This window comes from Schistocerca gregaria, chromosome 3 (assembly GCF_023897955.1).
Source record: "Schistocerca gregaria isolate iqSchGreg1 chromosome 3, iqSchGreg1.2, whole genome shotgun sequence".
NCBI lineage: Eukaryota > Metazoa > Arthropoda > Insecta > Orthoptera > Acrididae > Schistocerca > Schistocerca gregaria.
In genome coordinates this window covers 202840862-203103782 of record NC_064922.1, presented here as the reverse complement: position 1 = coordinate 203103782, position 262921 = coordinate 202840862, and the positions used below count along the sequence as shown (strand labels likewise).

Genomic DNA, 262921 nt, shown 5'->3' with positions numbered 1-262921 from the left:
CCCGCATACGTCTGTCCACAGATACAAACGTCTGATGACTTGGTAACCGTCGTCTTGGAAACAGCTCACTATACCTTCGTCTTGCTGCAAGTGCGTTTCCATCTGCTGCACCATACACAAGGTGCATATCAGCATACTCACTGTTTGAGTACATCATGTGCACGAAACCTGTAGCCTTCCGACGATGAATGAACGACAGGAAGTACGTTTCCGTTACCAACAACATCAGCGCCATCTTCTGTACAGTAGGAGTAAACAGCAATTGCAAACACAAACAAACACTATTCATGCAGTTTCGAATCAACTGTTGGGAGATACGTATGTGCATTACGTACCAGAATATGGCATCCTGCTGCTTGCACTGACGTCGTTTTGATACGGACATGACTTTCGTATTTTAACGATAACTCTGGAATTAAACGTTTATGGAAAAACATTTATAGAACATTTTTGTCTTATATTTACCTCACAAATACACCCTTAAAATATTTACATGCATTTCTGAATCACCCTGTATATATATATATATATATATATAGGGACTTGAATTTATAACATATAGGGCGGTCAGAAAAAATTTAACATATAGGTTGGTCAGAAACAACCTGAAAAGCTTGTAAGGGAGTTGCAGGGTAATTAGTGCTGAGAAATAATTGTTAAGAAAAAAAATCGATAGGTTGCGCCGTCCGTGTTAATTAGCATTGAAGTTAGCCACTCGGTCCTTTGCGCAGATTCAAGTCGACCGCCAGATATAAATAGTGTCAGTTGCTCTCATAAGAACCGCGCGACTGCTACGGTCGCAGGTTCGAATCCTGCCTCGGGCATGGATGTGTGTGATGTCCTTAGGTTAGTTAGGTTTAAGTATGCCCAGTTTTTACATCGGTCTCTTTTTCGGAAGAACATGTATCGCGAAACCATCTCTGGCGGGTCTCATGAATTTGCGCTCGCAGTGGCCTGATTGGCTAACTTCAATCTACATCTACATCCATACTCCGCAAGCCACCTGACGGTATGTGGCGTACCTTGAGTACCTCTATCGGTTCTCCCTTCTATTCCACTCTCGTATTGTTCGTGTAAAGAAAGATTGTCGGTATGCCTCTGTGTGGGCTCTAATCTGTCTGATTTTATCCTCATGGTCTCTTCGCGAGATATACGTAGGAGGGAGCAATATACTGCTTGACTCCTCGGTTAAGGTATGTTCCCGAAACTTTAACAAAAGCCCGTACCGAGCTACTGAGCGTCTCTCCTGCAGAGTCTTCCACTGGAGTTTATCTGTCATCTCCGTAACATTTTCGCGATTACTAAATAATCCTGTAATGAAGCGCGCTGCTCTCCGTTGGGTCTTCTGTATCTCTTCTATCAACACTATCTGGTACGGATCCCACACCGGTGAGCAGTATTCAAGCAGTGGGCGAACAGGTGTTCTGTAACCTACATCCTTTGTTTTCGGACTGCATTTGGTTGTTAACTCGGAAGCGGCACAACGTATCGGATTTTTTTTTCTTGGACAATTACTTCTCAGCACAACCTACTCTGCGTAATGATGGTAAAACTGGCATTTCGAAAACAGATTTCAAATCGCAAAATACTTAGAGCGGCAGGGTCATAATTTATTGATCATGAATTGTAGATTAAAACTGAAGAAATTGCTGAAATGTAGAAAATCAAGGAGATGGGAAAGACTGGAAGCAGCGACCGTTGTTGAGGGTTTCGAAGGGAGCAGGAGACGATGAATGATGGAGCAGGGGAACGAAATGATATCGTGCAGGCAGCAGAGGAGCAAAGTGGCAACAAAAAAAAAAAAAGAAAAGAAGACCCACTGGAAATTCATGGATATTGAATGAAATTGAAGGAAGAAGAAAATGCAAACTACAAAAAATGATGTATTCAACAGGAAAAACGTACGTTTAAAAAATATTCAGAGAAAATACTAAACAGCTAATTCGCAGCCAAGAGTAAGGACCACCATCAGCTGTATAATGGAATGTATAATGGAATGAAAATTGTGGCGGACAGGGACTACAACCCGGATATCCCGCTTTGCGCGGGCGGTCGTGTCGCTATCCGGCACAAATTTTCATTGTCGTCACCATTATACAACTGATTGTTGTCCGTCTTCGCAACTGGGTTCAAATGGCTCTGAGCACTATGGGACTTAACTTTTGAGGTCATCAGTCCCCTAGAACTTCAGAACTACTTGAACCTAACGTCACACACATCCATGCCCGAGGCAGGATTCGAACCTGTGACAGTAGCGGTCGCGCAGTTCCAGACTGTAGCGCCTAGAACAACTCGGCCACCTCGGCCGGCTGTCTTCGCAACTTCGAATACGTTACATGTTATATTTCATGACGGCTGTAGTCGCAGAAGAGCATGTCCTAAGAAACATTGCATCGTACTTGTTAGTAACACAGGTATCGCGATGTCATATTAGTAATGTCTAGAGGGCAAATGTATGGCTGTAGAAACATGCGTGACTACGGAAAAGATAGATATTGCCTATGGGAAACTTAACGAGATCTTTGGAGAAAAGAGAAACCGCTGTATGAATATCAAGATCTCAGACGGTGAGCCAATAAAGGGAAGTTGAAAGGGAGAGTTGAAATTGGGAGTTAAAAGGGGAAGAAATATATATAGAACAGCTGTGACAGGGAAATGAGATTGAAGACAATATTTTGAAACGGGAAGAAGAAGTAAATGATGATAAGACGAGAGTCCGATTAGAGCGAAAAGATTTTCACAGAGCACTGAAAGACTTTAGTCGAAACTAGGCCTCTGGAGTGGACGACAAGCTACTGAGAAGCTAGGAAGAGTCAGCCATGACACACCTGTTGTGAAGAATTATGAAAGTGGCGAAATACTGTCAGGCTTAAGGAAGAAAACAATAATTCCAGTTCCATAAAAGTCAGTTGCTGACAAGTGTAAATACTGCTGAACTATCAGTCTAATAAGTTGTGGTTCCAAAACACAGTCAGGAATTATTTACAGAAGAATCGAGAAACTGGTAGGGGCTTGGGGAAGTTCATTTTGGGCTCCAGAGAACTGTTGGGACACATGAGATTATATTGACCCTACAACTTATCTTAGATGGTAGATTAAAGAAACTGATATATGAAACTTGTGACTGATGTTAACGAGGTGTTTGGAGAAAAGAGAAACCGCTATATGAATATCAAGATCTCAGACGGCGAGCCAATAAAGGAAGGGGAAGTTGAAAGGGGGAAGGAATATATAGAACAGCTGTGAAATTTTGAAGATAGCTGAGATTAAATATAGGGAGCGAAAACGGATTTACACCTTGTAAAGAAACCAGACTATGCAACGGCCGTGCCGGAGTGGATATACTGGTTCCTGTCAGATCACCGAAGTGCTGTCGGGCGTGGCTGGCACTAGGATGGGTGACCATCCGGGGCGCCATGCGCTGTTGCCATTTTTCGGCGTGCACTCAGCCTCATGATACCAACTGAGGAGCTACTCGACCGAATAGTAGCGGCTCCGGTCACAGAAAACCATCATAACGACCAAGAGAGCAGTGTGCTGACCACACGCCCCACCTATCCGCATCCTCAACTGAGGATGACACGGCGGTCGGATAGTCTCGATGGGCCACTTGTGGCCTGAAGACGGAGTGCTTTGCTTAAAGAAAGCAGACTGCAGTATAAGATTCGAATGACATGAAACGGAAGTAGTGGTCAAGAAGGAATTAAGACTTGGTTGTAACTTATCCCTATATATTCTATCTGTACACTGAGCAAGCAGTAAAGAAAACCAAAGAGAATTTTGGAAAGGGAGAAGATATAAAAAAAATTGAGGTTTGCTGATGACATTGTAATTCTGTCAGAGTCAGTAAAGAACTTGGAACGGCCATTGGACGGAATGGATAGCGTCTTGAAAAGAACTTATAAGATGAACATCGACAAAAGTAAAAGAGGGTAATGGAATGCAGTCAAAGTACGTCTGGTGGTCCTGGGAGAAACATACTAAAATTGCTATATGGGTAGTAATTAACTGATAGTGCATCAAGCCATTGTTCGTACTGTAGAGCTCAACAAAATGTAATGGGTCACATACGCTGAGTCGTAGCTACGGCAGGTGGCAGACTTCAGTTCATCGGTTGGATGTTAAGAAAACGCAGACAGTCTACAAAGAAGATTACTTTGAAAACACTCTTGCGACTGATCCTAGGATGTTGCTCAAGCATGTGGGACCTGTACCACATAGGACATATACAAAGGAGGACAGTTCGAACGGTGGTTTGTTTGACCCATGGTGAAGACCCTCATGGAGATTGAAAAGACTGGAGTTGCAGATTGACGAAAACTATCCCATGAAAGCGTAACGAAGTTTAAAAAACTAGCATTAAGTGAAGAATGTTCTACAGTGCCCGCTTATATCGCAGCCGGCGGCTGTGGCCGAGCGGTTCTAGGCGCTTCAGTCCGGAACCGCGCAACTGCTCCGATCGCAGGTTCGAATCCTGCCTCAGGCATGGCATGGGTCTGTGTGATATCCTTAGGTCAGTTACGTTTAAGTAGTTCTATGTCTAGGGGACTGATGACCTCAGATGTTAAGTCCCACAGTGCTTAGAGCCATTTGAACCATGTGGCGATACCTGTAAGACACCGCTAGCCCACGCCTCTCGCGGTGTGCGTTTAACCCCATTTAAATGACGCGCCAAGCGCGCGCCCAGCGGCTGTACGATTAATTAAATAATCGGCGTGCCAATCAGAGTTGAAATCTCTGGTCCAGAGGGACGTGAAGAGGCTGTGGTCCAGAGAGAGAGAGTAGAGTCAGTCGAGTCTTGCTCAGTCTTAAGAGTCAGTCGAGCTAGAAAGTGTCTTGTGAAACGATCATTCTGTGGATAAGATTAGTGTGATGATTTCTTTTATATGTGTTGTGTTGTCTTCTTCGATGAGTAAAAAAAAAAAAAAATAGGTAAAATAAATTTTTGTGATGTCCATCAATAAGTTCATTCCTGTAAAAATAGAACCACTTCCCTTCACCTTTATTTACCCTTTTTTCTTTCTTTCCTATCAACAAAAAAAAAAAAAAATTACCACCCTCCTTTTTTTTTTTTTTTTTTAATTCCGGACATCACAACCATTTGAGCTTATATCGCGCGCGAAGGCAGCGGAGATATTTACACAATCATTCTTGACCGCAACTAGAACCTCTGACTCCTAGTAACTCGTACCGGGGGGAAAGTATTCTCTGTCATGCACTTCACAGTGGCTTGCAGAGTATAGATGTGGAATACTAACGTTAACACAGAATAGCTAAGCCTCAAAATGTTGGGTAAAGACAGTTCAGTACTTACTAGATACTTAATACAGATTTTTTACACTAGATATAGGTCTAACTTAATGTGAATTTCAAAAATTAACATTTTGTTGACTTTCCAGACAGGTAAGTGAGCGAATGATATATCTCCTGCCGATTGCACATAATGTCTATTTATGGGTACATTAAAAACAAATGACGTAATATTCAAAATTAATTTTCTTTTGCAGTCGCGAAAAGCAAGAAATCCAAAGTATCGTTGTTAAGAGGTTGCGTAAGACGAAGCGACGCAAATATTTGCCCATTATACACTGCGAAAGATAAATAAAGAAATTAAATCAGGCCCCTTCCCTTTTAGCAAATGTTCCTTGTTTCCACCTCTGTTTATTTTTGTAGTCTGGCGGCTTTCGTATACACAGGACCCGAAGCGAAGCTGCGAAGCCTGCGCGGCTCACGCCAGCAGTATTTTTAGCCTTGTGGCCTTGGCTGCAAGGGGAGTCCCCTTGTTATGTGGATCCCAACTACTTATGCTGTCCTTTGCCCCTCCGCCAACCCTGTTAAACTCTTGTGATTCCCCGTCTCCCGCCTGGCAAGGCGCAGCTGGCAACTGAAAGACCGTTCGGTGGGGAAGCCCCTCTCTGCGGTCAGAAGGCTTGTAGCCAATCAGTGAGTCCGGTGAAGTTGGCACTTACCTTTTGAGAAACATACATTTTCTTAGTGTTCTTGATAGATAAGATATGCTATATTTCTAGAGTTTTCTCTACAAAATCAGAATATTTGTGCAGAATTTTGAGAAGAAAGCAATAGTACTCGAAAAATTTTAATATTTTAAAAAATGTTTGCGAATAAAAATTATGATCATAATTCTGAATAGCTCCCACAAGTTCTACAGAAACCCTAACGCCATTATTTCTCCAGGTTTATAACTACAATAAGTAGGGACTCATTTTCACTTGTGAACTTGCAACCCGACTTTCGAAAAATATACACTTTTTACGGAGTTTTTGCTACATGTCCTACAGTTTTAGAGTTCTCTGTAGAAAATTTGAAGAGTTCTCTAGAATTTAAATCTGATCATTACAAGGGCCGTAGAAATTGCGTATTGCCGAGAATATAGGTCGGCAGTGTTGCCGGACAACATCGCGGTCACACGATGTGTAGTAATGTGTTCGGCAACACTACCGGAAATTTTTGCAAAAATACGTTTTCGGTCCAAAAGCGTTTGCACAGGTCACCGAGTATTGCCACGGGAAGCTTTTGCGACTCTCTTGCTTTTGCATTTCCAAAAAGATAGTAAAGAATAAAGAAATAGGTCTTAGTGGATGCATTCTTTGTTAAGTAAGCGGGTTACTTCCGAATCTATCAACTCGTGAACTGATCGATGCATGTCTCCTCCATAATCTGAAAATATGATTTTGAATATAATGTTAAAGCAATATTGATCTGCGAATTAGTAGGACAAATACCAATATGACAGACTGTATACGATTTAGAATGACTGACGATAACCCTTCGGTTTCTGACTACTGTCGGCCCATATAGGATTCAAATCGATACTGCTCTTGGTAGCAGATGTTTGCAACGCTTTAGTGGAAGATCTCCAGGAATTCATTAAGATAGTCTTCTTCTTCTACTTCTTCTTGTTCTTCTCTTCATGTATTAGGAGAATTACCTGTTACAGTGCCGATCTCTTGTATAGTCTCCCTACCTTCCTCTTCCAGTGCATGTATAATTTAGAGCCTTTACCGCGAATCTTTCTCCACCCATACGGTCTACATGTTCCTTCCATTTTCTCCTGTTTTTCCTTTTTTTCGTTTAGGTTATATATTCCTAATTCTTTCATTATGTTTCCATTTCTTTTTTTATTTGTACATTCTTCCATTCTTAGAAGGACCATAGGTAAGTTGCTACCTGTGATCATAGGCATCCGCAGAAATTTACGCAACAGGGGCCGAGATTCTAAAATACCAATTTTTATATAAAAATTTAAGAAACGCTTCTTATTAATTAAACGTTAGCAGCAAAAGTACAGGAAACTCTGTCCTCAGACCCTGGCGGACCTGCCAGTACCGACTGACAACCGTGTCATCCTCCTACGATGCCTCTGATTAATATCCCTTAAAGTGAAGAAACAGGACATAAAACTTTGAAAACACTTATTCGAATTACGCTATCTATACCGCTATTTGCTTACAAATCGTCACATCTAATCACGCTATAGCTATATTCAATTATTTTCATGCACTGTATTTTTGAAGCTGACTGGCGTAATTGAAGTATAAAAATTGTGCTTTGAAACCAAAATTTCAAGTGCGAGGTGAGTAAAGTGTAAACGGGGCCAGCATTCGATGAGATGAATCTACAAAACCTCCGAAAACACTCACACACTACTGTGAAGCCATGCCAACTGTACACTTAAGTCGTAATCCTACGACTGTACGTTGTGCTGTGTTATATCCATGGAGTCTGAAGGGGTCTCACTTGTTGAGAGATCTTATCGACCTTGACTTTCCACTCTTCTTTTCCCTGTCCTCTAGAGCAAAAAAGGGTATTTCCTCTTTCCGATTGAGGCATTTGGGTCCGCAGATGAACAGTTGAACACACGTATGGTTGTAAAACTGAATGTGGTCTCACTAAGCCGTGACAAATTTGCTCTGGCGACAGACAGATGGTAAACTATGGTGCGATAATTCACCAGTCAGTTGTGCAGCGAAGGGAGGAGACGTCCTTTTGTGAATTTGGGACAGACGTTGTAAAGATAAATGTATTGCAGCCAAATTAATTTGTACTGGGAGTAGGCCCCAAAGATCGCGCGCCAGCCTGCTGGAATGGTCCCTTTCTGCAGTTCAGCAAGGACTATAAGAGAAAAGGAGAGGGAATAGTTTTGGGATTCTACTTTGGTTTGGAGACTATACTTTAGCAATTGTCTGTAAGTCTCCATATCCGTCTTGAACGCAAAACACCGCCGAAATAACTACCGTATCGTAGAAAAGACATGTGCACTTTACTCGTATGTGTGAATTCTGTATCTAGACTCCAAGATAGGGCGAATGTCCAGAGTTGTGGACGCCCAATACAACAGTGTTCATCCTGCATGCCCTTTTGTTGCTGGTTATTGGGCTCCAACTGAGAGAATTTCTAGTCTTATTGACAAACACCTACAGCCAATTGTCTGAAACCTAGCCTCATACATCAAACATACTAACCACTACTTTCACTGATTCTCCACCATTCCCACCCATTTACCAACTGGATCCCTACTTGTCACTGTTGATGCCACCTCTGTATACAGCAGCATTCCTCATACCCATGGTCTTGCTGCTATTGAACACTACTTCTCCCAGTGTTCTTCAGACTCCACACTCACTAACTTGTTCTTCACGTGCCTTACCATATATCCAGACACACAACTACTTCTCTTTTGAGAGGAAGATATATAAACACATTTGTAGCATGGTCTTGGGTGTCCACATGGCACTCACCTATGCCAACCTTTTCATGGGCCATCTAGAGGAAAACTTCTTAGCTTCCAAACTCCAAACCGCTTGTCTGGTTCAGGTTTATTAATGGTATCTTCATGATCTGGACTCAGCGTCTAGACATCCTATCCTCGTTCCTTCACAACCTCAACACCTTCTCTCCTGTCTGCTTCCCTTGGCCTTCCTTTCTGAACATTGACCTCTGCCTCTCTGATGACTCCATTTACACCTGTGTTAATATTAAACCCACTAACCACCAAGAGTATTTGCATTTTAACAGCTGTCATCCATTCCACACTAAGAAACCCTTCCATACCGCCTGGCCGTCCATGGACAGCATATCAGCTGTAACGAGAACTCCCTTTCCCAGTATGCTGAAAGTCTCATGAGAGCTTTGACAGACAAGCACTAACCCCAAACCTGCTCTGCAAACAGATTTCCCATGTCATATCTTCACACACATCCAATCCTCCTACATCCCCACAAGAATCAGTAACAAAAAAGCACCCCCACTGTCGCCCAATGTCACACTGGACTGGAACGACTGAACCATATCCTTCACCAGAGCTTTCAGTACCTACAATCATGCCCTGACATGAGGGACACACCTGGGCACCCGCATGACACCAATGATCCTTCCCACTCCTCTTAAAGTGATCTTCCAGCATCCACTGAAACCATACAACAACATAGTCTATCCCTGTGCCACTCCCATTTCCAACTCCTTTAAGTTAGTTTCTGAGAGCCCCATATACGACCAGATATTTCCTTAAGGATGTTATTTATAGATTTCACTTTCAACATTGTATTATTGCAATGCTACCAACATGTCAATGTGTGACATCTGAAAAGTTTGGATGTGGTGTAGTATCTGTTGGCAGTTCAGACCACAAGACCCCAAGTTTGTGATATGCTTGTCTATGTTTGAGACAAGAAATTCACACATTTGGATTTTAATTGGGTTTGGGTAAAGTTGATTGTTACTGTAATGAATGTTGTCTCCTTCAAAGCATCCGTCAGGCGAATTTCCACTTTTTTAAAGCCTTTAACTGCTCTGGACGTGTTAATGCATGTACCTTTGTACTTGTTCCTTTGTGCTATGAGCGTGTTTACGCACGCACCAGTCCTTCTACCTGGTACTCTGAACGTGTCTGCGCGTAGACGCATTCAGAGTACCAGGTAGAAGGACTGGTGGTGCACGTAAACATGTACAGAGCACACAGGGTCAAGTACAAAGGTGCGCGCGTTAGCACATCCAGAGCAGATAAAGGGTTAAAAGACTTCACATGAGTTGCCAAAACCAGATCATTTGCACAAAGAAAACTCCTGGTGTTGTCTGAAAGTGACTAGTTATTATTGTAGAGGTTCAAAAGACCAAGCACGAATACTCTTCATTCTGGTAAACAATTTTTCAGATGCCACTCAATGAAAAGCAGAATCATTGAGTCATTGATAGAAACACAAAAAAAGAGAGAAAACTTCCTAGCTTTTGGAGTATTGGAGGAGGGTAGCTAGTGAGTTGGAGGCCAGCAACCAGTTTGCTGGCTGGGAATGTGGGAAGGATGAGTGACAGGTGCAAGGTCTGAGCATGGGGTGTGTGGGTGTTGGAGCTGGTGGGGAACAGTCCACAGGGAAGGTGAGGTGGAGAGGTGAATTGGGAGAGGACAATGGACAGAGCTGTTGCATGGAGGATGTGGGAGCAGTCAGTTCACAGAGACTGAGGCCGGGATGGTTCTTAGGGAGAAGGATGTGTTGCAAGAATAACTCCACCTGCATAGTTCAGAAAAGCTGGTGGAGAAGGGAAGGATCAAGATGGACTAAGTCATGAAGCAGCCATTAAAATTGAGCATGTTGTTCTCAGCTGCATGTAGTGATCTGCTATGCTCTTGGCCATAGAAAGTTGCTGGTCATTCATTCTGCTGGAGAGCTGGTTGGTTGTCATACCAACATGAACTATGGTGCAGTGATTGCAGCAAATTTTATATACAATTGTGCTGCTGATGGAGTAGGATAAGCCTGAGGCAGGACTGAAGTAGCAAGTGCTTAAGGGGTGGATTGGGCAGGTGCTGCATCGAGGTCTTCCACAGGGATATGATCCCTGGAACAAGGGGTTGGAAAAGGGAGTCGCACAGGGATGGACTAAGTTGTTATATGGATTCAATGGATGCTGAAAGATCACTTTAAGAGAGTCGGGAAGGATCTTTGGTGTCATGTGGGTCGCCAGATCTGTCCCTCATATCAGGGCATGATTGTAGGTACTCATAACTCTAGTGAAGTATATGGTTCAGTCATTTCAGTCTACTGTGACAATTGGGGTGCTTTTTTGTTAGTGATTCTTGTGGGGAGGTAGGAGGATTCGATGTGTGTAAAGATATGGCATGGGAAATCAGTTTGCAGAGTAGGTTTGGGGATAGTGCCTGTCTGTCAAAGCTCTCATGAGGCCTTCAGCATACTGGGCCAGGGAGTTCTCATCACAGCTGATATGCTGTCCATGGATGGGCAGGCGGTATGAAAGGGTTTCTTAGTGTGGAAGGGATGACAGCTGTTAAAATGCAAGTACTCTTGGTGGTTAGTGGGTTTAATATTGACAGAGGTGCAGATGGAGTCATCAGAGAGGCAGAGGTCAATGTTCACAAAGGAAGACCAAGGGAAGCAGACAGGAGAGAAGGTGTTGAGGTTGTGAAGGAACGAGGATAAGGTATTTTGACCCTGAGTCCAGATCATGAAGATATCCATTAATAAATCTGAACCAGACAAGCGGTTTGGAGTTTTGAGGCTAAGAATCTTTCCTCTAGATGACCCATGAAAAGGTTGGCATAGGTTAGTGCCATGTGGACACCCAAGACCATGCTACTAATGTGTTTATATATCTTCCTCTCAAAAGAGAAGTAGTTGTGTGTCTGGATAAATGGTAAGGTGTATGAGGAACAAGATAGTGAGTGTGGAGTATGAAGAACCCTGGGAGAAGTAGTTTGAATAGCAGCAAGACCATGGGTATGAGGAATGACGGTTATACAGAAGTGGCATCAACAGTGACAAGTAGGGATCTAGGAGGTAAATATGTGGGGATGGTGGAGAATAAGTGAAAGTAGTGGTTAGTATGTTTGAAGTGTGAGGCTATGTTTCAGACAATTGGATGGAGGTGTTGGTCAATAAGACTGGAAATTCTTTCAGTTGGAGGCTACAATAGGGCATGCAGGATTGTTGGATTTATGGTTTTGGGGGAGAATGTATAAGGTGGGTGTGCAGTGTGTCCTTGGGATGAGTAGAGAGACAGATTCAGGGGAGAGGTTCTGGGATCGTCCTATGGATACCAGTCGAGTGTACAGATTATGTTGGATTTGTGCGGTAGGATCACTATGGTGTAGGTTGTAGGTGAATGAATCACACAGATGGACACTGTAGTTCATCACGACAGTGGTGGAGAGTTGCCTGCACGAGAGGATGATTAGGTCAGGATCTGTTTTGAAGTTCTATGTGGCTGTTTTTTCGAAGATTAGTTCAAATGGCTCTGAGCACTATGGGACTTAACATCTCAGGTCAAGAGTCCCCTAGAACATAGAACTACTTAAACCTAACTAAACTAAGGACATCACACACATCCATTTCTGAGGCAGGATTCGAACCTGCGAATGAAGCGGTCCAGACTGAAGTGCCTAGAACCACTCGGCATCCAGTGGCTGGCTGAAGATTGGTGTTTGAAGGAAAGGACCTGGGGAAGGATGAAGAGGACAAGTGAAAGTAAGAAATTCCTGGAAGGTGACCAGGGGTGGTTAAAGTGGGATGGGGTGGGGAAGGTCATGGTTGGAAGGTAATATGAACTGGGAGAGCCAAGGTTGAATGTTGGAATTAGGTTGGTTACTGTTACAGAAGTAGGTGAATATGGATTGGGGGGAAGAAATGAAAGAGGAAGCCGTCTGGTAGAATTTCGCACAGAGCATAACTTAATCATAGCCAATACTTGGTTCAAGAATCATAAAAGAAGGTTGTATACATGGAAGAATCCTGGAGATACTAAAAGGTATCAGATAGATTATATAATGGTAAGACAGAGATTTAGGAATCAGGTTATAAATTGTAACACATTTCCAGGGGCAGATGTGGACTCTCACCACAATCTGTTGGTTATGAACTGTAGATTAAAACTGAAGAAACTACAAAAAGGTGCTAATTTAAAGAGATGGGACCTGGATAAACTGAAAGAACCAGAGGTTGTACAGAGTTTCAGGGAGAGCATAAGGGAACAATTGACAGGAATGGAGGAAAGAAATACAGAAGAAGAAGAATGGGTAGCTCTGAGGGATGAAATAGTGAAGGCAGCAGAAGATCAAGTAGGTAAAAAGATGAGGGCTAGTATAAATCCTTCAGTAACACAAGAGATACTCAATTTAATTGATGAAAGAAGAAAATATAAAATTGTAGTAAATGAAGTAGGCAAAAAGGAATACAAACGTCTCAAAAATGAGATCGACAGGAAGTGCAAAATGGCTAAGCAGGGATGGCTAGAGGACAAATGTAAGGATGTAGAGGCTTATCTCGCTAGAGGTAAGATAGATACTGCCTACAGGAAAATTAAAGAGACCTTTGGAGAAAAGAGAGCCACTTGTATGCATATCAAGAGCTCAGATGGAAAGCCAGTTCTAAGCAAAGAAGGGAAGGCAGAAAGGTGGAAGGAGTATATAGAGGGTTTATACAAGGGCGATGTACTTGAGGAAAATATTATGGAAATGGAAGAGGATGTAGATGAAGATGAAATGGGATATAAGATACTGCGTGAAGAGTTTGACAGAGCAATGAAAGACCTGAGTCGAAACAAGGTCCCGGGAGTGGACAACATTCCATTAGAACTACTGACGGCCTTGGGAGAGCCTGTCCTGACTAAACTCTACCATCTGGTGAGTAAGATGTATGAGACAGGCGAAATACCCTCAGACTTCAAGAAGAATATAATAATTCCAATCCCAAAGAAAGCAGGTGTTGACAGATGTGAAAATTACCGAACTATCAGTTTAATAAGTCACAGCTGCAAAATACTAACGCAAATTCTTTACAGGCAAATGGAAAAACTGGTAGAAGGGGACCCTGGGGTAGATCAGTTTGGATTCCGCAGAAATGTTGGAACACGGGAGGCAATACTGACCTTACGACTTATCTTAGAAGAAAGATTAAGAAAAGACAAGCCTACGTTTCTAGCATTTGTAGACTTAGAGAAAGCTTTAGACAATGTTAACTGGAATACTCTCTTTCAAATTCTGAAGGTGGCAGGGGTAAAATACAGGGAGCATAAGGCTATTTACAATTTGTACAGAAACCAGATGGCAATTATAAGAGTCAAGGGGCATGAAAGGGAAGCAGTGGTTGGGAAGGGAGTGAGACAGGGTTGTAGCCTCTCCCCGATGTTATTCAAACTGTATATTGAGCAAGCAGTAAAGGAAACAAAAGAAAAATTCGGAGTGGGTGTTAAAATTCATGGAGAAGAAATAAAAACTTTGAGGTTCGCTGATGACATTGTAATTCTGTCAGAGTCAGCAAAGGACTTGTAAGAGCAGTTGAACGGAATGGACATTGTCTTGAAAGGACAATATAAGATGAACATCAACAAAAGCAAAACGAGGATAATGGAATGTAGTCAAATTAAATCGGGTGATGCTGAGGGAATTAGATTAGGAAATGAGACACTTAAAGTAGTAAAGGAGTTTTGCTATTTGGGGAGCAAAATAACTGATGATGGTTGAAGTAGAGAGGATATAAAATGTAGACTGGCAATGGCAAGGAAAGCGTTTCTGAAGAAGAGAAATTTGTTAACATCGAGTATAGATTTAAGTGTCAGGAAGGCGTTTCTGAAAGTATTTGTATGGAGTGTAGCCATGTATGGAAGTGAAACATGGATGATAAATAGTTTGGACAAGAAGAGAATAGAAGCTTTCGAAATGTGGTGCTATAGAAGAATGCTGAAGATTAGATGGGTAGATCACATAACTAATGAGGAGGTATTGAATAGAATTGGGGAGAAGAGGAGTCTGTGGCACAACTTGACAAAAAGAAGGGACCGGTTGGTAGGACATGTTTTGAGGCATCAAGGGATCACAAATTTAGCATTGGAGGGCAGCGTGGAGGGTAAAAATCGTAGAGGGAGACCAAGAGATAAATACACTGAGCCGATTCAGAAGGATGTAGGTTGCAGTAAGTACTGGGAGATGAAGAATCTTGCACAGGATAGAGTAGAATGGAGAGCTGCATCAAACCAGTCTCAGGACTGAAGATCACAACAACAACAACAACAACTGTTAGAGAGATTGATGGCAATCAAGTGTTTAAACTGAAGAGGTTTTAACTGGGAGAGTAGGTCTGTGATAGGTGCAACACAGTTAAACATGTGTGTTGGGCTAGAGATGGAGCCACCAAACCCTTCAACCATCCTGTACCAACCTCTTAATGAGCCATCTAGAGGAAAACTTTGTAGCCTCTCAAAACCCCAAACCCCTGGTGTGGTTCAGGTGCACTGATGATATCTTAATGATCTGGACTCAGGGCCAAGACACCTCCTCCTCATTCCTTTACAACGTCAACACCTTCTTTTCCATCCACTTCAGCTGGCCCTCCTCAACACAGTCCTGGACATTGACGTCCACATTTCTTATAGTTCTGTGAGCATCTTAGTCCACATTAAACCCGTTAATCACTGATAGTACCTGTAGTAACAAACTAAAAACTCCGTCTCATACAGCCTGGCCACCAGTGAACAGTATATCTGCAGTGCTGAAAGCTGCCTAGCCCAGTATTCTGAAGGTCTCTTAAGAGCCTTCATAGAGAAGCACTATTCCTGAAGCCTACTCCACAAACAGATTTACTATGTCACATCCTCACAAATACCTAACACAATCTCCACCCCCAAGAATGAGCTATAAAGAAGCACCCTGCTTGTCACCCAATATCACCATGGACTCAAACTACTGAACCATATCCTCCACCAAGCCCTTCATTATCTATCATCATGCTCTGGAATGAGGGACATCCTATCAAAGATCCTCACACCAATCCTATAGTGGTGTTCCATCACTCACTTAACATAGTCAACATCCTAGTCCATCCCTAGGACGGATGGGTCAAAGTCAGTGCTTCTGCTTTTCAGTGAGTGATCATTTTTACTTCTAAAGTATTTACATTTTACCAATACTTTCTTACATAACTAGATTTGTCATCTGTGTCAGTCTTTCCAGGTAATGAGTCTCATGTGAAAGTGATACATCACCGATGGTGGGCACATTCTCCGCTAGGAGATGCATTACAACAATTACCTCAGGGAATGTTACAAAACACATTTAGCTACCAACATTTCTCTGCCCAAAGTTTTCCTGCTGATCCAGGGTAAAATGCTAAAAACAGGACTTCAAGGATTGTTGGTGCTTTCAGACAATGCTGCTACCCACACCACCACAAGGACAGTCATGACACTCAAATCTCAAAAGTCCACCTTGAAAACTGTTCTCAGTTTAGTTAAAAATTTGGCTTTATCCTCTTCTTAGAAGCCAATGACAACTTGTGTAGAGCCCTCAGACTTAGCTTAGGAGAATTTTGGAAGAACGGTATTTGGAGAAGACGTAGGAGGAGTATGTCAGATGCTATCATAAAATTCCATTGCTCTTTGATACACATAAATTGCCCGAAGTAAATGTATACAAAAAATATTATATAACAAACTGACAATTTTGATCTGAAATTGATCATTGAGGCATCACAACACTAGAATTTACTTGTAGTATAATACTTTTGTGTACAACTGTTTCATTGTCATATTGATCAATCACATTAACATTTGATAACAATGTTACAAAATATACATTACAACACAGATTTGCCATCTGCATATTCATTTTGGGATGTTATATGTTTGCTTTAACACTGTACATTTTCAATTAAAGTGAATAACTGTGGAAAAACAATAAAATGTTAGTAAAATTGTGGTACCAAACAAAGTATGTTTTAGTTCATACACAGATGGGGCATTCAAAGAGTAATTTCATTGAGTGCATTTCCAGAATTATCCACTCACATCATGAGGATCAGTATGAATTGTGATCTTTCATGCTAACTTGAGTGTGCAGATTTAAAAAAATAAAAAAGTAATATAGTGTATAAATCCCTAGATTACTGTAATGAAAAACATTTCGAGTTAACAGCAGACAGTGCAACTGTTATTGTTCTGGCTGTTTACAGGGTACCTGCTGGAAATCTAAATGTATTTCTAAGACAAACTGAATCACTTCTATCCCACCTATGCAGGATAACTAAATCTATCATTGTTATGGGTGACTTCAGTGTGGACCTTTTAACAGAAAATAGAAACAAAACAGACTTTGAATGTTTAAAGTACTGTTACAATTTAGTACCAGTGGTGGACACTCCAACAGGAGTAACTGCCAGCTCTAGCACTTTAATAGATAATGTATTTGTAGATAAGGATGTTGTTGTTGTTGTTGTTGTTGTTGTTGTGGTCTTCAGTCCTGAGACTGGTTTGATGCAGCTCTCCATGCCACTCTATCCTGTGAAAGCTTCTTCATCTCCCAGTACCTACGGCAACCTACATCCTTCTGAATCTGCATAGTGTATTCATCTCTTGGCCTCCCTCTACGATTTTTACTCTCCACACTCGCCTCCAATACTAAATTGGTGATCCCTTGATGCCTCAGAACATGTCCTACCAACCGATCCTTTCTTCTAGTCAAGTTGTGCCACAAACTTCTCTTCTCCCCAATCCTATTCAATACTTCCTCATTAGTTATGTGATCTACCCATCTAATCTTCAGCATTCTTCTGTAACACCACATTTTGAATGCTTCTATTCTCTTCTTGTCTAAACTATTTATTGTCCACGTTTCACTTCCATACATGGCTACACTCCATACAAATACTTTCAGAAAAGATTTCCTGACACTTAAACCTATACTCGATGTTAACAAATTTCTCTTCTTCAGAAACGTTTTTCTTACCATTGCCAGTCTACATTTTATATCTCTCTACTTCGGCCATCATCAGTTATTTTGCTCCCCAAATAGCAAAACTCCTTTACTACTTTAAGTGTATCATTTCCTAATCTAATTCCCTTAGCATCACCCGACTTAATTCGACTACATTCCATTATCCTTGTTTTGCTTTTGTTGATGTTCATCTTATATACTCCTCTCAAGACACTGTCCATTCCATTCAACTGTTCTTCCAAGTCCTTTGCTGTCTCTGACAGAATTACAATGTCATCAGCGAACTTCAAAGTTTTTATTTCTTCTCCATGGATTTTAATACCTACTCTGAATTTTTCTTTTGTTTCCTTTAATGCCTGCTCAGTATACAGATTAAATAACATTGGGGAGAGGCTACAACCCTGTCTTACTCCCTTCCCAATCACTGCTTCCCTTTCATGCCCCTCGACTCTTATAACTGCCATCTGGTTTTTATACAAATTGTAAAAAGCATTTTGCTCCCTGTATTTTACCCCTGTCACCTTCAGAATTTGAAAGAGATATTCCACTCAACATTGTCAAAAGCTTTCTCTAAGTCTACAAATGCTAGAAACGTGGGTTTGCCTTTCCTTAATCTTTCTTCTAAGATAAGTCGTAAGGTCAGTATTGCCTCATGTGTTCCAGTATTTCTACAGAATCCAAACTGATCTTCCCCGAGATCGGCTTCGTCTGTAAAGAATTCGTGTTAGTATTTTGCAGCTATGGCTTATTAAACTGATTGTTCGGTAATTTTCACATCTGTTAACACCTGCTTTCTTTGGGATTGGAATTATTATATTCTTCTTGATGTCTGAGGGTATGTCGCCTGTTTCATACATCTTGCTCACCAGCTAGTAGAGTTTTGTCAGGACTGGCTCTCCCAAGGCCGTCAGTAGTTCCAGTGGAAAATTGTCTACTCCGAGGGCCTTGTTTCAACTCAGGTCTTTCAGTGCTCTGTCAAACTCTTCACGCAGTATCGTATCTCCCATTTCATCTTCATCTACATCCTCTTCCCTTTCAATAATATTGTCCTCAAGTACATCGCCCTTGTATAGACCCTCTATATACTCCTTCCACCTTTCTGCCTTCCCTTCTTTGCTTAGAACTGAGTTTCCATCTGAGCTCTTGATGTTCATACAAGTGGTTCTCTTATCTCCAAAGTTCTCTTTAATTTTCCTGTAGGCAGTATCTATCTTACCCCTCGTGAGATAAGCCTCTACATCCTTACATTTGTCCTCTAGCCATCCCTGCTTAACCATTTTGCACTTTCTGTCGATCTCATTTTTGAGACATTTGTATTCCTTTTTGCCTGCTTCATTTATTGCATTTTTATATTTTCTCCTTTCATAAATTAAATTCAATATTTCGTCTGTTACCCCTCGTCTTTTTATCTACTTGATCCTCTGCTGCCTTCACTACTTCATCCCTCAAAGCTACCCATTCTTCTTCTACTGTATTTCTTTCCCCCATGCCTGTCAATTGTTCCCTTATGCTCTCCCTGAAACTCTGTACAACCTCTGGTTCTTTCAGTTTATCCAGGTCCCATCTCCTTAAATTCCCACATTTTTGCAGTTTCTTCAGTTTTAGTCTACAGGTCATAACCAATAGATTGTGGTGAGAGTCCACATCTGCACCTGGAAATGTCTTACAATTTAAAACCTGGTTCCTAAATCTCTGTTTTACCATTATATAATCTATCTGATTCCTTTTAGTATCTCCAGGGTTCTTCCATGTATACAACCTTCTTTCATGATTCTTAAACCAAGTGTTAGCTATGATTAAGTTGTGCTCTGTGCAAAATTCTACAAGGCGCCTTCCTCAATCATTTCTTAGCCCCAATTCATATCCACCTACTACGTTTCCTTCTCTCCCCTTTCCTACACTCGAATTCCAGTCACCAATGACTATTAAATTTTCATCTCCCTTCACTATCTGAATAATTTCTTTGATTTCATCATACATTTCTTCAATTTCTTTGTCATCTGCAGAGCTAGTTGGAATATAAACTTGTACTACTGTAGTAGGTGTGGGCTTTGTATCTATCTTGGCCACAATAATGCGTTCACTATGCTGTTTGTAGTAGCTTACCCGCATTCCTATTTTCCTATTCATTATTAAACCTACTCCTGCATTACCCCTATTTGATTTTGTGTTTATAACCCTGTAGCCACCTGACCAGAAGTCTTTTTCCTCCTGCCATCGAACTTCACTAATTCCCACTATATCTAACTTTAACCTATCCATTTCCCTTTTTAAATTTTCTAACCTACCTGCCCGATTAAGGGATCTGACATTCCACGCTCCTATCCGTAGAACGCCAGTTTTTCTTTCTCCTGATAACGACATATTTGCAATAGGGATATTTGCAATAATTTAACCATGAAAAATATTATAAATGGTCTCTCTGATCATGAAAGGCAATTCCTCACTCTAAACCAAATGAATGTACAAAGAAAAGAAAATTTCATTTGGAAAACATTTAGGAGTATAAACAGACACACCACTGAAACCTTTAATCATCAATTACAGCTTGTGGAATGGTCTCCTGTATATGCTACAGTTGATGTTAATTCAAAATTTAATATATTTATCTATGAAGTTACAAGCCTTTTTGAAGAAGCATTTCCTAAAATATCGGTGAGAGAAAACCTGTTCAAATCTGGAAACAAGCCTTGGATTACTAAAGGCATCAAAATCTCTTGTAAAACAAGAAGAGAACTATATGCTGCAGCCAGGAGTTCAAATGTTAACAGTAGGATTACACACTATAAAATCTACAATAAAGTTCTGAATAAGACCATTCAGGCAGCAAAGAACATGTGCTTGAAGGCAGAAATTAACAACTTGAGCAATAAAGTAAAAACTATCTGGAAATTTATAAAGAAGGAAACGGGGATAAATGCAGTTTGTAGTGAAAATATCCAAATCAAAAGTGAGGATAATCTTGTTAGCGATCAAAAAAAAGTTACAGACACATTCAACAACATTTTTTAACAGTAAGCGAAAAAACAGGTTTACAAGGGTCCATGAAGCAAGCCATCAATCTTTTTAAGGCTCTGTACCTGGTTCAGTACAACACATGAAGGTAAAAACAGTTACTGTTCAAGAAATTGAAAGATTTATTAAATGCCTGAAAAGCAAAAACTCTGCTGGAATCGACAACATTTCTAACAGATTATTAAAATACTGCTCCAGCCATGTAAGTAAAGTTCTTTGCTGCATTTTTGATGTGTCACTTAAGCAAGGAATAGTTCCTGAGAGGCTGAAGTATGCAGTCGTAAAACTGCTGTATAAGAAGGGGGATAAGTCGGATACTGCTAACTATAGGCCAATATCACTACTGTCAAGCTTTTCAAAGGTTAGAGAGAAACTAATGCATGCCAGGATAGTTAAGCATCTCAGTGAACACAGTATCTTCAGCAAAAGTCAGTTTGGATTACAGAAAGGTTTGTCAACAGAAGATGCAATATTTGCATTTACTGGCAAACTCTTGGAATCTATCAACAAAAAACTGAAAGTGATTGGTATATTTTGTGAGCTAACAAAAACGTTTGACTGTGTAAATCACCAAATTCTTATACAAAAAGCTACACATCTCGGTATAAATGGTACAGCAGGGAAATGGCTTGACTCATATCTGTCAAACAGGAAACAAAAAGTTGTAGTAGATAGTCAAGATGATGTCCCATTATCTTCAGAATGGGGTACCATCACACGTGTAGTGCCGCAGGGCTCAGTTCTGGGCCCCCTACTTTTTGTTATATTTATAAATGATCTCCCTCTCTGTACGGAATATTGTAGATTCACCATTTTCGCTGATGACACTACACTACACTACACTACACTAATTCAGTAGATAAACTTGAGGTAACAGGAAATAAGGATTTAAGTGAAATGGTGAACTGGTTTAACATTAATGGTCTTTCTTTAAATTACTGTAAAACAAACTACATTTAGTTCCACACAATATCCAAATATGAGGAAATAGTAGTAAAAATAAAGTGAGCAGACAATAACCAGGGTGGATTCCTCAAAATACCTAGGCTTGCATATTGATAGCAAACTGAATTGGTCAAGCCACATCCTGGACCTATGCAAAAGACTAAGTTCAGCAACATACGCATTGCGCAAAACCATGAAGACAGCATATTATGGTTACTTTCACGCAATTATGGCATTTGGAATTATATTTTGGGGAAATCAGCCACTGTCTAAAAAAGTACTGTGTATACAAAAAAGAGCCGTAAGGATCATGTGTGGAGTCCATCCTAGAGCCACATGCAGAAATCCTTTTAAGAAGCTTGAAATACTTACATCCACTGCGCGATATATATTATCTTTGATGTGCTTCAGTAGGAAAGAATAATCCATCTTTAAGCTGAATAGTGCATATCACAGTCACAATACTAGAAGGATACATGATATCCACTCTGAACATAACGGAGTCCATTTCAGTGGCTATAAGATTTTTAATGCCCTCCCTTCAACAATTAAGTGTTTGTTAGATCATGATCCCTTGTTTAAAGAAAACCTTAAGGAAGTTCCTATTGCAAGGATCATTTTATACTATAAAAGAGTTCCTGAACTACAGTGTTTAACATTTCTTGTATTGTAAATTGCAAATGTATGCCCAAATTTGTATTTATAATACCGAATATTTTTATTGTAAAAATATATTTTGCAATATTTATTTCTCTGTAACACTTATTATTTTGTAATCTTTATTTATCTCTAAAATGTATTTTTTGTAGTTGGACCTAAGTTACTGATTACTGTTCTTGTTTTGTAATCTCTATCTATCTCTAAAATGTATTTTTTGTAGTGGGACCTAAGTTACTGTTTACTGTTTTTGTTTTGTTTTTTGTATTACCATAAATTCTGGCCAAAAGCTTGTAAAATTGACACGTTCCATATCCTGTGATAGTGTCACAACATGAATCACTGGAACAAGAGATAAGTAAATAATAAATAAATAAATTCCATGGTTTAATGACAAATTGTTCTTACGTAAGATAATTGTAGTTAAAAAAAACATACATATCTTATAGTCCTAACAATATTAACGCATTATTGCATGGGAATGATTTGAAAGGTAAAGCAGTGTCATAATATACAATTCAAAGAAGTTATTATACATTAACCCAAGTTAACAAGATACTATGTACAGAGCTTAATGTAAAAGAAGTTCATTTGAAAGTAAGAAAACAAATGCACTTCCATGTAAATAGACTGTATACTGAACATAAAACCTGCAAGAAGTGAGAATCTTCTTGCCAGATGAGGGATGGAAGCATATGGATTCACTTGAAGTAAATTATGTGTGTCTATTTGTCACAAATTTCAGTTTTGTTTTTGGACTGACAGATACTTACTGTCTCCAGTGACTTAAATTGTTTTAATTTTTGCAGCTTTGTACTTTGATATGACAAACACTGATAAGCCAAAACACTGGTCACTGTAAAACTGGTGGTGCTGCAGGCACTTGACATGACATGGGAAGTTTATAAGGTGAGTGTTAATGAAACTGACAAACTACAGGGACAGATTCCTGACTGGCAATGGAGAAAAAAAATCCTATGAACATGTGTTTGGAAATGTATCACTGCCACATTAGATGGCAGTGACAAATGACAGTTCCTCTGACCATGTGCTGTGTGTTTCTTGTGTGTTGTTGCATGCTGTGTAATTGACACAGCATACTGTAAGCAGCAGAATGGTCTGGTATTCATGTTTGGAACAAACCAAGATGGTTTTTGTGTACAACCAAGCAAATGGAAATGACTGAGAGGTAACATAGCTATGCAAGAAAAAGTACTCTCACAGACACCATTTGCATCACACAACATTTGTAGCCCTTTTCAGGTGTTTATGTGATCATGAGTCCTTTCAGGTGGACAAATGTGCAGAGAGGCAGCAGACTGTGTGTACACCAAATTTGGAGGACAGGGTTCTGTAGGATATTGAGATGAACCTTAGTCTAAGCTCCAGGCAAGTGGCCCTTCCAATATGGTGTAAGCCAAAGTATGTTTATGTGTAATGCTGCATGGCAACCACTACTATCCCTATCACCTGGAATCCCATGCAGGCCACTTTGCACATCTGTTGTGACATGAATGCGATGCAGCTCTTTAGTGTTTTCCAAGATGATTTGTTGTGTGTTCCACACACACCGCTCTTTTCTGAACATATGTTCATAGGTTCTTTTTTTCTCCATTTCCAATCAGGAATACATCCATGCAGTTTCTTGGTTTTATTCATGTTTACCCTGTACAGGCAGAGCAGAGACAAATGGGAAATATTGCTAGTGATGATATAATCTGCAAATGGGGAAAGTCGCTGGCATAAATAAATTTTACAAAGGGCAAATTCATATGGCCTGGTGTCTGGGAACAGGAATCTTCAAAACAGTGATTTTGTTCAACTGTTGAATTGTTACAGTTGTGAGTATTTATAGAAAGTAGATGAATAAGTGTGGAACAGTGAGTAGGTGACAAGATGTTTAGATGTCCATACCTCATCACAAAAAATTGAGGTTGGAGGCTGGCTCACTCTATAAGCAGCACAGGGAAGGGACTTGTGACAGACCTGATGACAGAGTACACAATGACACATGTAGTGGGCATGATATCACTGAAATTAGACTATGAACCAACAGAAACATGTCACCTGATTGGATGAATCGCCTTTCTTGTTACATCAGGTTAATGTTTACATCCTGATAGGCCATCATACAGGTGAAAGGTCATGTACTGCCTCACAGATGCAGGCCATTATTGTGGTATGGGGGGGGGGGGGGACATTAAACAGATGCAGGCCATTATTGTGGTATTGGGGGGGGGGGGGGGGGGACATTAAACTAGGCTTCCATGGGACCTGTGGTACTAGTTGAAGGCAATATAGCTTTCAGCTATGTAAACATTACTGTGAACCACCTACATCCCTTCATGCTTGATGCCTTCCCTAATGGCAGTGGCATATTCCACAGGATATCTGTCTATGTCACATGACCATAATTCTGTTGCAGTGGTTTAATAGGCTTGATAGTGAATTCATACTGATGTCTTGGGCACCAAATTTGCCTTATTTGAACCAGATGGAGCACATCTAGGACACTTATCATGTGACAACTCTACATTCACAAACTACCAGTTTGTAGTTTATGGGAACTGTGTGTAGACAACTGGTGCCATGTTCCTTCAGAATACCTACCAAGGATGTGCTGTATTCATGTCACACAGAACCACTGCTGTGTAGCATTCCAAAGGTGGGCCAACATGCTACAGAGCTGATGGTCATAATGTTTTGGCTCATTAATTTATAAGATAACAACATCCACTAAATAAAAGCAGAAAATTTTCTAATTATCATCTGGAAGCTGGCTGACACTGAAGCACAAACAATGACACAACTTTAAGAACTTGGGATGTTTCAGTGATCAAGAGATATATCGTCTGAAATAACTACTTGAAAATTACATAAGAAAACATGATGTGCTTTGCTTCAATGACTGCTTCACAGCCAGCACTATATGGATCCTTCCTCTCAACACCAACTGTTTTGAACAGTGCAGGTGGGAAGTCTCCCTAAGACATATCTTTCGTTCCTGTAATGTCCCTGTCCCCCACCTACCTATCCGCTTCCCTGCGCCCATCACCCATTCCACACTACAAATGCCTTCTACAATGCCAATGCACCTACAGTTTTTCCCTCTTCTCTAACTCTCTTCTCTCGCTTTTCTGCCCCCTACCCCCCCCCCCCCCTTCCCCACCACCACCACCACCACCACCACCACCACCACCACCACCACCACAGCCTCTCAGCTCTGCACTTGGTAACCCTATCCTGTCTCCACCCATGTCCTTGCATGATATCAAAGGCAGTGTAACATCTTCCCTCACCGCTACAATGCTATCCCTCCCCATCCACCCCCCACCCCCCTTTACCTCCTCCTCATCCCACCAGCCATGCAAGATAGCAGCTCATGTCAGGTGCAGTCACAGTCAGGCCTCAGCAACCAGATTGTGGCCATGTTTTTGTTTGTGAATATGTGTGTGTGTGTGTTTTTCGAGTGTTTCGATTTCGGTAGAACAACTTTTTGTTAAAAAGCTTAAATGCCCAGCACTCTTTTCATTGTCCCTGTCTGCAACTCAATGCCTCCTCTCTGTGGTGAAAAGGAATCTGTTGTTTTCGTAATACTGTTGTAATTGATTATTTTACTATAAGTTAAAACCTCTGAAGTATTCACATTCATGTACAAATAATACTATTCTATAGGTTTTCTTAAATGGATGCACACTGGAATTGTTATAATTTGTGCTGATTAATTATAAATGTTCTCTAGAGGTTCACCTCTTGCTTTGGATCTGAACTGACTTGATGCTATCTTAATTATATTAAAGATATTTTCTAAATATTGTTGCACATTTCTCGACCTGACACCACCACTCATAACCACCCCTGTATGAATATTATTGCTGTACCTATAAAAATCAGCAATCAAATCAAAAATTAATTTGAACAGCAGAAATGTCTTTCAGTTTTGTTTAGAAATGACCACCATACTTTGGTGGAGCAGCCTATATGAAAATTTCAGTTCAAAATAAATTTAAATATTTATGGCTTGATAAATTTCAATATTTATGGTTTGTGAGCTGCAAATGTAGGCAGTACAAATCTCGTACTTCCATGTTTTCAGGTTCTTTGCAGCTTGACCGCTTTTTGTCTTTTTCCTTCTGAGGGCATTCTATGAGCATCTAGCAGCTTCTTCTAACCTGTAATTTATAACTGCCTCTATAACGGTAACTTGTTTTGGTATCTTTCCTCTGGAGCCTCATACATTACTACAAGCTTAAGCCAAAGTCGACATCAGTACTGAATTGTTGACCAAGTGTGTGATGCTTCGTGGTGTGCTGTGCATCCATTATACACGCCAACACCTACTGAAAATTTTTGGAGGATATTGCTGCAAAATTTCATGACATGGAATTATGCTTACTGCATTGGTGGAAAAGGTGGAAACAAATCAAAATTCAGGCACCATCCTCATCTGGATCATCTTTCTGCAACTACACAAAAAATTGCTTTACAGTTCTGTTAATTTTGTGTTTGGTAACTGTAAACATGAAATTTTACAGAAAAGAATTTGACTCCACCGTATTTTAAAAAAGTACACTTGGAAAATGTAAGACTAGCTACAGCCTTACTGTGCCAAAACGTGAGCCACTAGTGCCAGAATAAGCCACTATTGTATGTTTTACCACATGAGATGAAGATTTCCCCCTTGCAGCAATATATGATTCTTCCCTACGCACAATAAATAGTGCTGCTGAAAATTATTTTTGCAACCTTGAGCAACAGATGAACACTGTACCCTTGACAGTGTACAAACACAACTATTTGTGCAGTAAAGATACTGCCAGGATAATTGTGTCACCAGAAGAAATTTGGGAAGTGTACACCACATCCTGGAAACTTCTTGGGAAAACTGATATTGCAGCTACAAAGATGAGCTTATTTATTGAGGAGCTGCTCCAGTTGCTAAGAACAACTTTATTAAATGCACAACAGTTTTAGTCTTTATATCAGGGCATTTTCAGATCCACTTGAATATGGCCTGCAGAAAGCCCGAAACTGTTCATAGGCTTAATAAAGTTCTTAGTAGCAACTGGAGTAGTTTTTTTAATAATTGGACACACAGTTGCAGAATCGTCACCCTTCAAACATGGAAAAACTAATAATACAAATAAGAATGTTGCAATGAGAAACCACTTCAATAGGTCTCTTAACTCTGCTGCAGGAACTGTACCTTGGCAGTGGTTGCATCATGCTAACAAGTAACAACAATGAACTTCAGAACTGTACCACGTTTCATTAGAGTAATGTAAGTATCAATATGTTATAGTAACTACTTCCTATAAACAAACATTAATGAAAAGGTAATTGTAATGAGTGATGATTCTTTTACTATTATTTCTTTCCATCATCATCTACTACAGGGAAGCAGTATTAGATGATATGCAGAGTTAACATCCATACACCTCTCTAATATTTTTGTTAGTTAAAAAGAAAGCTCATGGTGCTAAATGAATTGTATTTCACATTTTACTTTTAGTCATTTACTGAGGAGACCTTCATACTGCAGTTAACCTTGTAATTAAAAGCTATATAGAATTATTTTACAACTAAAATAGCTTAGTGTTTCTACATTTACATCCATAATCTGGAGAACCATTATGAGTGCCCAGTAGAGTATACTTCCCATTGTATCACTTCTTAGAATTTCTTCTCATTTCATTCACATATGGAGCAGGGAAGATTCATTGCTATAATGTGTCTAATCTTGTCTTCTCGACCCATATAGAATACACATGTAAGGATTTGTAGTATATTTCTAAAGTCATCATTTAAAGTTGGTTCTAGGAACTTAATAAGTAGACTTTCTTGGGCTACTCTGCACCTAACTTCAAGTGTGCCCCAGTTCAGTCCTTTTAGCATCTCTGTAATGCTCTCCCATGTTTCAAGCAAACCTGTAACCCTACTTCGTATACATTCCATAACCCCCGTTAGTCCTAGATTGGTAAGTCTCCCATAGACTTGAGTAATATTCTAAGATGGGTCACACAAGCGTTTTGTAAGCAATCTCATTTGTAGGCTGATGGCAAAGTCGGCCACCTGCTTTACCTTTGACTGAGCCTAAATGGTTGTTCCATTTCACATCCACACACATTGTTACACAGGTATTTGTATGAGGTGATGTACACTGACTATGACCCAGTAATATCATAGTCGTAGGATACTACTTTTTTTTATTTTGTGAAGTGCACAATTTTACATTTCTAAGCATTTAAAGTGTGTTGCCCTTATTTCACTACTTTGTAATCTTACCAAGATCTCAATGAATATGTGTGGAACTTTTTTCAGACAGTAATTTACTGTAGGTAACTGCATCATCTGCAAAAGGTCTCACATTACTATTAATACTGTAGGCAAGGTATAAATTAATATATAAAATACAGCATGAACAGGAAAGGTCCCAAAACAAGTCCAAGGGACGCACCCAAAGTTACTTCTGTTGGTAAGTCTATATATATATATATATATATATATATATATATATATATATATATATAAAACAAAGATTCCAAGACTTACCAAGCGGGAAAGCGCCGGCAGACAGGCACATGAACAAAACACACACACAGAACCGCTAGCCCTCGCAACCGATGGCTGCCCCTTCAGGAAGGAGAGGGAAAGACGAAAGGATGTGGGCTCTAAGGGAGGGGGCAAGGAGCCACCCCAATCTCGGGAGCGGAAAGACCTCCCCTAGGGAAAAAAAAGGACAGATGCACACTTGCACACACACACACACACACACATCCATCCGCACATACACAGACACAAGACACAAGCTTGACTGCCTGCCTGCCTGTGTTTTTGTTTGTTCGTGATGCCACCCAAGACTAGCGGGAAAGCCGCCAAGAAGGCTGGCAAGGCGCAGAAGAACATTTCGAAGGGCGACAAGAAGAAGAAGCGCAAGAGGCTTGTGTCTGTGTATGTGCGGATGGATATGTGTGTGTGTGTGTGTGTGTGTGTGCGCGAGTGTACACCTGTCCTTTTTTTCCCCTAAGGGAAGTCTTTCCGCTCCCGGGATTGGAATGACTCCTTACCCTCTCCCTTAAAACCCACATCCTTTCATTTTTCCCTCTCCTTCCCTCTTTCCTGACGAAGCAACTGCCAGTTGCGAAAGCTCGTAATTCTGTGTGTGTGTTTGTGTGTTTTGTTCATGTGCCTGTCTGCCGGGGCTTTCCCGCTTGGTAAGTCTTGGAATCTCTGTTTTTAATATATTTTTCCCATGTGGAAGTTTCTTTCTATTTTTATAATATATATATATATATATATATATATATATATATATATATAACTTGAATCAATTCACAAACTTTGGTTGATTTTCCTTATGATCATACTTTTGATAACAAGTGTAGGTGTGGTATTGAGTCAAATGCTTTTCGAGACATCATGTGAAAAAAGCACAAGCTGTGTTTTACATGACTGATCTTTGCAGCAATGATTCTTGGTTTTCCTTTATAAAAGAGTTTTTAAAAATGGAGTTTAGCATTTATGCCTTTGCTTTGCTACCCTGATTTTCAATTTCTACCTCATAAATGAGTGTCTTTAACAGTAACTTTGGTGCCACTAAGAGCCTTTATATACGACCAGAATTTCTTTAGATTTTATGAGAGGTATTTTGATAATATTCTGCTATAGTAGTTGTTGAAGGCTTCACGCATTTCTGTCTAGACAGCCAAACATGTATCCTTCAGCATCTCTCTAAGCTTTGTTTTACATTTACTATGCAGTAATCTGTTTCTTTGCAATAACTATATGCTATGGAGGGCCACTCCCATCATAGATTGCTCTAATAGGTGCATATATGTACATTGTATGGTCAACAGTTTTTTAAAGCTTCTACCATAGTTTTCCTATTCCAGTCCAGTCACAAGTTTATCCTACCCCATCAGGGGCTGGGCTGCCTGTGAAAGCTCTGCTGTAATCATTGCACAGCTTTTTATATTGGTATGACTACCAACCAGCTGCCCACCAGGATGAATGGCCATTGCCATACTGTGGACAAGAACAAAGTAATCACGAGACACAACATGTAACTGAGCATAACACGCTTGATTTCAATGGCTGCTTCATTACCCAAGTACCTGAATCCTCCCCTCCACTACAAGCTTTTCTGAACTGTACAGATGGGAGTTATCCTTACAACACATTCTCCATTCTTGTAATTATTCTGGCCTCAGCCTACAGTAACCTACTGTCCCAGCACCCTCCACCCAACAGTTTCCACCTCCTCTGTCCCATCACTTCCTCCCCATTCTTGTTCTCACCCTTTGCAAATGGAGCCATCCATCTTTCCCCCTCTTCTCCTTTTCCACTCAGTTATCCCCACTTCACTGCTTCTTGACACGCATTCTGCCAGACAGTGCTGCTCTCTTTCTCCACCCATACACTGCTATCCCTTTCCCTTCCGTGCCCCTCAAGATTGCTGCTTCCATCCGATGAGACGGCTGCATTCTGGTCCAGGCTGCCGGAGCCGGGTGCGCGCGCGCGGTTGTGTGTGTGTGTGTGTGTGTGTGTGTGTGTGTGTGTGTGTGTGTGTGTGTGTGTACAGTCTCTGCAGTTGGTTGCTTATTTTCCCTCAGTAGCAGCCTGAACAACTTCTTGTACAAGTTGAATAAGCCTCCCCCCCCCCCCCCCCCCCCACAAAACACACACACACACACACACACACACACACACACACACACACACACACACTCTCTCTCTCTCTCTCTCTCTCTCTCTCTCTCTCTCTCTGCCCTCCTGCGTATGCAAAGTGTTTCTTTCCACCCCTTGCCGCCATTTCCCCAAAGGCTATCTTTATCCACCAGACATTTGAACTGCTAATTAATAATAGATCCTACCTTTTATTTAGTTCTGCCTTGTCCGTCTCTCCTTACGGGGTGCCTAGCCCCACCAATGTGATGCTATTTTCAGTGTAGTGGATGAGCAGCAATATGATACTGTACTTCCTGGGCAGGAGCAGATCCCCTGGAGAGGATATTGCTTGAGGTACCTATATCTGGTATATGATTCCCAGTTGTCCTCCCAACACATTTATTCACAGCACTCACCAATCACTTGCCAGTAGCCAGGACAGTTCCCAGCTGCTTACAAACACAAACTAACTCATCCCATGCCCGAGAAAAGAATACAAAGTGGAGCTGCACTGTGACTGGTGCAATATTTCACTGAGCAGTAAAGTAAACTTGCTGATACTGTTTTAATTTACGGATCTGTTACGTTACGAGTTGCTTTTAAGAACTAAAATGATTAATAGTATTTATCGTAATAATTTTTCCATATGGTTAAAATTAGACTTTGATCTAGAAAGTTTATTCATTACTCAACGAGAATAAAAATGTTCGTATTGTAGCACAAATAAAAGGCGAATATGTCCTAAGCAGAGTTAGGGGTGTAAAAGAAGGGAACTAGCTTTTTGATTTAGCTGGCAGTTTCAAAGATATTTAAATCAAAACATCTTGACATATTTGCACTTCTTTACTTGTTAGCATTAGTACATGTCCTATAGTATAAAGCTTCATGTCAAGTAAAATAAGATGATGTCGTGTCGTACAACATGACACATGCCATCATGTCATCCAACATGGCATTTATCATAATGTGAAATATGACTCCACATCTTGTAATCTTATCCTTCCACAAATCGCCATTAAATTTCTCTGTCTCTAAAAGTTTGAAAGCTTCAAGAGGCATAAGATACACAAAAGAAAAACTTTTTACTTATCTTCATTTTCTCTTCTTCTTGTTGGCTGCAGTTCTTGTGTCTAGGGGTACATTCTTGCAGCTGAAATTTTTGATTTAACATTGTGGGTTCCTGATGACTAAATAACTGATCAAGATTTGCCTGTATTATTCTTGAATTTTATTCTTTGTCACATTTTTCAATATCACACTGTCTTTACAATTTCCACTTAATATTCCAAATTACATAGTTAGTGTCGATCTTGAAGAATTGTGTCAGTCTCCATCAGATGCATACCTACTACCATATACTTTCTGCTGTACTCACAATATTCCAAAGAGTTTACAAACTGTCTTGAGAAAAGAAGAATCATCACCAAGCTATGTCATTATTTTGTAAATGAGTCCAGAAACAAATTTAATAAATAGCATTAGATTGTGTAATTAATAATAAGAATTTTAAATATGCCATATATTTCATAATTTCAAATATTTTTAAAAGAAGAGTAATTTTAACCGCATATACAGATAAGTACATAAAGATTGTAACAAATTAATTTCTTTTTTATACATTTTAGCCTGAAATACAATACATTGTATACAAAATCATATGAAATTCATTTAGTTAAACAGCTGAGACAATGTTCACCTATACAAGTTACTTTGTATCGACTATTGCTATAAAAAAAAGGGTGTCCCATTACAGGTGTCATTAAAGTTTAGGATGCTTGCATTTCCACTCTGGGATACTTCCTATTATAGATGCACCCCCACTCTTGGATATTTCCTCTTGTAGATGCATCCCAATCTCTAGCACATAAATTTGTGTCTACTTGTTCTTTCACCCCTCACCAAACACATATGAGGAGGTGGGTCTAAGAAAGCTCACTCTGGTGTGGAAGAAGGCTTAACTCATAAAAAAGTGCAAATATGTCAAGATGTTTTGATTTAAATGTCTTTGAAGTTCCCAGTTAAGTTGAAAATCTAGTTCCCTTCTTTCACATCCTTAACTCTGCTGAGGACATGATAGGAGCATTTTGCATTCTGGTTCCCAACTTCTACTCTTCCATAATTTTGACAACAGACTGCCATAGCTTGCCAACTGATATAGATTTTTGTTGACCAGGGTGACGACAGATCCAGTATATGTTTTTTTATTGTCTTTCAAATGATGTTACTTATATTTTGGCAGTGGATAAAGCTTTCACAATACAACAGGACGACATTTATAATCACATGTATTAGTCTACCTTCTTACAAAATTTGAACTGATTTGCACAAGTTTGAAACAAAAAAGTGGAATGCATAAAAAAAACTCGCACACATTGTGTTTTTTACATACAGAATCCAAAGCAAGCAGAAGTTTTGAAGCGAGTTTTCAATTTTATTCTAAGAATGAATTATTTATTTATTTGATTCGCTTTCAACCATTTCTGCACATTCAGTTCACATAAGAACAAATTTTAGATGCAACTTTTAACTCAATTTCAAACCATCATATCTCAACAACAGATAAAGATTATTGGACTAAAAAAAAAATCATTTTGACTTTATCATTACCTACTGTCAAGCAAAGTATGAACTGATTTGTACAAGTTTAAAGTATAGAATTGGTGCACTTTAAAATCCACCCGGAACAACATGTTCTTTGCAAATCCAAACAAAGCAAGATATTTTCAAATGACTAGAACTTATCAGAGACCTAGGTTCTATACACTCATGAAGCAAATTTGAACCATCAGTCTCATTCCAGTGTCAAATTATTTAAAGGTGACTATTTTGCACGTAAAATCTATACGGTGCACATACAAACAGTTCCATTATCTGAGCATTAATTTCAGTCAAATTAAAATCTTTTGCAACAGGAATTAATCAATTCCCACAGTTTGCCTGACCCCGGTTGTCATTCAAATGTTGCTTGAAATACTGTAACATAGCTATAGTAGGACAGATGTTCAAATGGCTATACAAATGACTGCTGGTCTGGGCTGAGCCAAAAACTTTTCACTCCATGTTCCCAGCTCAAACAGAAACTGAGCACCAAGATCCCCTCCCAAAATTGCGAACCTGTACACGATCTTTTCAGGCCTATTTGCTACAGCCCTTCTGCACTGCAATGATTTAAAATGAACTTACAGTAATATTACTTTCTTAATACTAAATGAATTTAGTTTATGAAGGATATCAACATACGGAGACATATTTTTTCTCCTTTTAATAACAAAGAAAAAGTAGTGGACTGCACATTACCCAGGTTTATCTGCTTACTTAGAGAATGGCTGTTTAGTGACTAAATTTTAGGAGCATGTCAAAAACCAAATAATCTTTTATGGCAAGGAAAAGAAATTGGTACAGCTGTAATACAGTCAAATGAAATTAATGTGAGCACCTGTCAAAAGCCTGATTAAGCACCTTTTTGCAGCATGGCCTACAGTGAGACACACAGAAAAAGTGTCAATGATGTTCTGGAAGGTACCAACAGTGATGATGAGCTATGCCAACTTCAGTACTTGGGCAACTGCATTAGGTTTCTCGGTTGAGGATCCATTGTGCGAACAGCCTGGCTGAGATGGTCCCACCATTCTCAAATGGATTTAAATCAGTGGAGTTTGGTGACTAGGAGAGTTCATTAAACTCACCCTGATGCTCTTTGAGCCCCAAACATACACTGGGAGCCATGTGACACACCACATTGCCCTGCTATTAGATGCCATCATACCGAAAAAAAAAAAAAAAAAAAAAACAGCATGCATGGTTGGACATGGTCTTCAAGGATACATGCATTTTTGTGTTGGTCCATTGTGCTTTCCAGAATGATGAGATCACCCAGAGAATGCCACAAAAATATTATCCAGGCCATAACTTACACTCCTGATTGTAGAGGGCTTGCTTTCAGACATTTCACGCAGCACACATCAATGGCCATTTGTCCAAAGGAGCATAAAACATGAATCATCTGAAAAGATTACCTGTCGCCACTCAGTGAATGTCTAGTTGTGGTACTGGGATGTAAATTCCAGCCTTTGTTGACAATGAAAGCAGTCAGGACGGGTAGACGAGCCAAGCACCTGCCGCAGTGGGCTATATGCAGCAATATTTGTTGAATGGTCCTTGAGAGGACACTGTTGGTAGACCCTTCATTCATCTGGATGATCAGTTGCTCAATAGTTGCATGTCTATTCATACAAACACACCTCTGTGACAATAGTTCACCCCTGTCAACCATGACACATTACAGTCACCTTGGTGCCGATTTTGGATGGCTCCACTCCGAAATGCCTGGTGTACTTTAACCACAGCAGCACACAAACAGTTTACAAACTTCGCCATTTCAGAAATGCTTCCACCAAAGCCCCGAAAGCCAATGGTCATGCAAGCCAATGGCCATGTCCTTTTGGATGTCATATAAATTTCTCTGTTTCTGCATTATATGGGCTGCACTGTTTTCCTCGTGTCCCCAATACAATTTACATAATGGACTGTGAATGGTTATTGCAGGTTGTTGTACAACAGAGGCAATGGTTGCATTAATGTGATAGACCACTCAATACTTGCAGTCTTAATCCAATCTAAAATATTAAATGAAAATAAGTTTACTGCTTACTTTCTTTCTTTAAAACTTATCAGACTTCTTCTCGCAGGTTAGCATAACTGTATATTATAACTTTAATAGTCTCACAGCACTGGATATTTTCATACTTGACCAATTAATGCAAACGTTTTCCACAGTAAATACACAAACATGCAATAGTAGATCTGTTCAGTACAGAGCACATAGTTTGTGCTGCAGTTTGCATGAGTGGGCCAAGGAACATAGAGATAATGTGTGTGTGGAAGTGTAGTTACACATATTGCATATGTATTATGGCTGAAAATGCCTAATTTGATTACATTATGAGATATGTCTGTGGCATGTTCCAAAGATGTTGGTTGAGATGTGCTACAAAGGTGAGAAAGGTTGTTATGTAAGCTAAGCATTCACCATATACCTGAGCTGCAGCAGTGGGCAGATGATAGGCACACACTGTTATAGGCAGGACCACTTATGAAAGCAGTGGTGTCATATACCAAGAGAGATAGAAAATACAAAGAAGGGCTGTGGCACCACTTCTTGCAGTGCCACACTATACTATCATCCACCACATTTTTGGAAGGCATTCTGCTGTTCTGAAAGTAAATGTGTTTGTGAATGGTATAGTGAATTATGGCTTTTTTGGCTGAGTATTACAAAGTTTTTGTTGCTTTCTGGAAATTTAAAATGAAGTATGCTTTCACATTAGACAATATATATTGCAGACGAAAAGGGCTGGAATTACGTGTTATCAGGTAGTTAGCTGTTTTAAATTATAGCCTCAAACTATAATCGGAAACCTTTGCATAGAAAGTAAAAAGTGCAAATTACTCTATGAAACAATCTTGGTATCCTTCTGTACATGAGTAATCATTTTGCAAAGCCTGGATATACATATAATGAACACATGATAAACTAATTGAGGATAAAGCTAGTATAGACATATCTCATAATGTAATCAATGTGTGTGGGTGTGTGTGTGTGCGCGAGTGTACACCTGTCCTTTTTTTCCCCTAAGGGAAGTCTTTCCGCTCCCGGGATTGGAATGACTCCTTACCCTCTCCCTTAAAACCCACATCCTTTCATTTTTCCCTCTCCTTCCCTCTTTCCTGACGAAGCAACTGCCAGTTGCGAAAGCTCGTAATTCTGTGTGTGTGTTTGTGTGTTTTGTTCATGTGCCTGTCTGCCGGCACTTTCCCGCTTGGTAAGTCTAGGAATCTTTGTTTTTAATATATTTTTCCCATGTGGAAGTTTCTTTCTATTTTATTTACATCGTATTAATTTCTTAAATTTATGACATCCAGCAACTTAGTTGTGTATTCGACCGGCAGTGTTGAGTGGGTTTGGTTGTAATGTACTTGATCCAGCAGTTGGAGTTTCCATATTTGACACATGTAACACACAGTTTATTTCACTTATTTCAAATTCTGATACAAATTTAACGATACACTACACACAATTTACAAAAAGCAAACTTTTTCTATTATGCTTCCATCTTAATTCCTTTCTCCAAAACTTGTGGGATACACATACCTCCAACTGATTTTGCGATTTTTCTGCACTGGATGTATATTGTGGGTAGTAAAGGGTGTACAATCCACATGAAGATAGATCCAAAACTGAATTTTCCAGACTGTATATTCTTATTCTGTATGTAATGCAATAGACCACCTGGGACTGGAATATTCGTATGAACATTAACAGTTGGCTGTTACTTCATAGTTACTTGACCCACTATCTACCACTATCCCATATATCATGGCTATTTGATTTGACCGTATAAAACATGGCAGAGGGCTGTTCTATCTGTTTCACTGTCATTCCAGTGTCGCCTCTCTATGGTATTCTGCCTATTTGCATATACCAAATCGGTTAAAACTTTCACACAAACTTTTATGTGGGCATGACCACAAACAAATGAATATGTCATCATCAGACTGTGACCACAAGCAGAGTAGACCACCCAATGACAGAATATGGCATTCAACAAAATGCACTAGATTTCAATAGCTCCTTCACAACCCATGATTTGAATCCTCTGTTCCAGTGTCAGTTGCTCTAAATTACATAAATAGAAATTGTCCTTACAACACATTCTTCAATCCAGCAATTCCCCTGGCCTCAATTTCCATTAGCCCCTGTCCCACAGCCACCTCCAGCATGGTACCCATTCCACACACTCTCTCTTCTCTGCAGTCTCCTTCCCCCCAGTTTTCTCTCTCCTCATCTCAACCCACTTCTTTGTTTGCCACATGGAGTTCCCTGGGCCTGCACTAGGGCGAGGTCCTGGTTCCACATTCTGCTGTATGTTGTAAAATAAATCCTTTGTTATTTTATTCCACATCCATAAGTTTGTTAGGTTTGCAGTCAGTCAAGACCTACATAATATTTACTGGAAATGTACAGCAAGAAACAGAAAATATTCACAAACACTTGAAAACTGTCACGCAAGAAATGATGCAGTGTTTACAGATTTATGGCCGTTTTCATCTTTCGGTGTCAAATAAATTATCAGAAAGCACCGGGAGATAACTTTGCCTAACTAGTATACACTTTTTGAACGCACAATTTGAATTCTGATGTAAAAAGTTTAAATCGTTTGCCCTAATATAAGGCCAACATGTTGGAATCCTCCAGAAATTCAAAACAAAAGTGTCTTTTTAGTAACCACTCAAAGGAATTGAAGACCTTGACTGTGAACAGTGAGTGGTAAGAGACAGTCAATGCAAAATGGATTTACTGCATGTAAAACATTTAAGCAATGATGTTTTTCTGGGGGGAACGCTGGGGGATGCATACCCCTAAACTTTTTCGTTGTCAAAGTATTTTTTTTACAATGTTGAGAAATTGGAAGAGTGCCAAAGATTTATTTCATGGACGTACATATTTTATTTCATTTTTTTGTGTTGGTAATTGCAATACAAATGATACCAGTGCAGTTTTTGGTGGGAAAAGCGATGTCATTGACTGTTTCAAGCATTTCGAAGCAGCATCAACCATTCTCAACAACTAAATTGCTGGCAGCCAGTTCGACAAGCATGTAGTGGGCTCACCCGTTAGTAGTTGGCGATGGTAGTGCTAAACGGATAAGCGTACACTCAAACACTGAGCTACCGATACATGTCTCTACGTCCTGCTACCAATATCCATTGCGATTCATTGTAAAAAAACTTTAAAGCTTTGGTTGCTCACTTCACTGCTGCAAAAGATGATCAAAGCAGGGAATCAACTGACAGAGGTATGTACGGTGGTTCATTGAAGTGCATTACTGAAGTTGACTTCATTCTCGACTTGGCTCTAACGTGTGATGCCCTTCAAGAATTATCACAATTAAGTCTTGAGCTACAGTCAAGATACATCACACTGTATTCTGCCCAACAGAAGATCAGAAATCAGCTGTTGGTGTTTAAAGAAAGAAAAGTGAGCTGACATCCTCATTACTGTGAAACTCTCAAAGCAGTCCAAGAGTTGAACTTCAGAGAATTCCACTGGAAAAGGAGGCAACTATCAGACATCTTGAGCCCAGCATATTTTACGATTGTCTGAAACAGCGGATGGAGAATCGTCTTCTGCAGACAGAGGATATTGCTATCTCTGGATGTGTGAAAGTTTTGGACTCACCAAATTGGCCTGAAAATCCTGGAATAACACATGGTGAAACAAATATCAAAACTTTATGTTCGTCATTTTGCTCTTCCAGAGAGCGAAACATGTAGAGGATTAGGGGAGTATTTGATGGAGAAGAAAATTCCAGCGTCCCTCCTTCCTCTTCAAGATGCACTAAAATGTGTTCCTATATCAACGAGTGAATGTGAACATAGGTTTTCACAAATGAATCTGATCATCTTGCCAACAAGAGCTTCATTTCATCTTTCCACAGTCAGCAATCTGATGTTCATAAAGATGGTTGGTCCTCCACTCATGTTGTTCCAGCCCGTGGATTACTTATGCTCTTGGTTCATGAAAGGCAGGCATCTTGCTACTGATAGCAAGAGTAAAGTAAGAAGGCGTGAAGACAACAGCAGCCATGAACTAAAGTCAGTATGGAAACTGTTGTAATGCTATTAATGTAAGATACACTGTAGTTTTATAGTTAAATAAATTTTAAGCTGTATTAAAAATTGGGTCAGTTGAAGCAGGGGATACCATCCATCATCTATGCCATTTCAGGAGCCAAACAAGGTTGCAAAAGATTTTTGTAGTGTAGTTTCTATTGTGGTTGATGACAGGTGTGGATGGTTTTTGTTGTATTGTCTTTTAGTGACGTTTTATAGGTTAAAATATGTATTCAGTAATATTTCCTTGTATTGTTTCATATGTCGAAGGGTTGATTGTACTCACCTGTCTCATATGAGGTGTATCATAGGTCAATTGAAGTGTACGATACCATTTTCCTTTTATTGTTCAGGGGTTGATGAAAATCACATGCTTCATTTGAGGTGATGTAAACTGAAGTGTTCAGTACCATATTCTCTTGTATGTTTGGGTGTTTCTCAGTATCACCTGCTTCATTTGAGCTAAGTCAACTGAAGAGTCCAAGATCAGTTTTTTTTGTAGTTTGACATGTTGATGATGTCACGGCTAAAAGCAGACGGTGGTATCCCATGCTTGAGTTAGAAGTAATTTCAGCTGCATTATATCCAATATCGGAGTACCCTCAAACTTTTTTTTTTAGAAAAAAAAGGCACTGCATTTAAGTGATGTGCTTTATTCATATTAGTTGATAGTTCCACAATAAACCAAGAGATGGCAGCTCTACCTCAATTTTATGATTATCACTAATGGCAACTTTGTCAGGATGTGTGCATGTAAGTAGTGTAAGTGCCAAAAACCTGGATGCCAGTAGTAGTAACACATGTGGTGTTTGTGACAGGAAAGTGCTTTTCTGGGATGATTTGTACAAATCTGAGGATGATGGGGGTAACTACGATTTGCAGATACTGAAAATGTTTCTGAACACAGATGTACTTCAAAAGTTGTAACTAAGCAGGTAAATGTGAGTATTTATTTAAACAAGTAAACAACACACTGTTCCTCACCATAGCTCACATGAATTTATGTGATCAGGCAACAGTAGAAATATTAAGGGACATCCTTTAACACTTTCACATGTTGGAGTATAAGGTATTATTGAGATTAATTTTATACTGTACTGAATTATAGATTAATTTTTGAGGTTGTTGTGCCTTGTTATTGCAAAAATTGTTAGTGCAAATCATATCAAAACTTAAACAATCTGGACCTTGTAGTATTTTGAGAATTTCCGCGTAAATTCTAGAATCACACGGTCTACTACCGCCTCGAACACACTGCGCATCACGTCTGTGTGTGCAGGTTTGAAGTTTAGCATCCGACAACTGTAGATGTGGCGGTCGAACGGCACCGACAAGTGTTTGCCGGTCGTGCCATGGAAGCCGTAGTGAAAGAACAAGGAATGTTTATGTATTCAGTGCTGTTCTGTAACTTTGACGATTATAGTGGCAAAAGAACAATGGAGTTGGAAAAAGACTGTTAATTAATGTTCGTTTTGGACGTGGAGAGGATAAGATGTGTATTGAGATTCATATTGAGAAAGGACAGGGTTATCAAGCCAACCTTACCTTATATGTACATCTACTTTGTTCCTAAACTTTGGAGACACAAAGAGACTTACTTGATAGTGTTTGTTTATTTGAAGAATGATATTTGTAAAAGTTTGATGTTCAAATATACATTGTGAAGTGAAGCAAAAGAAACTGAATACATCTGCTTAATTTTATAAGTAGAAAGAGTCCTGAGAAATTCCTGTCCCTAGCAAATATACTTTGGAGAAGAAGAGAAAAGGAGGTTGCAGCAGCAACCTAACCAGCAAGTAAAGTTGGCTGACAATCTCAAGTAAGTTGTATCGTTAAAGAAGTGGGAGTTTACACAAATACTTCACCACTTTTTACACACATACTTCACCACTAAGTCGTCCAGAGCATTAGAACATGGCGACCGTGACAGGACAGAAGAAAACAGGAATTCTGAGATGAAAACGACATAAGAAGGTATTATGTGTTCCCATAGCAACTGAGCATAACAAGACACAAGAACCAGTCCTCAGAATTGGATTCTGCCTAAAAATTCAAATGGTGAAAATTAGTAAATGCAAAAAAGGGAAGACGTAAGAAAGTAATAACCTTAAAAGAACGGACAGAAGATCTTGACATATTAGACTACGAAGAGATACGCCGAGAACAATTCAACTAAAAAGATCTGGTGTGAAGAGTATACAGCTCTCACACGTCGTGGGTACGCAGATGCAGCAACCAACACCCGACGCCACTGGCACCAGTTGCTGTTCACTGGTGCTGACCTAGTTCCACATTCGCTCACTGACGCCTACGTGGACATCCACTCATCGACGCAGCCCAAATTCTGCACCGGGTGAGCGTAAAATAGAACTTTAATGTATTAATACAGCATGGTATTAACCCTTGAATGTACATTATTACTGTAGTTATTATCCTCGGAGTTGAATTTTTTTGAATGATTACTAGGTCTAAAGTTAATAAGAATATGGATAACTTAGGACAAATGGAAAAAACTCAAAAATCAGCCATGGCTGTGAGAGTCAGTAGAGAAATGCCAGCCTGGTCTGCGTTAGTAAACCTAATCAAAGCTCAAAATGCTAAATTACATGCACAGAGTGCAGGTTCAGCAGCTTTAAGAAAGGAACTAAATGAAGCTTCTAATGCTCAGAATAAAACTTTAAAAAAAAGAACTAGCCTCAGTAAATTCTCAATTAAATTTGCCAACTGCCAAAGTAGAATCGCAAAGGAAAGAATTTAGTAGTTCATGCGAAAGCATGGGGGCTTTAAAGACTGAATTTGACAATTTAAATACTAAAGTAGAGGATTTGAAATTAAAATTAAAGAATGAAGTAACTAACTCTTTAAACCTCTTGAAAATCAACTGTTCACTTACTTTAGTCAGAAACAGAATGATTAAATCCAGGGTTTGACAAAGAAATTAGAATTAGATATTGAGTAAAATTGTAATATGGTTGAATTCGAAATTAATGACAAGTTAGGATCATTTGAAAATGTATGTAATGTTAAGTTTGATGCTGTAAAGCAGGGGTTGCATACTTTAAAAGAGTGCATTGATAAGCAAGATAAGTTAATGTCGATTATTCAATTGCAAATTACAGGTGTCAGTACACAAGTTGTCAGTTCATGAGTAGGTAATGTAGTACAGAAGTTGAAAGAGAATATATCCAACTTTGATATTACAAATCTATGTAGTTTGGAGAAACTATTTGAACAAACTTAATGATACCAGCAAGGTTATAGGCGACTTGTGGAAAGAATTCAAACTTACCCAGGACGAAGTGGAAAAAAGGACTTCACTGAATGTTATGTTACCTAATAAACTGGTGATTGTTTTGCATTGGGGAGATTTTCAAACAAAATTTAACAAGTACTACTGGTCTGCACTTGCGCATGAAAAGTTAATATTAGATCCATCTATCCCCCAGGGACGTTAACATTCTTAGTTGACAGGCATTGACGACTGTTGGGTCCCATGCTGTTTTCAGTGTTTCTTCATTAATAATTATCCTGCACCAATTCCGCTAAACTCTTAAACTATTCTATCATCCCACACTTAGAGGTACTGGAAAAAGCCATACCAATGAGAATTTGTGATTACGTCATCTAAAATTGCTCCTGGTAAGAGATTTTCTTGTTCCAGTCAGTTAGATGTCCCAACTTTGCTTGGCTGCAGCATGAGGCGGAACTCTGTACACATGTTGTCTTCAATCTCAGTCATTTGGCACAGACTTGGGGCAGGGTATATTAGGTGCCTGATCAGTTCTTATCTCCCTCGGTCATGTGAATTCCATTCTCAGACCGAGTGTAATATAGTCAAGTCAGCTTTTGCCTTTTTTGCTCTACATGAGGTTTCTGTCCTCATTGAGCTGGCATTAGAACAACTCTGTTATTCTTTAACAGATGTACCACCACAGTCGGGTCAGAGTTCAAATTTATATTTCCAAATGCATATTTGTCTTAGTGAACAGAAGTGAATATTACGTTAGCAGAACATATTGGATAACTAATTAAATAATCATGATACTGTGGCATATAATTTTCTACTTTGTACAAAATATTTTATACATTTTATGAGATGTGATGTAAATGGGAGTGTTTGTATCAATTTTGAAAGGGGTGGGTATTGTAAAGCACGATTGGCACCAACAGATACATCATGGCTAACACAAAACACACACCACACCTTTCAAACAACCCTCGTGAACAAGTGTGACTAATTCTTCATCACTTTCCATTTCCATAGGGTTGCTACGATTTCCTCCGGGGACCTCAAGGGGGAAGGTGGGACTGTCCGTTCTGTAGGAGACGGTTTAACACCAAACCTCCTCTGGCTTCTCACTTGAGGACCTATCTATTTTTTCCCCCTCTTTCCATATTCATCTACTTCTATCACATAAGCCATTCCTAGTTTCCATGGTTTCCAATAACCTACATCTTATAGGCCGCAGAATCAGACTACACGAACACACATCCACATACACACACAAAGATGCAATTAAACGCAAACATTAAAATTACCGATTAGAAACCTGATGTGATGCGAGACTCGCCCAGTGTTGTAGGGGGAAAGATGTGTGTACATCGAGAAATAAGCACACAATGTTTTTTTATTATGATGGTTCTACATTGCTTATTTATATAAAAACTATTGTGTGTGGCCAGACACGGTATCTATTACCAGTATAGAAGTTGATGAGCAGAGGAAGACTCTAAGGAGTTGATGAGGTATTAAGAAGTGAATGTAAAGTGTAGAATAAATATGTAGCTTTACTAGAAAATATTTAAATTTAGCATACATAGGAATGTATACTGGCAGTAATGAACCATGAGGCCTACTCAGAAAGGATAAGGGGGGTGTACCCAGCATTTACTGAATATAAAGGGCAGGCATATCTACATGGAGATAGGACGACCTGTAGCCTGAAAATAGGGATGTTTTATAAAGGGGTGTACCTACCAGAGTGGAAAGACGAAGTGTACTAATTAGTTCTACCCACAAGTAAGGTATAGATACTGATCAATCCTAACAGGAGGGGACAGTATCATGACAGAAGTCACACATTTTATAGGGAAAATTCTGGTAAGTTTGAATTCTATATACAACGAGCATAATTATGTGCTATGTATGTTTATGAGTGTTAAAAGGGAACATTTTTAATTTGCCCAGAGTTCCTCCAAACTACAGTCTATAAATAATGAGACTATTACATACTAAAGAATTAGAATAAAGTACTCAAGTGTCATGAACACTTGAAGTTTGTGACTGGAGTTAAAGAAGGAGCCCTACAATTCCTAAGTGATAATAATTTGGACTGAAATCTTAAATAAATTCTTTTGTTCTATTGTTGTTTGTTGTTGTTGTGGTCTTCAGTCCAGAGACTGGTTTGATGCAGCTCTCCATGCTACTCTATCCTGTCCAAGCTGCTTCATCTCCCAGTAGATACTGCAGCTTACATCCTTCTGAATCTGTTTAGTGTATTCATCTCTTGTTCTCCCTCTATGATTTTTACCCTCCGCACTGCCCTCCAATACTAAATCGACGATCCCTTGATGCCTCAGAATATTTTCTACCAATCTATCCCTTCTTCTAGTCAAGTTGTTTCACAGATTTCTCTTCTCCCCAATTCTAGTCAATACTTCCTCATTAGTTATGTGATCTACCCATCTAATCTTCAGCATTCTTCTGTAGCACTACACTTTGAAAGCTTCTATTCTCTTTTTGTCTAAACTATTTATCGTCCACGTTTCACTTCCATACGTAGCTAAACTCCATACAAATACTTTCAGAAAAGACTTCCTGACACTTAAATCTATACTCGATGTTAACAAATTTCTCTTCTTCAGAAATGCTTTCCTTGCCATTGGCAGTCTACATACAATGAAACCAGCAATATTTTCTTTGCTAATACATCCACCACTTCCAGCATTTGAATTGTGAACAAAGCATGACGTGCACTATTGCTGAACAATGTTACTTACAGATAATGAGAAGTTCAAAACTGTGTGTAAAACACTTTAACCCTGCATCTCTTTAGTACCAGTGGTGTAAATTTTGATTCTGTTCAGGTTAGTGAGAACTCTTTCCAGATGATGACAATGTGGTAGTGATTAGTGGCTTAGGGTGCTAAATGGTGAGGACACCAGTGCCTTTGCATGTCTTTCAAGAGGTATAGGGAACAAATTGTGTGTCGACAGCACTTGGACTCAAAATGTGAATACTAGAAATTGAGACATCACTGCAGAAGTATTTGATGCCATTGTCATTTCTGTGAACTCTGATGTACTGAACATTTTAATGTTTACGAGTTACAAAACTGACATCTTATATTAATCACACTTTAACAATAATATCTAGGCAGGGGATAGGCAGCGATGTGTGTGTGTCATGTGACATTTAGTATTTTGAAGGTACAATCACAGTCATCATTACAACTTATTATCCCATATTTTATCCAATGCACAATATTCAAAGGAGACTCATGAAAAGAGTGGCAGCAATACAACAAGTAAAACAACAGCCTTTGATAATATCAATACAATGCACAATAAAAGTGGAAAATAATTAATAATGCACATTTAAACTGTGGTCATTGATTGCAGTGGCATACTAAGGCCAATTAGGGCAACCTCGTACACGCTAAGTAATGCACCACTCAGAAAACAATGTGTGACTTCGCAGCATAACATATGACCAACGAGCTTTGACTTCTGACTAATTTGTACAACATAAACTGCAGTTTGACTGTTATTGTATTAAGTACCACACCTACAGTAATGCTGGGATTACTGTTCATGAAATATTTCTATTAAAATACTGCTTTGTTCTCATTTTACTTTTCACTGAAAGATAATCATATTCGTTAATTACTTGTGAAAGTCATACTTCAAGGCACTGCCAGAGTTACAATGATCACAATGTAAGCCATGTACAAACAATCTGCTATGCTAGAAGGAAATGCTACTGTATCACTGAAGGTTTCCTTCCCAGACAGAAAAGGAAATTGGAAAATATGGCGTCCGATCCCGTCCGTCTGCTCTGACTCATCACGTCACAAATATGACAGAAACGACCATAAACCACGATTCCAATATGGTGCATATAAAGTTGTTAGGTACCCATTCTGAGGATGAAAATACATCGAAAAACAAAACACACACACGTTCCACAAAAGGCCTAATGACAATAACGGGAAAAGTGCGGGAAATAGGGGGTTTTTGGGTGCGGACAAATTAAATATAAACAAATTTAGACACCCACCCCCATACAAAACCACACAAAACAATGGAAACAACCCACATCACAAAACTCCCCAAATACCACTATCATCTGGAATCGGACACTTCCCTTGACCTATATAGCTCAACAGCAGCTCTCGATCCCATAAATTAGGACCTAACACTTCCCTTGACCTACATAGCTCAAAAACATCTCCCGGTACCAATACCAACATTCACAGCCACACATTGGGATCGAACACTTCCCTTGACCTGTTATCCTTATGACATCTCCACATACAGCCGTCCCTGGACCGAGACGCCGGAACTTTAAGTAAGCCTCATTTCTTCACGACGTACTGAACACTTCACGACTTCATTCAAAAATCCGAATAGTTGAAGAAATTTTACTAGAGACAACGCACTGTCCCCCATCATAGCCGACAACCGAAAACTGTTGACAGTCATATCTATACCTACCAAAGACATAAAAAAAAAAAAAAAAAAAAAAAAAAAAAAAAAAAAAAAAAAAAAGCAATTTACCAAAATTCACACACGATGCCACACTCACAAACTAAACCAGAAACATCACCTTACACACCACCAGAGAACACCACCGATCGCATCAAAACGACACCTACAAACACGCCACTCTCACAAACTAAATTCCGCGCCGTCGTGACATTACACACAACAACAGCCTTACGTCACGGGTCAAAGTCGACGGGTGGGATCGGATGCTTCGGTCGTGTTATGCTAATCCTTTTGTGATTGATGTGACACATATGTTCCACTACTGAAATTCCCATTTGGGATGTCTATTGCTACCATTAAGCATCAATGTTTCAAATTTGGAAGAAAATACAGACCATGGGATGATTATACAGAAAACTGTGAGTGATCAAGTGGGGCAGCATGTGTTAGTAAATGCCAACTGTTTCCAAGGATGTCTGAAGTGACTAACTGTGTTTCCTTATGCATCACAGTCAACGTTTTGGGGAAAAAAAAGTACTATTCTCCTATGTAATTGTGTTGGTTGTACATCTTTTGAAGTTAGTGGGATAGATAAATCCCAGCAAACTTCGAAGAATGTTCAAAGAAGGCAACATTGGTACATGCTCTATCAAAGCAACCTCCAAATTTCTTTTGTAACTTTTTATGTAAACGTGTTTCGATACTGATTTGTTAGAATTTTTCCATATTTGTCACCCTAATAAAAATTTCTATACAAAAGAAAAAAAAATGAAAATAAAAAATAAATAAAAATAAATTGAAAATTCTATGTTCAAATGAAAACACAGACCTAGTTAGGTTTGTGGGACACTGATTAACAAAATAAGTAAAGTTATTTTTTTTATTTTTGTTGGTGACAGTGTGAGCCTAATACTGACTACAATGGAAGACAGTTTTTGACCTCCTATTTCTAAGTTTCAACCACAAAATGGTTAACCATGGTAACACTGGCAAATTTGTTGTAGAAATTACAGTTGAAAGTCAGGCGGTTTATGTGAACAACAAAGAAATTATTTATTACTGTCAAACAACAGAAAAGTCAGAGGACTACTAACTTTACTACATTTCACAAAGTAGATACTAACAAATTTTTAGAATATTTATTTAATATGTAGAAAACATTTAAGATATGTACAGCAGCAATACTCTGCCAAAATACAGAATATCCTATCATGTCTCATGATAGTTATTTATCATTTAATATTTCATAAAAACACATTGCAGAGAAAAAAATTCTCTTCTCTCCATGCTAGTAATTCATTACGAATAACTTAGCATGGTGGTCAAAAAATATAATTGTATAAATGTGGTAATTACACATCATTACCACTGAGGCAATTTAAAGAACCAACTAACACAAATTACAAGCTTGATGAGTAGAAGAGAAAACACATTGGGTCAACCACTATCACAGTTTACTATAGTTTATAAAATTGTGATAAGTATTTATAGAAAACATTGTTCATGGAAACTTTCAAGTAATGATTACAGTACTTTCTGAAGCTGTAGATAATTAGAAGTATATTACCTTCCAGCAAAATGAAGTTACTGTGACAAGTGAAAGTACAATGTCACATTTAAATTCCTGCATTCCCTCACATAAAATACTACAAAAATGTCTTTTGTGGCGAGATCCTGAGGCAAGATATTCCCACTTCTTGCCTGCTTATCATATGCAGTTCTGAATGACATATCTCATCTGCAGTATCCTGCAGGATATACAGGACTATGGGAACAGCAGGCACTAATTAGTTGTTTATCACAAAACATAAAATGAAGTAACAAAAATTCTTTTTATTGCAGTATAAACAACAGTTGTGATCATACCTCCTACTACTTTCCTTCTCTTGACAGCTAAGATACACTCAATAGCACTTTCAAGACTGTTCCATTTTTCTCAGTATGGAAATAAACTATGTCTCTGCCAATACCAAATGATGCTATGTAACAACAGATTAAATTTGGGACAAGGATAATGATGACTTAAGTTTCTGGGGGCACTGCTTAAGATTCATGTCTCCGTGGATGAACTAGATGTGTTGAAATTTTTTAATACCAGTGAATAATACCTACCTGGTTTGAAATGAATTACCCACATCTACCACAGAGATGAAAGTAAGGCACTCTCTAAAACTTACTATAATTGTCAAAATCTTATTTGTACTGTTCTTGAGCTCTCTCTCATGATTCAATATACAGCTATTTTCACCCAATACGTTTTAAAATACTCTTTTCAAGAATTCACAAATACTTTTGAACTGCCAGCTTCTTATTGCAATGTAATTTGTACATACTGTGAGACACTGATGTCAGTCATTGGTGAGGGCAAATTGATCTAATACCTCATCACTTAACGCTAGAGTTCAGAATTCAATTTTTGTAGAACACACACACACACACACACACACACACACACACACACACACACACACACAAACAAAAACTGCTGAAACAATAAATCAACTGTGCACTTTTGCACAACGATGGGAAACAAATTGCCGCACAATGAAGATTAACAGCGAAACGATAGCTGACAACGGCGTCAGCTCTCACAAAACACTTTCTGAGCGAATCTTGCTTTTTTTCATGATGATGCATCGTCGGATGACGTGCTGCTTTGGTTTCCCTGGGAGTCGCCCATGTAATCTGAATCACTCATAAGTACGGTGCTAGCACCTGAATTTCTACTGTTCTTTAACTTTTTCTCGAGGTTAGACCAGGGGTCTTCAACCATAGAATGGTTGACATATAGGGATATATCATCTGAATAACTCGTACTGCTAGAATTTCCATGACCTCCCTGAAAAAGAAAAACAACCATGAGATTTTTGTCTCGCATTAAAACTGAATTGTTAATATAATCCACAGACTTACTCTACTACGCCTATTAAAAGAGAACTTCTGCGGCCTATTTACAGCGTACGGGCTGCAACTAGAATTGAAACCCGAATTAGCAGGGCTATTACTACTGCGACGGGACCCCTTCCAGTTCCCCCTTCCTCTTTGACTAGGGTGTTTTATAGGACTACTATAACCAAGCGGTATAAAATCTCCTTCTTGTGCTGAACTTGGCGAGCTACTAGATGGAGAACTAAACTGACGAGGTGAAAACTGCCCTAATGGCTTTGCGAAGCTGTTGAAATTTAAACCAGTAGAACTGACTGATTCCCTAGGCCCTAACGGTGAGCTATAAGCTGCTTTACCACTCATTGTACTTCAACAGAATGCGACAAATGTGAAACCACAACAGAAATACAAATTTACAAAAAAAGTAAACACACAACTTCAGCACAACACAATCAATGCATTTACAGGAAAGATATACTAGTATACTACACACATTACGATGCAAGTCCTAACTAAAGAAACTGTCGATGGTCGAGCTGCAGAGATTACAAAAGGAAACACTTTCTGACAAAGGACTACCTGTATACGCAGCCGTTAGGTATCCCCATTAAACTGTTAAATCGGATGATACAAATTTTTCGAAGAAGGAAAAAACGAACGGTTTCAGAACAAGTGTAAAAAACTGGCGAAAGTTCTGTACCTTTTGAAAACGGTATCTTCTTGAAAACTCGAGTCTGGTCAGAACATTCACACTCAGATTAGAAAATGCATTGTGTTTTATTTTTTTATTAAGCTTTACTCGCTCATTCAATTGTCTTCCAGAATAACTAATGAGATGCAGCACAAATGATTGAGTATAACAACCAAACTTTTAAGTATGGTATGTATCGTTCATAAAATCTGGTGTTCTAAGCAATTCAGGTATCTCTTGAATAATATTGAAATCACTTGCTCTGACATACTACTACTACAGTTCATAAAAATTATGAGTGAAACTTGCAAGTTCTCCTTAAATAGACACTTCAATAAAGAGTGGCTAAAACCAAAAAATCTCTGATCCCAAGGTACTTTGTGTGGATACAGACAGTTTCAACTATTGGGTAAAAGGCTGTAATCCACGTGACGTAATAAGGTACAATCCCGAGGAATTCGACAACTCTGGCTACGTGGACGATAATTCTCACGTCATAACAGATGTGAACAAGGTTACCGACCTCATGAAAGATGAAGCGAATGGCTCCCAGATTGTGGAGTTTCCGGGGCTCATCCAAGACGTATGCCTATCGTATAGATGCAAGTTCAACCCAAAGATAGACTATAGTGTATTTAAAATTAGTTGCGACTTTTGACAGTTTATGAGTTTAGTGCTGAACGAGTGTCGAGTGGACGGAAGCGTACTTGCCAATGTGAGGTGGACGCGTCAGTACACGAACAGCAAGTAGTGCAAGCTGGCCGATCCGCAATTTTCTCAAACGATTGCGCAAAAAAAAAAAAAAAAAAAACTATCAGCTAAAACCATCTGATCCTCGCACATCTTATAGGTTAATTCGTCAGCTTCATGTCGAACTGCGTAACATTTCGTTAATGCTCGTAGTAATTGTCATATTTCAAAATCAGGTAAACTACTATAAGAGATTCTTAATGTTTGACGCCTCCTACAATAACATGTTAATATTACAGTAATTTAGGAACTAAAAGAGCACTTTTCTCTTCGAAAAAGTGTCTCCAAAATTCAGGTGCATCTTACACTCGAAATGTCCAGTGATTGATTTAAAATTCCCTTCAGTCTTAAAAATGACCATATACACGATGCCACAGGAAACGCATTTCCGTCTGGCAACATTGGATTCAGCTGGCAGCAGCAGTGCACTGATGCGATATACATAGTTGCGGTGATTCACAATCCTTCTAACACTGCCTCTCTCCCGCCCCGCCGTCACAACCCCAGAACATTGTCTAGCATGTGACGCCTCATTGCAGTAAGTATACTGTGCTATTGAACTTGAATAGAAAGTGATTTGTGTTGCTGGTAACAGTACAATATTTTTGTTAGTAGCTATAGTTCCGTAATGGACACAAACAAAAGATGTTCATACGATGCGGGCTATAAATTGAAAGTAATAGCATATGCATAAGAACATTGAAACAGAGCAGCTGAGCGGTGTTTCGGCCCTCCACAAACAGAAAAAGCTATATTAGGATTTATGGGCTAGTAAGGAACAACTGAAAAAAAATGATAAAAGACTAAATGTGCAAACAGAGGACTGACTGCATAATGGTCGAAACTACAAGATGGCGCATTGAAATGGATTCAAGGACACTATCAAAAAGGCACTGGAATTTTTTGTAACCTACCTGGAAGGCGGCCTGTGGGTCTGCTCCTGTAAACTGAAGGGTAGGCTGAATGTAGGAAGAGAGTAGGAGCAGGAAAAGGTGAAATGCTTTGGTACTGCGTATTTGTTATAGCTCTTTTACTGGCGTATGAACATACACAACTGATAATTCTTAACTTTGGCTGAGATGAGCACATAGGTGTGAAGCTGTACATCAATCAAATCTAACAGCTACTAGTAGTTGGACAAATTATCATTGAAGTAACTGAAGTAACAAAGTCTGTAATGGCTTGCCCCCTATGAAGTAGAAACCATGTTGCTTGGTCGTCTACCCAGAATCAGATGGGGAGAATCTGGAGCCGGCGCTCGTAGAGCTGCAGTGCCGACCAGAGGGCGCTGAAATCAGTGTTTTAGTGCCAACATAAGAACTTGTACATACACTGTGGCATCGCAGCTATCGATACCACACCCCTTCCCCCTGAAACAGTGCACCGCTGTTGAGTAGGGCTTTCAACGGCGGATGGAGGGACCCAGAGGCGGCGCAACTGAGAAGGCGGGCATGGTGGGGCGTGCTACCCACCAGCGACCCCGAATTGCTCGCGAGGGGGCGAGGAAAACGCCCCATGAAAAACCTGCCCAGGCTGCACACCGCCACTGGGTATGCTCAGGTGAGGAGGCCGAGCAACAAACTCCATGGGCATCATCAGTGTGACGGCAGCCTCAGTGTCCATTGGTTCCAGCACCGTGGAGGAACACGACGGTGGCGACAGCAGCGACCGGAAGTAGGCCTTGGTGGCGGCGAGAGGCGCCCGTCTGGTGCAGGTGACCGGACCGGCAGCGTCGCCGGTGGCAGGAGCGCCCGCGGCAGGGGCATGAGCGGTGAAGACGCCATCAATGGAGTCATGGACTAAGGTGATGGAAGCCGCGAAGCCTCCAATTCTGCCGGGACACAACCAGCGGCAGAAAACTGAGGACGGCACAAACAGAATTGATTCCGGTGTCGCTTGACAGTGCCGGAGGGACCAGAAATGACAAATAAGGTGCGGCCAAGATGGGCGAAGAATGCGCCCCTTTTCCCATTGCTGCCTGTCAGAGAAAACGTGATAGAACACCAAATCAAGCGTTGCTAAGCGAGAACGAGGTGAAGCGGCAGGAGCGCATGGCGGTAGGTGCAATAGCTGCAGGAGAGACCGATGTTTGCGGCCATGTAGCAATTCCGCTGTGGAACGGGTGCTGTGCGGCTGGGAACGATATGAAGCAATGAAAGTCCAGAGTGCGCACTTGCGAGAGTGCGCACTTGCGAGAGTGCGTGGTGCGCAAATTGGTCATCTGCGACTTAAACGTACGCACAAAGTGCTCAACCTTGCTGTAGGACTGGGGGTGGAACGGGGCTGAGGTCAGATGGTGAACGCCATTAGCAGCACAGAACGCTTCAAACTTGGAGGACACAAATTGGGAGCCATTGTCGGAGACAATAACTTCAGGAAGGACCTCAATGCAGAAAATAGATGTCAAAGCCCAAACAGTACTGGCAGATGTAGTAGACGACATAGCACAACAAAAACGAAGTTTCTGTACGCATCAATAACTATCAACCAGCGAGTGTCCCAGAAAGCACCTGCAAAATCAACATGAATGCACTGCCAAGGCGCAGCAGGAGTTGGCCACACAAAGAAGTGCTGGTGGGGAGCAGATCGATGCTCCGCACAAGAGCAAAAATTAGCAAGCAAATTCTCAATTTGTTTATCAATGCCAACCCAAGTGCAGTGATGACGCGCTTATTGCTTCATCTGCACTATACCCCAATAACCAGCGTGCAGCACCTGGAGGATTTCCGACTGCAATGAACGAGGTACAACCACATGACACTGATCATTGTCTGTTCATAACAACACCTTGGTGTACAGACAAGTTGTGACATTGTGCAAAGTAACGCCGTACAAGGGATCACTAATCTAGATAGCAGATGGAGGCAACTGAGTACGAATATACTGCAAAAGACTCTGCAAAGAAGCAATGGTGGCTGCCGCGGAAGCAATGCGATGAAAATCCACTGTATGGGCCAGAACTGGCTTTGACGGATGGAACAACGATGTCAAAGGCTTATGGTCAGTGACCAAATAGAACTTGTGACTGTACAAAAAATCATGAAATTTTGTCACTCCATGTACAATAGCTAAAGCTTCTTCCTCAATTTGAGAATAGTTTTGCTGGGAAGAAGTGGGTAACTTGGATGCAGAAGTGATCGGACAATCAACAGAATTAATGCGGTGTGAGAGAACCACTCCAATGCCGTGAGAAGGTTCATTGACAGCCAAAACAACTCAACAAAGCAGATTTGAGCTTGTGGAAAGCAGCATCACATTCCAAACAAAAGGAACGTTCTTATGCCGAAGGCGATGCAAAGGCACTGCAATCTGCGCTGCATTTGGTATAAACCGAATATAATATGTAAATTTTACCAACACAGACAAAAGTTATTTCAAGTTCTTGGGTGTTGGCAAGTCTCTAATTGCACTGAGATGTGACGGCGAGGGGTGGATACCCTGTCCGTTAATCATATGTCCTAAATACTGAATCTCAGTTTGAAAAAATTTGCACATGTCTCTGTTACACTTTAGTCCTGCCTGCAAAAGTACAGTAAATAAGGCATGCAAATTCTGCAAATGTTCATCAGGGGTGCGACCTGAGACAACTATATCGTCCAGATAACTGGGACAACCAGGGACAGTGGCACGCAACTGCTGCAAATAAGACTGAAAAACTAAAGCACAACCGAATGGAAGGCGGTGAAACTTGAACAATCCAAGGTGGCTGTTGATCACAAAATAGCACTGCAACTGTTAATCAAGTGGAATCTGAAAGTATGTGTCCCTCAAGTCAATCGTGGAAAAGAATTTCCCGCACTAAGCCTATCAAAAATGTCTTCAGGACGCGGTAAGGGAAATGTAGCTACCACTGTCTGGGGATTGACAGTAGACTTAAAGTCAGCACAAATATAGAGACGGCCATTTGGTTTTTTCACACACTATAGGCGAAGCCCATTGCGAAGCAGAAACAGGTTCAATGACACCACTGTCTTGCAAATGCGTAAGGTCAGCAGCTACGGCATCGTGCAGTGCATGCAGTACCAGGCGTGCACGCTGGAAAATAGGCGTGGCATTGTCTTTAAGTACAACATGTGCTGCAAAGTCTGCAGCACAACCAAGGCCATCAGAAAGGAGTTCAGCAAAATCATCGCATAGGGCAGCAACGCTGTCTGCAGGGTCACTAGCATTGATGCAAAGTACATTGTCCTGAATTGCGAGGCCAAAAAGGTCAAATGCGTCCATGACAAAAATGTTCGTAGCATCACTAGACTGGAGCACATGGAAAGACACTGTACGAGTTGTTGCACCATACCTGGCTTGTAAACTACATACGCCGAGCACTGAGATTTCCTGTCCAGTAAATGCAGTCAACGGTGAATGCTAACAACAAAGTGGGGGTGAACCAAGCAACTCATATGTTGATCTGTTCAGTAAAGAAACTGACACACCAGTGTCCAGATGCGTGCGAACAGAACATCCACAAATGTTCCAAGTCACAAAAAGTTTTCTCGCATTGCTATGAGTGTGAGAGGAAGGGTCTGGCAAAACTTGATTCACACAACAAGCTGTAGAAGCACATGAAGCTGCATTAACGTCCATAGGCTGAGGTGAATCATGATCACGGCGGTTTCCATTGCGGTGACACCCACGCGAGTCATGCGAACTGGAGACAAGTTGTGAATTAGAGATTCTCTTACTGCACACAGCTTGCACATGTCCTTTCTTATTACAAAAATAGCACTGTAAATAAAATAGAAAGAAACTTCCACATGGGAAAAATATATTAAAAACAAAGATTCCAAGACTTACCAAGCGGGAAAGCGCCGGTAGATAGGTACAATGAATAAAACACACAAACACACACACAGAATTTCTAGCTTTCGCAACCGATGGTGTATGTGCGGATGGATATGTGTGTGCGTGCGCGAGTGTACACCTGTCCTTTTTTCCCCCTAAGGGAAGTCTTTCCGCTCCCGGGATTGGAATGACTCCTTACCCTCTCCCTTAAAACCCACATCCTTTCGTCTTTCCCTCTCCTTCCCTCTTTCCTCAAGAAGCAACCTTCGGTTGCGAAAGCTAGAAATTCTGTGTGTGTGTTTGTGTGTTTTATTCATTGTACCTATCTACCGGCGCTTTCCTACTTGGTAAGTCTTGGAATTTTTGTTTTTAATATAAAAATAGCACTGTGTTTGACAGGATGGGCAACTGTCCCGTGGGTGGGCAAGAAAGCAGTTCAGACATGATTTCAGTTTCTGAGTAGGTGCCTGGTTGGAAACTTGTTTACTCGTGTGGGAGGGCACGGCATGGTGAGCTGTGCTGGGGCCGGGTGTGAGGGCACGTGTTGTGCCACGCTAACAGTACACACATGTGGGGTCACGTCGAATGTGGAAGTAGCCATACCTTGTCTGTCCAGCAAGTCCACTACTTCCTGCAGAGATGGATTTTTAAATTTAAGGATTTGTTGGCAGATGTGTTGGTCCACTGCGTGCATATGAGCATCCATATGAGCAATTAAAGTCACAATCAGAAATTAGTCCCTGAAGGTCCGCTAACCAAGATTTATTGGACTGAGTAGGGCCACGCCGGAGATGAAAAAATTTGTAGCATGCAGCTACCACATTTACATTGTCACAGAAGTGGGAGTTCGAAGCATCACTCACTTCGTCGGGTGGGAAGCAATTTGATGAGCACGTGGTATAACACAACACCTGCGTTGGCAATGAAAAAGGCAAGCCGCTCTGTACCTGGTATGTTATATCCTGCGAAGTGTGCCTCGAGCTGGGCGATGTATTCTGGCCAGCGTTCAACATCAGGATTGAAGGCATGAAATAGCGGCGCCGTCGGCGATGGCGTTGGTACAGGTGGTGGAGTCAGAGGCGCCGTAGTAGCTGCAGTTTGTAGTGTGACCAGTCCATTGATGGCAGCAAGCAGCTGCGTCATTTGCTGAGCCTGAAAACGTACAAGATCGGACAGCAAAGCCTGATGCTGCGGCAAAGCCATGGTTTACACAAATGAAAGTCGTATAGCGAAAGGTGGGAGCACTCAGATATAGGCACACTGGGCAAGCATGAAAAGAAAGCAGGACCGAGCAAAAAGAAGATAAGAGAGGGAAAAAAACAATTTTAGTCCCTGCTCATCGCCATCTTTTGTAACCCACCTGGAAGGCGGCTTGTGGGTCTGCTCCTGTAAACTGGAGGGTAGGCTGAATGTAGGAAGTGAGTAGGAGTAGGAAAAGGTGAAATGCTTTGGTACTGCACATTGATTAGAGCTCTTTTATTGGTGTATGAACATATACAACTGATAATACTTAACTTTGGCTGAGATGAGCACATAGGTGCGAAGCTGTACATCAATCAAATCTAACAGCTACTAGTAGTTGGACAAACTATCATTGAAGTAACTGAAGTAACAAAGTCTGTAATGGCTCGCTCCCTATGAAGTAGAAACCATGTTGCTTGGTCATCTACTCAGAATCAGATGGGGAGAATCTGGAGCGGAGCTCGTAGAGCTGCACAGCGCTGGCTCGAGGGCGCTGTCGTCAGTGTTCTTGTCATAGTGTCAACCTAAGAACTTGTACCTATGCCATGGCATCATAGCTATCAATACCACTGAATCAGTACAAAAATGATTCAAATATACACTTGTAAGCTGGTGCTACAGTAAAACTTAACAGACTTTAAGGATGGTGATAGTTGGTGCTACAGGCTTATGAAGCATTAAAGACTTAGCATGCGAACTGAAACTGAAATACCTCAGATAATGCCACAAGAGTATGAAGGGAAAATATAATCTTTCCATCACTTTATTATTCAACATCAAGAGAAAACCACTGTGGAAGTAAGTCCAGGAACGAGTATGGACAAAGCTCCTCTAACATTTGATGTGTCACATAACAGAACCATTGCCATGAAAGGTGCTAAAACTGTATGGTAACTATAAAAACAAGTGGAGACAAAAAAATGCACTACACTGTTGCCTTTCATGTTGTGCTGACAGTACTAAACATAATCCAATGATCATTTTCAAACAGAAAACAATGCAAAAACTTTCTGAAATGCTGCCAGATACTGTTGTTCACTTACAGGACAAGAGTTGGATGGACGAGGCAGGTTTTAAGTTACTAACAGAGTGTGGGGCAGTAGGAAGGGTGCTTTGTTGAAGAAGAGTTATCTTCTTGTGCTAGGTCAGTTATGTAGTCATCTGAAAAATTCTGTGAAAGAGAAACCGAGACAGGGAAATACAGATGTTGCTGTTATTCTGGTAGAACATACTTCATCATTGCAACCTCTTGATGTCTCAATAAATAAACCATTTAGAGAGTATATGAGAGAGGAATGGAGCAATGGATGATGGATGAAACCCAACATAAATTCACTCTGAAGGGAGCTCTAAAACAACCTGAAGTCAAACGAATATGTCAATGGATAAACCTGTTGTGGTCTACAGTGAGAGAAGATGTTGTTAAATCTTTCAAGAAGTGTAGTGTAAGTAATGCTGTCAATGGCAGTGAAGATCCTCTTATAAATGAAGAGGACAATGATGATGATGAAGAGGAAAAATAAGGAAAAGAAGAAGGTTCAGATGACGATTTCCAGGGATTTTAAAGGTCAGTTCGGTTTTATAAACTAAGAATATTTTTATCCTGGCCTTGGAATCTGATAATAAAAATGGTGAAAATGTCTTTAAAAAAACTGCTTAAAAATTAAGGTGTGTCTTATAGACCATAGCATTGTATAGTCCATAAAATAGGGTAATAGGAATATGTAATGGGTTGTACTCAGTCACTTCTTCCTTTCTATGAACTGCATCATACGACACAGTTCCATACACACCATGCATACACACACTAACACAGACATTGAATGTTCTCTATCTCAGTCACCACATCAAAGTCACTGTGGAGTGCTAGGCCTACATTCACATGTTTAGACCCACTTGAAGTCAGATTGTATGTATTAGTGACTAGCAGTATTCTGCTACCCCTTAGCTGAGACTCATGTACTGGCTGTGGCTATGCTAGGCACAATCGAAGGACACCGGGTCTGAAAGATTGTTAATACCCGCTGTAAAGAATGAATGCTGTTGCTGTGGTTCATGGAGGAACGTCTGTGAGTCCTCATCTGTAACAATATCAACAAAGCCTATGCATAAAAAACCCATACATAATAATTATAATTAGAGATGGGTGGATAAAATACTTACTGATAATCTTCTTCTTCCCAGTTGATTGCTGCTCCTGCTGCTGACAGCACTTCATGCCCGACATTGTACAGACAGCAAATGATGACACTCACACAATCACATAACAAAAATTAAAATTGCTCGTAGGGTGGGTGTCTGAGCTTGCACACCATTGGCAGACAGCACTATGACATCATTGAACAAAGTGAGTGGCATGGGGGCTCAGGCTGCAGGATGGTGATAGCCTTCATAGGTCAGTGACATGAGGATGTCATAGCCTTGGCTCAACCATCCAGATGTGATGTTAAAATTTCAGGAATGCTGATGCTTATGCCAGTGAAATATAACAAGCACATCTGCCTGTGCTCCAGACAGTGGCAGCAAATTCTAGCAACTCCTAGAATTTGCTCCAGGACTGGCAGTGAGCCTCTATCACCACTTAGTCTGTCCCTTGCATGAAGGTTAATCAAAAAGTCTTCGTCCCTTTTTATTAGTAGCTGAACTAAGGTACAAGCAGGTAATTAGAAATATACACACTATTCTACGTACCTTACACTTGTTTTTCACATCGCCCACACACAGGTTCAGACATTTGCACCATTACAGCATTAAATATGAGATGCCCCTGTGGTAGAATTCATCTAGCTAGCTGTGGAACTACAATCAAACTGCTGTCTTGGCTCCTCATTGCACATGGATCACTGTGCTGTATCCTGTCTGGAACTTCTTCAGCTGACCGAAAATGTGGAATCACTAGGGGCAAGGCCCAGACTGTACTGTTGGTGATCCAGACTCCCCCAGTGAAATGACCGTAGCTTGTCAGCTGTTCTCATTGCCCCCTGTGGCCTCACTCTGTCATAGAGGATAACCATGGTGCCCTCATCCAGAATTAAGGCACAATATCTGTCGGCACTGATGGTTGTACCTAGTGGAATGAAATCCAGCAGGAATGATCCATGATGAATCCAAAAAACTATTAACATTACTTCCCCAACACATAGCACTGAACAGAATTCTTTTTGTTACAGACAAACCTGTATGTTTCTGTTTCTTTGATTCCAGTGTGAAATGCAGTATTGACATTTCATCACCAGTAACAACAATTTCCATGAAACTGTCACCCTCCTTGGCATACCACAGCAGATGATTCAGTGAAGCAATCATTCACTTGCCTTTCATCATATCATGCAGGTTCTTAGGCACGAAACCTGCCAGTACCCCAAGGACCCAAGAGCAATGTTGTAAACACTCCCATATAAAATGCCAAACTCCTGGGAAATGTCATTGAGGTGCACACTTTGGTCTGCTTTCATCATTGCATCCACACGGGAAATGTTGCCAATCATCAACAGATGGAGCCACCTCAAATGCTCGTTGTCATACAAGTCTTCATGGTCTTTTGTGAACTCACAACACCACCACCACCTCACAATTTTCAAACTGATACGCTTTTCTCCATATGTAGGCTGCATTTTGCTGTGGATTTTGATGGGTGTTTGTCCGTTGTTCCATATAAAATGAATAATATTTTGTTGTTTTATGCAGTGAACTTGTGAGATATCTCTGCCATTTTCAACAATTGACAGCAGTGCCATGCCACAGAGTTATTGCAGATAAGGCCGGGCCAGTCCAAGAGAGTTCCACTGCTGTGAATGGATATGTTGAAATTGCGCCTATAGCCATCATTTGGCTAAAAAAAGGTGGGGTACAGATGTTCTCATACGCTGTCATTTATATATCTGAATACTATTGATGATTGTGAAAGATTTGTAACAGCTGATGTTTCATCTAGTAAAATAGCAACAAATGACACTTCTTTCATCAGAGTTTTATTTTGGAGAGCATAACACCATGTACACTTTGTATTAAATGATTTTGAATGATAAAAGATAATCCAGTGAACACACAAGTTGTAAATAATTGCATTTTCAATTTGTCATCAAATTCAGCCAACAAATTAATTTACTCTACATAACTGTCTTGAATGTTGGAGTTGAAGCTTTCCTCAAAATGATTATTCTTGTTGTCTTAAAAAGCACGTGGCAGCTCTCAAACTTTTAAATAATTTTTAAATATTTTTTCAGTTTCATTGTGCTTTAAAATGCTTGCATGTTTCTGTTCATCTACTTACAAATCACTCCTACTTTAATCAAATGTGTCCAGGGCCATCCATGTATGGATATGAGATTCTGGTTTTTCATGCTTGGAAACTTCAGTGTACAGATTATTATGGTCTGAATAACCACGATCCTTACTGTTACAAGGAGGTGTGTCCTTTCCAGGTAACAAACATGGCCAATAAAAGAGTTTACACAATGTTCACTGCTAAATAAACAAATTGTTTTGTTGTAAATATCAGTATTAAATCTTTGTATGAAAATGGTTGATTTTTTTTTCTCTGTCTTTAAATTGCTGAAAACATGCTGAACAAAATCTTCCTACTGCATGCATCTACCCATGTTTCACATGAGTTTGGTGTGACATTACAAACAGTCAAACTGGATTCGAGACTACCTCAGTGCTTGGCTTATACACTTCAAGAACTATTACAATTAAACATCCAAGCAGGCACACCAGCTCTCATGCAACAAGGAAACTAGCTGTCTGTTCAAAGAAGAAATATGGTCTGTGAAATATGTATTATATTACAATGTAATGATTAAGAATGGACCTATAAAGAGTATTTGAACCTAATGGCATATATTTAATAGATATTACAAGAGTCTTATGATAACTTCCTTACTTTACAGTAAGTTATTGCTGGGCTTGACAAACAGTACTTTTCTAACACAAACATGGATAAAATTATACTTTCACTAATAAAAGTGTCCGTTGAGCAGTACAGTTTCACTCTATTTTCCTCCTCCAGGGATATGTTCACACTGACTGGTGTGCCCTTGGGGTCTCTCTCTTGGCTGCAGTTTGTCCACACAGCATTCTGTCACTGACATCTTGGGAGAACCCCATCAGATTCCCACCCTTTGTATCTTTTAATGTACATTAAACAATTGTTTTGGTCTGGGATGCACTAATACATTTTGCTTCAGCTTTTCTTAATCTAAGGTGAATCGCTATTTCCTTTCCAGTTAGATGTAAGACACATAGAATAAAATGGTTTTATGAACATATTTAAATTCCAGTGTTTTGTTGGGAGATGCTTCATTCAATCAAGTTCATCCATATCTTCAAGCATTTTGTAGGTGTTTCCATGATAATATACAGATGTGAAAATGTTTCCAAAATTTCAACCTATGGGTGGCACAGGACTGTGGCATATAGCCTTTCTCTTTGAGTATAGTTCACCAGCTGTAGAAGCATTACATGATCTCTTCAAGTAATCTGTGAACACTCCTCCCATGAATGACATATTGATTAGCTGTGTAAAATGTTTCCTGAACTCCTGCTTTCTGTTGTGACCTGGCATGTCGGTGGCCATGTTAGGTGACAGTGCTAGGTTGTCAATTTCAGTATCTAGCCAGGCTGTCAGCCTTGGGCTTGCACAAGCAGTGGCTCAGTGGAAGATGGCATGTTTAATGCCCAAAGCAACTAATAAAACATCGGTAACCAAACAAACATTTATTGGTGCAAAATATACGGCTGACTTCATTCACAGCTGCCAGCAGCATTCACGGCTGCCAGCAGCTGTGGTGGGCAGAAGTGGTGCTCGCCACATTGGAATGTGCTGACACTAGTGCAACTACACTGCCTCAGTTGCTGCAGTGGTGGAAGCATGGACTCAGTGCCCAGCAACATCACACAGCTAGCTGTCTGCAGCTCGGCAGGTGTTGTCTGCACTACCTGGGGCACTAGCAGCTCAGAGAAGTGGATAATCAGGGAGCTCACACTGACATCTTAGGTGACACCTCAGTAAGCATCCACTAGTTCTGCACAGAGATGTGTAGTTGGAATGAGCCTCATTGCAGCTTCTGACAGCAATGAAGTACATCCACAGGAATAGAAAGCAGGCAGCAGCAATAGCATGCTCCCTGTGATGATGATTTCTGACTGCTCCCCAGACCTGCTGTGCCCAGCAACATCACACAGGTAGCTGTCTGCAGCTCGGCAGGTGTTGTCTGCACTACCTGGGGCACTAGCAGCTCAGAGAAGTGGATAATCAGGGAGCTCACACTGACATCTTAGGTGACACCTCAGTAAGCATCCACTAGTTCTGCACAGAGATGTGTAGTTGGAATGAGCCTCATTGCAGCTTCTGACAGCAATGAAGTACATCCACAGGAATAGAAAGCAGGCAGCAGCAATAGCATGCTCCCTGTGATGATGATTTCTGACTGCTCCCCAGACCTGCTGGTCAGGCCTCCAAAACTTATCGGCTGATATTGCTCACAACTCCCCATCAGTTTTGACTCAGAAGGCAGTACTGCAGCTTGCAGTGGCAATGTCCACTAGGGAGGACTTGCCATTCCATCACTGACTGAAGACAGTCTCATCGAGCAAAGGATAGACCAACATAGATCCAGCCTCCATGCTGAAAACTGAGTACAAGAACATTAAGCCACTGGTCAGAAGTAATATTTAAACAGGAACTGTCTTACATGTGTTGCTGTGGCGAGGCTACGATGACTTCACTTGGCTTGATTTTCTTCACCAGTCAGCTTTCTGGACATTTTGTTTGTAGCTGAAAGATGTCTCAACCTTTCCTTTCAGGGGCAGTGGTGGATGTATTCTGCAGTGTCTGTGATCTGAATAATCATTCTTCACCTGACTTAAGTTTCCTTACTCCACGCTGTAGGGTCAACAGAATGATGGCATCTCTTTCTCCCTACATCATTTTGCTGGATTGGTAGCTTGGGCACTCAGCTCTTATGGTGCATAGCAATTAACTCTGTCTTGAAGTCATATAACATGCAACATCAGCGATCCTTCCATGTTAGTATTCCTTGTGGGCTGACCCACTTTGTTCACCTCTTGTGTTACTGGGGGAAGCCTTCTAATTTATTCAGTTGCAGTGCCTGTTATTGCGGGGTGCTTCACTCCTCCCCCCTTTAACAAATCCACCTTGAGTTTGACTTGGGGTATTCCTAGAACAATGTTAATAAACATTTATAAGTGGTGATTAAATCTCATATGGGTATTGTACCATGTCATTGTATAATATACTTTAAAACATGAACTGTAAAACCAATGTTTCAACTGTTTTACTGCAGCCTTTCTGTCATGTCCTGAGGAACGCAGTTGCAATAAGGTCCAAAAGTTAGTTTTACAATTTATATTGTAAAGTATTTTATAATATGATGTGGCACAACACTCAGATGAATTTTAATGATCATGACACCAGTTGTGGTAGCCTATTTAGTTATTTAAAAAAAGTTTACATTGTACACTTTAGTTTTCCACTTTTCTCCAATTGAGCTTGAATCTAAATTTCCTCCATTTAATCACAACATCACTTCTTAGAGTTAAGCTTGCTGAACGACGTATCCTACTATTTATGTTTTCGAACAATAAGTCATTACTTAGTTACTAGCCATAACATAGCCCATAGATATATATTTTTTACAATATCACTCATCCTCCAACGAATAAATCTTTATTCTCTTAATCTATTTCTTATCCACTGCTAGTTATCCAACTAACCGGTATCTGATGCACAGGAAATTCAGGGTGATGTACAGTTGTTCGTCTAATGTAGAAGCAGATTTCATAAATTGCAGCTAGAACCACTACATCTACATCTACATCCATACCCCGCAAGCCACCTGATGGTGTGTGGCGGAGGGAACTACAGTGCTGGGGATTATGAAACTCAGTCATAACGTTGTGAACAACTTGCTCCAGTGAGATCCGACTCAAATGCGATGCTAGTAAGTTATCTAACAAACACAGGAGTTCTGAGTATCATTCAGAAGGGTTAAATTCTGGGATGGCAATACATCTCCAGTGTCTTCTCTGACAAATACATCAGCTGAGTCAATTGAATGATAGTTGTACCAGTAACCACAGACAGGAAAGAAACAGTTATGCCCATTACGTCACAGGTCACACCATTAATTACCTGTAGTATCCTCCTGTCCTGAAGCTTCACCCTATTCATGCCCCTAGGCTTCCCTTGTCATAACAGTTACTTATTACTACTTCCTGGGAAAAATCAAATAGATCCAGTGCATGCACACTCTCTGAACATAAGGGCGTGGTGACAACATTTTGCTCTTATACTTGGCTGGTTCTATTTACCCCAAGAACAGTTCTGCCTTACACGCTTACACGCCTTGTCACCAGTCTGAACCATTCAAACCGGACAGGTAATAACATTCTACCTCTGACAGTCTTGTAGTTTCCACTGACATTGGCACAGAGGTCTCTCTCCATTCTGATATTAATAATACTTCCCCTATTCTCAGACGTACTCACATTCCTATTGCAACTCATCTCACCATGGATGGTTGGTAAAGCACTGATAACATGCATCCGTACTTGTTACTGAGAATCACATCAACACATGTAGTCTTGCACCATCCATATTAATTTCAACACTTCTGATGTATGATCCTTCTGCATAGACTCGATCAGTTGCTATAATTCCATGGTGGATGTTTCTTACATATTGCGCAGTCCATATAAAAAGTGCTGTGGTGGTAACAATGTAGAACTCAATTGCAAGTGTACCACATGATGAACTTTTTGCAATGTAGCCACTTCCATTCTTGCATCATTCAAACTGTCCATCAACATGGGTAACATTGCCTCAATCATCCTTCCCTTCAGAGTTCAACCCGGCCTGCGCATTATCCAGATCATCATGTATCATTAATATTGTGCTCCAAATATGCTGTGTTAACTCCATGGTTAATTCTCTTAGTATTCTAGTGTTATTTAGCACAGTTCATTCCATATTTTCTAACCGACTGATGTTACACTCTACAGGAGATTTGGTAGCATCCACTATCCATTGTACTTGTTCTAGTGTACTGTTCAGTTTCCGAATGTCATCACTATCTGGCTTGCCAAACAATGTCATTAGTAGTTTTCCTCCTCCATCTAACCACCCCATCTTCATTGAAGCTAGTGCCTGCAGCAGTAAGACTATTGTTACTGTTTGTGGCCCCTGTAGCATTGACAGTGGGGATGCAAGCCTTCAAAGGACCCTGTTGCTGAACTGGGCCTTGACCTCAATGGTGTCATTACTGCAGCTTTTCATCAGTTTGCCAAATATTTGTAGAGAAAGGCAGCCCATGCAGCAGTATGTTTCCCAGTTGGAAATGGTTCTTGTGGATCCAGTATCAAGTTGGATAGAGATGGCATTGATGGGCAATGTCAAATTTAATAGCCTATCACAGATAGGGAGAATGGTCTGGACATGTAGGACGTCGGGAGTGTAAACACCTGCAATATCATCTGAGCCAGAATTCTGAGGCTCCAAGCAGGCACAATTGACATTCAGCTTCATGCATGACTGAGCAGATTTCAGTTTTGTGTCTCATTCCCCTCACAGGCTGTGCATTTGGTCTAATAGAAGTAGCACTTATGATAATGAAGGGTTTCAAAATAGTTACTGCAGGAGGGCAACTGCCTGGGGCGTCATCTTTGGTGGCAGTCAGTGATTTGGGCCAGTGCCGAGGCTGGGTTTGGCGCATCAGGCAGATGGCAAGCACCTGCAAAGGATCCTGCAATTGTGGTGAAGACCTGATGGACTATTCAAACGCAGTGATGAGGGAAAACATTTCCCTAACAATGGGCCATTAAGTCTGAGGAGTTCGTTCCAGGGGCCTTCATCTGGAGAGTGTATGAGGATCATATTCCTAAACAGTGATGCTGTGTAAGACTGCTTGCACTGATGGTTTGCTAATTGAAAATGGCAATTTCTAGAAAGGCCCTGTAACCTGGCTATCTGCTGCCTGTAAGACTGCACATTCAGATTATGGCAGTTGAAAGATCTATGTGTAACATGCACTTGATTGTCAAATTAGTCCAGTAAACTTGACATAAAATAATCGTTTTATCTTGAAACTCTTTCATTAGTCTGTGTTTGGATAAAAACAATAATACGAGATTGTGGGTCTGCCTTGACGCGAAACACTTATGTTTTTATTGTTTATTCCCAAACTAGTTTTGGCAACAATATGGCCATCATCAGTGGGTTCTTTAATTCTAATGCCACTTTTGTATATTTTAGAATTAAAGAAGCCACTGATGATGGTGATATTGTCACTGAAACTAGTTTTGGAGTAAATAATAACAAAAAAAAGGTTTTTGCACCAAGGCAGATCTCCACTCCCTTATTGATGACTTAAAACATTCATACGAAAGGACATGCTGTTCACACTCTGGGTTAAGATGCTGTACTAAGTGGCACCCTACGGGACCTGTGTAGACCAAAAAGAATACATGCTGCTGAATATCACCTGTAATGCTGGGTGCCAGGAAGTGTTGTTCAAGGTAGGTCACTTAGCAGGCTCACATCTCAACCTTCTTAATGCCTGGAATAAGGAGGCACAGTCCAGAATTCTTTCGCTTATGAGTTGATACGTGACAAGCAATTGGAAAGTTGCACCTGTGTCATGCTGATGGCAGCCAACTTCTCTAACACCAACTCTTGAGCATGTTGAATATTCTGGAGAAGCAGTAAAACTTGGGAGCCACATCCATAGGTGTAGACATGCTGGAATGGTTAACAACTTCTGCAATTTAAAAACCGTGCATAGAAACACTGTCTACCTGGCATGTACCACACACGTAAAATCACAGTCCATGAAAAACATGCACTTTGATATCAGATAAAGTACCCCAAACTGATTAGGCACCCAGTTTATTGAAATAGACGTAAACTCAAGTCTCCTTCCTGGAGTTTCATTCATATCACAAAATTGAAGGTTTCCTATTTAGTATGAGTCTCAACACAGAGACTGGTATGTCACAACTACGCACTGACGTGACACCACCGAATCAGGATGGCAGGTGGGCTATCACTTGACCCCTGTAGCAGGCCAGTGGCTGCAGAAGAGCATTTGGCAAAGTTCAATGGCACCAGATGTCCCCTTTGGGACAGAGGTTAAATGGGGAGGACACACATGCACCACTGGCTACATTGATGCAGAATGCAGCACTACAGACAATATTATGCTTCCACAAACAGATTGCACTGCAAATAGGAATCCTGTATGCATTCACCACCAGCGTACTTAGGGCCGTGCAGGCAGATCTGCAAGCAGCTTCATTGCAGTCAGCTTCCTGATGCCCCCCAATCATGCAGTCAATCACTGCCAGACACTGCAGCACCCACTCCTCATCAGTCCACTTTGCTGGGGTGCCATTCAGCTGGAAGTGTAGTAACTCATCGGTGTTTGATTTTGGGTTGAACTGATCAGTGATCAGTGAACTTTTCTCAGGTTGTGATAATGAACTTTAAGTTTACAGAGGCAGTTACAGTGTGGAATTTAGTTTTTGCCATTGTAATTCAGACTTCTGTGAGGAAAGCAATATTTCATTGACCAGACTTAATTTTATCATTGGATGTCTCTACTAATAGACGGCCCAGTGGACAGTGATTCAAGTAGTGATCTGAGATTTAATTAACTGCAGCAATTGGAAGAGACTACTTTGTTTCGTTTACAAATTTCTAGAAGAGGAACTTTTGTCAACTCCATTTTCAACTTGTTTGTTTTTTGGTGCAATGATAAACCTTTTCTTACAATTTGTGCCACAAAAATTCAGAAATGAAACTTATAAATGAAATGTGCTTTGTTTGGGATGTTCATGTGTTCTTGTTGGAGTGTTCTCATCACAGCACATGTCAACTGGTTTTGAGGAACTAAAAAGAACTCCGTGTTACTGTTACAGGTAATGGAGTTGTATGTTAGCTTTTGCAGCCATGGCTACAGCCTCTGATCCAATGGAGGTTCTCCAGAGAATGCAACATACAAATGAACTTTCGCTCGAACGGTTGGTAACTATTACACAGTCAGCACTGGGGCTTGCCACACATATTGCCCAGATCGACAGATCCGTCCATGATGTGCGGCCGGCACCACCTCCCTTCCAGTCGTTCGACAGGAGGGTAGAACCATGGTCCTGCTACATCACAAGGATGGAACATTTTCTGGCACATGATATCTCAGGTAATAAGCAGCAACCTGCTTTTCCCCTTGCTGATGCAGGACGATCTGTGTACCAACTCATACAACAGCTGCACCCAAGGGACTGATAACATTACAGTTAAGTCCCTTTAATCTATGAACCAACCAATCAAATACGGCCCAAGACAGAGCCTCATGCTCTCCCATATGCTACACTGAAATGTAGTTTGCTTTACTATTTTGATTCACATTTTCACGTGGCGACAGCACACCACAAATTTTTTAGCTGTAACAAACTTTCCTCTGAATCTTACAGAGAATGGATTGCATGACTCCATTGTCTATCACACAACTGTCACTTGCATTCCACCATCTTGCAATGTAAACAATCCTATTCCTCATTGTTGGCACAAGACAAAGTGTTGGTGCTGTATCCTAATGATCTTTCGAAGCTGCCTTGGAGGCATGTTTACCCATTACGTGTGGCTTTGAACAGTCTCTTCAATCCCTGGGAGCCCTGCAGGACCCCTCAATGATCTTAGCATCATGCCCACCCGCACTAGCCAAACTCCAACATGAGGCTGTTTGAGATCAAGGCCAATGTCATTTACGAACCCTCCCTCCCTATTCACAATGCTTTATTAGCCACTAACAACACCAATGCTGCTTTCGCAAATAAAAGTGCAGTGCATGTAGTAAAAACAGACATAAGGTGTGGGAGTGCTGCTCCCTAGCAGCCAAGAATGTCAATTGGACATACACGGAGCCCTCTGATTCATGGAGTGTGGACATGGACTTACCTTCCCCAGAAGTTGATTTTGTCCAGTCCATACTGCCACTATAAAACAAATTAATATCTATTTCAATTTATACAGACAGTGTCCTGGTTGAGCTTCAAATCAGCACCGGATCATGGATGATCTGCTGCTTCTATTATTGATTGGCTGACATGCCAATGGATTAGGTCCCCCAACAACATTTTGACACTCTGCTATGCAGGTTCAGCAATGATTTGATCTCTGTCATAGGGGTTTTCATGATTTTGTTGCAATATGGCTCCATATCCCTCACAGCCCACAGATTTGCTGCCATGGCACCATGATGCATCCAGTCTGGTCCTGGCCCTATCTGGAGCCTTAGGGCTGCAAATTTGTGATGAGGAAGCCAGTGTCAGTGCCATCAACTAGGGTTCATATCAGGCTCTTACTTTCACAATTACAATTTGGTGGTCTGAATCCACATTAACTCCTCTGTAGGTACGTATATCTGTAAATTTGAGAAACGCTTGGCGTAAATAATAACATGATAATTTTGGTTGAAGGTATACTGATCACAGCTTTATGGATCCTTTTGAGTGGGACCATAATACTACCTACAGCTGTTATGTGATAGTGCAAACTGTACAACTCTGTGTCCATTATCATTTATGTATTTGAGGAGGCTATGCTTTCCTACTGCTGGATGGCAATGATCTTCTTTTCCAATCTATGCATTGAGGTCTCCAGTAATTATTTTAAAATCATGCCCAGGGCATCCATCATAGGCTCCCTCAAGGTCATCATAAAAGGCTTCTTTGTCATGGTCATCTGCTACTTCTGTGGGTGCATGTACATTGATCAATGGATAGTTTGTGAACTGGGTCTTCAGTCTTGGTTATGAGATTCTCAATGTTATTCCAGTAAATCCACCCACTATATATTTAAATTTTTGTCTTACTATGAACCCTGTACCAGATTCATGGTTGCTATCTGGACCATGGTAAAAAAAGTATCCAGATTCCCATGTCAAGCATTCCATGTACATTCTATTACATTTCCTGTAGAGCCACTATGTCTGCCTTGGTTTTATTGAGCTGTTCTAGCAATGACCTCAGGACCTCTACCCTGTATAATGAACTTATATTCCAGGTTACAATAAAACAAATCTTTTTTCCTTTTTCATTTGCTGTTCCAGTGCTGTGTTGCTGTCCATGTATCAGGCCGGCTTCTTTACTTTGAGCTTTCTGAACAGGTTTTCTGAAACAGGAAAGGGTTGTTACCCACTTGCCCAACACCCCTCTTAAAGGACCAGGATTTGTATCAGGCTTACCCCTTTATGGAAGTTGTCTTCACTATGCCACTAGAGCCCTCCTTGTCCTATGTTGTGGAACGTACTTTGGCTTCTCCATCACGACCACTCCAGCTTGCATGACCCTACCAGCAGCTACACTTCCACTGGTACAGCTCTTGACTTTGACAGAACATGCAAGACCCCCCACTCTCCACACTGAAGGTGCCTCCGACAAGGCAGCATCCCTCGGAGGTTTTTTTTTAGGATATTCATATGTTCTCACTCGAGTGTCCCTACCACAGGACACCCAATACATGCTTAATTGGCAGAAGATCAAACTGAATAACAGAAGTCCAAGTTCTTTATTCACTAGGAATTGAAAGTTTAATAATACTACATGGCAACAGCCCAAATACTAATGTTCCCAATTGGCCATGCTGCATAGTCCAATTCTTTGGATAGTTCAAAGATGGCTGCTGGCTGTTCCACGTAGCGAAGAGTCCCAGCAGGGACAGTGGCCATTGGAGATCCAGTTGCATGATGATTCCAAGCAAGTAGATCCATGAGGATGGTGACTTCCTGAGACAAGCCTGTTGGCTAGGTGTGTGCTCAAAATTTCTGTGCTGGTGGTTGCAGACGTGCCTCCCCCTCCCCCCTCTCCCCCCCAAGTTCCTGGTGTAGGCCACCTTTGATGCCCTGCTGTTATGCGGGATGGTAAAGAACCCCAACACAGCAGTTACTGCTTCTCTACTGACAACATTAACTCTCCACCTGCTTTTATACTGGTGGGTACGGCTCCCATGAAATCTGTTGGTCAGTTCTGCACTACACAAGGGAGTCTGTACACTTTTGATCAGGTAGTGTATACAAACACAAACAAGAATGGTGTTGTGCAACATTAATTTTTAGCAATGGTTCTGTCTGACATTTACTTTAGCGACTGACATAGGATATTTGAGAAATGGGTAAATTTCTGTAATATGTATGTATGAGAAGAATACAGCACTAACAAGCTGTGGAAAACAAACTATTGTTTGTCGTCAAACAATGGCTTACGAGATATGGTGTGGAAGTATCCACTGCAAAATCATATGCAGGAAAGTTTTCTAGGATCAGTGCAACTCTGCCGTAGTTAATTACACTAGGCCTGTAACAAGCTCCAAGTTAGTTGTCATATACCTAACATTCCCCATAAACCAAAAATTATTAATGTACAAGGTGCACATAAGAAATGTTACTTAGAACATGAGGTACCCATCAATATAATCAGAATTATGATGGGGTTATGGTGGGAACAGACTGTTCTCATAGCACCTACACTTTCCCAGGCTCTGGTACTCCCACGCACTGATTACGACAGTGGTTGACATAGTTGACCACCTTGACAAAACTGACAATACAAAATTAAAAACACCTTTCATGTTCATTATTTTGAATGTAATGTTTTTAATTTTATATTGAACAGATATAGTCCCTTAATCATCTTCTACAAAGATGGACTTACAGAGGGAGGGGGGAGGGGAGAGAAAGCAAGGCCCACTGTAATTTTGTTTGAAGTACGTCTTCAACTCACCTATGCCAAGAGCAGCAACATTACATTTTTGCCCCTGAAGCATTTAATCCCTAACTGAATGCTTCAAATATGAATCTAAGATGCTTAATAGAACGCTTTTGGATTGCTACTACTCTTTTAATAGAAGAGGACGTGACATTTTATGGATGTCTGGGAAAATTATAAGGATTCTGCAAAAAAGTAGTTTCAACATGCCATTCTCACAACATATCATTCCTAGTGAAAGCAATAAGTGGCACTGTTTTTGAAAATAGGTCCACTTAAAATTTTGACATAGTTTTTATGGCAGCACTTAGAACACACACTAACACTTCATAAACGACTAACTTAGTTGGAAGCATTTTATAAATTCCATGTGTGCAGAAGACTGATTTATTAAAATCACCAACACATGAAGACATGACTACATAACTTTTGCCATACTAAAAGCACTATATTTCTGCAAGTAGGTGATAGTTGTTTTACATATGAGCTGCTGAGAGCCAAAGTAGTATAGCTCAATTTCTCTCAGTTCTGAGAAATAAAAGATTTTTTTAAATGTAAATTCCTGCTTTATAATAATTCATTTGACGAAATGTACAAATGAAATATTGTAATTATGTTTACTACAGACACTTTGGTTATTTGTAGCTTACTCATAGTGAAAGGTAAAGTAAATAAATAAAGAGAGGTACCATTCTGCTTATAAACATTTTGGTGAAGTTGAATACCTGAGAAGGTATATGGTGTCTTTTAATCTCCATAACTGCAACTTATTAAAAAATATACACATAATTTAATATAATAAATGTGAGCCTGCATTTATTACTCCCATTACACACATATCTCTCACAAATTGAGTTAAAATAATTGCTATATACTGGCTCTTAACAATTCAGAAGTGCATTCATCTAGGGTTTATAAATAAATTGTTTCTAAATGTCAAAATTTCTTAAGTGTAATTCTTGCCATGTTGATATTTCAAGAGGTTTTATAAAGGACCATGTCTGTTTACTCGATTTCACTGTCCATATCATCTTCCTCTGCAAAAGGGTTTTGTCTTGTTTTATTTTGTATTGTTTTAGGGTGTGAAAACAACTATGATCATATGCACCCAAGTCAGAACCTTAGAACACTAAGACGAAAAAGAAGTTACAAGCAGCTACATGTTAAGCCCAATCGATGGAAGGAAAGAGAGGTAAGAATAAGGCCTTCCCCTTGGAGGAAGGTCCACAAAATACACTGTAGACACAAGAGAGGTCCCAAACTAAAGATTAAAAAGTAAAACATGGTTGACAAGCCATGTGTTGTTCGCTAAAACAGCTGATAACTCAGACGGCAAACATACATTAGAATGTAAGTGGTTAAAAAAATGGCATTCAGTCAGGAAATGGTGAAGAATCAAAGGCTGATGAGAATAAGCACAAACTGGTGGAAGATCACCACTTAAAAAATGGCGATGGCTAAAATGACAGTGCCCCATATGCAACCTAACTAAAATGGTCTTCTTGTGGTGATAGGGCCGAGAATAGGTTGGCCAAGCTGCTGGGAGAGGTTAATTCCCCAGAACTTGTTCCCATGAAGGGAAGACCAGTGGTGAAGCCAAAGGGATACTCCTCGCTGACAGATGGCAACACAGAGATCATCAGAGGAAATAGAAGTACTTGTGGGCCGAGTTACGAGGACTGCAGTTTTACCAGCAGTCTCTTTTCCCATCAGATCATCGTGATCGGAGACCCACATAAAAATCACAGTGACTTCCTCAAGAGAGAGCAAGTTGAAGCATCCTGGAACCTGTTACACAAAGGTATTGACTGTGTACAGCACATGGAGGCTCTGTAGGGCACTGAGAGAATCAGAGCAGATGACAATCTAATAGCCTGTGTTGCTGGATGCACTGCATGCCCTGCTACAGGGCGAAGAGCTTTGCTATAAGTAATGAGCAGTGTTGTAGGAGCCAATACTGAAAATCATCGGTGACAATGATGAAAGCATACCCGACACCACTGTAAGTTCGAGAGCCATCAGTGTACACAAAGGTACTATCGTGAAGTTCCATGCAAAGGTCAAGAAACTTACAGTGATTGATCAAATCTAGAGTAGTGTCCTTAGGAAGCAAATGAAGTACAAGGTGAACACGGGACGCTGCACGAAGCCAAGGTGATGAAGGGTTCGCACTCATGTGGAAAGTGGCAGGTAGCATGAAGTTAAGCTGCCAGAGCAATAGCCGAAAGCCAACTCCAGCAGGTAACAAAGAGGGACACACTGCGTTCTTGTGGTCAAAGGGGTCATTGAAGGAGGAGGCGTAGGATGGGTGGCCGGTTATGGCAGATAACGGACTCCAAAATGGTAGATAGTATTTAGACAGCATAAGATAGACACACCCATAACCTAGTTTAGAAAGGACAAGGGATCAGTACAAATGGAGGAGGATGGTCCGATCCGCTCCCCAGGAAGTACCGCTTAGGACATTGCGGGACTGGGAACATCAGGCAGCAAGGTAAGACATGGGAGGACCAAGAAAGTTTTCAATGAAGCATGAGCCCCAGGCATTTCATAGTTTCAGTGAACAGAAGAGAAACAGGCCTAAGATGTAAAGACAGTGGAAAAAACCAATTGTGCCGCCAGAAATTCGTACAAACAGTCTTGTGAGTGGAAAAGCGAAAGCCATTGTCGATGCTCCACGAGTAAAGACAATCGAGACATCGCTGAAGATGCCGCTCAGAAAGACAAGTCTGTGGAGAACTGCAATACATTGCAAAATCGTCAATGGAAAGGGAGCTAGAGGTACGTGGTGAAGACAGGCCACAATAGGATTAATGATGCCCTAAGGCACCCTGTTTTCCTGGATAAAGGTATCCGTCAAAACAGAACCCACACTTACCTTGGAAACACTGTCTTTACAAACACAGCTGGTGAGAGGAATGGGACAGCTACTAGAAGGACAATGTTTGTCCTTACAGGGCTTAGGTATGGGTATGACAGTGGCTTCATGCCAGCATCTGGAAAACATGCCATCTACCCGAATGTGATTGTACGTATAAAGGTGAAAGTGCTTGCCTGCAGGAGAAAGATTCTGCATCTGAGTGTGAGCATTGTCTGGTCCTGGGGCAGAAGATCAGGATGAAGTGAGATCATGATCTAAGTCTCCCATAGTAAACGTGGCATTGTAGCACTCATGATTCTAAGAGGAGAAGGGTATCACCCAGGCCTCCACCACTCATTTCCGAAGATGGAATACAGGGTGATAATGGGTGGAGCTTGAAATCTCCACAAAATAATGGCTCAAGGTGTTGCAGAAAGAAAGAGTGTCCTTTATGACATCATCTGCTATGGACAGGTGATAAATTGGGGAGTGCTCTGTGGTCCCAGAGAGCTGTCAGATATTCGCCAACACGATAGAAGAGGGCTGGAACTGATAAAAGAACTAGTAAATGAAATTCAGTTAGCTTTCTTCCTCTCCTAAAGAATGTGACAACACTGTACATGCAACAGTTTATAGTGAATGCAGTTCCCCATCACAGGATGATGGTTAAAAATGCGGAGAGCACGTCTCTGTATGCAAATTACGTCGTGGCATGCCTCAGTCCATCAATGGAACACGGACAAATTCAAAGTGTGGTGAGCCTCCACCCGGACTGGGAATGTGTACAGGAGTGTGGCCCGAAGGAGTTTTTGTGCCTGAAAAGTGCTCTCAGTTTCCAACAACAAGGTACCATTATGCATCCTGGTACATGACTTGACAGGTCTGGCTATGGCATCTAAGCCCTTCTGAATAACGAAAGGGTTGACAGATGAAAAACCCTTTCCGTCCTCAGATCTAGAAACTACGAGGAACTTTGGGGCAGGCAGTAGTACTTTTGTCACTGGTGGCTGGTCAAGATGCGTCAGATGTGTGGGCTGGTCTTCAGGAGCACACAAGGAGGAAGAAGAAACAAAGAGGAACCTAAAAATGCTAAAGAAGAGGAAGGATAGGAGATGGAGAAAGAAAGAAGAAAGAAGGAAGAAAAGAAAAACAGGAGGGTCTGTTTTGATGTCAGGCTACTGAAACTTCAGAACACATTCCCAAAAATATCCCAGATATGTTCCCCAAAGGAGGCAAAAAAGAGTAGCAGGAGGGGAGGATAGATATGCAGCACTGAAAGGAAAAGGTGCTGCAAAGGCTGGGGCCCCATGGTAGCCTAGCACGAACCCACCAAAGAGTGGTGAGCCCCTGGGGGGAGGGGCTCTGCTAAAGGATCAACATGTCGAGATCCAGATTCCTTAGCCAAACGTGAAATTGTTTGTTGGTTGAAGAAAGCACAGTGCACCAGAGGGATGTACAGAAGAAGTATCATCATGTCTCTCCTTTTTGCCACAGTCACAGGTCACATAGCATTGTTGAGAGCAGTGAGTTGAACATTATACAAGGAAGAACAGCCACGAGTATGATGTGAAGTTGTAATATGCAAAGGTTTGAAAGGGATTCCTGCATCAAGAAATTCTTTGTAAGAAACAAGATGTGGGCAATCTTTCTGGAAATGAAGCCACTGGATGTGAAGCCAATTGAACTATTAATTTTGCATGTTATTCTTTCTAAATGTTACATTTTTCTCTAGATTATTTGTAGGGACGAAAATCATTAAGGGCCAGTCTACAAATGGTAGAGGGTTGTTTTCTCCTTGCCTTTTGAATGACATTACACCAATCATCCGAAGTGAAAATATGAACTGTTCTTGGTTTTGTCTCGATAACACTGAAATTCCTATTGCTTGGCAGAAAGGAGTATTTTGATAACATAAAACTTATGGTCAAACATACAGATCTCATTTCTTGAGTTCTTTACAATCTCTATCTGAATTAGTGCAAATTTCAAATTCTGATTTTGACCAATTACTACGTCACTGATGCTATTATGTGATGAGAATCATGGGCATAGAATTCTACATGCTTCAGAAGGCAGGAACCTATTTCTTGGGAGCCTTTTGATAGCAAAGCCTCATTCCAAATGTGCGTAAAGCCATCTGACATGAGAGCATTCTTTTGTAAGCTTTTTGTGAATAGATCAAACAAAGCACACTGTGTGGTTTATGTATTCAATGAGAGACTTCACTGTTTGATTTGTGTAGGCTTTAACCTAAGACTCCAACATGAAGTGCAAACTTCCCTCATAAAGACAATTTCTGCTTTAATAACATCTGGATATTACAAATCTAAAAGAAAGAAAACAATGCTAATACTTACTAGTACTGTCGCAATGCCTTTTTAATAAACATGCAAAACAAAATGATCATGTCACCTAGCCGCTTGACTGATACCACTATTCCCTTAAATGTTCTTCCCTCTGTCATGGGAGGAAGAATTGATTTGGCACTCTCAAGCAGCTCCAATTGGAGTTATCACTCTACTACTTCTCCACAACAAATTTCCATGAATTATAAGTAAACTGAGTGGTATAACTCAAAAACTAAAATTTTCTGACTTACACCACTCTGCTTCTTGGCGGCTCATATAATACTCTAGCATCTGTGAATAGTTTCAGTGTCAATGAGACAGGAAAAGCTACAGCACATAGGATCAGAAGTGCTGAAATATGTGCGAGAAAATGGCAAATCTATTACCTTAAACAGGGAAAAATTGTGTAACAGGAATACCGGCAACGAAATTTTTTACTACCTATGCAAAGAAGTAGTTGTGGCAAAGGACATAACTTTGACTAAAATCTCAAGTACTGATTGCAGATATATGTTGCTTAAGAGGCAACAGTAATGAGAGGAGACAATGAGATGCATAGGCAAGAACTATGCAACATTTCACATGACAGTTATCCTGTCCTTAAGATCTCATCTGCGCTTTGTCTCACAGTGCTTGTCTTTTTCAACTTCTAGATTAAGATTTAAGCATGGGCAGTTTTGCTATCATCTGCACAGGCTGCACACCAGGGAGACTCCGTTTGTTCTTGTACAGAGGAAGAAGTCTCAAACCATATTTATGAGTGTGTCCCAAATAATATGAAATTATGGAAGCCCACCAACATAAACCTGTAAACCATGACCATCCATTAAAAAAAATGTTAGCAATATAGTATCACAGGACATACAAAGTGCTTTTTATATATGATACTACTGCAAACATTCACATCCCATGCCACAACAATGCAATGAGAGTTTAAAAACACAAACAGTAATGGTCTGTAACAAATCAAAGTTGGATAACATTTATATGAATAAACTTGCTGCACAACAAATTTGTACCCAAAAGTAGGACCTACAATAAAACAAAAAAGTACTTTTTTTCATATCTTTAGTGACTTCAGCTCAATTTTAATTTGTTTAGCACTTTCTGTATGTTGATTGAAGACCTTTTCATACATTTCCTCCTCAGTTTTTACAATCATGATTACAGTCTGGTATTTATCTCTTGCTAATATATCGAGACTGCTCAGGAAGGGTGTCCTCTTTGGTGTTGACATTACAAATCATGTGTTCATATCATTGGCATGTAGAGAATTTCAGACTTCCATCTTGTTCCCACAGGCAACTACAAGAATGTATATTGACACAGACAGAGCCACACATGCCTGGAATTGTGTGTCAGCACAGCTTACCTTCAGGCCATGATGTGCTTTGGAGTTTTGTGCCACCTTGTGAAGTGGCCAGTATAGTCAACATCTTCATTCTCAAATGTGAAACAATGTTATACCATCACCACCAAACACCGATTATGTGTGTTTAGAGATTGAGATGGACAAGGACTGGAACTGCTGACCAGCTCTCAACTTGGGACTTCAGTTCTCCAAATATGAACTTTGTCTCGAAACTTGAGATCCACGATGTGCTCGACATATGGTGCAACTAAACACAGAGGGACACAGTAGTTTGTTGGCTGCTTTATACATGGTGGCCATTTGTATTTTTGTTTCCATATTCAAATCAAATAATTAACAGTTCTCTCTCTCTCTCTCTCTCTCTCTCTCTCTCTCTCTCTCTCTCTCTCTCTCTCTCTCTCTGTGTGTGTGTGTGTGTGTGTGTGTGTGTGTGTGTGTGTGTGTGTGTGTGTGTGTCAGGAATACAGGGGTCAGTTTTCAAACATGAACACGACCTCCTGTTTGACTTCTTTTTTTACACAAGTTTATTCTCAAAACATAGGCATTCCTCAATTAATATTGGACATAATGGTGAAACAATATTTTATTCATTCAAGAAAATAGCTTACAGACCTTGTGAAGATAAAGTTCGGATAAAAAAAGGAGCATAATACTGAATAGCCAAAAAATGTAGAAAAAATTTGAACAGTTACAATGAAAATAACATCATTAAAATCTTCACTTAACAACAGTCTCTGAAATAATTTCATTCTAAACACACTTTGAGATAACTTTTTGGAATCGCACATCACTAAAAAAAGTTCTTTGTAAGACTGGAATAATACTTTTTCCTTACTTATTAAACTTTGAGCATAACAATCTGCACAAGTAACTCATACTGAATGTTCATGGTTCACCAAAAATTTAATTGTTTAACATGATGCTTAATTAGTAGCATTTCAGAACTAATGATCAGTACAAGAAATCGCAATAAACATTTTTCAAAAAAATGTATTTGCACCAAAAAAGTCAGCAGGAATGAATCAATGATTAATTTTGATACACTCTGCCTTTGAAGAAAGTACACAATCAATTAAAACATTTGAACAGCTTTATCAGAGACTGCATCTTTATTTTCAGAGAATCAGCATACTAATGGTGCAGTGGCCCTCATACCGGTCACAATAGTATCACTATGAGAACTGTCAGTTATAATCGACAAACAAGATATTCACTAGCAATATAAAGGGTAAAGAAGATCTCGAACAAACAACTTTACGCATGCTGGCTGATCCAACACCCATTACTGCAGCTTCTTTCAATAAGAAATAGTGTTCCCACTCAGAAAATGTGTAGATAAACCAACAAACACTGCTGCCTGTTATCAGCAGTATTGGAATGAAAATGTATTATCATCATCATCAACAAAAAATTCTGTATTTCTCTAAAAGGAGACAACTTTAGAGATGTGTGAATGGATAAACCACACTTTTCTCAAAGGTGAATCAACTGTTGTGTTACACTGTACTCATAGAGAGCCTGGGGGGGGAAAAAAAAGAAGGGGGTTTAAATGGCTTTGAGCACTATGGGACTTAACTGCTGAGGTCATCAGTCCCCTAGAACTTTAACTACTTAAACCTAACTAACCTAAGGACATCACACACATCCATGCCCGAGGCAGGATTCGAACCTGCGACCGTAGCGGTCGCGCGGTTCCAGACTGTAGTGCCTAGAACCTCTCTGCCACTCTGGCCGGCAGAGAGTCTGCATCATGATTCATTATGTGTATGTCAGTGATGTCAGACCATGGTGACTGGGGACGTTGCCAGCTCAGCAGCAGTCAAAATTAGCTGTTTCCTGAGGACATTTGACTGCTTTGGCAGTTCAGTGTTGATATGCCTATGGGTGTAGTCAACTTATCTAGTAATTTTGAGCTGTGCTTGTTTATTGTTTGGCTATAGTGGAGCACCACATCCATTTGATTCGTTATACTGGTAGACTCTCAGTTGGGGTTTCAGTTGCAGTTTGATATCAATATGTTCAGTCAATCCACATCAAATTTTGTACTTTGCAATAAACCCAACAAATGGCCTTCAAATGCACATTATATAATTTTGTTGTCAGCACTTTGGTGGAATTTAATCTCACTTTGTAGTCTGACAGAAATCAAACAAATGATGCCCCAATGTGCATCATGTGATTTCTGCCCATTTCAAGTTCGCTTTGTCATGAGACTGCGATTATGTTAGAGACTGCAGTAAACTGTGTAAATATTTTAAATAAATGAGGCACAGCCATTACGTTGCACACATAGCTTTCAATAGGATAACAACCTCATAAAATATAGGCTCCTTCCCCTTTCAAACAACTTATCCATAGTGATACCACAACAGTTTACATTTGTACCATTTACTGCAGTCTCCAGCAAAGCGTATAGAGGCAGACTGGACAGAAAATACATGATGTATATTGAAGCATTATCTGCCAAAAAGATTTATATGTAATATTTAAAAAGTTGTGCACTCGAAAGTAGTATCTTTTGGTAAAATGTACTGATGTGGTTTTCAAATTCTCACATAGTATTCCAATTTTCCTGATAATTCCACTTTGATAATCCCATCCCATGTACACCGCACACTCGCGTGCAATTCCTGCATATTTTTGATGGAGAAGTAGCGAGTTCAACTTGTCAATTAGACAGATCGTGTGGATGAGTGTTGTTCTGTCCTGTTGGAAGAACACTAAAGGTATGTGTATGGAAAGGTAAGGGAGACGCTAGATTTTATGAGTTCATTAAGCCACTGACTGCTACATGCAAGTTATGCCTCAGGTGCTGGATCTCTGTCTCCCCTCGCCTATACAACAGATAGGTCTCTCTCATCCTGGCATCTAAGTAGCCTGCCTACACTTTCTAACCTCCCCTACCCTCTTTCATTCTTGTAAAAGGAACCAATAATTCAGCATGCTGGAATCATTTCTTGTGCTCTGAGATGTGTCTATTAGCACAGTACTAACAATTTCGCCTCCTGAAGATAACGAGTGTTTAGCAGTTCTCTCTCTGTTTTCCCAAAGAAATTTTCTTTTTGGTACAGATTTAGTCTCATATGATCTATTGTTAGCTAGTTTGCCCATTCATTCCACATATCTCTACAATCCTCTTCCTTTTAGGTGCAACTACTTTTCTCACTCTGAGTGCATATAGCAGACAATAAAATCAGACAAACAATGACTATAAATGGGATACAAGAAACAGTTTAAACACGGAAAGGGAGCTTATTCTCCTATAGCTGAAACAACAATTTATCCAACAAAATTACAAAGTTAAAGATTTGAAATCTCATCAAAAGCTTAGTGACATGTCAATAAATATTAATGTCAATAATTAAGATCCAATTTGTGTGTTTTTATTCTTGTTTGGTGATCTGATATCAAAGTTTCTCAATTTATCAAGAATATATACATGATTACAGATGAATACCTGTACAATAAAAATTTTGTGCTTAATTTCATACAAAAATTATAATGTATATAATAAAATAAACATTTCTCTGCATAAAGGCTACAGTTCACAACAAAACAATATTTCTCAAAAACAAGGTCATAAAATCAAATGTCCAAACAAATGATTCAAATGACAAACACCAATTACAAATATGTCTGGGACAGTTATAATACTGTATATAATAAAGAAACATCTGTTTCAGTCCTCAATATATGAACTGTTTCTTATACAAGTGTTTACAGCATTTCCACTCAAGAAGAAAAATGACTAGAACTAAAATCTGCTGCATGTCCTCTACTTACACTCAAAACCCACATTACAATTTTAAATCAAATTACAAATGTTTGTGTGTACAAATGATAGGAACTGCAAATGAGTACACAAAGGACAACACAAACATTATCAAAATGTTTAATGAAAGACATAACAATAAATACAGTATTAATGGTGACAAATTACTTATTGCTCTCAGATAGATTAAAAAAATTTGAACACATTTTAGGGAACATCAACAGCATATGAAGTAGTAATGCATTGCACTATGTCACACAATAAGACCAATTATTATTTCTTTAAAATAAAAATTGACAGAATCTTCTTTTCCTGGTACAACAGTGCATCACGACCACAACCAATGGTAACAATAATCCTCCGAATTGCTGTTTCTAAGTAAAACAAAGTTAAAAGGAAACAGAAGTTCCTCTAACGTCTGGCATGCTCATTGCAAGTCAAAGACCAACACCATGATTTCAGATTTAATCTGACTCTAAAATAAATAAAAGTTTTAATGTAAGCACCAAAACAGAAACTTGGGTTTTAAAAACACTTTTTTTCTGTTGTTCTTTTATAACAAATAAATAAAATAAATTACATCACAAATAAAACAAATTCTATAAAAAATATACATTCAACAGCATTTATCTAATGTTTGAAACATCAGAATTAAATGGTGAGCTTTTACAGGTACTACACACATATATTTGGCAGGTAATACAACACATCCGACAACTTCACAAGCACTGAATCAAGGGTAGTTTCCTGCATACCTCTTGGCTCTTAGCGCTCGAGGAGAGATGCCCATCTTCAAACTTCGCATAGCCATGGCGCGATTGAAATGGCGTTGAGGTTTTGCCTCTGCAAAATCAGCTTCAAGGCCTCCATCCATTGAAGACAGGATGACAAGCAAGACACCCAAGACCTGTAACAGAACCCAAATCAAAACTATAGAGTATGTTTATAATGATGATGATGATGGTCTGAGTCTCTAATTTTCTCACAAGTTTGTATCATTTGCTGATGAGTTACCTACCACCAATACATAATGTGACTGACAATGTTCCACAGCACTAATTCCCATTTTAACTACAGTATTTTAGTGTGACATGTACTGATTGGTCAGATATGTATAATTTTCTGTCAATAGAGTTATTGCGTAAAGTAATTTGTAAACCTTATGGCAAACAAAATCAGCTTCAAATGATTTCTTGATCAGCAGAAGACATGTAGACTTGCTGGACAAGTGTAATGCTGCCATTATATTTCTTGCACTACAAAGGTTGATATATGATGATGATGATGATGATGATGAAACTATGCTGAATAACACAGTACACGCTTAAGACAATTCAACCCATTGAGGTTGCATCCAAGCTATTTTCTCTGCATGTGATTCCAGATAAAATTATTAAAACCACCAAATTTATGACGATAAGAATAAAATTACTGGGAAAAATGTTAATTTTATCTGTATTAAAACAAACCAAACACCCTTTATACTTGCACCAAATGCAATTTATGCCAGTTATTTCTTTGTTCCATTCCTGTTAGACCAATACAGTTTGAGTACTGTTTACCTTTCAATGACAGGAACATATAATTTTATTGTACATCACACAGATAAAACCACATGTAAAAAAAGTAGAATGTCATTTCATAAGAACTTCACATGACTTCAATGAGAGGATGTTTCGTGCCTCCTTAATGTACACTTGGGCTACATCAAAAAGTTGCCTGGCAGATATTGCTGGTAAATACGATGTAAGGGGACCATACTCCAGAATGGAGGCTCTGCTACTTCTGCATGAAAAAGAACCAATGAAGATGAGCTAGCTTGAGAAAAGCTAATAGAATATGAATTTACTTTGAGTAACAGAGGGTGTGTTGTTATATGTCTATACAACATGTGACAAATGCAGTCAAAGTAACAATCTTGGGGCGGGAGCATCTAGGGATCCATAGCACATTATGAATATTTATTTGATCATAAATTAATGGAGCATGTTGAATTTCTGGGAAGGAATCAATGATGACTACAACGGACACTCTTTTTCACTAGCAGTGTGGAAAGCAATGAACCATGAGCCATCAGCCTTCTACAAACAACAAAGGCGCTATGGCATCAGTGCTGCAACAGGATACTAGCAGGTGCAAATGTATGCAAGCAGACTATCATAATTCATTATGGTAAATGTGTACTAAAAATAGATTTAATGAAGACAGTGTCATACCTACATCTACATGTGTTCTATGCAAACCACTGTGAAGTGCACAGCACAGGATTTGTTTGTTTTGTTTTAGGATGCAATAACACTAGGGTCATACACGAAAATTGAGTTAAAAGCGATTACACATTAAGCCCAATCAATGGAAGGAAAGACAGCTAAAAACAGGGACTTTTTATTGCAAAAGGCCATACAATACACCATATACACAACAGAGGTCCTGAACTACAGATTAAATGTCCTTTGCCATATTGCTATGACGGATAACAAGTAAAACGTGGTGGACAGCTTGCACGTTGTTGGCTAAAATGGCCAATAACTCGGGTGGAAAAATTTTAATGAGAATGTAAGTGGGCATTCTGTCTGGAAATAGTGAACCGTCAAAGGTTGACAACGATGAGCACAAAGTGGTGGGGGACCACCACATAACAAATGGCAACGGTTAGAACGACAGTGCCCAATACGCAATCTAGCTAAAATGATGATCTCCTAATGGCAAGAGGCCTAAGAGAAGGTTGACGAAGTTGCTGGGAGAGGTTTAACTCCCCAAAGCTTGCTCACATGAAGAGAAGACCAGTGGTGATCCCAAAGTGACACCACCTGCTAACATATGGCAACAAAGAGATCAATGGAGGGAATGGAAGAACTAGTGGGCAGAGGTAGGAAGACTGCAGCCTTGGAAGCAATGTCAGCAGCCTCGTTTCCCATCAGACCGATGTGACCAGGGACCCACATAAACATTGCAGTGGCTCCATCAAGAGCGAGCAAGTGAAAGCTTTCCTGGACCCATTGTACTAAGGGATGGATGGTGTACAGCACACAGAGGCTCTGAAGGGTACTGAGTGTCTGAGCAGATGACAACTGAAAAAAAAAAAAAAAAAACCTGTGTCACCAGATATACTACGTGGCTTGATATGGGGCAAAGAGCTGCACTGTAAATATTGTGCAGTGTTCCAGACACAGATACCAAAAAATGTCTGTGCCAATAACAAAGGCACACCCGACACCACAGACAGTCCGTGAGCCATCAGTGTACACAAAGCAAGTTTTGTGTGCAGGTCAAGAAATTTATGATGATAGAGCAAGTCTGGAGTAGTGTCCTTAGGAAGTGAATGAAGTCCAAGGTGAACACAGGCTGCTGCATGAAACCAAGATGGTGAAGGGTTCACACATTGTGAAAGTGACGTGAAGTTAAGTTCCCCCATAGTAAAGGCGACATGGTAGCAGTCATGATTCTGGGAGGAGAAGGGTATAATCCGATCCACCTCCACTCAATTCTGATGGAGGAAGGCAGGGTGATAGTAGATGGAGCTCGAAATCTCCACAAAATACTGCCCAAGGTGTTGGAGATAGCAGTAGGATTCACTATGACATCACCTGCTACTGTCAGGCTGGAAATTGTGGAATGGACCTTGGTCCCAGAGAACTGTCAGAGGTTGGCCCACACGATGAAAGAGGGAGTGCAGCAGCACATGGCAAAAGTTTCTCTGCTACCTCTTCTGTGAAAGTACTTTGAAGATGTTCAATAATCTTATTAACAATTACATAATACAAAGAGAAAATGTACAAACTCCTAGAATGATGCAGCTTACAAGATGACGATCACAGATCCAACAAGCTGGATACAGCAGTGCAAGACAAATGAATTTCTTCAAAGTACTACATGCTGCCGCGCCACCTATGTTCTATAAGCTTCCAAAGGTAAATAAAGAGCCAAAAGTGTGTACAATAGGAGTGCCAATGTACCAGCTTGTGAAACACTTGACATTAGTTTTGTATCCATTGGTTGGCAAATATGAGCACCGCGTCAAGAACGTGGTTCTTTTCATAGAACGTCTATGGGTACTAATATTGAACAGATCAGATTTAATGGTCAATTTTGATGTTGTGTCACTTTTCATCTGTGTTCCAGTCAAGAAATCGCTGGAAGTGATTGAAAAGAAATTTGGCCTTCATTCACCAAACTTTTTATTTTTCTGATCAGGCCAAAGTCATTTCTTTTTGACAAAACATTACTATGAACAGACTGATGGTGCACCTATGGGTAGTCCTTTGCACCTGTTGTAGCCAATACATACATTATGTACATGGAAGACTGAGGACAAGGCACTAGACTCAGCACCATTAAAACTGACTACTTTTACAGATATGTTTGGCCTCACAGAAAGGAGAGTTTCTTCAAGTTTTCTTGCACTGACTTCTATCCACAATCAAACTCAATTCACCATTGAGGTCAAGCAAAACAGTCAGCTGCCATTCTTCGATGTTCTGGTATGGAGAAAACTGGATGGAACATGGGGACACAGTTTTTCTATTTGAACAGGATTCATGTGGACCAGTAATTTCATGCTTTCTATCTGTAATCACCCATCACAAAGGGAAAGATTGCTAAACACACTGGTCCATAGAGCTACAGATTTCTGATGAGGAAAGTTAGAAATTTGTACTAGACCATCTCATGGATATGTTCTAGAAAAAATGGCTTCAGCGACAGCCAAATTTGATGCGTCTTCAAGCAACAGACCACATCACTGCCAATACAGATGAAGGCCAACTGAAAAAGATAGCCTACATCCCACACAAAGAATGTATCTGGAAAAACTGGCAGAATTTTATGACAGCAAAATATCAAATGTGTGTACCAGCCACCAGTTAAGACCAAATCCCTTTTAGGGGTAGTAAAAGATGATCTCTGACTCCAGAAACCTGTATTACATGCCATGCAATTGTGGGAAAGCATACGCCAGACAAGCCATTTGCACAATTGAAGAAAGGTGCATGGAACACAAACGGCACACCAATTGCCAGTAGAAGACAAAATCCGCAATTGCTGAACACTGCTTTCAAACTAACCACAAAATGATATAAAGACACAAAAATTATGCAAAACACATCCCACTATTGGGTTGGTTGGATGGTTGTTTCGTCAGAGGGGACCAAACAGTGAGGTCATTGGTCCCATTGGATTAGGGAAGGGTGGGGAAGGAAGTTGGCTGTGCCATTTCAAAGGAACCATTGCCTGAAGCAATTTAGATAAATCACAGAAAACCTATATCAGGATGGCCACCAGAGAGAAGTTTGAATCACCATTCTCTTGAATTCATGTCCAGTGTGCTAACCACTGTGCCACCTTGCTCGGTCCACTATTGGGACTGTGTATACAAGGAGGCTATCGAAATCTTGCTGCAGGAGAAACTTGTCAACAAGGACAATGGATTTCAACTTAGTCAAGCATGGGCTCTGACACTGAAAATTCTCCAAACACAATGGAAACGGAACACCGAGCACGGAAAAGACAGAGCACAGATTGGGGACTGCCACTCTAATCACAAGCGCAAGCTACCCCCATAACTGTAGTCAGCACATCACACAGTCCATACAGGGCATCAGTGGATGGGCGAGACAACTGGTATATATATTGCACCAGTTGGTCGAGGATATCAGTCAGCACGAGTAGTGAGATGATTATGGCTTATTATGCCATCAAAAATTTCTTCTACAACGATCAATTAATCTGGCTGCGTGCCCAGGAGACTTCCAAGCATTAATCAGTTATTTCAACAAGGCTATGACTACCTAAACTTGTGTGCCTTGCAATGAGGACCACATTTTCCTACCACACCTAGAATAGCTTACCCCCTCCCATATCTACATAATAATGTATGCTCCTTCTGCTACCCTACGGCTCTTACACTTATGATGTATGACTACCACCAAGTTACCAGTCAGGATGTCTGGGCATAGATGGAGGGTGCATACTTGTAACAAACAATATCCTGGTACAGAGCATGTTCTATAACATGGCAGTTGAGACCTTGGTGCCTATTTCACCATCTGTGTGATCTGGATTCTCCCTCCTGAGACCAGTTTCTCAGAACTCAACATCTGGGAACTGGCATTACAACATGTGCTTGGCTCTTGCCATCCACCTGGCCTAATTTAGGTTACATTCTGTGCTCACAGCAATTCTTTTTAGTATATATAGTAAGTATTCCTTTTATTCACTCACTTTTACTTTGCAACTTGTCTATGCACCCCCCCCCCCCCCCCCCCCACACCACCTGTATACCATGTATTAACACACCCAGCTTTCCGCTCTGACTGACTCTAGCACTTTTTTTCTTTTTCAGTACACTCTGTCATGATTATATTTCACCTATTAATTCTCAGGTTGCCAAATATCACTGTGTAAAGGTGCCAACAATGAGTGTTTCCTTTGCATCTCATCCACCAAGTCTCCCTAAACCAAGGGTGTTGGGCAACTTTACCGTAATTTCGCCTATTTCCTAAACCTCACCAGTCCTTTTCCTTTATCCATCTTCCTATACCTTCGACCATTCTGCCAGGAGCAGGAGGAGCCACTGGCTCTGAAAGCTTGTGCATTTCCATACCTTTTATGGGGGTTCTCTCCTGCTGCCACTTCATGAGTATTTTTTTATCCATCCATACTAAAAATTCAGCCATTTTCAAAACTAAGGGACTGACCCTTGCATCCAAAATATATTTTTCTTCTTTTTATTGCAACATAAACATCCTTGCACAAATGTATATAGTCACTTTGTTGGCAGATAGTCGTCCAAGAGAGCTGGTCTTCCAAGTGCTTGTGCCATAGACCTAGCAGTTTGAATTCAGAAGTTCAGTTCTGCTGCAAAAAGGAACTGAAGGTCCATCACATGTTTGTGACTGTTGTAGCTTCACTCTTTCACAACATCTCCGACAAATATTATCTGTGAGGTCAAGATCTTTAATGTGTCAACTCTTTGCTCTAATTGTTAGCCAGTCTTTATTTTTAATAGTGCTGAAAAAACATTACAAGTGTTAGCAAATGCTAAATAATGTGCTGGAATTTCTCTCTGGCATAGACATCGAAACATATTTTTTTGTAATTGGGTCATTCCACATTATATTGACCCGTTTTAAGTCACCCCCACCCAATCATCTCCAAAATTGAATGAAATTTTGCACAGATGTTCTCTATAGGACAACACTAAATTGTGTAACATTGGAGTTCAAGAAACAAAAATTCAACCTTTTAGTAGGCCCTGAATGAATGTCATGGAAGCACTATGAAAATTTTAGGCAAATTTAAGTCAATTTAAAATTTAGAGTGGTAGCAGTCCATGCTCTTCATATTGTTAAAATTTGAAGGCTATGTCATTCACAATTTTTGAGCTAAATGGTGTTAGGAAAGGGGGGGGGGGGGGGGGGGGGACCACCAACACCTGCACCAATAATAAGATTAATTTATTGACAAGTTGTTAATACTTTAAAATTTTCTTTCATTTTGGTGCTACCATCCATGCTTGATACACTTCCCCACGGCTTTATGTGGCAGAGTTAGCCCGTATTTTACACTAGAAGTGGTTATTTCACGTTAAGATTGCTGACAAGCCTCATGTTGGCAGCAACCAACAGAACACTTGGGAGAAAAGTCACATATGTTGCTGGGGTATGAAAGTGGAGTGAGAGTTGTGGAGGCTACACTCGCTCTGTTCACAAGAATTACATTCTCTGCCAGGGTTTCAATTACCTCTCGTAGTGCCCTGAAATGAGAAAAGTCCTACCCACTATCCTTCCCACATGTCCTACCGTGGTATTCCACTGTCCACCAAACCTACACAATATACTCTTCCATCCTTACACAACCCCTGCTCCCAATCCATTACCTCATGGCTCATACCCCTGTAATAGACCTAGATGCAAGACCTGTCCCATACATTTTCCTACCACCACCTACTCCAGTCCAGTCACTAACATTACCTATCACATCAAAGGCAGGGCTACCTGTGAAACCAGTCATGTGATCCACAAGCTAAGCTGCAACCACTGTGCTGCATTCTATGTAGGCATGACAACCAACAAGCTATCTGTCCACATGAACGGCCACTGACAAACTGTGGCCAAACAACAAGTGGACTACCCTGTAGCTGAACACTCTGCCAAACATAATACCCCTCATCTCAATGACTGCTTCACAGCCTGTGCCATATGGATCCTTCCCACCAACACCAGCTTTTCTGAATTGCGCAGGTGGGAACTTTCCCTGCAATACATCCTACGTTCCTGTAACCCTCCTGGCCTCAACCTTCGTTAGTCACTGTCCTCTCACATCCAGCCCCCTCCCTGTTCCCATTCCAGCACTACACAGCTGTCATTTCACTGCCACAAACAGTCTTCATTTCTTTTATTTTTATTTTTACTTATCTCCTTTCTGCTACTTACCCCCTCCACCTCCGCACCTTCTCTCCTACCTTCCACCTAAACTGCAACACTTCAGTGTCCGCCATTCCCACCATACCATCCCTCCCTCTCCCCGCCCCAGCTGCCTCCTTACCCCACCCAGTCGCCACTCCCATCGTGCACTGATGCTGCTGCTCAACGTGTAGTTTCAGCTCTCTGAGACTGCAGATGTGTATGCCAAGTTGTGCTTGCATGAATGTGCATGTGCGTATGTGTATGTGTATGTGCATGTGCATGTGTATGTGTATGTGTATGTGTGTGTACTGCTGACAAAGGCCTTAATGGCCGAAAGCTATGATTGTGTGAATCTTCTTATTGTGTCTATCATGGCTCAGCATCTCCGCTATATGGTGAGTAGCACCTTTCCTTCTCTTGTATTGTTACATTCCATCCTGGATTTTCCATTGTTTGATTCAATGTTTGATTATCCTTGCTAAGGAATTGAAACAAGTAGTTTGGAATGAGCACAGAATTGCTGTTCAGAAAAGCCACGAACAAACAGCAAAATGGCTCTGAGCACTATGGGACTTAACTTCTGAGGGCATCAGTCCCCTAGAACTTAGAACTACTTAAACCTAACTAACCTAAGGACATCACACACATCGATGCCCGAGGCAGGATTTGAACAAACAGCAGATCATACTACAGATCACCAATGTCCTTGGAGGATAAGGCACTTTAAGAAGAAGAAGGAGAAACTTTTTCGACTGACAGGGTAGGTAGATTGCAGTTTCCAGTGAGTTAAAGTAGAACAATGTACATTTGTGCAGCAAATTTCGAATGACCAGCAAAGCAGATACAGTGTTGATTATGATAATTTACTGAATTAATTGAAACAAAAAAAACCTGAGTTTCTTCAAATGGTGAGATTTGAAATTGTTGACGTTTGCTCCTCAAAGTTGGTTAATGCCATGAGTGGCTTCTGACGAGAAAGTTTCATCCTGGGTTGTCAAAAAGACCTATAAAATTTAAATAGTACAGGTTTTAGCTTCCTTTGAGGATAACAAATTTAACTGGAATGAAAATGTTTTAAGTGGATGGTTATGTGCAATAACAAACTTTTGCAAAACCTTTACTTCATAGCCAGATTTTTAGGTTTCTTATACAAAAAATTCCCTAGTTGAATGATGGTCTGTGAATGTTTGATAACAGTGTTTTCAAGTCCACTTTTTAACACTATTTGGCGAGTCCCCAAAACAAAACAAACCTCTTCTACTGCAAAACTTCTTTAAAAAAATTTTAATGAAAGAAAAAATAAAGAAAATAGCACTAGTACTGTATAATAATATGACATCAATACATTATGTACAAATTTGTACAAATCTGAAGCAAAAATTTTGATGGCATATTTACATATTAATAACTTGGCAACACTCATATACAACTGGTGTGATTTAGAACTCCTAATATTTCCTTTGAAGTGCTATTAGCATCTTACCTTTGGCTCCGTCACAGGCCTCATAAAGCCATGACTACTTATATTTTGCACTGTAATCTAGCACATCTTAGTTTTATTCTGTAGGAAACATCTGTGAAAATTTCATTGGGATCGCAGATGGTCAGATTGGAAGCAGTGGTTCAGTGTGGAATGGCTTCTGTATCTGCACATACACTTTGCTAGTCACTGTGCAGTCTATAGTGGGGGGTACTTTGTACAAATAATGGCAATTTTCAGTCCTATTACAAACCAGTACGAGTTGGGGAATAATTACTGTCAACACAACTCCACAACTATCCCACTGTCTCTTATCTAGTTATTGTGTTTCTACATGAGATGTTTGATCAAGGAAGCTGAATTGATGATGATGACTATTTTAAGTGAGAGGCACTCAACATCATGGTCATCAGCACTCTGATGAAAAGACAGCATGCCAGTATCATGGGTGGGGACGAAGGCTGTCCCCACATGCAGAGCAAGTTATAGTGTATTAAAATATGCCTCCATTCCACACCCATTTAGGGATGAGGCCTGGCCATTCACAAATCTTCATCACTATTGTAACACTGGAATCAGTATCTGCGAGTATGATGGGCAGATCTCCATCGAGACTGAGGGCTGCCCTAATATCAGTATGCAGGACATGTTGCCACAATATGCTGAACTGAGAGTGGCATGCCACAAACTTCACTAAGTGGTGGATTCTCCCACCAAAGGAGGAAGCCATGTGTTAAAAGGCTATGTCCGATGCGCAGTCTGGTAAGCAGTATCTCCTTCCGGCAGTGAGGCTGACATGAAGTCTGCCATGCCTCTGTGGTCAATTTGAGAGATCGCAGTTTGTTTCCTGTCATCTGTAACCATTCAGTCTCCTACTGATGCAAGATGCGTCTGTCAGAAAATGAGATGATGGCGCGCAATGGAATGTGACAGATTGACAACACCATCCCAACATGCTTCCTTGTGGCTTTGTCAGCTATGTCATTTCCTTGTATCCTGATGTGGCCAGGTACCCAGAGAAACATCACCTCCTTGCCATAGTGCTGGAGCCACTGTAAGGAGTCATGTATGAGATCAATCAGCTGGTCTACTGGATACATTTGGTGAAGTGTTTGGCAGTGCACTAAGCGAGTCGGAACAGACGAGAAATCTTGTTTGGTGATGTCTGTGAATCCTCTCCAGTGCCATCAGAATGCCATATATTTCTGCATCATAATTTGTAAATTGTTCAGGAAGACAACCTTTAAACCCTTTCAGCGAAAACAGCAGAACACCCGAGGACATTCTCTTGCCAGGATCTGTATAACCAATGATTAGACTGTGGAACATATTTAGAGTGGATGAAAACAAAGTTATAACAACGTAATCTGGAGTACAAGTTTTCTTGTACTGTGTCAAGCTTAAAACCACTTTGGGCCTCCAAAGACACTAAGACAGCAATGCATTCCATCCCTGGCGGTGTAGTTTGATGCCTGATAGATCCAGATTCTTGAGACAGTCTGCAGCATGTATTCCAAATAGCTTGGTCGCATGTGGTTGATTTCTGAACAGCTGTTCAAAGGTGGGTTGGGCCACTGCACTAAATGGCAGTGACTGAAATGATGCTGAGATTTTCAGAGCCTGTCGAGCCAAAAGGATACAATGCTAAATCCAGAGTGGTGGTTCACCAGCCTCTGCACACAGACTCTGAACTGGGCTGGTCTAAAAGGCCCCAGTTGATATCTGAATGTCCTCTTGGTGGACAGTCTCTAACATCTTGAAGTAGGAAATATCCATAGACCATGCTGCCATAATCTAAACACGATCAAACAAATGACCTACATAAAACTGGAGGTGGAACCTGGCAGCTCCCCATGATTTTCCACTAAGGCATTTCATACTATTCAATGACTGGAAGCCCTTTGTTCGCTGGTCTATTAAGTGTGGGAGCCAAGTTACTTTCAATTTGAATAGTAAACCCAAACAGTGCACAGTTTCCTGAAAATGAAAATATTGTCCCCCACTGTGAGCACCGGTTGGTTAAAACTTTAATGATAATGGATAAAATTGACACATGTAGTCTTCTCAGGTGAGAACCAAAAACCAGTTGTTCTGGCCCAGGTTTCCAGCCTCTTAATCGTCAGCTGTAGCTGCCTCGTTATTGTTATAATATCAGACGAAGAGCAGAAGATTGTGAAATCATCCAGAAACAAAGTACATTTCACAGGGCTTTTGACTGCTGAGGAAATGCCATTGATAGCGACGGCAAACAACGTGATACTGAGGACATTGCCTTGAGGGACCCCATTCTCTTGAACATAGCACACAGACAAGGCATTGCCAATGCAATATTGAAAATGCCAGTCGTCAAGAAAGGATTGGATAAGAAGTGGCACGCACCCGAGTAGTCGCCATTCCTGAAGTAGTTTATATGCTTTTTAAAGGTCAAAAAACACACAAAGGAAAGGTTCTGGCATAAGGAGGACTCCTTGTTTGCTGTCTTTAGTAGAATTAAGCTGTCAAGGGTGGAATGGTAGCATCTCAGGTAACCTCAGTATTTGAGCAGCCAGATGAGATGGCGATTGAGCTTGTGTTCAAGAGTCTTACCCATATAACTGGTAATGGCTACACTCCAGTAACTGTTAGGGGTACTATGGTCCTTGCCTGGTTTCCAGAATGGAATTATTTTTATTGCCTTCTCCCAAGTTGTGGAGTCTTGTCCATCAAACCAGATCCAACTGAAACAAGAGAGGAGCTGTCCTTTCGTTTCAGGGCACAGACGATGAAGCATGGCATAAAGAGTCTCATCAGGTCCTGGAGGAGTGTCTCTGGCTGCAGACAAAGCTGATTCCAGTTCCCACATGGAGAATGGAAAGTTTTAGACTCCCTCATTATGCGAGAAGAAACTGAGCTTCCTCATCTCTGCAGTCCTAAGGAACACCTGAAAAGCAGGAGCTTGTGTGGGTGACATAATAACAGTAAAGAAGTGTTCAGCTAAAACCTGAGCCACATCATCTGCCATATCCACCAAGAAGCCATTACTTGACAAGTCCATACGGGGATGTGTACAGCTATTCCCTGAAATCCGTCTTATTGATTCCCAAACTTTTGCAGTGGAAGTGGACCAATTAATGGCAGTCATGAATTCCTTCCAGGAAGCCCTCTTCTGTTCTTTTATCATTTTCCTCACATGTGCACTCGCAGATCTGAAGGCATTAAGGTTTTCTGTTTGAAGTTCCACAGAGCTGCTCGTCTGACCCTGATTGCGACTGCCGACTGTACTGCATCCCAATTTGCCCTTTTTATCATCCATCTGTGTGTCTCCTATCAGCCACCGTCCTAATCGGCAGACAGATCCTCACTGGGAAGTGGTCTTTAGAATGTAAATCTGTATCCACTTCCCAGTGAACTGAGACTACAACGGCTGAGGAACAAAAACTAAGGTCAGTGGCTGAAAAAGACCCTGTAGCTGTGGAAAAGTATGTCATCTGACCTGCATTCAGAAGGCAGATATTCTCAGAATAGACAACTCACTATCATCTGACCCCTGGAGCAAGCGATAGCCGAGCCCCACAGCACATTGTGTGCACTGAAGTCCTCCACGTGGAGGAATGGGTGTGGGAGTGCCCGGGAGAGTTCTGTAAGTGCATCTGCATCCAAAGCATCATAAGGTGAAAGATACAAGGAACACACTGTGATAAATAGTGTGCTAGAACTTTCATTGAAACCACTTGTATGTTCTTGGTAAGAGGGACAGGAGAGGAGTAATCTCTATCATCAATGAAACCAGCCACTTCACTTTTAGCTAGTTGTATCACCCTTCCTGTATGGGTTGTAAACCCATAATGCAGATATGTCAGTGACTTTAAGATACACTTCTTGTAGGCAGACACAGAATGGTTTCTCCTGGAACAGGAGCTGTAATTCTTCCAAATGTGAACAACATCCATTTAGATTCCACTGTAACACAGAAGTCCCTGTGGCACCCGTTGTTCAGCGAAGGTTGTTCACGTCTTTCTCCCTCGGAGGTGGTGACTTACCGGGGAGGTCAGTGGGAAATTTAGCCATTTCCCGACCCTCAGGTTCCTCCGATCGGAAGTCCATATCCTCAAGAGCATAGTCCCCATCAGAGAGGGAGAGAGCTCGCCCATCCGAACAAATAACTACCACTTTTTTGGACCTGGAAATACTATTCAAAGGACTTTTGTTGTTGCTTGGGTTACGGGGATGGCTTAGTTGGCTTCTGATGGTGGGCAGTGGTATGTGGCTTAGGTGATAAGGCCATTGCTGAGGGTTCCTGAATGACTTCTGTTTCAAGTGGAGCGTTTTCCCCCCACAGGTGCACAAAAAAAGTGCATGTGATTGTACTTTAATCTGTGGTTCGAGTTTGTGTGGAGGTGTCACACTTGACGATAGGCGTTTTAAGGAGAGGTGGAAAAGAAGTACGAAGAACCGGAGGTTGCAGAGCTTTGAAAGCTTTCTTAGCTTCACCAAAGGGTATGCGGCTCTTGACTTTCAACCTCTGAATTTTCCTTTCCTCATTGTAAACCACAGTTTCTGCTCCACACTGAGTGATCCATGGAGCAGTTCACACATTCCAATGCCATGTGAATATAAAAAAGGGGAGACCTTTTCAAAGGTTCCCCCTGTTTGCTTGATTACAATGAAAGTGTTACAGCACACTAATGCCCTGTGACTATGATTCTGAGACAACTTTTTGGGAGGACTGACCAACCGAGCTCTCCTTGATGAGTGGGTATCAGTACTACCTGATGGTACACCCATTCCATCAGGAGTAATAGTTTGATGAGACCATTCCACGAGACACTAGGGAAATGGCCATCGACACAGGCAGAGCCCTGCGTGCCTGAGCAAGCCTTATATACAATTGGAGGGTGGCAGGTGCCCCAGATGTTGTTCACTACAGACTATTTTACATCAACAGCCATTCACCTCATCAGCATGTAACGCACCTTGAGACTGAGGGATTTTTTTATAGAGGTGTGTACCTTCCTCACACTCCAGGCAGTGAAGCCAAGGCTCCGTTCTCCGAAACACACAACATTCCACTGCTGCGCCAAATGGTGGTCGCTAGAGCATGCCCAGACCTTACAGTGACAGAAGGATGGTAGTGCTTACCAGTCTCCAGCTGATGAACCCTGGGGTCGCCAACCCATACTCAGCAAACGAATGCGAATGCTGAGCATCTTAGGGGACAGGCCCACCTAGGCATGGGATATTTGTGTCAGGGTGTGCACACACACGCACTCCATCTCAACTTTCCTTCTCGCTGGTGGCAATGGAACAGTCTACTGGCATGGGGATGCCACTGTCTCCACCATTCGTGCTGTGCTTGACCAGGCCTCCTGACGGGGTCACCACTAAGCTGATGGCACTAGATCTGTCAACAAAGAATTCTCCCACTACATTTGCCCCCGCCCCCTCCCTCCTCCACGAAGAGTGGCAAAGACCACGACATTTACAGCCATAGGTGCAGATTTCAGAGGGAAGGGATATAATCTCCCAGCCAGTGGATGATACCGATAGTGGCTTGGAGACATTACAGTTCAGGAATGAGCAGTGCCACCAGAGGCAAAGACAGTGTGTCACTTGGACTCAATCGCTCACAACAATGGGTTAAGCAAGCAGCTGCAGCTCAGTCTATAAAAAACACTGTGTGTGCATAATTAATTAAGTCTAGCCTCTATGCAGATACCGATCCTGCTGGGGACTTGGAACCATTGGCATTCCTTCGATTGTCAGATCAGGGTGAACTTGGCTTTGTTTACAGACTATACAGCTCATATCATGGGTGAACACAAAAATTACAGCATTATTGTTTTGTCTTTGGATTTTGTATACCCGCACCCATCCCTTCCTCTCACCATTCGAACTGTTTAAGGGCTGAGAAATGTACTCCAATCATGTTGCTGTACAGCTGCAGACATTTACCAGTCTGGTTTTCATTTAAAATGTGCACCATTTAAAATAATGTGCCTATTCCTATATTTTTGATGAAAAACTTATAACTCAGTAAGCTTGGACATGTTTTCTCACTATCAGCTTGTTATCATATACACTATAACTACATATTAAATGGTTTTGTTCTACATTTGTACATCAGGTGGCTGAAATTTGTACAGGTTTCTTTCTTTCTTGCTCGTATTCATTACTTTGCTTCACCTTGTCTAGTTGTTTGCAAATAAATTTTCATGTAGTAAGTTTCTTTACACCCTTTCTTTTCTGTATAAATTACATTAACATCACCACTGTCAGTTTTGGTAAATATCTTTCCTATCTGTTTGGGTCAGCACATATTCTGCAGCTCATCTGGGGTAACTCTACAAGAACGATAGGAACTGTATTCACCTAGTGAAAAAGTTCAGGTTAATGAGTCAGTTTGATAAGCAGTGTTGCAAATTTAATGTACATGATTGCTTCTGACAGAATATCTCAAATATCAAATTAAGGTTAGAATAAAAGTGAAACAACTGCCTGAAATCTCACTGTCATCTCATCTTACTCCTAATATTTTTGGTCCATATTTTCAAAGGCAGATTCTATAAACAAATGTTATTAGAATTTATTTAAATTATTTTTTACTATTATCAATTCTCATTCTTTAGTGATACTTTCTAGATAGTATGGTAGAAAGAAAATGTGGTGATTTTGCCATACAGTGTAATGAGATCTTAAAAATAGCTTAATTTGGTTTAATTTCTACCAGCACTATCGACACCTACATACATTAACTGCAAATCATTGTTAGGTGCATGGCAGAGGTACTGAGATAGCATAGTGTCTCATGTTAGGGTTCCTTTCCATTCCAGCTGTGTATTTACTGTGGCAAGAATGAATGTTTAAATGTGCTTGAGCATGCTCTTATTAATTCTAATCTTGCCTTCATGGTCACTGCAAGAGCAGTATAAATGGTATTGAAGAATACAATTTATCCCTCGCTTAATACTGGTGCTTGAAACTTTGGAAGTAGACTTTTGCAGGATAACTGGCAACTGTCTTCAAGAGTCTCCAATTCAGGTTTCTCACCATTTTCGTAATGCTCACTCGTGAGTCAGATAAATTTGTAACCATTCATGCTGCTCTTCTTTACGTACATTCCATTCCCCAGTTAGTTGTATCTGCTATGGATGAGACACAACTGATTAAAAAGTCATTTGTAAGCAGTCTCCTTTGTAGACTGATTGCATTTTACCAGTTGCCTACCAATAAACTGAAGTCTGTCGCCTGTCTTGTGACTGAGCCTACATTATCATTCCGTTTCATTTATCTACAATTTTTTACGTACACTTACTTGTATAAATTACCGTAACTGATTTTAATTGTGAGTTACTGATATTCTAGTCATAGGATACTCCTTTTCTGTGTTTCTTCATGAAGTGTGAAGTTTTGCTGAACATTTAAAACAAGCAATCTGTTTTCTACCCATCAGTAGTTAGATTATTATTATTATTATTATTATTATTATTATTATTATTATTATTATTATTATTTCTTTCTTATCTCAGACGTTATGTCTGGTCTAAAGTAGAAAGTGACTCGGACCTTGATCAAGCGCGACTTTCTTTTAACTGTACGGTATATGTTATATTGCATGTAGGAACTTTCGGGTAATTGAACATGTATCAATAATTACGGATTTCTGTAGTTGTATATATAAGTTTGGATGTAGCTGTATTGCATTGATGTACTGGTGGATATTGTGTGGTATAACTCATGTAGTTGATAGTATAATTGGTATAACGTCAACTTTATCCTGATGCCACATATCCTTGACTTCCTCAGCCAGTTGGATGTATTTTTCAATTTTTTCTCCTGTTTTCTTTTGTATATTTGTTGTATTGGGTATGGATATTTCGATTAGTTGTGTTAATTTCTTCTTTTTACTGGTGAGTATGATGTCAGGTTTGTTATGTGGTGGTGTTTTATCTGTTATAATGGTTCTGTTCCAGTATAATTTGTATTCATCATTCCCCAGTACATTTTGTGGTGCATACTTGTATGTGGGAACGTGTTGTTTTATAAGTTTATGTTGTAAGGCAAGCTGTTGATGTATTATTTTTGTTTGCAAAGTCTGCAATTATCTGTTGTGATATTGGGATCTTTAATAATATGCTTGCTGTAATATCTGGTGGTTATTGTTTGAGCCTGTATTGCAATCATGAATCCTTCCGTCTCACTGTATATATAGATGTTTATTGTTTGATCCTGTATTGCAATCGTGAATCCTTCCGTCTCACTGTATATATTGATGTGGGGCTGTGTTAAATGGTACGGGTGCTTGCCATGTAGTGTTTTCTTTTTCCAATTTACTTTCTTTGTATCTGTTGATGTTATGTGATCTAAAGGGTTGTAGAAGTGGTTATGAATCTGCAGTGGTTATGTAGCCGATGTATTTATATGAGTGATTGCTTTATGTATTTTGCTAGTTTCTGCTCGTTCTAGAAAGAATTTTCTTAAATTGTCTACCTGTCCATAATGTAGGTTTTTTTTTGTCGATAAGTCCTCTTCCTCATTCCTTTCTACTTAATGGGAATCTTTCTGTTGCTGAATGTATGTGATGTATTCTATATTTGTGGCATTGTGATCATGTAAGTGTACTGAATGCTTCTAGGTCTGTGTTACTCCATTTCAATACTCCAAATGAGTAGGTCAATATTGGTATAGCGTAAGTATTTATAGCTTTTGTCTTGTTTCTTGCTGTCAATTCTGTTTTCAGTATTTTTGTTAGTCTTTGTCTATATTTTTGTCTTTTAGTTCTTCTTTAATATTTGTATTGTCTGTATCCTAGATATTTCTAGGCATCCGTTTTTTCCATTGCTTCTATGCAGTCACTGTGGTTATCCAATATGTAATCTTCTTGTTTAGTGTGTTTTCCCTTGACTATGCTATTTTTCTTACATTTGTCTGTTCGAAAAGCCATATTTATATCATTGCTGAATACTTCTTTTATTTTTAGTAATTGGTTGAGTTGTTGATTTGTTGCTGTCAGTAGTTTTAGATCATCCAGGTATAGCAAATGTGTGATTTTTGTTGGTATGTTCCAGTAATATTGTATCCATAATTTGTATTATTTAGGATGTTGGATAGTGCGTTCAGAGCAAGGCAGAACCAGAAAGGACTTAATGAGTCTCCTTGGTATATTCCACACTTAATCTATATTGGCTGTGATGTAATATTGTTTGAATTTGCTTGGATATTAAGTGTGGTTTTCCAATTTTTCATTACTATGTTTAGGAACTGTATTAATTTAGGATATACTTTGTATATTTCCAATATCTGTAGTAACCATGAGTGGGGGACACTATCAAAAGCTTTTTGGTAATCAATGTATGCGTAGTGCAGCGACCTTTGTTTAGTTTTAGCTTCATATGTCACCTCTGTATCTATTATCAGTTGCTCTTTACATCCTTGTGCTCCTTTGCAAAAGCCTTTTTGTTCTTCATTTATAATTTTGTTCTGTGTTTTATGTGTCATTAATTTCTGTGTAATGACTGAAGTTAATATTTTGTGTATTGTTGGTAAGAATGTTATGGGGCGATATTTAGCTGGGTTTGCTGTGTCTGCTTGATCTTTAGGTTTCAGATAAGTTATTCCATGTGTAAGTGTATCAGGAAATGTGTATGGGTCTGCAATGTAACTGTTAAATAATTTAGTTAGATGTGAATGTGTTGAGGTGAATTTCTTTAGCCAGAAATTTGCTATTTTATCTTTTCCAGGGGCTTTCCAATTGTGAGTAGAATTAATTGCTCGGGTGACTTCATGTTGCAAAATTATTATTTCAGGCATTTGTGGTATCATCTTGTATGTGTCTGTTTCTGCTTGTATCCACCATGCATGCCTGTTATGTTGTACCGGGTTTGACCATATGTTGCTCCAGAAGTGTTCCATATCTGTTATTTTTGGTGGATTGTCTATTTTAATGTGTGTGTTATCTATAGTCTGGCAAAATTTCTTTTGGTTTGTGTTGAATGCTTGGTTTTGTTTCCTTCTATTTTTACTTTTTTTGCTTATTCACTTATTATTATTATTATTATTATTATTATTATTATTATTATTATTATTATTATTATTATTATTATTGTTATTGGGTTGCAAAAGTGTAACTGGTACGAACTTCAAGAGTCGAACAGAGATTATTTTCTAAACTAAAAAGTACCCTTAGCACTGTTTTTTCATATGTTAGAGGTACAAATGAAAGATTAGAAGGAAAATTACATGCCTCAATGACTTGGTGATCATCTGGAGACTACAAAGTCACTGCTTTATCAAAACTACAATTTTAGCACTTATCTCCCAAGAGAAAACATTTTGATCAGATAGTGATATGAGCACTGGAACACCATGTATGATCAGATAGTGATATGAGCACTGGAACACCATGTATGCTTAATGAAAGTCCTTTGACTTGACATATGCGTCACCATACTTTGTTAAAATTTTATCTTTGTTTGAAGTGAGTTTTTTTTTAAATTATATAGAAATGTTTTACCTCCCTCATTTAAGCTGGTTTTGGAGTTTTATGTGTGAAAATGGTGCTAGGAAATTGATTTATACAGAAAATAAAAATGCTTAGAAGAAAATGTGCCAGCAGACAGACAGAAAATACTCTTATTTCAGGCTGTAGATGTATCATCAAGGAAGATCTGGTAGAAGTGAGGTGGATCTCTTTAGTTAAAAATGCTGTCAACAGATGAAATTAAAAAAATTGCAAGTCAGAAATGGCAGAGAGAGAGCAGTTAGCAAAGGAAGGCCTAAGCAGTGAGAAAAACATTGCTGAGAAAATGCCACAAAAAATGGAAAAAGAAACAAATAGTGGAAAGAAACAATAAAAACGAACTAATGAAGGAGGCAGGAAATGGGAGGGAGTGAGAGGACTGGAAGGGAAAGTATCACACAAGGGGGGAGGCTCAACAGTTTCATACTAAGTCCAGAAGGTAAAAATGTCATCAGTGGATTTAAACTTGATTAAATTACGTTGAACTACGTTATACCTTAAAAACAAAGATTCCAAGAGTTACCAAGTGCGAAAGTGCCGGTAGATAGGCACAATGAATACAACACACACACAGAATTGTTTGTGTTTTGTGTGTTTTATTCATTGTGCCTATCTACCGGCACTTTCCTGCTTCGTAAGTCTTGGAATCTTTGTTTTTAAGATATTTTTCCCATGTGGAAGTTTCTTTCCATTTTATTTACATCATCATTAATTTGAACTATGTTATACATTATCTAAGACAAGATCCAACTGATTCATTTTTTGATTTCCAACAACATGTTCCTTGTCTCAGTTGCAGTTACTTAGCACCCATGTAAACATTAAAAAAACATTATACCAACTGGCCACTTCACTTCAGCAATTGCATGACTTTATGAAGGAGATGAGATGAAGTGAATAGGATAACACAAGCAAAAGCCCCCAAAATGACAAAAACCTCTGACCCGGGCAGGAATTAAACCTGGGATGCCAGCAATCTACAGGCAGCAATGCTAATTACTAGACCACAAGCTGCAGACAACCACCAAAAAATATATGAATTTTGAAAACTGCCACTCTCTCAATGATTCCTTCACTAGTCTAATTACCCATTGTATTACTATTCTAATGCAGGTTTTGTAATAAATACCTTTTTAAATTTAACTGTTACATTATCATCATGATTCACAGGCATATTTCCAGAGTCACCTCAGAATTTCATTAAAAGTGCAGAAGCACTTCAACAACAACTAGAGACTATTCATCCTTTCACACAATGCTACTATGACTGAATGGAATGCTCCTCTGCCATGAAAGGAGATCTGCTCTGCTCATCGCCCACACCATCTAGATCAGCTTTCTGTCAAATTCCCATCAATTTTTTCCTATTTCTGAAAAAATACATTGCGATCCTGGCTGTACTTTGAATGCTGAATTCAAAACTGTCCCCCCCCCCCCCCCCCCCTCACGAGTAATCACATTTTTATGATATTATAAGTTCATCATATTAATGGAGGGTGAGATCTAACATGTAACACAGTTATCTTTGTTTATATGCTTTGTAGCATTTGAGATGAGAAATTACACAAAATTGGCAAAAAAAAAAGAAAAAAAAATGAGCCATGTATTGTGATGCAAATGAAGATGAAATGGGAGATGCGATACTGCGTGAAGAGTCTGACAGAGCACTGAAAGACCTGAATCGAAACAAGGCCCCAGGTGTAGACAACATTCCATTGGAACTACTGACGGCCTTGGGAGAGCCAGTCCTGACAAAACTCTACCATCTGGTGAGCAAGATGTATGAGGCAGGCGAAATACCCTCAGACTTCAAGAAGAATATAATAATTCCAATCCCAAAGAAAGCAGATGTTGACAGATGTGAAAATTACCGAACTATCAGTTTAATAAATCACGGCTGCAAAATATCAACACGAATTCTTTACAGACGAATGGAAAAACTGGTAGAAGCCGACCTCGGGGAAGATCAGTTTGGTTTCCGTAGAAAAGCTGGAATACGTGAGGCAATACTGACACTACGGCTTATCTTAGAAGAAAGATTAAGGAAAGGCAAACCTACATTTCTAGCATTTGTAGATTTAGAGAAAGCTTTTGGCAATATTGAGGGGAGTACTCTCTTTCAAATTCTGAAGGTGGCAGAGGTAAAATACAGGGAGGGAAAGGCTATTTACATTTTGTACAGAAACCAGATGGCAGCTATAAGAGTCGAGGGGCATGAAAGGGAAGCAGCGGTTGAGAAGGGAATGAGACAGGGTTGTAACCTGCCCCAATGTTATTCAATCTGTATATTGAGCAAACAGTAAATGAAACAAAAGAAAAATTTGGAGTAGGTATTAAAGACCATGGAGAAGAAATAAAAACATTGGAGTTCGCCGATAACGTTGCAATTCTGTCAGACAGCAAAGGACTTGGAAGAGCAGTTGAAAGAAATGGACAGTGTCTGGAAAGGAGGGCAGTGTGGAGGGTAAAAATCGTAGAGGGAGACCAAGAGATGAATACACTAAGCAGATTCAGAAGGATGTAGGTTGCAGTAGGTACTGGGAGATGAAGAAGCTTGCACAGGATAGAGTAGCATGGAGAACTGCATCAAACCAGTCTCAGGACTGAAGACAACAACAACAACAACAACAACAACAACATTGTGATGCACATCATTTTTTCTCTTGTGTTGTGAATCTTTATCTCGAATGATATTCCAACAATAATATGCTAACATAGAAGGGACCCACTTCCCTTCATAACGCCGTTCTAAGGTATAAATGTCTTTATGGAATCTGGCGCCATGTTCATCCGATATGTCACTACAACTATCTGAAGTAGTCCAGATGACAGTCCATCATATGTATTTTCAAAGACATATTGCACCCCAGATCTTGACATGTTTTGATCATGTTATTCCCCATTGCTTTGTAGTTAGTAACAACTACTCTTCCGAGGAAGTTTTCTGACACCATCCTGAAACAGTCGCATGCTGTCTTTTCTTTGTCAGTTAAATGTGCTTCAAAATTTGCATCTTTCTGCAGCTCCTAGATTTGTGGGCCCACACATACACCTTCCTTTATTTTTCTAGCTGAAAGACGGGGAAATGTGGTAGCTAGATATGGAAACCCACTGCCTGTTGGATCCATGGCCTTTACAAATTGTTTCATTAGGTCAAGTTTGATGTGAAGTGGTGGAAGTAGTACATCTTCAGGAGCTACCAGACTTTCATGTTGTACATTCTTTTTGTCCACTTTCCATCTGTGCCTACGCCATTTCTTTTTCACTTAGTGAGAATTTCTGTCTCGACTATCCGACTCGCAATGAAAACAGGCATACTTTGTGTATCCCTGTTGCATTCCCAGTACCATAGCAATTACTTTGAAATCTGCATATATTTTCCATTTGCATTCATTGTATTGTAATAAATTTAACATCCTTTGTATGAATTTGTAATTCTCTTTGGTCAAGCTGGCACAAGTTATTGGAACAGAGGGTATTTTATTTCCATTATGCAGCAAAACATTCTTGAAACTTGTTTTCGACACATCTATGAAGTCTCCACTCCTGTGAAATATAGCTGAAATTCAGCACTTTCGTTAGGCCAGCAATGTCATTGCAAAATGTCAGTGCGCCACCTGTTGCAAAATAGGAAATAAAGGCACATTTTCTGTGCCTGAACACACTAATTTTAGATCTTTGGTGTAGTAGATTATACTCTTGTAATCTTGAACCAAGCTGCTGCATCATTTGTTTACTTAGTCCTAGATCACGTGCTAAATAATTTGAATCTACTTGTGTTACAAATGATCTGTGATTTCTTCAGTACTACTTACTTCACTGTCACTCCAGATTTGACCTGGATATCTTGAAGGTAGTGGAAGGCTGTCAAAACGCTGCACTGCTGATTCTTGTTGACGGCTTGTCTGGGTAAACAATGTGCCTCTTCGATTTTTTGTTTGGAAAACCCTGAATTTTTGTTAGACAGAAATAATCAGTAACCACTGAATTAGTTTACCATGTAGCACATCAGAAATGTGGTGCCTATTCTTTATCTTGGTCTCCTACATCTACTCTAAAGTAATGTTTATATGCATTCTTTACGACTGTTGAAATTTTTTTCCTATTTCTGACAAAGGTGAAATTACCACAGATATAGCAGAAGTTGTCTGGCTTATACCGATATCCACAATGACGTGGCATTTCTGAAAATTTAAAAATACCTCTTCAGTAATACACTTGTTCTAGATTAATACTAGAGAACCAGAAAATGCTGATATGTAAAAACAAGCAGTCTATTTGCCTTCAGCATCAGGCTAAACCAGTTTAAGCACAGGAACTTATAAGTTCAACTGTGCTTTGAAATATGACAGACAGTTACTTGTCAGCCAAAACACCAACTTGTTAAGATTGACACAAATTACGACTAACACCACTGTTGTAAACTTGATGCACCTGCCTTTGGGAAATGTGAAGGTTTACTACCAAGGCAGCGACCGGCTGTAGCTGTTCGAGTTAATGAGCTATTGCAGATGGTTTCAATTCCAGGTGACATACGTGTGGCGGCAGATAACCCAATGACGTCAGATTCTTCCCACCTGCTGTTGAACAAGAAACTGTCACATTCTAACACTACTGGATGTGGCAACATACCCGTATTTATCTATAACGCCCCGTGTTTGCCATGAATGTGTGTGTGTGTGTGTGTGTGTGTGTGTGTGTGTGTGTGTGTGTGTGTGTGTTTTGTTTACATATTTGAATTTTCCATGATAACTGGTTTAGAAGCACACACTTTAATATCAGAAATAGATCCCTTGTCAAACAGCGAAATTCCTGTGCAATCACTGCCTTACACATTTTTTTGCCAAATCATTTGCAAGTTTGTAATGTCTCAGTTGAAAAAAAAATTGTACTTTGTCTTCTTCTGCAGATGCTTCCTCCACTTGCGAGTTTATTATTTTAAGGAGACTGGATATCCACAAAAATTCTTAATGGTTCCTTGTGCATTCACTTAGGAACACCATTCTGTAAGGCTGTTCCTAAATACAATGCCAGCATCCTGCAACTCATTGTCCAACACTGATTACACACTTTTATCTGGCACTCGGTGGTTTAGTAATTGTGCGTAAGATCAATGGTATGGGAATTGCTTGTTGCTGAGACTGGATTCCATTGCTAAGACAGTACAGAGATTAATGTGTACCACAGTGACATACAAGGTGATCCTTAACATTTGACAACCCCTTGAAGCAATGTAGATGAATGCTGAGACAAGTAATTTAAATCACATGGGGTGACAAATGTTCGGAAGTACCCCAAAAATTGATGAAAAATGTTGATCATGTTATGTCGCCAGATGACATTACAGATGATGCACATGCAGCATTTGGGCTTGGGCATGAAGGGACGACTGAGTGATGCAATACTTGCATTTAAGCAAGCAATGAAAACTCTGAACACTTTTTGTAAATGCAGAAGTATAAAATTATTGTCCTTGCTGTAACCAAGCAATAACTGTTCATATTTTGTGTTTCTTTCCTGTTGTCCATTCTTGTCTTTGTTTATGGACATTATTTAATGAACAAATACAGGAAACTCATTGGCAATGATGCAATTCAGAAGCTTATGCTCATTTACTTGTGACGCAAGGCTTTTGTTGTATTGTACTTTGCAATAAAACAGTGGAGACACCAAGACTGGTACATAAAATAATAAATGTTACCTCAATGTAAACATATTACTGTCTAAAGCAAAGGGGAAAAAATACTGCTTGCCAGATGCACGACTTGAACACTGAGCTCCACATGCTAAAGTCGTGTGATGGGTCCACAGTCACACCGACATGAATACTTGACTTGGGTTGGGTTGGGATGATCAGGTGCAACAGACTGATAGGCTCAATCGCTACACGTGCAGTGCAGTACGTCATCTGGTGATCTCACATGTTCAACATTTGTTGTCCACTTTTAGGGTATTTCCTGACATTTGCAACCATGTGTATCTTATATTAAATTACTTGTTTCAGCATCATCTACGTCGCTTCCGACATTTTTTAACAGTAATAAGAATCACCCTGCATACATTCCAAAGTCAAGCTTTCTATGTCAACCCAATAATCACAAAGCTGCCAATAAAGGCCAATGGACACAGAATGTATGAAACATAATACCATGTTGTGGAGCATAAATTACAGGGGAGAAAAGGGCCTATGCCTGTTACACTCCTACTCCTAGCATCAATACAGCAATGTTCACTTGATAAAGAGTGCTTCATTTCTAGCAAAAGGCCATGATTTTTGCTAATTTTTATTTTCTCTCTATTTCTTCCTACAGCCTTCTCCATATTTCTTGCCAGTTACTTTCCTAATACTCAAAGTTATGGCTTTATACCTCTCATCAACTATTTGCAGATTATTTACATTTTCTTCCTATCTGTTGTTCTTTATCTAATCCGTGCCTCTTCTTCCTTTAACTCTTTCCCAGATCCCTGAACTGTTGACCATACTCCCTAACACTTGTATTGTTTTAGGTCTTCAATGACATGAGATGTGACCTTACATTTTTATTCTAACAGTGTAGAAAACTTGCAATTCAAATACTCACCAAGCATATGATTATAAGAAGTGTGTAGACATGAATTGTTGTATCAGGCAATGATTCCATATCTTTTAAAGCTGCAACTGCTGGCTGAAAGTCAGGCTTCAGCTCCAAGGTATGGCGTAAATGCAGTGTTGCCTCTTGGTAATGACCATATGCCTGCCAAAAAGAAAATGATTGTTACATTGATTTCCAGAAGCTAAAAACAGAGCAGCTAATGCTTTTTCAAGCTCGAAGCAAGTGCAGCTTTACTAATATAAAGTTCCTGGGTTCCTAATAAGAAGAGACTGATAGAAACACATTATGCTATAATGTGAATCATTCTCTCCATCTTCTGGTGGGAGTATTAAGATGGTGTCAGATGAAACTGACTTCCATCAAAATATGTAACTAACAATATTGTGAAATGACAATATTATGGAAAGGACAGATTGCTACTCACCATATTCACCATATTGTGGAGATACATACACATGCACATTGACACGGAAGTCTAGCTTCGACAGCCAGAGACAGTGGTCGCACGTGTGCTTGTGCGTGCTATCTATCCTTTTCATAATGTTGTAATTACTCCATCATGGATTTTCCAATATTGTAAAATGGACAGATTGCTAGTCATCATAAAGATGACATTGAGTTGTGGACAGACACAACGAACAGACTGTTACACATTTATCTTTTGGCCAGATTCTTCTTCAGAAAACACACACACACACACACACACACACACACACACACACACACACACACACAAAAGCACACTTAATGTAAACAAACTGCTATCTCTGGATTCTCTGGCCAGAGTAGCTCGTGATACCATAATGTGTGCTCTGGTTAGAGTGGCTTGTAATTCAAGTCATATGTGCATTGTGTATGCTTACTTGTGTGAATGTGTATGTGTATGTGTATGTGTTTTCTTTTCTGTAAAACAATCTGGCCAAAGTTAAATGTGTAACAGTCTTTTCATTTTGGATGTCTGCAACTCAATGTGTTAACTTTATGGTGAATAGCTATCTATTCTGTCCTTTTCATAATACTGTTGACATTCCTATGTGGACCTTTATGGTTGTAGCTATGTGGACCTTCATGGTTGTAAACATGTCATTAGTGATGGTGATGATGTCTATTCCACCTGAGAGATAACAGGTAAATAATAATATTTTAGTGTATTAAAATTGTTGGGAACAGTGTCAACATGTAAAACTTTTCTCATTCGAGAGACTTTTGCTGTTTCAGTCAACTCTGTTTTTTAGTTAATGGCCTGCAACAGCAAAAAGATGGCAGTTACTATGTCACAATATCTTATGTTCTTGCTGTCAAAAGAAAATGAAAATAATATCCGTTTGTTGTGAACTAACTCTATAATGTACTATATAAAATCATTAGTAATGAATGGATAGAAGGTAGTTAGCAACAGCAATTAGTTTTAAAAAGAAGATGAATAAACTTGCTCTCTTTCAGTGGATGTGTTAGAAGGATTTATTTGAAAGCCAATTTTCTGTTTGTTTACGTGCCTGTTGATGACTCAAAGTGTCTATTATTCAGTGAGCTGTTACCTTTACTCCTGAATCATTTTCACTAAATCTTCAAATTTTTTGTAGAAAGTAACAGGATTTTTTTTTACTCTGACTAATTATGAAATATTTGTCTTTTTAGGAAGTCTTTATCCATTACAAAACTGCAAGAAAAGAAAGGACAAAAAAATAGTTCACACAGTATTGCAGGCAAATTACGTCAGAGGAAAAATATCTAACAATTATTTTCTACGACTCATAAAATCAGAGTGCATTATATGCAAGGACAATGAAACTTCAAAAAATGCTATTAATTCCATACAGACACACAAAGACATAAAACAAGAGGGACACATTAAGCACGAGCATGACAGTCACGGCTTTTTGATGGACTGCTTTAACTGGAAAGGTGGGTACTTTACATTAGTTTATCTCATCTGGAAAGAAAATAAAGAGTGAATGTGAAATTATATTCACCCTCTAAGATCTGGAAAAAGCTATGGTTCATGTTCAAAGTAAAGATGTTGAACTGCTCCAATCCTTGTCTTTTTACAGTCTGCATCATCAACCTGCCATTGAAGATACATTTAAAAATATTTTTATTATCTTTCATATTTGCTTATTAATTCTTGATTTCAAAAACTCATATAAAGCTATGCACATCGGGTAAATCTGAACTGCTTATTATAAGGTACCTCCTCCTCCCTCGCACGCGCGCGCGCGCACACACACACACACACACACACACACACACACACACACACACACACACACAGGGACATGCATTGGGGCTCCTGCTCACAAATAGAAAGACAACTTAACTTTGAGTTCTTGCACATTTGCTAGTAACCTTGTGAAATGCACAAACTGTGCTTCTGCATGTAGGGATTTCATTGCCTACGTCCTTAAGAACAGCATTAGAAGTTGTTTCCTTCTTTTTTTCTTTCTGTAAATTCTGACTGACTCCTGACTTTCAGTAGATCTTTTTACAAAGCTTTTAACAATACTGTCTACCAATGCACTTTAATCATCATATTAGGGTTATCTGAGGACATCAGGAATAATAGTTTCCTTTGTTTCTTTAAAAAATGTCCTATAACAGGAACTCTTACAACAATGTTCCATATCCCTGTTGCACAAAGTTTTATTTTGTAGCAATGTATCTGTGTTGGGATGGGTCCTTGTTTCAGTGAACAACTCATTTGTTTGGAGAACATTACGGCTTTACATTTGTATTCTGGTGCATTGTCTTTACTTGGTACACATGCTTTTAATATGAGACCTAATATTTCTCTTGTACATGAAACTTTACCATGTAGCAAAACAATGGCATTTTCATATGAAAATATTCTGGAAGCTGGCATCGAGTGGAAGATAAGGGATCCAGCATTAGCCAGATTTGAGAGAGCTTTGGGAGTCTTGCAATCAAAGAAGGAACAAAGAATAGCCGCAGATTTCCTAAAAGCATCAGAGGAAAAAAAATCAAGTCAGTGTGTGGAATACATGAGACTGGAGATGTATCTCTGGACTTTCATAAGAATATCATCCACACCATCCCAAAGACAACAAGGGTACAAAATGTGAGTTAACACACAATCAGCTAGACAATCAAGTAGTTGACAAAAATAGTTCACAGAAGAATTGAAAAGAAAATTGAGGATATTTTAGCAGAAGTCAGTGTGTCTTTAAGAAAGTACACTTACTGATGGAAGCAAAACATAAGAATAATTAATTAAATAAAAATGAATTTTTAATATACCAGACTTTTAAATCATACTATCAAGTACAAAATAATTTCTCCTATATCCATAGAAACAATCCTTAAGATTTGCAATTGTGAATTATTAATAGCAATGGAAATACTTGGAAGATTTAATATGAAAAATGTGGAGAAGATGCAATAGACAATAATAATGGTAGGCACTATTCAAGTATCAATTATTTATTGTATGTATCCAATGTGTTTTTGTTTTAAATCTTACAAGTGTTTTTGTTTTAAATCTTACAAATATTTTTGTAGCTAATTAAAAATTCAGATTTGCAAATTTTCAGGACAATTTCTATGGGGACAGGCAAAATTATTTTATACTTTTTAGTCTAATTTAGAACATGGTATATTAAAAATTCACATTATTTTAAATAATTGTTTTCTGATTTTTAGTTGCGTATGTGTGAAATTCTTCAATCAATTTCAACATATTGTTGAGATTACAACAGAGACCTGTGGAAACCCAGGTTTATTTCAGTTTCTCTTAACCTGGCTGAATATGTTACTTCCTCCTATGCATGTCTTGTGAAAAGACCAAGAGTGTGAGCCCACAAGCACGCTTACTAGCAGTTGTTCTTCCCACGAACCACCTCAACTGCAACAGGAGAAGTGGCAATGATACACACTGTACCCTCTGCCACACACCAGACAAGAAAGTGAGTTAATATTGCATTGTCATCCAGTTATGAGCTATGTTTAAAATTTCAAGTCTGCAACTCATCTAGAAATCAGTTGCAAACTTTGTACTGAAAAACACACACACACACACACACACACACACACACACACACACACAGAGAGAGAGAGAGAGAGAGAGAGAGAGAGAGAGAGAGAGAGAGAGAGAGAGAGAGAGAGAGAGAAGTGACCAATAAAAACATGGTAAGAATCAAGACATCTCCATAGGATTCGCCAACACAGAAAAAGCTTTTGGCACATTAGAGTGATACTAGATGTTTGAGAGCATCAGCAAATTAGTTATGTAGTACAGGGAATGGCAAAGAATATACAAGAATCAAGAGAGAGCCATAACAATGAAAGACCAAAAGGGAAATGCTCAAATTAATAAGAGTTTAAGATATGGTACAGCCTTTCTCCTGTACTGTTAATCCTGAATATCAAAGAAGGAATGAAGGAAGCATCATCGCTGCATAGCTACTGGTACAGCCATCTGAACTTGCTTACTAGTGTCAGGCCTTGGTCTTCCTATGCAATTATTACTCCTCACACTTCTCTTCATTAGCAAGTTTAGGTTTCCTTAATACTGGAATATGGGTCCTATCAACTGAGTCTTTCTTTTATTAAAGGTGATGACAAATTTCTTTTCTTCCAGATTCAGTTTACTACTTCTTCATTAGTTATCCGTTCAACCTATTTGATTTTCAGCATTCATCCATACCACCACATTTCAGGAACTCCTGTTTTCTTCTTGTCTGAACTGTTTATTTTCAATGTATCGTTTCCACACAACACTACCCTTCAGACAAATGCCTTCAGAAAAGAATTTCTAACACATACATTTATATTCAATGTTAGCATATCTGTCTTTTTCAGAAATAATTTTCTTGCTACTGACAATCTGTCATCTCTTTCAGCCATCATCAGTTTTTTCCTACCCAAATAGCAAAAGTCATCTATTGCTTTCCCACACTAATTCCTTCAACATCAGCTGATTTGATTTGGCTATAAGTTTCTAGCCACCTCCAACAGTAAAAGAGTTACAGTGACATCGGTAATCCTCATAGGCGTGTTTTTTTTTTTTTGTCTGGACATTGTGAGCACCTCTCTGGATGTAACCAGTTAGCAAGTTACTATGTAACACAAATCATCTGATGATGATCTGAAGATGACTTGTACAGTGTGTTTCAAAAAGGGCTTTACAACTTTGAAAATTCATATAAATTAATTTACAGTACATACAGAGATGATTGTAGTATTAATTTGTACAGAAATATATCAAGTTTGTCTCACATAGCTTGCTATTGCTGAATTGCATCGTAAGGAGTGCTAGCGGCAGTTGTGTTAAAGATGGATGCCTTCACTGGACCCAAGGGTACAATTGTATTTACTCGAATCTAAGCCGCACCTGAAAAATGAGACTCGAAATCAAGGAAAAAAAATTTTCCCGAATCTAAGCCAGACCTGAAATTTGAGACTCTAAATTCAAGGGGAGAGAAAAGTTTTAGGTCGCACCTCCAAATAAAAACAAAGTTGGTCCATTGTAATATGAGAAACAATTTAGCTCAAATGAATGACGATAAAGCTATTGGTTCGAGTTGTAAGTTTAGCAGTTAAGCTTTACGAGGTAGTCATTGCTATGCATCAGGCACTCCATCCATATTTATTCAGGTACCCTTCCTTTTTCACGTGCTTCGTTTAGTTTGAATTGATTGCTTATTTTTCTTTGATCTGATAAGTGCCGTTCTCTTTGTTATAGGTGTTTATGTCACTCTAAGCTGAAAATGCATTACTGAACTGTGTCATGCATTGTTTGTCGCATTCTGATGAGTGTCTACGGTCTGTCGTCGCTCATGGCATGGCTTGCTTTTGTGCACGCTACCGCCACTTACAATTAAAAAGAGAGAGAGAGAGAGAGAGAGAGAGAGAGAGAGAGAGAGAGAGAGAGAGGAATCGCCTCAGTAGAGAGACAATGGAAAGAGACTGCTACTTGTTGTTACTTGGACTGCTGCTTTCTTTGATAATGATCAACAAGAACCAAATAATAGACTGCATATGATGATCTGAACGAGAGTTTAGCGAAAAATTTTCTCCGTTTAAAAATCTTTGCAGGCACCTCTTTAGTACATTGCATTTTCTGCACAGAAATTAGAGTCATTTTAGATTTAAAAATCTAGTCAATTGCCGTGCTTCAGTTCTGACGGTATCACTATTATGCATAAGAATAATATAAATATAAACATGACATAATATGTATATTCTTCCGCATTTGCTGTTGTCCCACTCTAGTTTCTTAGTTTATTAGGCAGACAGAATTTAAACAAGATAGCAGCAAACACGAAAGAATACATGGCAAAATGTTTATATTCGTATTATTCTTATGGTGAAGAGAATACTGCATGTGATTCACACTTCATAAAAGTTCCTATAAGCAACCATCTCTTCTCCCGGTAGGAAAATAATCGGAACGTAGACTTGGCCATATTGACAAACATCCCAAACAGTCTTGCCAGTCGGATTTTCGTAGTACATTGAAATGCTGCTACATTCGAAGATGAACAATACGGAGTTTGTATTTACTTCGTTGGATAATGTATGAAAATGCAGTGGTCGAAACTCAGGGAGGAGGAAAAAAAGCTCGTCTTCCACCTTTTCTTTATTTATTTACTGAGGCAGAGATTTTGGCGCCAGTATTTATCTTTGTGCCTGCAAAGCATGCCTGTGTAGCGCTACATATATTTGACGGCAGGAGTTAGTTGTGACGGCACCTACCAACATTTTTCAGAACTTCCGCTTGCTTTGCACTTGATTCTAAGCCGCAGGCGGTTTTTTGGATTACAAAAACCGGAAAAGAAGTGCGGCTTAGATTCGAGTAAATATGTTAGCTGTGCGTTTTGGTTTAAAGAATCTAGGTTGGTGACAACAGTATAGCATACTTTAGGTACCAAATGCGCTTAAGATCCCTCCTAGTGGGCCTACAGTTTATGAGTGGCATAAATGTTTTGTAGAAACAGGGTGCTCGGTAAGACAAGGGAAATCATCAAGTCATCCACACACACCTGACGACGTCGTTGAGCGAGAGAGACAACGTTCTGTCAACAGCCCTATGAAACTGATCCTGTGTGCATCTCAAGAACTGCAAATCCCCATACAACTGTTGGGCATGTGTTGAGAAGCCGATTGCATTTGAAACCATACAGGTTGACGACTGTACAAGCAATAAAAGACACTGATAAAATTGCTCACAAGAACTTCTGTGCGGATGTTAAATCGATTACACGAGGATAAACATTTCCTGGACAATATCATCTTTTCTGATGAGTCAACTTTTCACTTAAGTGGCACGGTTAACGCACCCAACTGTAGGATTTGGGGCATTGAAAATCAACATCACATTGCAACAGGGTTCATGATAGCCCTAAACTGAACGTTTTTTGTGCATTTAGCAAGAACAAAATGTACGGCCCCTTTTTTTTCTGCGAGAGAACCATCAACGGGATAGTGTACCTGGATATGTTACAAAAATTTTTGATACCACAGATTGATGGAGTATGACCAAGAACAAAAGGTTTTCTTCATGTAAGATGGTGCACAACTCCACTACCTAGGTGACATCCAGGATTTTCTCAGTGACTGCTTTCCAGGTCAATGGATTGGCCGTGATGTGCCAAATGCATGGCCCCCACATTCCCCAGAACTGACACTAATTATTATTATTATTATTATTATTATTACTTTCTGATTATTAAATGGGGATTCATCAAGGATATCACATTTGTACCTCCTGTGCTAGCTGGCTTCTCTACCCGAACTTAGAGCGAAAATTTACACCGCCATTGAGCAAGTTATACGTACTATGCTACAGTGAGTTTGGGAAGCAACTGACTTCCGGTGGTATATGTGCAGAAAAACCAACAGAAGTCACATACTACTTCAGTTTAAGGTAAAAAAGCTTTGTGTGTTTATCTACAAAATAACATTAAACCAACTCTGTATCTTCTTTCAATACTCGCACCTGTTAGCAACTGTCCTCTTCTGATTTGAATTATTACACTCTTCTTGAAGTTTGAAGGTATTTCTTCTGTCTCATATACCTAGTGTATCAGGTGGAAAAGCTTTGCCACAGCTGGCTCTTCGAAGGATCTCTAATAATTTTGAAAGAATGTTGTCTGCTCCACATGCCTTGTTTCAATCTAGCTCTTTCAGTGCTCTCGCGGATTCTTTGCAGAATGTCACATCTCCCCTCTCATCCACATACAGCTCCTCTTCACTTAGTATAATACTGTCTATTTTCTTTGATCACGTCTTCTACATATTTCTTCCAACTTTCACCTTTCTCTTCCGTGCTTAATACTGGCTTGCCAACTTGGCTCTTAATGTCACCTACCTTTCTCACAGTCATATATTCTTCTACTGTTTTTCACTTGTCCTCTGTTCTCTACCTACTGAGTGGGATAGTGCAATGGTTAGCACAGTGGGCTTGCATTTGGGGGGGGGGGGGGGGGGGGCAGGTGATGGTTCAAATGCTCATCTTCTCATCCTAATTTAGATTTTCCATGATTTAGGGAAATCACTTAATACAAATGGTGGGACGGTCCCTTCAAAAGGGCATGGCTGTTATCCTTCCTCTTCCTTGAAGCATTCCAAGCTTTTGCTTGCAATAATTAAATTCTTTATCTCATTTGTTATCCAATTATTTCTACTGCACCTTATCTCTTTGCCCATTCAGTCCTATGCTGTCTTTATTACTTTGTCTCTTTCGTATTTTACTGTACTTCTTTCTCCAGTCTTAAGGATACAGGGTATTTTTCTGGGTCAATATTATGTAAAAATCAACATCTAATTCTTTTAGGCACTGTTTATAATGTGTATGTTTTACAGATTTTTTGTTGATATCAGGTAATGCAGCACACTTTTAAAAAATTACAAAGAAACTGATGCAGTTTTTTTTTCCAAAATGCTTCCTCAAATTGAGGTACCTTTTAATCCAATGTTATACATTTGAAGGAGACCAAATTTTTGCATGACATGATGGCTGAGGCAAGAGACTGTCTACTACATAAGTATAGACCACTGAAAGTTACAGAAAAAAATTAGAGCACTGCTTTATAAACTTTAGGAAATATTTGTACCTGTATTCTGAAAAAATACAATTTGCGGGAAATTGCGAATGAAGATATGAATCCAATTAAACTCTGCCTCAGAACATTCCTGAAGCATAGTCTTCATCCTCCTGCATTTCTTCATCTTCAAGCCTCCTCTTGGCATTCCCTTTAGCACTTCTTACTTCTTCGGTAAATTGAAAAGTTAATCTTTCAGCTTCATACACCCATTGTCTGTCACATGCAAGCAATTGATCTTCCATATCAGAGCCACATTTTATGCCTGAATTTCTCAGGACTTCCAACCTTCCTTCACTTCATAATTGAAACATATCACTGCATCTAGTACACCAAATTTTAATGTCTTTAGTTCTACAAAAATATTCTTGGATGATCTTTCCCATGTGCAATGGTTGGAACTTTCTTTTGTATTCTGAGAGCCCCCATGAAGACATTTACTAAGCAAAACAGGGTCACTCATGTCTCTAAAAATTGTTTTTTATTTCATTCATAACAGGCTCAGGAAGAGAATGCTTATGATGGTATATTTGACCACTTCTTTTTGCTTTTTGGTAACCACACCAAGAATCTGCTGCTTTAAGGCAAAGCCCGTGAACAGGGTGGTCATTTGTGGACAACTTATGAAAGTAGGTGGGCCACACAGCTTTTCTTATTGCTGTATCATCATTCAGAGGTGCAGTTCATCTAATGGCCAGTCCATAATAACTCTGAAGGAGGTCTATTTCAGTTTCTGTCAATATGCCTCGGCCAGACAGAGATTTTCCATCAGATGACAACTTTCCTTTCATTTCACTTTGTAGCTTCCTCAATCTAGCACCAATCCTCTTTTGCACATGTCTACAACACTCCAGTTTTGTTATGAAGGTTAATTTTATCGAAAGCTTTAGAGTCCCCATTGCCTAAGTACTTCGTATATCTAACATTATAAAAAAGCACCAACCCCAAAATATTTTTAGAGCTGCATCATACCTCATACCTCCGCTGTAACCATCATAATTATCACAACACTGATGTTAAATATGTCCTTCATTGTTACCATGGCAGGTGTGGCAGTACTTAGATAAGCACTCAACCTCAACAACTTTCCATTCTCCAGAGAAGTAGCACTTACAACACCATTCAAGGAACGATGTCCTCGATGTTGCCATGTCCCATCAAGTGCAACAGCAATGTCCCTGTTTCCATTAATATTTACAGTTTGTTCTATTGCACATTTCATAGATGATTTAGACACAACTGTCAAGGCACCTAAAAGTATTTTTACATACTTGCTGAACATACTGGGAGGAGGAAAAAGGGCCATCAAACCACAAAATGTTTGAGCAGCCTTTTTTTTCCTTTTTCTATTGCACGCCTTGCATGCACTAACTTCAAATTCACATAATATTAATATGCACAATGTTTGAAGTCATTTTCACAGTAGCTTTATTGCAGGATCTACACAGAACAACTAATTTTGATGCTAAACCTTTCCTGCTACTTTGTTGTTCAGTTATTTCCAGACAGTCCACACCATCACATTGTTTACATTTCACCACGTCCTTTATCAAAGGAGGTAAGATGCCCACATCAACAACAAATCCACTACAAACAGCGTCATTGTTGAGACAAAAATTTGAATCACTAGGTGTGCCATGTGGGAGTTTCTTCCGTGAAGTACTGATACATCGGTTACTTTTTAAACAGTGTGGCTTGCTTTGTTTGTGAACTGGTTACCACGAAATTCCTTTTATTGAATTTCTTGATGCCTGGCATAGTTCGTATTTATTGCACACTAAAGGATATGTACTTCCACTAATATATGTAGCACTTGGGCAACAAACTTTCAGTAACACGTGAACAAACTGCTTCAGCAAAACAAAAGTAAACAAAAGCAAAGATAATCCTTTACAGTTACAGACACTAGAAACCTGCACAGTTACAAACATATACAATGTATCATATAGATAATCACTGGAAACAAAGGGGTGGGGGGGTGGCAGTGGCATACATGACCATAACTTTCAAATTTGGTATATATAGGTCATTTTTCATTGGAAATCCTATAATGTATATACCAATGTAATCGGGAAAGACTAAGAATTTAATAGACATAAAAAAAATAGATTTTTCCACCATTTATAAGTATCCTGTATCCTTAACTTCCTCAGGTCCCACCTGGTTAATTTCCTACATTTCTGCAATTTCAGTTTCAATCTGAAATTCATAACTAATAAATTACGAACAGAACCCAGAACTACCACTGGAAATGTTTTGCTGTTTAAAAATCTGGTTTCAAAATTTGTCTTACCATGACGTAAAATCAAGCAGCACAAAATTTGGGATGGAATAACAAAATGAAATAGAATACGTTGCTACTCATCACAAAGAGGCAGTGAGTTGCTGACAGGTATATTCAAAGTGCCTTTAAAAGTGGATTGAGCTATCAGTCAAAATACTTCAGATGTAGAAAAATACATGTTCATGTCCATTCACCCATTCCATTCCTGAATAATAGGAATTGGCCAAGTCTGCAAAATAGTTATTAGTTGCTGCAATCACCTCCTCATTTGAATAAAACCTTTGTCCTGCCAGACATTTCTTAAAATTGGGGAACAAATAGTAGACTGAGGGAGCCAAGTCCGGTGAACGGGGCATTTTAAACGAGTTAGAATCCTATTTGCATTAATTTTGCGACCACAACTGTTGAGGTGTGTGCTGGTGCACTGTCATGATGGTAAAGGACTTCTTTGCGGTCAAATCGCCGGCGTTTTTCTTGCAGCTCGGTTTTCAAACGCTCCAATAAAGATGAAATAATATTCACCTGTAACAGTTTTACCCTTTTCCAGATAGTCAATGTCTATTATCCCTTGCAAATCCCAAAAGACAGTCGCCACAATCTTTCCGGCCAAGGCATGGTCTTCGCCTTTTTTTTTTTTTTTTGTACAATTCTCCCTTGGTAACCCATTGTTTAGATTATCGATTGTTCTCAGGAGTATAGTAATGTGTTCATGTTACATCAACAGTAATGAAAAAATGCTTTGCGGATTGTTTTTGAACAGCTGAAAACCATCCTTGCAACATTTCACACGATTCTGTTTCTGGTCAAGCGTGAGTAATTGCTGAACCCATCTTGCAGATAGCTTTCTCATATTCACATGTTTATGCAAAATGTTATGTATCCATTCATTCAAGATGCCCACAGCATTAGCAATTTCTCACACCTTAACTCTTCTGTCATCCATCACCATATCATGGATTTTATCAATGATTTCTGGAGTCATAACTTCCACATGGAGTCCAGAATGTTCAGCATCACTTGTACCCATATGGCCACTCTGAAAACTTTGAAACCACTTATAAACTGTTCTAATCGAATATGCAGAGTCACTGTAATGTTTATCAAGTTTTAGTCTCCTGAGGCATTTTGCCTTTCATAAAGTAATGTTTAATCACCAAGTGAAATTCTTTTTCGTCCATTTTTTGACACTCACCCGACTTCCTTGATTCACACAAATGCCAAACACAAAGAAATAGACCAATATGTCTGAAACTTAATGTGTGTTCTTTCCAAAGATGCCACTAACTAAACATAACCTCGATACCTGCAAGTGGTGCCATCTCTCAGACTTTGCATGGACTTTTCAAATACCCCTCGTATATCCAAAGCAACAAAATTACGTAAAAATATTACAATCAAACTTTTAATTTGCAAGATGGAGTACCATTCCTGCGTGATCCTTATGGACAGAAAATTCTGTAAGTGTTTGTGAATAATGCTTTTACAATGACTGATAACTTTACTAGACAATATCCACTGCCATAATAATACTTCGCTGCCCAGACACTCCATTTTGACACCTTACAAGATACAAGGCAGCTATAGTAATGACGATGCTAGGGTGGTATGATCTGTCTGCAAACTGAACAGCAAGCTTCACGGCTGCAGTCCTCTACCCAGCTACATCACATGGAATGCCGTCAAGACGGGGTTCCTTAAAGCTATACCGACTCTGCAGGGCGTTTGTGAAGTTAAGTGGTGTCACACTGCACAGACATGTGTGGATAGCGTTAATTTTCACTACAAGTTTCAGCAACAATTAAATTTTGATCTATGTAAAATTTTATCAGCCAACTTCCACTTTCATCCCCCCTTTCCAAGTTCTCCCACTATTTTTCCATTAATTTTCTTTTCTTACTATCAAATTCCACTCTCACATCAAAACTGAATTTTTGTCTTCCTCAACAATTTAATGATGGAAATAAAAATGTAGACTAACCAATTACAAACTGTCTTGGAAAAGGAAGCCATTTGATCAATTCAGTTCTCACTGGACACAACACTAATGTCAACATTTTTTCACTGTAATTTCAATGGCGATATTCAGTTTCACAGTAAATAAAACTGACTCACAATATCATCCAATTTTATTGGGGGGGTCCTTGTGTCTTTCATGGACTTCCAACGCAGTTTATCTGTGATGTTTCAGCTGTTTCCGGAGGCCATACATTGTTGAGCTTGGTTGTTGTATGGGGCAGTCATGCAGATTATGGTGGCCTTGAGGCTTTTCCTGATGCAAATATTCTGGCTTGGAAGACATGGAGTATAACACAGTACAGGACTACTAGTTACGATTCCGTATGGTACATTGGTTCCAGATAAGCTGTTTTTTCTGTCAACTAGAAGAAAGAAGCAGCTCAAATCTGGCGAGTATTTGTTTATTTGTGTGAAAGTAGGCAACAACAATTGCAAGATAAAAATAGTAGGTGACTGTATGCTGCATTATAGACAATAAACTTGACTTTAAAAAATAATAATACATTACACACACAGCAAAAAAGAAACCTATTGGGCCATGATAAATGACTCATCCCAAGTCATTCAGATACTAATTCACCAACAAACACTGACACCTGATACCTTCCGACCTACCGTAGGACCCAGCCTAAGCAACAGATCATGTCATCACCACAAACTTCGTTCGAAAAATAATAAAAATTACATTGAATAAATATTCTCAGTGTTGTGTTTATGGTGGTAAAACACAACACATCACGTGTCCTGTGCTGCGATTGGCCGATAGAAGCAAACCGATTTGGCATGATGCTGATTTATACCTCTGTGTACTGAAGGGCTGTACTGGATGATTTTCACATGTATAGTTGTGTGCTACAAAAACAGGCATTAAACTGATTAACCACATTAAAGTTCTCTCCAAACAATATAGTTTCTGGTATGTTTGTTGTGCAAAAATATCAGGAAATCTCATGTCAATGAATAAAACATTACCTGTTTTCAAGTTACAAGCAAAAACTGCCTTATTTATGGAGATTAAGTCAGTAAGCTTTTGAGACATATGAAGGCAAAAATACTTAAAGCAGAGATGTAAACAATTACCACATTAAGCTGCACCTTCCAATTAGGTTGACAACCCTCATGGTCATGTATGCAAACATTAAGTCTGTGTACATGCAACAACCATGAGACGATAATGAATCCTACTAACGTTGACATGGAAAGATTCTATTATATGCACCTAGACTGATGGGTCTCAGCCATTTCAGATACCCTGTAAGGATGTAAATCCCTTCAAAATTTAGTGCAAAAGCAACTTTCTATTTCAGCAGGATACATGCACACTGTAAAAATCTGTTGTGATGAAGGCAGTTTGTCTTCTGTGTTTAAATTTGACTCTGGCTGTTTCCACACTACAATGGAGTATTGTCAGATTGGTGGCATAATGTCTCAGAAGACAACTTTAAAGATAGGATAATGCTGTCTTTTGGAAACTTTCAATGGTGTTTGGTTGCAAAGACAATTTTACTTTAACTGATTGGATTTAATAGGTCCAATATAAATTATTTATTTTTTAATAATGTAAAGAAAATGATCTGTGATGACAAAAAATATAAAGCAATTGATAGGTGCAGCTTCATTTTCAACACAACACTGACAAACAATGAAATAAGGTAAAAATAGGAACATATGGTTCATCAAAAACAAGCCTTCAGAAACTAACACCACTACAGCTAAAAAATATTGCCGCAACTAGCAGCAAATAACACTGAAGTTGACATAAAATAACACCAAAACTGGGGAAAAAATTACGAGCACATGTGGGGCACGAGGGGGCCAGGGGGAAATAAAAGATGAACAAAAAAAAGCACCAAAATCGGCCATAAAATAAAACAATTATTTCTTGTCCCTATTGCTAACTTTGTTATAATGCAGCAGCATCTATTTTGTTATAGCACACTGGGTGATAACATCCCATCAAATCATTGTGCGCAAATCGAGCAATCATATGATCAGGAACACTACATAAGATAATGTGATTGCATTCCATTAAACTGTTAATATGTGGTTATATCATACAATATGACAAACTTTATTAAAATTTATTTCCTGTCATGCTTCAAAGTGTGTTAAAATGGTGATTAGCACAAAGGACACAGAAAATTATAGATAGCACGCATGCATAGAGCCATACAGTATGCTTCATAATTTTTTTTTTACATTAAGCTGTGTGTGTGTGTGTGTGTGTGTGTGTGTGTGTGTGTGTGTGTGTGTAAGTAAGGGGGGAGAGGGGAGTAAAGAAAAATATATACCGAAGAAAGAAGACTGACCTTGAAGATCTCACCAAGAGTAAAATACTGCTGCCAAGCATTTTTATCTGGAGGCTGCACTTCCAGTGACCTCCTCGTCAAGTAAATGGCATCATCAAGGTACTGCAGATTAAACAGCACCCGTGCCAAATTAAGCAGCACCTGTAAATAGAGAATAATTACAAATAATGAAATCTGAGAACTAATTATGTTACAGCCTATATGGCAGAACTAATATATATTTCAGGAAGAAAACTATTAATACTATCGAGCCCTCAAAGATAACCCATCAGTTGGCCTAGGTGAGACATATTGGTCACTTGCTGAAAGGAACTGAAGAACTGTGTCCCACAACTGAGCTTTGATCATTCCAATTTCCGGATGAGACAGTATCAGTTGAGTGCTACAGTTATCTATTCAACACCTGATAGTAATTACTCACCATGCACTGGAAAAAATACTCCTTCAGAGGAATAGACTTTTGTGGAAAAATTGTACCTCAAAGATTGAACACTGTAAAATTCGTGAACAGAGGTCATAATACAGACTGTAACACTTCTGCATTTAGGTTAAGAAACTTCAATAATAAACTATTACATCTTAGCAAATACTGTCTAGACTGAACATGGCATCCCAGAGCAAAACCATTTAGTAAACCACGGAACAGCAGAAGTCTTCAGTTTAATGGTCTGATGATGTGTATTGGGCAAGCAGTATTAAGTGACAAGATAGAGATTTTGCTGCAGCCTCTGGGTCATTGCTCTCACATCAGAATGGTTAAGTGGGCAGAGGCCCACATGTTGCCAAGGTGGTTTCAACTGTGCTGCAGAAGTTTCACTAGGAACACCACGCAATTTCCATGATTTTGGTAGCCTGAAGAAAGACGTTCATCACTACTGATACATTTTAGATGAAGAGGTGCTTGCCTGGGTACAATCATGGTACAATAGGGAATCACATACATTTTTTCCATGAAGGCACTGACCGTCTTGTCTCATAGCGGAATGTATTAGAAGTTATGGCGATTACTTTTGAAATATTACACAGTTTGTCTATTTTTTTCCACCTGCCTCGTTTTCATCAGACTGCCTCTAATATAAATGAAACATGTTCACTGCTAACCAACCAGTCACTGTGTTGGTATATAATAATCATTTGTGAACTGAAGTACTGTCTCCTTTTTTACCCAAGAACAGACTCAAGGGGGCAAGAGTTCAATTAAATGATCAGTGACGGAGACTCACAAGTCAAGTTTCTGAGCATACAGAGATGTTGAGTTTAGAGGTGATGTCATAGGACCAGCTGGTGAGTTTAGAGTGAGTGTACTGAGTTTGTTTCTGATCTCTAATCACTATGTGGGTTCCTCGTAATGACTGTAGACATAACAATATTCCTTTAGTTTTTTAATTGATTTGTGTTTAAAATTAAAAACTCATTACAAGGTAATTCTTTACAAAGAAAGCCAAATGTTCTGAAAGGTCTGTAATAACTTCTTCCAGAATGAGATATTCACTCTGCAGTGGAGTGTGCACTGATATGAAACTTCCTAACTGATTAAAACTGTGTGCCGGACCGAGACTCGAACTCGGGACCTTTGCCTTTCGCGGGCAAGTGCTCTACCCACTGAGCTACCCAAGCATGACTCACGCCCGGTCGTCACAGCTTTACTTCTGCCAGTATCTCGTCTCCTACCTTCCAAACTTTACAGAAGCTCTCCTGCGAACCTTGCAGAACTAGTACACCTGAAAGAAAGGATACTGCGGAGACATGACTTAGCCACAGCCTGGGGGATGTTTCCAGAATGAGAAGGTAGGAGACGAGATACTGGCAGAAGTAAAGCTGTGACGACCGGGTGCGAGTCGTGCTTCGGTAGCTCAGTTGGTAGAGCACTTGCCCGCGAAAGGCAAAGGTCCCGAGTTCGAGTCTTGGTCGGGCACACAGTTTTAATCTGCCAGGAAGTTTCATACTTCTTGTTCCATAACTCTAGCTTGTAAGTTTTCCATTGACACACAACTCCTCCACTCAGCAATGACACGACTGCACATGTAGGGATGAGGAAGGCTGATGCAGTACACAGCAAACATGCCTGACTTGTCAGTAACTCTCCACATGCACTGGTGGTCAACAGGGGGCACAACCCTCCCATGTCATGGTAAAAAGAGAAGGGTGTTCTGCAGGTACAACAGCTGGATTCAACTTTCTGATAACCTGCAGGGTACTCTAGGAGACAGTGGAGTACAATGTTGATCATCAGCTAATCAGTGAATGTTGCCCAGTGTTCATATTCGTGCTATTTCCACTAATCTCTGTCCGTCTCTGTAGCTGATTGGTCAACATGGATGGCTGCAATGCAGAGGACCTGGATTTGATTCCTGGTCCTGCCAATGATTTGATGGAGTACGCAGTATGGGGGGCTAGTACGGAGTGCACTCACATTCAAACCTCCAGGTGTCAGACACTCAGATCAGTAACAAACGTTGCAGGTCAATTGAGTATCAACCAAAACTCTAATTTAGTTTGTACTATGTGCTGTCATCGAGCAGAATGGGCATAAATGTTAATTAAAAGCAACATCAGAACTACAGGGCAAATCAAAAGCATGGCTGTGTGCAACTAACCCATGTTGCTTGCCTGGGGAACTGGTATAGTGATAGATCCTCCTACAGGATCAAATCGGAATAACTTTTTCTTCTGCATTATACTGGAAAGTGTCATATGAGACAACATGTTTATAACATGTAAACGGCCTGTTTGGAGTTTACAGCAATGTTCTCTTGGCAGTCTGCTTGCGTGTCGTTTCTTTGGCAGTAGTAAACCTATAGAGTGAATTTGTAGTTTCACAGAATATACAACCAGAAGAGAAAAAAATAAAGAAACAATTGAATCACACATGTGGAAGTAATAGTAATAATAATAATAATAACAACAAACAAAATAATGAAAATGATAAGTAGGCTGCCAAAAGAAAATTGCCACAGACTAAAAAAGTCCTTTTACATTTCAGGAAAATCTTCTTCCATATAACAGTTTCACACATAAACAGTTAAACAAAATTGTCATCAACTGGGTTTGGAAGTGGAACCTCTGGTATGATGGCTGAATGGTCTACCTTGAGATCTACAATACAGTCACTCACAGATACACTTTTACTGTGCTCCGAAGTTCTTGTGATATTTTTAATTACTGTTTATGCACATTCTACTGGATGACAGCACACAGCATGAACTATATCGATGTTTTGGTTCGTACTCTATCAACATAAAATGTTTAGTAATGATCCGAGTGTCTGACATCTGGAGGTTTGGGTGTCAGTTTCATTATGCCAACTGAGGAGCAACTCGAATGAGAAGTAGCAGTTCCATGATCTGGAAAGTTGGCAACACAACCAGGAGAACAGAGTGTTCGCCACATGCCCCTCTAAACTACATCCTCACAGCTCCGCAAGGTAGAGAACTACAAGGCAGGCAGTCTACATCCCTTGGGCTTTCAAAGCCTGGAGGAAGAGCTTGTTACCACTAATATTTCAAACTGAATGAATGAACACTCACAAATCACTTTCACTGGTAATATGCATTACCTTACTGCTGATCACCCTGTGCAACTTCACCATTCAGGTTCTTTGGATACCAACTTTCAACACTAGTTGTTCCAAATGCCAGAGATGAAAACTGGCTCTTCATCATGTGTGTGGCTTTTATAATCTGACTTGTCACGTTCATATCAGAGACTGTACAATTTTTTTTTCAACATCTGAATATTCTCAAAAGCTGTGAATATTGACAAACTAAATTTCCCTGCTTGTGTTAACTAAAGTGAATCTTATGCATTCTCCTGTACTTCACATTGAGAAAGGTTGTGTGACATGAGGAGCACGCATCATCATTTGATGCCCATCTCCAAACCAATGAGTCAAAAGATAGCAAAAAATTACCTGTCTTCGAGGCATAACACCCCCTTATGCGACTAGCAAGGGTTAAAGTGCACACTACATACACAAGTATTTTTAAACCATTTAAAGTGAAACTATCATTCTTACCTCCGCATTATGTGGTGAGACTGCTAGGGCCCTTCTAAAGCACTCTATAGACTTTTGTGCATCACCTTTAATTCTCCAGAAGTTGCCTATCTGGTTGTAAAGTTGTACAGACTTTGGTTTCTGAAACCGTACAAAAACATTGAGCACACTGATTCTACCCAGGCAATCTGTCATTCATAATTATGACAACTGGTTACCCAGCATTGCTCGGTTACTTCTGTGTCTGAACCTTATATTAAATAGGAAAAGGTAAATATATATACACAACAAAAAACGAACTCTGTGTGTTTAAATGTTTCTAAAAGTATAAATACGTTACACAAATTATACATGAAAATGATTTACAAATTCATTGTAACATTAATTTTAATCAAAACTTTATCAGATACTGCTACAACAAGAACAAACACAATTTCTGGAACATAGTACTTTACAGAGCAACACATAAGATACAATGAAGTACAGGTTGTGCATAACACTGAACACATTGAATGGACAACAGTAACACATGTTACAGAATAGGCTGAGCACTCGTTTGCAATCGCTTAGATAATACTGTTTCTTTGGTGGCTACCAGAGCGTGCCAGGGGCCAGATCCAGGTGGCCTCTGTAAGTGGGCCTGTGAACTGTATGGATATATGATCTCTGAACTCGCACGCCTCATTAGTGAAGGTACGTCACACACAATATTCCACACCTACACTTACACCCACCTGTGTAGGTAACTTATTATAATGGAAATCACCAGTAACATTAACAACACTGATTTAAAATTAACATAGGGTAGTCAATTACTTTTGTCTGCCATCTCTAACACCCTCTCTAATCCCTGCCTCTAGATGTGTTAGAGGTGTTGGCTTCAATGTTTGCATCTCTTTATTAGCTATATCTGTCTCACTTTTACAGTTTCAATGGACATATTAATTACAGTCACTGCATGATATCTGAGCTGATTAGCTCATGATTCATATAACATATTTTAATGTAGCCAATGTAATGGCATTATTTCTGAAGAAGATATTCATAGGAGTATTAGAATCTAGGTCCAGTTTGTTTATTTAAACTTCTGGCAACAGACTGGCTGTTCATTGTACAAATGCTGATATCCCAATATGATGTTTGTGTACACGTTTCATAGGGGAAACACTGCTGCTGCTTGTAGAGAATATGACTGACCATTTTCTAACGCCAGAGTACCAGATTCAATTGTGTTTATTCATGTTTTCATGAAACTGCAGAGACTGATCTAGTGCCCTGCAGTAAGATTTCATCTGAAAGTGCAAATGAACAAGGTGTGGATGAAGCAGAGGGCATTATTAAGTCCTTCAAAGAGTACACACACACACACACACACACACACACACACACACACACACACACACACACACACACTTCCTCCGAATTCTTATAAATTATGGGGAGGGGGCATTGAGCTCTGATGCCACGTTCAATCACATTCCATATCTGACAAGTTGAGGGGTTAGCACATCAACTGGAACACACTACTGTGTTCCTCAACCACTCCATCACCCTCCTGCATTGTGACATGGCTCATTATCCAGTGTCAATGGTCATATGCCCATTTCAGTTGTAGTTGCTGATGTCGCGATGTTAACACTGGCAAACGCATGGATTATCAGTTGCAGAGGACCATTGTTAGGAGTGTTCAGACACACTTTTACTCTGCCCAGCATTAAGGTCTGGTGTTAGGTTCTGTCACAGTTTGCCTCCTGTCCTGTTTTGCCAGTCTGCCTGGCCTATGACATCTGTAATGAGGCATGGCTGCCTAACCTCATGATGTCTGCACGTGGTTTCACCACATGTTGAAAACATTCACCACAGCATTCCTCTAACACCCAAAGAGTCATGCAGCTTCCAAAATGCTCATGCTGAGCCTCCAGCCCACCACTATCTGCGCTCAGGCTTATTTTTACTACTTGATATTAGATGTAGAATAAATTAGTATCTGTATTGTTTGTTCATGAACAGTATTTGTTCCTGTATCCACTGAAGAACCACACAGTGTACAAATCAAATCATAATGTCTGACCAGTGACGAAGGACATGAACAGACAAAGTAGCTCTTTAGTAACTTTTTCAATAGTTCCACTTTGTGCATAGCCATAGAAATTCAAACCAAACCTCTCAGCTGTGTCTCACTGGCCTCTGCTTGGCATTATAGCACTCTTGGTCTATCTCCTGGGCATCAATAGTCTGTATGCAAGCCAGCTGCCTTGCTTCTTTGGTCCCAGTGATTGTGTTTCACATATTCATTCTGGGTATCATCCAGTTCACAAAGAAACAGTATATCCAGCATCATTTCGGCCTCTTGACCATGGTGCAAAAAGAATGCTGTAAAGTTTGTACTGTACTGCTCGGCTGTGTTGCATGCAAATGTTATGAAGGGCAGTATTGTATCACAATCTCTCTGACATCAATGTACGAGGGTGTACTGAAAAGTAATGCCTCCGAATTTTTTATTCTCTTCTTAATTTCAGTTGAGGTATTAAATGTCACACACTTCACTCTGTTCACTTTCCTGCTTTGCTGATGCAGGTTGTAACAGATGGTTCTGAATTATTGTGTGTAATATGGAGGTGTGTAACGTAACTGGCTGTTCCAGCTCGTGGGCTCCGTTGTGAGCTGCAGAGCGCTCCTTGCTCCAGGGAGCCGTGTCGCTCGCTGTGACCAGTCAAGTGGGCCACCACGCCAGCACATGGCACGGCTGGCTGAGGCAGGCGGCAAGGCAAGCGTTTTGATGTGCCAGCTGCGTCTTACAAGATCGACAACCTCATACTCTTAGCTGCTAAGACGTGGTGACGTGCTACACAAGGAAATACAATGTTCAGGAAATAAATAAGAAACAACTGTTTTACAAGAAACTGCATACTAAATTTATTGGGCCTCTGTAGCTTGGCATTTTCTTTTCATTACAAGATCGGAAATAAGCGTCAAAGTGTTCGCAGAATTAATGCGGAGGATGGCGTTCATTGTTGCATCCTGAAGAAAGGATCGTTCCTTACTTTTTACTCTTTTCATTGCTGAGAAAAGCTGCTCACAACAATACGTAGATCCAAAAATGCACATGATCTGAGCGGCATTGTTCTGAAGCCTGGGAAATGTTTTTTGCTGTAATGAACGATACCATTGTGACAAATCCAATGGGTTGTAGTACCTCTCTTTCAACAAAGTCGAATTTTGCACATCAATACTCTCCAATTGAAGTGACGATGGCAAGTCATCGGGGGAAACTGAAAAAAGAATGCTGAACACCTTAAGTTCAATTTCCAAACTGGTGAGGTCTCGGAATCGTGTTTCAAACGACGTGATGAGCTGCTTTAACTGTGCTTGGTAACCGCCGAAAGTAGTTCCTATGGGTAGTTTTAAAGAAGCAAGGCGATTGAAGAACGTTAAATGTCCATTACTCATATGCCTCTCAAATAAACTTAACTTTTCCATGAATGCTTTGATCTGGTCGTGCGTGTCAACGATTAGCTACCCTTTGCCCTGCAGTAACAGATTTATATTATTCTGAGGCATAGTTATGTCAGCTAGGAACGCCAGGTCTGACATTCATTTTATATCTTTCAGACAATGCATTTCTTCCCCTTTCATTTCGAGAAAGAATGATATTTCCTCACGAATGGCAAAGAAAACATCAAGAACTTTTTCCCGATTCAGCCAACGAACTGTACTGTGGTAAGGTATATCATCATACTCCGCTTCCATATCTTTGTTGCATGTTTTGATATCCTCCATATTATGAAACCGTTTTTTAAACTTTCGTCTCCTCGTACCTATGTAGTTCTTAAGTTCTCTGCGTGCAACGCCTTCTACCCGATCGTAGTGCGCTGCATGAAGATGTGTATAACGTCGTCGTATATGGTACCTCTTCGCAGAATTAGATACTTCATGACATACAAGACACTGCGGACGACCATCCCTCTCAATGAATAGAAAGGTATCCTCCAACAGAGGTACAGGGCTCCCGCGGCTAGTCATAGCTGCCACTGAACACGGATTATTGTGACAGTTGCGGCTGCATGCAGCCAGGGAGCAGTGAGTTCGCTTTTCCCCTCCACGCAGGCTCCGAGCTGCCGCAGTGAGCGCTCCGGCTCCCTGTAGCTCGGTTGGAACAGTCTGCTCTATACAGTCCCTATTTGGCCCCATCTCATTTTGTCTGTTTCCAAAACTTAGAGAACATCTTCAAGGTTTTCACTATGATAGTGATGAAGCAGTGCAAGCAGAGGTGAGGTTGTGGCTCTGTCAAAATAGCCAAATATTCTACAGTGATGATATAAACAAACTGGTTTTTCATTAGGAGAAATGTGTTCACGGTCAGGGTGACTATGTTGAGAAATAAATATGTGGACGTGAAGAATAAAGACATATAATGTTAAAGTTTGTTTTGTTTAGAACACTTTAAAAGTTTTCACATAAAGAATACTTTTCAGCATGCCCTCGTACATCGTGAGCATATCTGCCAACACCTTATTAGAGCATTCTGCAAGGCCCTTCATCTGTGGGTGGTAGGCAGATCTCATCCTGCAGGTGATGTCACAACATAAAATTACCTCTTATACTAGCCATGCCTAGGAAAGTTTTCCACAATCATAGATCATCACACATGGTACTCAAAATAATACCTTCTACCACGAACTTTGCAATTTTCAGTGCTTTTGTAGAAAGCACAGTTTGGTGACAGTGTAACGGGTCAGGAAATCAGTGCACACTATTATCCATCGATTCTCGTTTGCAGACTTCAAGATTACAATTCAGTGGAGTAGCACTGCTGGAAGCAGAATTGGTTCCACATGCCTCAGAAATGAGTGAGGAATGTGCTTCCATCACTGGCATTCCTTACAAATGGCTCACATAGTGTGTAATGGATCGGTAGAGACATGGCCAGTGATACCTGTATCCAATGGCATCTTGTGTCTTCATGAATTCCACGCAACCAAATGTAGGAGTGTGGCAAAAATACTTCAGGATACCTGGCTGTAGATAAGCTGAGATGATTAACACCCATTTCCACCAAACTGGAACATTGTCCCTTTTATACAATGTTCCATATATTAATAGGAATTATCCTTTGGTTGACTGCATCTTCTTCAAGGCTTTCATTGTTTTCAGCAGCACTTGATCTCCCTCCATTTAGCAGTAATTTCATTCATGCACTGATAACTGAGATTTTATCTATGCTGCTCTGTTCCACCAAAGGATTCCTTAGAAAGACAGTTAGCATCCTTCTGTCTGGATCTGGCTTCTGCCTAATAAATATGACTGGAACTTGTTGATGGCCCAAACACCTGCAAGGCACTCTTTTTCAGGTGTAGGGTAGTTTCTCCTGGATTTGGAAAGTACTCTGAATGCATAAACTAGCATCTTTTCAGCAACTTCCTGAATTTGCCCTGTATCTACACTCCTGGAAATTGAAATAAGAACACCACGAATTCATTGTCCCAGGAAGGGGAAACTTTATTGACACATTCCTGGGGTCAGATATATCACATGATCACACTGACAGAACCACAGGCACATAGACACAGGCAACAGAGCATGCACAATGTCGGCACTAGTATAGTGTATATCCACCTTTCGCAGCAATGCAGGCTGCTATTCTCCCATGGAGACGATCGTAGAGATGCTGGATGTAGTCCTGTGGAACGGCTTGCCATGCCATTTCCACCTGGCGCCTCAATTGGACCAGCGTTCGTGCTGGACGTGCAGACCGCGTGAGACGACGCTTCATCCAGTCCCAAACATGCTCAATGGGGGACAGATCCGGAGATCTTGCTGGCCAGGGTAGTTGACTTACACCTTCTAGAGCACGTTGGGTGGCACGGGATACATGCGGACGTGCATTGTCCTGTTGGAACAGCAAGTTCCCTTGCCGGCCTAGTAATGATAGAACGATGGGTTCGATGACGGTTTGGATGTACCGTGCACTATTCAGTGTTCCCTCGACGATCACCAGAGGTGTAAGGCCAGTGTAGGAGATCGCTCCCCACACCATGATGCCGGGTGTTAGCCCTGTGTGCCTCGGTCGTATGCAGTCCTGATTGTGGCGCTCACCTGCATGGCGCCAAACACGCATACGACCATCATTGGCACCAAGGCAGAAGCGACTCTCATCGCTGAAGACGACACGTCTCCATTCGTCCCTCCATTCACGCCTGTCGCGACACCACTGGAGGCGGGCTGCACGATGTTGGGGCGTGAGCGGAAGACGGCCTAACAGTGTGCGGGACCGTAGCCCAGCTTCATGGAGACGGTTGCGAATGGTCCTTGCCGATACCCCAGGAGCAACAGTGTCCCTAATTTGCTGGGAAGTGGCGGTGCGGTCCCCTACGGCACTGCGTAGGATCCTACGGTCTTGGCGTGCATCCGTGCGTCGCTGCGGTCCGGTCCCAGGTCGACGGGCACGTGCACCTTCCGCCGACCACTGGCGACAACATCGATGTACTGTGGAGACCTCACGCCCCACGTGTTGAGCAATTCGGCAGTACGTCCACCTGGCCTCCCGCATGCCCACTATATGCCCTCGCTCAAAGTCCGTCAACTGCACATACGGTTCACATCCACGCTGTCGCGGCATGCTACCAGTGTTAAAGACTGCGATGGAGCTCCGTATGCCACGGCAAACTGGCTGACACTGACGGCGGCGGTGCACAAATGCTGCGCAGCTAGCGCCATTTGACGGCCAACACCGCGGTTTCTGGTGTGTCCGCTGTGCCGTGCGTGTGATCATTGCTTGTACAGCCCTCTCGCAGTGTCCGGAGCAAGTATGGTGGGTCTGACACACCGGTGTCAATGTGTTCTTTTTTCCATTTCCAGGAGTGTACATCTGTACCATAACCAGTAACAGCAGTGTGAAATTTTGTCTCATCATTCTGGTTGTACAGTATTAGGACTGAAGATGTTAGTGCTTCCTTTATGACAAGGAAAGATCTTTCTTACGCTTCATTCCAGAAAAATCTGGGCTCTCCTTATGGTAGTTCTTGTGTGGAATGTGCCTCGATATAGAATTCCTTTCTGAATCACTGGTAGTATGAGCACATTCTGAGAAAACTACCCACATCATGAATGTTCTGTGGAGTAAGAAAATGCGTTATTGTTCTTGTCTCCTCTGGACTGGGATGGACTTCACTGCCATTACTAGGTGCCCCAAGATTTTTATTTCTGGAGTGACAAAGAGCCTTTTTTCAGATTAATCCAGAGGCCTGCAATCTGAACACACTTCTACATAGTTGTCAAGTGGGTTAGACGTTATTCAAATGTCTTTTTGACAACATCACCCAGGTAGCAAAGACACACTGCCCATTTAAGTTGTTGAAGCAGGTTGTCCATTATATGATCGAAAGTGGTTGGACTATTACTCAGATCTAACGGAATAACTTCAAACTCAGAGGCCATCAAGTCTTATGAATGCAGTCTCTTCCTGGTTAGACTACATCCACAGTTGAGAAATATTTTGCTCCTCTTAAGCAGTCTGGAGTGTCATCAATGTGTGGCAATGGGTGGACAGCTTTTAACACAATTTAATTCAGCGATCAATAGTCAATGCAGAAATGCCATGTGCTGTCCTACTTATTCACAAGGGTTGCAGGAAAGGACCGAGGACACTTTGGAGGTTGAAGGATATCTTGCAGCAGCTGGTCCACTTCCTCCTGGATTATCCATTGTTCAGTAGGCAACATCCTTTACAAGCACTGGCTGATTGATGGATGATCCTCATTACTGATACGCAATATCATATACTTCGCAAAAAAACGCTTGGTCTATCTTTTCTCCACTCCGGATCTGAAAGTATCTGCAAATTGGCACTCGCCACTGTTGCTCTTTGGTCAGATCAGATCATATTGTCAGTTCAATAGTAGCTTCCTCTCCTACATTGTCTGCAGTGGAAGTGGAGCACAATTCTTCTTTGATTGCACTAAGCTGTTGTTCCTGGCCTGGCTTGGCTACCCTATGTGCACACCTTTAGTGATGATTAGTGGCTGGTCGTGACAGTTGTCCACCTACAATGCCTATGATCATTGCTGGAATATAGATTTCTTTTGTGAGTGTTGCTTTTTGGAATTTATGAATGTTTCACAGTTTAGATGAACATTTCAATTGATGACTGGAATGTGTGTTGCTGATGATGGCAGGATAACATCTTCAACAGCAATCAATCATCCAGAGCAATCTTTGTTATGTGTCCTTGTTGGAATATCTTCATCAATCTAGAGCTCTGATCCATCATAACATCTGGTCGCTAGTGATGCCTCAAGTAGTCTCATCAGAGAATAAAATTTGACTACAATCTGGTAAAATGAATAAAATTTGACTACAATCTGGTAAAATGGCAAATCGCTAGTGATGCCTGCAAGTAGTCTCATCAGAGAATAAAATTTGACTACAATCTGGTAAAATGGCAAATGTGAAGGGCTGTGTTCTTTCATTGATAGCCTTGCAATACATTTTTCCTGTCAGCTAGACATTTCCCATTTGTGATGTACAGTACAATCGATGTGGTGGCCACATCTCCATAAATAATTACCACACTTAATTTTCCTGAATTGGGGAATGGGGAATGGTTACGACTTCTTGGAAAGCAATGTTGTCCTGGGTAAGAAGATGGGCTCGATCCCACAAGTCAGCTACAGTCACCTGCAACTTACAGGTATGAACGGAACTGTTATGATGGCTAACATCTGGGAGTGTGGTAGTTGTCGAAAACTCATCATCTTTCTATGCAGTAACACGAGTGCAAGGTGTCAATAGTGGAAACACACCTGCATGTTGGTCTCTGTCCTCTGAATACCTGTTCTTATGTGGGGCATTGTACTTGGTGGAGGAGTTAATTGTACCTATGTTGGTTGAGTGCTGGGTTGTTGCTTAACAGCTATGGAATAAGTCCGAGTTTGTCTACTTCATTCTTCCTGGAGGCATAGATTGGTGCTAGAAGATCAGCAGACCTCTTCTTCACTACTCTCTACTGCCTCCTGATGAGTGGGGTTGACATTTGTGGTTCTTATCTCTTGCTTAATCTTGTTCCATAGATAGCTGCATCTCTTTTCTTCACCATCTGGCGTAGGAGGAAGGTGATGTTTTGGTGGTCTTCGAGAACTGCTGTAGTGACACATTCAGGAGTCAAACACTTCTTTAGAACTACGCTGCCTCTCATAGATGTGCCGATACACTGTAAAACTGAAAGAACACATTTGCCAAACACATCATGTCATCCCACTTAATGTATTTGGCAATTCGGTTGAATTCTTTCAGTAATTTTGTCAGATCCTGACCAGTGAATCTGAAAAACACAGAGGGATGTCTGATGTGTAGTTGACTTGCTGCTGTTCTGGAATCCAATGGCTTGCTGAATGTACAGTCCTAGATAACTACATATTGTTTGTATTCCAGTTGTGTCTGTATAAGCAACAGCTTTCACAAGCCAGAGTGATGTAGATGTTTTGAAGTACTTGGTGCATCCTCACAGTCTACATCTACATCCATACTCCGCAAGCCACCTGATGGTGTGTGGCGGAGGGTACCTTGAGTACCTCTATCAGTTCTCCCCTCTATTCCAGTCTCGTATTGTTCGTGGAAAGAAGGATTGTCGGTATGCTTCTGTGTAGGCTCTAATCTCTCTGATTTTATCCTCATAGTCTCTTTGCGAGATATATGTAGGAGGGAGCAATATACGCCTTGCGGAAGTCAAGAAACATGGCATCTACCTGTGAACCTGTGTCTATGGCCCTCAAGTCTCGTGGACGAATAGTGCGAGCTGGGTTTCACACGACCATCTTTTTAGAAACCCATGCTGATTCCTACAGACTAGATTTCTAGTCTCCAGAAAAGTCATTATACTCTAGCATAATACATGTTCCAAAATTCTACAACTGATCGACGTTAGCGATATAGATCTATAGTTCTGCACATCTGTTCGACGTCCCTTCTTGAAAACAGGGATGACCTGTGCCCTTTTCCAATCCTTTGGAACGCTATGCTCTTCTACAGACCTACGGTACACCACTGCAAGAAGGGGGCAAGTTCCTTCGCGTACTCTTGTGTAAAATCAAACTGGTATCCCATCAGGTCCAGTGGCCTTTCCTCTTTTGAGCGATTTTAATTGTTTCTCTATCCCTCTGTCGTATACTTCGATATCACAGTAACAAACTTAACTCTGAATCTGAAAGCAGGGTTGTCAATGAAGTGCAACACTTAGCACCGATGCATGTTTATTACAAACACCAACATACTGCACACCAGAACAGAACAGAACTCCTATAAAGAGTGTGCTGCTATTTATGCTGACATTGAATATTCCTGAACGTACAAACATTACATAGATAGGAAAATTGGAGAACCTTCCAGAATTGACAAATACCAAGTAACAACAATAGTATTCGGGTTTGAACTGAGGACTTGCAACATGTCAGCCAGTGATGGCTCTGAGCACTATGGGACCTAACATCTGCGGTCATCAGTCCCCTAGAACTTAGAACTACTTAAACCTAACTAACCTAAGAACATCACACAACACCCAGTCATGTCAGCCAGTGATAACCACACGGCTACGCTACACTGCATGCAGTACAGCTTACAGCGACTGTCTAAAAAGAAAACACCACTGACACAATGATGAACCAAAATGAAAGTGTTAGCTTCCTAAAAGAAGTCCTAAATTTGCTTAATGTTCTGAGAATGCCCTCACAAAAAAGCTTCTAAATGACATCAGAGGAACTTCATCACAGATTAAAATTGTGTATTAGACTAGGATTCATACCTAGAACCTTTGCATACCACAGTAAAGGTCCCAGGTTCAAGCCTCAGTCCGGCATTCAGTTTTAATCTGCCAGGACATTTCATATAAACCAGTACACACTCTAATGCAGACTGAAAATTCATAAAATCGTAAATACTAAATGTAAAAGGAAAAACAAATCAGTATTTGTAACACAAATTCTAATAATTTCAACTAACCTACCATTCTAATTTAAAATACTCTAATTTCTGATAAGATTAGTGTACAATATGAATATCAATGAAGCACATGGAAAATATTCAAATATTTCAGAGTGATTTTTAAAAGAATGGCATTCTTCACACAGATAACTAAATGTAGCATGTATGTGTATTGGGGAATCACAAAACTTACTTGTCATAGCATTCCAAACCTAAATATCAAATACAGTTTATAAGAACATACACTGAATAAGTTAGGTTCCATGCAAATGAGATAATTAGTTCAACACTTTTTCCCCAATTGCTAAAGAAATGGGGAAAAAAGAGACTAGGCATAGCAGGTCTCTTCAGGTAGTATAATACAAAAACAGTTTAGTTTTGGGTTGAGCAAGAAGTGCAGCACAGATCACTCTAGATTAATTCTAAGGAGATAAAAGTAAATTACATTAGTCAGAAGATATTATATCCAGAATGCAGAATGACATGTTTTTCATGAGAAGACAAACTCCAAACTAATTTGTCAGAAGACAGAAAGAAATATTTGTAATGATGGGAAAGGCCAGTGGAAAAGAAAGGGGCGGGGTGGTCAGTTGGTTGGGTGGTTTACAAGAAGGGGGGGGGGGGGGAAGAGAGACCAAACTGTGAGGTCATCAGCCCCTTGTTCCCAGTAGAACAATTACCCGAGGGGAAAAAGAAAACAAGGAAGACGTACCACACAATAACAGGAGAAAGAAAGAAAGAATCAGAAGAATGACAGAAGGACAACAAACACTACAATGGACAAAACAGGACAAGGAAACCACAGAGACACACAAGAAACTGGGAGAAGAGACGAAAAACAAGAAAGCAGATTACCATGGCTGGCTGACCATGAGAATAAAAAAGGAGAAGCCAGCCACTCAGGAACACATTAAAAACTCCACCCTAAAAGCCCTAGGGTGGAGGACACACAGGGACAAAGGCCATGCACTAAAACTCAGATCAAATGATAAAACCCACCCTCACGAATAAAACATGAAAACTAAAGTTGCTGTTGAGTCATTCTTGTCCAACATTAAAGGTATTTATTTTATTTAATCTTATGGCTAGAGCCTCCCCATCGAGCAGACCGTTCAGCGGGTGCCCGTCATTCAATTTGACACCACTTCGATGAGGATGATAGGATGATGATGAGGACAGCACAACACCCAGTCCCTGGCCGGAGAAAATTCCCCGACCCAGCTGGAAATCAAACCTGGGCCCAGAAGATTGACAATCTGTCATGCTGACCATTCAGCTACCGGCGGTGGACAACACCAATGCTGGGAAAATTAAAAGTCCGCTGTAGAGTGGCTAAAAATGGACAGTCCAGTAATGAGGTGCAAGACTGTGATTTGGGAGCCAGCGTGGCACTGAGATGAGTCCTCGTGACCGAGGAGGTAACCATGTGAGTCGCATATGGCCAATGCGGAGCTGCCAATTGTCTCCCAAAGCCAAAAAACCTTGCGGCATAAGACAGAGCGCAGGTCAGTTTCAGAGATACCTATCTCCAGGAGCAGTTTCCGCGTACCCTGTTTTGCAGCCTGTCAGCATGTTCATTGCCTTGGATTCCGATGTGTCCTGCGGTCCGTACAAACACCACTGAATGACTGGAGCATTCCAGGGCAGAGACGGACTCCTGGATGTTCGCTACCAGAGGATGGTGAGGGGAGCACTGGTCAATAGCATGTAAGCTGCTCAGGGAGTCAGAACAGAGACAAAACGACTCATCATAACAGAAATGGATGTACTGAAGTGCACAAGATGTGGCCACAAGCTCTGCAGTGAATACAGTGCAGCCAGTGGACAAGGAATGCTGTTCAATATGGCCTCTGGGGACATAGCCATCGAGCTGTCAGTGTAAACAACTTCAGAGCCCTGGAACACGTCCAGAAACGAGAGGAAGAGACAGCGGAGAGCTTTGGGGTAACGGAGTCCTTAGGGTCATGCTAAAGATCCAGACGAAGCTTTGGCCGCGGGGTACACTATTGAGGTGTACGTGAATGGACCTCAAGTAGAGGTGGTAAAGGGAATGACTCCAATTCGGAGAGAAGGGATTGCACGCAAACTGGCTGGCCTGGGCTGTCGATGTGGGATATGAACTGCCACAGGTGGGAAAACGAGACAGTAATTCGGATGCTCAGGAGAACTACAAATGTGTGCAACATAACTAGCAAGCAATTGTGCATGTCAGATCCGCAATGGAGGGACTCCGGCCTTGACCAGAACAATGGTCACCGGACTCTTTCTAAAGGCTCCTGCTGCTAGGCGAATGCCACAGTGGGGCACTGGGTCGAGTAAACCCAATACTGAGGGCACTGGCGAACCGTAAACCAGACTCCCATAGTCAAGGCGGGATTGAACAACAGCTCTGTAGAGCTGCAGCAGTGTAGAGCGATCTGCATCCCAGTTGGTGTTGCTCAGGCAGCGGAGAGCATTGAGGTGCTACCAGCACTCCCACTTATGCTGACGAAAGTGAGGCAGCCAAGTTAATCGGGCATCCTAAAAATTGATACATCTCCACTACAAGAAGTAGATAGTCATTAAGATAAAGTTCAGGTTTAGAAAAACAGTGTGATGCCGACAGAAATGCTTGACACATGACTTCGTGGCTGAAAACTGGAAGCCGTGGGCTAGAGCCCATGACTGTGCTTTGTGACTGGCTTCCTCTATGCGTCGCTGAGCAACACCAGTACTGGAGGAGCAATACAAATTGCAGAAGTCATCTGCGTGCTGAGAAAGCGAGACCAATGGCCCTACAGCTGCTATTAAACCATTAATGGCTACTAAAAATAGAGATACACTCAATACAGAGCTCTGCAGTACACCATTCTCCTAAATACAGGGGGGGTGGGGGGGGGGAGGAGGAGGGGGGGGGGGAACTATGGGAGACACCAACTCATACAATGTGGCAAGGATATGACATCACTAGCTCGTGTCATATGATTTACGTAAGAAAAAAAATTTAAAAAAAATTGGCAACCAGGTGTTGGCATCTGGAAAAGGCTGGATGGCACACTCAAGGGACACAAGATCATCAGTGCTAGAGCGACCCTGTCAGAAGCCACCCTGACATGGAGCAAGTAGGCCACGTGGCTCCAGGACCCAGCCCAACTGCCGACACACCATACGTTCCAGCAGCTTACAAAGGACGTTGGTGAGGCTGATGGGCTGATAGCTATCCACATCAAACGGATTTTTACCAGGTTTTAGCACTGGAATGATGGTGCTCTCCCACAACTGCGATGGAAAGACGCCATCGAACCATATCCAGTTGAAGATGATGATGATGAGATATCGCTTGTAGTCAGACGAGAGATGTTTAATCATCTGACTGTGGATTCGATCTGGCCCAGGAGCTGTGTCGGAACAATGTACAAGGGGACTGAGGAGCTACCACTCTGTAAATGGAGCATTATAGGGTTCGCTGTGGCATGTAGTGAACGAGAGGACTTTTCTTTCCATCTGCTGTTTGAGGGTGCGAAAGGCTGGGGCGTAGTTCTCCGACACAGAGGCTCGAGCTTAGTGCTCTTCAAAGTGCTCAGCAATTGTGTTTGTGTTGGTAGAGAACACGCCATCGACATTAACACCAGGGACACCTGTTGGGTCTGGTACCCAAAAGGACGTCTGATCTTTGTCCAGACTTGGTAAGGTGATGTATGGCACCCAATGGTTGAAACGTACCTCTCCAAACACTCCTGTTTCCATTGTTTTACAAGCAGGCTAACACAGGCACAGAGCTGTTTAAAGGCTATTAGGTACTCTACGGAAGGGTGCCACTTATGTCGCTGTAGAGCTCGCCAACACTAATTGCCTCAGCGACTTCCGGCAATCACCAAGGGACTGTCTTCCGCTGGGAGCACCCTAGATGACGAAGGATCACGGTTTCCACTGCTGATATTATCGTTGTAGTGACCTGCTCAATCACATCATCAATGGCACCACACAGGGGAATTTCAACTGTGACAGCAGAGGTGAAGACTACCCAGCCTGCCTTGTTTAAAAGCCTATCTGGGTAGGCACCGTGGGCATGACGCCGGGGAAGTGACAGGAAGATGGGGAAGTGGTCACTACCACACAGGTCGTCATGCGATCTCCAGTGGATAAATGGGAAAAGTTCTAGGCTGCAAATTGATAAATCAACAGCCGAATAACTACCATGAGTCACACTGAAACGTGTGGTGGCCCAGGTATTTAAGGGTCAGAGGTCGAGTTGGCACAGTAAATTTTCAACATCTCTGCCATGGCCAGTAAGCATGGTGCTACCCCACAAGGGGTTATGGGTGTTAAAATCTCCCAAAAGTAGAAAACGTTTACGGAGTTGATCAATCAGTGCAGCCACCACTAGAGGGATATATACGTTGCAGACAGTTATTTCCTGAGTCATTCATATCGTGACAGCCACAGCTTCAAGAGGAGTTTGAAGGGGCACATACCAGGTTCGGGACATAAGCGCAAACTCACCTGACACTATTATATTCACTACGGTTCTTGTAACATCCCCTGTAGCTGTGAAGGGCAGGGGTCCACATTAACGGGAACTAGGTTTCCTGGAGGGCAATGTAGAAAGCAGGTGTAATGCTTAACAGTTGCCGTAGCTCAGCCAGGTGGTGGAAAAAAAACTGCTGCAATTTCACTGGAGGATGAAATGATCGTGAGACTGGGAAGGCACGAAACACTCAATGGGGGCAGCCTACACCTCAGGGTCACCTGCTGCCACCGATTTACTTCCTGAACAGGCTATATCCATTGTGTCTGGGGGTCTGCCGAGATCTAGGTCCTCAGCAGATGCCAGAGTCTTCACTTCATCCTCAGATGCAGACCTTGTAGGCAGCGATGGTGTCTGTGCCACCGCAATTCCCTTGGTCTTGGGGGGGTCTTCTTTCTGGATTTCTCTCGCTTATCCTGGGGTTTCTCTGGCTGGGAGGCCTTCACTGATTCAGTCTCCGGCATTGAGGATGATCGTGAAACCCTATGACCAGCTACTTTTGGGCACTTCAGCCACTGGCGGGTGTCATCTTTCCCCACTAGCAGGAACCTGGGAACGGAGTGACCCAAGGGACCCCTTCCTAGTGAGAGGAGCCAAAGAAGACTTACGCTTCTCTGGCTGGGGAGAGGGGACTGGTGTCCCCAATGGTTGGGGGGGGGACAGTGCTCCCGAGGTAGGTGGTGCGGGAGCAACAGGTAGGGAAGTGCCCCCCACCACGAGTCAACTGGAACTCGCAGAACTGATGGAGCTAAAACTGTTCTCATAGCAGTGACATAAGAGGTGGTCAGAGCCACACAATTTAGGTGCTCAAATTTCCTCTTGGCCTCAGTGTACGTCAGTTGGTCCAGTGTCTTGTATTCCATGATTTTTCATTCTTGCTGTAAAATCCTGTAGTCTGGTGAGCAACGGGAATGATGCTCTCCGCAGATGGCACAGATGGGAGGTGGGGCACACTGAGTATTGGGATGGGATGGATGTCCACAATATCAACAAGTGATGCTGGAAGTACAATGGGAAGACATATGGCCGAACTTCCAGCACTTAAAGCACCGCATTGGGGCCGGTATATATGGCTTGATATCACAGTGGTAGACCACCACCTTGACTTCAGGTAATGTGTCACCCTCAAAGGTCAAAAAGAAGGCAGCGATGGCAACCTAATTATCTCTCGTACCTGACGGTTGCGCCATACGAAATGAACTCCTCGTCGCTCTAAGTTAGCGTGCAGTTCACCGTCAGACTGCAAAAGAAGGTCCCTGTGGAATATAATACCCTGGACCATATTTAAGCTCTTATGAGGTGTGATGGTAACGGAAACCTTCTCCAGCTTGTCACAAGTGAGTAATGCCTGAGACTGGGCAGAGGATGCCATTTTTATCAAGACTGACCCTGATCACATTTTGGTCAAGCCGTCCATCTCCCCAAACTTGTTCTCTAAATGTTCTACAAAAAACCGAGGCTTCATCGAGACAAAGGAGTCCCCATCAGCTCTCGTACATACGAGGTACCAGGCCAAGCAAGGTTCGCTGCCATCCTTAGCCGGCGTTCCTCCCATGGTGTGGCCAGGGAGGGGCACAATTGAGGATCACACTTGCTTGCACTGTACCGAGACTTGGAATGCTTGGAGACTGCTGGCATTTGATCACCAGCAAGTTATGACGTGGTACGCTTCATCACACGTCATCTGCCCCGATGCCACCCACTCTGACCAGGGGCCCTCCCCACAGATGCCACCCAGCCGCAGCAAAGACCACCTGGCAGGATGGCCACTGTCGGGAGTCCCGTAGCTCCAGGGTGACAAGCAATTACTCTTTGGCATATATGGGGAGTTAACGGTGCAGACACCAGCAGAGCAATCCCTGTGTAGTCAGGGGCTACAACCAACAGGGTACATGGCAGTCCCACCACAACGGAGTGGCTACCGTACTGGATACGAGGTGCAAAGAATTCCATGGTCATCATCGGCGCAGAAAATATCACTGCATGGTGGGTGGAGGTAAATGCACCCAGGAAGGTGTCCTCACTGAAGAGATGGAGGATGAGCAGGACTGCAATGTCACGATGAGAAAGTGGGCTAAATATCTCAATGCACGATGGACATGATGCACCATGTTGGCTCGCTCTTCACGAAAATTTTGAGAAACGGAGGTCAAACCCTACAAGGGACCATCACATAAAGGCCGAAAGGTGTGAGACTCCTTTTAGTCGCATATTACAACAGGCAGGAATACCTCGGGCCTATTCTAACACCCGGGGCCGCAAGGGGGAAGGAGGAAAAGGGGGGGCACTCTTATGCACCATGTACATGACTGTTCAGTAGGATCTCCTCAACAGCTTCAGTTAACTGTTCACTGCTGTGGTTTTCTGCTGTGTTTTAAAGTGCGAAGAATGGAACCCTACACAGACAGTTGGTTTGAATTGTTGATTGAAGAAGGTGTCATCCCTAACTACTGAACTACCAAAACAACTACCAAACAAAACCCTTATAGCATAAATTATTAACAATGGAAGCCATTAATTTGCACACTACTTTGTATCAGATGTTAACAAAATGATATGACAAGATAAATAAATTTCCGGTGAAAATGCAGCTGTAATTACGAAATTTCCAACGAAAAGTCTTACAGCTTCAGTTACTTCAGTGAGTACCATTTTACTCACAACTGCAAATATTTTACTCCCTGGCTTGTCCATGCCTTCCACATACTTCATATGCTCATAAAATATCCATTTCAGAATGTAGATCTCAGCTGTCCCAGACCCACCTTCGGTTTTGACCAGTTTACAATGCTCACGATTGTACTGTGTTTTCATATTTGTCCATTTCCTTTCACACTCCGCAAGTGGTATATCAATTTTATCTGAAACTTCTTTAAACAAATCTTTATTTTTATATCTGTCTTTATATGCAGAATCAGAAGGATCCTACAGAGGTTTCCTCATTTCAGTTTCTAACAAAAACTGAATTGTTGGATTTGTCGTCCACTCGTGAGTTGCCAATGTGGAAAGGAACACAGCAGACAATACGTCAAATGAGCATGTGCAAGCCATACAACTCTGCCGTTTTTTTTGCTCACTGACCATAAACTACAAACTCGAGACAAAACTTCCCCCAACTATTTGTTCAGCCTCTACTTCAAAAAACTTTTGACAACAGTCGAAATCTAAGTCAAATTTCGAGTTGAAAATAGTTGTCAACTGAGTTTGTTGGAGCTGGTTTTCAGTGTGAAGGTACCTTTATAAGACAGTGAGTGAACTGTGAAATGCTGTTTGTTCATTTGGCGATTTTTTTTTTAGGGGGGGGACCAAACAATGAGGTCATCAACAATTGATCCCAGAGTATTGCACCTGGAAGTAGAGACATCCACTGAGAATGTGTTCTGATTTGGGTGAGAGATTCATACCAGTAAAAGTGAGAAGGCTAAAACTGTAATGGACATCTTTTGCACCTCAATAATAAAAGCAAGATGAAGGAGATTGGGCAGTCAGCAGGTGGGTGTCTCCAGTGCTCTGCATGCCACATGAAACATCCACTCACAACTGTCCCACCGCTGAACCATTATAGATAAGGGCGCCCACTATCTGACAAAGTACGATGCCCAGAATAGAAAACTGGGTGCAGCAGAAAGGAGCCAAATCAAATCTACAGGTGATTAAAACAGAGTAAAATACGAATGAAGGAATAGCTTGATCAAGGAGGTAGGATTGGGGAACCCCTGAGCTAGCATACAATGGGAGGCACCCTATCCCCAAACACCCTGCCCCTGCTCTGGGGGTAGATTAAAACCTTGTAACTGAAATAAAAGCCACATTCACAGAGAAGACTGAGAATCAGTTCAACCATCCATAAATCATCTGTCAATATTAGAGGCAATGAGTCCGGAAACATGGAGAGCTGAAAGGAGACAGCATTCAACCAAGATAAGAGCTACTGTTTGTAAGGCTCCACAACCACGATGTGGGGGTGGCTTGTTACAGAAAAGAAACTATGGGTTAACCTGGTGTGATCGATATGGAGGTGACATAGGACTGTGGACTCCTTCCAGGATGTGTGGAAGGAAAAGCCCCATGCTGCAGTAGTTTCCCTGGTGGTGAGAAATTTATTAGATGGGGCAATAGCCCACCAAATTCATTCCATTTCTGAGCGAAAAGAGATCAAATCTGCAGCTGGGGTCAGCAAAGAGAATGGGGAACAAGTAAGTGCTCCTCTACCCAAACGGTCGGGCATTTCATTCCCTGCAATACCCACATGACTGAGGTCCAAAGAAAGGCAAGTGAGCAGGCAGCATGACGAACGTCAGCGAGAAGGACATGAATAGTGGAAACAAAAGGGTGGCGACTACAGCAACGGTCAACAGCATGGAGAGTGTCAACAGCATGGAGAGTGTCAACAGCATGGAGAGTGTCAACAGCATGGAGAGTGTCAACAGCATGGAGAGTGATCACTGAATCAGTACATACTAAAAATGGCCAAACGAGTCACGTTTGATAAAATTAAAGGCTCTGCTAATTCCATACTGGCAGGAGATATAAAAGTATATCCCATTCTGATACACAGTTTTAGAGCTCATTTTAAAATATGGTAGCATCTTTAAACTCTCAAAGAAATGGACATAATAGATGCCAAAACATCAAGGACTTTAGTACTTTGGAAGAGACTGGTCTTAATCCATGGCCTGGGCACCACCAAGGGAGAGCGGGTGGGCGAACAAAGGGAGCCGAGATGGAGATCTTGGCAGAGGGAAGTGAGATGCATACCAACTAGTACTCCCACGCATGGGTGGGAATAAGGAGGAGGACACCATTCATATGCAAAGAGAATGGGATATGTAGGACGATCATGGAGAGCTGGTACCATCAAATCTGAAGGGAGAAGATCCCACGTTCAGCAAGGAGACTGTCTGCAGGACAAGTCCAAAAGGCACCAGTGGTCAGACGCACATCACAATGGTCAACAGGTCTAACAGTTTTAAAGCTGAAGGAGCTACTGAGACATAAATATGGCAACCACAGTCCAGTTGGGAGAAGACCATGACCAGTAAATACTGAAGGAGTAGCATGATCTACACCCCAAGATGGTGGGTAAGGAAACAGAGTGTTAAGTTTCTTAAGGTGGTGAACGTGAGTTATTTTTATCAAAAAGGAGGCCCAAGAAATGAGACTGTGCTACAACGTCCAGGTGCTGGGTACCCAAGTAAATTTTTGGTTTAGGATGGGCAGTGGTGCAATGGCAGAAATGTATGACCTGTGTTTTCATAGGAGAGAATTGGAAACCAAGGGAAATAGTCTATGCAGAGGTCTGCCACATGGCTCCCTGGAGCTGGCATTCAGCAGAGGCTACCAGGCGGAGCTGTACCAAATGCTAAAATCATCATCAATTGGGTGACCAGTGGCCCAACAGAGATCACCAACCCATCAATGGTGATGAGGGAAAGAGTGACACTTAAAACAGTGTCCTGTGGGACTGCTGTTCTTGGATCCATGGGAAATTGAGTGAAGTGGTGACTCTAGCCCAGAACAACTTGTGGGATAAAAAAACAAACAAAAATCAGTATGGGGACCTCTAAAGCCCCAGTCAGAGGACCAGTAAAAGTGACACCTTACGCAGTTAAAAAAAAAAGGGTGTGGCTAGGTGTTGGCATTGAGAAAAAGTCTGTTGGATTGCTGTTTTCAACCTATGTTGTCAGTTGTTGGTCACTCATCCCAGAAACAACACTAATAGGGAGATAAAAGTCCCCAAGATTCAAGAACCCTGCATAATCTGTATACCACCATTCTCTCTATCAACTTACAGAATATATTGGCGAGTTCCCTAGGAGACATTACCTTTGGGGAACATTCAGGTGTTCTGGGTTAGAGTCAGTACTTCACACAGGTCCAAAAGAATGGCATCCCACAGTGTCCTGTGTTGACTCAAAGCCTGGGGCCGTGTCGGGATGAGGTAAGTGCCTGAGGTAGTTCCCAGTCGGTGAAGAGTGAAACATAAGGGCACATCTTCAATTTTTCACTTCTGCAGTAGAAAGGTAGCCAGATAAGAAGAGGATGCCGGCACTGTTGTAAAGTGTATTGCAAGGTGTTCTGCGGGTACCAACGGATCAGTACAAGAACCACCCCATATGTCAAGTCACGGAACAGCTCTGTAACATTGGCAGCCCATAAAACCACAGAGCTTAGCCTATGCTTGAGCTGAAGAGACATTCGTCCCCAGAAAAAGAGTCATAATGCTCTCAGCAATCCTACTTACCGAGTGTGATTCAACAGCGTGCCTCAGCATGAAGTTGGTTAGAAGTGATAAGGTTGGTCTGCAAACGATGTCGTTTGAATATTGAAGGGCTTGTTGGCATTCCTGAATAGCTATTACAATGTCTTTGGCCCACCACAGCAACAGCTGATGGTACGTTGGTAGTAGTGGGGGGATGGGGGTAGGGAGTCGACCTGTAGAAAGGGGAACAGCCTGTTCCAGCAAAGGGGGCATCACGTCAGACGCCTCGCATCAGTACAATTTGACACACAGGCGGCAAATGTAAGAGAGGCACATAAAGGCCTGTTGGCCCTAGGAAGTGTCCAATAAGGTAATCAGTCAGTCAGTCTGGTGGTGGCAGGGAAATTATAAGATCACTGGAAAATAGCCACTGTCACAAAGGTTGTTCTGTAGTGACCAATGTAACAAAGTCACAAGACTAGAGGAAAGAAATCATTAGATCAATAGCCAGAAAGGTGGCATTGAAGTGCGGAGGAGAATCACGATAGAGGTGGCACAGATTGTAATCTGTGAGAAGATTGTCAATTAGAAGGCCTCTACCAGATGGAGTGGTACTCCCTCACAGTGGTTGGTGTGCTTGAAATTCCCAAGCAAAAGAAAAGGGGGAGGGAGTGGGGGAAGTTGTTGGATTAATGTGCTCAATTAAACACATGTAAGTGGCCCACCTGGAGATAGGTAAACATTGCAAAGGCTTGATTGCCATATCCGCACCATGTAGGAATTCATATTTATTCTGTGCCTCAATATACAAGAGACGGTCGATAGGTTTGTATTCCTGGATCTTCTGTTCTTTCTTAACAACTAGATAAATTGATGAACATGGAGGGTGGTGTTCCACACAGTTGATACAGAAAGGTGGCCGTTCACATTGACTACCTTCGTGGAGTGAACATCCACGATTACCACATTTTGGCGTCATGCAGTGGGATGATGTCTGCCCAAAGTGTAAACATCTGAAGCTCCTCATGGGTGGTGGGACATACAATTTCGCATCACATCTGTACACCATGACCTTAACCTTCTCCAAGAAAACATTCCCTTCAAAGGCTAAGTGCCTGTATCCATACGATTATTGTTTGGCCCTTTCCGTACACATCTGATAAAACATACACCTCGCCACTGGAGATTAGTCTGGAGCTGCTCATCTGTTTGGGGCATAAGATCTCTATGGAAGATGATTCCTTGGACCTCGTTCAAAGTTGTGTGTGGAGCAATGGTAGCAAGTATATCACCTAGGCTACCACAGCCCTGAAGAGATGTAGATTACGCAGCAAAGGAAATTTTAGATAACAATGAACCATTTTGCAGCTTTGCCACATACTCAGCTTCCAAAATTAGTCCTCAAAGTTTTCGATAAAAATAGTGCTTTTGTCGCATTGCCCAGGGTCTCTGTGCCGCAGCCATAACAGGCACATACTCCTTGGCTTGGATGGGTAGTTTCCAACCCAGGCGTCAGCAGTGCAATCCATGCATGGGTTGACCATTGTGCAGGTACTTGACAACCCATCCCCCCCCCCCCCCCCCCCTTGCCAATGGAATGACTATTGTGCTGGGTTTTGGGCATCGTACCTTTGCAAAAAAGGAAGGATGCAAAGAGAGAAAAGCACAAGGGGTGGAATATACACCGTGCTGGGCAAACTTCCCTGCACGATCCACACTCCTGTAAAATTTGGAAGAGGAGTAATAAGTGAAACCTAGGAAGTGGACCATGTAATTAAAAATGAGGAGTTATAAAAGTGTCTGAAGGGAACCAAACAAGTGTCCAAAATCACAAATTAGATCAAAGCACAGCGAGCACCAAGAGGACCAACCAGTGAAAAGGCAGACAGGAAAAAAGAACAGTAGGTCAGCACAGGAAGAGGAATTAGCACTGCAAAGGATGGGGCTCCATGATGGCAAAGCACATACTCGCAAGAAGTGTGAACCCTTCCGGAGCGGGTTGCTGTTTTTTGGAAACAGAGCATCTATTTCTTCCTTGATGGGTTCATTGTCTAGTGATTAAGTGAACAAGTCAATATAGGTAACTAAAGAGTACATTATAAGAATTAATTACGAAGCCTCCCACAGCTGGTGTCATGATGATTAAAATTCTTCTAAGTGTTGGATTGCATCATTGTACAAAATAACGTATGCTCTAAACATTGGTTTAAAGTTTATAATTAAATTATTTTATAGAATGATGTACTACAACAACCAGAAGAATTTTAATCATCATTAGAAGTATTGTTTTCATTTGTGATCTATTAAAATATCCTAGTTGCAATGGGGTCTACAGCCATGAGAAATTTATTGGAGGATATGAATTTGCCACATTGGCTGTTATTGTTAGGATAAACCATTTATTTACTTTATATTGTTCACTACTACATAATTTCAGCCATTTTAAGGTGCCTGCAATATGTATAAAATATTGAACATAATTTAAATTCAAAGCATAGTCATAAAGCTGAGGTGGGCAGCTTTTGTAGCTCTGGGGCCGCTTTGTGGAAGCAGAGCTTAGCAGAGGGCAACACCTTTTAAAATTAGTTCACTTTGCACTTCAGAAAAGATCGATTCTTCGTTATACACACAATATTCATCACTGATTTTACATTTCCTTCATTACACACAAGACATTCATCACTTATTTTACATTTTTTTTAAATGTTTGTGGTTTCACTAAAGTTGACATTTATTTACTTGCTGATGCACAGGTAACATCGAAATAAATCAGATCTACCAGAAAAGTGCTTCGCATTGCATGTATACACAAATCATGTTGATACTCTTTGTACTCCAAGTGGTGGCTGATAGGAGTGAGCATAAATTGGCAACGCCTTTACGTTCACCCATCAGCCACCGTGGCGCCGTGGCGAGTGACAACTTGGTTTGCACGGACAGTATCTACACTGCACAAGCTTATCGACGACACTGTCCAACTGAATACCTTCGATTATGCATGGGAAGGGTATCTTGATTCAAGACTTTTTTCCTGACTGTATTGGTGGGCCACACAAACACTTCGTGGGCCACTTGTGTACAGCCAGCTGCCATTTGCCCACCATGGCCTAAAGCAAGCACTAGTTGTTTAGTCAGCACATAAAAGGAGAACTGATAGGATACGATCTGGTAAACACAAATACTTGGGTTACAGTCAGTGTACTTGTCTATGGCACAATTTAAGAAGCAAAGGATGGCTGGCCTGACAAAATAAATACAAGTGAAGTAAGCTTAAAAATGGTATATTGTACACAGAAAGGGAGACTACCATTCACTAAAACATTTAACTACTAAGAATTACCCGCATTACACCAAGTGTTATGAAAATGAGCTACACAGCTCAGTCACTTCTTTACACAGTACATTGCAATAAGATCTATGACAACACAAAACTCAATTTCCCTTCATTCTTCTTAGGAACAGCAGTAATATGTAGCATCCAGATAAAACAATAAACAGCATTACTTAAATGTGACATTCTTTTTCTAAAATTTTTGTTTTACATGGTGTGCAATAACAGATGCAGTACAAGTGATGAAAATATGAAAAATATAAGGATAGAGAGAGATAAGCACACTGGCTGTAAACCAAAAATGTGCTTCTAAGGGGGTCATACTCTGCAAGTTGTTTTTTTATTGTGTTGACCAAAGAATCACTGGTTGCTTTATGCTTTGTATTTTGTCTTACCGTTTACTTTTATTTTGGTATTCACAGACATCTGAAGGTGGCCAAAGGCTGAAACTAACCAGTAATGTGAAACACATACAAGGTGCAATAAAGGCACTTTGCCTAATGAACTGACGGACTATGGTGATTAACATTCTGATATTTGGAACCACGGACATTAAATATCCGCCGGCAGAAATACACACACATATGGCCATTCCAGAACATAGTATCACCACACCACTGCAGTGCTACAGCGAGTGCACCACCTACCCCACCACGTGAATATGCCAGCCAATAGTGTTCCTCGTGGCTGATATAAATAAGACGGCACAGTGAACAGCTAGTCATTTCTGTACTTGTCTGATATTGTCAGGTAATATCACTGCTGTACTATGGATTTCTTCAATAAATACCTTACTTGGCATTTAGTCTTTCTCCCTAGTCATAATTTGGATTGACTTCTCCTTTGCTCTGTGCCTGTTAACATTGCTGTGAGGAAGGTTTCTCCTTTGCACCTTACTGCCACATAGGCTGCTTTGGGCTTGTCCCTGTGTGTCCCATGTTTAGCTAGACTATCACTTTGTGTCATGTTCTCTTCCAAGGTGGTTCTTCAGCCTTGCAGCTTCACCCACTTCTTTCCAGGGTTTTAAAATGTGTGCCGATACCCAGCTAGTCGTGGTTATAGCACTGGCAATCAGGAAAAGGAAACTGTTTGGTATCATGAACACTAAATTGGTTTGCCTGCTGGAACACCTGCAGCAGCTAATGCAACAGCAGTAACTACAGGCAGAATTATTACAAAAGTCTGCTTCAATTTCACGTGGACAAATTCCGAGTGTTCAAGGCCAGTCTGCTACAGGCCTCAGCAAACCCCACTGTTGATATGCTCATTCGTTCTCGCTCATTTTCGCCTTTCAGGAGGACTGGGACACACATTTGCATCGAGTGAAGCAATATTTCACAGACTTCAACTCATGGACGTCATTACAGGTATCATTATTTCTGTCATGGACGCCCCACACACTACTACTGCTCAGCAAATGCTTCGTTTGGCCTCATTATGCTCTCCTTTCAAGAGGTATGTACTCTTGATTAATTATTATTCCCAGAGACATAATGTGAATGCCTCCAAGCTCAAATTTCATTAATATCTTAAACTTCCTGGACAATCATATCACTCCTGAGTCATGGACTTGCAAGGTCTCAGCAAGGTTAAATGCGATTTCACTTGCGCCAATCAAGGCTGCAAGGCTTTGTATGCAGACTCTGATTTGTGGTGATGTGGATCAGTTGGCATCCAATCCTGAGGTCTGAACGTTCAAATTGGATAACCCAGTGTTAGAAGGCATCCTGTGTATAGCACATTCATTTAAAATTACACAGGCCGCTGACGAACAACTCATGGCAAGGTCACAAGTTGAGGCGGTTAATATGCCATCATTCATTCCACCCCAATGTCACTGTTTTAGAACACCACCAAGGTTGCTGCGATTCTTTGTTGTCTGACGTCTATGGTGACTAAGTCTCCAGTCAACCTTTGCAATCAGTCATGTTGACCACTCCCATAGCGCCTGCAGTGTTTTCTCAGTAATTCACAATCAGACAGTCAAGTTTTCTGGGGTTTCTTTACAAGCTGTCGCAAAAAGAGGTACCTCCACTCAGTGTGTCAGTGTGTTGCAGCCACACAACCCGCTCCCCTACCATCCCACGCGTACACCAAGACACTGTACATGTGCAACCGTTTCACAAGGAAATTGTTTCTCACATTTCGCATTTCTCACCAGGAGGTCCATTTGCAGGTGGACACAGGGGCCATAATTTCTTTATTAATTAGGCAACATGCAAAATTGGGCTCAACTGAATTGTTCTCGCCACCCCTCGTGGTGTTTGGTGACCTATGTTGACAGTTTATTTCTCTTCATGGTGACGTCTGTCTCACTGTAGCCTACAAGAGCATTCTACCAATATTTCTGGCCTCGATGCCTTTACATTGTTACGGTTTTCTATTTCTATGAAGTCAAGGCTGTATCATTGCAGTTCCTTTCCAGGAACTGGACAACCTCTACACTGCATTTGTGTCTCTAGCTCAGCCAGATTTAGAATGTGTTCAGAATGTCAGGAACACATCACCCTCCGGCTGGATACTGTGTCTCATTTTTACTGCGCAAGATGATTTCTGGTTACCTTACATGCTGCTGCGAAGCAGGAGTTAGATCATCTCCAGACTGCTGGGGTTATTGAGGCAGTGAGCCACGCTGCTAGTCATTATCAAAAAGCCAAATGGTTCTCTAAAGTTGTGTGGAGATTTCAAGGCTACAACCAATGCTCAAATGCAGACAGATACTTATCTTATCCTCTGGCTGGAAGACTACCTCACTAAACTTGCTGGAGGAGAATACCACTCCAAGATCAACCTCACCAATGCTTAGCTCCAGTTAGCCTTAGATCAGGAATCACAGAATACTGTTGTCTCGATATGCCTTTTGGCTTATATACATACAAGCAGCTTCCATTTAGCATTGCCTCAGCTCCTGCTTTTTCCAGTCGTTTCTGGAACAGTTGACGCATCTTATTCCGGTTTGTGTGGATTAAAGTAATCTCATTATCACAGGATCCTCATGCCAAGAGCATTTGAAAAATCTCCACACCTCATCACCGTGCAGGACACAGGCCTGTGTTTTCATTTAGAGAAGTGCAGGTTTTCTTCAGATGGAAGTGGAGTATTTGGGGCATTGGCTCACCAAAGAGGGAATCAGGCCCACTTATCAGGATGTCACTGCAATAGATTTCTTACCCTGTCTGACAAACCTATCTAAATTGTAGGTGTTCCTGGGCAAGATCAACTATTATTTCAAGTTCTTATCCCATGTGGCACACAATGTGCAACCCCTCAATCATGTAAATAAAAGTGGTGTGTCTTACAAGGGGATCACTGACTGCGATTGGACTTTTACTCATCTGAAAACCACACTGAAATTTGCTCCTTGCCTCACACCACTCTCTCCTGGTCGCCCACTGGTTGTGGTGGCAGAGGCATCCACCTATATACCAGAATGATCTTGGTGCACAGGAATGGGTTGATTGGCTGGTTCAACAACTAAAGGAGCCAAATTATGATTTCATCGGTCCCTCCTACCTGGAATAAGCAAGTCACCGAAACTGAGCACCAATGAATGGCCCAGTGCACGAAACCGAAGGAAAGAAGCGCCAAGGTCTACCAAACAAATCTAAGGCAGAAAGTGTGATGAGGAATATACCCCCCAGCCACCTATCAGAGGCGCAATAACACACAGAAAATACTAGTGACATGGACAGGATGAAGAAAACATGCAAAGAACACTAAGCAAAACATAACATGGTCAAAGAGTTAAGAAGAGCAAAAGGAAGGGTAGGGTGAAGAAAGGAGCAGACCACCAAGCCCAGAGAGCCATTGTCTGGTTGGTGCAGAGGAACTAACAGGGTGTCCTGCCAACCCCTTAAAAGGCCAACAAGGCTGAGGCATCCTCCCTTATATAGAATGATAAAAACACACTTCACAAATCAACCGTAAAACCAGGTCATTCACTGTGGCATCATCTGCAAACACCAGGGGTAGTGAGTTAGGAAGATCAAGAGAGTGCTGCAGGGCAGCTAACGCAGGACAGTCCAGCAAAAAGTGGACGGCCATCAAACGGGCACCACAATGACAGTGACGTGGACCTTCGTGACAGAGGAGATGACCGTGAATCAACCAACTATGGCCGATGTGGAGCCAGCAAAGGATGAAGTTCAAGCAAGAGGCCAAATTGGAGGACTTCCACAAATTTGTGGTATCCTTTATCTCCCATAGTTAGTTTGGCAAAGTCAGAGTATTCCATTTCATATTCAAAATCCTTAAAACTTGGCGACATAATACTGGTCAAACATACAGTTCCAGAATAGTGATCTTAAGAGCCTGCTTGCCAGCAGCCAGAAAGTTCATTCCCTGGGATTTCAACATGACCTGGGGTCCCGACAAAGACCACTGAGCAGCTACATTGGTTGAGGGCAAAAAGGGAATCTTGGACGGTCAGGATCAATGGCTAATGAGGGTAAAATTGATCAAGAGCTCATAAACTGCTTAAAGAATTGCTACAGATGAGGAAGGACTCACCAGTGTAAGAACATATATGCTCAAGAGTATGAGAGATGGCTACAAATTCCACAATGAAAACAATGGCAAGGAGTGGAGTTCATTACATCCCACATGAACATTAGCAAAGCCATCGAGCCATCAGTATAGATTGCTACTGATCCCCCAAGACATGTCAAGAATAAGGGCTCACTGCTTAATAAAGTGGCAGCTTACGGTGTTTAAAAATGATTTCATCCTTTGTAAATTTTTCATTATTTTAGGTGTTACATCTGACGTCATTGCAAACAATTGAGAATGGCTCCACAGCAGATACTACATAGTTGAGAACAATACAAAATAAAACAATGGTTTAATCCCAACAATAAAAGCCTGTATGGCAAACTGACGTCATTGAAGCTACGAAGATGAAGGCATTTCTTCTCATTAAATATTTGTTGTAAAGTAAAGTGAAGTTACATTATCAGTCTTGAGATGTAAGGATAGGCACTCACGATGCATCTCTGATTAATTATTATGTGGTAATAAAAGTTGGTACATACAGATGTACGTACGATTTTAATTATGAATTATTTTAATGTTTACAGCATTAATTTAGTGGTGATACGTAATTCACTGATGGTAACTTCAGTTTAGTTTTGGTGAGTGCCTCCTGTATTTAAAGGAAGGAGTGAGGTGAAATCAGACATACTTTTTATCCTTAGTTACAGTATCACTAAAGAGAACAAACAATACGATTATGAACAAAAAGTGAGAAGAGTAATGAACATAAAAAAATTTATCGTTAAACGATACAACCTCACTGTATATGGAAGTGATGTAAATGGAAGCACAAAAACTTTGACTGAAGATGATTATCAGAGAATACTGAGAGGTAGTCCTTAACATCAAGATTTAATAACTTTCACTTTTGTGTTCTACCAAAATATCAGTAGAAGCTTTTAAAATAAATGCTGAATGTCACACTTATGCAATGTTTTCTATCACATTTATAAGCACACCTATGAAGTATATTTTTCAGATGTTTGTAAGAGATTATTTGAAGAGAGTGCCAAACTATTACAAATCTGCAGCACAAACTGTGTTCCTCTCATCTTAAATAATGAATGTGACAACATAAGATGTACAGGACAATAGAAAATAATAATTACCAAAGTCAGGACAGATGACTGACCATCGTGCATGAAACACAAAAATGAGATGATTGCAGGAAAAAAAAGGAGAGAGAGAGAGAGAGAGAGAGATTTTAATCCTGCTTCTGCCAAATGATAGATCAATAGTTTTACCATCACAACAATAACACTTCAACAAGAAAATTCAACAATGACACATCAGAGACGGATTCAGCTGCCCAATAGTTTAGACAAATACAATTAAACTAGAAGAAACAGAAGTAATCTTTTCTAGAGAAAAAGATAAGAGCATATGCAGCAACCACGAAGTGTGTGACAGCAAAGGAATTTACACCAAAGAGAATACACAACAAAACAAACTATAACTAAAATAGGCATCTCAAGAATATCACAATGTGAGAAATGCTTTTATAATATACATAAATACTAGACAAAGGATGGAATTTTTGGGAATATAAAAATAAACAAAGTGTAAACTGCCAGTAAAATTCTTGAAAACAGATGTCACTGCATTTAAAAAAAAGTGCTGGAAAAAATAATGCACAAACAAGGAATAACATGTTCATTTAGTCTTGGCCAGATTAAGGAAAAACGCAGAGTAATTCAACATCTTGAAAACTGCACTTTTCCTTTACAAATTACAAGTTTTCATAAGAGAAATCTACCCAAACAATAGCGGTTTGTTTTGACAATAACTACTTACTGAATACCAAAACAGGGTAAGTGGATTTTGACCAACAAACAAATTTCAAAATACAGATGGACCTCTGGTCTTGGCTCAATCAAATTATCAATAAAAAATATAGGTAACAAGAAAATGGAAAGGTAAATGCTCTGGTATTGAAGAGAAGAAAATTATGTATATTTTTTACTTATCACACTTGAAAACTGACACATTCAGTTCTAATACAAACCTCTCGTTTTGCTTTCTTCAGTTTTCTTTCCAAGGCATTCACATCAAACTCAATATTTTTTGTACTTCGCTTTTTGAATATCAAAGACACTTGTGGTTCTGGTACATGTGGATGATTGTGTCTGTTTGCAACTCCAACAAGATTGTCATAATAAGTAAAATTTACTGGCTTTCCACAATCCAGTTTTTCATCTATATCTAAATCCACTGTGTTCCTGTTGGAGCTCCAGTCATTTCTTGTAGGGTTTGTTTTATTATTCACTTTTTCAGTCTGCTTATTGTTGGACCTGTAACCAATAACTTTGTCTTACATACTTGTTAAATTCTCTGGTAGCATATAATAATACTTAAATTCTCTTCAGCAAGTTTTACTAGTATGAGTGCCTTATAATACTAACATATAGGTGATAACCTAAATATTTCTAGTGTGTGTGAGTAAATATTATCAAATATTAAGATAGGATTAGCAAACTGTGTAATTACACCCAATATTTACAAAACTGCTGATATACTGATACTGAGTGTACATTTGAAATGTAAATATGATGGCAACATGCTTTGAAGACAGTCTGAATAAACTGTATAAACCAGGTACACTTCTGAAATTCTACAATTCAATGATTCTAGGAACTGATAATGCAAATCATAATGTCTTCTCAATAATTTATATTTTCTTTGTTCACACTTTTATAAGGATACTGGATATATCATGGTATCGATTTAAGGCAGCGAAGTGTCATAAATAAATATAAGTATAACATGACCAGTAGATCGAACACAACTTTAATCCAAGGAAGCATTAAAGCATTAACAGCTTGAACACAGTATTTAAGTAACATTCAGCAGGAACCAATACCTACACAAAGAGAACTAAGGCCAAGCGTATCTCTCTCTCTCTCTCTCTCTCTCTCTCTCTCTCTCTCTCTCTCTCTCTCTCACGCACACCCTTGCAATGTCCATGCTGTCCTCCTCGTCTGCTTGTCTCTGGCTAAGGTGGTGTGCTGCACCAGTTGCCCCGTTAAGTTTCCCCAAGTGAAATTACCTGATTTCCAGACAAATTTTACCATTTTCCCCTGATTAATTTTGATATCTCAAGGGTAAGCAAAGACATAAGTTGGGGGGGGGGGGGGGAGAAGGAGAGAGAGAGAGAGAGAGAGAGAGAGAGAGAGAGAGAGAGAGAGAGAGAGAGAAAAGGACTTTTGAATGTAAGCAAAAATCTTAAGTACCAACATCAACATCTTTTGTAATTAATTGTTTTCAGGTGGACAAAGCAAGCCAAATGATATGTGTTTCATTAATACCACTGTAGTTATTTTATTTCAATAAAATGAAACATTTGATGACAAAAATATACATTTCCTTGGAATTTGAAACATAACAGTCCAATTAAAATTAATTCAAACACGTAAATTGTAGCCATGAACAGTAATTTCTACATAGAGGTTTATGAAAAATATGTATTTCTGAAAAAGTTACGAAGGAAATGATTACGGAATCTTAATTACACTAATGTGTAAAAGTATGTTAATTGGTAGGAACATTTTATATGATATGAATCTCCTGTAATTAGAAAATATAACAAGTGTATTGTTAACATTGAACACCTAAGTGTTTATACACTCTACAATTAGTTTATAGACTAGAATTCACTCATGTGTTTAATGTATAAAAATCTAGACAATCTTTAAAATGTGACAGTTGTTTCAGGATGAAAGATTGAATTGTTAATTAATAGAAAAATGATTCTAAACAATGCTGAGGATTGTTTGGGATTGTTTAGAACATATACACTCCTAGAAATGGAAAAAAGGACACATTGACACCGGTGTGTCAGACCCACCATACTTGCTCCGGACACTGCGAGAGGGCTGTACAAGCAATGATCACACGCACGGCACAGCGGACACACCAGGAACCGCGGTGTTGGCCGTCGAATGGCGCTAGCTGCGAAGCATTTGTGCACCGCCGCCGTCAGTGTCAGCCAGTTTGCCGTGGCATACGGAGCTCCATCGCAGTCTTTAACACTGGTAGCATGCCGCGACAGCGTGGACGTGAACCGTATGTGCAGTTGACGGACTTTGAGCGAGGGAGTATAGTGGGCATGCGGGAGGCCGGGTGGACGTACCGCCGAATTGCTCAACACGTGGGGCGTGAGGTCTCCACAGTACATCGATGTTGTCAGCCAGTGGTCGGCGGAAGGTGCACGTGCCCGTCGACATGGGACCGGACCGCAGCGACGCACGGATGCACGCCAAGACCGGAGGATCCTACGCAGTGCTGTAGGGGACCGCACCGCCACTTCCCAGCAAATTAGGGACACTGTTGCTCCTGGGGTATCGGCGAGGACCATTCGCAACCGTCTCCATGAAGCTGGGCTACGGTCCCGCACACCGTTAGGCCGTCTTCTGCTCACGCCCCAACATCGTGCAGCCCGCCTCCAGAGGTGTCGCGACAGGCGTGAATGGAGGGACGAATGGAGACGTGTCGTCTTCAGCGATGAGAGTCGCTTCTGCCTTGGTGCCAATGATGGTCGTATGCGTGTTTGGCGCCATGCAGGTGAGCGCCACAATCAGGACTGCGTACGACTGAGGCACACAGGGCTAACACCCGGCATCATGGTGTGGGGAGCGATCTCCTACACTGGCCTTACACCTCTGGTGATCGTCGAGGGGACACTGAATAGTGCACGGTACATCCAAACCGTCATCGAACCCATCGTTCTACCATTCCTAGACCGGCAAGGGAACTTGCTGTTCCAGCAGGATAATGACCGTCCACATGTATCCCGTGCCACCCAACGTGCTCTAGAAGGTGTAAGTCAACTACCCTGGCCAGCAAGATCTCCGGATCTATCCCCCATTGAGCATATTTGGGACTGGATGAAGCGTCGTCTCACGCGGTCTGCACGTCCAGCACGAACACTGGTCCAACTGAGGCGCCAGGTGGAAATGGCATGGCAAGCCGTTCCACAGGACTACATCCAGCATCTCTACGATCGTCTCCATGGGAGAATAGCAGCCTGCATTGCTGCGAAAGGTGGATATACACTGTACTAGTGCCGACATTGTGCATGCTCTGTTGCCTGTGTCTATGTGCCTGAGGTTCAGTCAGTGTGATCATGTGATGTATCTGACCCCAGGAATGTGTCAATAAAGTTTCCCCTTCCTGGGACAATGAATTCACGGTGTTCTTATTTCAATTTTCAGGAGTATATATATATATATATATATATATATATATATATATATTAAAAACAAAGATTCCAAGACTTACCAAGCGGGAAAGCGCCGGCAGACAGGCACATGAACAAAACACACAAACACACACACAGAATTACGAGCTTTCGCAACTGGCAGTTGCTTCGTCAGGAAAGAGGGAAGGAGAGGGAAAAATGAAAGGATGTGGGTTTTAAGGGAGAGGGTAAGGAGTCATTCCAATCCCGGGAGCGGAAAGACTTCCCTTAGGGGAAAAAAAGGACAGGTGTACACTCGCACACACACACACACACACATATCCATCCGCACATACACAGACACAAGCAGACATATTTAAAGGCAAAGAGTTGCCATATTGGCAGGGTCGGTCAGTACTATGTGCAATTTTGGACAGAGAGCATGCAGCTGGTTGTGCATAATTATTTCATTTTTGTAAGTATATTACAACTTATTTCGCATTTGTCAAGATGCCTTTATTTAGTTTGAAATTGTAATAAATTTCTAGCTGAAACACAATATGGGATTGATTTTTAACTTTTCTGAAGTTGGAATTTTTTACAGTGACAGAATCAAGGAATTCTGCTGCAACAGATTGCCAGATACGATGAGTAACACAACCCCATTATTACGGGTAGTTAGAGAAATGTTATAAGTTGCAAGACAGATTTAAAATACCTTCACTGATTACAGAAATAACCTCAGAAATGAGTACACCTCTTTAAAGAAGAGAATAAGGCAGGGAAGAGTTGTGTAAACCAGCACTATAGGTGACCACCAATAAAATGTTAGTTCTACTATGTTCATTATTGTTGGTTATTATCCTCTGTGTTATGTCTATTATTTTACAGGTTTTGTGTGCATTTTCTTTCAAGGCATATACGAGTACATAGAAAACAAAACTCCAGTGACTGCCACAATTTTCTTCTTCTTCTTCTTCTTCTTCTTCTTATCATCCATATTTTACAGTACATAAATTATTTTCAAAGCGCCAAAATGTACTACATAAATAAAATATCTATAAAACACCACACTGTATGGTGTACTTGCTGTGAGACAGTTGCAATTCCTGAAATCCATAGTCCGTGGCCTCTGGCCTGACTGGGAGCACCACAATCCTGGGTCCTTGGATAAACCATGAAAATCCACTGCCTCACACAAATATACCCAGCCTATGGACAGATCAGTGAGACTAGATGGGCAGGGCTTGCACATTAGTGGGAAATGATGGGCTTCAGATGAGCAGGTCTACAGAAATGGCCTGTGGTTTTGGCCCGTCATGGAAGTCCACTCATGTGACCTGCGATTCAATTGACACAGACACCATGTTGATGAAATGAGACCGTTGTGATCAATCCATGCAACAGATAATCAGCACAAATACTCTGAGAATCAATACTAATGGGGATAGGTAGCAACTCACTATACAGACGATCGCTGAGCCACAGACAGGCACATAAAAAAGACGATCACACTCTCACAACTAAATTTTCAACCACAGATTTGACCAGAAAATGAGAGCGCACACACACAATCACTCAGGCACAACTCACGTACACATGATGGCTGTCTCCAGATGCTGCATCAACTATCTCTGAGAATCAGATCCATTCCTCATGCCTCCCTGCCTCTCGTCGGCAGCTGCTAGGCAAATGACAAGACTGTGGCAGCACTGACTGCAAGCTGAGGGGAGTGATGGGAAGGGGAGAAGCAGCCATCTATTGAGACAAAATAAGATTTTTCCAGTGTTTTTTTTTTCAAATTTCTCTGATATTTTCCCGATTTCCCTGACATGTTTGAAATTCCCAGATATTTCCCTTATTTCCAGAACTTGTGGCAACCCTGATCCTACACCTACCTCCCCATGTCAAACCATATAACAACACTGGCAATGCCAGGGCTGTTTTTCTGAAGACCTCGGGCATCGACTCTGGTTATGGTACTCGCAGTGCCAATGATACTGCTATTAGTGGTTGCTCCATAATGGATGACAGATTCCCTGACAATTGTGTCGGAAGCAGGTGAAGAACTGCAGATTCGGCCACCATGGACAGATACCCATGCCTGCATGGGAGTGCAGAACCAGCAGCAGGACCAGGTGATGTGACTCCCAATGTGGACAGGTTCAGAGGCAATGGTGTGGCATCATCAGAGATTGCCTGACCATCCATGTGAAGGCAAGCTGATAATGATGCCTTGAGCAGAGCCTGTCCTCCATGCAGATGTTACAGACACACCATCCCTGGCATTTGGAAACAACAGCTGGAATCCATTTAGGGCAATGTCCAAAACCACATGCCCAGACATCCACCCCCGGCCCAAAGAGGCACGGCAGCTGCATGGGTTGATGTCCAGGTGGAAGGTGCAAGTGGCATAGCAATACCCTCGGCTGGTCCCTGTGGAGTAGCTCTGCTGGGCTCTTCTTGCCAAATGGCATGAAATGATAAGCGAAGAGAATCCAATATATGGCAACATTGGACGAAGCGTTGCCAACATACTTTTTCGTATGACTTTTGAACTTCGCACCACCTCTGCTGTGAATACTGAGCAGTGTTCTGGAAGCAGATTCCGAAATACGTCAGTGCCAATGATGGGGGCACACTCGACACCACGGTCAGACCAAGTACCATCAGTGTACACAAAGGTACCATAGGGAAGTTCCGTATGAAGGTTGTGAAACTGAAGGTGTCAGAGTGAGCTTGGAGTAGTGTCTCAGGGAGCAAATGGAGGCCAAAGTGAGCATGGGCCAACACATGAAGCCAAGGTGGTGAAGGGTTCACACCTATCGGCAAAGTGGCAGGTAAAGAGAAATTAAGCTACCGGAGCAGAAGCCGAAAGTGAAATCGAGGAGGCAACAGAGAAGAGGGATGCGCCCCATACTGGAGATCAAAGGAGTCATTGAAGGAGGCAGCACAGGATTGTTTGCCACACTTGGCTGACAAATGGCATGCATATCTGCTGAGGAGAAAGTCACAGTTCTAAGACAACAGTAGTTTGGCAGCTTCTGCATACAGACTCGCAACTGGGCTAGTGTAAAAGGTGCCAGTGGCCAAACGGATGACATTATGGTGGATAGTATTGAGACGATGTAAGAGGGACAGACATGCAGACACACAAAAGAAACACCCACAATCGAGTTTTGAATGGACAATGGACCAGTATAAATGGAGGAGGGTGGTTCGATCTGCTCCCCAGGAAGTACCACTGAGGACATGTACGACACAGAGGGATCGCATACAGCAGCCATCCGATACAAGAGGGCCACGAATGTTTCCTATCACGCACGAGCCCCAGGTATTTCATAGTTTCAATGAATGGAAGAGCAACATGCCCAACACGTAAAGATGGTGGAAAATACTAATATAGCCTCCAGAAATTCATAGAGGTTGTTTTCTCAGAGTAAAAATGAATGCCATTGTCACTGCTCCATGAGTAAAGACGATCGAGGCATCGCTGAAGAAGCCGCTCAATGAGATAGTTAACATGGACAACTTCAATAGATGGCAAAATAACCAACAAAAAGGGAGCTGGAAATGCCCGGCAGGAGACAAGCCATGATAGGGTTAATGGTGATAGCAAAGAGGACGACACTCAGAACAGAGCCCTCAGGCACACCGTTTTCCTGGATAAAGGTGTCCAACAAGGATGAACCTTTGTGTACCTTTAAAACTCAGTCTTTTTAAAAATTCCTGAAGGAAATGGAGCATGTGGCCATGGAAGCCCCACATTTAGAGAGTATGGAGGATATAGTCTGGGATTTCCTCAGAAAACCATTCACGAGATGGGTGGGCAAAGTGACGAGATGTTCAACTGCAGAATGGTGTGCTCGAAATCTACACCGTGTAGTGGTTAGTAAAATGCGAGACTCAAGTCGCCATACTGACCAGGCATGAATCATATGTTTCATCACCTTGCAAACAAAGCTGATGAGAGAAATGACGTGGTAGTTAGAGTGAAGATGTTTGTTCTTACCGGCCTTAGGTATGGGTATGACAGTGGCTTCATGCCAGCATCTGGGAAATGTGCCCTCTACCCAGATGTGGTTGTACATATGAATGAAAAAGCACTTGCCCACAAGAGAAAGATGCTGCAACATCTGATAGTGAACATCATCTGGCCCTGGTGTGGAAAGTTGGGATGAAGTGAGAGCATGATCTAACTCCCTCATAGTAAAGGCGGCACTGCGGCACTCACAATTCAGATAAGAGAAGGGTATGGCCTCAGCCTTCTCCATGCGTTTCCAATGTAGTAAAGCAGGGCGACACTGGGAGGAGCTCGAAATCTCAAAAAATTGTGGCTCAATGTGTTGGATATACCAGTAGGGTCCATTATGACATCATCTGCTATGGTCAAGCTGGAAATTGGGGAATGGACCTCAGTCCCAGAGAGCTGTCTGAGGTTGGCCCACATAATGGAAGAGGAAATGGAACTATTGAAAGAACTAGTAAAGGAAATTCACCAAGCTCTTTTCCTATCTGAAAGAATGCAACGGCACTGTGCACACAACCACTTACGTAATTTGCCATCGCAGAATGATGGTTAAAACTTAGAGAGCACGTCTCCGCGTGCGAATGGCGTCCCAGCGTGCCTCACTACACCGAGGGCCTAGTACATGGCGCAGTACACAAGAAGTGAGAGGAATGGAACTTTCTGTGGTGGTAACAATAACATCTGTAAGATATTCCATGTGGTCATCGCAATTGGGGAAAATTTCTTTGAAGGTTGCCAGGGAAGAGTAAAGCCTCCACAAATCGGCCTTACAAAGCTGCCATTTGGGTGTGCATGTAGGTGGGGTACGAGTCAGCAATCATGTGGCACACAGGAAATGTTCGCTCAAGAACACATCAGACAGAACGGACCACTCGAGATGATTGGCAAACTGGGCAGTGCAGAAGGAGAGCTTGAATTGGAATAAGTGTGATGGGGGTCTGAAAGGAACATGGGTGCCCACGTGTTAAGGCAGATGATGTTAAGTTGATTGAGAGGGTCAGCCAAGGAATTGTGCATTACCCAGTCACCTGTTACATGCCAGATGTGTGGGCTGACTTTCAGGAGCACACAGGGAGGAAGAAGAAAACAGGAACGTCAAACACCAAAGTGGAGGAAGGATAAGAGGTGGGGAATGAAAAAGAGAAACAAGGAACAAAAGATAGCAGAGAGACTGTTCTGATATCAGCGACTGAATATGCAGAACACATTTCCAACAACATCCCAGACATGTTCCCCAAGGGACAGGAAAAAGAACACCACGAAGATAGACATGGAGCACAGAAGGGAAAAGATGCTGCAAAGGCGGGGGCCCATAGTAGCCAAGTACAAACCTACTAAAGAGGGGCCAGCCTCAGGAGGGGGTATAGGGACAGGATGGGAGCACGGAACGCATTCATTGCTGTTTACTTTGTTGGTGCGGCTGCTGCTGGGCTGGCCACCTCGACTCAGAATCATGTGCAGATCACTGTGACCGTGTCCTCCCCTGCAAACTATCTGAAGCTTGGTGTGGAGGAGAGGATTGGATTGCTGGTACCTCACGCCATGACTCAAGTTGGTTACCCACAGCTTGCGACACCTCAAATGACTGTGCAACAGCTAAAACTGTGGATTCTCAAGCTGAAGGGTATGCTCTTGCACCTCACTATCTGAAGCTAAACGAATGATAGCACCTCTCACAATCTGACCAGCATGCGGCTCTTTATGCACATCGGCCACAAAATGACAATGATGACTTACTCCATGGAGTTCCGTCTCCCATGCTCCATAGGGTTGATGTGGTAGTTTCCTACAGCAATAAAACTCAACCCAGGATGCAACAACATGAGTGCACTCACAGCAGTATTCTAAAAGAAGTTCACACATCAGGTCGAATGTTAAGGAAGACTAATCCTGAAAACGAGCATGTTGATATAGGACTTCATACGTTCTGGGCAATATCCACAAGAGGAACAAGTCACAACACAAAATAATGTCAGTAGTCCCAAAAGCTTGACAATGTTGTCACTGCCGTTTCTTATATGTGTCACATTTCTCAACGGGCTCATCATATGTAAAAAAGGGATGTGGATAAAACATGGGGATCATGGAGGCTAAAATAGCAGGTGACACAAACTAAGGAGCTTGCCGACTAGACAAAATAGAAGTCAATTATGGAAGTATGTGAGTTTGAGTGTCCAGCGCCTGTGACTGGTGGTGCAACACCATGGAAAATGTTTCTTGTTGTTCAACCAACTGACATAAAATGTCCTCTATAGCACAACTAGCCATTATGAGAATAAATGGAGGACCAACCAGACTGGAAATTTGTGCAGAGAACAGGACTGTGCTCGTCACCAATTGTGTTGTAATTAGATACAAGTACAACACAACCAGTGGACTGAACACCATTTTATTCCATAGAAGCGTTAATAACTTGAACACGGTATGTAAGTAATATGGTATCAATAGCTACGGTGCCACAGCGTATGTAAAAGTAAGTTGGCACGACGACACCGCCACTGACGACAGTGCCCTCTAGTTGGCGCTTTGCAGCTCTACGAACGCTGCTCTAGATTCTACCCATTTGATGCCGAGTAGGGGCCCAAGCAACATTGTTCCTATTTCATAGTAGGCGAGCAACTATAGATTTTGCCTTTGCAACTTCTAGCCTATGTTAAATTTGATTGATGTACAGCTTCGCACCTATGTGCTCATCTGTACGCAAAGTTAAGTAATGTTATCAGTTGTATATGTTCATACACCAGTAAAAGAGCTATAACCTATACACTGCTCCTACTCGTTCCCACATTAGGTCTACCTTTCAGTTTACAGGAGCAGACCAACGAGCTGACTTGCAGGCAGGGTGCAAAAAGTAACATGCAGCAAAAACAGACTACGAGTGCGTGTGACCGCTGTCAGAGCCCACCAAAGCCCTGAGTCTATTTAAGGCTAGCTGAGCTACACTCAGCTTCAGTTCTTAATACGTATTGCAACAGCTCTTTGTGTAGGTAATTGGTTCCTGCTGAATGTTACTTAAACACTGTGTTGGAGATAGCCTTTCTAAGGGTACTGACACTTCCGTAGAAATGTTTCTAAAGAAAGGGGGGAGCCAATGACAAGTTGAGGCTTCGAATTGGTTTGTGAGAGCTACAGAATAGCATATAATTATGGTAGTGACCTGTACTCAAAAGGCTGAGATATAGCTTCACACCGCAGTCACCTACATAGTTGTAGCTGCTTCCATATAATCAGTGCCTTGACACTTGTGTAACACACTAAACACACTAAACTGGCCAGTTACAGTCTTACAAGGAAGTATCTAAAGTTCTTTCATCTTATCATTCATTTATTATTCAGATCAGCTGATGAGAATCCCAAAAACTATTGCAGTAATAAAAATAGAGTTACTAGAATGTCTTGTATGGAGTCTCTTTGGAAGATGCTCAACATTTTCCTATAAATATAATTTTTGAAAAAGATATTCATAGTGTACCTAGTCAATAAATTGTGGCTAACATGTTTAAAATTAATTTTCAAAAGGTAAAATTAATAAATTCTAAATCTGATGCACTCGTATTCATATGTCCACATGGAAGCACAAGATATTTAAGGCTAGATCTCCAACGAATTTGTAAAAACCATAGTTACAATATATAGACTACAGCCAAACAATAGTTAAAATGCTGTTCCAGGGAACTGTGATTGATTCATCACTGGGAAAAAGACGAACCAGCCACAATGGAAACGCATTAAAATCTTCTACCTATGAGGGCAGATCAGCTGGTAGACCAGTTGCTGCCCTTATATATTGATATAAAACACGTTTTGTTAAAATGTGGCACACAGGTGCACTGGAGGAGGAATCTGCGTGTCAGAGGACAGTGCCCTATCTGGAGGTGCATTATAAGTACTTCCTCCCACCTCAGTTGTCAGAAGGAGGAGGATCATTTGTTGTTTCATTCATCACATTTTTTGGCGATTCCAAACTCTAGCGACTACTTCTTGATTCTGTATCTCAACAGAGAAGTGGCTGTATGTACAGGACCAGCACACTGGAAATTATATTTTTCATACAGGCGTAGTTACCCCTTCATTCATCTGGATATGTTTTTCTGCTGGGCACATGTGCATGCGAATACATCTCATCTCTTACACCAGTTTCAAGAGTGCATATAATTAAGCATCATACACCTTGAATGGATTAGATAACTAAATATTGATAGTATATTTAGAGCACCCAGTGGAATTTCCTTGACAGGTAACTAATGTAAACTACAACATAGTCAGATAAAATTTTGTAAAACATGGATGCTGCTGGAGTTTGGGAGGACTAAACATCTAAGATTAGCAGTATCTTATTCAACCCCCTCCTCCCCTGGCTGGAATCTATGTGCCCCATCTGCATGTCTCTGTAGTTAATCCTAACTGCAATTGTGAGAATGTTTTCTAAATACTTGCAAAAATTTTATCTGAGGAAGGATATTGTAACACCCCAATATTTACCTAGTGGGGCATGTGAAAATGCCTAAACACCACATCTAGGTTGCTGGCTCACCAGCACTCATCGTCAATCCACAAAGCAGACTTGATCACTGTCAAGCTCATCTCCCCATGTCCTGGAACTGGCATGCTAACACACTTGGCTGGACAGGTGTGTAAAACATGGAATTAAAAACACAGTTTGAGGTAAAATTCCTTCTGTAGGCTGATCAAACTAAATTAATTCTGGGTCTTCTTATTAATCATGAAGGTGAACGACACCATCCTTGACATAGCACAATAATGCAGTCCATTTCAAGTAACACTAGCTCCTGCTTCAAGTGAAGGATTACTGCTGACATTTTTTTTAATTTTTATGGTAGCTTATTGGAAATGCATGCAGCAGAAAACTGCACACCTTACTGCATAAGAATCAAGGCATTGTATTCAAATGGAGATTGGATTTCCACTAGTATTATCTGAGTGAAAGCTGCTAATTTCTTCCTTCCGTCCTTCCCCATTGCAGTCAGAGGAAGGCAATGACAAACCACCTCCACTAGGATCTTGCCTAGTACAGCGGTGCGGGTCTCCCGCATCATCCCCTACACTCTGTAAAGGAGTATGGGACTTCATCGTCATTTATGAATGGGAAGAGATACCCCGAAACGTAATGTCGGACATTATAAGCAAATGAAAATGCACAAAGTAGACTAGTTTTCTAGTTGTTATCAAGATGGGACTGCACAAAGGCATTGTAAAACTCGAGCAGACATGATCAGTCTGCTTCACACGGCCTGTGGCTGAGGTGTTCTAATATATTTCATGGCTTTAGGTCTTTATACTCTTGAGGTGTGGTAACCATCTCAGCCTCTCATCAAATATAAGACTCTGAAATATTGCTGAACATACAAAAATGAGAATAGCATCCCTCATTTTAAGAGCAGTTGGGTTAAAAGGACATTGGGAATTATTTAAGACAGACACATTTCTCTTCTCCAAATATGTTATCTTTAGCCATAGTTGAGGAGTAGTCGTTGCAAGACTGGGAGATAAACAGAATGTGGCAAAGTCGCCCACAAACAATGAACACTCAATGAGAGACTTAACTGTGATCAAAGCACTGTTGGCTATAGAAAACTGAGTTACTGAGAGATCCCTAAAGAACGCCAAACTCCTCCTCAAATCTTTCAGAGACTATTGCTGACCTTATATTAAAAAATTTAGAAAGAAAGGACAGTCTGAATATGAGTAGCAACATCCAAAACCACATTTGTGGAGCTGTCCCAGAATGTTATATGCCCAAGTTATGACACAGAGCCTCTCAAGTTTGAAGAATATATCACTGGCATGTTGCCTACATAGGAAAGATTGTTATATTCGTGCTTCCAACAGGGTGATGATGTCGAGGCTTGAGCAATACTTCTCAGATTCTCACTGGAAGTGACGATGTAAGTTCCTGTGACTCTAGGATCAAAGTCACATGCTTCTGACCATGCATTCTTGGTGGCTTTTCTACACAACTAGTAAGGGCCAAGCTATGATAACTACAGGGCAACATGCGGTTCTCCTAGGTTTCAGGAGGGGAACTACAATTGCCTCTCTCCATGAGGGGAAAGTCTCCAATCAGCAAAATTTTATTAAAAAGAGTTATGAAGATTTTGTTTGCATCATTTTCATGATACTATAACATGATTGACTGGATTCGATTCTTACCAGGTACAGTCTCCTCGATCAAGACAATACACAACACAACTTCCACACAGAAAAGGGACAGTTGGAATCTTTGGTTTGTTGGAATAAGAATTCCAACCACCCTTTTTCATTAATGGCCAAGGTGGCAAAAAGCTGGATCCAAGTTTTCAGTGTCAGTGATCAAACTGAAGTATTCTGCCACTACCTACATGATGTCTCCTGGTATAGGCTGGGGACATTCCCACTTCATTACTGCTGTTATTGGTGCCCGGAAATGTTTCTGATATCCTCCCTTATGGCTTTCCATATCTTTGAGAAGTGAGTGAAACTTGGTATGATCTCATCTTTCTCTATAAACCTATATTCTGCAAACAACCATTAGGTGCGTGGCAGAGGGTACGTCATATTGAATGAGTTATTGGGGTTTCTTCCCATTTCATTCACGTATGGATAATGGGAAGAATGACTGTTTTAAAGCCTCTGTATGTGTAGTAATTATTCTAATCTTAACATCATGATCCCTATGTGAGCTACATATAGGGGGTTGTAGAATATTCCTAGAGTCATCATTTAAAGCTAGTTCTTTAAACTTTGTTACTAGGCTTTCTAGAGATAGTTTACATCTACCTTTTGAGCAATATCCTAAAATCAGTCACATGAGTGATTTGTAAACAAACTCCTTTGTAGACTGACTGCATAATTCCATTTCATATCCCTTCAAAATGTTACACCCAGATATTTGTACCAGCTGGCCAATTCCAGCAGTGACTCATTTATATTACAGACATGGGCTAGTACTTTTTTTTTTTATTTTGTGAAGTGCATAATTTTACGTTTCTAACATTTAAATCACGTTGCCAATCTTAACACCACTTTGAAATCTTATCAAGATCGACTGAATATTTATGCAGCTCCTTTCAGACAGTAATTCATCATAGGTAAGTGCATCATCTGCAAAAAGCTTGAGGTTTATTAGTAATATTGTCTGCAAGGTCATTAATATACAATATGAACAGCAAGCATCACAACACACTTCCAGAGGTACACCTGAAGTTATTTCTGCACCTGATGATGACTCTCCATCCAAGATAACATTTCGCCCTCCCTACCAAAAAGTCCTCAATCCAGTCACAAATTTCAGTTGATACTCCATATGATGATACTTTGGATGACAAGTGAAGGGAACAACTTTAGAGTCAAATACTTTTTGTAAATCAAGAAATACTGCATCTACCTGTCTGTTTACAGTACGTCATGTGAGAAATGTGCTAGTTATGTTTCACAGGATCAATGTATTGTATCTTGTTGGAAAAAAAATTATTTCTTCTCAATAAAAATATCACGTGCTGACAAAAAGCGGTGAGTTTGGCTTCCAAATAGTTAGATTTATTTCTGAATCGGGAGGCACAATTTACACAAGAAGTCACTTGACCAAGGAGCTTCTAAAAACCTAAGAGTAAAAGTGTGTGTGTTGTGACTCAAAAATAAAAAAAAAAAACAGACATAAATAAAACATAATGCTCATATAGGATGTTGATTAATAATTTAACACGAAACTTCTTTTTAAATATGTTAAGAAAAAGCATTTACTTTAACACAATGTTTTTGGAATCCATGCTGGTTGGCATAGCAGAGGTCATTCTGTTCGAGAAACCTTATTATGTTTGAGATTAGAATATCTTCTAAGATTCTACAACAAATCAATGTCAAGGTACTGTACAGTAATTTTGTGGTTCACTTCTACTACCCTTCTTATAGAAGGGTGTGACCTGTGATTTTTTCCAAGAACTGGACAGTTTGTTTGAGGGCTCTACAACAGATTATAATTAGAAGAGGGGATAATTCAGCCACGAATTCAGTATAGAATCTGGCAGGGTTTCTATCAGGCCCAGAAGCTTTATTCAATTTTAACAATTTCAGCTGTTTCTCAACCCCACTGACAATAATACTTATTTCATTCGTCTCTCCAGTGGTATGAGGATAAAACTGGGGTAATTCTCCTGGTTTTTTTTTTTTTTTTAAATGGAATATTTGAAAATACAGTTGAGCATTGCAGCTTTTGCTTTACTACCCACAATTTCAGTTCCTGTCTCATTCGCTAGGAACTGGACACTTACTGCCTTTACATACAAGAATTTCTTTGGGTTTTGTAAAGAATCATTTGATAATATTCTACTATGGTAGTCACTGAAGGCATCACACATTGCTCTTTTGACAGCCAAATGCTTTTCATTCAGCATCTCTCTGTCTATAGCCCTACACTTTGTTTTGCAGCTATTATGCAATAATCTGTTTCTTTAGAAGTTTCTTTACAGTGACAGTGAACCACAGAGGTTTCCTCCCATTATGAACTATTCTACTGGATACATATCTACACAGTGCATAGTCAACTATTCTTTTAAACTTGAGCCGTTGTACCTCTACATGTTTGGGTCCTGTGGTGGATGTTTCAAGTCCCTCATTGAGATATGACACTACTGATTTTTTACCTGTTTGACTGTTCTTTGTACCTTTTCCCTTGTGACTCTAAAGGCTGTGAAATTGTGGGTCTTGGTTGTGGCATAACACTTGTCATTCTGCCATGAGAAATGTTGTTTCTGAAAGGGGACTGAGGACTTTCGGACAGATGTATCAGTAGTATGGCAGATCACATTTGTAGTGTGATCCATCCAGTTCTACTTTCTTGGTGTTCAAAAACAGCCAGTCAGCTGTACCATGTCCCATTTGTTTTGCTGAGCATCCACTCTGGTGGCTTCCTTTTAGGGGCTGCTCTATCGGCAAGGTGGACCCAGATATAGAACGAGTCATCTGAATGCAACTTATCAACCACTTCCCATTAAACAACATCTATATGGGTACGACAGCTGAAAGCAAGGCATATGGTGGAGAATGATCTCACTACAGTTCTGAAGTATGTGCTACTACCAGAATTAAAAAGGCATAACTCTCCCGGCACAGTGAGGATTTCAAGACCACCACTCTTGGGGCAGGTTGATTAAGATTCCCGTAGTGCATGATGTGCATTAAAATCTCCTGCAAGTAGGAATGGTTCCTTGGGTGCTGTGGTTGTTGTTGTTGTTGTTGTTGTTACTGTCGTAGTTGCAGTTACAGTCTTCAATCTAAAAACTGGTTTAATGCAGCTCTCTATGCTAGTCTATACTGTGCAGGCTTCTTCAGCTCTGCATAAATATTGCAACCCACATATCATTTTAATCCGCTTACTGTAGTCAAGCCTTCGTCTCCACCTACAGTCCCCCTCCACCAGTATCTGAGCATTTTAGGCTGATGGAGTACAATTTTACTGCCGCCAACTTACATTTCGCGGAAAGACCACAAAGATAAGATAATAGAGATTAGGGCTTGTATAGAGGAATATAGGCAGTCATTTTTCCCTCATTCTGTTTGGGAGTAGAACAGGGAGAGAAGATGCTAGTTGTGGTACGAGGTACCCTCCGACACGCACCGTATGGTGGATTGTGGAGTATGTGTATGTAGATGTAGATAGATATCTAATTCCATTACCAAACCAAGAATTCCTTGAAGCTTCTGGATGTGTCCTATCAACAGATCCCTTCTTTTAGTCAACTTCTGCCATACATTTCTTTTCTCACCTGTTCAATTCCATACCACCTCATTAGTTATGCAATCTACCCATCCAATCTTCAGCATTCTTTTATAGGACATTTAGAATGTTTCTGTACTCTTCTTGTCTGTACTGCTTACTGTCCGTGTTTCAGTTCCATACATGGCTACACACTACACAAATTGCTTCATAAAAGATTTCCTGACACTAATTTTTATGTAGGTATCCAATGTTTACAAATTCCTCTTTTTCAGAAATGCTTTCCTTGCTGTAGCCAGTCTGCATTTTACATTCCCTTTGCTGTGGCAATCTTATGTTATTTTGTTGCCCAAATAGCAAAACTCATCTAATACTTTTAATGTTTCACTCCTAAATATAATTTCCTCAGAATTGCCAGACTTACTTCGATTACATTCTGTTACACTTGTTTTAATTTTGTTGATGCTTATCCCACAACCTCTTTTCAAGAGGATATCCATTCCATTCAATTCAGTTGATCTTTGAAGTCCTTTCTTGTTTCTTAGTGAATTACAGTGCCATTGACAAACCTCAGCGTTTTTATTTCTTCTTCCTTGACTTTAATTCCTTCTCCCAACTTTCATTTGGTTTCCTTTATTGCTTGCTCAATGTGCAGGTTTATTATCGGGGGTAAGCTACAAACTTATCTCATTCCCTTCTCAACTACTTAGACACTTATATCTGCAATCTCACTTCTGTACAAATTGTAAATAACTTTTCGACCCCTGTATCTCATCCCTGATATCTTCAGAATTTCAAAAATCGTAGTCTAGTCGACACCGCAAAAGCTTTCTCTACACTGACAAATACTACAAACATATGTTTGCTTTTCTTCAATCTATCTCCTACGTTAAGTCTTACTGTCAGTACTGCCTTGCCTGTTCCTACATTTCTGCGTAACAAACTCCCCCAAGATTGACTTCTGCCAGTTTTTCCATTCTTCTGTAATTAATTCATGCCAGTGCTTTGCAAACCCAACTTATTAAACTGACGGTCCTATAGTATTTGTACCTGTCAGCACCTGCCTTCTTTGGGATAGGAATTTTTACATTCTTCCTGAAGAACAGTACTTCACTTGTTTCACACATCTTGCACACCAGGTGGAATAATTTTGTCATTGCTGTCTCTCCCAGGGGTCTCAGTAATTCTGAAGGAATGTTGTCTGTTCCAGGGGACTTAGGCCTTCAAGTGCTTTGTCAAGTTGTTCTCGCAGTATCATATCTCCTATCTCAACTTTGCCCACTACTTCTCTTTCTGCAATACTGTCTTCAAGCCTGTTTCACTTGTTTAGAATGTCTATGTATTCCGTTCACCTTTCAGTCTCCACTTCTTTGCTTGGTTTGCAATCTGAGCCCTTGCATTGATACAGTCTTATTTCTTTTCTCTAAATGTGTGTGTAACTTTCCTATTGGCAGCATCTATCTTTTCCCTTATTAGGCATACTTCTGCAGCCTTGAATGTGTCCTCTAGCTGTTCCTGCTTAGTCATTTTGCATTTTCTGTTTGGTTGGTTGATTCTCAATCCTATTTTTAGACATCTGCATTATCTTTCACCTACTTCATTTTCTCCTTTCGTCAATTAAGTTCAATACTCCCGATGTTATCCAGGGATTTCTACAATTAAACCTTGCCTTCTTACTTGTGTGATCCTCTGCTGCCTTCCCTACTTGAACTCTCCAAACTACCCACTCAGCCTCTCCTGTATATCTGCCCCTGTTTCAGTCCATTGTTGCATGATGCTCCCTCTGAAACTCCCAACCACCTTCAGTTTCTTCAATTTATCCAGGTCTTATCTCCACAATTCCTTTCCTTTTTGAAAGTCTTTCAGTTTCAATCTGCACTTCATAACCAATAAATTAAAATCCAAGTCCACACCTGCTCTTGCAGATGTCTTAAAAGACTAAAACCTGATTTTGAAATCTCTTTTACTATTATATGTATAATCAGACACCTTCCACTGTCTCCAAGTATCTTCTTCATACACAATCTTTGTTAAGTCTTAAAGCAAGTATTATCTGCAAAATAAAGAACTGATGTATGGTGCATAAAAACACACAACAGAAACAGTATTTTACTATATTTTAAGTTCTTGCTCTTTCTCTAGTAGAATTTCATAGCAGTTGCTTAGGCAGATGAGGGTGGGGAGGAGTGTTCTCCTGTCCACCCAATACATAGATATCCCCATCCATTCCTGTTCCAATACCTGCTTCCAATCCTGGACTTCATGTGTCATTCCTTTGTGGCCGACCCAAGTGGAAGACCTGTTCCACACATCTACTCACAGCCTCCTATCAGAGTCCAGTCCCAGTTATTACTTGTAAAAGGCAGGGCCATGGGCGAAAGCAGCAATGCTACACTTCAGCTAGACTGCAATCACTGTACTGGTTTCTATGTGGGTAAGACAACTAACCATCCACCTATTCGCATGAATGGCCACAATCAAACCATAGCAAACTGGAAACTTAATCATTCAGTTGCAGAATATGCTGCAGACAACAACACAAATGGCTTCAATAGATGCTTTAATACACGTGCAAGTATCTCTGAACTATGCAGGTGAGAATTCTCTCTGCAGCTTATCCTGTGCTAATTCCTCTGGCCTAAGCATTTTCTCTCATGTGGTCAATCCACTCCTTCCCCATTCAGATTTTGTCTTGTACGCTTCTCCCATCACTGACACCCTCCTCATCCCCATGTGGGCATTCTCTCTCTCTCCACCCCTCTCCCTTTTTCTCATCCCTCCATTTTCCTCTCCTTTCTTCACCCCCCCTCCCTCTCACTATCTTTTGTATGCTCTATTGCTCTTATCTTCTGAACTCCCTCTGTCTTATTGTGCAGCCACTGAGTCATCTGTCGGATGGGCTGCCACACATTATCACACTATACCCTTCCTACCACCATCTGCCCAGACAACTACTGTCAATAATCAACAGCCAGTCTTGCTGTGGCCACAGATGGGAGCATTTGGATTTCTGTGTGGCTGTGTGCATGAATGGATGTACTAATGACAGAAAGAGCAAGAGCTTGAAAGCTAGTAAAATATGTTTCTGTTGCTTGTTTCTACGTATCAAGTCAGCTATAAGTGAGCGGTTGCATTTCCTTTGTTTTACTTGTTATCCATAAATGAATTTCCATTGTTGTTATGCCTAGTATTAGCAATGATAAAACAATCATTTAAGCAAAAATTTGCTAGGCAGATTTCTCTGTCTTCTACTAAATCCAGTCACTCATCACAATCAAATTTTCGTGTATCTTTAGTTATCTGAATAATTCCCTGTATCTCCATCATACATTATTTCAACCTCTTCTTCAACTGTGGAGCTAGTTGTCATATAAACTCCTACTGCTGTAGTGGTGTTGGTTTTGTGTCTGTCTTGGCTACAATAATGTGCTACAAAGTTCATAGTAAATTGACAAACTGCCTATTGGCTTCTGTCTCGGGTTCTTCGGCTGACGTTCATCTAGTGATTTTACTGACGTTTTGCCAGCACAAGTGGCTTGTACTGTCAAATCTTCACCCTCCATTGCCGGTGGTTAACTGGAGCCAAGCTCGCAGCCACAGACTATATGTACCAGGCACGCCAACGTCCGAGGGCTTCTCTGTGGTCATTTCCGGTGTGGTTCTCCTCTTGCTACCTGCTCGTTCGCTGCAGTACGGGAAGCCAGGATCAGTTTACCTTAAGGCTTTCTTCTTTCTTGTTGAAGCTGTCTGCGAAATTGCAGGCTGGAGCAGGTGGAGAAATCGGCCGTGACAGAACGCGCACTGAGCGAGACCGACCACGTAATAAAATTCGCCGACACAGAAGTTCTGATTGTAGAAAAGCACTATCACACGCGCTTGTTCAGAGGAGCTGTAGAAATACAAAAACACGCGAACAGCTTCAACGAGAAAGAGGAAAGCGTTAAGGTAAACTGATCCTGGCTTCCTGTACTGCAGCGAACAACCATCGCAGGTAGCAAGAGGAGAACCGTACCAGAAATGACTGCGGAGAAGCCCTCGCACATTGGCGTGCCAGGTACATATAGTCTGTGGCTGCGAGCTTGGCTCCAGTTCACCGCTGGCAATGGAGGGTGGAGCTTTGACAATGTCAGCCACTTGTGCTGGCAAAACGTCATTAAAATCACTAGATGAACATCGGCTGAAGAACCCGAGACAGAAGCCAATAGGCAGTTTGTCAACAAGTGGCCATGAAAGACTTAACAATTTTGTCATAGTAAATTACCCGCATTCCTATCTTCGTATCGTTATTAGGTCTTCTCCTACATTACCCCTATCTGATTTTGTCTTCGTAACCATGTACTGATCTGACCAGACCGGGAGTTCTGTTCTTCCTGCCACCACACTTTACTAATTTTCTTTATATCTAACATCAATCTATTCATTCCCCTTTTTAAATTCTCTGACCTCCCTACCTGATTAAGGGATCCAACATTCCACAGTCTGAGCCACAGAGTATTATTATTATTATTATTATTATTATTATTATTATTATTATTATTATTATTATTATTAATTTTAGCCTATTGGGGACTAATCCTAAGCACACTCCGCCCAGAGATACAAATATGTGTGTGTGTGTGGGGGGGGGGGGGGGGGGGGGGGTGTTAGCTATTACCTCTAGAATATTTTATCCAAGAGGATGCCACCATCATTAAGCCATACTGTAGAGCACCATAACTACAGGCAGGAAAACAAAACAGCTACTGTTTCCTCTAGCTTCCAGCCATTCATAGTACCTGCACAGCAAGGCCATGTTGGCTAATGTGACAAGATCAGATCATTCAATCATCCAGACTGTTTCCCCTGCAACTATTGAAAAGGATGCTGCCTTCTTCAGGAGTCATTGGTTCATCTGGCCTCCTCACAGATATCCACATGTTGCGGTTGTGGAGGTGAGATGAACACTGTAAAGTGTAATTTCATGCAGAATGTGCACTTTTATACTGTCTGCCTCAATGGCTCTTCAGAAAGGAAGTGAAATTGTAAGTGCCATTCACAAAGATTGCCACTCCATCTTTCAGTGGAGCCTGTATCCCCTGAACACAAAGATGTCAATATGTTTAAAATTTATTTACAGGAGACACAAGCATAGGGTGTCTTTCCAGTAACAGCAGTTTTAACACCTCCACATTTGTTCTGAAATTATTTATGGATATGGATAAACCATAAAGACATTGAAATGCCCATAATTTCCGTTGCAATAAGTTAGAAGTACAGAATCTTGCTTGATCTCCATCTGTTTTCTGCTCCTTGGCAGAACAGCATGTTGACGTATTTAAAACATATTAAAAATTTGGTGACTGTTGTGCAGAGAGAGTTTGCCAGTTCTGTGGAATATTTGATCAACCTAAGGAACCAAACATGTTGACTAATATGAGAGTCATTAATAAATTGAGAAGAACATTCACTTGTGGATAATAAACCCTTGGGACATCCTCATGTTGTCATTCTGTGGTAAACATTACTCCTGTGGGTGATAATGTTGCAGTAAGTCCAGTGAAATCTATTTGCTGATATTCAAAGCGACTGGATATTCCCAGAACTAGCACACTATGAATTCTGAGGGAAAGTATGCACCTTTGGGCCAATAAAATCTAACTGACACAGATGAAAATAATGTTCACTGATGAGGTGAACTCTTTATTGGAAGGCTTCATGAACAAGCAAAATTGCAGGACTAGGACATACAGAAAACCCTTGCGTAGTTACAGAGAAGCCTTTATATCCATAACAAGTGACTGTGTGGCATGGCATTTGGTAGGTGTGAGTAGTGTGTTAGGATGCTAAATGGTGAGCTCATCAGCAAGTGTACTTCAGCTGAGAGTGTAACTGGATCATACTTCTCTGAAGATGATGCTAAAAACTCATTAACAGTGGATGGCGAATGCTACAGCAATATCTTAAGAGAATTTTGTGGTCTGAAGTGGCTTGTGTGAATGCTGAAGAGGTTTGTTTCAACAAGATGGTGTAACTTGTCGCACACTGATTGCAACAAAGAACTTTTTACGAGAGAGGTTCCCTGGCCAGGTGATTTCTCATAGTGATGGTGTGAATTGCCCAGCCAGATCTTGTGATCTGACAATATGCCCTGTGATTTCTTTCTGTGGGAGTATTGAAATTTCCTGTGTATGCCAACAAACTGATCACTTCCATAGTTCTGCAAATAATTTCAGAACTAGAGGTGCTGATATGCCGGGAAGTTACAGAAAATTTCATCAAAAGAACAAGAGGATACCTGCAGAGTCGAGGAGGGCATCGGAGTAATATAATATTTCATATTTAATCACAGATAGCACACACTACAGTAACTAATAAATTATGCACTTTCATGAATAAATTTGGAAGTTATTATGTATTCAAAAGTTTCATTTTTTATCGGACACTCCAACAGCAATTTATAAGTGATGTTTCTGTATCCCATTTCTCTTCAGCTTGTAGGAGAACCCATTTCAGTAGAGGCAGAGAACTGAAGGGGTTTGAGGGCACACCAAAGCAAAACTCAATAAGCAAAACCCAGTCAACTTCACCACCACCACCACCACCACCACCACCACAGGTTTTGTATATTGTTATGCTCTACTTTTTTTTAGATTTCACCTTCTTAGCATTACACTTTGCCTTAAGTTTTTTCCCTTCTGATTTGAAAAACTGTTTCTTAGCCATTCACCTGCCCATGAGGTATCTACCTGAAGCTTTGCGACACAGTGGCGTTGTCTTAGTCCGTTCTCAACTGCTGCTTCCCCTTCATGTTCATTGACTCCCAACTACAAACTGGTTTCTGTGCAAGTTGCAGACCACCTTTCATTCCCTGCAATTTATTCATCAGACTTTCAATGAGGATATTGAACAATGTCAAAAGTCCTCTCTAGTAACAGGTTTGCCTTTCTTTAAATTATGTACACTAAAATCTCGTTAATCCAGCTCTCAGTAGTTCGGCCTTTCCGTGTTCCGGCCCATATCTAGCATCTAGTAGCTCAAGCAGAAACAAGACATACAATAATGAATTGTTGAATGCAACAGTGTTGTTAATTACAATGTTAAAGAAAGCTATACATGCTTGAAATTGTGGCTTTCTTTATGGTTCAGTATCACAGCTTCTAAAAGGGAACATTATGCAGACCACAAGTGGAAACTTGAAATTAGAAAAGTTGAACTGAACCTCTCAGCAGAAATCAATTGCTGTTGCATATAATGCTACACGAGAAACTATTTATGGCCAAACTTTAAGAGATGAAGATATGACAAAAAGTGTGCAGGAAATTTATGATGAAAGTGATGAAGACGTCATGGGAGAGGGAAAAAGTGAAAATATCTCACACTGTCTGTACTGAAACTGCAAATATCTTCCTGGAGTACATTATGCCACAATCCAAAATGTGCAGAACCACCTGGAGTACATTATGCCACAATCCAAAATGTGCAGAACCAATGTAATGCTTATGAAACCATTGTGCAATTAAGTATACTGTCTTACACATCATCATTGTGACAGCTAAAAATTTGGGACATGTTACATAATGAGCGACATTATTGTATCTGTAGACACACAAGGGCTAAGTTTTCTATGATAAGGAATATATCTTTGTGTTTACACTAAATTTAAGACATTTTGTTATCCAGCATGTCTGATAACCTAGCCCCCACAAATGCAGGGAATGGCCAGATTAGCTTGAGTTTAGTGTAATTACTTGTTAGTCAAGTCATAGTGTCAGTACTGCTTCATATGTTTCTGTTGTTGTTGTTGTCTTCAGTCCTGAGACTGAAATGAAAGAGGAAGCCGCCTAGTAGAATTTTGCACAGAGCGCAACTTAATCATAGCTAACACTTGGTTTAAGAATCATGAAAGAAGGTTGTATACGTGGAAGAACCCTGGAGATACTAAAAGGTATCAGATAGATTATATAATGGTAAGACAGAGATTTAGGAACCAGGTTTTAAGTTGTAAGACATTTCCAGGGGCAGATGTGGACTCTGACCACAATCTATTGGTTATGACCTGTAGATTAAAACTGAAGAAACTGCAAAAAGGTGGGAAATTAAGGAGATGGGACCTGGATAAACTGAAAGAACCAGAGGTTGTACAGAGTTTCAGAGAGAGCATAAGGGAACAATTGACAGGAATAGGGGAAAGAAATACAGTAGAAGAAGAATGGGTAGCTCTGAGGGATGTAGTAGTGAAGGCAGCAGAGGATAAACTAGGTACAAAGACGAGGGCTGCTAGAAATCCTTGGGTAACAGAAGAAATATTGAATTTAATTGATGAAAGGAGAAAATATAAAAATGCAGTAAATGAAGCAGGCAAAAAGGAATACAAACGTCTCAAAAATGAGATCGACAGGAAGTGCAAAATGGCTAAACAGGGATGGCTAGAGGACAAATGTAAGGATGTAGAAGCTTATCTCACTAGGGGTAAGATAGATACTGCCTACAGGAAAATTAAAGAGACCTTTGGAGAGAAGAGAACCACGTGTATGAATATCAAGAGCTCAGATGGCAGCCCAGTTCTAAGCAAAGAAGGGAAGGCAGAAAGGTGGAAGGAGTATATAGAAGGTTTATATAAGGGCGATGTACTTGAGGACAATATTATGGAAATAGAAGAGGATGTAGATGAAGACGAAATGGGAGATACGATACTGCGTGAAGAGTTTGACAGAGCACTGAAAGACCTGAGTCGAAACAAGGCCCCCGGAGTAGACAACATTCCATTAGAACTACTGACGGCCTTGGGAGAGCCAGTCATGACAAAACTCTACCAGCTGGTGAGCAAGATGTATGAGGCAGGCGAAATACCCTCAGACTTCAAGAAGAATATAATAATTCCAATCCCAAAGAAAGCAGGTGCTGACAGATGTGAAAATTACCGAACTATCAGTTTAATAAGCCACGGCTGCAAAATACTAACGCGAATTCTTTACAGACGAATGGAAAAACTGGTAGATGCAGACCTCGGGGAGGATCAGTTTGGATTCCGTCGAAATGTTGGAACACGTGAGGCAATACTGACCTTACGACTTATCTTAGAAGAAAGATTAAGAAAAGGCAAACCTACGTTTCTAGCATTTGTAGACTTAGAGAAAGCTTTTGACAATGTTGACTGGAATACTCTTTTTCAAATTCTAAAGGCGGCAGGGGTAAAATACAGGGAGCGAAAGGCTATTTATAATTTGTACAGAAACCAGATGGCAGTAATAAGAGTCGAGGGGCATGAAAGGGAAGCAGTGGTTGGGAAAGGAGTGAGACAGGGTTGTAGCCTCTCCCCTATGTTATTCAATCTGTATATTGAGCAAGCAGTAAAGGAAACAAAACAAAAATTTGGAGTAGGTATTAAAATTCATGGAGACGAAGTAAAAACTTTGAGGTTCGCCGATGACATTGTAATTCTGTCAGAGACGGCAAAGGACTTGGAAGAGCAGTTGAACGGAATGGACAGTGTCTTGAAAGGAGGATATAAGATGAACATTAACAAAAGCAAAACGAGGATAATGGAATGTAGTCAAATTAAATCGGGTGATGCTGAGGGAATTAGATTAGGAAATGAGACACTTAAAGTAGTAAAGGAGTTTTGCTATTTAGGAAGTAAAATAACTGATGATGGTCGAAGTAGAGAGGATATAAAATGTAGACTGGCAATGGCAAGGAAAGCATTTCTGAAGAAGAGAAATTTGTTAACATCGAATATAGATTTATGTATCAGGAAGTCGTTTCTGAAAGTATTTGTTTGGAGTGTAGCCATGTATGGAAGTGAAACATGGACGATAACTAGTTTGGACAAGAAGAGAATAGAAGCTTTCGAAATGTGGTGCTACAGAAGAATACTGAAGATAAGGTGGATAGATCACGTAACTAATGAGGAGGTATTGAATAGGATTGGGGAGAAGAGAAGTTTGTGGCACAACTTGACTAGAAGAAGGGATCGGTTGGTAGGACATGTTTTGAGGCATCAAGGGATCACAAATTTAGCATTGGAGGGCAGCGTGGAGGGTAAAAATCGTAGAGGGAGACCGAGAGATGAGTACACTAAGCAGATTCAGAAGGATGTAGGTTGCAGTAGGTACTGGGAGATGAAGCAGCTTGCACAGGATAGAGTAGCATGGAGAGCTGTATCAAACCAGTCTCAGGACTGAAGACAACAACAACAACATGTTTCTATGTTTAACCAAAACCCAACCTGATCTTCCCCAAGGTTGGCTTCTACCAATTATACCACTTTTCTATAAATTGTTCATATCAGTAATTCACATTCATAACTTATTAAATTCATGGTATGGTAATATTAACAGCTTTTAGTTCCTGTCTTTTTGACGTTAGGAATTCTGATTATTACACTCTCCTTGAAGTCAGAGTATTTCATCTGCATCATATATCTTTACTACCACACAGAATAGTTTAATAGATTTGGGCGTGGTGTCATACACTCCTGATGCCTCGTTTTAGATCTTTCAAATTTTGTTTGCTGTATCTTATCTTCTACCATATCAGTCTTTCTGCAATATTGTCTCCTTTGTATAGCTCTTCTATATATTCCTTCCACTTTTCAGCATTCCCTTATTTCCTTAGTACTGGCTTGCCATCTGAACTCTTGATATTTATGAAGCTAATTCTGCTTTCACCCAAGAATTACTCTTTAGACAGAAACTGCCTTTCTCATAGTGAAGCACAGTTCTAAAGCTTATCTTCTGGATTCTGAATTTACCTTGTAGTTTTAGGTATTTATAATGGAAAGTGCATTAAATATTGGGCATATCTTGGCTATGAGAACTCATGCCAAAATCAGAAATGGCAGAGCCAATAACGTAAGTTTCAAACAACAACAACAACAACAACAACAACAACAACAACAAACTGTGAGTAGGAGGTATGAAGCAACACTACCACACTCATAAGCTGCTTCAGTTTATTTTCACACAAAAGAGTTCCCAATGCATGGCTTGAATGTCAAGGCAACAGCTATTGAAAAATAATGATTCTGCTCGGTGATTGTGATGTACAATTATGGTTTAATACTGACAATAATATGTACCCAACTATTATGCTCATTTCATGAAAGAACAAAAACATGCAACAAAAAACAAACAATGACTCAACAACAGTGTTTAGAGAAAACATTTGAGAAGAACAATGAGAAGACATTTACTAAGCAGGCAGTATTAATAAAAAAATCAAATTTTCTTGTATATACTAGTACTTATTCAGCACTTTGAGTCATTTTTTCCATAAAACATAAGCAGAAAAAAGTAAACAGAAGCAGAGGCCAAGGATAGATAACATGTGCTATTGAAGTACCTTTACCATAACAACAAGCTGAAACAAAGAGTTAATGCTCATTACAACACAACTATTGTCAGATCTTACAGTTTGTTATCAAGAAAGTAAAGAACAATATACTTCAAGAAAAAAAAAATCAGTCTAGGATGTTATCAAGCAACAGTCAAATAAAACTAGTAAGTCAATAGACTCTTTGTTCCCAGTATTGGTTGTGATATATATTATGTGAATAAAAATCATCATACATCAGCATCTACTCGATTAATTCCACACAGTGGCGGTAAACATAGCACCTACTCAGAGACAAACAAACACAAATACATAATGACTTTAGTAGATGCTATTTGTAAATACCGATAGGCACTGGCTTCAAAACTTTAAATCCTACTCAGTTTAAAATTTTAACAATTACAAAAGTAACAAAAATCATTAGCCCTACGTTTAGTGCAGTTGGTGTCTCATGGCTCAAATATTTGAAAGAGTCAAATTTCAACTGCCTAGAACAGCTGATGAATAATACTTTACACAAGTATCTGTTGTACATAACTTTAATATAGGGGCCTACCTGAAGATAATCTTTAGACTGAAACTTATAGTCAATACATAATTATTAATCAGAAGCACTGGGAAACAGAAAAAAAAACTTTTTTTTTAGGAAGGGTGTTATGCTGCCAAAAATGAAATCATTCTGGCTATGACTGTGTACTTTTAATATTATTACAGTCTTGGGTTTTCTTCCCCCCCCCCCCTTTTCTTCTTCTTCTTCCTCCCCCCCCCCCCCTCCTAAGTATGTGTTGGCAGCCAGAGTTAACTTTCTTAGGTGCATTAGAAGAACACCAAAACATTAGCACAGACCGTCATATAAAACTTTGTAGGTACTCCATTTGATTTTAATATGCGACTATGATCTGCAGGCACATTTGAAAAGGACGATAAAAATAAAATCAGCGAAATACTGAAATTTTTATAAACTTAAAATACAGCCTTTCAGGACAAATAATTTCACACAAAAAAGTGACACCAATAATTACAAGCCCATTTCAATTTTTCACTTGTTTCAATTTTTTTTAATAAAATGGCTTACAGCAGAAAACTGATTCATCTTTTGAAGTATAAGGTGTTCATTTCTTCTCAAAGAAAGACGCTCTACAGAGCGACATAATGAGAACTAACCTTTTGGTAGTATTCTGCGATGCTAGAAAGGCCTTCAGTCAGGTGGATCACAAAATTACACTGGGGAAACAAAAACAGTAACGGCAACTTTTTACAAGGATGGAATCATACACTCATCAGAAAAAACAAGAGGATGTTTTTATACAAAGAAATCAAGATGCGTTTCAGTTTTGGAAAAACGGATGAACCCTCCCCCCTCCCAACACACACACACACACACACACACACACACACACACACACACACACACACACACACACACACACACACACACACACACAAAAAAAAAGAAGGTAAGTAAGATTTCTACAGACGCATTGACTTCGTACCAACACATGCCAAAGGATATCCCTCAGTTCGTTCATTTCAAGACCAGCATGCTGGCTTCTCTTGAAAACTTTAATTCTCTACTCTCTTACAGAATTACAATCTGGTGTAATACAACTAAGGTCATCAAGTTCTTATTCAGCAAAGCAATAAGAATACTATGTAAAGTACATATGTCAATATCATAGAAAGACCTCTTCAAAATATAAACAGATTAGGCAGACTGCCTTAGTGGAATGCAATGACCACTTTCTCTGGCCACATTGGCTGGACTTTTGTTGACTACTCCGTCACTGCATTCCACTAAGGCAGTCTACCTAATCTGTTTATATTCTGAAGAGGTCTTTCAATGATATTGAAATATCTACTATAGGTAGTATTGTTATTGCTTTGCTGAATAAGAACTTGGTGACCTTAGTTGTATGTTTCTCCCTCCCCCCCTCAGAGAGAGAGAGAGAGAGAGAGAGAGAGAGAGAGAGAGAGAGAGAGAGAGAGAGAGAGAGAGAGAGGGGGGGGGGGGGGGAGGCTTTTCGGCTACAAACTAAAATGTACAGCAGTCTTTTCATTGTACCTATCTGCGACTCAACATCTCTGTAAGATGAGTAGTGATCTATCCTTTCATCAAATTACTAAAACTGTTTGATTATATTTTTCAACCTCATGTTACATAAATGGTATCACAATTGGTTTTGACTTTTAGTAAGTCTGTACTGCATTATTTGAATATGTTCATCTTCAAAGGTCAGCCACTAACTTCCCCACTGGGGTCAATTGAAACTACTGATACTGGATGTCAACTTAGTCATGTGGCAAAACGATGCTGTGATGTCATACATATGAAAACAGTAGAGAACTGAACACTGCCCATATTTTTTTGGTGTCTGTATCACTTTTTCTAATGTAGTTTGTGGTGACATACTGAGGCATAGCATGCATTAGGTTAAGTTAAAAGGTGACGAACTGGTTGTGAGTAGGTGCCACCACCAAATATAGATACAAAATCTTAGTTGTCCTCACATATTGATCCCTACAGCATCCCAAGGCCTATCACATTGAAAAGTTAGTTTTATTGTGAGTTGGTGAAGCAGTATCACAAGCTTCAGTTAAGCATCAAGTTGCTTTTCTTCTGAACACATTTGTTGCTACAAATGAAAACAAGTGTCAACCGAAGTGTTATTTTCACAATTACAAAAAAATATACAAAAATAAGTTTTATCTAGACTTCACTCAATCCAGGATGTGGTCGTCGACAAAAACAAAAATATGGATCCAGTGCAGGAAATGCATACTTGAACTGCAAGTCTGCAGGTTACACTGTTATATTTGACTACGCATGGCACCTGCAGAACTAAATGTCTTACTTGTGAACCCTGTCACTGTCACTACCAAAACACTAAAGGAGCTCTATTAGCAGGGAATTGCTGAGTGAACTAGCATTCAAAGTCCACTCATCAGCAATGAAATGCCTGTAACAGGAAAATATGCAGTCTAAGCCATAAAATCTGGACTATGGAGCCACGAATGAAAGTCATTTGGTTGAATATGTGTTGTTTCATATGGTTTCCTACCCCTGGTCGAGATTACATCCCAAGAGTGAAATATGATTGGGGTTCAATGAAAATTTGGGCAGCCACATCACAATAATCCATGGGGCCCATAATTATTCTGCGAGGTTCTATTACTACCAAGCATTGTGTGACCATTCTGGCTGATTATTTTTGTCCCATGGTACAATACTTGTTCCCCAATAGTGATGCTGGGTTCCAAGATGACAGCACCCCTATTTACACAGTTCACAGTGTCTTGGACTAGTTTTGTGAGCACAAGGATGAAGTATTGTATCTCTTGTAACCACCAAAGGCAGCTAATAGTACCACATCACCGTCCACATCCATCATCGTTACCTGAACTTTATAGTATTTTGCAGGAAGAATGGTATAAGATTCCCTTGAAAGCCATACAGGGGCTGTATTTAGCCATTCTGAGATGGCTGGAAGTTGTTCTGAATGTCTTGTTTTCTACACTGTATTAGGCATGATAATATGTTGTGTTTCTCATGCTTCCATATTTTTGTCCAACCCCTGTAAACAGAGAGACTGAGAACCCCTATACATACAAAATAAATTACTAAAACAAGCCCCATTAGCCAACTGTCATAAAAACTATCTGGTTGTCTTGATTTTAAAAACCATCTACCTGTAGCTTTCTTTACATGCCAAGAAGCAATGCCCGGAGTAAATAAGCCTCCATTCTTACATTATACTATTGTAATATGGTAAATGTTCTACTATAAACCGTGAATGGGTACTTTTTAGCTTTTCGTGGCATGCTGAAGTAATTTATTGTGCTATTTGTGATGTATGAAGTGTTTTGTTTCACAATGATTTGGCTAATTTGTGTGTATAAGTACCCTAAACTGCTTTCTTAAGAAGCTTTTCCCTCTTAAAAGAAGGAGCATAATGAAAGATTTTGCAAGTCACTGACGTAAACCTGCGATTACAATAAAATGTTAAGACAACAGGTGCAAATCTTGCTCACCAACAGCTTTCACATACGGTCCCTAAAAGACTGTAATAACAGCACGAGACTATAGTCAGTCGTCAGCGTTTAACATATGCAGTCCACAGCTTCTTTGATTACAAACTTAGTTCCACGCCAGCGACCACTTGTCGGTACTATTTAAAAGACTGTATCTAAGGAATAAACAAACAGCAATGACGTAGCATGTCACACACTAGTTTCTCCTAGATTTTCGATTCTGGCAGTGTTACATTGGACACACGGGATTGATCGTATTCGGTGCACTTCTTTAGTGCTGGACCAACAGGCCAACGAAGCACATCCATATCCAACCGTATAAGCACCATAAATGTCACAGGTACAACAGCTCTACGAAAAACAACAAAAAATGTTATACAGGAGTAGCGGACTTACATATCATTGGGGGCAAAATTCATTGCTTGACAATCTGTACAGTAATACTCCATGCTCTGTTTAGTCCACGATTTTCCAAAATGTATTGTTGACGTAATAATGTTAAATATCCGGTCACTGTCAGCGATCCTCGAATCGCTGTTCACGTCAGGTAATGTAACAATCCCAGGAAAATGACTTGCTTCCATTATTTTTCCTTCTTCTGCATTTAGTTTCCATAGAGTTGACGTTCTCGAATTACTTTGAAGTACGTGAAACGATAGAATGTACAGTGCCATGTACGTCAAGCATGGCACATCATTAATCATTTTGTGTCAACCGCAAAACTACTTTGCTATGGTCACACTTCTCGCGGTGTCAACCAAAACACAAATACTGCCCGCATTGATGATTGAACGACGGAAATAGATCCAACAGTTAGTAATATCTTAGTCCACACTGCTGCAAAAGCATGAATATTTCGCTGTCGTCTTCAATGTAAACTAAAGAGAATATTTTATAACAGAAACAAGGAGATGTATTCTTATCTAAACGTAATATAAAATATGTAGCAGAAAAGCAGGTAGCGTCGATCGCAAGTAACCAACAGCTGCTCGCTATACTTAAAATTTCCCTGTTAAAATTTTAAGCTCAAGATTTACAATACGCATTTATCGATGGGAGTTTTAGCTATGCAGTGATGATTACAAACATGCTCTGTGTAGATCATTCACAAATGAAGCCGATCTCAGTCCCGTATAATCAACCGCGCGGTATTTTGTAGCATCTTTGACTACTGACTAGTATCCTCAGGTGCGTCGAATGGGGTTATCAGTTTTTGTGCTGCAGTAATTGTGATAATAGAAGAGTGTGAAGTGTACGTAATATGGTATAGTTCCGTTAAACGCATCGATTTTTTGGCGTGAACTATGTCTTGGAAACTTAATTCTCTATGAAACTTGGAGAATGTGTGTAGCCGTAAATATCCGGTGCTGATAATAAAGTTCGTATTTCAGAATTTGTTACCGACATTGTAAGTTCTTATTAGGAGTTTAGCACTGTTACTTCGGCGACGAGTAAACTGAATATTGTTATTCCTCTCCACGCTTTAATACGAATTGAATTTGAGTATTTCGTTCCGCCGCCACTGAAACGTTTGCTACTTTCAGTTAATCTCAGCAGTACCACCGCATTTTCCGTAATTTATGTAACCAACGAGACTGTAATCTGTGACTACCACGAAAATAGAGATTTCGTTAACTTTTCTTTCCTTTTAGTAACACACTGTTTAAAGAGATAACTGATGTGTAAGTAGTTCCAGGATCCGAAAATATATATTTTAGCACACTCTTCAACAACGTTTTTTTTTTGCTTTTCACTTTCTCTTGAGCAATCTGTTTAAATCAGAAGTAAAAGGAATTTTATAACTCGTGAATAAATCATTATGAAGGAAACTGTACTGAAATTCTATACTGTTTTATGTATCTGAGGTAAAACTGAAAGGATTCCCATAATATAGTTTCAGGGAAAAATTGTTAATCACTTTCTTGGGAATGTCCTTCACACCTGGCACATAGGCTATAACATTGTTCTTGCAATATTTACTGTATGCTTAGCTCATAAAAGGGCTGGATATTATGATTGGTTTGCGCACTTTCGTGAACTTATCTGCTTTTTACCAGTTTTCAGCAGTACACTGATGACGTTTATCTTTAGTTCCTCGAACTTCCTTTGAACCATAGTTTTGCACGATTTCCCTTCCCAGAATACATGACATACCACAGACTTCTACAGTACTTCAATGTATGTAACCCTTCGTGCAGTTTGGTTGTTTGACCTATAGTCCCAATTCTGGAAGAAATTGTCACTTGTTATGGTTGTTTTCTAATCTTGGTTTTTTAATAGAAACAGTTTATAATCATTTATCGCTGCTGGATGCACAAGATCAAAGCAGACAGACAGCCAACATCTACTTTTAGCCCTCGTAGTTGACTGTTCCCTCACACATTCGATAAATGTGTCAACACTGCTTTTAGTTTCATTATAACATAGCTTTATACTTTCCTAATGCTAATAGGTGGCTCAGTTGCTGTGTTGCAATGCACGTGCAACAGGAAGTTTCCTTAGGATTGTTTCATGGGGACTATGAGAGACAGTTGCGATCGGAATATTTTAAATATTAGAATCCCTGAAAACAAGTTAGGGTGAAGTGGGGTAAGTGTAACCATGGGGTCAGTGTAACCATGGCTTATGGTGCCTTAAAGAAGCTGTTTTTTTACCTCTGACCTATCACACATATTAATTTACTCCTTTCTTTGTTATATTTCACCATAAGTTGTAAAATCTGACATAAATTGGTAATTAAATTTTGGACTTGAATTGACGTCTACAGTTTCACTCTGCGAGTGAGTGACAAGCTCATAATTTGGTGGTCTGTCATTTTTTTTGCAGTTTTAAAGATAACTGCACAATTTTTTGATTACAAACTAACTTTTGCATGACAATTTCAAATATGAGATTCATTTTACTCTACTGATAAAGCTCTTGATATGCCAGGCATGGTTACATTTACCCCAACTTATCAACTTATTACTTATTCCCATGTGGGGCAAGTGTAACCGGGGGGGGGGGGGGGGGGGGTGGTTACACTTGCCCAAAACAAACTTACCGGAACAGATTTATTTATTTAAGCCGTAGCCTTGTTTTTGCTATCACACTAGATCAACTAAAATGGCCTTCCTGTACGTATGGATACTAGAATACTTGATGTGCTGAATTTGTAGGCCTACTGAGTTTGTGTGAGATATATTTTAGTTTTGTCTACTATATTTTTAAACCAAGTTTCCCTTTATAAAATATGACACAGTCCGACAGTGTAGTCCCACTGGTAAAACTAAAAAGAAAAGGATTGCACCAGGAGCTGAAGTTATCAGTTTTCAAGGTGCCATCTATAAAGAAAAAGATTTTAAAGGCAGAAAGAATAATAAGGAGAAAGCAAAACGAAAAAGCATGATCGACATAAAAAGTGCTTGGTAATGAAAAGTAAATCTTCCAAAGTGCTGTTACTTTATTCGAAATGGCATCTCGGAATGTTGTGGAAAAAAAATCCGATTGCTCATGTGGGTAACAAAAAAAGTTGAATCAACAAGTGAAGAAAGTGAAACTGAAGGAGGCACTATCTTTAATAAGTAGTGATGAAGAAAATGTGGCCATAATAACACTGGACAATATCAGGAAAGGAATGATAAACTGTGAAGAAGAAAATAGGCAAACTTTTTTGAAGCCAAAGATAGAATTACAGTTGGAAACTATGTTCTGGTAGTTTTTGCAACAAAATGTAAGAAAGTTCATTTTATTGGCAAAGTTACCAAAATTAGTGATTCCAGAAGTGATTTTCCTCATATGCAAAAATAAGACAAAGCATGGCACCACATTCTACTGGCCTGATAGAAGAGATGAGACAGATGTTCCATCCTCTGATGTCATTTCAGTGCTGCCTGAGCCTACTTTGAGTCGCAGGGGAGACCTGACATTTGGTGTTACATTTGATTCATACAACATTCAGTGACTAAATATTAGTTAGGGCCTAAGTGTGAATATAATAAGTTGAATTAAGGCAGTTTAGTGTTAAACACAAATTGCCAACAACTTTAGTTCAATTACCATGAAAAATAATAGAAAGTGAACTTGTAAAGTGAATTTTTCTTTTCTCTTGATACTAGATATTTTATTATTTTTGTTAAATTGCCTACCAAAGAAAATATATTACTTTTGTAGAATTTAAACTAATCAATTACTGGCCTAAAACATCTATGAAGCATTCGGTTCGTGTTTTATGGTTTAGGCTAACACTTATTTTTTAGTTTAGCTAACATTTTCTGTGTATTTCATAATATACAAAGAGACGTGTGCAAAAAAGTTCATATCTTGAGTAAAATTTCAGATATTTTAATAATCCTCAAATTCAGTAAAAATTGGTTAATTAGGTCACTTACCCCAAGTCTCTTCTACAATGCTCTGTATGGGTACAACGATGCGGGGTTACACTTGCCCTGAACCATGGGGCAAGTGTAACCTCACAATACAGAATTTTGAAAACAATTAATTGACCATATAATTACTTTTCAAAAACAAAATGTAGATTGTTTAAAAGTCAATAAGTCAAACTTTAAGCATGAGAAATTTCAAAATCATATCTTCAATAACGAGTTGGCAATTTGGTGTCAGTTGAACTATGCCAAAATGGTTACACTTACCCCACTTCACCATTACCTAGAATATACGGTGTCTCTCTTCTTGAGACTGTTCGGTTCTTGATGTATATGCTTCCTATTACTATAACAGTAATATGGAAAGGGTAGATTGCTCCTCACCACATAGGGGAGGCATTAAGTAACGGACAGGTGCAATGAAAGAGATTGCTAGAACTATTTCAGCTTTCATACAAAGTCTCTTTTTGATTGTGAAGAAAGACTTTGTCGAAGTATTTCTAACAGTCTTTTTCATTGTCCATGTCTATGACTGAGTTGCTCCTGTAGGTCGTGAGTAGCAATTTGTCCTTTCCATGTTACTGTTATTCCATCCTGGACTTATCTGTTAGTATGTTATGTTCTCACAAGAGTTGGTGTGCTTTTCTCATGTTGCAGAGAGCTTGTCATGTTTCCTGCCCGCATTTTGAGTCTCTTTGTCATCAAATCTTACTACTTTAGTTGGCTGCTGGAATGTATTTCAGTTCATGATAGCAGTACCAACCTACCTACCTATCTTCTGGAAGCATTGACCCGTAATTAAATTTCGTCTCTCTTGGATAATTGCTTCCTCAGTGCCTCTTCATTCATATGTGTATTTACTGTGTTAATTATTCCCTTATTGTTCCTTTATCTTCTATTTGCTCATTGTGTTTAGTAGTACTTGCTTGTAGTCTGAGGAGGTTTGAACTTAAAAACTTTTACAGTGCTTGTAACATACTGTCACTAACCTCACCAGCTAAGTCACCACTTGAAGGCACCCAGGATTTGTCTTAAGTCTGTTTTTACCAGGTGGTTATAATTAAGCTGATGGTGCAGTGCAGGATGTATACATCACAGGATGCTGAAAATGTGATAGTCCGACTTTCTGGCACCAGGAGAAAATGTGGCACTGTAAGCAGTCAGAAATTGATGGTGTGAATGTAGGAAAAGGGGCGAAACAATCACACACATAAGGGTGATTGTGGTATATTTATTAGGATATGGTCACAAGTTACAGCTCGTTTTCAGTATTCTACCCCAACTCAGCAACATGATGAATCCATAACATGGCATGGTTCATAGTTGCTCACCGCACATCTGGTTGGGTAAACAGAAGCATCTAATTCCTCCTGTCTGCTTTGACCTGTGACATAAGGTTGTTGTGTGTCAGGTCATTACAGCATGGAGTTTAGTTTGAGTTGGTTGTGTTCATAGATGTCATTTTCTTGTTTGATGGTTCCCTCTGGTGTGTGTGGGGGGGGGGGGGGGGGGGGGGTGGTTTCATTTGAGCTTTGGTGTTGGAGGAGTGTAGTTGTCAGCTGTGTTTGTGACTTAAGGAGTGGAATTGTTTTCAATGAGCTATCATTTAATTTTTTCTTTGTTTATATATTTGTTTTCGATAGGTGTTATTGCTTTGCTGTTTGTGGTGTGGGAAGGTGTTAATTTATTGTGAGGCTTCTCTTATCAGTTATGGGCATGCCAATCAAGTGTAATAGCGCTACATTGTGTTCGGAAATGGCGGAGGACATCATGTCCTTGATTCCTGCAGGTGTTTAGATTAATAGCGGAAATTGGGAAGTGTAGTATCTGCTGAGAGAAAATGAGGTTGGCAAGAGTTCCAGCATCTTGGACCAGGGGTAGGTACATCTGGCAGTGTCAGAAGGACAACATTTGGCACTCCATTAGACGCAGTACCTGGTTCGAGAAATCTAAGCTGGTCATGAGATGGATTATTTCTGTTGTAGGTCCTCAGTTTTTGTGCACATGAGACTGGAGGACTGTGTTAGATTGGTTTTCTTCTTCTAGAGAAGTGTGTTCTGAGTATGTGAAGTATAGGTAAGTTGGGTGGGCTAGGAGTGATGGTCGAGAAGACAAGTCGCAGTTTGGGAAAAGGAAGTATTGGAGGGGTAAGTATCCAGTTGGTTTAGGGGTATGGCGGTGTCAGTTATTTCAGGAGGGGGAGGGGTGGGATGAGGGGTTTGGAGGGGCGATTAAACCAGTCATATGGAGGGGAAGAGCTGTTCTTCTAACCTGCTGTCTCATTTAGATGAGTGTTGCTGCCGAAAGAGTGTCTCCACAGATTATTGTATGTTTTGGGTTTTTCTGAGGGCAGTGGATAAGATGTACAGGCTGAGAGTGGTTAGTTGATGGGGGAGGGTGGGTGTGGTTTGGTATGTGTGGGCAGGGGGCGGCTTTTGGGTAATGGTTGTGGGGTGGGGGAGAGAGAGAGAGAGAGAGAGAGAGAGAGAGAGAGAGAGAGAGAGATTGTGTGATGATTGTTGGAGAGTACCTTTCTTGCTGTAGTTGTTGTATTGTGAGATTGTGGTTTTTACCTTTTTTTGCGGGGGTAGCTTGTGTGTGGTTTGGTAGTTTTTTTGTTTGTGTTTTCGGGTGTGTGTGTGTGTGTGTGTGTGTGTGTGTGTGTGTGTGTGTGTGTGTGTGTGTTGTGCAGCAGTGGAATTTGTTGGTGGCAAGTTTTTTTTTGTGTCTATTGTTTGTGAGTTGTGATTTTTTGTGTGTTTGTGGTGTATCGGTTGTTTTTTTTATTTTCTGTGGGGATGTTTAATTTTTGGGTAGTTTAGGTGTTGTGAGTTTGGTTTTATTTATCATAGAGTAGGTGTTGGTTTTTTGGTATCGTCAGCTGTGGTTGACCTATATGGGTCAAGGGAAATGTCTGATTCCAGTATTTATAGTTATAGGTGTTTGTGTTTTGGTATCTAAGCCGTTGTTGATCTATATAGGTCAAGGGAAGTGTCCAATTCCAATTCTTGTAGTTGTAGAGGTTGTTTTGTGGTATCGACAGTTGCCGTTGAGCTCTCTGTCAATGGAAGTGATAGATTCCTGTGGATTTGTGGGTGTAGTGGAATGTTGTAATTTTTTCTTTTTCATCATTTTGTGTGTTTTGGGAACGTGTTTTGCATTTTTTAATTATATTTAGCGCGTCCCCACCCTAAAACCCCCAGTTTCCCATGGTCGTCACATTACTTTGATTATGTTTTTGGAGGGAAATGTTGTTTTATTTTCATGTATATTCGTGTTTCTTGCCCTGTGTATGTAGTGACATCATAGATGCCATATTGGATACACTGAGAATGGCTATTTCCGCCATATTGGTGATGGTATGGGTAAAAGCAGATAGGGGGAATCAATGTTTTTGGTATCCCATCTGGTCTAATCAGAAAAATGTCATCGTCTGCTGTCTTTAAGACCAGGAATGTCTGGATACACCTGTGACACTGTCTTTCACATATCCCAATAACTAGAAGTCACTTGGATTTAGGTTCAAAGATCTAGAAGGCCATCCGTGTTGAAACTGCTTAGAGATGATGGGGTCTGTACCGAAGGTTTCTTGAAGTAAATTTTTCACCTGGCAAGCTACATGTGGTGTCGCCCCATCTTACATTAAAATAGTGGTGTGGACACAGTTGCATTTTGCATAGCTGGAATCACATATTGCGCAAGGAGCTGCCAATAATATGGCACTGTGCACCTGACAGGCCCTTGAGGTGTCATCTCCTCGCAGAAACATGGTCCAAGAATGAGAGCTCATTAAACAACACCCACCACACTCACACAAGCAAAGTGCAATGTATGTTCCTGCACAGCATGCAGCAGAGTTGAAACCTAATTAATGTACATACCTATAATGTTTCAGTTTCGTGTGATCAATATAGCTCACACTGCAGTGCCAGCCAGTACTTCATAAACTGTTCACATCCTAGTGCAAAATACATTCGTCTTCAGCTTCGCTCATCACTTCATCAGTATCATTAAATTCAGTTTCGGTATTATAGATTCTTAAAGGTCTGTGACATTTTTCTCTCATTTTCAATTGTCCTTGTACCTAGCTCTATACCAAATGTGACTGAACAAAAAAGAAAATGAAAGAGATTCAGATTACATCACCAAACCAATCAGAAAACAGAGGTACAAATTGTGCTCATTATTGAGACTGTTGTTGCCAGGGTTGCTACAAGTGAAATTCCCTGATTTCCAGACAAGTTCTAGGATTTTCCCTGGCAAATTTTGAGATCTCAAGAATATGTTATGTCAGTTGGCAGTCTGTCTTTGCAGCTATGGTACAAGAACTTGCAAGCAGGTGGCTTTACCTGATGTGAGGATCAATCCATACCGGGTGGTCCAGCACTGGTTTCTTGACCATCTCAGAAAAGCAAGCCTTGTCCACTCACCAGCAGGGTTCTATTTAAGTTATTCAAAAGCAGACCGATCTCAATGTGAGCTGCATCTGAACTTAAATTCTGCTTGAGGTATGACATAAGAAAGAGGCTCCACAAGCACAGGTAGTGATATGAGCATATGCAGAGCTCAGTAATGTGTAGGAAGTATATAATGTAAATTTAATTTCCCAACATCGCGCAGAACACTTCAGAAACCATTCTTTAATCTAATGGTATTTTTGTTTAATATTTGGAGTGAATTTAAGACGAATTGTGAAAATCATAAGCACAGTATCAGAAGTAAAATTAATAGCCCTATATATTATGCATTGTGTTCTAGGGCTTGGAATTGAGTTTCTTATTTGGGTATAAAATCTGTAAGTGTTGCTAGTAGACATCTGGCAGGGAATTTAAAATATTTGGAAATCAAGTAAAATGTGTCAAAGTTTTTAGCTTCGAGGGGTGGTGCACTTGTTTCTACTAATTCCTTCTTTTTTTTTCTGGTTGATTTGATGCGCCCCCCCCCCCCCCCCCCCAAATGAATTCCTTTCCTGCACCAACCTCTTCATTTCAAAGTAGCACTTGCTCCCGATGTCCTCAATTATTTCTTGGATGTATTCCAGTCTCTGTCTTCCCCTACAGTTTTTGCCCTCTTCAGCTCCCTCTAGTACCATTAATATCAAAGAGATTATTCTCAGATGTCATAGCACATGTTCTATCAGCGTGTTCCTTTTCCATTTCTGTCTCTTCCATGTGTTTGTCTTCACAGTTTCTGTGAATAACCGCCTCATTCTCTATTTTATCAGTTCACCTAATTTGCAACTTCCTTCTCTAGCACGATATCTCAAATGTTTCAATTCTCTCCTGTTCTGGTTTTCCCACTGTCCATGATTCACTACAAAACAATGCTGTGTTCCAAATGTACATTTATTCCTCAAATTAATGCCTGTGTTTGATATGAGTAGACTTCTCTTGGCCTGGAATGCCCTCTTTACCTGTGGCAGTTTGCTTTTTATGGTTATCCGTCATGGGTTACTTTTATTCCAAGGTAGCAGAATTCCTTAACTTCATCTACTTTGTGACACAATTTTGATGTGAAGTTTCTCACTGTTCTCATTTCTGTGTATTGCATGACCTTGTATTATTCTTTGTTACTGTGTGTTGTGACATATTGTTTTATTTGTACTTTTTGATTTACGTATTTGTATGTTCCATTTTGTTGAAAATGGTTTCCCATATATTTACATGTACACTTGGACAACATTCACTGTCTGTGGATGGATAAGTGAAACACAAAATGCAGTACAAAAATTAGATGTAGTGTATAAATGCTGGTGTCATCCTGATCCATGTTCTGCGTGGAAGATGGCATCCCAGTCAACACACAACCCCACCAGGAATGAAATCAGGGTGTCTGTCGGGTGTGGTAGCATTTATAGGGTAGTTAAAAACATTTACAATTGCTGTGTACGTAGTCACAGATGGTGCTGTTTGGCACAGAGAAGACGCCTGCAGACTCTCTGCTATGTAGCGCCATAGGAAGAATAGAAGCAGGAGAGTTGCAGACTGATGTGGCTCGATGGCTTAATGTGAATAGTTCTGTTGGTTCTTGGATTAGGCGACAGTTTTGAGAGACCAAAGCTGGATCCCAGAGACCAGGACAGGGCTTGCCACATGTGACATTAAGAAGAGTGGACCGCTATTTGGCTGTAAAGGTACAATGGTACTGCCTCACTAATGCGCTGCAACTGGCATCTGACCTCGGAGCATTCCCCAGATGTGTTGTATTGAGGCAAACGGTGAACAGAAGGCTTCAGCAGAGTGGCTTTTATTGTTGGATATCTGCTGTCTGTTTGCCTCTGGCATGTCTTCACCGAAGGGAATGTCTAGACTGGAGCAGTCAATTTGCCACATGAATGGTAAAACAGTGGGCCAATGTTCTTTTCACATATGAGTCCCAATTTTGTCTGGAGAGTGATTCTTGACTGATTCACATCTGGAGGGCACATGGAACACATTTTTGGGACCCAAACATTATGGAAAGAGATCTGTAATTGTGTGGGCAGGGATTTGTTGACCACATGAACACCTGTTCTTGACATTGTATGGGTGACTCAGCAAGATTTAACTGCTGTCTGATATCTTGAGGAGATTTTGGATCTCACGAGTGGTTCTTGTGATGTGGTGTGGGCCCAGATTTCGTATTGATGAACAATAATGCTCGAACTCTAGAGTGGGGGCAGTTGATGTTTTTCAATGAAATATATTGCATGCGTGGTGGGGCCTGTTCACTCTCCCGATTTGAATTCCATAAAGTGTGTCTGGAATGCACTAGGAAGACGGGTTGCATCATGTCAGCATGCACCAACCACCCTCCAAACTTTGGGAGCAGCTCTGCAGGAGAAATGGGACATTACTGCCTCAACGTGAGAGTGATGACATCATTCACAGCATGTCCCATCATTGTCAAGACTGTATTAATGCCGGAGTTGGCCACACCCCATACTGAGCATGTTAACCAGTTAGCAGAATGTGTGTGCAAATCCGCTAAGTTGGAAAAAAAAAGAAAAATTTTGTCTACCATTATGCAAGTTGCAGTTGATTATGTTCTGTATTCTATTTACCATTTCTAATTTACTATTATCGCCTGTTTATACTGTTTTGCAGCAAAATAAATGCAATCTTTCACAATTTCCGTTTATTGCTTTAATTATGGACACCAATGTATTTTCTACATGATCTTATTGTGAAAGTGTTTGCAAGAGAGAGTAATAATGGTTTAAGGGTCCCATACATTAGCCATACTTCACATGGTTAATTAATCAAAATTTGTTAAATCATCTCTCCATTAACACTTTCGCAATTTCACTTCGTGAAAGATTAACTTAAAGCACAAAACCTTTTTGTAACAGATTCTGGTACCCCATGTACAGGTCACAGTGTTATTTAGTAACCATTTACTTGTCATTGAGAATATTTTGTTTGTATTAGGTTGGCACACACAGTCTTAGTATTTTTGTTTTCCATACAGATATTCCAGTTGCTATGGGTTTATTTATCAATTACCTTTTTTTATTTGCATTTTACTGTTGCTATTTGAGTCTACACATTATTATATTGTCATTTGCAGATAGTGATTGGGCTGGGGATGTTAGAAAATAGAGTGCCAAATGGAGAAATCTGAAGATTTCTGGCATATACTCATGTTTGAATTCGATAGTGGTGGCAGCAGTGAAGGCAACAGAGACATTTGTGCCATGTTTGGGGATAATACCACTGGACAGAGCATAGCAAGAAAATGGTTTTCTCATTTTTAGAAGGAGACCTTTGAGGACTGAATATCATTTAAACACATTAATCCACAATGATCCACATCAGTGTACTTGAAAACGAGCAGGTGTGGTGAACTGTGATCATACCACCATGCCCATGCATTGGGGAAGGTTCAAAAATTGGGCGTGTGAGAGTCCATGTGCTCTAAGCCGAAACCACAGAAATCAGCAGGTTGCCATACGAGCATCTCTGATTGCTCATCAGAAATTGGCTCATGACCAACACCAACCATTTCTATCCTATATCACAAATGGTGACTAGAAATACTGTCTTCATTCTAACATGATGAAAAGAAAGGAATGGCTGAGTCATAACAAAGCTGCAAATCCCTCTACAAAGGCCAACACACATCTACAACAGATAATGTTCTGCATCTGGAGGGACAGCGAAGATGTGGTGTACTAAGAATTGCTTCCCTGAGGTGTAGTCATCACTGCTGATATTTATTGTCAACAACTGAGACGTTTTACAGACTCACTCCAGCAACAATGACCAGAAAGATTGCATGAAGTAATCCTACACCACAATACCACCCCACCCCCCATATTCTGCTAGACTGACAAACACTAGACAGAAATTGGGTTGAGAAGTCGTTCCACATTCACCATATCCACCTGATCTTGCTCTGAATGTGACTAGAGTTCTTCACCTCAAACCCACAGGTTTCTACAGTCATGGAAAACTCTTGTAAATAGTGAAGGAGAATATAGTATTAAAGACTAAAGACTCTGTTACATGTATCTGCTGTGTTTATTAAACTTACGGCAAAACACAATGAACCTATGCACCAACCCAAAATCTACTGCATGTGCATATAGAAAAGGTTCATTAAAAATACTTCAACACTTTGCTGTCTGGCAACACCAACTGTCATGCGCGAAATAGGGGTCAACGGCTGGCGACACCACAGTGGTGTCGTGAGCATAGTATCACGCAGTGGCCGATGACAGCACTTTAGTATCTTTTGCATTCTGTTGTTGTTTCGTTTTGTCAACAAGGTTTTTGTTTTTGTAAGTATTTGTGCACTTTCCTCATGGTAGACAAGAGGCAATACGATTATTTATGATGAATGCGCGGACGTCTTCTCTGACGTTCCGGACGACTCGGCCAATAGGGAAGAAGACATTGGATATCAAAACAATGAAAGTGAAGCAGAATTGTCGAAAGATAGTGAAATACGACCAAGAATAATTTGGTTGCCAACTGATTCGGATGAACCAGACAAAGAAGTCTTACGATTTACTGAGGACAATAATAAATTTGAGTGTTCTCCAGGGACCACACATATTTCCCGAAGGTACACAGAGCATCATGGATATCCTAGAATTATATATTGGTAACGATCTATTTGAATATATTAGCTACGAAACCCACAAGTATTAGTCAGAATTGCAATAGAAGGAAACTAAATAAAAAAAGTGCCAAATTTGTCGACGTTATGGGACCCGAACTTAGAAAATGGTTCGGGCTTGCTATCCTAATGGGAATTTTAAAAAAAGCAAAGATCGATGATTACAGATCAACGAATCCATTGATAGACACACCGGTATTTTGCAAAACTATGTCTCGCAACCGATTGAGACAAATAGTATAATTTTTACATTTTTCCAACAACCACCATAAACTTGATAATGCCGACCAACTTTTCAAAGTGCAATTTGTAATTGATTATTTTTCCAAAAAGTTTAAAGAAATGTTTAATTGAAATCTAAACATCTCAATTGATGAAGGAATGATACCATGGCCGGGACAGTTAAATTTTAAAGTTTACAATTTGTCCAAAATTACGAAATATGGCATAGTCATTCAAGATGTATTCCAGTGCTGCACAACTTTTAGCAAAAACAGTGATGGAACTATTGACACCTCTACATGGGTAATTATTATAACATTGTAGAACTTGCTGAGAAGTTACTTGAAAAGTAAATTAGAGTTTGTGGAACGATGCGGCAAATTAGAGGAATTCCAGAAAAAATTCAAGCATGCAGAAGTCATTGTGTTTGAAGCTTGTCATCAATGGAAAGATGACAAGCGGCCGGTGACAGCCAAGCAATCCCAATTATTGCTGCCGGTGCCAAGTGGATAAATTTGTAAAGGACGTATGGACGGCAAAGTGTTAATAGAACATATGAGATGTAGGGTTCTCAGTTGTTCATTAGTCATCCACTGTTTGTTAGAACAGATAGGTTGCATAATTTATCAGCTATTGCATGTTAGCGTGACAAAATTAATCGCAATATTTATTATTTAAGATACATAACTTAATCATAACACTGAGCAATAATGAAAAATAGTGAAAGCTTTTTAACTGATATCAAAGATTATACTGGTTTTGGTAAGTCAGCTCAACATTTTGAGTTATTGAGTTTTCGTACTTTATTAAACATATAGCAAAGAATTTATTTCACAATCTATTATTTTACATTAAAACTTGCCTTTTTTAACAAAATGTCTTTAGGATGGTGCAAAAATAATGTGTGTGTGTGCGCGCGCTGTTTAATGTAAAGAAAGTGTATAGCTTATGTTTCATTCAGGAAATGTAAATGTGACTGCTGTTTGTGCTTTAATCAGGTGCTCCGTTTGAGTTGGCGATCATATTTATTATTTTTCTAGTGACTTGTATTATACACATTTAAGGAACCTTGGTCTGAGCCCCATTATTGATGTATTCTTAGGATACATAGCTATGTTAGGAAAAGAAATTCATTGCCTGATTGCTTTATTACATTAGATCAGTGGTTCCCAACCTGCTTGAAATTACCCCCAGATGGGTAAAATCAAATTTTCTGAGGGTAAAAACTAAACGATTCGATTCTATTTGTCACAAAACTAAATAGCATGAGGATGCAGAAGGCAATGGAGACCACTGCATTAAACACACACATCCACAGGACATGTCGCCTGTAATTGAAGAAGTATCATGATCTTTCCATTGGCAAAAGACTACAGGATAGTCCCCTGTTCGGATCTCCAGGAGGGGACTGCCAAGGGCGAGGTGACCATAAGAAAAAGCATGTATAACCAACGAAAAGACATAGTTTTCCGAGTCAGGGTGTGGAATATCAGAAGTTTGAACATGGTAGGGAAGCTATAAAACCTGGAAAGGGAAATATAAAGGCTCAATGTAGATACAATAGGGATTAGTGAAGTGAAACGGAAAGAAGACAAGGATTTCTGGTCATATGAGTATAGGGTAAAATAAACAGCAGTGGAAAATGGAATAACAGGAGTAGGATTTGTTATGAACAGGAAGGTACTGCCGAGAGTATGTTAATGTGAACAGTTCAGCAAAAGGTTTCTTCTCATCAGATTCAACAGCAAACCGACAACGATAGTACAGGTATACATGCTGATGTCGCAGATGAAGAGATACAAAATGTATATGAGGATATTGAAAGGGTGATACAATATGCAAAGGGAGATGAAAATCTAATAGTCATGGGGAACTGGAATGTAGTTGTAGATGGAGGTTACAGGAGAATACGGGCTTGGGACTAGGAATGAGAGAGGAAGGCTGAGTTCTGTTATTACTGTCAACTAGTAATAGCAAATACTATTTTCAAACAAGAGGAGGAGGACCAGGTACACTTGGAAAAGGCTGGGTGATATGGGCAGATTTCAGTCACAGGTTCCAAAATCAGATTCTGGATTGTAAGGGGTACCCAGGAGCAGATACAGACTCAGATCACAATGTAGTAGTGATGAAGAGTAGGCTGAAGTTAGAGAGACTAGTCGGGAAGAAACAATGCCCAATGAAGTTGGTTTTGGAGATACTGAGGAATGAAGATGTATACTTGAATTTCTCTGATGCTTTAGATACTGCAAAAAAGAACAGCTTAGTAGGCAGTACAGTTGAAGAGATGTGGACATCTCTAAAAACGGCAGTCTCAGACGATGGAAAGAAAAACTTACGTACAAAGAAGGTAAATGCAAAGAGACCATGGCTAATAGAAGATATACTTCAGCTGATTGATACAAGAGGGAAGTACAAAAATACATGTTGCTGAGGAATGAAATAAATAGGAAGTGCAGCGAAGCTAAGACGAAATGGCTACATGAAAAATGTGAAGAAATCGAAAAAAGTAATAGAAGAGTGACTCAACATATAGGAAAGTTGAAACAACCTTAGGTGAAATTAAAAGCAAGGGTGGTAATATTAAGAGTGGGACTGGAATTCCATTGTTAAATTCAGAGGAGAGAGTGGATAGGTGGAAAGAGTACATTGAAGCCCTCTATGAGGGGGAAGATTGTCTGATGTGATACAAGAAGAAACAGGAGTCGATTTAGAAGAGATAGAGGATCCAATATTAGAATCAGAATTTAAAAGAGCTTTGGAGGACTTAAAATGAAATAGGGCAGAAGGGATCGATAATATTTCATCAGAATTTCTAAAATCATTACGGGAAAGTGGCAACAAAATGACTATTCACATTGATGTTTAGAATGTACGATTCTGGGAATATACCATCCAGTTTTCAGAAAAATATCATCCACACAATGCCGAAGACCGAAAAAGCTTAAAAGTGGGAGAACTATTGCACAATCATCCTAACACCTCGTGCATAAAAGTTACTAACGAGAATGACATACAGAACAGGGTGTATACGACCCAGGACAACCAGGAGAAGATTGGGATAAACCTGGGAATTTTTCGGAATTCCGGGAGTTTTTCATTATTTTAGTTTCCAGTTAAATTTTTGTGATTTTGACAGGTAAGAACTAATACTCTTAACAAAGGATATTACTGTATCCCGCTTCTGCAGTATAATACTGCAGCAATAAAACATGAACGGGAGGAAAAAACGGAAATAAAACTTAAGTTTCAAAAGAAATACGTCATACACAACAATAAAACACAGTGCTCATACAAGTGTTTGCCAACTGCAAAGTGCGTCAAAGGCTTTAGAAAAACTATTCAATGCTTCCTAACAACAAATTGTCTCCGATGAGTGTGACGTCACAACTTCTGATTCGTTCGAGCAGTCGCATACGAGAGGTACCTCTTCCCACTTCTCGCTACAGATGTGTGGTTGGGCGCCACTATCTAATATTGCCCTGCTTCGGAAATATCGGAGATCTGGGGTGATTCGAAGAGCAGTCTCCACGTGACCCATGTTTATGTTTAGTGATTTTGCTGCTTCCTCATCATTTATTGCTCTCACATTAAACGAAAACAAAACGGATATCTATGGCCATGAGCTATCAAATCAATTAAAATACGTTCACATAGTTAAGGAAGGCTAAAATATGTTATTACTTTCAGGTTTTATCTCCACCTTTCTGGCAGTCAGGCATTAATCGCCTTGTGGAACAATGAAGTTATCTTTATCGGATTGCTAAAGAAATTTGACTTTAATAAAAGTCAGAAATTTTTCCGCTGCAGCATTCAATTTATTTGAAACCAAGTGTTTAATTCCATACTATGGGCTAGTTTCAACTGTTCGCTGCATTTCAAAAGTGCATGTTTTCATCTTCTAGCAAGTATGGCATTATGCCATAATAAAGAACCAAACATGAGCTAATACAGTACCGGTACTCAAGAAAATTTACATCCGAATCTGGACATACGAATGTGCACATTAAGCCGAATTATGCATTGTAGTATGGTTCACAAAATTATGATGTCTTGTTTCTTTATTGACATAATGTAAGATCTTTTAATGTTTTACACCTACGAACATACGGGCTTCCTGCATCATCGTAGGTGCGCAAGTGCAGTGACGCCTGTTTTTGGCACTCTCTGGCACCTACAGAAACGAACCTATTTCTAACAGGTCACGGGAAAATATTTTGAATGGTTGTTTGAAAAGTGTTACTTTCAAAGTAAATTTCCTTTTATGCAAGATGAATTATGTGTGAGAATGTACGACGAATTTCTTAAATCACAGAGTTTTTGACTCTCCTTTAAAAATGAAGTCTCTGTGGACTTACATTCAGAAAAATTTCGAGCTCAGAAGACCAGATATTTATGTCTTTATTAAAAATTTTACTGATGCAGTTGTGTGTTGTACCGTAGTGTATAACATGCACAAAAAAAAAAAAATCAACATTATACGTGAAAGCTTAGCTTGTCTTGCAGCTTATTAATCTCAGAGACACAATGCTGCATTTGAAAGCTTTGCTTTTCTTGTAGTAACGATGTGTATGTTAATTTAAACTATTAACTTTTCTTATTTGTGTGTACGCGCTACTTAACAGTGATATAGCTATTGGCTGACTACATCACGTATCGTATGCTAGAAGATCCGATGTCATCGGCTGGCGAGATCATGTGACGAGCTATGACTGGCTACAAAAGTGCATTGCAATATTGATTTTAATGCTTCGGAAAGTATCATGCCGTGTTTGGTAGAATTTAAATTTACACTTTCGTAGTACGAAAATATGCAATGTACATGTTGCTGCACATCAAAGATCTTTCCAAAACGTGTTTTTTATTATAATCATTCAAAGGATTGATGAGTTTTACAGTTCCGAGGAAAAGTATACTGTCACTTGACAGGGAAAAAGTGTATTTTCACCCGGGAGAAGTGTATTTTAACTGCGAAATCCGGGAAAAAATCCAGGAATTTTTTTTTCTTCTCTGCGTCTACACCCTGAAAAATGGAAAATGAAATTGAGGATGTGTTAGACTACAATGAGTTTGGCTTCAGAAAAGGCAAAGGCACCAGATAGCCAATTCTGACATTACAGTTGATTTTGCAACCTGGAAAAAGCCTTCAACAATTTGAAATTGTAAAAGATGTTCGAAATTCTGAGAAAAATATGGGCAAGCTGTAGGGAGAGACGGAAAATATACAATTTGTACAACAACCAAGAGGGAATAATAATAGTGGATGACCAAGAACGAAGTGTTCAGATTAAAAAGGATGTAAGACAAGGATGTAATCTTTCACCCCTACTGTTCAATCTGTACATCGAAGATGCAATGGTGGAAATAAAAGAAAGGTTCAGAAGTTGAATTAAAATTCAAGGTGGAAGGGCATCAATGATATGATTCGCTGATGACATTGCTATCCTGAGTGAAAGTGAAAAAGAATTACATGATCTGCTGAATTGAATGAACATCCTTGACTACAGGATATGGACTGAGAGTAAACAGAAGAAACACGAAAGTAATGAGAAGTAGCAGAAATGAGAACAGTGAGAAACGTAACATCAGGATTTATGGTCACAAAGTAGATAAGGATAAGATATATTGCCACATAAGCAGCAAAATAACCCATGACGGATGGAGCAAGGACATCAAAAGCAGACATCTCTGGCAAAAAGAGTATTCCCACCCAAGAGATATGTACTAGCATCAAACATAGACCTTAATTTGAGGAAGAAATCTCTGAGTAATGGAATGTAGTCGAATTAAGTTGGGTGATGCTGAGGGAATAAGATTAGGAAATGACACTTAAAGTAGTAAAGGAGTTTTGCTATTTGGGAGCAAAATAACTGATGATGGTCGAAGTAGAGAGGATATAAAATGTAGACTGGCAATGGCAAGGAAAGCGTTTCTGAAGAAGAGAAATTTGTTAACACTGAGGATAGATTTAAGTGTCAGGAAGTCGTTTCTGAAAGTATTTGTATGGAGTGTAGCCATGTATGGAAGTGAAACGTGGACGATAAATAGCTTAGACAAGAAGAGAATAGAAGCTTTCGAAACGTGGTGCTACAGAAGAATGCTGAAGGTTAGATGGGTAGATCACATAACTAATGAGGAGGTATTGAATAAAATTGGGGAGAAGAGGAGTTTGTGGCACAATTTGACAAAAAGAAGGGACCGGACATGTTTTGAATCATCAAGGGATCACAAATTTAGCATTGGAGGGTAAAAATCGTAGAGGGAGACCAAGAGATGAATACACTAAGCAGATTCAGATGTATGTAGGCTGCAGTATGTACTGGAAGATAGAAGCAGCTTGCACAGGATAGAGTAGCACGAGGAGCTGCATCAAACCAGTCTCAGGACTAAAGACCACAATAACATACATTAAGAGCACAGCATTGTGAAACACGGACTGTGGGAAAACTGGAACAGAAGAAATCAAAGTATTTGAGATGTGGTGCTACAAATGAATGTTGAAAATTAGGTGGGCTGATACAATAATGAATGAGGTGGTTCTGTGCAGAATTGGAGAGGAAAGGAATGTGTGGAAAACACTGACAAGGAGAAGTGACAGGACGATAGGACATCTGTTAAGACATCAGGGACTGACTTCCATGGTACTAGAGGGAGCTGTAGAAGGCAAAGCGTGTAGAGGAAGATAGAGATTGGAGTACATCCAGCAGGTAACTGAGGACATAGGTTGCAAGTGCTACTCCAAGTTGAAGAGGTTGGCACAGGAGAGAGATTTGTGGTGGGCGCATTAAACAAGTCAGAAGGCTGATGACTCAAAAATTCACTTTGAAGGTTAATAAACTCGTTTGCACTGGTAAAGTCTTTTTTTCAATTTTAATTCAAATATCACTATATGCTTTATGTAATTATTCCATAACAAAGCTTATGGTTTCTCCTTTACTTCTTTCTTTCATTCCTTATCACAACATAAAATATATTGTATTTTATCTTCTTCCATATACGTTTCAAATTCTTGAGACAGATGTGAATCTTTGGTTTAATCCGTTGGCACCCTGTTACTCTATTTCTCTTCTTTTGTCGCCATATGTTCCCTTTATCTTTATGATGATGGCATTGAAACAGAGGAAGACACACGTAAAGCTGAACTACTAAACACCTTTTTCCAAAGCTGTTTCACAGAGGAAGACCACACTGCAGTTCCTTCTCTAAATCCTCACAAAATGAAAAAATGGCTGATATCGAAATAAGTGTCCAAGGAATAGAAAAGCAACTGGAATCACTCAACAGAGGAAAGTCCACTGGACCTGACAGGATACCAATTCAATTCTACACAGAGTACGCGAAAGAACTTGCTTCCCTTCAAACAGCCGTGTCCCTCAAGTCTCTAGAGGAGCGGAAGTTTCCAAATGATTGCAAGAGAGCACAGGTAGTCCCAGTCTTGAAGGGTCATCGAGCAGATGCGCAAAACTATAGACATATATCTCCGACGTCAATCTGTTGTAGAATTTTAGAACATGTTTTTTGCTCGTGTGTCATGTCGTTTCTGGAAACTAGAATCTACTCTGTAGGAATCAAGATGGATTTCGGAAACAGCAATCATGTGAGACCCAACTCACTTTATTTGTTCATGAGACCCAGAAAGTAGTAGATACAGGCTCCCAGGTAGATGCTATTTTCCTTGACTTCCAGAAGGTGTTTGATACAGTTCCGCACTGTCGCCTGATAAAGTAAGAGCCTACGGAATATCAGACCAGCTGTGTGGCTGGGTTAAACAGTTTTTAGCAAACAGAACACAGCATGTTGTTCTCAATGGAGAGACGTCTACAGACGTTAAAGTAACCTCTGGCGTACCACATGGGAGTGTTATGGGACCATTGCTTTTTCATATAAATGACCTACTAGCTTGGGGCAGTTAGTAGACCCACAACCGAGCGCCTCCCCAGGTGGCGGATAGGGGAATGCCTCCTAGATGTAGGTGGTACCTAGGAAATGAAATACTCGGGGCGGACCAAAACTACTAGTAGTGTCTGTTCCCACAGTGAGCAGCTACAAAAGGCGTCTGCTCCACATGTCAGTGGCAGCCTCAACCAACCTCCTGATCTGGAAAGTCAGGTTGTAGTCGGCAGCATGCCACACATCCAACTACTAAACATCATGATGGTACAACGAGAAAAATCTCATTACCCCGGGCCCCAGTCAATAGGCTGGTATCGTCGTGAGCATCGGATTCCCGGGGCTCGCGGACATCACGAGAAGAATAGGAGCTTCTCAAGCTCCCTCAAGACCAAAGGCTAACACTACATCAGCACACTCAACGTGAACACATTGATGAAGACAGGAAAGATGTAACAACTGACAGACACACTCGAAAAAATTCAAATCAAAATATGTGCACTGCAAGAAATGCGATTCACAGACAAAGACCATTTCAACATGGAGAATTTCAGAATATACAAAGGAAAACCACCGAGACAACTGAAAAACCTAAGGCTCTTTGGCACAGGATTTGCAGGACACAGGTCTATCACGGACAGCATAATCGACTTTTTGTCACCAAACGAAAGAATCAGCATCATCACAGTGAAATCAGCCAACAAATCCTACACAATAATCAACGCACATGCACCGACTAATGACTACAACAGGAAAAACCCGGACGAAATTGATGACTTCTGGACGACAATGGAAGAAACTGTCAGAAAAATTCCTGCACATAGAGTCAAAATAATACTGGGAGACTTCAACGCTAAACTCGGAAAAGAAAAGATATACAGGCATACCACAGGAAAACATACTCCACACAAGGACACCAACAAAAACGGAAAACATCTGATAGACTTTTGCAAAAGCCACGACCTCGCCATTATCTCAATAAAATTCAAGAAACCAACACGAAAACTTACCGCATGGAAATTCCCCAGCAGAAAGCAAGAACTACAAATCGACCACGTAATAGTCCAGAAAGACTCACAAAAAGAAATTTTGAACATAGACACCCCTAAAGGCTACTTCGACTCAGACCACCACCTACTACAGATCAGGATTCGTCTTTTGCCCAAGAAAAAGCTCCATAAGAATAAAATTGTTAGACGAGATCCAGAATACGTTACTTTAAACCAGACACAAATATTACACAAAATTAAAATGGAGAAAACGACAGACTGGGCACAACTTTCACATAGAATCCGAGAGGCCATGAAACTAGTACAAGCACCACGCACAAAAAAACACCGTTGGCAGAACCACACATGTGACCAAGCTATTGACCAACGAATCAGTGCATGGAAAAAATTTAGTAGCCATAAATCCCAAGAGAATTGGATGAACTTCTTGAAAACACAGAAGCAATCAAGCAAAATCATTCGCAGTGAAAAACGACAGTATGATAAACGGCGACTGACAGAGATCGAATCGGACTTCATGAAGAACAATACAAGAAACTTCTACAGAACGTTCAGAGAAAATATGACTGGATATCAACCACCCAACTTATGCTTCAGAAGACCAGATGGAACCCTAGAAACCAATACCAAAAACAATTGTGACATTCTGGCAAAGAACTTTGAAAAACTGCTCAATACAGACCCCCCCCCCCCCCCCCAATGGAAGAAATGATGACAGAAACGAGCACGTACAATCCAGATAGTGAACCTCCAACTCTAGAAGAAGGTAAAGAAATAATCAAGTCACTCAAGAATCGTAGAGCACCAGGAAAAGATGGCATCATCGCAGAAATATGGAAGTTACAAGACCCAGAACTCAACAAAGACATCCACAGGATCTTGGAAGACCATGAAAATTCCTGACGACTGGAAAACTGCCCTGATACACCCACTACACTAAAAAGGTGATAAGACTGACCCGACCAACTTCAGAGGAATATTCTTACTACTGGTCACATACAACATCCTCTCTAAAGCTTTACTGAACAGACTAGAATGCCAGACCAACCACTTGATTGGGGAATACCAAACAGGCTTCCATAAATGGCGGTCTTGTGCGGAACAAGTTTGAAACCTGAAAATGATTTTACAACACAAATAGAACCTGATCATTACCTTTGTCGACTTCAAAAAGGAGTACGACTCTATCGACCGGAAAACTCTCTTCAAAATTCTACCAGAATACAAAGTAGACAACAAAACACAGGCTATCATAGAGCAAACTTTAACCAACACGATGTCCAAAGTAAAATTCTGTGGGGAACTATCAGAGCCCTTTGAAATTCGCACAGGTGTCTGACAAGGCGATGGCCTCTCACCTCTCCTTTTCAATTTGGTGTTAGATAAGGTCATAAAAGAATGGGAAACATCACAACAGGGGATAACCTTAGGAAACCTACCTATTAAATGCCTGGCTTTTGCAGACGATTTGGCGATTGTCACAAAAGGTATAAAGGAAACAAAAGACGCTATTGAAAAACTGCACGAAATCGCTTCCAAAACTGGACTAGAGATATCTTACGAAAAGACTCAGTTTATGAGCACAAAGAAACTCTCATCTCTGAACACAAAGTATGGCACAATTTACAAAATGGCAAACTTCAAATACCTTGGTGAAACACTACAAATGAGTGCACATAACAGGGACTCAAACAAAGAAAGAAAGAAAGAAAGAAAGAAAGAAAGACTAAACTGGACAAGGCATACAAATTAGTGTGGAATCATTACAACAAGAAGTCTATCTCACAAAAAGCCAAATTACGCCATTACGTCACGGTGGTCCTCCCCGAGGCACTATATGCAGCAGAGACCACACTAATCCTAGGGCATACACGTATCAGACAATTAGAAAAAGTAGAACGGAAAATACTTAGGAAAATATTTGGCACAGCTAACAACAATGGAATATGTATCAAGAAACCTACAGAGGAACTATACAAACATACAGAGACAATCACAGAAAAGATTAGAAAATGCAGACTACAATTCTATGGACACCTATACAGAATGCCATAACAGAGGCTGACCAAACAGATCTTTGACTGGGTAACAAATAGAAACAACAAATGGGTGGCAGAGGTAGAAAACTACCTGAACCAACTCAACATAACAGCAGACACAATAAACGACAGAATAAAATTCAGAAACATCACTAAGAAAAGTAAACTACATGAGATACAATGTGACAAACGAACAGGCATAAAATGCACTGAAGAACGCAAGCAAGATCACAGCCAGAAGATGAAAGAAATATGGGCAGCCAAAAAAGGCAATCAAGATGAAGCCAAAGGCACAAAGCTGACAAGAAGCATGGACAGAGGACCGGAAACAGAAACACAGTGAAAGAATGAGGGAAGTTTGGGCAGCAAGGAAGGCAGCAAAAGGAACTGACCATGTGGTTTAGTCCAAATGCGCTCTTTAAGGGCAAAACACCAATAATAATAATAATAACAATAATAATAATAATAATAATAATAATAATAATAATAATAATAATAATAATAATAATAATAATAAAAATAATAAATGACCGCCGGCCGCGGTGGTCTAGCGGTTAAGGCGCTCAGTCCGGAACCGCGCGACTGCTACGGTCGCACGTTCGAATCCTGCCTCGGGCATGGATGTGTGTGTTGTCCTTAGGTTAGTTAGGTTTAAGTAGCTCTAAGTTCTACGGGATTGATGACCACAGCAGTTAAGTCCCATAGTGCTCAGAGCCATTTGAACCATTTGAATAAATGACCTACTAGATAGTCTCGGAAGTTCCATGCGGCTTTTTGCGGATTATGCTGTAATATACAGAGAAGTTGCAGCATTAGAAGATTGTAGCGAAATGCAGGAAGATCTGCAGCGGATAGGCACTTGGTGCAGGGAGCGGCAACTGACCCCTAACATAGACAAATCTAACGTATTGCGAATACATAGAAAGAAGGATCCTTTATTGTATGATTATATGATAGCGGAACAAACACTGGTAGCAGTTACTTATGTAAAATATCTGGTAGTATGCGCGCGGAACGATTTGAAGTGGAATGATCATATAAAATTAATTATTGGTAAGGCGGGTACCAGGTTGAGATTCATTGGGATAGTCCTTAGAAAATGTAGCACATCAACAAAGGAGATTCCTTACAAAACACTCGTTTGCCTATACTTGAGTATTGCTCATCAGTGTGGGATCTGTACCAGGTCGGGTTAATGGAGGAGATAGAGAAGATCCAAAGAAGAGCAGTGCGTTTCGTCACAGGGTTATTTGGTAAGCGTGATAGCTTTACGGAGATGTTTAGCAAACTCAATTGGCAGACTCTGCAAGAGAGGCACTCTGCATCACAGTGTAGCTTGCTGGCCAGGTTTCGAGGGGGTGCGTTTCTGGATGAGGTATTGAATATATTGCTTCCCCCTACTTATACCTCCCGAGGAGATCACGAATGTAAAATTAGAGAGATTAGAGAGCGCACGGAGGCTTTTAGACAGTCGTTCTTCCCGCAAACCATATGCGACTGGAACAGGAAAGGGAAGTAATGACAGTGGCACGTAAAGTGCCCTCCGCCACACACCGTTGGGTGGCTTGCGGAGTATAAATGTAGATGTAGATGTATCTCCATTCTCTCTCCGGTATTTTGGTCTAATTATTAACATCAGCTTTATTTCGATCTCTCATCTCTTCAGACGATTATTCTTCCAGGAATATTACCTCAAAAACTGCATAGCTTCCTCCACATATGTACTCCAACTACATCTCTTGTTGTCTTCCGTAGTACAAAACAGATGTTTCCCTCTTCCATCCAGTTGGTAGGCCAACATTCTTTGAAGTTTGCTGAAAATGTGACAGAGTGGATTAGCTTCTTGGATAAAATCTGTCAGTTCCAATTAACCAAGATCTCTGACACTGCAACTGTGGTACCATTGTATGGATTTTGCTACTCTGCTTCAATTCCTTTCAAATGCATGTCTTTTTCGGTTTTTTTTTTTTTTTTTTTTTTTTTTTTGTTTTTGGTGATTTCATACCAATCTGTTTCCATTTTGTTATAAAGTGTTTTACCTTGTGTGTTCGTGCTACAGTTTTGTCGATTTTTGTATCATCACTATGCACAACATGTATGCTATGTTCTACTTTCATGATTCTCAGTGTGGCCGAGCGCTTCTAGGCGCTTCAGTCTGGAACTGCGCGACCGCTACCTTCGCAGGTTCGAATCCTGTGTGATGTTCTTAGATTAGTTAGGTTTAAGTAGTTCTAAGTTCTAGTGGACTGATGACCTCAGATGTTAAGTGCTATAGTGCTCAGAACCATTTGATATTAGGTGCTATTCCATGACTTTTGTCACTTCAGTTTAATGAAGGTGGTGCTGGAATGGACGCCAAGAGACAGGGACAAACCACAAGGACGGCTATATAGACCAGTGGGACCAAAACTTGCAGAAAATCACTGGAGTTAACTGGCTGAATACTGCCCATGAACGTTGTTCATTGAAGAAGTTGGAGATGCATCTGAACTCTGCTTGGAAAGGCCACATTACTTAATGATAGAAGTGGAAGATGATGATGATCTGCTACTGCTTCTGACTGGTTTTATAGTCCTGCTTCCCACACATAATTTCTTTCCTGATTGTTTGTTGCCAATTCCTTGCATTTGGCTATACATTCTTCCACTTTACAAACCACTGTCTGAAGAATCACACGGATAGCAGGAAGGGAGTTGCAGTGCTGAGTGTGACTGAGATTGTGTCATTTGACCAGATCACATGACTCGACATTGCATTGTAAATTTGTTATTTATTTTTGGAAGAGTGAAATGTCATTAAATAATTTTGTTAACTTAATTATACTTATCTTACATGACAATAAACACAGCTTATGTCGTCCATTTAATATTTAGTTGGTATCCCTTAAATAGACTGTAAATAGTCTGTTTCTAGTGGTCTTTTAAATGCACTAAAAATAAGGATAGTGCTCTAGAAGATAGACCTACTTTACAGAGCAAAAACGTGACTTTATATGTACTGTAATGTGTAGAATAATGTTTGTAACTAAACAGAAAATCTTTCATTGCTCTCTTAATTATACACTTGCAATTACAAAATTGATAACATGGTGAAGGAAACAAACTGTTGAAAATGACAAAATTACATAAATCCATTATGGCGGATCTGTTTCTCTGATGTAAGCCAATCTCAGTATAGCTTGTGCAGTGGTGTGCTATGGAGGGAATGTCCTACAGTCCTGACAACTTCTACAGCTCAAGTTGAGACTTGACCACTTGCAGTGGTGGAAATGATACTAGAAAGTAACAAGGTTTGATGATAGCATGTTACAGCGACATTTATGATCACATGTGCTACTTACTTTGTAACTGTGACGATGAAAATACATTAAATTAATGCCACAGCCCAAGGTAAAGCTGTTCACTGTACAGTGGCTTGTGCAACGCCATTTAGTGTCAGGTTGTGTAGACTGGCAAGCACATGGCAGGTGTCATGAAAACTTTCGAATTCTGTCAATGAATTCTGAGCAGTACTAGAGGGCTTTGCCTCAAGAAAAGTTGCAAAAGACATATAGTATGATGCAGCTATGTGAATGTAGTTATCTTTTGCACACGAAGTAAGAAGCTGCAAGCTTGTGTGTCACAAACAATTACAGATGATGAGGGTTAACAGCTTGGATAGCTGCTACATGAATGTGAAAGAAAAGGTGTCGACTGCTTTCACTTATGTAGGCAGGCATTTTATTTCAACTGAAAACACTTATTAATCCAGACACAAAAAATAAAAATAAAATTATAAGTCATAGAAATATAACTCACCATAACTCGGATCAAATTGAACAGAGTATCTGGTGTAACTGATCAATCAATGAAAAAATAATATACTGACAGCCATACTAATACCTTCAAAGTTAATAGCTATCTTGTTATAATGAATGAAAAATCATGGTGATATGCTTTTTTATTTAAATGGGCGCATCTTACAGAAAATTATCAAAGTCAGTCTGTAGCATTTTAGTCTTGGAAATGACATTCTACGGAATGTTACAGTAACCTTGCATATCATTCACCTCATAACACCTTGATATCACTGCTTCAGTCTCAACAACACACAGGGAGCGTCAGTGTGGAGACTATTCCAGGGGCCTCCCTGGTGAGAGCTGCCCACTTGCTACCACACAGCACACAGTTATGAGGCAAAGAGCCATCCTGATGCAACATCTGCACCCGGCATCACCACACTATGATTCATTTACCATGTTCTTCACCGTAATAACTGAGTTGTGTCCATGCTCAGTCAAATTGTCCCTGAGATATGTAACTTTTTTGGTGGAAGGTAGTGTAATAAAAGTAAATATTTCATGTTTAGCACCCTAATTAAACCTTTACACTCGTGCACCAATCTCTTAATCTCATAATCTTGTGCTGTTTGAGTTCACTTAATTATTGATGTCATTTAATTTTGGTGCCTCATGTGTGGCAACCTCTTTGGTAATTTGCATACTACGTTGTATTTCAGAGTTTTGAAGGATTCACTACATTTTCAGGCGCCCATCTTCAATTCGATTTTGTTCTCGCAATTTTGGTAGCGTGATGGCTTCTAAATTTTCAGACGTAACTCAACGATTATTTTTCCATACCTTTATCAAAATACACTAACTCCTCTGTGTGAAATGTCAGGTGCATGGATGGCGTGTTTGTATGTGCTGCGTGTGTTGTGTGTAGTATGGTGTAGACATAGCTGTAGCTAGTGTATTTAATTTCGGTTCCCACAGACTCCCCCACATATTGTGAACATGTTTTAGAATGTGTAGTTCGTTGTTGTAAATATTTTGTTTCACAATATGTTCCATTGTTCGTTTTGTCGCTACCAGCGCTGCCATTAGCGTAATATTGTCTGCCTCAGTCCATTCTGTGGAGCACTTGCGGTTTGCAGTCACGTTTTTCTATGCAAATGTGGTCTCGGAGGTTGATAAATAAATAAACCATCTGGCCTATTGAGGAGAGTTTGGGGGAGAGTGAATCAATATCAGGCACATCTGTGAGGAGCGCACAACTTGAGAGTCTATCAGAAACTAACAGACCAACTGAGGAAAGTTTAATGGTGAGTGAGGAAATGGAAGGCATGTCTGTAGGAGATCACGAAGTCAGAGAATCCATTAGATCGATTTCTCGCGATTTTAGAAAACTGCACTCTCAGTTAACCACCATGAACGGGGGAATAAAACACAATTTAAAGAACGCAAAGCCATGCTTAAACATTGTAATCAGAAGACTGATGGACCAGTCGCTGAAGTTAGGCACGAATTAGGACCAAATTTAAAAAGATACAGATGGAAGTCACCAACAGTGTGGATGAGGCGAAAAAGCGTGTGAAACGAAGGTTGACAACCTAGAAGCGCAGATAAACACGAAGATGATGGGATTTCTGTGCACATAGACGAGGAAGGTAGATCGTCCAAGGAAACACAAACAAGAGTGTCAGTTCTCGAGTAAGAAGTGTCTGCGATACAATAATGTAATATCCTTGTAACGCAGGTCATGCCATCGAGTTTGCATACCATTTTACTGATGCATGCCAATGCGTAAGTTCAGTTGAATGCATGCTATCCATCCCAAGACATGCTTAAAGAATTTAAACACATATCTACAAGCAAAAGGAGTGCCAGAATGCAATGCTTTACTTGTTGCAAGGCACAAGCTTGACCAGGAGGAGGGCGGCTGGTTTGACATAACAATTTGCGGGAACTGTAGTTACAAGGTTTCCTGCACCAAGCTTCTGGCAAACTACTTGAACCTGCCTACACAGGAAAGTGCAAAGGTGAGCATATATCTAGGACAGTCATGCGCCACAGTCTCACCAATCGATGGCAATGTACACTGCTTGCTTTATCTTTCTGACAGGATACTTGGATGAGAAAATGACATAAGAGGAATGGTGTAACGTGATGCACTCACATTTTCCTCTGCGAGTACAGTATGCACTAGTAGAGGCACTGTCGGGAGAACAGTTCCTTGATATTTTAAGGTCTTTGGACGATGTTGACCCAACAAGGGTTTCTGGAATGTAATGACGGGCACAATTGGAACGGACAACTGGGAGAAGAAAGAAATTGGCGAGAATGGGATCGTCAGTATTTAAGTGCCAGAACCTCGAACACCACATGAACTGTGTCCATGTGTCACATAATGAAAGAGGCTGTGAGAGTAATGGAGGTCACCACCTCTAACCCCTCCTCTGACAGAGGTGCGTGAGGTAACACAAGCGAATGGCCAAAGACAATGGGGTATCACAGTGCACATCCTGGTAGAGATGGCACATTGCATATGCAATGTTCAGTACTGGCAATTACAAATGCAAGAAGATATTGACCTTGGCTGTAATGACCCAGAGGTACCTGGAAAGGCAAACAATTGGTTTTGCCTCATTGAGATAACCGTGGAAGGAATTGACAAGAATGTATTGGATTATGGGGCGGAAGTGACAGCACTACCAATGGCCTTTTATGCAAAACTAGTGGAAACTGGAAGTAAACTATCTGAGATACCTGTAAAAGGAATCTCACTACTTCAAACTTATGGTGTGGAAAGAAAGAAAGAAAGAAAGAAGGTAGAAAACCAGGTGTTTGTGACACTGTGTGAGGGAAGAAGTACATTCGAGATCAAAGCCATTGTCATTGGTGGGCTATCACTAGATTTTATAATCAGTAATGGCTTACTCTTGAGTAGATTAATAATCAAGGACTGGACCCCTAAAACTGGTTAATTTGTCAAAAGATCCAGTCAGATGGGGTGCAGAGAGCGCTAAAGACACAACTTAGTAAAATGTAAAGAGAACGAGGTAATTTTTATAGGTGGGTCACAGGAGCTAAAAAGTGATTTATTAGAATGAAAAGGGATTCCAGACGAAGTCAGTTTGCCATCCGCAAGTCGTGATAATTCCAAGCACATAGTCAACAAAAGTGTGTCTGATAGACATGATGTGACTGCTCATGGATTAGAGACACTCGCACTTATACTATTACGATTTGGAGGATCAGAGAACATTAATGAATATGCTCACATTGTAAACCCCCATGGTGTTTGTAGCATATAGCACTTCTATGTGATGTTACAGTGTTGTCACCAGAAAGCAATTCTCACACCTACAAATGGTTAAAACGATCGTGCTGTTGATTATGTGCATCTAGGGATTTCCATAAAACCAGTTATTCCTATCAGCATGCTACTAGAATAAATCAAAACTTGGATACCATAAATATGAAGTACACATTATCAGATTGTTCCCTAAATGCTCTCTGCCTACATTGTGGACACAATATGCCGACCGCAAACTCCTAGTACTGAAATGACCTCAATAGAAGAGTTGAACACAGAAATTAGACTCAGGTATTCTTCTTTAAGGAAACACTTCAATGTGTCAGACTCCACAGAGAGGGGGAGAATCGTCATTCGAGTAAATAGAATAGTAACCCTGTTCCCAGAGAAACGATTTCATGTGCTCCACGTGGCGAGATCAACGCTTCTCAAAATCTACTCGTAAGATTCTCCTATGTGGGTCTCCCCAACGAAGTCTCTATGTCGATCCCTGGAAGGTAGTGTCTTCGATCAATCTCCACATAGTGCGTCTGCTCTCTCCTGTACCTGTGACATCCACGTTTGCATTCGGGTCATGAATCCCAGTGGCTGTTGCAAAAACATTACCTCCCAATATACGGGTCATGAATATGCCAGGCAACCGCCTAAAGATCATACTCCTTTTAGAAGATTTTCTGGAAGTTTCCATTTCCCCTCCTACGTCCTTAGCACGCCTACAATCAAATATGTCTCTGCTTTTCAGTGGGAAGCGTGGCCTGATACTTCCTGAGTGAAGATTCCTTGGAGGGCAGCTCACCTACATCTACATGATTACGCTACAATTCACTATAAATGCCTGGCAGAGGGTTCACTGCACCACCTTTCAGCTACTTCTGTACCATTCCACTCGCGAACAGTGCATGGCAAACCGAACACTTAAATATTTTTGTGCAAGCACTGATTTTATCTTACATTATTATGATGATCATTTCTCCTTATGTAAGTGGATGCCAACAAAATATTTTCACACACTGAGTAAAAAGTAGGTGGTTTAAATTTCATAAGAAGGCCTTTCTACAGTGAAAAACAACTTTGTTTTAAAGTCTGCCATCCCACCCATTGTGTATCACATGATACTCTCACCCGTTATTTCGCGATAATTCTCAAAGAGCTGCCCACCTTTGGATTTATTTGATGTCCTCCATCAATCCTACCTGATGCGGATCCCGCAACACACAACAATACTCCAGAAGAGGGCAAACAAGCATGGTGTAAGCTACACCTGTTATATTTTCTAAGTGTTCTACAACAAATCAGTCTTTGGTTTGCTTTCTTCACAACTTTATTTATGTGATCATTCCAGTTTCAGTTATTTGTAATTGTAATCCCTGAATATTTAGTTGAGTTTGTAGCCTTTAGGTTTGTGTGACTTATCGTGAAACTGAAGTTTAGCGGATTCCTTTTAGTGCTCATGTGGATGACATCACACTTTTAGAATCAACCAATATCTTATCTAAATTATTTTGCCATTGTTTTGATCAGCTGATGACTTTAGAGGATGGTAAATGTCAGCGTCATCTGCAAGTAATCGAAGAAGACTGCTCAGAGTCTTTCCTAGATTGTTTACGAAGATCAGGTAGAACAAAGGACCTATAACACTTCCTTGGGGAACATCAGATACTACTTCTGTTTTGTTTTTTTCGATGACTTTCCGTCAGTTAATATGAATTGTGACGTTTCTGAAAGGAAGTAACAAATGCATTGCGACCATTGTTTGTGACCCTGCACATTCCTTTGCACTAAAAAGTATGTCTTTTCTGCAATACTTCACCCCTGACGCTCTTTCATCAGGTACCTATTCCGATTTTTTTTCCGACCCCACCAGAGTGCAACCCCATACCCACACGTTCCACACTACAGGGATTCTATGGCATTTAGCGTTGTAAACTGCCACAAAATGACTCTGCTCTCTCTTGGAGCAGCAAACACAACTCTCTTAGCAGCCCCTCTTTTGCTAATAATGGCTTCTGAGGAATGCATTGCCTACATCGCCCTTTATGTCAGTGCTCATCTCTAATTAAACCACCCCCCCCCCCCCCACGCACACACATACATTCGGTACTAGAGAAATTGTTAATATCTGATGCCACTGTGGAGTCACAGCCAGATTTAACGAATGACCCCCAAATTAAGATAAGTGGTTATTAAATGATACCATGTAGCACATTTAAGTGAAACAATGTTTAAGTTTACTGACTACAACATCTATGTAAGGCAGCAGTCCATGAACCTTGTAACTAGTACTCAGATAAAAACTATGTGAAAATAACACTGTTAAATATTGTAAAAGGTCATATACATGTGTAAAAGCTTTCTTCTGCTTTTGAGCTCTTGTGATTAGGTCTTACTGGAAATTAGTCTTTCTTGATCACTGTTGCTGAGCTGGACTGTGCAGACTGACTGTTGATTACAACATAAAAAATAAACTGTGTCTTATGACTATGGTGTTTAAAGATCTTCCTTCATTTTAGATAAAAAGAAAATATAGATTTCATTGAAGAAAGTGAGGAAATTAAATATGGAAGCTTTTCGTTTGCTTTGTGATTATTTCAAAAGCCATTTTGTGTGTAATTACTATTTGCATATTACGTTCGTTAGAACCTGTAGCTATTTGTTTTTTGTCAGTCTGATAATTTTGCTGAGTGCAGTTATTACAAAAGTAAACTTCATTTCTTTTCACAGTCAGTAAAATACCGAATGAGCTGTGTCCAAACTAACCGTAGGCCGTGCTATTAGGTTGGCGCATAAGTTCGCAGTTCTTTTGTGAAGCGTGTTGGTATTCTGGTTAGTATGACTTCATTTATTGATTACTATTTTGTATTGGTAATTCACTGTTGCTGTTTGTCTTTACATATTGCCATTTAGTGACTGGAATTGTGGACTCTAGAAAATGGAATGCCAAAGGGAGAAATCGGAAAATTTGATAACATATTTTAGACAGAAACATTTGCGCCATGTATGGGAATAATGCCATTGGGTAGAGCAGGGCAAGAACAGTTTTCTCGTTTTGAGGAGAATCTTTTTGACTTTCATTACTCTCCACATTCACAAAGACTTTCAGTTTGATGAAAATCGTTTAAATGCTTCAATCCACAATGATAAACGTCAGTGTACTCGGGAACTGACAAATGTGATGGACTGTGATCATGCCACCATTCGCATGCAAAGGGAAGTTAAAAAAATCGAGTCTGTGGGTACCGCGTAATATGAGCCAAAATCACAAAAATCAGTTGGTGGTCAGATGTGCATCTCTGCCAGCTCATCATCAATCGTCTTGTGAATAATACCAACCATTCGTATCCTGTATGATTACTGAAAACACTTGAAATTGTGTCGTTATGCTAACATAAGGAAAAAAGAGAGCAGGGGGGGAGGGGGGAGTCCGAAAGCGATGCGCAGAAAGCAACGTGTTTTCTCAGTTATGCGCATGACGTCACGGTGGAAGCAGTTGTGCCAAACAGTACACAGTTCGAATTGTGTGTGATTGTTTTTGTTGTGTTGTGTTTGAAGGAGTATTTTGATTGAGTTCTTTCTTCTGAGGTACTCAGTCAACAGAAGAAACATTCGTAATTCGGGAGTGTTGCGGTTTTTGCTGTAATTTATATTTGATTCGGAACTGAAATAGTTAGCGATAGTGGACAGCGGGATCAACATTGTGTTCGCCAGCTCTATAGTATATGGTTCGTCCTGTGAAATTCTTATTGGAGAATCTACAAGTGAGTGAGAAAATTAATTTTTACAATGCCAGGCTGTGCTGTTACGGGCTGTTTTTCCTACAACCGGAACACAAAGGGAACTGACGTAATGTATCACAGTTTCCCGCGTAATGAAACATTACAAAAACTATGGTTGTCGAAATGTTGTAGGAAAGACAGTGTAAATGTTGCGCATGCACGAATATGCTCTCGCCATTTCGCAGAAACAGATTACTTAAGGGATTTACAGTCTGAATTGCTTAATTTGCCCCGAAAAAGAATGCTCAAGCCAGATGCAGTTCCTTCGTGCAATTTGCGTAGTGCGACTGTCAATGTGCCACCCGCAACAGAAGACAGAACCATATGGTATAAGAAACGAGAACTACATAAGAGATCTCGGGAAACTCTGTCACCAAATAAGAAACATCATAATAAGAGCACATGTACAGATGACAGTTTTTTTCAGACGCAGATAAAGTTACTTTGATGAATACTATAGCGGCATTAGAAAGAAGGAATGCCGTTCTTACAAACAAGTGTGTGCAACTTCGAGCGAGGAATAAAGATCTTCGGAGTCAGGTGTCTAGAACACGGCGACTTATGCGCGAGGAAGAAATTAATAAGGAAATTACTCGTGTGTTGGGAAAAATTTTTTCACCCAATCAAATAAAAAGTTTATTAAGTGACTCAAAAAGGGTTAGATGGAGTAATGTAGACATTTGTAAATCAATTACTCTCCGTGCTATATCTCGGGAAAAGTTATAATTTTCTGAGGAAAAAGATCGGGTATCCTCTACCATCTGTGTCGACGTTGAGGGCCTGGATAAACTGCTCTTTTAGTTGCAGTCCTGCCATTTTGAAAGATGTTTTGATTATGATGAAACGCAGGTTAAAATATTCACTGACAGGCAACGTATTTGCGTTTTGTCCTTTGACGAAATGAACATCGACAGTAGGATTTGCTATGATCAACAAGAGGATAGGGTGTTAGGCCCCCATAGTAATGTTTTAGTCATTATGATGCGTGGACTGTTTGCAAGTTGGAAACAACCTATTTATTTTGATTTTGATGTTCGCATGACAGCTGCCCTCTTCAATGAAATTATTGTCGCCTTAGACAGTAATTCGTATAAGGTTATAGCTTGTGTAGCAGTCATGGGAACAAAAAAAACGCTTGCGTTTGGAATGAGCTTGGCGTGACGCACATACAGTTGTTTCCCTCATCCTAACAACACAAAGAAACGTGTGTGGGTGTTCGCTGATGTCCCACATTTCCTTAAGCTGTTACGGAATCATTTGCTGGATGAAGGGATTATTGTAGAAAATAAGGCAGTGACGAAATCCGCGTTTGAGAGAATTTTGGCTTTAGACAGTGGGGAAATGAAAATGTGCGCAAAGTTAACCCAGCAACACATCACTGTTAAGGGAAGAGAATGCGTTTAGCAGTCGAATTGCTATCTCACACAACTTCACAGGCTGTTCGGTATTTAATGCCAGAAGAGGGACACGCTAGTGACTTCATACAGCTGGTCGACGATACTTTAGATGTCCTCAATTCACAGACCTCCGAAAGTAAGAAACCTCTGGCATGTGAATTCGGAATTCATTTTGAATCACAAGAATAATCTCTGCGCAAGTTCTCCAACTGCTGTGAGAGGAAGCATGTTGGATCATGAAGGCATCTGTTACCTTTTCAGAAAGGATTCATGAAGTGTATTCGGTCAATTTTGGGTTTATTCAGCGACTTAAGAGAATACGATGTCAAATACAAATACTGCCAGGCTGAATCAGGACTGTCTCGAAAACTTCTTTCCTCTTGTAAGGGGCCTGGGACATTTTTATGACCATCCAACTCCGATAGACGTAAAAAACTGAATCAAGCTATTATTATTAAGTGCAAATGCTTCCGATATTCCTCTGTCTAATGCTTCTTTTGTTGAACCTGATGAAGAAGGAACATTTGTTACTGCAGCAGTGTTCAGTAGAGTTCTTCCTGATATGTCTGAAGCACTGTCGATGATTGAAGGGCAGAAAGAAATTGAGGGTATAGAACTGACAGCAGAAAATTATGAGAGTTCCTCAGCATCCATGGGTTCGGACTGTAGCGTGGAGGGATTTCAGTACCTGGCTGGATAAATAGCCCATCAGTGCAGGCAGTACGACAGAACATTAGCCACACCCACTGAAGAGCTAATGTCGGTCCCAGGGGAATAAAACAGTCATCTGGCTGTGTACGATTTCTAAGGGAAGCTTACTTGTCCCATCAGAAACTTGGCTTGAGACAATAAGCCAATTTGAGCTGACTTTTACTCAGCTCCATGGTAGTGAAAGTTTGTCTACAGAAAGAGTCATAATTAGTGAGCTGTGTGCAGCACTTGGTGAGCGGTTCCCCAATATACACAAAGAAACAATTAAAATATATGCTAGGACTCGCACATTTATTTGTCTGCACTGGCTTTCATCAAAAGACACAGCAAGACTATCTGAGGCAGCTCAGAGAAAAAAAGGAAGAAAATGGCATATATCATCAAAGTAATCAATTCACTACTTAGTGTAACTGTTTTGCACATAAAAGTTGGATATAGTGTCGTTGCGTGTGATATTCTGCTTGTAAACTTCTTCCTAAATTGTCATGGTGTTACAAGACATGCTACGAATGCTTTTGTATATTTGCAACACTGCTTCGCAGCTTCACTGCAGAGGAGAAATGTCGAGTAAACTTGTTTTTTTATATATAATGCTAATTTAAAGTAATTATGCTGTTAAGTAAATTCATTTCAATGCGATTAAATGAATAGTTTCTGATTTGAGCCGAGGTTTCGAATTTCAAGTGTGTGTCAGTGTGGTTGTGATCTGATATTTTGCCGATGTGTAAGGCATAAGCTGCGAATGAATATAACTCATCAGTTTAAACTGTAATATTCTAGCAGCAGAAAAGCGGTTTATACATCTCAATTCTGGTATACACAAAATCTTCCGCCAAAAACTTGCCGTAAATGCGGATGCCGTGTCGTCTGCTTATGAGCGCTTGCTTCCACACTGACGTCACTAGGCCAGCCAATGGCAGTGCAGAGCGCTTACTGCCCAACCTTATTGTTTAGTAACCTTGAAAAAGAGGAATGGATGAGCTCAAACAAAACAGCAACTCCCCTTACAAAGATCTGTGCACATCCACGAAAGATAATGTTATGCTTCTGGTGGAACATTGGCAGCATGGTGTACTATAAATTGCTTACGCGAGGAGTACCCATCGCTGGTGACATTTGTTGTCAACAGATGCAGATGCAGTTCAAGAACAACAACCAGGAAGGCTGTGAGAAGTGATGCTTCTCCACAATAATGCCCTCACGCATTCTAATAGATTGACAAAAAACACTATACAGAAGTTCGGTAGGGGTCATTCCATACCCACATTATTCACCAGATATTGTGCCCTCAGTTTTTCACCTTTCCACTCTCTTGGAAGAATTTCCTTTTCGGATGAAGATCCTCTCTGAACATGGTTCAACGAGTTCTTTGCAGAAGCAAAAGTTACTCCAGCATTGGCAGACTGCTGTAAATAGTGAAGGAGAATATATTATTGATGACCAAAGTCTCTGTTATGTGTATCTGCTATGTTTATTGAACTTATAGAAAATTCTACGAACGTCTGTAAAACCTCAATATTTTACGGTTTTAAAGAACATGAAAGTTGAAATTCTTATTATCATTAGGCTGACCAGATATCAAAGAGGAGAAACCAGGACACTTGTGTTTATACTTCATTACTACAACTGTTTATCTTTCTTGTCAGTTACAAAGGTACTTTGAAATCGAAAACAGATCTGTGACAATGCAGCAAAATCTATAGCAAGAATGTACCTTCGTTTTGTGAACTGGAAAGGAAAACGTAGGTACATAAAAATAAATAATTTTTTTTTTGCAGAAATAAAAAAGACTGATATTTCACTTTTCATTATAATTGCCTGGATATATTTTCTGCGACATTTATTCACTTACTATTTTAAATAAATACAAATAGTTATTAGTTGTACAGTTAGCAGTATGAAATTTATTTAGTGATAACAAAAAATCACATATCCCATCTTAAGATTTACATTTACTGTATTTATCAGAAGAATGCACTGACTCTTGCAGGTCCTTGTTAGAAAGAAGATAATCACAAAATTCTTTGTATGACAGACTGAAAGAAGTTTTCACAATATTAATAGCTGTCATTGTATTAAAACTAGCATGAAATTTTTCATCATGCCAGTACATTTCAGTCCAACTGGAAACCATTTCTACTACAGAATTTGTACGTAACAAGCATAACACAACATTAACAATTTTCTGTACCTTGTCAAAAGAAACATAACAAGTTTCACATTTTTTAACTGTTGCAGTTCATGCTATCAGTGAAGAAATTTAGCAACTTTTGAGGGCAGTTTTGCAGGGACAAATATCCAGGAATTTCTGCAAGGTAGACGTAACGGACAGTCATTTTGCTGTTGCTTAACATGGACCTCTACCAGTATCAGTAAGCTCACAGAATTATTTTAAGGAATGGTTTCTAAAAGTATACTTTTCAAAGTAATTATAATTTTTGAACAAGGAAAAGGAGGAAATAAGCGTTAGGTTTAACATACTGTCGATGTCAAGGTCATTACAGAAGGACCAAAAGAGCAGATTGTGTCAAGTATGGGGAAGGAAATTGGCCGTGCACTTTCAAGGGAACCATCCTTGTATTTACCTGGAGCAATTTAGGGAAATCTCAGAAAACCTGAATCTGGATGACCGGATGTGGATTTGAACTCTTGTCATCCTGAATGCGAATCCAGTATGCAAAACAGTTTTGAACAGGATCATCCAAAAATCAACTGGCAGACCATCTGCTGCTGACTGAACTCAACTGTGAAAAAATGTGAGCACCATAGCCAACAGCATATTGCTTGAAGTTTCTGGCAGACATTTGTGTTCCATTGCAGTGGTGCTCCCCCAAAATTGGTATTTGCATCGTCTGCAGGAAATGCAGTTACTTTGTTCATTAAACCACATTTTGTCAAAATGTTCTCAATAAACTGAATTTGTGTGTAAGCTGTTCTTTCTGGAACATCGCTAATATCCAAAATTTTAATTTTTTCATTGGAACCATGAATGTAATATCGAATCACTAATGGAATAATTTTCATTACTTTGTGATTTGACGAATCAGTCATTATAGAAATATATTTTGCTTTTGCTAATTCATTAGCTACTACTGTAAGAGTGTGTGGGGGCAAGCACATTAACAACCATTGCTGAACTTTCAGTTCTAGCAGATAAATATTCAAGCCTGTCGAAAAGCTGTGAGTTATAGAAGTAGTATAGTCATTTTATTGATAGCTATGAATGTGATAGACAACATGATATGGGAATGTAGGCCTGCCTTCTTCAGGAGGCAGTTTTAATTCTGGCATTCCTGGAATATTTCTCTTAAAGAAAGCTAATTCATATTCTTGCTACTTGTAGGTGGGGATGATGCATCCTTGTCCTTCTTTTGGAGGTGATCGTTTTGTCACTTCTGCCGTGACCTATTGAAAACACTGATCTGCATATCGTACACTGAGGTTTCTTTGAGAAATGGATATTCTGTCATTAAAGCTTCAATACAGAAACACTTCTGCTTGTGCATTTTCACCAGATACCACACCTTGCGAGTTTCACAGTCACATTCAGTGACAACTAACAAGATTGGTAGTAAGTTTGTCTGCACAGTAGGTCATCCGCCGATTTTCACTTCTAAGTCATAACTGTTGTCAGTCGTTCCAAAAATCGGTAGATTAAAATTTTTGTCACTGAGTGGTGACATCTGTCAACAATGTGTCACCCTTTTGTTTAACTGCAGACTATTAGGGCAAGCGTTCGTAAATACGAAACAACATTTAATAAGCAGTGCTAACACATGCCTCATCGCTCACATTTTTTATGAGATTAACTTCCACATGGCTGCAGTCCCGTTAACACACATGGTTTAAGTGATGCTCCTTCATATCTCCTTTGGTTTTGGTTAGGCATGTCACGAGGTCCATAACAAGCAAGTTAGGGGAAGGAGTAGGTAATACCTGCTTTTCTTTTCAACATATCTCTTAATCTTTCTTTAGGCATAAGTCGAGTTAAACTAAAAGTGGTATTCACAGGGTGGTTGTAAATTAAACGTTGCCTACTTGGGAAGGCGCCCATGAAAAGCGCGTGACGCAGAAAATGAAACTTGTGGAAACATTTGTAAGGACATGTGCAAGAGAAATAGCGAATAAACTATTAAAAGAACTACATTAATATTCATAATGAGGGGTAACATTTGTTAATGGCATATTACGTTTAGGTTCCAGGTCACAAACGTTGCACAGTGTGGTGACCGTGTAACCAACGACAGCTTCGAGCAGCGCTAGAGATATCACTTCACAACTATTCGCAGCATTTTTTGAATGGTGGCCCGTGAGATGTTCGGCTGTCACAGTACAGATCGTGCAATGCTTGAAGATCGCACATAGATTCCAGCATTCTCAGCCATGGCTGCAGTAACTTCTTGAATGATTGGCGTCGCAATTGGGCGTACATCTCTCCCAGGAGCAATTCTCAAATAGCCAACTAATTCTTTTGAATCATGTTCTTAAACCCTGCTGCAGAAAATGGACTTTTCTATGGTCTTTTAATGTGTCGATACTTGGGAAGTGCAGTAGAAGTACTATTGCTGTTATTTTGATTAAACAGCTTTAGGAGTAAATCTCTTCTCACCTTGTTCAGACAATGATGACTGCCTGCAACTGTAATGCACATTGATGGTTATGTTTCAAAGCAAATCCTGCAGTACACATTCTGAACATCATTTGTCTACTTCTAAGGAATTTGTTTCTTACAAATACTCAATTAAATGAGAAATATTATTGCACATAATTTGTCTCTATTAAAAGCTGAGATAATTATGTGTCCCAAATCTTTTCTTGGGACACCAGCACATTTACATGAAAACAGGGACTGCCCTGGCAAAACTGGGACATCTGGTCAGCCTCATTATCGTTCTTGATTTTTAGGAAAGAAGTGAGATTAAACCAAAGATTAAAACAGGCCTCTGTTTGTTGTAATGTTACCGCCAAAGACAGAGTTCCAGTAAATAATAAGAAAACAATGTTCTTGATTATTGGATTCAGAATATAAAGCAAATTTCACACAATTACTACCAGTAATGTTATAAACAGCGACTTTGACACGACTGCAACTTGCAATTATGTGAAAGTTGCTTCATATTCTTAAATCTGATAATGAAGAACATTAAATGTTTTTTTTGTAATTATTTATTGGAACGCTATAAGGAAACTGGTGCCTGTTTTTAACTTTGGTTCAATCTGACATCTTTTCGAAAAATCAAAAATGATAATAGTACTTTCATTGTTCATTTAGTTTAAAACTGCAAAACAGCTATGACCCACAGTTTGCTTGGAAACAATTCGTTTGGTATTTTACTGACTGTCAAAAGAAATGAAGTCTACTTTCATATTAACAGCACCCAAAAAAATTATCGGACTTAAAAAAAAGACTGCAGGTACTTTTGAATATAATATGTAATTAGTATTTACACACGAAATGGCTTTTAAAATAATCGCAAACCAAACAAAAAGCTTCTGCATTTAATTTCCTCAGTTTTTATGAATGAAATAAATTTTTGCTTTTTATCCAAAATGAAAGAGGATCTTCAAATAACGTAGTCGTAATATGCAGTTCATTTTTTATGCCTTCATGAACAGTGAATCTACACAACTCACTTTTAGTCGTACAGTTCAACGTCAGTGACCAAGAGAGACATGTCAACTGACATACTTCAGCAAAAATGAGCAGCTTTGCCTAAAAAAATGAACAGTATGCAATGCAAAGGGATGACACTCAGTCGACAGTGTTAACAAACGAAACCTATATCTTGCATGTCAATGAGCAAGAGGTGAAACAAGCTGCTGTAGGAAACATTTCGTTTGGGAAGCAAATGCAAGGGACCGACGTCCCGGGAGCGTCACGGATGGAGTACATTGGAAAGCTCATAAAAGCAACTCATTGCGGGAGACAACGAATGGGCCAGGTGACTCATCCAACAAAGCAAGTAGTGGGCCACCGGAATGGTACAGAAAGAAAATCACGTTGGGGAATTTCCAGTTGGATATGAACAAACCAGTGACACAATCGATCACGTGAACTATGCTTGGTATGCTCGTGAGGTTTAGGCGTGTGGGGTGGGCACAAAATGTCCGATTAGATGAAACGATCTAGGAAGGAGTAAAGTGCCGTAATTTCGACGTAGTTTAATGGAAGGCTCTTTGCAATTGGCAGAGAGGGTTTCCACAAAATAAGAGAAACGCTGCTATTGGTCGGAAAAAGGCGTGACATGGAACACAAAAAGACCCATGTGGGGACAGTTTTGCTACGAGAGAGACAAGACCTAAAATTTCGGGAACTCTCCTCTGAACTGGCATTAAGTGCAGAATGGGGCGCATATGCTCTGTACGGGGTGCATTCAAGTTCTAAGGCCTCCGATATTTTTTCTAATTAACTACTCACCCGAACCCGAAATAGATGAAACTGGCGTTACTTCTCGACGTAATCGCCCGCAGACGTACACATTTTTCACAATGCTGACGCCATGATTCCATGGTAGTGACTAAGGCTTCTTTAGGAGTCTGTTTTGACCGCTGGAAAATCGCTGAGGCAATAGCAGCACAGTTGGTGAATGTGCGGCCACGTATAGTGTCTTTCATTGTTGGAAAAAGCCAAAAGTCACTAGGAGCCAGGTCAGGTGAGTAGGAAGCATGATGAATCACTTCAAAGTTGTTATCACGAAGAAACTGTTGCGTAACGTTAGCTCGATGTGCGGGTGCGTTGTCTCGGTGAAACAGCACACGCGCAGCCCTTCCGGGCGTTTTTGTTGCGGTGCAGCAAGGAATTTGTTCTTCAAAACATTTTCGTAGGATGCACCTGTTACCGTAGTGCCCTATGGAACACAATGGGTAAGGATTACGCCCTCGCTGTCCCAGAACATGGACACCATCATTTTTTCAGCACTGGCGGTTACCCGAAATTTTTTTGGTGGCTGTGAATCTGTGCGCTTCCATTGAGCTGACTGGCGCTTTGTTTCTGGATTGAAAAATGGCATCCACGTCTCATCCATTGTCACAACCGACGAAAAGAAAGTCCCATTCATGCTGTCGTTGGGCGTCAACATTGCTTGGCAACATGCCACGCGGGCAGCCATGTGGTCGTCCGTCAGCATTCGTGGCACCCACCTGGATGACACTTGTCGCACTTTCAGGACGTCATGCGGGATTGTGTGCACAGAACCCACAGAATTGCCAACTCTGGAGGCGATCTGTTCAACAGTCATTCGATGATCCTCCAAAACAATTCTCTCCACTTTCTCGATCATGTCGTCAGACCGGCTTGTGCGAGCCCGAGGTTGTTTCGGTTTGTCGTTACACGATGTTCTGCCTTCATTAAAATGCCGCTCCCATGAACGCACTTTCGACTCATCCATAAATCCATCACCACATGTCTCCTTCAACTGTCGATGAATCGGTTTCACACCACGCACATTCAGAAAACGAATGATTGCACGCTGTTCAAGTAAGGAAAACGTCGCCATTTTAAGTATTTAAAACATTTCTCATTCTCGCCGCTGGCGGTAAAATTCCATCTGCCGTACGGTGCTGCCATGTCTGGGATGTATTGACAATGAACGCAGCCTCATTTTAAAACAATGCGCATGTTTCTATCTCTTTCCAGTCTGGAGAAAAAAAATCGGAGGCCTTAGAACTTGAATGCACCTCGTACAATGCAGAAAAGGAATGTTGTGTGAACAATGCGTTCACTGCAGCTGACATTCAGTTAGATATTAGCTGTAGCATCGTTGAGCTCCAACAGCAGAGAAACGAACCAGCCACATAGTTAATTATTCTTGCGAGAACTGAGAGGGCATTGTAATAAGCACACTGCTCCAGCCATCACATGCATTTCGCCATATTTCAAAGCTATGGGTGAGTGCAAGTTTTCTGTTGTGGGTGGTGGTTCGATTCCCGGTGCAAATAACGGTCCGTGTGCGTGGCTTTGCGGTATACTGAATGGCCCAAACTACCACTTACGTTTCTAAAAACAAACACATCGAGTAAATGTAATTTGCCGTCTACTTCATCCTCCATTGTAAACTGAATTCCCGAGTTTATACTATTCAGGTGTTCGTCGAACCGGCTTAGGTCCTCCCTGCCATGTCTCCACAGCACAAACGTGTCATCCACGTATCAGAACCATACATTTGGTTTTTTGTTCTTCGAATTTCTCCATAAAGAAGTTTGCAATTATGGGACTTAGAGGGCTTCCCATAGCCACGCCATCCGTTTGTTCATAAAACTGTTCATTCCATTTGAAGTATTTGGTCGTCAAACAACACTTAAACAGTTCTGAAATATCGACAGGAAAAATTCGATCCAGCTGTTCCAATACATCATTAAGTGGAACCATGATAAACAGCGATGCCACATCGAAGCTGACCAATATGTCCTCTGGCTGGACCACTATGCCATTCAATCTGCTGATGAAATGTGTCGACTTCTTTGTATAAGAGCCCGAAAGGCCCACATGTGTTTTTAACAGCGTAGTCAAAAACTTGGCTAATGAGTACGTGGGCGAACCAATGGCACTTAGTATCGGTCCTAACGGCACATTTTCTTTATGAGTTTTGGGCAATCCATAAAGCCTCGATGGTAGCGCAACCAAATTGCAGAGACCTTTCTGAACACTCTCTTCAATGGAGGACTTTTTCATTAACCGCGACACAGTTCTAAGATCTTGATAGTGGGGCCCTTATTCAGCTTCCTATATGCTTGCGGATCTAGTAGATTCGTAATTTTACTCTGATAGTCGGCTACATCCATAACCACCGTTGCGCTTCCTTTGTCAGCTGGGGGAATCAAAATACAATCGTCATCATTCAGGAGTTTTAAAGTTCTTCTCTCACCCACAGTTATATTACTCTTCGGCGGTTTTGCATTGGCTAATATTATCACTGTTTCTATACGGATTTCTTCAGCTGTTACAGAATCCGCACTGCGAATTCCTGCTTCTACACCGGCTGTAATTTCTTCCGTGGGCACAAAACGCGAACTAACAGCAAAATTTCCTCCCTTGGTAAGCACAGATGTCTCATCGTCAGATAACGAACGTTTGGATAACTTGATAACGGTCCGGGAAACGTCTAAATGCCAAACAGTCTGATTACGTAGCAAATTATCAAACTTCTTCTTCTGTCTACTAGACGTTGTCAACATAGGTTTCCCCATTGTATCATGCAGTAGTCTATCCATTTCATCCTAGTCACCGCTGCACAGTTTATTACTGATAGTAATATGGAGAGACATTAACTTACAATTTGTGCTTGCTACCATCCACAAATTTCTAACTCTGAAATTACCTCAGCACAAGTTGGAACATTTGTCAAGATTTGTGATTGTTCACTAACATGAAGCAGAAATTTGGCGCAAGTATTCTTCCCTAAAGAAGCACTTCAATGTACACAGAATAGCAATTCTGTTCATAGAGAAACGACTTCACGTTCTCCTTGTGGCGAGATCAACACTTCTCAAAATCTAACCGTAAGCTTCTCCTTTGTGGGTCACACCAGCAAAGTGTCTAGATCGATCTCAGACAGTGGTGTCTCTGATCGAGCCCAACAATTCAGTGTCTCCACACCATGTGTTCGCTCTCTCCTGGACAAGCATCATCTAAGTCTGCACTAAGGAGACGAATCCCAGAAGTCATTAAAAAACATCACCTCCCACTATATGGGTCATGAATCTGCCAGACAATAGCTCGAAAGTTAGACTTGAGCCGTGCATGGCTCGCCTTCCCATCATTTGGTATTTTACACCCAGTTTTAACGTATTTCCATCTCACCACGTTGATTTAAATTACTGGCGTTACTGAGTTGCTGTTTTGCCTGACCGTCATCGGCGCTAGTAGCGCGTATCGATATATCCCCTCTGATGGGATATTTGCTCAGCTGCTATGACTTCCCGGTTGTCATCTGTCTTGGGGTGAGTCGAAACGTGCGAGGAGGAGAGTTCACAGTGGCAGTTCTGGTCGTGAGTTGGACCCTTCCAGGGAGTTGCAACGCGTCTGGAGCGCAGCATGGCCCAGCCAGTCACTGGCTTGCAGCAGCAGTGAGCCCTGCATGGAATCGCCCTCCCGACCATTGCCGCCACGCATCACTTAAGCTGGGCCTGACTTTTGGTGGATTGTTGGTCGGTTAGGTTGGTCCGAGGACATCTCTATGTGGCGTAGTCGGCTGGGCCACTGGCGGTCTCTGCGCAGTGTCGGAGACTGTCTGGAGCTGTCCGATCGATGCGAGCGTCATTGCTCGCCGACCCAGGACGTGAACGTTAAGTGGTTTTGAGTATTACGTTGTTGGTTCCAGCTTTGCTGTTGTGGAGGTTTTCCTGTGAGCAACAATGAGTGAAGTGTTTGAGATAGCCGCAGTCAGGTGGAATTCATTAAATTAATTTATCCATAGTTAAGTGCACCAGCCTTGTGGCCATTAGTGTTCTGGTTACCTGCCCTGGCCGCTAACATAATTTTTAGGCAGTGTCTTTTCCTCATCGGTTGTTCCTGCTGAACATAGTGTGGTTTTGATAGCTCAGTCCACATACGCGTTTGTTTGGGGATAGTGATACTTGTAACATTTTTGGGGCCTAGAATTCTCGTGTACTCCGACGTGGCAAGCAAGCGGTTGATCGGTCGGTCCGTGATTGTCCCTTAGTTGGGTTTGGACAAATTGAGTGTAGTTGGGCTCACTGCCTGTCTCACCTAAGTGAAGGAGGGCAGAGCGATCCACTGGAGACTCCAGTGTGCCGTTCTCTTAATTACCCTTTTGGCAGTGTTAATGTTGTTGTAATTTAACTGTATTTTATTTTTTACTATGGCAAGGTTAGTTGTGGGCCTTCAGCCCTGGAAACATGTTCTCATAGTTTCCTTCAAGTCCAAATATTATCATCTTCTGCTCTTGAAAGGTTATTGTAATTTCCTCTGAAAGATTTTACAAGTTATTGTGCGCCTTCCGCTATTGCTGTTGCAAAAAGGAAATTTTTGAACTTAATGTATTGTTTTACCGATTGTTGCAATATATATTTCCTTAATTTGCAGAATTTAACTTTGCGGCCTTCAGCCATCTTATTGCGTTCCTTTATCTCTTTTTGTGCTCCTTGTGGGTCATCAGCCCTGTTAGCACCTTAAAACATTGTGGCTTTCTACCTTCAGTAATCATCATAGTATATTTGGAATTTTGAAGATTTAACCTGGCGGCCTTCAGCTGCTCCGCATGCTCATCTCATATAAGTATATGATTTATCTTATTCTTAAATTTAATTGTGTGGCATGCCTTTTCAGAATTGAACTTATTCTAAGGCATGTGTTTGGGAGCCTTCAGCCACGAAGCAAAGTGTATTTGTAAACTAAATGATAATAAATTACAATTATGAAATGAATCTGACCACAACTCCCTTGGTCCTTTCCACAATTCTAATTACCTGTTAGCCCTGTGTGATTTAGCGGGCGTTTCAATAGTCCTTTCAGAAGAGTGTCTGGAAGTTTCCATTGCTCCTCCTGCAGCATTAGCACTCCTCCAATCAAATACACATCTCTGCTTTTCAATGGGAAACATGCCCTGGCACTTCTTAAGAGAAGATTCTTTGGGGGTCAGCTTGTGACCATCATTCCTGACCCTACGCATTCCTTCATACTACAAAAGGGTGTCTCCTCCTTGTTCCATTCCCAGTGCTCTTTCGCCAGGTACACAACTCTGAATTTTTTTTCAGCTCACCAGAGTGCAACCTCAGGTCCACACTGTCCACACTACAGGGGATCTGCAGCCAGCATTGTAAGCTGCAACCTCCTTGCTCTGCTTTCTCTCAGGGCAGTAAATGTCCACACCTGCAGAACATGACAACTAGCTTCCCAGCTGCTCTTTAGCCGACAGCGGCTTCTGAGGAATACATTACCCATGTCACCCTTTTTGCTAGCGCTCAGCTGTAACTCCCAGACTGTGGTTGTTAATACATGGTGCTAGCCCGTTTTAGCCAATGAAATGATGAAGAATACAACTGTACATCGTAAATAGTGATCTAATATAATACAAATCGAAAAGTATTTACAGAATGTTAAATGTATGGTGGCAAAACCTTGCGACTTACAGTGTGACTGCCCACGCTATCCAAATGAGTATCGATAACACACTCCAAAAGTAACATTATAGTATGCAGAGAGGGTGCACAGTGAAATGCCAGGACGCGAAGCGCGCCGACACAGAGACAAAAGTTGAAGGTGAAAGCCCACTGCAGAAGAGAAGCTCATGTGAAGTGGAGAATATGAAAGAGATTGCAGGATGGTGGTGAAGATCTGTGAAGTGCCCCATAAAAGAAAGCTTAATATGCGCCCACTCACTAATAGTAGAAGATAATGTTGTTCCACCTATGGTCGAAAAATTTGCAAAAGTTAGACGGTTTTCTGAGGATTGCAGGCGTTTCCATGAGTCAAAGTGGCTAGAAAAATCGATGATGCCTCACTTGGAAACTAGGAATACTTCAGACAACACCAAATGCTTATACTATTTGTGACGATGAGCTTGAGGTTGGGGTATTTAACTTTTGCAGCCTGAGGGCATGTGTAGCTCAATAAAGCATGTTCAGCTGTAGTGGTACAGACAGTTGTAGATGATAGTTAAAACACTTTGTATTTTGTGAATAGATTTTCTATATTAGTATTTAGTACATACTCATTGTGATTAGATAATGATTTTTGTGAGTGTGTGGGCTGTAGGACATTTGGTATGAATGTGGAGAGGTGATATGATGGTTGCATATGTGTAAGCACGGGTACTGTACTCAGATGTACCATGCACCACGAGAAATGACAACAATGAATGGTGAGGTGATTCGTGCTCTCCCTTGTCTCATGTAACAACTGAGCTGTGTCCACATCCAGTGACATCGTCCCTGAGATTTATAACTTTTTGATTTGGAAGGTACTGTAATGAAAGCAAATTTCATGGATAATACTCTACTTAATGTGTTCCATTTGTACAGCTATCTCTTAATCTCATAAACTTCTGCTGTTTGAGTTCATTTAATTACTGATGTCAATTATTATGGGCTCCCACTGTAGGACAATCTCATTAGTAATTTGTGTACTATGTTATAGCAAAGAGTTTTGAAGGGTTCACTATGAAGTCAGAGGGTCATGTAGAACAATCTCTCTGAAATAAACATGGTTTTGGTGATAAGGTATGCTGTGAATTAGCAGAGGTACAAGAGATGCAAATGTATGTCAGAGTTATTTCGAAATTCAACGAGCACAAACTTGAGGAGAGTCGTCAGTTTGGCTTTGAGCCTCATTTCACTGACTACAAGTATGTCGCATTTGATGTTCTGAAATTCTTTTTCCAAACATCTGAGATGTTCTAAAAGTATCATGGTGGGAATAAAGTTATTCCTATTTCCTTTTTGTGTCTTTTGTTGTATAGTTTGATTAATCGATTTTTTGCCCCCAGAATCCTCGGGGGGCAGTGCAATAATCTAAGCCTTGAGCTATATTCGCCTGGTGTGTGCTTGTTTTAAAGCATGACATTTTTCGTTCAGGGAATGTTTGGACCATATCTTCTCATGGTGGTTCATTGTGGATTGAGAAGAGGAGTTTTAAAGCATGGTCCCCTCAGAGTATGGAAGTGAACAAAACAAGTTTTTGTATAGGGGAGAGTCACCATTTCCTGAGACGAGCCTAATGTAAGCAGGACCATGAGAGGAGAACCCATATTAACCACAAAAATCGCATTAAAGATCGATAATTCTCAATTCAGATATTGTGGGGTAACCAGAGGCATCATTCGTACAAAAAAATCGAGGGACAAATTGTCTTCAATACAGACGGTTTTTACTTCTATTGATGTGATACATATTTATGTGGTTTATATTGTAAAGAATACGAGTAGATGATGTTTTCGTTCTTTCAGAATTTACAGACTGAATGCCTGTTTCACTTTAGGATGACTTATTTTAGACATTACTGTCAGTGTTTTGTGTTCCTTGTTTCATGTTCTGGTGATAACTGCTTCTCTTTTCATGTTAGCTTCTTTGATTTTCTCCGCTCCTTTCTGAACCTGTCTTTTTGGTCATGACGCATGGTTTCTGTGACCAGCAGATTTTCTTGGTTTGGTACGTTATGTTATTCATAGCTTACAAGGCCGTCTGTTGGTGTTCATATTTTGCAATCGGTGTTGTGTTATTTACATTTTCATTAACGTTCCTCTGATTTAGGAATCGCGCCAATGACACCATTCTTAAGGAAAATATTGTTAAGTTTATATGATCAAAGGTTGTGTTTCCTATTTATAATGTTTACAGTATAATCTCTTAAACAAAGCAAAAAGGCGAATCCCATCTGCTATTCAGTTTGCTGTACGCTTAAGACAGAACATCAAAAATTGGGGTGTTGTAGTTATTGACTTATGGTATTTAGTTTGCCATTGGTGCATCTGAGTATTGTGAGTAACTCCGTTCCAATCTCCAAAACTTAGTTACCCGAGACGGGAATAAAACTCATGGTCAGTGACATACAGTTTTGGTGTTCCAACCCTCTGCAACTGTGTCTTTGAGAGGCAAGCTGTAGTCACTTCTGAGCTCACTCGCAGAACACATCGAATGTTATTCTCCCTGCTGGTAGTATAACAGAATCTTGGTAACAAAACAGAATGGGTATGGTAACTCCGTGACCAATGAGTTACTTGCTGTATGACACAGAATTATCCTCCTATATTCACTTGATTTCTCATGTCATATCCGTTGAATAACCCTTGTGATTTTCACTTACGCAATGACATAAGTTTATCGATTTATGGTTTTGAGCCCAGGAATGTCATTCCGCACTGATATTGCAGCTAATCTCATGTTTCGTATTGCAGTATTGCAACTCTTTACTAGCTCTGAGGAAATCCGTATAATAAAGGCCGCTTTGGCTCACGTTTGCAGCCTCACTGAAGGTCAGATTTTTTAGCTGTTTTGTTATAGAGCTACAAGGAGCCACACTGATGTTCAATAAGCAAATCTTAAGAAAGCTCTCCATGAAAAGTCGTTTTCATGATTCCAGTATTTCATAGTATAATAGCGAAAAGCTTATGAAACTGCACAACTGATAATGGCTCTTCCCACTTCTGTGACATAATGTTTAGTTTTTGTGAATGTACAGCTTTATTTTTTGAAATGCCACATTTCCAAGCTACTGAGTGTGACACAGGTCAGAGGGTAAATACAGTCCATTTAGAAGTCCAAAGTGAGAAATATGATATTGCAGTGCTTGTGTTATTCTGATTAGGGTGCAAGTTCCTTTGGACATGTCCAACGGAGCAAGCACTGCAGAGACTACAGCCATTATGAAATCCATCAAATGAATTCGCAGTCGCGAATAAGGACTACTGTCAGCTGTAGAACGGATTGACGACAGTGAAAATTTGTGCTGGACTGGGACTCGAACCCGGATTTCTCGCTTATCGCGAGCGGTCGCCTTTCCATTTGATATCCTGAACGATTCATGGCCAAACCCAAACTTCCATACGTCGTCGATCATGCGAATCTGGGCAAGCGGCCTTCAAGTACAACGTGTGACCCATACAGGAACATGCATAATGGATGTACGAGCACAGGTTGCAGACGACATATGGAAGTTTGGGTCTCACCATGAGATGTGTACAGATAGCTAACTGGAAAAACGACGGCTCGCGACAAGCGATAAAATCGGGTTTATTCCATTGTACAGCTGATGGTAGTCCTTATTCGTAGTTGCGAATTAATTTGATGAAATTGAGTAAGCTCTTACAAATTCATGATGATACAGGCACAGTCATATTACAGATATATTATGTTCTACTGAAAAAGTTTATCGTCATAAGGTTAATGTATTATGTTTTATTTCTTTTGTATTGGAAGAAATCATATTTTGATAGTGTTTTTCCGTTTATGTGTTGAACACGATAATAAACATTAAAGATAAATTAGTCATAAACAGTATATAGCCTCTAAGATTATCGACAACAGTCTGACAATGCTCATGTCGTTTTTCCAGTTGCACACATAGATATTTATTTATCCTGAGTTAAATAAGTCGTCAAACCAGCTTTGAAGTTCATCGTCATCCAGAAACAAATTTTCTTGACAGTTGAACAATAACAAGAGGGAAAGATAACATTTGAGAGTATGTCAGAAGAATAAGTGTGTGAGGGATTACTCCTCAAACAAAATGGCTGAAATGGCTCTGAGCACTAGGGGACTTAACATCTGAGGTCATCAGTCCCATAGGACTTAGAACTACTTAAACCTAACTGACCAAAGGATATCACACACATCCACGACCAAGGCAGGATTCGAATATGCGACCGTAGCAGTCGTGCGGTTCCGGACTGAAGCGCCTAGAACCGCTCAGTCATCGCGGCCGCCTCCTCAAACAAAGTCATGGATTGTTTTGTTTGTGAAATCAGCAAAGTGTGTTATTGTGTAGTAGTAAAACATGATCCAGTTTTGTCAGTTGTTTTCCATACACTGTGACCAAAAGGTTTATCAGTTGTTGGCAACAAATACCAGCTATGATGCACATCCTCAGGGAGGAGACCATAGTGCTTGACGCCATTTTTGAGCCACCAGATGAAAAATAATCTGTTCACACTGACCTTCCTGCAATATATTTTTTTTGTCAAGGATCAGCCATCAGTTTCTTCTTTATAAATTTAACATAAAGGCATCATAACTAGTTGCCGATAAGAATATAGTGTAGGACTGTCCAACAAGTGAGTTGATGATGTTCAAACAGGAATGTAGTAGTAGTGTTCCCTTTGATTTTTGTTGCTTTGAATAAGAGTTGCAGCACACCTAAAACAGACTTCTTAACTTTGCCTATTCAAATAAAATGTAGCACTATGGTCAAATGGACACAGTTCAACACATATGTCAGCTATAGGAACTAACTAAATGTGGAGTGTCATTCAAACCAGAATGATCTTTCTTCAAACAAGAAAACTCCTTTCTAATGTGATTTCACCAAAAACATTCGCTCCACACTAAGGATGGGCAAACTTTTAAAAATATCGATATATACTGTATCGGTATTTACCCGCCTGGGTACCCGAGAGCGCTAACGAACTCCTTCCTGGAACTGGGTAGGCGCGCTGGCCCTGGATCGAATCTGCCAGGTGGATTAACGATGAGGGCCGATGTGCTGGCCGCATTGGATATGGTTTTTAGGAGGTTTTCCATATCCCACTACGTGAATACCGGGCTTGTCCCCATGTTCCACCTCAGTTACATGGCTCGCAGACATCTGAACACTTTCGCACTATTCCATGGATTACACTCGACGCAGACAGTTGGGGTACACTAATTCCGTCCCGGGGTGTATGGGGTGGCGGCAGGAAGGGCATCCAGCCGCAACTTACCAAGAACATGTCAAATCCGATAAACGATGGTTGACCTTGCGTAACTGCGGGACAAGTCTCAAGCGATAGAACAGAATAAAAACTGTATCGGTATTTATAAATTATCGAGACAAAAGTATCGATATTTTTATATATCAGTCAGCGCGTTCAATATATACAGAAATTTAAAAAACTGATCGAAGTCACAGAACAAGTTTCAAGTTCGTAAAATAAATACTAGAACTTCAAACAAGAAAATGAGAGGTGACAAATACACTCATACCGTCATGCTACAGTCAGCTGGCCAAATGGTGCCAGATGTGGTGTGTTGCCAGTAGCTGATAGCCCAAGACCACTATAAGATGAGGGACCTCTCGAACGTGAGCTGTTCTGATCTAGATGCAGGCACGAATTGTTTTGTGGTATTGTTTCTGGAAGATTTTGCTATTAACAGTGGGCCACAGAGTGAAATGGAGTACCTTTGAAGATCCTTCAGACTGATAACTTTAACAGAAAGTCGAAATACGGTTTAAAAAAGTAGAGGAAGGAGTGGACTTGAACTCGACGCTTCGTGTCCATGTTATGTGACGTTTGTCAACAGACCACAGGCTCAAACACCATTACAACAGCTCAAGAAGAAGACAACACTTCTGCATCCTACACTTTGCACTGTGCATATGTCAACTTTTGGAATTCTAAGGGCTGGTCGGTTCTATCGCCCATCTTCAGTGAGAGACTCAGACTTAGTGTCTGTGGCAGCTGTCTGGCAGCCATGTTTTATATCTAAGACTGGACATCATTGTTCCTTTTAAACTACAGTGGATTACTAACAAGAAACTTCGAGAGGGAAAAGCTTGCGATGCAGCATTAGTGAAAGTGCATAACTCCAGGAGGCTGTATACTGAGTTCTCACGCATTTGCTGGTCGCCCAGTCTGGCGAGACATGACATCACTGGGGAGCCACTACGTTCTGTCTACAGAACTCGCTCTGTTGTTTGCTGTGTTGTGTTTCCAGTTACTTGAGTGTAATTCGTGACCTTCGGCATATTCCGGAACAAAGTGGTATGATCTGTAATCCTGTAAATTGTTCACATTATTTTCTAACTAAAAAGAGGAAAAACACGTTGTATTGTGCTCTTCCTCACTAAAGTAACTCTGAGCAAGGGTGTTCTGTACTATTTGTTTCCGAAAGACTTGTAGCGTAAATGGTCATCCTGTTGTAAACGAGAAGACATGATCAATATTAAAAATGCAAGGTTATGTTCCATACATTTTACTCCACAGGATTACAAAAGGGAAAGATTCAACCAGATCCTCACCAACACTGAAGATTGCAGTAATTTGTAAAGGAGTCACTTTGCAGTTCTTACAGGTGGTGCCAATGATGTATGCCGTAATGAAACAGCTGCAGCGACAACAGCTCTGAAGACAACACTGGGCTAGCTAAAAAAAAAAAGTTAGATTATTTAAAATACCTCATCGTTACGATTTAATTGAATCATTATGTGTAAACAAAGAAATAATCAAAACTAACAAGTGTTTTGAAACAATCTGAAAGCAGTTTAAAAATATATTGCTATTAGATATTCAAGAATGTATCAGTTGTAGCTGTAAACCTTCTGACATTTGTAATTATTCAAGAACTTGTCATACAAGACATGGTCAAGGCCTAAGTGGTTTAGGAAAGACACTGCTGGCACAAAAAAATACTTAGTATGGCAACTAACAAATTATCTTGTAACAGCAATTCAGAAATTAAAGTAGTTACAATTGTCAACAGCAGATGGCGCTGCGGTCTGGGAAACTCTATAGTACGATATTTTCCACATATCCACCATGCGTGGCAATAATATGGCGTAGTCTCTGAATGAAATTACCCGAAACCTTTGACAACGTGTCTGGCGGAATGGCTTCACATGCAGATGGTTTCTGGATTCTGGCGGTACACCTGGTCTTTCAAGTGTCCCCATAGAAAGAAGTCACAGGGGTTCATGTCTGGCGAATAGGGAGGCCAATCCATGCCGCCTCCTGTATGTTTCGGATAGCCCAAAGCAATCACACGATCATCGAAATTTAATTCAGGAAATTAAAGACGTCGGCCGTGCGATGTGGCCGGGCACCATCTTACATAAACCACGAGGTGTTCGCAGTGTCGTCTAAGGCAGTTTGTACCGCCACAAATTCACGAAGAATGTCCAGATAGCGTGATGCAGTAATCGTTTCGGATCTGAAAAATGTGCCAATGATTCCTTTGGAAGAAATGGCGGCCCAGACCAGTACTTTTTGAGGATGCAGGGACGATGGGACTGCAACATGGGGCTTTTCGGTTCCCCATATGCGCCAGTTCTGTTTATTGACGAAGCCGTCCAGGTAAAAATAAGCTTCGTCAGTAAACCAAATGCTGCCCACATGCATATCGCCGTCATCAATCCTGTGCACTATATCGTTAGCGAATGTCTCTCATGCAGTAATGGTAGCGGCGCTGAGGGGTTGCCGCGTTTGAATTTTGTATGGATAGAGGTGTAAACTCTGGCGCATGAGACGATACGTGGACGTTGGCGTCATTTGGACCGCAGCTGCAACACAGCGAACGGAAACCCGAGGCCGCTGTTGGATCACCTGCTGCACTAGCTGCGCGTAGCCCTCTGTGGTTGCCGTACGCGGTCGCCCTACCTTTCCAGCACGTTCATCCGTCACTTTCCCAGTCCGTTGAAATTTTTTAAACAGATCCTTTATTGTATCGCTTTTCGGTCCATTGGTTACATTAAACCTCCGTTGAAAACTTCGTCTGTTGCAACAACACTGTGTTCTAGGCGGTGGAATTCCAACACCAGAAAAATCCTCTGTTCTAAGGAATAAACCATGTTGTCCACAGCACACTTGCACGTTGTGAACAGCACACTCTTACAGCAGAAAGACGACGTACAGAATGGCACACCCACAGACTGCGTTGTCTTCTGTATCTTTCACATCACTTGCAGCGCCATCTGTTGTTGAAAATTGTAACTACGGTAATTTCGAAAGTTTGTCCGCCTGAAAATGTACCGTTGTCCCAAGCACATTGCAACAAACGGTGCATTTCTATCGCTGCTCGTTTAGTTTTTTTTGCCGTTTCAAATATACCGGTCATTTTTGAAACACCCTGTACATCAAATGAGCGACAGTCCATCTCCAACCAGAATTTCGATAATCATTTGGCTCCATTACCTCAGCTCTCTTAGTAAATTTTCCTATCAGACGTCCTCTCTTTTTATACCACTCCTTCATCCATATACCGTTTTTGCTTTTCCATATGCAGCGCAAAGCCAGGCCAAGAGCCAAATAACAATTGGCGTCCCTATCGGTCATGTTTGCACTTCCGAAACTTGACACTAAGTTTGTGCAGTGTCGATTCGCTGTCTAAGGCCAACCGTCAATTTTTGCACAATATCATTGTGCAATATTATAGACAGTCTAGGAACATCTCATCTATCACACATCGACAACTCACGTGTCGCTCACGTGTATAGGAGCAGACGTATGGGACATACATTAGAATGGTTGCACAGCTATTTTCGCGTCACTTTGCCCGAACTGTGATGCGGGTCCTCCATAAAGATCACGAAGGAAACGCCATCGGAGTGATTAACGTTTTCCATGTGTTGAACTCGATGTACACCCAAGATCAGAAGCACCCCTAGTAAGTGGTTATGGTTTAAACCTCAGAAGTCAAGAAAATTTCCTGGAAGAAGCTTTTGGAAATATGCTCGAATATTGCAATAAGGATTTGTTAGATCCGTAAATTAACTTCTTGGACTTTCACATATGTGAAAAAGGTTGTGGCAACACATCATGACTGTCGGACTGAAACAAGGTTGTCTTGAAAGTTTATTTTCTAAAATTCGTGGTCATGGTGCCTTTTGTGATAATCCTACACCCTTCTAGGTAAAAATTAAAATTCACCTACTAATACTGACTGGCAGTGTGCCAAATGCACCGTTGTCACTTGGTACTTCTGTTGTAAAGGACAGAGATTAAAATTCTGAAGAAGAATATGTGGGCGAATTAGAGAATTTTATTTCTAGTGTGGTATGCAACAAAGTATCTGACATGTCGTGTCACAATACTTCAGACGAAAAAGACTGTAATCACACTGATTCACCGAGCTTCAGTGAATAAAATACTTGACATACTCTCTAAATGCCATACGTCAGAAATAAACCGCTCAAAATTGTAAAAATGTCATCATAATCACGTGCTTCAACATTAACCACGAGTGACGATCATCTACAGCTAAGATGCGATATTTGCAAGCGTTGTCATTAGTTGTTTTACCACCAAACGTTTCCTTTCGAATACTTCAAATGCTGTTTCTTTCGGAGCATCTTGAACCCCATTACTGAGACGGCCAGAATCGAATGAAAAGAGACATGAAAAACTGTTTTAGGTGTGTGATTCCTGTTAGCAAATGCACGACCCTGCTCACACTGACTGCTAAGTGGAATGACACACAACTGGCCAATGAGAGCATACTTTCGAGAATGGACTACCATTCTGGATTACTTACCTTGTCTAAAGCCGGATTCAGAGATGCAACTAAATGAAGACACATCTTGTAACTTTCTGGTGTGGCACCGTGAGCTATCACTCACACAGGACGCCACAAATTCCATGTTATTGCACAGCTTTCAACATGGCATCAACTGAAAATACATGGTCACCATTATTGAACTATGTGAAAAAAGGGTAAAGTAGTTACAAACTACGGCGTGGACACAATTTATTCAACATGTAAATGTCGCTGCAGATGCTCGGATTTAGTTTATGAGATCATGTTCGATATGCCTGCCATCACTGCCAACGATGTGGCGCAGATAGACAGAGTTATTCTGCATTTCCCGCTGAACTGTCGGAACATCGATGCTGTCGATGACTTCCTGAATGGCTGTTTTTAGCTCAGCAATGTTTTTGAAGTTATTGCTGTACATCTTGTCTTTAACTTAGCCCCTCAAAAAGCTAACACGTGTGTTCAGATCCGGAGAATTTGGCGGTCAATCGAGGGCCATGCCAGGGGCCTCTGGGTACCCCAGAGCCAGCCAGAATGCTGTCCCGAAAGTGCTGCTTCAGGACATCAAACACTCTCCTGCTTCGATGGGGTCGAGGCATGGACCACATTTTGTCGAAATCAGGGTCACTTTGGATAATGGGGATGAAATCATCCTCCAAAAGCTTCACATTCTGTATAGTAGTCAGTGGCAGTCACGGAGTATTGCACTGATTATTCCGTGACTGGACACTGCACACCACACAGTCATCTGTTGAGGATGAAGAGACCTCTCGATCGTGAAATGCGGATCCTCAGTCCTCCAAATGCCCCAATTTTGCCCGTTGAAGAACCCATGCAAATGAAAGTGGGCTTCATCGCTAAACCAAACCATGCTAATTCCCATCATGCCCCTCAGCCAACTGCGCAGTTTGAAAGTCCCAACACAAACTATTAAGAAGTTATGACGATTTTATCGCATGTAGTTCAATAATTGTCACACTGTATACAGGCGTCATAAATGTTGCAGTTCAGGTTCTAGAGTTAAAGCTGTAACAAGAGTTAAATAAGCTACAAGGAAGACGAGGTACAGCGGTTTTACCAGAAAATGTATTTCGTGCAGGGATATATCAGGGCCCACAAACACATTTACCATATAAATAACATTCAAAGACGAAAAGGCTATCTCTTGCGGTAAACCAACCAACAGCTGGCTTGTATGTATCATTTGCAGATACTCCACTCTTCGAAGAACCTGACTGTATTCCCCTAAATGTAAGTATTTCTGATGACTAATTTTTAGTTTAACAGCTGCCGCATCGCATTCCTGGGCTATTCCCCAAAAATAGCCCGCAATTTATACAGTGCGTGGTCTCACGAATCACAAAGTTTATATGATTCGTTTTTTGTTAACATTTTAAGTTTATTTATAAGTTGCATCTCTTAAGCTGTTTCACTGAAAACAGGGAGTACCACGCATGAAACGGTATTGCAACTGTGCTATGCCACTAGCTGTGGCGACAAGTTCCTTGCATTTGTAAACCCAGCCTAACTCCTTTAGCAGATGTCCGCCAGATGATCATAGATGAACACCACATATCATTCTTACAGTACATTTTAGAACAGTGAAGACACTCTTTCATAGAGATGAGTTATCCCAGAACATTATTCTATATGACATTATTAAACGAAATAGGAAAAATATTTCAGCTTACCATACAGATTTATTTCTCTCTTACATTTACAATGATTCAAAGTGCGAATGTGGTTGAACAACATTCTTTTATGAGTTCAAAAATGTTTTTTTCCATTTTAAACCTAAAAATTTTGAAGTTTCCATCCTAGTTGTTGTTTCCTTGCGATGTGTGACACTTACCGTGAGTGTATTACCTCTAAATGTGCAGAACGGAATGTGCTGTGTATTTTTAAAGTAGTGTCTGGGACTTTTCACAGGAAACCACTCATAGTACTTATAAGAGTATTATTTACAATTTCTTCTGTTTGAATGTTTGGATTCATTGCAATAGTAGTGTCACCTCCAAAGAGAAGTAATCCTGCTTGTTGCATATTAGACAGAAAGTCTTTTAGATATATGAGAAATGATAGTGGGCCTAAATTGAGTCTTTGGGACTCCATATGTGATTTCTCCTCAGCTGGAAGAACCTCAACAGCTAACATTGATTGAATTATTAAGTATATTTTGCTGCATTGCTTGATTGCCATCAGTTCCACAAAACCTCAATTTATCAAGGAGAATATTGTGCATCATACAGCCAAATGCCTTAGACAGGTCACAGAAAATACATGCAAATGCTGTTTTGCTATTTACTACCAGTAAAATTTGGTGAGTGATAGTGTAAATGGCATTCTCAGCTGAGCAACTCTTCTAAAATGCAGCTGTGATTTACATCATCAGACCCACATTAGCTTTTATTTTTGGGAGAATATATAATTTTCGTATTTCAGAAGAACTGGGTGAGTTGCTTTTTCAACATACTCCTTTGATTTTTTCTAGAGTTGCTTCTTCCTATACTTTCTTCAACATTTCAGAAATGGTAATTAATGTACCTGCTACGTGTGACTGATCATTTTTGGCATTTCCATTTTAATCAATACTGATGTCCTCTTGCTCTGTGCTCTGTTGTCCTGTCTCTCATTCCACTATATTGCATACAGACTTGAGGTCTGTTGCCATAGTTACTTATTTCTGACATTCCCAACCCAATGGGCTGTTTTTGTCTTTAGAGACAGCAAAGGACTTGGAAGAGCAGTTGAATGGAATGGACAGTGTCTTGAGAGGAGTATATAAGATGAACATCAACAAAAGCAAAACGAGGATAATGGAATGTAGTCGAATTAAGTCGGGTGATGCTGAGGGAATTAGATTAAGAAATGAGACACTTAAAGTAGTAAAGGAGTTTTGATATTTGGGGAGCAAAATAACTGATGATGGTCGAAGTAGAGAGGATATAAAATGTAGACTGGCAATGGGAAGGAAAGCGTTTCTGTAGAAGAGAAATTTGTTAACATCGAGTATAGATTTAAGTGTCAGGAAGTCATTTCTGAAAGTATTTGTATGGAGTGTAGCCATGTATGGAAGTGAAACGTGGACGATAAATAGTTTGGACAAGAAGAGAATAGAAGCTTTCAAAATGTGGTGCTACAGAAGACTGCTGAAGATTAGATGGGTAGATCAGATAACTAATGAGGAAGTATTGAATAGGATTGGGGAGAAGAGAAGTTTGTGGCACAACTTGACTAGAAGAAGGGATCGGTTGGTTGGACATGTTCTGAGGCATCAAGGGATCACCAATTTAGTATTGGAGGGCAGTGTGGAGGGTAAGAATCGTAGAGGGAGACCAAGAGATGAATACACCAAATAGATTCAGAAGGATGTAGGTTGCAGTAGGTACTGGGAGATGAAGAAGCTTGCACAGGATAGAGTAGCATGGAGAGCTGTATCAAACCAGTCTCAGGACTGAAGACCACAACAACAGCAACAACTAAAATAGTAAACAATACGTTTCTACTGTATCCCTTAACCTTAACAAAGCCTTTTTATATACAGATGGTGATACTCTCTTGTAGAAGCTAAATCATTGTGGAATTCCGAAGTCTACAAAACAGGTATCATCAACATAACACTCATATGAAGTACAATGTTGTAGAAGCACACAAAATTTCTAATTTTCATAGCACTGTACAAATAAATCAGATACAGAGTACCACAACGGTCAGTTCTTCAAACCTGATCTAGCTTCCATCCTTTCTTTGTAAAATATCTGCTTATGCATTTCTTCTCTGATTGATTTCAGCTGAGTTATATTATAAATTTCACTTGTTTTGTAATTCTAGAAAGGTATTTTCTTCATGTGCTAAATTCTGATGCATGTAATACTACTATATTGAAGTTGTGTTAATAACCTAGCAGAAAAAAACGCACCCACACACCCACAGTAGTTTTCATAGACAACACATATATTCTGGTTAAACAGTTGAGGTTGCTTTGTTTGGGGAAGGAAACCAGACAGCGAGGTCACCAGTCTCATCAGAGTATTGAAGGATGGGGAAGGAAGTTGGCTGTGCCCTTTCAAAGGAACCATCACAGCATTTGACTGGAGCAATTTAGGGAAAACACGGAAAACCTAAATCTGAATGGTCGGATGTGGGCTTGAACCATTGTCCTCTCAAATGAGAGTCCAGTGTGCTAGCCACTGCGACACCTTGCTCAGTTCCTGGTTAGAGACTTGATGAAGACAGAATGCAGGAAATAGAAGGAGTTGCAAAAGATGATTCCACACAGTGGTTCAGAACAGGCTTATAATAAATTCTGTAAAGAAAACAAATTTCACTCTGCACAGAAAATCCAACATACGGCACCAGTTTTCAACGTCTATGTAAAATGTGTCTCATGAGCGAGTAAGAAATTTTTTTTAGGAAAAATGAAATTGGATCTGTATCTGAATAATTTAAATAGAAAGATAAATATACTCATATATGCTGTAAGAATCTCAAGCTAAAATACGAAATGTGTATCAGTGGAAACAATGTACCATGGAAATATCCAGTCACAACTGATAACAATCTTTTGGGGCATCTCTTTAGCTAGCAGAAAATCCTTTAGATGACAGAAAATACTGTCAGATTAATAAAACAAGCTAAATATGAAGACTTCTTTAGACTAATACAAGGAGTGGTAAAATGATTCAACAGTTTTCGCCACCGCTCGTTTGAGCGAGTAGGTGTTGGGAGGTGGTGGGGATAGGTGCGTTTCAGACCCTACATGTGGACAGTTTAGCAGCCATTTAGCAGTGGTCAGTTGAGCATCGCGTGTCTTTTGTCGAGGCGTAAAAAATGGCTATTCCTATGTATCTGTGCAGTAGCAGTTCCGTAAGCGCTTTAATTTAGGTCCACGAGGAAAAGTTTCGACACACAACACTGTTATGCTGTGGGTGAGTAACTTCAGAGCTACCGGTTTAGCGTTGAAACGGAAGTCGACAGGCTGTCCAAGGTCACCCTGGACGCCAGAGAATATCGATAGACTAAGAGAAGCTGTGGAAGCCAGTCCTCAGCGGCTGACCCATAAACAAGCTGCTGCTTTGCATGTATCTGAGCTCTCGGTAAGACGAATTTTGCCGTTCGTTCCGCACTTCCATCCATACAAAAGGGCTATTGTTCGACAGTTAAAGCCCAATGACAATGCAAAGCAAAAAGATTTATTAGAGCAAATTATTGATTTGATGACATATGAAAATATTTTCATGATGAGCGACGAGGCGCATTTTGATCTGGACAGTTATGTAAACAAACAGAACTTTCGTTATTGGCCAGCTACAAATCCTGAAGAACTGCTTGAATGTCGTCTGCATATTCCTAAGGTCACTGTGTGGCTTCGTGTAACAAAAACTTGTGTCATTGGGCCATACTTATTTGAAGAGGGTGGTCAAACTGTTACAGTCAATTCGCAACGTTATATGTTTATGGTATAAAACTTCCTGATCCCTGAATTTCGGAGAAAACGCTTAGTGTTAGTAGAGTGCTGTTCCAGCAGAATGGGGCAACTGCCCATACAGCCAATGAGGTGATGGACTTTCTGAAAAGTAAGTTTCGTGGCCGAGTAATTTCGTTTTGGGTATATTGCATGGCCAGCAGCACTCTCCCCTGATCTAAGTGTTTATGATTTTTCTTGTGGGGTTTCTTGAAATCAAGAGTCTACATAATCAAGCCCCACACATTGGATGAACTTAATGTGGCCACAACTCAAGAAATCGAAGAAATCGCCAACCTGTCTCCTACAATGTTAAGAAAGCTGTTTGACAATTTTGGTGTGAGACTGGAACAGTGCTTCATCATAGAAGGGCACCATTTGAAGGATGTCATCATAAAATCTTAAACTGATGAAATCGGTTGTTCCAATATTATTTTCTTTAATTTCCATTAGCACCATTCTTTAATAACCAATACAACACTTTTTATCACTCTTAACATTTGTGTTATTTGTACTTTAAAACCATCAGAGCTTTTTGACACTCCCTGTATTTAAAAATAACAATATACTGCCCCATCTTATTTATACAAGAGGGGACTTTAAAAAGTAAATTACACAATATTATGGCAGACCATGTAACTTGTACTGAAAGCTACACCACACTTCAAGGTGACACTGATACATAACACTATCTATCAGGTTGGTAACCAAGCCCCTGTAAACAATGGCTGTAACATTCTACCAGACTGTCAGTTCCTTAACGATACAGATCCACTTGTAGGTCATGGTGCCATTCGAGAAGTGCTGAGTGAACATCATAATAATTTATAACCTCCCTTCCCCCCACACCCTGATGTTCTCCCTCAATTGCTAGGACATTGTTCTCTGTGGTCAAAGTTGACTGCCCTCCTTCCTGATCAGCAGTACCCCTATATGTGCAGCCTTGGTCAAACTGTCGTCACCATTTCATTATGACAGGGCACAACATTGTACTTGGTCTGTATACCGCCAGAATTTCACAGTGAAACTGTGCAATTTAGGCTTCTGCCTATAAGAATTATACTGTCCTGTGTACTTCTGTTTTGGAGTACATTTCAGTTTCCATGCATTTCAGTACTACACTGTGATGCACCTGTTCTCCATACTGCATTAGAACAGTGTCTGCAGGTAACATGGAACATATATTCCATTGTGACAATGTGCTACACTTCAAACTGTTCAAATGTGTGTGAATTCCTAATTGACCAAATGCTGACCTCATTGGTTCCTAGACTTACACACTATTTAAACTAACATAGGCTAGGAACAACTATCTCTCTCTCTCTCTCTCTCTCTCTCTCTCTCTCTCTCTCTCTCTCTCTCTCTCTCTCTCTCCCACTCTCTCTCTCTCTCTCCCACCCACCCACCCACCCACCCACACACACACACACACACACACACCACACACCCATGCCCGAGGGAGGACTCGAAACTCCAGCGGGAGGGGCCAAGACATGACGCTGCAGACCGCACTGCCACTCCGAGTGGCTGTGCTACACTTGTTGGGCAATGGTCTTCACATGGGACAACATATAAACTTACTTTCTGTAGTCCTACGTATCTATAAAACACAAATCTTCTCAAAATGAAGCACCTTGAACAAGAAGTTTTTTTCACTGGGTAGAGGGTTTTTCAAACATACCTACGTTTCAAACACATTTCGAATATAATCACCTCTTCCATACCAGCATTTTTTCTCCCAAAAACAGACCAGAAAATAACCTCAACAGCCATTAACAGAGCCACTCTACCGTCATGCTCTGGGCCATTACTGCAAATAGGAGTTTAGTGTGAGAAGCATCTAAAACTATCGTTTTTAAGAGGCTGCCTTAAGAAAGGTTTTTAAACCGGTAAAAGTAGTGAAGAAGAATAAGCATTTGTTCAACACTATATTTCTCTGGATAAAGGATCACAGGGTCCTGGGTTCGATCCCCAGCTGGGTTGGGGATTTTCTTTGCCCAGGAACTGGGTGTTGTGTTGTCCTCATTATTTCGTCATCACCATAATCATTATTAGCGACAGTGGCTACATTGGACTGCACAAAAAAATTGGACTATGTAAAAATTGGGACTTTGTATGGGTGCTAATGACTGTGCAGTTGAGCGCCCCAAAACCAAACATCATCATCATCTGGATAAATGTATTTGTACACTCACTTTCAGAACATTACTTTAATTTTTTGATTTCAGTGAAAGAAAACGTATACATCATAGGTCTCCAGCTCAAAAAGATTCATTAGTAGAGACTTCAGTCGTTATTTTATGAAAAGAAAGAAATTGTCCCTTAGAATGGGCCGGAAAACCCAGCGAAGCACACATGGTGGGGTTTAAAAAGACACAATTAAACAAATATTTTGACAACCTGGAAGCAATCTTCACAAAGTATGGTTTTCTTCCCGTTTGTGTTTACAACATGAATGAGACAGGCATTCAGACTGTCCCTAATAAGCTTCCTAAACATGTTGCTCCAATAGGGAAAAGGTAAGTCTGGAAATCAGTGGCTGCACAAAAGGACAAATATTCACTGTTGCCTGTTCCATGAGTGCTACAGACCACCATGTTCCAACCTTCTTCATTTTTATATGGAAGTGACTTAATCCATTACTCAAAAGGTAGTTCCAACAGGATGTGATATGGCTATATCAGACAAAGGTTACATGGCTACAATAACATTTCTTATATGGCTTGCTCATTTCAAAAATTTTACAAATCTTGCAGTCAACAAACTGGTTTTATTAATCTTGGATAATCAGTCACCTCTACAAGGCTGGAGGCTATTTTGTGTGCCAAATATATCTGCATACACATGCTAAATTTGCCATCCCATAGCAAGAATGAGACACAGCCACTTGACTGTAATTTTTTCAGGCTTTTTAAGGCAGTTTACAACATAGAAGTAGATTCATGGAATGCATCTAATTGTGGGCAGGTCTTGAGCTTGTGTAACATAGCCAAACTGGTGAAAGTGACACAAGAGCCACTGGTGTTTTTCCCCTCAATTGAAACCAATTTTCAAATGCTGACCTTGCACCACCAGATGTGACTGATCAAAATTTTGACCATGTCTCTCTTAAGCTTGACAAATGTCACTTCATAGTCGTTGGTGGAAACTAAAAAGTTGAATCAATAAGGATTGAGGAAATTACTGTAGAATACATGGAGCATGATAGGGGAGATCATGTGGGGAAAGATTCACAGATCATTACTTCTGAGCTAGGACATTCAGATGGAGGTACAATATTTATTATAATTTTATACCTCTATGGCATCTCCCATTGTAAGTGAAATCTGCTCATCGAACTTCTTCAAACTCATAATCTGTTACTTGCCATGCTCCTCTCCCAGAACATCCTCTTTTTCTGCCAATCTTACATCGATTGCGTCCTTGCTACCACCTGAGAAAATAGTTTCACTTCCAAAAGTTCAAATAAAATGGAAGAGTTTGAAAGGGCATTCATCATAGTGGTTAACTTCCACCCCTTGTGAGGCAATCTAGGAGGGGAAATCTGATGAAAAGAAGACGTTAGATGAGGAGAAGAAAAAGAAAGCCCTCCATAGACCGAGTAAAAGAATACCTATAAGCCAAAACATTATGACCACCTGCTTACTAGCATGTTT

At 40.4% G+C, this 262921-nt stretch overlaps 2 protein-coding genes across 3 annotated transcripts; both read right to left on the bottom strand.

Annotated features, from left to right (window-relative positions):
- Positions 1-49214: 49214 nt before the first annotated feature.
- LOC126353798 (uncharacterized) lies at positions 49215-50836 on the bottom strand. The gene is made up of 2 exons (XM_050002894.1): positions 50315-50836; positions 49215-50240 (listed from the first exon to the last, which is right to left on the bottom strand). Exons 1-2 carry the CDS (start codon positions 50648-50650, stop codon positions 50025-50027), a joined length of 552 nt encoding a protein of 183 aa, XP_049858851.1. The 5' UTR covers positions 50651-50836; the 3' UTR covers positions 49215-50024.
- Positions 50837-80674: 29838 nt separating this feature from the next.
- On the bottom strand, positions 80675-195488 carry LOC126353797 (uncharacterized). Of its 2 annotated transcripts, XR_007565207.1 has the most exons (7): positions 194717-195201; positions 162066-162351; positions 130538-130657; positions 126523-126663; positions 110843-110995; positions 108077-108209; positions 84703-84788 (listed from the first exon to the last, which is right to left on the bottom strand). XR_007565207.1 is itself a non-coding variant. In XM_050002892.1 (6 exons), exons 1-6 carry the CDS (start codon positions 195022-195024, stop codon positions 84615-84617), a joined length of 1182 nt encoding a protein of 393 aa, XP_049858849.1. In that variant the 5' UTR covers positions 195025-195488; the 3' UTR covers positions 80675-84614. The 2 variants fall into 2 exon arrangements, 1 of the variants encoding a protein (XP_049858849.1); XM_050002892.1 differs by lacking the exon at positions 108077-108209 and having other exon boundaries at positions 80675-84788; positions 194717-195488.
- Positions 195489-262921: the final 67433 nt, after the last annotated feature.

What these genes read in the sequence shown, in the direction of transcription:
- LOC126353798 (XM_050002894.1), bottom strand. Translation starts at nt 50,650, where the DNA reads ATGAGTGGTAAAGCAGCTTATAGCTCACCGTTAGGGCCTAGGGAATCA. An exon ending in CTTTTAATAGGCGTAGTAGA is followed by an intron (nt 50,241 to 50,314) that starts GTAAGTCTGTGG and finishes TTTCTTTTTCAG; the next exon opens with GGAGGTCATGGAAATTCTAG.
- LOC126353797 (XM_050002892.1), bottom strand. Translation starts at nt 195,024, where the DNA reads ATGATTAATGATGTGCCATGCTTGACGTACATGGCACTGTACATTCTA. An exon ending in TGAAGAAAGCAAAACGAGAG is followed by an intron (nt 130,658 to 162,065) that starts GTTTGTATTAGA and finishes GTACGGTTTCAG; the next exon opens with AAACCAAAGTCTGTACAACT. An exon ending in TCTCACCACATAATGCGGAG is followed by an intron (nt 126,664 to 130,537) that starts GTAAGAATGATA and finishes CTCTATTTACAG; the next exon opens with GTGCTGCTTAATTTGGCACG.